This window comes from Haliotis cracherodii, unplaced genomic scaffold (assembly GCF_022045235.1).
Source record: "Haliotis cracherodii isolate W230 unplaced genomic scaffold, xgHalCrac1.p SCAF_10, whole genome shotgun sequence".
NCBI lineage: Eukaryota > Metazoa > Mollusca > Gastropoda > Lepetellida > Haliotidae > Haliotis > Haliotis cracherodii.
In genome coordinates, this window is record NW_027266265.1 from 45,021,262 (window position 1) to 45,278,415 (window position 257,154).

Sequence of the window (257,154 nt, forward strand, 5' to 3'; positions counted from 1 at the left end):
TATTATGTTAAGATGAGTTCAACAGTATTTGCCATCGACTCAATTTAAGATTTACTGCTGTCAAGTGTTATGTATGTGGTGTGAGATTCACATATCTGAGACATAAAGTGTCAAATTCGTGGTATTCTATGAATTTGCTACGAGTAGAGACAATAACGAAGGCCATCAAGAAAGAGCAAAGTGCAAATGAAATTGTGCAAATTACTGTTGACATTTAAACTCACCAGAAAGAACTATTTTCAAACCTTTCAGAGTGGAAGGCCTTGAGTTCGATCCCCAGCCCCATCATACCAAAAGACATTAAAAGATATTCAAGATTCCAATATCATTCCCCAGACCCTCATTATCGAATGGTTTGTGGCCAAATTGTCCCTCAAATTGGGACTACCGCCTCCGTGGTCTTGTGGTAGAGCGTCCGCCCGGAGAGCGGAAGGTCCAGGGTTCGATCCCGGGCCGCGTCATACCAAAAGACGTTAAAAGATGGTACTTGTTGTTACCCTGTCTGGTGCTTGGCATTAAGGGGCTAAAACAAGGACTGGTCGACTCAGAGTCCGTAAACTGTGTCTGAGTGGGGTATTCATGTTAAACTTCGGCATGGTATCTCAGTGGTCTAGCACTATAAATCGCCATCAGTCCGGACTAGTACAAGCAGCCACACACACACACACACGTGCATGCACGTCGCTATATAAGTGCAATATTCTTGGACACGACGTTAAAACTCAATTTCACCTCATCTCATCCCACCTGTTCCATGGTTGTGAGAGTCATGTGGTGTTCTGATGAATTGGATCAAAGTTCATACCACCTGGTGCTGCTCCAGAGAATGCTTACTATCAACTGCCACATATTGTGGGGGGAAAAACCGTGCTGTATTTACTGTATTAAAAGTCCTGCTCCAATACAGCGAAAACAAAAAGCAGAAACACAATCATTTTAAGAAACTTTATTCTATAAATCTGGTTAAAATTTGCATATCCAAAATATGGCAAAAATGTCAAAATTTACAGTCGGATGCTACAATAAATAATTACAGTCATCATTTCCTCAGACCAGGATGTCATGAAGGGAGGCGGCCATTTGCAAAATGATCCAAGATTCTTATTTAGGAAGAATATCACTTATAACAATCATTTAGCATGTATTGATGATGACATTGTCACAGAGTTTAGTAACCAATAATATCACACAGAGGGTAAATCATGACATTAAGATTTCCAGATTCTGGGAAACCATATTGCAAATGGCTGGCTATTTGAACAGTCTTTACCAATGTGATGACGAGTTATGGGAATAAATGACTACTACTTATAACATATATAATCAGCAACGTAACATTATAATAGTGGCATTACTTTTGAGTCCAAAATTAAACAAATATTTCATCATACAGATATGGAAATTTTTGTTAATTTTACTAAAAGGGATGTCTCCTTGAGCTATTGTAACATGAGCACATTCTATATTTTGATATTGTCATATATTGTGAACCTTGCTGTCTATCAACTTCTGTTATTATTGCTTGTTATCACAACTGGTTAGGTTATACAATCTCAACTGTAACATGGATGCACTCACAACAATAAATATAACAAAGCATACACCCTCCGGTAGGCTGGTAGTGATTGGTTGAGATCAATGCTTTCTTCCGCACCACATCACATATTCAGCAGCAGACCACTCCAGACACCAAACTGTGGCTTCAATTGCAGCAGACCACTCCAGACACCAAACTGTGGCTTCAATTGCAGCAGACCACTCCAGACACCAAACTGTGGCTACAATCGTAGCAGACCACTCCAGATACCAAACTGTGGCTTCAATCGCAGCAGACCACTCCAGACGCCAAACTGTGGCTACAATCGCAGCAGACCACTCCAGATACAAAACTGTGGCTTCAATTGCAGCAGACCACTCCAGACACCAAACTGTGGCTACAATTGCAGCAGACCACTCCAGACCCCATACTGTGGCTACACTTGCAGCAGACCACATCAGATACCAAACTGTGGATGCTCTTGCAGCAGATAAATCCAGCGCCAAATTGTGACCACAATTGCAGCAGACAACACCAGATACCAATCTGTGGCTACACATTCAGCAGTAGCCAGCTCTGCATGTTATCTCATAAACCGAGGTCCGTGTATACACTAGTCAATATGGCAACATCATCACTGGCCATTTAGCTTGAGCTTCTGTGACATTATTATTCAGGCACACTACTGCTACACTGTGCATAAGAACATCATCTATATGTTACAGCAAGGTGGTGAATACAAGCATGCTGAGGGTATGCAATATAAACCGTATTGCATTGGAGTATCCATCAGCACCAATATTTCAGGCCAAATTTACGGTTCCATATTTGAAGGCACTATATATTATCTAAAATATAGTTTCCAAAAACATACCAAATCAGGCAACTGTAATACTTTCACATGTTAGAAAACTATATGTACACAATCTCCCTTTGTGGAACCATTACACTGGAGCTCCACAAAAGATGACTAGCGAACCACATGCCGATTTTTAGTTTGATATAGTCAGAAAGTAATTATAAATGATGAAGCATCATTTATAGAATGTCAGTGATTCGGCATGACCTGACAATGTGTAATTGTCTAAAGTGAGACAACTCAAATCAAATATCTACCCCGGTACTTGTATTTGTGCTGATGCAGGCCTGATATCTTAAGAATATATATACTGTGCATATAAAGCTGTCTTAGGAGTACTGCCTAAATGTCAGCATATGTCCAACATTTTAGACTATGGTCATAGTGACTTACTAATATTTGACTGACTAGTGCATTAATAACTTTGGCCTCACACTTTACAAGTCTAAGCATCCTTTCAGACAAGATTGCTCATTAATCCTGATGCATCTTATTCAGATTCACAATATATTGACTGTAACGTAACACATATCCTTCTCAGAGCTGACAATAATGTTTAAATAAGATCTTCAACACAATGTCACATGACGGTCATGCAATAACCCAGGATATAACTCAGATATAACATGTCCCCATGCAGTATATTGCATTTAGGGGAATGTTTTCTCTCGACAATATTTTGATTCTTTTCCACAAATTTTACGCTTAAATGAACATAGATATCATTGTTTGTGCATCATTGCAATACACACATATACCATGTGTTGATTTTTGTCATTGCCAAATTATAGGGGCAATTTTTGCATTGGATGTCGGAAGTAAATTTCATCTGTTGCTTGATAATGGAGGCATGTGCTGTTGCATGCAGTTGATATAATTAACAATGTAACGGATTATTACTGAGAGCTCTGAGGGACACTTTGTCTTGATGTCAGTAATAAATAAATAAATTCACATTTATAAAGCAGGTAACTTAGAAAAATAACAAATATTTTAATGATGTAAATGCAAATGATTTCATCTGTACACCTGTACAATTGCATTCGTTAACATTCTATTTACAATGAAATAACATCAAAAAAGATCAAACTGCTAAGCTACTTGAAATCATGGTAACAAAACCTTTGACAACAACACTGAAGACAAATGTGTCATACATTGTCAGTATCTGAACACATCACTATTGACTATATCAAATAGCATATTGCACATACCACTGTTTAGGGCACTTTATTCCATTTGAAATATTGAAATTTGATCTTTTGTACTTTTTTAGCACCTATCCTACTTGGTCCATTATCAAGAGACCCCCCAAATAGTCTTACAAAATCGACACATATAAAAATAAAAGGGGTAGCAATATGATGTCGGCAAATTAAATCCAACATGATGTAATCAATTCAGCAAGCTAGAGTCTTATCACAGATTACTGGCGGATGTGTACGCTCACCATCCTGTTGTTGACTTAATACAGTTCGTCTTGTCCATGTCGACATTATCACTGCCGACATAAATTCGTAATACTAAGCTTCTATTTTGCACAAACAGCATTCATATTGAAATGTCTCGTCCACTCACATTTTTCAGTGCAGGGTCATTATTAACTAGTTATTATCTTAATACAATAAATGTTTGATTTCAATATTCTGAAATTATTTAATAAAATAATTCATGATGATGAATATCATTGACAGCTATTATTACGGAGCTTGCAATTCAAATATCTTCAGGTTATGTTAGTTCAACATCTCAACTTGCATACCAAATATATTGAATGCTGTTCACATTAACAATGCATGTGAAAATTTTAACTGAATATTCTAGCAGTTCTTGAGACAGATTCTAGCATATATATTTGTTTTAATTGTTGCATAGAAAATTCCTCTTTGTGTGTGCAGTACTTGTTCCACACTGCTTCTAGACCTTAAACCATGGCCAGCAGCCGGCATGGCGACATGTGGACGTTGAGTGAAGGTCGATAGCTATGCAAGGAGGGACAAAATGGGCGGTAGTTGACTATGAAAGACTAAGGTGACATTCGACGTGAGCGATGATCAAACTTGGTCAGATTCTCCAATCACGGCCTGCAACTCGTTAAGGTCAAGGCCACCTCTCAATGTCCGACGTACTGAAAAAATAAACAAAAGAATATAAAAACCATGAACACATACTTACATTTTTTTGTCCAGAATGCTTAGTAATTAACCTATTTCCTATTTCAATTTAAGAAAAACACAAATTAATGTTTTGTAATCAGAGCAACACACAACATGAGTACCCTTTGTAAATAAAGTTCTTGTGTCGATAAAGCAAAGTAGAATTACTGGTTTATTTGGAACTAATGAGGACATGAGGACACCTCAACAGATCAGCCAATGATATTATAACCATTTGTTAGCTGCAAAATTACTCTCACAGAATTATCATTACTTGTAACATTAGGAATCAACATAAAGTACCATGAAAATGAGATAAAACTGCAACTCTGTACGAGTTTGTAACTAAACTTGTGAGCAGCTTGCAGCAGTCACTGAACAAGAAGCAGCTGATACAGTCGAAGCTAACGCATGCAAACAAAACAACAGACTATCACATTCAGAAGACATATAAACAACTGAAAACCAGAGAAATACCTCAAAACAAATGTGACAGAAATCAATAATAGTCTATATAATCCAGGGCATGCAAGAATGGGTTTATCGTGTAGAGCTTGAGAATAATTTGCCTGCAAACTTTCCACCAGTTACATGCTGTAACAGACATTTCGCAGTCAACCTCTTTGAGTGAGTGAGTAAATATTGCTTTAAGCTACATCAGCAGTATTGCAGCTATTCACAGCTTAAACCGCTAACACCCACAACGGACTTTGCATGTCACTGTTGACAACCCGAACCAAGTGTATTATAGTTTGAACAGAAGAACAGTTAGTATATTAAATTCACCTCTTTCGTTATCCTTGACCAGAGTTGAAAAGAAATAATCATCATTTGAGCGCAGTCCTTTTTAAGATAGTTGCATTACAGTAGAGTGAGGTTGTTTTTTTTTAGCTTAACTTGTACCTCACATTTCAAATGCAAGAACCTTTAAAAACATTGCAGTCTTACAGAGCAGAATCTGATTTCAGAAGAAAATGAAATTGAATTTTATATTTCAAATAAACAATTTATTGAATTGAGTGTTTTGTACCTCGAGGATCTGAAATTCTGTTGCCACAGAAACAGATGCCGAGGATGTTCACTGAAGTTCAAACTCTGCCCAGTCACTGTGGTGTTATAAAATTGACCCCACCCTAAGTTTTGAAACTTACGCACACGACCACCACTAGGTGGTGCTGATAGGGGCACTAAGCTGTTTACCCGTCAACCAGTGTTGGTTGCTTTCCCAATAAACTGTCCAGCGGGATGAAGCTAGCACAGATAATACATACAGTGCACATGTCAACAATTGTTCCACTGAATTGATTGGCTAAACATTTCATTCATTCAGGAAAATTTGTCAAAATATATTTTGTCACTGTATGCAAACATGAAATATCTTGATAAATGTTGACTTTCTTCCAGAAGCACAAAGTCAACTTTTATCAAAATGCCATTTTGAATTTTTGTATGTTTACAATTAATATGCCAAAAATAGTTTTATATTTTGTTAGCATAAATTGTTCAAATATAACACTCATTTCTCCTACATTTGTATACAACCCAATCCATGCTGTTACCTTCCTGAAGAGATGCCTATAAATACAGTGGAACTATCATCCTGGCCGAGCTACAACTTAACAACATGGCCGATAGCAGAGCCCCATGGCATGTTGTGTGGCATACACCTTCACTTTTCTATGTGACTGACAGCATCATGTTAATATTACAACACTGACAATACCGCAATATTACTTGTATATATGTAGTAATGTTCAATGCCAAATAAAAAAATCATTGCAAACGTAAAAGAAGTCAAAATAACCCATGGAACTGTCAAATATGCAACACATGCTTACCACAAATGAGAACAGAGAAATAAGGAGAAACATAACATGATGATGCAGAGAAATGACACTGCTGCAAGCATGACATATACTAGAGTGTCAGTATAACATATACTTGTCTCAATATGCTGATATAGGATATATAGCACGGTCTGCCAAGGTGGTACCATTGCTACCAACTTGTATCTCTCTGTTCTGACTTTGCTTTGTACCATCCAGGGTGATATATAGCGTATACTACTCAGTATACGACAGGGACAATTCTTGAAAAAAGAGAAATGTCCCTGTCAAAAGTTGAGTAGTATATATTGATATTAATCTTAATAGTCAATGACAGGCCTGTTATCAATTTATAGATTTGTTCAAAATTACTCCAAACTCTGCAAACAGTTGGCCGGTTGGAATACACCCCAGATAACAACTACCTTTTGTCTGATTATTTGTTGTTTAACGCTGCACTCAGCAATATTCCAGCTATATGACGGTGGTCTGTAAATAATCGAGTCTGCACCAGACAATCCTGTGATGAGCATCAATCCAACTGTGTACTATGACATGCATCAACCAAGTCAACGAGCCTGACCACCCGATCCTGTTAGTCGCCTTTTACGACAAGCATGGGTTGCTGAAGACCTATTCTACCCGGATCTTCACGGATTAACAACTGAGGCTATAGACATTAATATCAGTTTGTGATAGATCTCCACTTGTACAAGTCTGATCAAAAGGGTTTCCCCAGTTTATAAATATCATATTGGATATTATTTGATAAAGAATGAAATAATGATAAATACACCAGGGGGTTCGAGATCATATATGTGTATGTAGTAAGTAAATGTTTTTTTATGCTCAAAACAGCAGTATTTCAGCTACATTGAAGCTTCCGTAAGTAAACAAGTATGAGCCAGGGAAAGCGGTCGTTGACAAGACAATAGATCCACATCTACATCAGGGTACAAAGTTGTACAAGTAACCACAACCGTCATTTCAGCTGGCTCCTACAACAAGCATGGAGTTCTCTAGGGGCAAGTGGTGGTCGGGTAGCCTGGTGGTTAAAGCGTTCCCACGCTCCATGCCGAAGACCCAGGTTTGATTCTCAACAAGGGTACAATGTGTGAAGCCCATTTCTTGTGTCCCCTGCTGTGATATTGCTAAATTATTGCTAAAAGCAGCGTAAAATCAAACTCATTCACTCACTCTCTAGGGGCAAAATCTACCTGGAGTTCCCAAGGGACTTATCTATCATTATATATATATATACTACTCAAAAGAAGTCAAAGAACACCTGATTCTTTCATATTACACTATTGTTAATCTGTCATGGCATGATAGTAATAGTAATATGAAAGAATTGGGTGTTCTTTAACTTCTTTTGAGTAGTATATTAATAAAACAAGTAAACCACGTATGTCACAACAGTTGAACATTTTGTCACTTGGGGACATGCATTCTTTGGATGACTTTGTTGATTTCGACTGTCAATGCTTCTACGATGTTATGTACGACAGTCTCAAGGCAAGATGAGTATATGAGTTAAGAACAACACACAGAGCACATGACTTGATTGACAGCTCCAGGTCACATGACCAAAACATTGTAACAGTGTTGCAAAAGAGCTGTAAGAGAAATACGGAGATAACGCCAACAGAACATTCATATACAGTTTATGATGCAGCTGCTTGCAGTCAAACTAGCAACGCATGACTAGGGCTCAATGTGTAATACACCGACAATGCACAACCTAAAGTTCAGGGTCTGTAATCTGTGAGAGTGCTTCCAAAAAGTAACTTTAAATGTCTTTGTCATATTTTTCTGATGAAGTCATCATTGATTAATAGTGATCCATCATATAATTTTCACTGCTATTTTGCCTTCTATGCCCATTGGGATCTGTTTCGTCGAGCATGGACATGTTATACTTTCAAACAATAATGTGGATATGAAGCTTTTTGTGGAAATATCACTTTTCCAAGAACTGTACATAGTTAATGGATATTCATAGCTCAAGGATAATGTTCCTTGCACACACAATTTTTTAACAAAAGAAATTTCAATGTGATAATTTGTCAAAATAATTGTCTTGTTTTAAAGGTCCTCAACCATGTGCCATGGGGCAAAAATAAAAACGAGAAAGATTAATGGTTTGTTTGAAAAAAAGTGAATAAAAGTTTTAAAAATAATACCAAAAAACAATATGTGTATTACTGTCAATAAAAGAGCTTTAATAACAAACGTTTGTTAAGATGAAAAGGGGCTCATCCATGACAGACGAAACTAAATTGATCTGGGCTGAATACCTAAAAACATAATCATGTTTTCATAATAATCACTCTGTTGTATAACAAGACACTTCACAACACCTTTTCAATTGTTAAAGTACAGTTTCATAGCGGCAAATTTTATTTTTCAAACCAGAGACCCTGAACTTTACGAATTAGTAAAGACTGTGAGATAGTCCTGCACTGATGCTGCAACACAGACAAGTATGAGGACTGATTGTCAACCGCATTCCAAGTGAGAATGGACGGACGGACGGATGGAAAGACATGTGTGGGCAGTTACCTAGTAATCACTATCCCAAAAGGCTGAAAGAGGAGAGAGACAAGACGCCATTAGTGCAGAGAATGGTATGAGACAGGTGGTCACAGATTCAACTGCCAAAATCCTCAAAGCATATTCAAAAATATTCACAACACAAAATTAACTGATGAAACCTTACTAAACTCTTAAATTCTTCAATGCATATCAAAAATAATTTGCGAAAGAATTACAGGAAAATTGTAATAATTAATTTAAAAAAAAATTTTGGTCCATTAGTTGTGTATTCAAAATAATGGTAAATTTAGATGAAATCTTTATTTGTAAACACCATTTTAAACAATTAGCATATGTTTAGAATGTTATTACCATACAAATATATATAGGTTATGCTGTTGAGGATGAGTGCAGTAACAAAGCTGGGCCCAGTGCTGTAGTGGGATATAGAGAGATTGCGAGACAGTGGATGGACGGAAGAACTGTCAGTCTGACATAGGACTTCATTCTCAGCTAAATAGTCCCACACTATCCAGACCCATTCTGGCATTCGCCTATTACCTCACAAAACTCTCCACAGGTCATCTTCATAAACTGAGAGAAAATTACTCAATTAACACTTCTCCATACTTAAATAGTCTGTCTATTTGTTTGTTGTTTAACGCCGCACTCAGCAATATTCCAGCTATATGACGGTGGTCTGTAAATATTCGAGTCTGGACCAGACAATCCAGTGATTGATATCATGAGCATCGATCTAGGCATTTGGGATACAATGACATGCATCAACCAAGTCAGCAAGCCTGACCACCCATTCCCATTAGTTGCCTCTTATCACAAGCATAGTCGCCTCTTACGACAAGTATTGGTTGCTGTAGACCTATTCTACCCCAGATCTTCATGGGTCACAAAAGAGTACCGGTACCTAGACTAGGTCAAGACATTGTTACGTGTGAAACTACAACTCTCGGTGTAACAAGGGTAATGATTTACTGCAAGACTGATACACAACATACATTAAATATCTGGAATAGGGCTGATTTTGAATGACTTGAATCAAAGCGGCAAGGACTCTCATTAGCTCAAACCTAATCCCCCCTTAACTCTTAGGGCAAGAGAAGAGATCCTGATAATTGTGTCAAAAGCAGCTCCTCTTAAATGTCCCCTAAATACTGAGGGAAAGGGTTAATGCATGTTGATGAACGAAACATTGGAAAAATATACTAAGTAAAATTGTTTGTTATCTAAAAATAACAAAAGATGGCATGAGTGAGAATGTGTAATGTTAAAACACAGGTTACAGCCTGTTACAGCTCACCCCAAAATAATAAACCATGGAAGAAAAATATAACACATTTTTACTTTCCAATGTGAGTATCTCAAACAATTAATTACTGCCTGATTAGATATATTATTCATCGCGAATTCCATCTAGTAGAAGCTCAAGAATTGTTATAACCAGAAGAATCCAAACATGTTGGTGTTAAAGGTAAATTTTCAACATTGGATCATTACTTCATTAAAAGTTGAAATGTCTACTCCGAAGGATGAGGATGGTATTATTGTGTAACTTGTCAGTGAGGAGCGTAGGGATAATGAGGGGAATTAATATTGACCTGCTTGCTCCTTATTTTGTTAAGGAGGATATGTAATTGAATAAGCGGCAAACAAAATCAGTGAACCTTTTCCTTAGGTTTTCTGTCAGCAGACGATGCTCGGAAGGTTCTGTTTATCAATGGGACATATTAGTTAATGCACAGGTGTCATGAAATATACACACTGTAGGACTATATACACATTAATTGTCATGTAGTATATACTACGTATAACTATATACACATAAGGGACGAGGGACTGGTCATCTATTATAGGTAGGTGGGCTGGTGAGATAAAGGATGGTGGGAGGGGGGTCATAAAGGGGTATGAAAAAATGACATGGCGAAAGAGGGGGTTCGCCTAAATGTATCACATCTACAATTATGTGGTGGGCCATGAAAAAATAAGTTGTATTTTCTCCCCAAAATATCCCAATATTTAGGGACTGGTCTTTTATATTGGGGTTGGGGTTAGGATGGGAATAATATTACATGTATTGGGGGGTGAATTAATTTTACATAAAGTGGGTGTGGCAGCAAATTATGAAACAGTCCTAAGACCAATCCCACCGACCCCTTATAATAAATTACCAGTCCCTTAATTGTCATGTAATATACATTACGTGTGACTTAATATGCACCATATGTAAACACAGTAACGTAACCTACACTAAGTATGACATAATGACTTGTATACCCCTTACATAAGCACATGTCATAATCTTAAAGTGTTAAACACTTAATGATACTTCTTACTAAATCCCATCTCGATTAACGTTTCAGTATTTGGGGATAATGAGTTATGGTAGACAAACACTCAGAAACTTAGGGTTGATAGTACTGAACAAAGATTTGGCAGAGATACCAGGAAAGATAATAAATCACACAAGTCACTCATAAAAGGAGATATCACACAAAAGTCTTTTCTTCACACTGTCATATGTACAAGTCCCTCTTATGATATTGGCCACCTCCACCCACCAGGTATGTGATACAGTTACGTGATACAATCATGTGATACAGTCATGTGATACAGATATGTGATCCAACTATATGATACAGCTAAATGATACTGCTATGTGATAAAGTCTCGTTCCACCTACATGATTTCCTTTGACTGCGTGACCTCCGCCTTTCTTTGGGCACACGTGTAGAGGGCGCTGTGGCTGTGCGGACACATGCCTCCAGAATCTCATCATCTCCCGTATCGTACATCTCGGAATCGGTTGTCAGACAGCCCCGAGATCCCATACTTCTTGCATCTGAATTGGTCACAACCAGCTCTTGTACACAACCACAATAATTCAAAATGTTTACATATCAGTGTAACACAAGTTCTTACTGTTTAATTTTCAAACAATGCATTCTCTCCTTTTGGATATGATTTTTGTTTAATCTCATCAAAATAAGAGTTTTGACTCTAATTCAATACCTCTAGAAAGATGTGACTTTCAGCACAACAGTAAGACTGAATACATTGAGACTTGACATGAAAAATCAATTCAGACATATTCTATTGTATAACAAGATCCCTAGGGCGGAGTGGGCGAGATGTCTACTGCATCAGGCTAAGAAGTGCCTGGATTCCACTAGTGACCAGTTTGTCCTTTAGCCTTTGAGCCAACAATGCTTACAGAGTTGTCACTACCCCCAGCGTACAGGACATTCATCCTGTCCACTCAAACCAACCCACTCATCCATTGGTAGATGACAAGATGGAGGAAACACAGATACGTACATATACCCGAAACCCAATTAAGTGTCAAAACGTGTTGTGTCACTCTGGATAAGTGACTTAAATCAAATTTGTCCCTGTTCACACAGCAGAGAATGGGAACCTGATATGTGAGGTGGATGTAAAAAAAAAGCCTGTAGGCAGCATGGGTTGTATACTTCCCAGGGAGTTGAGAATGATAACTGGAATGCATACAGGTCCTTTGATCGTGGAACAAACATACACAGAGATGTTTGGATAAGTGAGGTAAATAAACATATAGTATTTTCTTGTAAGAACTGGATGAGTGAGTGAGTGAGTGAGTATGGTTTTACACCGCTTTTAGCAATATTTCAGCAACATCACGGCGGGGGACACCAGAAATGGGCTTCACACATTGTACCCATGTCGGGAATCAAACCTGGGTCTTCTGCATGACAAGCGAACGCTTTAACCACTAGGCTACCCGACCGCCCCAAGAACTGGATGAATTGTGAACCAACCTATCCGCTTCCTGATTTTCTGTCCAGGCAGCCCACGTTCATCAGCACTTGCATAGCCATTCTTCAGGAGCTTCTGCAGCTCATCCTCTTGATGACCATCCTTAGACTTGGCGAATCTGTCCGTCTGAAATAAAACAAAGCAGGAGTGATCACTGGAGTTTAACACCGTGGTCAGCAGTCTATGAAATATTTTAAAACCCTGGTGAATTTGCATCACATACAAATAAATAAACCAACAGTAGGAGTATTTGTTTGTCTGTTTGCTGTTTAGTGCCATTCTCAGCAATATTCCAGCCATATGATAGCAGTCTGTAAATAACTGGACCAGACAATCCAGTGATAGATATCATGAGCATCGATCTATGCATTTGGGATATGATGGCATGCATCAACCAAGTTGCTGAAGACCAATTCTAACTTGGATCGTCATGGTTGCACCAGCCATAACAGATTAACTATAATTTTAACAACAAATAAGGTGCTCTTCAGTGACCGACCAGTAATAGTAGTCATAGTTGTTGTCATGTAAGTAGATGCAGTAGTAGTATAGTCTAAGGGTGGAACTGGGCAACAGGGAGTCACTGGCTGGATTTGAGTTGTCTCCCCTGCAGTAATATTGCCATCTCCATTATTTTTCAAATAAAATACTTCAAATTCGGTCTATTCAAAATACTGTTTGAAACTGTATATACACCAAGGCTGTAGTTAACTTTTTTTGACAGGGGGGGGCAAATATTTGTACAAGTATCACTTGTCCCCGACTTGTATTTTCATGATTCAAATAAAACTGTTTTCTATAAAAACAATCCTGGGGGGGCAACAGCATTGTACACTGATATAACAGTTGATTGCATGACAGAACATTATCATTGGTGATATGGCTGTGAAGCAAAACTCTGCTGTGGACAAAACTGATGGAGCAGCTTACCTCCACGATCATCTTGCCCCGTGTCTTCTTCCTCTCTCTCTGGTTGGCCTTCTTCTCACGCTGCTGGATGACCTTGTCACGAGTCGTGCGGTACTCCAGTGCAAACTCACTGATGATCTTACAGAAGTGGTTGATCCTCTGGTCCTTGGCCATGTGTACTGGTAGCCCCATGAACAACAGAAACTTGTGGTACCTGGGAACATGAGTGAGTGAGTGAGTGAGTGAGTGAGTGAGTTGAGTATGGTTTTACGCCGTTTTTAGCAATATTCCAGCAATATCACGGTGGGGGACACCAGAAATGGGCTTCACACATTGTACCCATGTCGGGAATTAAACCCGGGTCTTCGGCGTGACGAGCAAATGCTTTTTAACCACTAGGCTACCCGACCGCCCCACCTCGGAACATGAGACACAGCTACATGGCACGTACATCCACGAGGCAGCAAGTTGGATTAACGCTGCTTTGAAAAGTATTTCGGTTATATCATGGCATGCCAGCTTAATTTGGAAGAAAAGCCCCAAGTCTTGAATGTTTCCACTTAAGACGAGAAACCCCCAAACATGGGCGCTGACAAAATGAAACATGATCAAGGAGATTTGAACCTATTATCATGATTGTCATAGGTTCCTGGCATTGAACTGTTACTGTATGTTACTGAAACTGTTACTGTATGTTACTGAAACTGTTACTGTATGTAACTACTGTACAGTTCGAACATATCTGTTGAAAAAGCATAGCCTGTAGTCACAGACCCTGAAGCAAAACTATTCAAAATATCCCGAGTTAGTATATCTGATAGTTTGGCAAGACTAGATTTCTATCAATTTCTAAAAATGAAGATTCCTTGTTTTCTTTTTATTAAATGATTGAAGACAATTTAAGCAAAAAATTCTTAAATATTTTTGTTTCCAATGCTAAATATGAATCTACAATATGTGAAGAAAACAAGACATGGAATGTCCTCTGTCAGGAAATTGACTTGCATTTATCAGGGTTAGAAACAAACAGTTTCTGTCCACTAGTCCTTATAATGATAACATATGGCAAAACCCTTAAAAATGGCAAATTTCTACTCGTCCTTATGATACCTTTACCATTGTGCAGTTTGGCAAGGACTATAGGACTAGTGCCAATTTCTAACTCTGATTTATTAACATGGTCTGCACTGTGGCGGTGTGCACCTGATCTACATCAGCCCTGGAGAGCCCCTTTAACAACATGTACACAGGCAACTGACCTGTTGATGACCCTCTTGAAGATGACCTGCAGCAACATGATCCTCTCCGCAGCATCACTCAAGAACACCAGCATCCTGACAGGGAATAATGTCACAGTTAGTGCTGGCTCATATTTATTTGTTTTGTTTATATTCCAGCTATATAACTGCGGTCTGCAAATATCGAGTGGAACAGCCAATCCAGTGATTGACATCATGAGTATTGATCTATGCAATTGGGATGTCATGAAATGCATTAACCAAGTCAGCGAGCCTGACCACCTGATCCTGTTAGTCGCCTCTTACAACAAGCATAGACGCCTGTTACGGCAAACATGGGTTGATGAATATTCTCTACCCGGATCTTCACGGGCCTGCAGGGTAATTGTTGCATGCTATGGAGCACACTTCCCATGTCATGTGTCTGAAAGAAGTCAGGGTGCACACTCTCTGCAACTTCCCACACCCCCCCGGGTCCGGCAGTGAAGTGAGTTGCAATGAGGTGAAATGGGGAAATTAAGGGGGGGGGGAGTTCTGCTTGTACTAATCTGGACTAATACCAATGTTAGAGTGCTGGCCAATTGAGATACCATGCTGCACTTAAACATGAATACCCCAATCAGACAGTATAATGACTCCAAGCCGACCATTATCCCTTAATGCCAAGAACCAGACAGGGTAACAACAAGTACCATCTTTTTATGTCTTTTGGTATGACATGGCTGGGGATTGAACCACAACCTTCCACTTTCCAGGCAGATGCTCCATCCACTACACCACAGGTGGTGAGGTGAAATTGGGTTTAACGTCGCGTCCAAGATTGTTGCACTTATATAGCGACGTGCATGTACGTGTGTGTGTGGCTGCTTGTACGATTTATAGTGCTAGCTCACTGAGATACCATGCCGCAGTTTAACATGAATACCCCACACAGACACAGTATACTGACAACGAGCCGACCAGTGCTTGTTTTAGCCTCTTAATGCTGAGCGCCAGACAGGGTAACAACAAGTACCATCGAACCTCGGACCTTCCACTCTCCGGGCAGACGCTCTACCTCTAGACGGTCGCCACTACACCACAGAGGCTGTCAGATCAATTACAAAGCTAGACACAATCAACTCACTTTCCCTTCATGTCTGAGGAAGTGCCGTCGTGTTTGATGATTGCTCGGAGGTAATCCCAAGAGGACTTGCAGTCACATTCCAACTTGTTCAACTTGTTGGTGAGCTCATCCCAGTCAATCTGGCAACACAAACATGGGATCTTCAGTAACATAACAACCCTTTTCTCAAGTTGACGTATCAAGATTATTTGCATACTTGATTTCCTACAATTCAAGTCTTGACTAAAAGTTTAAGACAAGATAATGCATAGGTTTCTTGTCTTGAACATGATTTCTCCTGCCACAGATGTGTACAAAATATATGGAAACTACTTACGTTATTAGGACATTGTCCATGAATATTTTACATTTATTTTTGTCAGCAATGACATGCACACAAAACATTAAATGAATAAGTAAGTAAATGTCCACTCCCCCTTCTCAGGGTTCAAGTTAGTAACAGCCATACTTTTCTCGGTGCATCGTCAGCCAATAGTTTTGATTGTGAAACCGTAGTCCTAGGAGAAACGGCTGATATATCTGTAGTATGGGCATGTCAACTCACCCGAGAGCACCGTGTGAGAGGTCCTAGTTCGGAGTAGAGATCAGTGGTGTCGGGGAACTGGTCCAGGATGACGTTACACAGGTGATGAAGAAGAGAGTGTTTGTGCACTGTGTCCTTCACCTCAGGGATCCGAGACAAAAAATCTACCGAGAAAGCTCGGGCCTGCAGAAGCAAAACATGTAATCAGGTAACACCCGAAAAGACAACCCACAGTTATTTATACTGAACAGAAAAGTAGAGGATCAAATTTCATATAATTGGAAAAATCTCACACTAAGATCTAACATAAGGATAAGAAGATTTAACTTAATACAAGGGGATCTTTATTTCACTAGATTATCCCCTGGTGTTAATCCAATGAGTGTAGCTTGAAAATCGCCCTGGTCAAAGCTTGACATGGCAGCCTATGAACTGTGAGATCTGGCTTGGCATAAAGGAATCACTTATACATATCACAAACAACGACCTGTACCATCTGGGTACAAGAACACACTGAGCAGGCCTGTGCACAGTTTGTGCCCCACAGTGAGCTTCAACATCTTGAGTGACACTATCGGTATTGGGGACCTGCTTCGGAACATCAAGAAGATATTCCATAAGGACCAAACACTTCCCATTTCAACACCTTGTGTGACACTATCGGTATTTGGGACCTGCTCTGAACATCAAGAAGATATTCCATAAGGACCACCCACTTCCCATTTCAACACCTTGTGTGACACTATCGGTATTTGGGACCTGCTCTGAACATCAAGAAGATATTCCATAAGGACCAACCACTTCCCATTTCAACACCTTGTGTGACACTATCGGTATTTGGGACCTGCTCTGAACATCAAGAAGATATTCCATAAGGACCACCCACTTCCCATTTCAACACCTTGTGTGACACTATCGGTATTGGGGACCTGCTCTGAACATCAAGAGGATGTTCCATTAGGACTACACACTTCCCATTTATCACCTTGTGTGACACTATCGGTATTGGGGACATGCCCTGAACATCAAGAGGATGTTCCATTAGGACTACACACTTCCCATTTCAACACCTTGTGTGACACTATCGGTATTGGGGACATGCCCTGAACATCAAGAGGATGTTCTAGTATGATTATCTAATGAAATCCACTGACCTGAGCACCATTCAGGAAGTTACCGATCGCGAGGATCGTAGACAGGATACATCTAAACGTCTTGTTTTGTGTCAGTGTATCAATGCCTTTCTTCAGGTCCATGAGGGGCTCAGACACTTCCTGTCGGTGAGAACAATATTGTCATCAACATGTTTAATTACACACAAAGATCATTTTGATTTTGATTTTTCAATTTTTATCAGAAAATACATTTGACATTAATTAAAGAATCCATTATGCTAAACATGGCAAAATAGAGATAATATCTTGCTACAAAATAAAAAAGATATAAAATAAAAAACAACATTTCTGATTATCTTATCTGAATATGTTGGCATGTGAGCAGTATTAGTTAGGCTTAACAAATTGTAACCTATTGTCTGTCAGTTAACGTATTGTCTGCACATTCATTTAGTTATCATTGGGTGAAATATAATCAAATAGAATACACTTCAGGGTACATATACTACTCAAAACAAGTTAAAGAACACCCACAACTGGAAGGCTGTGAGTTGCAATACCCATCAGACATGTTTGTTTGTTGCTTAACGCTGCTCTAAGCAATATTCCAGCCATATGACAGTGGTCTGTAAATAATCAAGTCTGGACCAGACAATCTAGTGATCATGAGCATCAATCAACGCAGTAATGACAGATTACCCATAGTCTTATAAAAAACCAAGGTGCTCTTAAACTTCTTTTGTGTAGTTAATACCACCAGAAGGACAGTTTTATGGTGAAGGACTCCTTCACTTGAAGATCATGCCAAAGGGTAGGACGAATGTATTTACAATGAAATATTCTCAGCTGGTATTGTGTACCTCACTGTTGAACAGTGCCTCCTCCGAGAGGTCAAGGGGGCAATAAAGGCATTGCTTTACACTACCAGTTCACAGATTACAGTGAGTGAGTTGTTCTCAACAATGCTTTATTTTCAGTTTAAAGGTGTGGGCGGAACAATCTGGCAAACCAAAAAGATTTACTACTTTGGCGAAACACCTGAACATGGGATTGGTGCTGACAAACCAAGAATCATAATCAGGGTGAATCTGGGATTTCAACCCAGGTTATTGGTTTTTGGCATGCCTAAGGGATGCAGTTCAGCTAATTGCATCTTAGATACTGCCGCCCCCCCCCCCCCCCCCCCCCCCCCCCACACACACACACAACATCTATATACAAATATACATCTGTGTTGAGTGGCTGTTCATATTACATGCAGACAATAAGTTCTCATTATTTTTCCCAATGCAAAGACATTGCCTTGAGCATGGAACACCAGAAATAGCATGTCAACAAATCTGTACTGAAATAACCAGGTTAGTCCAGTTATTACATTATAAAAAGTGTTTATTGTGTTCTTGGACTTACGGTAGTTATCTAATTCATTCAAATTTAATTCCATCTTGTTTAATTTTGGTGAAATAGTATTTGAACTGAAGGCAGATAGCACCAGCTCACCATTATTTATAACAACCATGATCAGGTTTCTGCCATTGACACCTTAGTTGTCAGAGAATGGATACATATATCATAAATGCCAGACTTTGACTCATTAAAACACATTTGTTGTAGTTTGACTATGATATGTCAAATTGTTTTAACCATGGTAATAGCAAGACACTAGAAGCCTCAAACAGTGACTCATCAAACACATGTAAAACTAACAATATACCAAAGCACTTATGGTTATTTTTAAGATAGCACTATACACAGGAAGATACCGTACATCAGTCGACCCGATAAAGACAAGGTGTCATGCTGCCCATGTACTTGCCTGTTCCATGTTCTCAAAGTCCAGCTTGAAGAGCCAGAGCTTGAGTCTGGGGATGAGCTCGGAGATAGAGGAGAGGGTCAGGAGGAACTGCTCGGCTGTCCCAAGGGGGATGTCAGGGTTCGCCATCTGCGCCTCCAGGATCTTCCCCTTCTCCTCATCCGTCGGGATCATCGTCGACAGGATCTTCTGCAGAAACACAAAGAAAATAAGTTCATTTTAAGGCGATTTTTTTTATATCAAACATGTCAGCATAATTTTAAAGTGACAGTGCTTTGGTGAGACCTACTGCATGGTTTTGGTGCTGACAAACAAATAATGATTAGGGTAGACCTGGCATTCCAACCCAGCCATAAACTTGACACAGCTGTGGGAAGAATCTTTACATACTTGATTAGCAGTGCTGCAGGAAATTGTACCATATTCCTGCAATATCACAGCAGGGGACTCCGGAAGTGGATTTGACACATTGTACCCATGTCGGGAATCGAAGTGCCTTTGGCGTGACAAGCGAATACTTTAATTTAACCACTACACTACCCCATTGTCGCTTACTCTGAGGAAGGAAAAGAGATGTGGGTGTTCCTCAGAAAAACATACAAATAAATTAGGGAGCTGGGTTTAATTCTGTTTAGTACAGTATTTCACAGGCCAAAGAGATGCAGGTCATATGTGTCAAACACGGACATTTTGGATTGGAATCAGTGACCATCAGACCAATGAGTGAGACATGCATCTCCACAATGTAGGTCATGGTGCTACTTTGCTGAAACCCATATATTAGTATCAAGCATATTGTTGGCTCACCAAGGTTCATACTTAGGGCCACAGACTAAGATCTAGTCTCTAAAATGAGCATATCTTACAGAAAACAACACTTGTAAGCAGTGGTAAACAGTTGTAAAAATATAGTTGTAAAATATAATAAAAAGAAGCCAAGAGACTGTCTTCATCTTCATTACTGCAGTTATCTAGACTTGCCAGGGCTGTATTGGCTATATTTGTTTCAGAGTCTGTGGAACAGACTTTCAGGGCCAATACCCAAGTACATGTAAGTATAAATAATGTGATCAAACCTACTTAACAGCTAGGTTCCCAGGAATTGATAATTTTTCATCTACTTACTTCAATGCCCTCTTTATTCATGATTGACACATCCATTTTCAAGATGGCTGCCTTGATGGTTCTTGGAGGTGGAAGGACTGTCAGACCAATGTTGATGGCGTTGGATCGCTTTGGATCCAAGACAACAATCTCCTTCCTGGACCCAGTTTCTTGTTTCTGTTGAAACAGGCAACAACAATCAATACTTTTGAAGCGTGCAATATGGCAGCCAGTGACATGATGAGAGCTATGTAGATGAAGGATACTGGACAGGAAGGCTGAAAAGAACAGAACAAGGAGGGAGAGTCCATTGACTGGACAGGGAGCTGGGAAAATCCACTGCCACAACAAGTAGCTTGGAGAATCCACTCACAGGATAGGGAGTTGGGAGAGTCCACTCACAGGAAAGGGAGTTGGGAGAGTCCACTCACAGGAAAAGGAGTCGGGGGAGTCCATTCAAAGGAAAAGGAATCGGGGGAGTCCACTCACAGGAAAGGGAGTTGGGAGAGTCCACTCACAAGAAAAGGAGTCGGGGGAGTCCAATCAAAGGATAGGGAGTTGGGGGAGTACACTCACAGGATAGGGAGTTGGGAGAGTCCACTCACAGGGTGGGGAGCAAGGTTTAAAGCTGGACATAGAAACAGGGACATAAACGTTGAAATTCAGTTTTGACCATCCTTGGTTATCTCGGTAATTATATCTCCATGTTATTATTACATATACCCTGGACAAATTTGCCACCATAGCTTCATTTCAGACGTGACACATCACTGGCTCCGCTCTCTTATCACCTTCTCTCTGCATGAAATCAATAACCAATAAAAATGCTTCTTCTGAAAATAGTTCTAGATTGATATATTAAATCAACCAGAAAACTGTTACAAACGATTTTGAGCTGGAAAGATGTTTTCCTGAGGACCAAGACAGGGGAGGTAAGTCTTGCTACAATGTTGTTACGGTTGTATTTGAGACAACACGGAAAAGTCGAGATGAGTACTGGTGATTTCACTACATATTTCAAACACGAAAGAACGGCTTCATCAATTGACTGGATGTCTATTTTTAACTTTGCATCATTCAAACCAGACTTTAAATGTAGGAAAGGAGGCAAAAGGGTCCAGGATATTTATCACAATAAAATGAAGATGTAATACACTGATAATTGAGGACTAGTATTGAGAAACATGTCTCCAGTTGCTCTTCATAAACTCTTATTGTTTCAACTTTCATTAAAAACACAATTTATGGCATATCTATCCAGGGCAACAGGTCATATAAGTGTTTTCCATGTCCAGGAAAGTAAGTAGAAATTAAAGCTTAAAACTAGAGTGACAGCCAGACAGAAAGGAAGACAGCCACAGTAGAACAGTGAAGCCTAGCAAAGGCAGTCAAGAGGAACATCATTTTCCAAAGTATTCAATCACTTACAACAAAAGCAACAAAAGCAATGTTTTAATGACAGAGCTTGCATGAAATCATGAATAACTAGCAATACGAAGGATCTTGCAAATGTTAACATAAAAATCTATGAGGCAAATTTCCTATTTCTGCAGCACAAGTATCACAATATCCAACTGCTGTTAGAAGCTTGACCAATGAGATTACAGCACATGATGATGAAGGCAGGGAGAATGAAATACTTTCTATATTTACACACTGATATGTCTCCTTTATCACATCTCTCACTAAACAATACCTACTTTATTCCATGCTTTGACAACATTCAATTATCGGATAAGTAACGTCAGTGAGCAGAATTCTATCACTTACACTATAGAACAGATCTCACTAATTCAAATGATTGATTTTTTACTTTTACATTAATTAAAATTTCATTTACGAAACTGGTTTATGAAAATCATTCATACCAAACAATAATTTCAATACATACCAGAAGTGAATCTTTAAAGGTTGATCAATTTTAGGCATTCTTGGTATGAAATCCTTTCATAAATAGATTCAATAACAATTACAATATTCAACTGGTGAATATTAGCCATTACTATGCTAGTTCTTACCACTTCCTGTTAACACAACCACGTGACAACATGCATATTAGGCACCAGCAATGTCGGCAAGAGTGCATGAAAATAGAAGACATATTATATGCATAGTTGAGTTCAAACAATATTATCACAGTGCACGTGTCATCTGTTTGTAAATATCAAATTGTGGTGCTGAAAAAGAACTGCAGTTATGAATTCAAAACTTTTGATCAAGCTTAATCCATTACAACTTTATTCTACAGTGTTGGGAAACGTCAATTATTTTACGTACATTGCCAATTATGTGTATATCTAAGCGTTCTCAAGAGGTTTCATGGAAGAAACAGTTCAATACAACTAACTGTTCATACTGTTATAGAAATATTATAGATGTGATATATATACCTTTCATTCAACTGTATCAAGAAGGATAAGCTTGATCATGAAAAGTGTCATTAAATCAGTGTAAATATGTAAATCCAAAGTGCATATATAACAATGTGTTGAATCCCTTTCCTTATTGCTTTGAATCAACAAAACTTCCTAATCAGTATAACAAACTGTCACCTCAACCATCTTCAAGAATCACTCTTACATTATTACAAAAATAATTATAATCAACAATAACTTCAACCGCATATTTGTTTTGTCAAATGTATTTCCAATAGTAACTTAGTCATAAAAGTTGTCAAGTTTCACAAACAAAATAATTCTTGAAGATCATGCCAACATTTTGAAACAGAAGAACATCATTATAAACAGTCCTTTACCATGATCCGGACATGAAACTGTTGAAAATGACAAGTAGCCTTAGGTAGTGATGTCAATATTTAAAAGTACACGTTACACCAAGAAAGCTAGAAGAAACCCTTGTAAGAAGTTGACTCTTGTCTATAATGTGCCCCCACTTATCCCCCGATTCTGAAAAACCCATCTACAGTACACTGCTCTTGAATGAATGAGTGAGTGAGTGAGTATGGTTTTACGCTGCTTTTAGCAATATTCCAGCAATATCACGGCGGGGGAAACCAGAAATGGGCTTCACACATTGTACCCATGTCGGGAATCGAACCCGGGTTTTCGTCGTGTTTAGTGAACGCTTTAGCCACTAGGCTACCCGACCACCCTGGACTTGGATGAGGGATCACCATACAGTAAAATATGTATGACCATTTCTATCAGATATCATTAAACTGACTTGATGCAAACTATCTGTGTTTGTTGACAGTTACATTATCTTTGAAATAATCTGAAGATATTGGTGAGCATATGAATTGAACATATCAATCATGAAAGTTTTTAGGCCTTGCGTAACACCCCATCACAGCTTTTATGAATAAATAAAAATGCTCATAGTTGACAGAAAGAAGGTGCTATCCATCCCAGCCCAACAACAAATTGTTTGCTATGATGTTGAGACTTTAAGCCTCTGTATAATATCCCATGTCGACTTCACTTCATGTATTAGCTGTGTTGTGGTAGTGTCTGTACTCACTCAAAATACAAACATGTCAAGCCTGTTATCAGTATACGTAACATATTTCAGCTAATCCTAAAATCTGTTGTAAGTAGCTTTTAATTATTAATAATAGTACTGTACTGGTTGTACATTATTCATGTTCTTCAGTATAATTTTCATCAAAGAACTTTTCAGCCAAAGAGGTGGTTATTTTTAAATATAATATAATTAAAACTGTCAAATTAAAGATAGTAATGTCTATATGGGTAAATATCAATTCCGTATTTTTGTGCAATGATTGTACTAAATCAGTATTTATGAAACAAGAAATGTCATATGTGCAAGACATATTTAATCCTTTTTTAACAGTTCCTTATATTCAATAACCAAAGTATTTATCTTCAAGGCAAGGGCTCCATGAACAAAGCCTGACATGTTTGTATGAGTTAGAAGCACTCGTGTAAGCTGTGTCCACTCACCTTAGTTTTAACCTCACTGGACCTGGTTTCGAACAGGTGCTCCAACTTCTCAGGATCCAGTTTGACTGTGACAAGCTGCTTCCACACTGTCTCATCCTTCGCCTTTGGAGTAGCGGGCTGGGTCTGGAGGGGTCTCCAATGGAGACGGATAGTCTTCTTGTTCTTTGGCAAGTTGGCTCCAAGGGGAGGTGGCAAGTTAGAGTCCTCTGGGGGAGGACCACCCATACTGGGAGGGGGTGGGGGTGGAGGCATTCCTGGAGGCATGGGTGGGGGTGGGGGCATGCCTCCCATCATTGGTGGTGGGGGTGGGGGTGGGAAGCCCCCGAGGGGTGGTGGTGGGGGAGGGAAACCCATTGGAGGAGGGGGAGGCATATCACCATTCATGTCAAATGCCATCTTAGGAGGTGCAAACACATCATCGTCATCCTCATCCCTGAGATCTGTGAAGTCCATGTCTTTAATTTTCAGAGGTCGCTTCAGTCTCCTCTGAATCCTCTCCCACTGCATGTCACTCTCTGTCTTCTTCACTTCAGGCTCTGGCACCGGTTTAGGTGCAGCAGGTTTAGTATGCAAGCCATCCTTAGCACGCCCAATCAAACCACTAGAATCACCTTGAGGTCTGCCCATCTCAATGGGGAGCTTGGACTCATCCTGAGGACCAAACCTACTAACAGCACTCTGTACATTGCCATCAGGTAACCTGTCCAAAACATGCTTCTTTGGAGGCACATTGGCATTAGAACCTTCATGGAAAGTCTCCTTCCTTTGAGACACACTCCCTCCCTGAATATACGGACCTTGCATATCATCCTCTTCCAGACCATGTTTCTGTTTGTACATCTGCCATCGTTTGTTGCTTGACAGTGCCTCTGACTCACCTTCAGGAGCATTGCGCATCTGACCTTGATTGACTGCATTGTTCTTAGCATCCAAGTTATTTGGTTCAAAGTTGTCTCCCTGACTGTTGAAGCTCTGATAGCCAGACTCGTTCAATCTTGAGCCTTTGGAACCTCTTTGGTCATCTGCAAGGGAAGTCAACTCTCTATGGATTATTGTGTACACCTTGTCAATATTATCAGGAAAAGGAACAAGAAACAACAGATTTTGTGTTCGGTTTACATTTATCTTTAGGGGGAGTGGCATTTGATTGCAGTGATGTCTTGGGCGGGTCATCAAGAAACAGTTTCACAAATTGTACCCAACTTTCTTTCAAGAAACATATCATATCAAAGTGTCATATCAAAGTACAGTCCTACACTTATGGGGAATCAAACCTGGATTATCTGCATGACGGGTAAACATAACCACTTGGTTACCCGACTTCTCACTTAAGAACCAGAATATCAGTATCCAAAACATCATGGCAAGAATGTGAACACAATTATTGTTTCTTGTCCTAATTATACATGCAAAAGTTTCACAGTCCATGCGTGAAAACACTGAATGAGCCAAGTCATGCTTCAATGTGCATCAACCCTGACGTCATAGTGAGTTACACAGCATACAGATAGATGAGAACATCATCGGGATGAAGACCGCTCTATCTTGTCATCTCACTGATTTATACTACATCAACATATACAGCTTATTATTAGATTATTAGACGACATGAAATACTTTGGTTATTAGTCAAAACCTGACCCAAATGCAATACCTGTCCTCAATGGTTAATTTGGAGTATTACTGCACATTTTATTAGTAGTCAAATGGGCCCTTGTCATTCGTAGTATTAGGGGGTGCAGAATACATAGACATCTGTGAACTGCATTTCAGGGCTATTTCTTGCCCCTTCATTCACCTGATGAAGTGGTGTGTGTTTGTTTGTTGTTTAACATCTCACTCAGCAATATTCCAGCTATATTCCAGTGGTCTGTAAATAATCAAGTCTGGACCAGACACTCCAGTGATTGACATCATGAGCATCGATCCACGCAATTGGGATAGGATGACATGCATCAACCAAGTCTGCGAGCCTGACCGCCTGACCACCTGATCACCCGATCCCGTTAGTTGCCTCTTATGACAAGCATAGTTGCTCTTATGGCAAACACGGGTTGCTGAAGACCTATGCTCTACGAGGATCTTCATGGGTCCCTAATGATGTGGGGAAAATTAGCCTGAAACTCTGTTACCAACAATTAAAATGGATGTTCTCTGAAAGACCTCATGACTGCTGACCAATTGACGTTTCTGTGACACACCTTTCCTAATGAGTCAATATCACTGAACATGGACTTGTCTCTGAAATACCTCATTATTGCTGTCCAATTGACTTTACTGTTAGACACCTTACCTAATGAGTCAATATCACTGAAAGAACTAAAGGAGGCAGGATCCGGATCTGGCAAATGATCGTGGGCAGATTCTGGGGGGAAGGAGCTAGAGCTACTGGTGGTGCTGGTGGATGATATACTGGCCACTGATATGCGATCAGCCTCGGGGAGATCAATGTTTTTCAATTCCTGTTCCTTTCGTAATGTCAGCTGACGTTCCCGCCGTCTTTCTTTTCGTTCCTGTCGACTTTCTGAGGCTGTGGGTATGTATACATGCTGTTAGTGGCACCCACATGCACAAAAACAATGTCACACATAGTCAATCTTGATACACCGTCTTATCCTGAGCGCTATGAATGACCAATCTACTTATGTTTTGACTATTTGCATTGTGGTTCAAATCATATTTGATTTTTCAAATGAAAATATAAATTTGATACCATGATTAATTAAACTTTATTAAAACAGTTTTAGAATATCAAACAAAACAACATATTTTGAAAATACTTGATGAATGGAAACTTAAAAATATAAAAATTCAAAATTATTAAAAAAAATTCAAAACAGAAATTTAAGAAAGTATTATCTTTCAGCCTCAGGATAAGAAATAATCTAGTACATCACCAAACACATTAATTAATACATGCAGCAATGATCAGAGCCATAAAACTCCTATCATGTCAACACCAGGGTACTTTGTTCCTTAATTAGGTTTTAGGGTATGCTGTACAGCTATAAAGGGTCTACTAATTATGATAGGGTTGAAGTCAAAAGGGTTAAAGTGATGAATGTACCTTCAATATTTGTCGCTGGAATTACAGAAGACATAGACATTGTTCATATTTCTCAAAATGTTTCATCTCATGAAAAGTATGAAATTGGTTTATAATGATTAATTGGTTTTATTCTACAGTTTATACACGACATCCTAAAATATATAAATACATGCATTCCATGGTCAGGTGACAGCAAAGTATTGGTGTGTGCTATGATTCCATGGCCCTATATCACATTAACCTTGGAGTTTCCCAAAGTCTTGATTATTAAGGTCAAAACTGAGAGGACTATCAGCATTGTCAGACCTCAGTGGTGTTGGCATTTGGTAGTTTGGGGATATTCAGTGGAAGTAAAAGCTTTCACACAGGGGACAAGTTGTTGATGTAAAGTAGTGAGTGAGTGAGTGAAATTTAACGTCACCTCGGCAATATTTCAGCCATATCGTGACGAATGATGTAAAGCAAACCTGGAACCAACAATATTTTGGAGTCTTATCAATCGTATAATCAAAGAGTCAACCAAATTAACGATTCTTCAGTCATATATGACATCCATAAACATTTACAGTCAGCTCCAGGCATCACGAGCTTAAAACTTTATGATTTATGTTGTAAATCGTACATTTTGAATTTGTTCATCATATCATACTAAGATTACATATCACTGTTCAGTGATAACACATATTACACTGCATTGCCAACCTTATGTCTGGAGTTGACTGTATGGTTAGCACACACATGATTTGGAACTTTAAGAACTAAAACATGCAGAATACTCATGCATTTGACATATGTCACATGATGTATTGTGAGTGCTAATGGAAAACAATTGTTGATTTGTGGTTGTCACGAAAAAAGAAGCTATCATTCAAATGACTTTCAAAATGGAATGTTGTGAGGGTAATAGTATATTCAGAATAAGTGAGTCATTTTACTAATAACAAAGCAATTTCATACACAATTTAGATACAATCCCAAATGTGTGCCTCAAAAGGTCCACTATCAATAAATGATATCCAATTACAAATACATCTAAAGATAATTTTTTCTCAGTATGACTATTAAATTGTTTCTATTATCATTTTCATAAGTGCTCAAACTTCAAATTGATTGACAGAGCCACATAAGACAGGAACATCCTGCCCCATATCTCCTGGTGTATATAAACAATACTGTCCTGAATCTAAGGGTGTATATGGACAAGAATGCTCTCCAGTGAACAATGGCTGACAACAAATTCTACATACACTGGTTTCCATTATGCTGGTCTTGAGGGAAGGACTTGCGACTGCGCATGGGGAAGGGATCATTGTCTTCTGTCGGAGGACGGAACTGGCTGTAAACAAAGAGGAATTTATACATAATTCCTGTTAATACCAACAGGTCATTTTCATAAATGACATTTGCATGAAGTCTGCACATCACGGGAGACAACCCCAAAGGAAGAAAACTGTTGAAAGTATAGAGGGGACTACATTTTCAAAGCTACCTTTGAAGAATGTATCTCCCTATCAGTGAGTGAATGCTGTGTTATGCAATGTGAGTATTCCAGCTATACACTCTCCCCCAAACAAGAAACGCCTGTTGTTTTCAAGATAGTCATTCTGTAGCTTCTGCAAGGCTATGAAGCAATATGTAAGACCTGTGTGTGTTTGAAAAGCCAGAAAAATCTAGACTTTATTTTCTTGCATGAAAATGATTTTTGAAATTATTGCATTTAGATCTGGAGAGAATCTCATTATTCATGCATCAGTTCCGATGACAAGCCTTGATGTGGTATTGGGGACCGATTCAGAAATCCCCACTGAGAAGAGTGGAAAATGATCTGGAATTGAGCTGTAAGATCAGAATCATCAGATGATGATACAAGGATGACACACTGATGTCTGGGGTCAAGGTCGTCATTACTGACACGGACGTGTGCACCCATCAGCCTTCGAGTCCTACAGCAGTTCCCCTCGGAAAATACCTCCCTTATGTCAAAGGACATAACAAAGGACCTTACTTACCAATAAACAAGTTAAGTGGTAAGAAAGAGAGCAATCACTTGCTGCACGCCTCCATCTTGAGTTATTTCTTGCTCTCGCGAGATCTTGTGATATATTTATGAACTTTAACATTTAACATAGCTTATGTACTTACTCAAGCTGCTTCTTTTTCCTGTACATTTCTGCTGGAGTTAGTTTTTCTGCATCCTGGGATTTCTGAGGCAGTACTGACATGCTGACTGACTTTGTCATCTTGGCCATGCCAACACTGCGCCGACTCTTACGACCATCATCCTTACTCGTGGTTCGAGGTTGACGTCTGGAATATTATACAACCTTTGTTAACCTCATTTGTTACAAGCTCATTACCCAAACTACCAAAATAGTTTACATTACCAACTGACTCTTTTGAGTGTTTGACTGCATATACTGTTTTTAAAAATGACTATACTATTACCCACAAAGGAAAACTGAGGGAGAGAATTTATGGATGTCAACTTCTTAATTATGAGGAACACAATATTTCAGAGAATATAATTACTCCTTCATCAGGTGAAGGATGTGTGAGTGAGTGAGTTGGGTTTAACGCCGCTTTTAACAGTATTCCAGTTATATCATGGCGTGTCAGCTTAATGTGGGAGGAAAGCCTGAAGTGATGCAGGTCTCAGACGTTTACCACTTCGGTGAAACCCACGAGCACGGGTATGGTGCTGACAAACCTAGAAACATAATCAAGGCGAACCGGGATTCGAACCCACGATCATAGGTATCTGGCGTGCCCAAGGGACGCAACTCTGCACAGCGAATGGCGGCGCCTTAGACGACTGGGCCACCCGTGCCCCCAGGTGAAGGATGAAGGATAAAGGAGTAAGTATATACTCCGAAACGTTGTGTTCCTCATAATAAAGAGGATGACATCCATAAATTCTCTTCCGTATGTATATCACTTCTAAATGCCTTTCAAAGATTTGAACAAACCTGAGATTTTCCAGCTGAGGAATATCAGCTTTATCCTCCCCATCTTCACTCTTCAGGGCAGCCTGCACAGAACAAAAAATGAGTTTTACTTTCAGATAATTATGGAACACACATATTACCAAGCTTGGAGACAGTTCTCTGTAAAAATAACATTGAGTCATTTAAGAATAGGAAATGACCTGGAAAAAGTCTGTTTGGTTAAATTTGAAAAAAAAAGACATTTAAGGACAAGAAACTAAACAATAAACAGAATGACGAAGGCAAACTATAGGTCACTTAAGCAAACATTTGATGACAAACGGACCTCATATGTCTGGAACTGTGTGATGAGATCGAGGTCGGAGCCCTTGCGGTTCATGTGCCTCTGTGTGACCCGCTCCATGCCTTGTTCCTCCAGAGCGTCCGTCACATCATAGAACGAGTCCTGGTCCGGCAGTGCATTGATCACCTGTACGAATCATACAGATTCATCAGACTCTAGGCCTAACACAACCCACGGCAGTAGATGACTTTACAAAGCTTTAAGAAATAGTGAGTGAGTGAGTGAGTATGGTTTTACGCCGTTTTTAGCAATATTCCAGCAATATCACGGCGGGGGTCACCAGAAATGGGCTTCACACATTGTACCCATGTCGGGACTCGAACCCGGGTCTTCGGCGTGACGAGCGAACGCTTTAACCACTAGGCTACCCGACCGCCCCCTTTAAGAAATATATCACCAGAGTACAATGAGCGAGTTCGGTTTTACACCACTTTAAGCAATATTCAAGCAATATCAAAGAGGCGGACTTCAGAATGAGCTTCACACATTGTATCCAAGTGGGGAATTGAAACAGGGGTTTTAGTGTGAAGAGGTAATGTTTTAACTAGGCTCCATCCCAAGAGAACATTGAGGCCAATGTATGAACCAGTGAGTGAGTGAGTGAGTGAGTATGGTTTTACACCACTTTTAGAAATATTCCAGCAATATCATGGCAGGGGACACCAGAAATGGGCTTCAAAAATTGTACCCATGTGGGGAATCAAACCCAAGATCTTCGGCATGACAAGCGAACACTTTAACCACTAGGCTACCCCACAGTGCCCTCCCCCCCCCCCCCCCCCCCCCCCAACAATTTATGAATCAAACTCAGGACCTCTTTGAGACAAGTAAACACCTTTCCCACTGAGCTATATCCCCACACCATACTTCATTTGACTGCCAGTAAAAGTGAAGTGAAATGGGCTTTCACGTCGTGTTCAAGATTATTGCACTACTGGATTATCATCAAGTGACATGTGTAAACAGATGGAATAATACTGGATGACAAGAATGCAAGCTCCTGGCACTGACCTTGTTGATGAGTGTCATGGCGTAGATCAGGAGCTCTGTGTCAGTGCCGTCCTTTTCATCCAAAATGTTCATCAAGTTGGACCAAGGTCGGGATCCTAGAAATAAACATAAGTGAGTGAGTGAGTTAGTAAGGTTTAATGCTGCTTTAAATAGCATTTCAGTTATATCACTGCATGTCAACTTAATGTGTAAGAAAACCCACAAACACAGGTATGGTGCTGACAAACCTAGAAACATAATAGCGGCGAACCAGGATTTGAACCCACGATCCTAGGTTTCTGGTGTGCCCAAGGGACAAAACTCTGCACAAGGAATTGAGGTGCCTTAGACTTAGCCACACAAGCCCCCAGCATAAAAAACTCAAATAACCCTTTAAGTAGATTTTGTAAACATATTTATTGTTTGAGATGAAAATTCCCAATCAAATCAACCCTGGGCTTATTCTGTGTGTTCAAGAATTAAATACTTATTACACTATCAAAGACCAGTTTACATATAGATGAAAAAAAAAAGGTGTAATGTTGTTTTGAAATGCCTTATGAACAATAATCTCTTTCCTTTATTCCTGAACTTATTCATGTCAAATATGCATCTAGATCGTATCAAATCATAATTATTCTAAATGTGAACATATTATAAATACATTTTCTGTTTATTTCTCCACGTATATTTAACACAAAATAAGCAGTTTATTAAATCTTTATACAAACAATGAAAATGATGGCAACTTTTCCCGAAATGAAAATTCTTAGTCACAATACTAACTTCCAACCAAAACATCTCTGAGGGCCAAAACTAAATTCCAGACAACATGGAAACCAATTTTACCTTACTAGCAAGATACCTGTGCAGCCAACACTGTTTTCCTGAAAACACATCTGTAACAACTAACACTATATGCCTAAAAACATATATCTCAGTAATAATACTATTTATGTAACAACTCATCTCTGAGAGAAGATGCCGCCTTCCTGACAACTTACAATGAACAAAAAATGATAGGGATCATAAATATGTTTTTCTATATTTTAATCGAATTGTGTGGTCAGTATTCACTACAAAAAGATATCCCCAAAAATATTCATGATCCCTGACGTTTTTTGTTCTGTATATGTCTCAAAGCCAATGCTACTTTCCTGACATACCTCTGCGAGAGTCAACACTGTTGATAGCCTTGATGAGCTGTTGTGTATTACTCTCTGTGTACTCCACGAAAACCAGGATCAGTTTAAGTGCCGTCTTCACTACGAGGCGGCCCTGAAAGGAAGCGAGTGTATCAATGAGTCCACTGTCCAGTAAATGGGATGAGGCGACATATTGTCCTTCACTCATCCTCTATTCTGTGGTTAGGTCACTGACATATTTCAGAATAGAACTCGGAAATGTTGGTGGGAAAGTTATAGAATGAGGGGCAGCAGTTTGATTTCTCTGATGTTTTAGACATACAGGAAGTACTACATGTAACTGGTGGGTGAGGAGAGGTGAGGTGAAATGGGGTTCAACGTTGCATCCAAGATTATTGCACTGACATAGCCACGTGCATGCACGTGTGTGTGTGGCTGCTTGTACTAGTCCGGACTGATACCGATCTTATAGTGCTATCCAACTAAGATACCATGCCGCAGTTTAACATGAATACCCCACAGCATACTGACTCCAAGCTGACCAGTTCTTGTTTCAGCCCCTTAATGCCAAGCGCCAGGCAGGGTGACAACAAGTACCATCTTTTAACGTCTTTTGGTATGACGAGGCCGGGGATAAAACCCCGGGCCTTCCGCTCTCCAGGCGGGCACTCTACCACTAGACGATGGAGGCATTCCTGTAACTGACAGGATGCTATGTGAACTTGTATCTGTGTGCTGATTTGGCAATCCAGTTGTGTTGGGGCTGCAATATCATTCTGCAAGGCTGCATCAGGATTCGAAACATACTAGTACCACCAAAATCTGGAGTGAATATCAAGTCGAGACATCTGACATAAAACAAAAGTCATTGACAAAATTAGAATATAAGGTTAAAATAAAAAATATTTAGAAAGATATATTATTCTATCATAAGGGTCGAAAGGGGAAAGGATAGTTGTAACACTGTGTGTCGCGATGTGTCCTATCATTACCTTTGATGCAAGCAAGCCATACAGCCACTGCACTGTGGCATTGTGTCGGATCACCCCTTCCATACCATCCACGTACAGCATCACCTGTCCCAGGGCTGCAACAGTAACAGCATTGTACTCAGTGTCACACAACAACAACAACATCTATATATTCTTCTTAATGAGGTGTAATAGTCTCAGCATGACATCCGGTGTATATGAGATTATCATACTGTGAAAGTAAGGCCATACTTTTCTTTGTTTTCGATTTAGGGATTCGACTGACTACAGCCAAAGCTACATTCAGAAAATATATAAAATGCCTTAAATTCATTCGTTTTTGCTTGACTGCTTGATTTTTGAGAGATTTAAAAAATATAAAGAGTCACTGCTTGTTTAACAAATTATAATTGGCAAAATACGATGTATGTTGTCTCTGGCAATTGCAAAAACCTTAGAAAGAGAGAAAAACATGTCTCTAAAATAAAATACTTAACATCATGGATTTTAACAGAATTAGCATTTAACTTATCTCGTTAAACTGACAGAACCAAGCAAACACCACAAAAAGTAAAAAAACATTCAGCAAAGTTATTCATATTTATAGTTATATACCCAAACTAATGTTTTAACCTTAACTGTGTAATAATAAATCAAAAGCAAGTCTACCCAACTCACCCCTAAGTATATAATTCTGATAGTTCTGGTCTGCCTCCGAGCCCACTTTGATAAGGCAGTCGAGTCCATCGTTGTTGACAAACTCATGGACAAGATCCTTATCATCCTGAAACACATCAAAATGTAAATCACCTCAAATAGTCAAGTACATCTATATCAAGTTCACATCACAGACATTTCACCTGTATCATTCTCGTCAATGTAACTGAACATCTTATCATGACATATTTATTAGTTGTTTGGCTCGACCAATTCCTGTCCTTGTTTACAGATGGCAATAACTTCAACTTATGATTTTAAAATCTGGAAAAAAATCAAAGATTATTCTGACATAAGAACATTATTATTATTACGTTATATTACGTTACATTATGTTACGTTACGTTATATACTGCAGGTATCCAGGTTCTAGTATCTGCTCAAATTTGGTTTAATTTGTTCCACGACCAATGGATCTGTTCACATTCCACTTATTATTCTCAGCTCCCTGGGGAGTATACAACCCAAGCTGCCTGAGGGCGCTAGAAGGTTTTTACATCCACCTCACATATAGTTCAAATCACTTACGCTATCATGTGATTTCAATACAGGGATGTCCACCAACACGCTTGTTTAACAAGTGATTTGTTTTAATGCATTTCATCAAAATGTAATTAAATTCAGTTTCATAAATGACCACACACACATTGCAAGATGATCATCAAACATTCCAATAACCAGTATAACATATTTAACCTGATCCTTGTGACCCACTTCAGAGCATGAATGGCAACGCTCCAGTTTCAAGTGTACATTTCCCATACCACTTAAACAGTACATGAATAGCTTCATTCTGGTGTTGTGTAATTCATCAAGGCATAGTCTGCATTCACAGACAGATACCGAGCATCTTGTATATCCTTCCCCGGAGGGAGAAATAGTGTAAAGTACAAAGTACAATGTTAGATCTACAATGTTAATAATTACCATTGACACTATTGTTTTAAACATTATATTATATTGTATTGTATTGTATTGTATTAATTATATTATATTATCATATCTTATCATATGATAATTATATCATATCATATCATATCATATCATATCATATCATATCATATCATATCATTATATTATATTATATTATATTATATTATATTATATTATATTATATTATATTATATTATATTATATTATATTATATTATATTATATTATATTATATTATTCCATCCATCCATCCATTTGTCAATCTATTATACTGTATATCATACATGCTGTACCATCCATTCACTCAAGTTACATATCATATCTATACAAACATTCTTTATCTATCATATAGTATAATATGTCCATCTATTTAAGTTATACATCATATTTAAACGATCATTTTTTTCTATTATAGGATATATTATATTCATCCATTGATTTGTTATTTACTGTATCCATACAATCATTTAAGTTATATATTGTATGTACATTATCATTCTTTATCTATCATATGATATATTATATCCATCCATTCATTTAAGCTATATATCATATCCATGCATTCATTCTTTATCTAAATGATATATTATATCCATCCATATAGCCAAGTTACATATTGTATCCATCCAATCATTTATTTATCTATTAAATATTATGTGACATATCATAACCATCCATCCATCCATCATTCACTCATCCATCAGGGTGGTGGAGTAGCCTAGTGGTTAAAGCGTTCGCTCGTCACGCCGAGGACCCGGGTTCGATTCCCCACATGGGTACAATGTGTGAAGCCCATTTCTGGTGTCCCACCGCTGTGATATTGCTGGAATATTGCTAAAAGTGGCGTAAAACCGTACTCACTCGCTCATCCATCCACCGTTTCACCCCATTTCATTTCCATCTCTTCAATAATGAAACCAATCACTCAGTACTAGTATACTCAGTGTTGAAGTCCTTCATGCTGCTAATTACTTGCTTTTCAGCACCAGTCAACTCACCTGAAAGATTTGCTTCAGTGAAAATAAAGCTCTCCGTAATTCTCTCCCAGATGATGTCAGCAATTTTTCTGAGAAAAAAACGTAAAAAACATTCACACATTTCAATCAGATTTAATTAAAAAAATCAACAACATCAGCCATGGTCTGAAACTCCAAATATCAGAAGAGATCATATCAGACCCCAGCTTGTACACAAAACATATGAATCCTGCACACAAGACAACGTTTGGTGATAAGCAAAATTCGGTTTACTATAAAACACAGTATGAATAAAGCCAATTAGCCCTGTAAGTTTTCCCCAAAGTGTCAACAAGAGACCGAGCCAGATCCAGCTTGTCCAGCTTCTAAACAAAACCCACATCCTGCACACAAGACAATATTCAATGACAAAACAAAACTTGGTCGGATATAAGAACTAGTATAAATAAAAACAATTTGCCCTGTAAATGATCCCTCATGACGTGGGGCATCTCTGGTAGACCACCAGAGTGTACAAGCAATATGACTTGTCCCCCTGTACCCCGTGAACTGAAGAAGATTGGCCAAGTAGGAAAAGCAAACAAACAAACAAGAAGTTTTTGGAATATTTTCCATTTGTAACACAGAACCAGACAGAAGAAAATATGCAACGAATTTGTCAGCGATGTTTGTTGAGTGATGCCACCTTGTTTAACACCTTTTGATATTTGCATTATATTATACAAGAGGATTGGGAACACTTCAAATATGTCTTTAAAACAATATCTGCACTTTGACAAGGAGAGACGCTCTGTTTCCCAATGCTACGACTCATCCTGGCCCCCTTATTAACATCAGCATGATCAATGACAATATCTTATATTCAAATTAGGTCCAGACAAGGTTATTTCCTACCAGAATCCCCAAAATTAACTGTATTCAGGTGAACAAAAAATTATAGAATTTGAAGATAAAATAATTCTGCTTATCCCAATTTCTGATTTAGTATTTAATTACCAATGTAGTATACCATATCACCAGAATAAGTAATGACAATTCAGTTATAAAGCCAAAAATAAAATTTTGACTTGCCTGGAACAATTGTGTCAGGTCGACCCATTAGACTTGCGACTTTGCAGATTATTTTCATTCACTGAATGTTGTGTTAAAAGGCACTTAATGTTTTAAGTTGTTTATAAGACCTATTATCCAAGGAAATAATAATAGACATGATACTCCTCAAATTCAGTTGCTAAATAAATCCTTCTGAAATATCTCTCATTTCCTGGCAGTTAATGGCGGTATATGTTATGCATGGAGAACTGAAAACAAGTCAGAAAAGTACAGCCAAGTATTTATTCAACTTCTGTTGCATTGATCATCCTTGAGTTGGCTGTGTGCACGTAGAAAACATGTCTAATCCCACACAGGATCAGACAAGCTAAGACAGTCTGATTGATATGGGTGTATCATATGAGAGGTGATATGGACCATTTACGTGAAGGATGTCATATATGTGTAGATATAGACTATTCTTCCTGGGCAATATCAGATATGTAGACACTGATACAAGTATATCATGTACGTGATGTAGGTTTTTTTATATATGGTATATCATCAGAGGGACATTATCATACATGTATATAAGAATATACAGACTATTGAAAAAAGAGCATTTTAATACATGTGACGATACGGACTATTCGATATGACCATGATAGATATGTGAAGATATTTAATAGGGTAAAATACCATTATCAGATCAGTAAGGATAAGATCTAAATGATATGGTAATTATCAGTAGGTATTTTAAGATCAGGAATTGATGTTTTCTCTTTATATATTCAGTCAAGTATAAGGAAAACTGGATTGATGCCATACCAGATTCTGCATATCAGATATTTGATGGAAAAATAAATAAATTTCGCTATACAGAAAAACTGTCAATCTAGATGGCCCCATTCCGACTGAAACCATTTTCCATATGGCACGGTTGATTTTCAGCGATCCATTTACAGTACACTGCGCTTATAATGAACACATTTATAAGGAACAGACGGATATAACAAACTGTTTTTTTTGGTCCTTGCCATTTGCTGTATATATGCTGCATATATGCTTATAACAAACTATTATTATAATGAATTAAAATTAGAGGCCCCTTTGCGTTCGTTATAACTATAGTTTACTGTATATAATTTTCATGGCTATTTTGCCCTTTTACAGCGAGTGGAACCTGTTTGGCAGATAATCAAGCCTGGTTGTTCTCTGGGGCATGGACTTTTTATATTTTCTGGACAAACAAGGATCAGTCTATAGAGGTTTTCAAGTCTTCATCAATACTCTTCAGTGTACTTAATACAGTGGTGATCTCCTAACGTCAAAGGCCAGTGTGACAAACTGTGTGTAAATATCAATGTCCTGTGAAGTGTTAACACAGCTATGAAAGGTCCTATCCTCCAATGTAGACAAATTAATCTGTCAGCGGCTCCGATTACACAGCCAGTGAAACCCAAATAGCTCCGATTTGTTCTACACTATACATCATTGTCTCTAGTGTGCCCTCTGTCCAATCCAGAATGAGTCCTAGCCGGTGCCATGTTTATAAGCAAGCATTGTTCGGAGTTGTGTGATGGTTGAGTGGCTCCAGCCTTCACACCTTGGTTGTCTGTGGCCAGGGGCCTGTGATATGAGATTATATACACCAGGGGAGATCATCCTATCAGTGTCAGATTTAACCATTGGCTGCGATTGTCATAGAGCATATGTTCACTTTATCCTTATAAGAGGTAATGACTGGTTAAGATGTTTAATGAAATGAAACATATGTTCACAAGCATTAATGCCTGACTGTATTTGTTGTCCAAGGTGTTACCAGGGTACTGTAGACATTGACATAGGGCCAATAGTCTGATGTTTTTGAATAATTAATTTCTTATACCGGTACTTTGTTTTGCTAAAAGTTTTGTTTGTCCCTGTTTATCACGGACACTCCAGTAATAAGAGTGAGTGAGTGAGTGAGTGAGTGAGTGAGTGAGTGAGTGAGTGAGTGAGTGAGTGAGTTGGGTTTAACGTCATTTTTAACAGTATTCCAGTTATATCACGGCGTGTAAGCTTCATGTGGGAGGAAAGCCCAAAGTGATGCAGGTCTCACATGTTTACCGGAGAAACCCACGAGCACGGGGAAGGTGCTGACAAACCTAGAAACATAATAGGGGCGACCCGAAATCGAATCCACAATCATAGGTTTCTGGCGTGCCAAAGGGATGCAACTCTACACAGCAAATTGCGGCGCCTTAGACGACTGGGCCACCCGTGCCCCGCCAGTAATATTGAGATTGCCTATAAATAATCAGACCACACAAACCAGTGACTGATATTATGACCTTAAAAAGATGTGATGTTAGAGCTAAATATTGATGCAAAACATGGACCTGAAATGTGGACAATTACATTATTTCTAAATAGCTAAACACCAAGATTTTGTTTCACTAAGTTCCTCAAGTTGTGTTCAAAATGTTATTAACCACCATCATTTGTTGATGTAGTTCGTAAAATAAGGAGATATGGGGAGAAAAGAATGAGGTCCATTTGGTCCAGATTTGAACTTGCCTCAGGACTAACCACAGGAAATTATTGGTAGCTGTACAAGAAAAATATAAAACTACAGTAAACTATGTTTATAACGAACACGCTTATAACGAACTGACCGATGTAACAAACTTATTTTTTAGTCCCAGCCATTTAATGAATATATGCTGTAAATATGCATATAAGGAACTACGGTTATTACGAACTAAATTTAGTGGTCCCTTTGAGTTCGTTATAACCGTAGTTTACTGTATTGGCCTTTGGCCTCATAGGATACATCGATCAATATCTTTTTAATTTTTTCATACAGCTATGTATTCCTGAGAACTAACAAACCTATCTAATCACATCCCTTGCTCACCCTGACTGGATACAATACACCTGCTTTGAACTAAACGTAACTTTTGCCCCAAAACAACTTTCATTGTGACCAACTTGAGTAAGATATCTCCCTATCTGGAGGAGTCAGCACTACTGTGTCACTGTCTGGGAGTATTGGTTACACCAGGAGTATAATACACACAGTGACAAGGTATATAACAGTCACTCCCTGTCAGATAGTGTAACATTGTACACAATACATGTGTTATACTTGGCCTTATTGCACTGTCCTGCTCACAGTGAATATACCCACAAAAATAGTGCACTTTGTCAACACATGAAAGATATTTTCTATTAAACAAAATTTATTATCTAAAAAGTTTGTTTGAAAATCACAAACACTATATCAAACCATAAAGATTTCTTTTGACAGTAACAGTGAAACAAAAGAATTTTTATCACTGAGCGTGGTGAAAATCAAATTTTATGAGGCTAGTTTTGCAGATCATGTACATTTAAATAATTTATTCAAACTCTTTATGCACCAATGTAAAACATGTGATATCTTGATGTTTCTAAATATAAATCCTATTTTTCACGATCCTGTCACTCAAATGAGATCGTCCACATTATTCACCTATACTTGAGCAACAGGTAGATAACAAGTTTCCTCTCTCTTATGTTTACCTGTGACACTCAAATAGTTATTTACAATCTTTCCCACAGAGATAGACATTTCCCTATCTGATGTAAGATTGCCTCATTACCACTTCAGGGACAATCCAACCCCCATCAATAGGTCTATTTGATGTCAATACAGCAGCGTGGGTTTCTACCAGACTACACTGTACACACATGGCACAGACACTCTACTTATACCTCAGGGTACACTTTCCTCATAGCTTGGTGTGCACTTGCATCTATACTACTCAAAATAAGTTACAGGACAACTGATTCTTTCATATTACCAAAGTATATCTGCATGCCATGACAGACTAACAATAGTAATATGAAAGAAACTTCTTTTAAGTAGTAAGCCATGGCAGATTAACTATTGTTTTATGAAAAAAATGTAATATATGACTGAGATTTTTTAAACATGAAGATAAATGTTTTCGATCAATTCTCTTAACGTAAACATTCTGATTTGAATAAATATAAAATTTATAAAGAAATAATTTCAAACACTAATTATCAAAGTTGTGTTGACAATTATTAAGATAGAAATCTGGCATATGAATTTTATATTCTTTTCTTCCCTTATTTTGTCTCATGGAACAAACTATTTTTAATCAAGAAAAAGTAAAGGATGGCCCTCGTTCTTTCTTAGATGACTTTGATTGTGCATAGAGCAAGCTCTATATGAGTGTGTGAGTGTGTATGGTTTTACCCCGCTTTTAGCAATATTCCAGCAATATCACAGCGGGGGACACCAGAAATGGGCTTCACACATTGTACCCATGTTGGGAATCGAACCCGGGTCTTCGGCGTGATGAGCGAACGCTTTAACCACTAGGCTACCCGACCGCCCCAGCAAGTTCCATGTAAAACCTGTAGCTATCTGCCCAGCATGACGTACATAAATGCAATGACAGTGTTTGAAATTATGCTCTCTTTTTTTTCAGCACAACAGACAAGTGCGATAGAAACTTAACTGGTGTACTGTTTTGTCAGTACAATATCAGGTCCACAGTCATCATGAAGGAATATTTTACTCAAGTCAAATTTATTTGATTTTATTCATTCCATAACTTTTCTTAATTCCAATCATGTACAGCCTCCTTTCCATGGAATTTTCAAAGATGACCTACTGTGTTTTATTTTAAAACATAAATTTTAGTCATAGAATTTTAAAGGGACTGGTTGACTGCAAGTCCATCGGGTTATGTTTTTAAAAAATATACAAGAATCTAAAAATCTGTATTGGAAATCACAATTCCTGGACCTACAGATGAATGTAATTTCTAAACCTGCCTGGGATAAGTCTTTCCTGTGTGACATAGCAACTCTCTGTTGCCACACAAGCTTGACAAATGTCCCATACAACCAGCCTTCCATATGGGTGGCTTCGCCTGAAGGACAAACACTATATCAATAGGACAGATTCACTTCACCGTGAGATGTCCATTTAGACTATTTGACCACCCTGAGGCTGAATAATGATCACCTGATGGTTATTGGCAATATTGATAACTGTTGCTCTCCCTACTCATTCACGGCCCATCAATCAGAGTGCTGGAAGAAGTAGGACGGGAGGTGTATGGGCAGTATGACCTAGGCATGGAATGCTGTGTGTACATAATCTCTTGCTACAGTAGCTTCATCTTAGAGGAACTTCCGGTTTTATAGTACATCAAGATAGGACATGACTGAATCAGATATAAGCAATACATTTATGCAATTATTATCATGTATATATACTACTCAAAAGAAGTTAAGGATCACCTGATTCTTACATATTACTATAGTTAATCTCTCATGTCGTGACAGATTAACTTTACCATTATGAAAGAATCGGATGATCCTTAATTTCTTTTGAGTAGTATATAAATTAATTCTATGCAAACTCCATATTTTAAAAGACTCCACATAAAAGAATGACATATACATCTTTCATAATTAGAGCGCAACTACAAAGGCTTTATGATATATATTATATCTATACTTGTAATACTATTGATATTTTTTAAGCACATATAGAATACATAAGAATGAATGGCTGAGTGCCTATAGGTTGTTCTATACCACAATCAGTAAAGAAGACACAATTAATGGATAAGAACTTCTTTATTTTACGCTAATAGTGACGTTTCAGTATAGATCCTTATACTGTTGTCGAGCAAGACTGAAGACAAATTCCCTACCCATAAATTGTGTCTACTTTGTATTCTGTCTACTATCAGCAATATCACACCTAAAGAATGTAACAGGAAATTTCATTTAAATTTAAATTCAATTTAAATCTACCATTGCCAATTACTGTCACAATTTAACTGTCTACCAGATAATTAAAGAACATTTCATGAATCTTAATTACCTACTGCATGCATGATGTGAATAAATGCATTAATATAAAATACAAGGCTTCACTTAAAAATTAAAATATGTCTTAAAAACAAAGTCAACTTTAGAAATCGTGTTTACCGGTAACAGACGTGAGGAAATGATGTCATGTGGCCCAGTCATATTTAGCAAATTCCCACTTATAAATTGTTCCCACCACATAAAGCTGGGTACCTTTAGCCAATGAAATCACGGGGAAGTTTCACAGAGATTTAAATCTGACATGACGATGTTGTGTGAGAACGTTAACCTAAACATTATCCACACAATGAACATTGAAAGGTAAAGGGATTGTCTCAAAACTCCTAAATGGTGTTTCCACATACTGGGGGAAAGGTCAAATTTCAAAGTTCTCTTTTCAAACAGGATTTGTCCCACAATGCAATGTTCACCAGTTCTTTTCTATGACAAACACAGCTTATACAATCAAATGTCTGTACACTATCTGATGATGAATATCATGTGGTCCTTCAGTACTGGTGACGTTTCATCAAAGCTGTAAGATTAGACTGTCAGTGGAATGATACTTTTTTCTTTAGCCATATGAGACTTTTGCAACAAAAAAGAATGTTCAATTGAACTCCAAACATGAATATCAGCCCTTAATTCTCAAAATGACCAGGCCCTATCTATATGTGTGCTGTTATTAGATCCGCTGAGACAGCACATTGACAAGCAGAAACAGATTCATTTTGCTTTCAAGCAACTAGTGTGTTGGGAGTGCCAATCGTTTGATGACAGATTACATGTCATATTTTGGAATTTGTTTTTCCATATCATGTCAAGAAGAATTCGTAAGAACATCTAAAGATACTTGATGCTGGAGATAACAATTGGCTTAATTGTTATCGTGATCATGATTTTGTGTTGTGTCCTGTTTCTACAAATCCAAAGTTCATGTTTTATAAAATGAACAATAGGCAAATTTCAATGTCTAATCATATTTCCAACAATAACTGATGACACAATTTTCCTTCCTGTATAACATTACCACACACAAAAATAGATGTCTACCTACAAGTATTCATTTTCCTGAGGTTGAGTCACAATCCCTATGAACTGAAGTGGATAAAGTAACATTACAGTAAGGGCAGTGATATATTGTCTATAACAGGAACACCAAGGACAGTGACTTAATCTCTATAAAATACTACACAAAACCACTTAAAGAACGCCCACAGTTGGTTGCAATACCCAAAAGCCATGACAGATTAACTGTCATAAGAAAAAAGAGTTTTTTAACTTCTTTTGAGAAAAGTATAGATCAGTAAGACAGTGGACTACTCACCTATAATAGCATGTACCCTGACTGTCAGCTGAGTACGTAGAATCAGCGTGTTCTTCCGCCTGAAAAGATAGTGCCAAGTGTTAATCAAGATATCTCCATTTCCCCCTGCAGTGTTGTATGATCCAGGCTTGGGGAATACGAGTGTATATCACATATATACATATATACATAATGCATTAGCATCCAGTGGGCATGTTCTGGAATAATCAGAGCCCTTACACAATTAACAATGATATGAAGGAAAAAGGGATTATTGGTACTGTATATTACGAAAAAAGATGACACATGTAACGGTTTATTAGTTTGTAAATTATGAGTAGCAGAAAATGTAAATTCTTTTAATCAGCTGATGAATTGGAAAGTAATGTCTTCTTGCATGGATAGGCCTACCCCAAATTTAAAATGAATTAAAACTGCTATTTTTTACAGACATATTTTTTAAACAACCTTCTTTATTTTTGCTAAATATTTTGTACCATATTCACAGTTAAATGTGAAAAGACAAGAAACATATTTCAAACATCGATGAAATTAAAATGTTTTCGTTCATGGTTACTTGGCAATTATATACCCCTTCCACAGTGCTGTGTTTTCTGTAGAAAGTGTATACTATACACAAGAAAATATAGACGTCATGTACATTGTCAGTTCTAGTATGTGTAGGGAGCTCATAAAGATTACTTACAGATTGGTTTAGAAGTTGGTCAGGAAATGCGTATTTGAGTATGGGGATTTCTTTTTCATGGATACTTTCCAAATTGGTTTCGGTCACCAGATATGATTGTCATAACTATGCAATCCCAAATTATTAATACCCCCAGTTTAAAACTAGGTAAGTAGATAAAGAAAATCTTATTTGTTGTACACAAATTCATGACAGACAAAAGGATAATGACCTATAATAAAGTCAGTTGCTATTAATGATTAATGAAATCTATTCCCTGATCAGACACTTTTGTTCATTATCTTGTAAAATTCTATCTATTTCATCAGTTCAAAGAAATTTGGTGAGAAACTAGGTCACAAATATATTTGGGGCTTGTGTAGGTGGGTTGGTCCTGTATATACCACCAATCTCTTTCACCTTTAAATATGTTCACTACACCAGTGTTAATTGTGTTCTCGGTTTAAATACAAGTGTGTCTGACTTCATCAACCAGCATTATACACACAACAATACACACGATGATGTGACCTGGGGCTCTGACTCATGTCAGCTGTGTGAAAGAGAGCATGTCAGCCAAGTGAGCGAGACAATATCACCATACAGCGCTGTAACAAGTTTTCCCAGACAATAGCCTATTAATGTGCCATGTATTATCCCACATGGTGGAATTTACAAGCCAATTACAACAGGTGATGCAAAGCATTTCATTACCATCATGAATTCTGTATGCAATGAGCACAGAGTACAGCGAAATAAAGTGCGGTCTAGTTTTGTTTGTTTGTTTGTTTGTTTGTTGTTTAAAGCCTCACTTAATATTCCAGGCATATAACAGTGGTCTGTAAAAATCAAATCTGGATAACACAATCCAGTAATTGACAACATGAGCATCAATCCATCCATTGACATGCAATCAATCAAGTCACCAATCCTGACCACCCAATCCACTTACCCACCTCTTACAACAAGCATAGGTTGCAGGGGACCTATATTCACAAGTTTTAGCCTAGTATATGTAGTATGGAGCAAGCTCATTGAATAAGATATATATGCCATATGAAAATGATGCCAAGAGCTATGCTCGGGCTAGGTGTCTCAAAAGCTGTTTACACACACTCTATGAATTAGAATATGTTCATTCAAATCTACTGCAACTCAAATCAGTGGGCAAATGATTTGAAATATTGAAACAATGAAATCACCTCCTTATCCTTGGTTAGACTCAGTTAGATTTGGTCAAAGAGGTCACAATGCTGAGATCACAATGGCGTAATAACAGTCAAATCTGGGTCAGAAAAAACAAGAGCTTGAGAGCATAGACACCTGTAAACACATCAGGCCATGATGACCCTCAGTCATGTCACAAGTCATGTCTCAAGTCTGTAGCTGACCCATCCTCCTAAGTCAGCTCCTCTGACAGGCACAGGGTACTGGGGACCTACTCTGCTCCAGAATTGCCACTTGGCTCTAGAAAGAAAGGACTGTATGGCACTGCTATTATGTACAAAGTGTCATTTCGCCTCCTATTCTGCAGGTCAAGTGAAGGTGTTCACCAGTACATCAGGGTACTTGTGTCTAGTTTGTGCAACCACACATGGGTGTGTTGTGGCTATTTATACTTGCACAGCTTATGTAAATATCATAAACCATTTTATATTCAATGCTTTATCAGCATAAAGCCTGCATGGGTGACTGCAAGGCTGACTTTCCCAACTATAGATCTCACAGTGTCAACCATTATATTAAAAGATCTCCATACAACCATAAAGCTTTAGAAGTCTTCCCTTACTTCTGCGTCTATCAAGATTTTATGCTTGCAAATAAAAATCTTGATGCTTTACCCGATAAAGTTATTTTTCTAGTATTCAATACATCCCTTTATATAATTTATTTGTAATTTTTTACAAGTCTAAACCAACTTTTTTCTTGCTGCAGAGATGGATGAGTGAGTGAGTGAGTTGGGTTTAACGCGGCTTTTAACAGTATTCCAGTTATATCGCGGCGTGTCAGCTTAATGTGGGAGGAAAGCCCGAAGTGATGCAGGTCTTAGACATTTACCACTTCGGTGAAACCCACGAGCATGGGTATGGTGCTGACAAACCTAGAAACATAATCAGGGCGAACCGGGATTCGAACCCACAATCATAGGTTTCCGGCAGGCCCAAGGGACGCAACTCTGCACAGCGAATCACTGCGCCTTAGACGACTGGGCCACCCGTGCCCCCGCAGAGATGGATGAGGTTAGGTGATAAGTGGTTTAACATTGTGTTCAAGATAAAAGCGCTTCTATAGAAACGTAAATGTGTGCTTGTTGATGTGCTGGCCAGGGTTACAAGTGCCATCTTTGAATGTCTTTTGGTCAGGGATTGAACAACCAACCTTCCTCTCCAGGCAGATGCTCTATCTAATAGACCACGTAGAGAGAACGTCTGCATACATTTATAAAGAAAATAAAACGTCTAATGCATTCGATGCATGTTTCTGTAAGCACTTTTTCAGTCTTTCCTGTCTATCTATTATTAATTTCTGCTACAGCAACAAGTAACAGCTCCTGGTTCACAATCATCCAACATCAGTACCCCCGAGCTGGCTCACATGTACGTGGACAGATATATCACACGTTATGCCGGTCAGGGAGGGGCTGTCCTCAGTCGGAGCTGTTCCACCACAGGGATCATCTTATCTCAGACAGATAACTACATCAAATAACCAGTATCGACATCAAATAACCAGTTTCAAATATACTATCTCAATCAAAACCCTGCAGAACAATGTCACAATCTGTTCAAAACCACATCAATTACATTGACCATAGATAACTTTCATCAAGTTCATTGATTGATACACCAAATGTCGTCCATAAATTCTGAAACATACTGGTGTAAAAACAATCAGGAAACATACAGCGACAGGAAACACACAGCGACAGGAAACACACAGCGACACAGCAACAGAATGTTAACTGTACTTGTCTTAAAAAAGATGAAATTCTAAGGCTGCAGAGGGATGCTATTTCAAGTACTTATATCAATACATCTTTCCATCAGAACATTTAAAAGTTGAAAAAGCCTATAGCCCATCTATCTGTGTTTAAACCAGGACTTCTCCTATCTACCATCAGTGGGGAGTCCTGAGCATCATGCTACTTGAAGGAAGTCCCAAGCGTCTCCCTTCCGCCTGGTGTCTACATCAAAAGCCAGGGCACTTCCTCTTTGCTGCATAGGCTAAGACACTCATATTTACTCTAAGGTGTCAAGACTTAACAGGTTTCATAGCAACCCTTGATAATACATATCTCACTTTCTGCGCTAAATTCATTTTCCTTATGTTTTGCCCCTGAGCATACTGCAACTATCTAAGACCATGTTCAGATTTCTACGAACATTCAATGTTGTATATATGTCTCTTAGGTTTACTATATATTGTATTAATTGTACACACATGTAGAAAATGTAATATGTTGGCAAGAATGTTTTTTAACCCTATAAACATGAAAAATGGAAACAATTATATTCAAATCTGAAAAGCATCATATTTTTCTTTTCCCTCGAATGTTGATAGGGACAGGCTTAATCAGCACTGCACTCATGTTATAATGTTCAGATAACGCTTGAAAGAAACTCAAGAATGATCTGACATGACTTTTTTTCTTCTTCTTTTTCTCATCTGCCAACTTTGATTTTTCAAGTGTACATATGGCCTAAACGTCATGTTTACCATGTCAGATATCTTAAACATTCTGAAAAAGGTTTCATTTTTTATTACTTACTTTTCATATTTGCTTTCGTGATAAATAATTGTTTCGGTGTGGAGTGCATTCGCCACATAATGTACTGATTGAGTGAATATTATTTTGTTGCTCAGTCAGCAATATTCAAGGTACATCATGGGCTGTAAATGATCCAGTCTGGTTGATGACAAGTGGTTGACAGGATGAGCAACAATCCATGCGACAATGAAACACAATCGACCATCTCACATATTGTCACCATCACAGCAGCATGTAAAATGGCTCTGAAGAGAAACATTTGGTACTGAGGGCCCATTTGGCACAAACACCATATCCTCTTTATGCTTAGTCTAACACTTGCTAACCACCCGTGAAGATTCGGGTCAGAATTGGTCTTCAGCAACCCATGCTATTCTATTGGGGCAACTAACGGGATGCAAATGTGGTTGATGAATGTTATCGTATCCCAATTGCGTAGATTGGTGCTCATTACGTCAATCACTGGATTGACTGGGCCAAATTGATTATTTACAGACCACCATCATATAACTGCAATATTGCTGAGTGAAGCGTTAAACAAAAAAGAAACAAACCAAACTGCAAAACATATTGTATGAGAACTTATTGTTCCATAAAAGACTAAAAATGCCAAATAAAAAATAAATGCACAACAAAATCAATTCTGACCACACATACATGGAAACAATTTCATGTGAGCTTGCTTGACTCAGGACAAATGAAAGTTGCTGAATAAGCATATTCTGCTAAACATTACCAGACTACAGCAAGGGGAAAATCAAAGGTCAGGGTGGGAACATTTGACCTACAGCAGCAATAACCAGACTTAATTGCCTATAAACACGATAATGCTAATTTGTCTAATTTGTGGTACAGTGTACCGGGATTGACAGATGGCTATCTTGACAAGCTGACATCCTAAAGGTCATGACACATCAGCATTCTACACATGCTGGGCATCAATACTTAATGTATCTATCTTGTTGATCCACTAGTCAAGTTTACAGCATGCCTTTAGACAACCACAGGCTAACAGTCTGTATTGATTTGAATGCACTCAAAACGTTTTTCAAGAAGTCTCTAAATAAATAAGGCCTAATATAAATAAGGCTCTGGTTCCGATTACTCCCTAAAAATAGGATAGGTATTTTTGTTGTTGTTCTTTTAAAAGTGCAACCATATGGAAGATCTACTGAAAAGTAGGACGCTTTTGGTACATTAGGACTTACGTGTGCTCTTTGTTTTATCATTGACAGTGTACAATGGAAAATACTTTGGGTGAGCACCTCAAATTAGGTTCATCAGAAGTTTGTTTGTTGTTTAACGGCACATCAGCAATATTCCAGCGATATGACGGAGGTAGATAATGGAGTCTGGACCAGACAATCTAGTAATTGACATAATGAGCATCGATCCACGCAATTGGGATACATCAACCAAGCATGGGTTACCGAAGACCAATTCTAACCTAGATCTTCACATGTCTCATCAGACATATGTCACTTTTTACTTACGCCTAATTCTTAGTTAACAAAAACAGGTGGGGTTAATATGCATACCATGTTCACTTCAGATCAGGGAGTAAGACTGTGTTAAGCATACTGCGTTTACCTATACAGGTTGGCTCAACTCATTGATCATGGGGCCTAAGGGCAGGTGAATAGGGGCTTAAAACGATAGATAGCCATATGTCTCTGTAAAGTGTTGTAAGGATCAAGCCAGTGGTATATGCCAGCAATGCCACCAATATTATCATAGTTGAAGCTTACTGAAGTACGTTGATATTGTGACACACATGAAAGCCTGCAAGGTATGATAACACTTGTTTGTTTGTTTGTTTGTTGTTTAATGCTGACCACACGATCCTGTTAGTCACCTCTTACGACAAGCATGGGTTGCTGAAGAGCTATTCTATCCCGGGTCTTCACGGGTCTATGATAACACACACCCATACACATCTTACACACCTACAGAGATGTTCCTTGTGAAGATCCGGGTTAGAATTAGTAAGCAACCTATATTTGTTGCAAGAGGAGACTAACGGGATCGGGTCATCAGGCTTGCTGAGTTGGTTGAAGCATGTTGTGTCCCAATTGCGTAGATAGATGCTCATGATATCAATCACTGGATCGTCTGGTTTGTTTTGACTTATTTACTCATTTATTTATAGACAGGTTGAAGCACTTCGTATCCAAACTGCATAGATTGATGCCCATGAATAAATCACTTGATTGTGTGGTTTAGACTTGATGATTTTACTATCGTAAATCTATGGATATAACACGTATAAAGTATAGGCGACATAACAGAAATACCGCTTATTTTATTTGATGAAATGTGCATCTGATGTGCAACTCAAATGAGGATTGGATGGCCATTAGGGCAAATGGTGACAAACCAAGGATAATAATGGCAACTCTGGCTTACAGTGTTAGAAATTGGCACTCGTCCTGTAGTCCTTGCTGAACTGCCCATTAGTTAAGGTATCAATAGGACCAGCAGGCATTTGCCATTTTTAAGGGTTTTGCTATAAGAGTGAGTGAGTATGGTTTACTCCGCTTTTAGCAATATTCCTGCAACATCACAGCGTGTTTTGCTATAAGATCATTGTAAGGATTTGTGGACTAAAATTGTTAGTTTCTATTGCTGGCTTACAATCCAGACAACAGACCCCATGGCCACTTGCAACCCTGGCTGCTGGTGGATATTTCAATCAGACTACAGGTATTAAGGTATTTGGAGGTACATGCCTTCCATTGACAGCACAAACTGGATATGCTGAAGCTCAGCTGGACAATAACTGAGGATCATCGCTGGATCCACCATCAAACACATGGCCTGCATGTCGGTATTGACCTGACTAATATAGACCAACAGTCCTGATGACCGGCTGTGTTTGAAGGCTGGCCACAAACAGGTGCCAGAGTAGCGCCTGAGCCGCAGCAACTACAGGACATCCTTACACAAACACGTCATAACGTGTCTGCCATCTCACGATCGATTAGCCGAACATTTCATTTTTTGTGTTGTGTGATGATGTTTACACATCACTTGTTCCTGTGGTATTTATAGATTACATACCTCCGAACAGACAATGGACTAAAACGGGCGTGTGTTTGAATTGTGGAAGATTATTCCAGAGTTGAATACTCTGTGAGAAACTAACTGTCCGTGTCGGTATTGTATTGGTGAAGAGGAGAGCATAATAGAAAAGGGAAACCAGTTTCTGATAACTTCTTCACAAAAATGGAAAAGTAGTTCAAGAAAGATTGCTAATAATTCACTACTAATTTCCTTAAAACAACAATTATTGATTTGCTAATAATGAATTTGCCCAATTAAACATACTCAGCAATCACCATAGCTATTATTGTGGGCTATTTATAAAGAAAACCAATTCTACAGCATGAAGCGTCAATTCTCTGGTGTCATGCATGTCTAGCGTATTGATCAGCTAATCAGTGCATGTAGCAGTGACAACTTGTATGTTTGATACAGTCTGAATGTTCAGGATTAGGATTTCTCTGAAAACGGAAAACAGGCACTATCAGGATAAGTTTTATTGAGGTGCGTTGAAATGGTATTTACATGACATTCAAGGTAATTGCAGTGTGGTGTGGTGTGGTGTGGTGTGGTTTGTGGTGTGGTTTGTGGTGTGGTGTGAGTATGTGAGCATGTGTGTGGTGTGGTGTGGTGTGGTGTGGTGTGGTGTGGTGTCGTGTGGTGTGGTGTGTGATGTGTGTGAGCTGGCAGTGTGTGTGGTGTGGTGTGGTGTGGTGTGGTGTGGTGTGGTGTGGTGTGGTGTGTGATGTGTGTGAGCTGGCAGTGTGTGTGGTGTGGTGTGGTGTGGTGTGGTGTGTGATGTGTGTGAGCTGGCAGTGTGTGTGGTGTGGTGTGGTGTGGTGTGGTGTGGTGTGGTGTGTGTGAGGTGGCAGTCTGTGTGTGGTGTCTAATCATGGTGTCTACTGAGTGCTACTCCCCCAGATTTTCCTAATCATGAGTGAAACAGATCATGCTGATCACCATGACAATACTATAATTATACCCATGATGCAACAGTGTCGGTCAGTGACTCCGAGACAATACTCAATAATGCTTCAGGCAACAGAACCACTGTAGTCCAGCCATGTCCATTCCAGCCACTGAGATCTTTCCCATGTCTAATCAGGTGAAATATTGGATTGAGCTGTAACAAAGACCTACACACAATACCACTGAGTGACGGACCATAGTACACTTGAATACAGCTAATATTAGGTCATGGTTAATCGATCAGGTTCTAATGGAACAATTTCATGTGTGTAACATTGCCCAGAACTTTACATAAACCTTTTACAAAGGAATCAAACACATATGTGTGATCAAAGGATCAGTGTGTTGCAAACAGTGCGTGAGTGAGTGACTATAGTTTTAAGCCACATTAGTAGTGAGTAGGTGGGTATGGTTTTACACCGCTTTTTGCAATATTCCAGCAATATCCAGGCGGGGGACACCAGAAATGGGCTTCACACATTGTACCCTTGTGGGGAATAGAACCCGGGTCCTTGACGTGACGAGCGAACGCTTTAACCACTAGACTACCCCACCACATTAGTAATTTTCCCACAATATCATAGCAGGGGACACGAAGAATGGGCTTTAGATATTGTAAGATCAAACCCAGGCCTTCAGCATGATGAGCTAACGCTGTAACCACAAGACTACTCAACTGCCCTTTTTTCCATATACATATATATCACAATACACAAACCTTAAGTAGGAGGATACCAAAAACATAAATATCAATTTGTTCAGAAACCATGCCGTACTTGATCTTCATTGTAAGTGCACTCAGACATATGCTTACATGGTCACACAATGTTATATTATTCCAGATCATTTGTCCTAATCATTACAATCAATATTTCACATGACCTAAAGTATAATCCATACAATTTCCAGTTTATTAAATAGGAAATGATATTATAATGTACATAAAATGTACATGATACAGAAAGGACACACTGCAACTGGGGAACAGATATTTGACATGTTCAATCAGGGGTTTCAATGACAGTTGATCGTTGGGTCAGAGACCTTCACCGTCACTCATTTATTCTCGTTGCTAATTCTGATAAGACACAGTGAACCTAGGACCCAGTGAGTCGTAACAACACCCCTGAACAGAACCCAGCCTATCAACAGTGTTGGTAACAGCCGGCTGGGCAAGATCCCAGTACAGATGACATTTAGCGGAAACAGGTGCGCTGATTTACCTGTACACTTAACGAGGTGGTTACAGGTATATCTGAAAGGCAATAGGGAAATGGGGAGAGTTGCGACAACACAGAAGATAGCCTGATTCATATCATAAGATAAGCTGCCTACATGCTCAAAAGGCTGCACTGAGATGTATATGGGTTAGGATTGGGGTAGTCATCAAGCAGCCGCTGTGAGGTGAGGTGAAATCGGGTTTAATGTCATGTTCAAGATTATAAAGTGACGTCCATGCACATGTGTGTGGCTGCTTGTACTGGTCTGGACTGTCGGTTTGATAGTGCTAGCCCACCGAGACAACGTACCACATTATAACATGGATACCCCACTCAGGCACAGCAATCGGGTTTAGCATCGCGTCCAAAATTATTGCACTTATATAGCAATGTGCATACATGTTTGTGTGTGTGTGTGGCTGCTTGAACTAGTCGGGACTAATGTCGATGTTATAGTGCTAGCGCACTGAGATACCATGCCACAGTTTAACATGATCAGCCCACCTAAACACAGCATACTGACCCCGAGCATTTTTTCCCTTAATGCCGAGTGAGTGTGAGTGAGTATGGTTTTACGCCGCTTTTAGCAATATTCCTTCAATATCACGACGGGGGACACCAGAAATGGGCTTCACACATTGTACCCATGTCAAGTATCGAACCCTGGTCTTCGGCGTGATGAGCAAACGCTTTAACCACTAGGCTACCCGACCGCCATAATGCTGAGTGCCAGGCAGGGTAACAACAACTACCATCTTTAAAGATCTTTAGGCATGACACACCCAGAGGATCGACCACCTCCCCATCCACTCTCTGGACAGAGTCACTCTATCAATGACACCGTGGAGGCGGTGGTCTCCCAGCTGTGACCCAGTGAATCACTAATGCTGATGCAGTGTTTGTTTGTTTGTTGTTTAACGCTGCACTCAGCAATATTCCCGCTATATGGCGATGGTCTGTAAATAATCAAGTCTGGACCAGACAATCCAGTGATTGACATCATGAGAATCGATCCACTCAAATGAGATACAATTGCATGCATCAACCAAGTCAGTGAACCAGACCACCTGACCCCGTTACTCGCCTCTTACGACAAGCATGGGTTGCTGAAGACCTATTCTACCCTGGATCTTCACGGGATATCATAATCTACAATTGTACACATGTATATGTATGAATCTTGCCTTTAGTAGCAGTCAGCAATATTCCAGCTATACATGGCCACGGTGGCCTGTAAATACTCAAGTGGGAACCAGACAGTGGTTGATAGCATGAACAACAATTCACAATGCACAAGGACACACAATCATCCAGCTCACAAAGTAACCACTCAAATCCTCATGTATGGCCCTCTGGGACTGCTGATCTTGAGAAATGATATTTAATCCATGTAATTACCCATGACCGATGTAAAGTTTGAAAGGTTGAAATGAATTAATGTCACTATTGATGTATATCGACAATGAAAACAGCATTTGTCACAGTAATATTAATATCCTTAAATAGTCCATACAGCTGGTTTATAATAGATATAATCATAGAGGGACGTCACAATGGCAGTCTAAACTTGCATACCATTTGCAAGTCAATAAGGAGAGAGTACAGTTGTCGCTGAGCTTCAAGCCACTGAACATAAAGAGAGATATAGAAAAGAAACAAGTCAAGCCTGAAATATGCAATTCTCTTGGTTTAACGGTGGTATGTTTGACAGCTATCATTACTGCTGCTGTAGAAAGGATCAGGTGGCCTTTCATAGCTGGGGTTGTCCCATAAGTGAGCTGGTCCCAAAATATAACAGTCTTAACTGGAACCTAAATAAACCAACAACTACTACAATCAGCAATACCCCCTAAATGTTTGAAAATCTTCTAGTTACAGCCCTTTAACAGAACTGGTGTGGAAAAGAAAAAAACAGTAATTGAACAATTTTGCAATAAATTACAATCTAATATATGCATCCTCCGAACATTTTATTTTGGAAATTATCTTTTATTATTTTTATCTATCTATCTATCTATCTATCTATCTATCTATCTATCTATCTATCTGTCTATCGTCTTCTTTGTTTATCATCCTCATTGTTGTCTAAAGGAACTTTTTAATTGCAGTCAAAAATTCAAAATTTGAACAAGAAACTATTGGATTCACATGCTTAATACAACATAACTACAACATAACTATTTGTCAAGTGCAGTAAAGTTTCCTTAAAATTGAGAATTAAACAAAGTATCTCAATAAAGTATTTCAAGTAATGTCAAAAAGAATATGGTTAAGACAAATTCATCAGCACATATGAAACGGTTTCCAAACTAGCCTACCAGAATACAAAATATCAACATTGATACAAACATGATAAACATCACTGAAAACCATACTGATAACACAAAATATTTATTATTAAATTTTGGTTCATTCTTTTTAAAAATGAGTTAGGAGGCATTATCTATTCAAACTGTTTTTCTTCAATAGTTAGTCTGTCATACAGACCCTGAAACAAATATATCCAACACAGCCCTTGCAAGTCTATAAGTTTGGCAAGTCTAGATTACTGCAGTGTCAGGAAAATGAAGAGAGTCACTGGGCTCCTTTTCATTACATTTCATAACTGTAACTTAACAACTGTTTCTATCTGCATAATATGTTCAGTTCAGAGTCCAGATGTAAGTATATTCAATAGTATACAGAGCTGGATGTAAATTGAATGGCAGTTAAGGTTGAGAAAGTCAAGTGAAGCAAGGGTTTTGAAGTATGGTAGACAGAAATAAAATCTTACAATACACTTATGATGGCCTGATGAGAACAGTCCACCCTAAACTGAATAACCTGAGGATTCCAGCATGTTATGGTGAGGAAAAAGCAATGCTCTCTGACAAAACCAATCTGTCATTCATAGCTTCACTCCCCCTTGTGAACAGGGTACTCTGGTGTGAAGACTGACACAAAATTACATCCCTCTGTTGGCCAAGCATTTCTAACATCAACAACCTCCTATCGTTGCAACAAATAAAGTCCAGAGGCTTATGACACTGTCCCGCTTGGCAGAATGGGGGAAGCCATGCAGAAATATCAGCTGACGAGTGTGGCTGAATGTTGGCAAAACCAGTCTACATTCTAGGGGACTGACTCATTCGATCACTGTTACCAGACCCGTGTAGCCCTGGGTGCACACTCGGGTAGAACAGGACACAAACATAATCAGCCTATAGGTTTCACTCTCAGTAGCTGATACAGATTGTGCCACTTTAAGCCTGTATGAATACAGACTGACAGTACAGACAAAATAGACCCAGCACAAAACATTTGCTTGTCATCCCTATTGATTTTAGAAATTCAAAACAAATAATCTTGTTGTACCTCGCAACCGATGATATTAATCTTGTAATACCTCACAACTGATGATATTAATCTTCTACTACCTCACAACTGATGATATTAATCTTGTAGTACCTCACAACTGATGATATTAATCTTGTAGTACCTCACAACTGATGATATTATCTTCTAATACCTCACAACTGAGGATATTAATCTTGTAATACCACACAACTGATGATATTATTCTTCTAATATCTCACAACTGATGATATTAATCTTGTAGTACCTCACAACTGATGAGAGAATTAAAAGGAGGAATGCATTTTGTGATTTGGCATTCAGGTTGAGTAACAGTGTAATTTTGTTGAAAAAAATCACAAAATAAGTTTGACATAGTTTTGTTATATGTTTACTTTTAGTGTACCTGATCACAAGCATAAAAGATTAGTAGGCTTCTAAACAGTGGGGTGGACACCCTGCAGCCCCCTCTGGGTATGCCTCCGAGGCAATTCAAGAGCCCTCCTCCTTAAACATACAATGCAGGTTGCAGCTTAATACCACCCCCTTCCCATGACTCCACTGTAACATTCCTGGACCAGCCCTTGCATGGGTACATTTAAGTCGCTATAAACCTTCACCTTGCTGTCACAAAGTTTGGCCTGATATCGTTATTAATCAAATATTTCCGGAATAAAGAAGAAGGGACAGGTATGCAGGTAACCTATTCACGATCATATGCCAGGAATGTCATCGCAGGCTACGCTGACCCAAGCAACATTATGACAATGACGGTAGGAAGTGTCTAGGCTTCGATGTCAGACAGCGCAATGTTCCTACGTCATGTCACTCCCAGTGGGCATTCATACATTGCACTCCATTGAGGGGGAACACTCTGACTGTCATTCACATTGACAAACTGCGGAGTGTCATACGCATTTCAATCTATCATGTAATGTGTCATGTCATTTCCAGATTGAGAAAATATATCATGAAGTCATACCTTCATACCGTACTGAACAATCAATATTGATATGTTTGATCATTATAAGTATTCACTGTCAACTTAACTGGAGTGTGATATTATAATTAACGAGTTGGTGAATGCTTTAGGTTTGGCACAGCCTTTACAATATTACATTATAATTTTGATGTGGGGACGTCAAGATGAGTGAGTTGGATTTAACACAGCTTTCAACAATATTCCAGTTATACAATGGCGTGTCTGCTTTATGTCATAGAAAAGTCTGACATGATGAAGGAGTCTGACATTTTCCACTTTGGTGAAACCCACAAGCAGGGTGGTGCTGACAAACCTCGAAACATAATGGAGCGATCTGGGATTCAAACCCACAATCATAGATTTCCCACTCTGCACAGCAAAATGTGGCACCTAAGACGACTAGGAATCCCTGCTCCTGACATCAACATGACTAAGAACAAGTTCCACACAAAGTACCCATTTCAGGAATCAAACCAAGCTATTTGGCATGATATGCAAAAAACTACTTTGCCATCCAACCACCCCTTTATATGACATACTGAACAGAGAACTGTTGGTTATCATGATAATGTAATTTCAAGTCTTCCATACATAATACTCAGTTCTGTTTGTACTGTGGGATAACAGTCTGTTTCACACATACATGGTACGAAATCAAATCTAGACATAATGTATTTACCCCATGAAGTGTTGTACACACATGGTATGCCCAGCTCTTATTTACTGCCCTAGCACAGTGTAACACTAGATAATACTCTGTTGTCAGATGTTTAACTAGATCTAACTGGGGGGCATGCAATAAACATTTATATCACACATTACATCTTCTGAAGATCAGATTGTATAGTTTGAGAACAAAAGGTTTCATCATGATGACATTGCATAACATGTCTTGCCTGAAGAAAAAAACACTTCATTTACCAAATTTGAAGTCCATGCACTGGAGACAAAAGCATTAACCTTGAGAATTTCAAAGCCATGATAACTGCTGTTACATCTACATTCCAAAATAACAAGTAAGAAATAAACCCACAAAGAGCAAATAGTTTAAAAAAACACAGCCTTAACACATGAAACCTCAAGTCACATAACCATAACATGATTATGAAATATATTTGATTAAATTAAATATATTAGAAAAAATCTATCGATAATAATCATCCAATATGTGACAAAATTTGTCTACGTAAATCATTCCAAAGATACAGTAACCCGTGAAGGTCAGGCTCGCTGACTTGGTTGATGCATGTCATCGATCCCCATTGCGTGGATCGATGCTCATAATATTAATCACTGGATTGTCTGGTTCAGAGTCGATTAATTACAGACCGCCGTCATATAGCTGGATTATTGCTGAGAGCGGTGTTAAACAACCAACCAATCCAAATAGCCAGACTGGAAGATTGAAACAGCTCCCAGTTTCTCAAACTCAATACCAGGGCTGCCTGTTCCACAAAGTGCCACAAATGGATCTAAGCACTCAGTGGTAGGTCAAATTAACTCAATGATTTACAAATGTTATAGCACTAAGTGGAACAAGGCTGCACAGTGTGCCCATGAATATCAATAGTCATATATAATGGTATAGGAGTACTTACTGGTCTTGGAATCCATCTAGCTCCTCAGCCTGTTCATCAAGAGTGGATTCAGTATCCAGATAGGTTCCATACTCTCCCTGGGACCCGCTGTGGTAGCGGTAGATCTGCAGCGCACAGTCTTCAAGCTGCACCACAACAAACACAGGCATTAAACATGGTACTAGAACAGCACTACCCTGTGTCCTACACAATATCACAGGTACAAACACATGGCTGGGACAGTCAAGGTCATGGTATCATAGTTTGGGGTAAAAACGGCATTGAAACTAAAAGTGGACATCGAGTGTTAAGGTCTTGATCAAACTTTAAAGGAGTGAGTGTGTTTGTAGTTTAACAGGCATTAAACATGGTACTAGAACAGCACTACCCTGTGTCCTACACAATATCACAGACACAGGGTACAAATACATGGCTGGGAGAGTCAAGGTCATGGTATCATAGTTTGGGGTAAAAACGGCATTGAAACTAACAGTGGACATCGAGTGTTAAGGTCTTGATCAAACTTTAAAGGAGTGAGTGTGTTAGTAGTTTAACACAGGCATTAAACATGGTACTAGTACAGCACTACCCTGTGTCCTACACAATATCACAGACACAGGGTACAAAGACATGGCTGGGACAGTCAAGGTCATGGTATCATAGTTTGGGGTAAAAACGGCATTGAAACTAACAGTGGACATCAAGTGTTAAGGTCTTGATCAAACTTTAAAGGAGTGAATGTGTTTGTAGTTTAACACCATTCTCAGTAATATTTCAGCGGCATGTATATATGGTGTATGAGGTATGAGAGCAGCCTGGATAAATAACCAAGTCTGGACCAGACAATCCAGTGATTGATGTTGTGAGCAATGATCTATGTCGTTGAGGGTATGATGACACACTGTCAACAACTGAATTATTACCATCATTACAACTCACTGTCTCAAACCTTGGGACTCTTTGTTTAATCAGTAATGCCTTGAAATTTACCATGTTTATTTTGGATGTTTTTTGGAACTGTTTGCCAAGACGCAATGCTGCCAAATATTTTCAGGAGGTCATGTAAAACCTGAGGTGGCCAAAAAGAGTTATGAAAGTCCATCAAGCATTTTTAAATTATTAAAATTACAAAATTGAGTCCTATTTTTCCCCATATTAACATTTCTTTGAACATGTTGAATGCAGTGTACATCTTGAACAAAATCAAACATTATGTACATGCTCTTTATCTGCATCTGATCACACTGAAACCTGAGGAAAAGGATATCACTTTAATCCACAAAAAGTATCCATTACGTCAGGTTATCAGTTTTCTGAGCAAATTACCATGATATATTTGACACTTCGAACCAAAGATTTTAATCAGTATTCTCAGAGGTTATCTGTATAGTCAGGCATTCCACTCAGTTCCCCCAACCCCATATAAGTGATGCAAGCAAGTCTCCATGTTCACGGTGCAACCTGCACATGGACAACATGCTTTAATGGAGTGAGTCATCATTAATGTAGAACCCTGAACTTTAGCATGACGGGGATATTACACCTCCCCACCCACCCACACCCTTGCCTCCATCAGTTGCAAAATAGATGCTGCTGCTAGCCTCCTGATTTTTCGCATCATCATCACCAAGGGTTAAAATATTTATTTTATTTTCTCTAGTCTTCTACAATGACCTGCAACAGAGTTAGGATTTACCTATTGGTAAAAGTGAAGGAAATGTCACTGGTCCTTCATGAAATTACTGGTCTCAGACTAATGTTAATTTCGAAAACTGTCAGCACCTATCCGTTCCCTAGTTTTAGGCATGACCGTAAGCTATTCCTTTGCCCTCCACCCTGTATGGGCATCATGAAGTCACAGTGAATTCCTTTCCCTCTCCAAGTCCGAGTCCTGGTCAAGTTATCCATTTGATGCAACTTATTCTTTTGGGCTCCCCAAGTTCTGACGATAATAAAAATATTCCTTTGCCCTCCCCAAATTCTAGTAATTAACAAGGTATTCCTTGGCAGTACCCATCATCTATTTACAATGAAACAATACCTTTGCCCTCCCTTTGCTCTTGTCATAAGAATGGCAAACTATATCCCTTATTTTATATTGCATCGTATATCGTATTCTTCAACTCGCTTTGAATGGAACTCTGAGATATGTTACTGGTTGTTTTACTATCCATTGTCGACAGGTTTTTATTTAATACAAAGATATTAATCACTATATGCATGACAGGGCTGAAATACTGCCAGGATGACTATGAATACCAACCCACTCACTCACTCATCATGAAACTAATAACTTTACCATCCCACGGTTCTAGTTAATGAAACTATTCTTTTGCCCTCACAACTTCAAGGCATGATGTCGCTATTACTATGTCCACCCTCTACATCCAGGCATGATATCGCTATTACTATGTCCACCCTCTAGGTCTAGGCATGATATCGCTACTACTATGTCCACCCTCTAGGTCTAGGCATGATGTCGCTATTACTATGCCCACCCTCTACATCCAGGCATGATATCGCTATTACTAAGCCCACCCTCTACATCCAGGCATGATGTCGCTATTACTAAGCCCACCCTCTACATCCAGGCATGATGTCGCTATTACTAAGCCCACCCTCTACATCCAGGCATGATGTCGCTATTACTAAGCCCACCCTCTACATCCAGGCATGATGTCGCTATTACTATGCCCACCCTCTAGGTAGGGCAAGATGTCGCTATTACTATGCCCACCCTCTAGATATAGGCATGATGTTGCCATACAATGCCCACCCTCTAGATCTAGGCATGATGTCGCTATTACTACGTCCACCCTCTAGGTAGGGCATGATGTCGCCATTACTATGACCACCCTCAAGATCTAGGCACGATGGAGCTACTCCCTAAGTTAAAGGCAAAGAGCTATCACTGAACATCAAAGATCTGATTCAGTGACCATCTGTGTGTCCTACAACTTAACTAGTACAAGTAGTTCCACTGCCCACAAGTGTGTACCGGGTAAACCTTAAGGGAAACATGGATTTCACTTCACCTCCACTCACTGAGCTTTGGTCCATATAAACAAGCACCATTAACAGAAAATATTTAATAACTTTTACTAATGACCCTTGCAGGAACTTTCCAATGTGTCAAGTTTTTTAAGATATTCAAAATAGTCCAGATTATAATTCATAATTTCACAATAATTAAATTCTCTCAATATCTTAATCACTAACATGAAGGCAGTATGAGGCAGACTTAAATACATTATCATGACACAGTAGTAATCAGCTGTCATGTTAGGAACATAAATAGAACTTGTCATCAGGAAATCATGTGTAACCCATCGTGACATAATTGCACAGCATACCTGGACATAATCATGATAATTACATGGTATACCTGTGCATAATTACACAACTTACCTGTACTGGTCACCAGTAAACACCTTGGGGCACATGAATGTGTAATGTCTTTAAGACACAGAACCAAAAGGGTAGATCATGAATATCTTGGGGGATACTTTTATGAAATTGTGTGCCTGGTCTTCACTACCAAAAAAAATCCACCCAAAATATTCACGATCCTAACTTTTTGGTTCCGTGTATGTATCAGCACTATCATGTCAAATATCTATTCAACATTCTTCAAAGATACAGGATCATTATCATGATGAAAACATCACCTACACATTATAATAAAAAATATATTGATATAATCTTTTCATCTCTGTACTCTTTCATGTATTTTTAACGTGATGAAACACAATGGCCTCAACATTCCTGAAGCAAACCCTTTCTGTTCCACATTGCTCTAACGAGCTGTTGATTAAAAGTAAACAGAGAGAGAGAACAGGAGATAATAGGTAATAGGTCTCCGATAACAGGTGTCCTGTGTCTTGGGGTTAAGGACATTATTGTGATAGTTCTGTCACTTGATACACTTTTGTTTTAGCTGACTTATCTCTACAGCTGAGGGCAGGTGTCCCCTCATTATACCACTCAGCCTGGGGGACATTGACCTTCTGCAGTGCTCACATCTTCAGTTATATTTCATGAGTCTCAACAATTACACATAAATTTCCCCGAACAACAATATTGTATAAATCAGAAAATATCCAGGGAAATATTTAAAAAATGAGTGAGTGAGAGAGTGAGTGAGTGGGCGAGTTGGGTTTAATTCTGCTTAGTCAAACAATGAAACGTGGTACATGCCAACTTATCTCTGAAACTATGTGCATAAAATCAGATAAATGATCGATAGTGCTCCACTTTACAGAGCGCAATGTTTGTACATAGCTTAATGTTCATACACACTTCATAACAACTGAAAAACATTGGTAAACAGTTTGATAGACCAGTTATTAAATTTGTCTTCCATTGCCATTGATGCAGTTTACAGAGAACCACAACATAATCTTCTTTTGCAAAACTCGTGATGGTGACTATGGGACAGACTGACATTTAGTCCCAGAAATAATATTATCTTATTTCAAAACATATATCTACAATATAAAAAAACCCATAAAACCCAAATTGAACCAAGACAATCCTTAATTTCCTAGAGACTTGCCACATAATTCTAGACTTTAGTTGGACTCCTTTTAAAATTTATTCCCTAGGGTCTGGGAGACAGACTAGGTATGGGAAAATGTGAGCCAAGTAAGATACATGTATAACCGCCAATCCAAATACTGTACAAATAAATGTATTGCGACTGTAATCATGGTCACTGGTTCTCTACAGTAGACGATGGTGTAACGCATGAGTTTCCATAATTTTATCAGTTGTAGATACTGAATTGTATGTTCTACAGCTACAGACAAAAAAATACAGTTTTATAATGAGGTTGTGCTATGATGAGTCTGTCATGGTATAACAAGGACACTGTGGAATGATTAGGATGCAGTGTTTTAGCTGATTACTGTCAATATCAGTTATTTCCTGATGATGCTCTTCCTAAACCAACTGGACAATTAAAGGAAATCTTACATGACAGTTTGACCTGGTACATGTCATTGAGTTGAACCCAGTGCAGGCCAGCGTCAGCAATACACAACCACATCTACTGACCTAGTGTCTCTTAGTCTTAGACAAGTGTTGAGAATACTACTGATATTACCTCTTCCATATAATCAGTTAAATTTACCTAATTTTCTACAAATCACACAACCCTTTTAACATGTACATCTATTTACTTCACAAAACTTGAGGGAAAATAGTTAGTCAAAAAGCAAATACTTATTTCAAATCATCCAAACCACGATCCCTTATGCAAATTTCACAATAGTTAAAAGTAAAAGTTATTCATCATAAAAAATGAAACAGTTGAATGTAACAGGTGACTATTGAAAAGTTGTAAGGACTTGTTTTATTATGTAAATGTTTTTCAATGAAATGTGATAAAGTTACCTAGCAACTGGTACACGGATTGTGGACTATCTGCATTCAACACAGGGTTTCTATACCTACACATTACAATGAACACAAATACATGTCAATCTGTCATACAGGCAGATCGATATCACTACAAAACAGGAGTCGAACGTAGTTGTCTTTCTAACCAGGTGTAACCATGAATATTCTTAGTCTAATAATTAATTAATGATCATCAAATTACAGAATTAATCAAAATTTAATAAGAAAATTAAACAAATTCCAGTGACAATTAACATTATCAATATTATATTACCTGAGCAGTGAGATGGGGTTATTGAAAATGAACAGAAATTGCATTCAGAGATGTTACTGTAAAACTTTGTTTAATCATGCTACTACACCTGAAATTATCTTTATGAAAAAGCACCAACTGTTCCCTGAATGTAGAAGCAGAGACCATATCTATTTTATGGTCTCTGGTAGAAGTTATTTGGTGACGGATAAAGTCACAGTACACCTTTTCTACACTTGAATCATTTCTAGGTCAGACAGGTAAGTATATGCTAATTAGCGCTATCTCGTTAATAAAGGTGTGGGTGGGTATACAGAAGCTTGTTTACTCAATATGCTATCTACCGCGAATATATGTGACACCTGTCAAACAGTAACCACGACACATGGCGAATGTATTTATGTATACGGCCACACCTGATTGACATACAGGTGAACCATAGCGTTCGTCACTACGTATCGTGTCTGATTCCAAATTTTCAAGTTATAAATATTGAACTGTAAACAATTTCAAGTGAGACAACCACATAAATCCAAGCGTCCACATCACAACAATCTGTGGGGCAACACGCTTTGTTTACACCTGGTCGGCACCTTTGAAGTCTGGGTTAGAGTAATCAACGGTCGCTACTTACCTTGTGCGGCGCATTCAGAATTCTATGTATCGTAGCCAACTGGTTGATAATAGGAACTGTTTCATGGAATGCATGGGTAGGTGGTCTTGTTGGCTCGGGATAATTTGTATTTGAAAACGGGTCCCTGTCATCTAGATACTGTACGCGACAGGTAAAAGTCGCCATCATGGATTCGATTTCTCCCTCCGAACTTGGGTGACCTCTGACCTAATGTATTCCTGCGCTTCACTCGCCATTTCGTCAACACAGTGGCATAGCGGTTGTGGTGTGTTTTTTCAAACGACACATAACGTACGCGATCCGATTTTTTTGTATCCTCTCAGCTATAAATGCTATTTCTGTCCGTTATATCCAAAGCAGGTCGACTTCCGATATCGAGTTACCAGATACCAGGGTGGAAAAAATATTAGCGATAATTCCGTGATAGGATTTGCTCTACCGAAGGACTGTCCCGATATACCATTCACAGATTCACAGCGGGCTAGCCAATGATGAGTCAAAGCACTGCGGAAGTAACGTGTGGGCGTGGCACACGCGGGCGTCGAGTCAACTCATTTGAATACCTTGATATAATAGCACCTCGCGTATGACTGGAGGGTAAATACTAAATAGACCCACGGTATTTACACTTTCCATACCAGCGTCGACACGTCATGGAGTTTGTTTTGTAAATATATTTTTTAATTGGATACGAAAGTGTAATGACTAAACATTAACATTAACACGGACTCGTATTCGAGGGAGCGTTTCTTATCTTTTTGTGGGATCTGGGTTTAATATCTGGTTCAGCCAACATAATTACAAGTAAAACAGCGCTGTTATACATAACTGACATTATTTTTTAAATACATTTCAGATTCTCACGATCTTAACCTTCGCCAGCTATTCACGAAAGACAACGTTTCGAGATTACACGTAAAATAATCAGTTTGTAAGCTATTAATAAAAGATTTTATTTCACCCCCTTTAAAAACAGGAACCTCTATCGCATATATGCAACTTATATTCGATGACAAGGCAAATTTTATAAGCATCCTTGAGAAAGTGCATATTAGTCATGGGACAATTTGATCGTGTAAAATACGAAATCTGTTTCTAAATTGTATCAACTGAACTATTGTGGATGCGTTTAGAGGACGCAGCTTGAACCCTACCCATAAATCAAATGCGTAAATGCCATGATTCGGTAGCTTAACGACCCCAAAGTAATACATTCATGCTTTCAGAAGTCAGTGGTGTTAGGGTAACGACCATCATAAATCATACCGTGTCACAGAGCTATGAAAATAAGAACTGTTTCCGTCACCGATATTTATACAGCCAACAGAGCTAGTATCTGCAGCTATGCCATCGGAATGTAATGATTTACAAGGGGGTCGAGTTGTCGATACACTTTATCAATCTACCGACGTGCATTTGCGGAGCTCCGACCAGGATCAGGCTGTTTGTACTGTTCTTGTAAGATCTCAGATCACTGGCGAATTTGAATAGGGGTTGACAAGAGCAGGGATAAGATAACTGATCTCGGCAATACGAACCAAAGCCTCAATGATGTAGTTTAGGAATTCGGGGTTCCACATCTAAACATAGTTTCTTGTACGATTAACAGGTTTGGTAGCCCAGTGGTTAGTGCGTTCGCTCGTGGGTCGACGACCGGGTTGATTCACACTTAATATATTATGGAGAGCAAACTCTACATAAATCTCTACCCCGCGAAGTTCCAGGTTAGACTTAATCTTCAGCAACCAGGCAACCCATGCTTGTCGCAAGAACCGAGTAACGGGATCGGGTGGTCAGGCGCGCTGACTTGGTTGGCATTTTATCGTATCCCACTTGTGTGGATCGATGCTTATGATGTCAATCAGTGGATTGTCTGATCCAGCCTCGATTATTTACAGACCGCCGTCATATAACTCGGATATTGCTGGGTGCGGCGTGAAACAACAACAAATAAACTACATACATCACTCGCAATGGTGGGGTGGCCTAGCGGCTAAAGACCGGGTTCGATCCCACATGGGTTCGAACTCGTTCTTGGTGTCCCCTGTCGTGACTTTGCTGGAATATTGCTATAAGCGACGAAAACCCAACTCACTAACAGAAACAGTTACTTTCTCATTTACAAGAACATGTACAATTCAAATATAGATGGTAACTAACAAATGATTCAACGGGCGTCTCTTTGAGATACACCCGTGTTACAATTTGCACAACGGCCGTGTGTGTCGCTGTAGTTAGTGCTTTGCGATCGCAGACCCTGCACTGTTTGTTTGCCCGTAATCAAATCAAAATGAATTTACTTTTCTTTTTTATCAAGTAACAAGGTGGGGCCCGAACGTGACTTAGTCTCAGCCTGAGAGTGAAAGCTCCAGCACGCGCATTAATCTCTATCACAACATTAGACTGTTGCTAGAATTCTAAATCGGAACTATTTTTGGAACTTGATTTACGGTATTGACTTTACGCAGCATACTACAAAGTTTGTTCGTTTCTAGATATAAATAGTTTTCGCCATGTGATATTAAGATTGTATGTGTTTCGATACACCCTGCAGATTATCTTGAAGTTTAAATAATCTCAAAAATTTATAATTAGATAGTAGGACATTACAAACTACATTTAAATTGACAACCTGATTTTCATTTTAAAGACTTTTTTTTTAAGAACCAAACGATGGGTTATCTTCGATCAATTATATTCATAGATTTGCCCAGATCAATTTTACTCCTTAAGGCCATATCAAATTCTTTTTTGAGATAAAGGAATATCATTGAACAGATGTCAAATACAATGGAAAAGAGTAATGTCAAATTGACAATTATAATAATAATATTAATAATAATAATAATAATAATAAATCAGAAAATATTTTGCAAATGTCTGTTTAATGATGAGGCGACTTAACTTCATTTCCTTAAGAAAGACGTGATGAAAGTCACGATCACGTGACAGACAGGAGCTTTAAATACTTTTCATTTTATAAATATTTCATGGCCGATAAATTCATTTTTCAATCATTAAGGTATTTCGGACGAATGAACCAGAATCAAAAAAGATTTCTATCAAGTAAGGATAAGATTTATGCAACTTCTTTATTACAGTTAAGAGCGAAGTTTCGGTGTAGATTCTAACAACGTTATCAAGCAAGTCCGTTATCAATCAAGCACTTGCTTGATAACGGTGTTAGAACCTACACCGAAACGTCGCTCTTAACTGTTGTTTATCCATAAATCATATCATTACTTAATACTCCAACTTCTCAATGCCTATCAAAGAAACTATTTCTATGATAAATTAAAAATACGAAAACATATGTACACCTTATATGATTTTAAATCGTGTTAGGATCCTAAAGGAACGAAACATTCTTAACGTATAACGATGTCAATCACTATGTCCTCTATTATACAGTATAGCCGTGTGTGACGGGTTGGGGGGACCAACAGGTGTTATTGTTTGGACACCAGAGGAAGAATTCTCTCACGTCAGCTGTATTGGCAGGTGGTTGGGTCAACTGCAAGGAGGCACATGACCAAGTAAATAGTAAACACAACCGCTGGCATTTCCAGTTTCACCAGGCCTCACCGGGACAGGAAACGTAATTACAATAGTATGTTTATGCATGCCAAAGGAATCTTGTCAATATGGCACATGAAAGACCTTGCAATTAGCCAGCGACAGATAGCAACAATACACGTTATTACTGTTATAATGACCCTTATTGTCCTAGCTTTGGTAGGTGTCTCGTTTAATTAGTGTAAATATTATGAAAATGGAGCGCAACTGATTGCCACTGTTATGGTTTAGGAATGGCAAGGGTGATACGAGTTACTTCCCTTGGACCAGTATTGTCCCAAGTTCCTGAGACAAAAACCGGTGTTCCATAAAGCCTTACGGGAATCCTTGTAAAAAAATATTTGAACGTTATTTTTAAAAGAAACGTATTAACTTTTTAAAACCACTGAAGGGCATTTAAAAATTTTACATAATCAACTATAACAGACCGTCTACATTCTTCAATGCGATACTGGCTTTACTGGCATTTTATAATTTACAGGCGCTTCAACCAATTATGAAATTGCGTTCTTAACACGTTCACTCAACATATCCTTGTTGCAACAGAGTTAGAGACACGAGTAAATATCATGGTTTATTTAAAAAAAAACTCGTCTTTACTATTGGTTATTGTGTACTGGCAACCATGACTAGAACCACACTTAAACCAAATGTTGTTGAAGATTAACGTTAGATTGCTTCATACATACACCCTGGCCTTGAATAGACTCACGATAAAATATGCCCTATGAACCTTTTTAATTTGTTCATAATGACTACCTGATTTTATATTTAACTATCACCCTGACACTATTATTTCTAAGAATGTGTAAAATGGTAATATCCATCATGCAAAAACCCAAACTAAATTAGCACGTCTATGAAACAAATTCAGGAGAACGCCAATATGCACCCCAAACATTATTAAATATTTCCTAAAGATGGATATCGATATTGACGTAACGGTGCTGACACATGCAGAGATTTAAAGAAAAACGACTATAAATGCGTCCACAAACACAGTGTCTTACCATGAGTACGCTCTCCGCCCAGTAGCTTCCCATGGCGTGTAGACTGTCATCACTGGGGACATGCGACGCGCTATACTGATGGTTCTATAGTCTCACATTACCCTGGCTATTATCCCCTATGTCAGATAGACGCGCATTCTGTCAAATGTCAAGCCCATTTTCAAATATCAAAGATTAAAGGGTCGACCAACTTTGACCAGAAATATGACGAGTTTTGATTGCTTTATGCCCCGGCTTGTCGACCACAGTCGGCGTCCAAATTTCACGGACCGCAAAGCGTGAGTACATTTGAAGTAATTTGTCTGGGTATTTGATGATTTAGGGCATATATTTATGAGACTGCTGAAGAGCCAGCGCATTTCACACCGATTGTATTAAAGCATGTGTTTTAGCCATATGCATTCAGAGGAACAAGTTGTATTTTCTGAACTTTGATGAAATCGTTGCACAACTAACGCAACTTAATTCCTCCATCAACACGCATTCTACAATAAATTACTATAGGATTTTCCGGTAAATGTCTTTACTTTGGACTCTTTTCATCGTTCCAACAACTATTCCATCTTAAAGTTTTTGAATACAATACATTCAACGATATACCTTTTTCTACTCATGAACCAAAAATTGGCTCCGCACCCGGACCTACAGTGCAACCAGTGGATGCAGCATCCTGTCGCAGGTGAAGAGACAATGTCTTTGAATGTCCAAATGTTGGTCAGTAGAGATTAAATGACTACATACCCTTTAAAAGTTCGTACCCATTTAAAGTTTTCCAAAGGGCGAGATATAATGGAGGCCTACTAAAGTTAACCAATTTCAAAGTTTGGGAAAATTAGTTATACTGAAGTGTTATACTGTGAATAAAAGTAAAGTTTTTACTTCGAACAACTTGCCAGAAACAACCAATTGTTTTAACCTTCTGGGAAATAAATTGTCAGCAGATCAGTGACCCAAGATGAAATGTCACCAAATGTCTGTATCAGAGAGGCCGGCGGGGTAGTCAGTTAGTCAGTTAGTCACAGACGCTGGTGGGGCATTCACTCACTCACTCACTCACTCACTCATACCTACATCTCCCAAGAAAGTATCACGGGTCAACGACTTACTCGTGTTAAAATTGACAAAGGGTTTCGTTAACTTTGATATTGGCTTTAGATTGTAATAACTATGCCCAAGTTGACGTCCAAAACATGGAATCTGGCATGTCAGATCCCCTTGTTAGAGCTCGTTCTTTTCGGCCCGTAATAATCTCACACATTGCTGGTCCGTTGTGCTGCGGAGTACAGAGTCACTCACCTTTGTTGTAATCATTGTGGGTTTCCATGAACTTCTTCATAAGAATGCAAATGTTTAGTTGCATATCTAAGTACAGTGAACTCGGCTAATCTCAAAGTCGTTGGGACTGATGACAGACGTTTGAAAAGGAGTGATTATTTGAGTAAATACGTACTGTTCGGGCGTTCATTGAGGAACTCTTTTAAAAAAAACCGACTTAGAGATAACACGAGCCTACTGTTGTGAGTTTTGAGAGATTATAAAAGCATGAATTGCGCGATGGAAGATTTATGGAACAGGAAACAACGATGTGCCTACCTTCTTAACGTCAACTCCGAGGTGTTCCAACATGTCTGAGGCGGAGTTGTATCCTTTGAAGTTTCTGTCATCTTCGTCAGATGCTCCCGGAATCTTGATGATGCGGGGTGCCGGTGGCTTCTCACAGAGACTCAGGAAGTCTGCTATGGCAACCAGGCCCTTCTTCTGAGTCAAGATCTGCGCCATTTGCTTAGCTGTTGCTGAAGGAGGACCACGGGTTTTAGGGGGTGCTGCCTGTTGGGGAGACCGTTCAGCCTGAATGCGTTCATCTTCGATGTCGATGAGCTTGTCATCATGAGACTTTGACGCCCGCATCTTGGATCCAGAGGATCGACCATCTTGCTGAGCTTCAAAGGAGTAGCTGTTTGGCCTACGCTTCGTGAACGGATCATCCTCGTATCCTGTTGGCGAGAGTGGAGAAGGTTGCAGAGGGTGGTGTGATGTTCTTGGTACTGGAGAATCCATGATGTCCGCCTGTCGTCGCCTCTCGTCGTCGTCCAGGAGACTATCAATGTCTTGTACCGCGCTGATGTAGCCAGATCGGGCCCCCTTGTAAGGTTTCTTCTGACCATCCGGAGAAGACTTCGATTTGCCCATTTCCGACTCAGGGCTGTGTGGAACAATGTCAGGGAGAGTTCCCTGACTCGTCATAGAGGCGATCGAATGTTGAGACACAGAATTTGACATTCGCTGCAAATTGGGGTCATCAAAGCCCGAACCACTGCTCATCTTGGACAGGCTTTCATTAGACACGGCAAGATGGTTTGGTCTCATTCTGTCATAAGGAGACAAGTACTGCTCCACCGATTGTTGTCGAGCAAGTTGAGCGTGTCTACCTCTGTCCTCCAACATATCCTCGCGTGAGCTCTGTCTGCTTGATCTGTTAGACTTGGAGGACCGGCCGAAGATTCCTCTGTTCGGAGATTCCTCTCTGTTGAATCCAAACTGAGATCCCGCACTATCACTTGCGTGGCCGTGTGCATGACTGCCGTCAGTCTCCCACTTCTCCCTTCTAGACTTTCGTCTGTCGTCAAGGATGCTCTCCCTTGAACTGTCTCTCTTCAGTCTGTTTTCAGTAGTTTCTGAAGAACTACCAGATCTCCTCTGCAATCCGTAGTTGTCATTGCGGATATGGCCTCGTCTGTCTTCTCCTTCAAATACTTCATTGTCGCGATACTTATCAGGCTTCTGCAGATTCGACTTGTTTAGATTCGACTTTCTGAAGTCCTTGTTAGGCATGTGTCCTTGGTATTCATCATCGTCAAGGATACTGTCGTTAGATCCTCCCCTGGAGAGGTTCTTCCTTTGTCTTCGTTTCTGACGAGATGGAGAACCATCTCTCGAGTAGGGAACCTCAGAATCGTCAATCATGGCTCTCATCGAGTCCTGGTGGCCATATTGTCTGTCGTTCCTGTTGAAATTACTCTCAGCGCCCACCCCAGGGTGTCTTCGCATATCATTAGGAGCACCATCAGGTTCTGTGTAGTATGCACTCGATGGCGAAGGCAGATTCTGCTTCCACTGATGAACCTTCTCAATACTTTCCCTTAGGGACAGATTCTCTGGAGTTAGAGGAGGTTGATCGCAGTCAAGAAGTTCCTTGCTTGAATGCCTCTTCCTCCTTGGTTTGTCATCCAGTATGTCCTCTCTCGAGGACGACCTACTAGGAGGCTTGTGTCGGGAATGACGATCATCAGCAGCACTGTTATAATCTGTATTTGGAGTGCTTGTTCGTGGTTCACGTCTCCTGCCCTTTCTGCTGCTTCTGTCATCTTCATCTTCCACCCCGATAGATTCAGCATCAGGTTCTTCCCTCCTGGATGTTCGTGGAACCTCTCCATAAACAGCTTGACGCCAAGATTTCTCAGATGGTGGATCTTGAACCTCATCCCTATAATAGGACTTCTTTGGAGTCGGATCATACGTTGATTTTTTGGGGGCGTAACTTGTCCCTGGAAGAAACTTATCGCGATATTTATAGAAGGTTTCTCCTGGACCCAATCCTGATCCCCCACCTCCCCCGCCGCTGCCAACGCTACTTCTGTATCCTCCTCCTCCACCTCCTCCTCCACCTAATCCGCGGGACCTCTTGGTGTTCTGCTGGTCCATATTTGTCTGTGTTGCACAGTCGACTGTGTTGGGGTGGTCCGTCTTGCTCTGTCTGCCTCTTCGAGTCTCCCTCACGGGACATTTGATCCTCTTGGTTCGAGAAGGAGCATCCTTTTTGGGCTCCTTGGCTTCCTTTTTATGTGTTTCCCCTTCTGGCATCGGCGAAGTACCTCTGCATATCATGTATCTGCAACAATTACAATACAGGTCCCCATATCATTTGAATGATTTAAATGTTCTCGAAAAAACGGTTCCTATATAAGAATCACATCTTAATGAACAAATATTTATTCACATTTTCAAATTGGTTCACATTAATGTGAAATTGTCTTATTTAATCAACGACACTGATTTTTTTGTTTAACGCCGCACTCAGCAATATTCCAGCTATATGACGGCGGTCTGTTAATAATTGAGTCTGGACCAGACATTCCAGTGATTGATATGAGCATCGATCCACGTAATTGGGATCCCGTTAGCCGCCTCTTACGACAAGCATAGTCGCCTTTTACGGCAAGCATGGGTTGCTGAAGACCTATTCTACCCCTGATCCTCACGGGTCCATGGATTTTGTAAAGTTGACAGATGCGCGAGGCTACAGATGATTAAAAATAGTAGCCCCAACCTCATACAACACACATATTCTTACCACCAACCATTTACATTTGTAAAAGCTTCATCAAAGCCCTGCATTTCAATGAGTTGATTTACCTGACTGACTGGTTGGCCTTCTCAGCCTCGGGAGCACTGTCATCCGAATCTGACACTGAGGACTCTCTGGGCCGCCTCTTGGGCACATACGCCGACTGTTTGAAGGGTTTGCTGGCCTGCTTGCTTGTCGGTTTGGTGTCTGCGGAAGGACGACTTGGAGTGTCGTTGCCTCGAGAAGACTGTCGCTCATACCGCCGTGTCACAGGCGACGCGTCCGACCCACTCTTGTACGAATACGTAGAGTAGGGAGAAGCACTGCTGCTATAGTCATACCTGGACGACTTTGTACTGACGGGAGACGTCTCCCGGCTACCGGCGCCGTAACTCTTACTAGAGCGTGTTGAGGCTCTGTCCCAGGACCCGTAGGAACGAGGGTTGCTGCCGCCATAGTCCGACAAATAGCCACTTCTAGTGGAGTGACGATCAAGTGAGGGGTACCGATCCCTGCTGCTCGTGCTGCGATCTACGGACGGGTAACGGTCACCACCATATGAATATTTGGGTTCCATGTTCGAAAACTTGTTTACTTTGTCCGTCACAGATACTGGCGAGCTGTATTTGGGAGGTTCATAGCTGTAGCTTCTGTTTGGGGGTTGGTAGGCATTTCCTCCTCTGTAACCGGAAGTTCCTCCGTACCCAGTGTTGCCGTATGATTGAGGCGTGTAGCTCCGACCGCTACCTTTACTTGTGCCCATATCATACAGCTGCAACAGAAACAAGAACACTGAGGATAGGCGAAGAAATAGGACTTCAAATTTATGTTTCCTTTACTTATACTACTCAACCTTTGATAGGGTTAATCAGATATGTCATTCTATGTACATATATACACTTGACATATGAAAATAGTTTTTGTGTATCATGGGAAAATAAAACTATCCCTGTCCAATGTGGAGTAGTACAATCTATGGCTACAAATAAAAGATATCTAACAAATTACGAAAAGAAATATACTTTAAGCAGTACCAAAAAGCCGTCCATGAAAGAGAACATACATTGAAAGCAATTGTGCGTGAGTTACGTTTAACGCTGCCTTGAACAGTATATCAGTTATACCAGGGCGTGTCAGCCTAATGTGGGAGGAAAGCCGCTTTAATTTGTTTACCACTTCGGTAAAACTCACGAGCACGTGTATGGTGCTGGCAAACCTAGAAACATGATCGGGTCGAATCGGGATTCGAACCAACTTGTTCAAAGAAAAATAAAGATGTATTGAAATAGATGCGACAGTGTGTAAAATCGGATCGGAATGTTGTGAACTAATTTAAAGGCACCATTGCTGGGATCAACTTCTGTTTTAGCGCATGGACCAGTGGTTTCCGGAGTCTGATTGACTCTGTCTGTATTGCCTACATTTGCTCATCAAGATATCTCAATAAAATGTAGGTTAGCATGTCAAGTACTTGCAAGGACAAAGAGGATGGCTCCGAAATAAACTTTGTTATTTCTGCCAACAGGTTCACCTCAAGCATGTGTGCCAGTAAATTCAAGTGTCTTTGCCAATCAAAACAGCCTCCGCTCATGTACTGGTGGCAGCGACATGCACACCATCAGCTGCATCTGATTGTACACAGTAGACACCTCAAGGACCATCCGATGCAAATGTCCAAGGAAGATCCAGATCAGGTTTAGCCTTCTCAATGTGATGAATTGCTGGGTACATTGGGCTTAATGAACACTACTTATAATATATGGGTCGGTGACATGGCCTTGTGGTTAAGGCACTCATTCGTCCCACAGAAGACCCGCGTTCGATTCCCAACATGGTTATAAAGCCCCGTGTAACAGACGTGAGTGAGTGAGTGAGTGAGTTGGGTTTAACGCCGCTTTTAACAGTATTCCAGTTATATCGCGGCGTGTCAGCTTAATGTGGGAGGAAAGCCCGAAGTGATGCAGGTATCAGACGTTTATCTCTGGTGAAACCCACGAGCACGGGTATGGTGCTGACAAACCTAGAAACATAATCGGGGCGAACCGGGATTCGAACCCACAATCATAGGTTTCTGGCGTGCCCAAGGGACGCAACTCTGCACAGCGAATCGCGGCGCCTTAGACGACTGGGCCACCCGTGCCCCCTGTAACAGACGTGATGTTGCTGGAATATTGCTAAAAGCGGTGTAATACCACACCAATCTCACTTAGACAATAATGTTGTTAATATGTTAAATCCTAGTGAAGATATAATCAGGCAGACAGGTGCACATTTTCTATATTTTTTAAGGTAAATATTTATTGAACTAATTGAAAAAATGGCTATTTATACAGTCATATATTCCCTATCCACTGGAATGGATTAGTTGTGTTTTACGCCGCTTTGAACAGTACTTCACGCACAGTATGGTGCTGACAAACAAAGGATCATGACCATCGCATCCTGGTACGATTGAGGGAAATAACTCTGATCAACGAGGTGGCCCTACATTTTTCAGTATTAATGATAGATTAAACTGATGTGGCAGTGCTGTAGTTGAAATACGCAAATCTAAGGTTCACCTAACGATGTCACAAATAAAAATTAATTATTCTTTCTGTCTTACTCCATCATCGGCCTAAACGTCTATTTGTAACCTGTGTCATTTAAAACGTAGCCCAAACCATGATACGACGAATCTCACATCATGTATTTACCACAAAACGTCTTGAAACGTCTTGAAATAACCATCCATAAATAAACTCTAATAGATACAAGGTTTCCAGCTAATGTCTTTTAGGGGGGCACGGGTGGCCCAGTCGTCTAAGGTGCCGCAATTCGCTGTGCAAAGATGCGTCCTTTAGGCATGCCAGAAACCTATGATTGTGGGTTCGAATCCCGGTTCGCCCCGATTATGTTTCTAGGTTTGTCAGCACCATACCCGTGCTCGTGGGTTTCACCGAAGTGGTAAACGTCTAAGACCTGCATCACTTCGGGCTTTCCTCCCACATTAAGCTGACACGCCGTGGAATATTGTTAAAAGCGGCGTTAAACACAACTGACTCACTCACTTATGTCTTTGAGACACTACTTTTAAACTGAAAGTAATTCACCCCATGACCCTATTGAGAACGCTCGTGTAGAGAAGTCCATTCAAAAGAACCTCAGCCGTAAACCTTTTACTGGATCTCACATAAACGTGTAAGCGTGGAAATTCGTTTAATCTCCAATTTCCAAGAGAATAGATTATCTAGACAGGCAGTATCGCCTACATAGCAGATTTGCCTGATATTGCGGCAGTGGAAGATATACATCATTTTTAGAAGAAGTGTCAAAATGATTTAAGATTATTTTCACCTTTTCAAGTTTGGGTCTTGAAGCAACTTTACGTGTCTCCGAAAAAACGTTTCATATTGGTGTACCAGATTGTTTTAATTCGGTATATCTCTACCCCGATGAATCTGATAGTGAATTATCACTCTGATATGCCTGGCACTAAACCAGCCCTTCACATCAACCTGTTTATTTCGGGGATACATTCGTTATCATGAAAAACTTCGTGGAAGCCCAATCGCCCCCTCCCTTGTATACCAACAGCTACATACCTACACACGTTAATTCCTACACCAACTTTGCGTATAATTGATCAAGAAACATATTTTGTTAGCTTCATTTATTGTTTATGAGAAGAAAGATGATGTATGTTTTTAATCAACTTTCAAGAGAGGACTGTTTACAACGCCCTTGGTACTGTGAGATGAAATGGCCGTGTTTATTTCAATAATAGGATGTTTTTATGGGCAAGTTTATATCGGAACCGTCGCTACGACAGTTTCTGTCAAAGAGAAAGACAGACCGTCTTACTTTATGGCACTGTTGTTCAAACAACCACCCACGCCAGATGGTGTTTGGTTAGAGGATACCTGAGAGTACAGTCAAAAGTAGTCGTGTGGTAAACAGTCTTACAGTGTCGGTCATATTTATCACGGTATGCCAGTTTGATGAAGTAGCACCCCCTCTGTCAGTCAACAAGGTACTCTTTGCCAAAGACTGATCTGGAGTGCACGCCTGTGCTCTGTCTTTAACGACGGGCGTCTGTCGGAATGGTTGAAAATGCCGTGATGATAACAAATTATGACAGATGCACTTCTTGAGTAAGATTTGCTAAACATAAAGTACTTACTTGGTAATCGTTTTATGTTAATGAATTTAAATAAAAACACTTAATAAAATGATTTTAGTCCATACACAGAGAGTGATAGAAAGAAAAAGCACGCAATAGAATGAATGAATGAAAGAACGCGAGAGAGAGAGAGAGAGAGAGAGAGAGAGAGAGAGAGAGAGAGAGAGAGGGAGAGAGAGAGAGATGGAGGGGAGGAAAAGGAACAGCGGATGTTGTCTTCGAGAGGATTCCTAGTAGGTTCCAGAGAAAGCGAGCGCATTATATTTAATTGTGGTGCCAAACATACACAAACCTTGTTCAAAAACAGTTTATTTCTGCAAATGTTTTCTTTCTCCACAGTAGTGAATATTTGTCCTTGAAACTATGCAGAGGGTGAAAAAGTATTGTTTTAGTTTCCACCGGAAATTCAAATTGAGTGTTTATAGTTTCCCCCTGTGCGAAGTTCACTGAAATAGGTTTAATGAGTTACTTATTATGTGAGGAATTATTTATATTCTAGCTGAGCCAAAGGCAATTTTATGATTTCGCGAAACATTAAAAGCAAAATAAGAAATACAGATACAGGCGTAAACAATAAATGGCGAATTTTGAAGGTGGTCCAAAATCGCGGCGGTGTTGTGACCGTAGGGTGCCGCTGGCACGTCATTATTGCGATGATAACGCCGTGGAAATGTCAAAGTTCTATGATTAACGCACTACTTCGTATTGCGCATGGAAGTCATTTCCTTGATCTTTCAGAGTGTGTGCAAAGGCTGGATTCTGCACTCCAGATTTATGACATTCCGCCACTGAAAATAGGCCGCAGCATTGGACGAGAGCCAAGCATCAGTCTCGGCAGCACAGATGGTGAGAGGAGAAAACCCCTTAAAAACTTGATCTTACTTTCTACAAAACGTTCAGGAGATTATATCATAAAGGAATTATATCAAGGTACAAAGTAAATTGCCCGTGTGATTTTTAGAGGCTAGTGTTCCACTAAATTGCATTAAATTCCACGAAGGTAATAAATAGGATCTAATCATTCCGAACGGAATCCGGAAGTTAGCTGGATGAAAATAGACGTGACATGATAAAGGCTAGGTGAAGATAGTGAACAAGGTGTACTTACATAAGCGACATGAATAACATGGTGCAATGCCATTCACTCTACCCGTAAAGAACACCCCAAACCCCTAAAATAATTGTTTTTGTCCTTTTCCTGATTTTCAATTGCGTTCCACAGGGACATTCAGAAGATGTCTTAAACCAGGACAGCCTAAAGCACATTTTGTATGCACAAAAGCCTGATATTTGTATTTTTACGTAGACTATTTGATGTATGAACGCATATATTCTGGAAACCCTTACCCACAACTGAACGTGCAATCGAGAAGTATTGCGTAAAACGCCTTGGTACATGTCACGACTATTTTACAGTTCAGTTGCCATAGTAACATAATAATGGCGTGGTCATACCAACCGATGCCAACTCAAAATAATGCAAGAACCGTCTGGATTTGTTTATAGCATGTCTGTAGAGTCAAATAAATTACATATTCAGCGTCAAGAAACATAGTAAATATACAACAAATTGGCACAAAAACAACAAACACCATGTGGGGTAATGTGTCGGTCATGTATGTAATTCGTGTAAAGATTGTACGATAATGAAATCGGTAGGGCATTGGCAGTGATAAAAAAGACGACACAAAGTCAGGTTCGGCTGCTATCATGATAAGCCATGGTCATAAAAGCGACTATAAAACTCTTTCCATAATCATAAGTAATCCCCAGTGTACGATTCCGACAACATCGTGAGCAGGTGTTTATGAATCACCATCAAACAGTGATAGTATCAAGTGTTCGCAAAACGGACTGCGCATCCTGCCCAACAGTGGCACCGCTCACAAACACATGCAAAGGCAAGTCAAGTGCCCCCTAGCAGTCACAGCCAGTACTGTGTTTCGTGACTGCATGGCACCGGTAATTTTAATGGAAGTTAGTACATCATAAACGTGTAAAGAGCGACAGCTTATACCGTCTTGTAATATTGTGTATTTCTGTCATTAACAGAACAGCGACATCGTCCTTTGTCACACATGCCCTAAAGAATGTCACCATGTGAAGTGGATTGTGCAAACGTGTCATCAGCAGAACATTGATATCATCAAGCAAGTGGCATTGGGGGCATGCATGCCGTAGAGATTGTCACCAAGTATCGAGGCATTGTATACACTTGGCATCAACAGAATAGTGATGTCAGCACCATGGTGAGCTATCATCAGCACCTTGTCATCGCACGTCAAACACGTTCAATCATGGAATCTGATATATTCTGTCGTAAACCCGACCACGACTACATTTCACCGGAAGTATGACCAACTTACACACACATATATTCTTGTGAAACATAGCAACTGCGCACCAGCTGTATCTTTGGAATTAACGACCTACGCACGACGGGCAGATTTCCCCTATCAGTGACGGCTTCATTCAGTATCAAACCCAAAACCAAGACGAAGTGCATCCTCGACTTCTTGATAAGCATGTCTTAAACAACCATACTTGTCATCTTATTTGGTGAATGCGAACTGATGCTTCGAAGATCATCCCATTTGAGATCACATTTAAACTTTAAGAATTCATCCCGCTACAGTAAACTACGTTCATAACGAACACGCTTATAACGAACTGATGGATGTAACGAACATGGTGTTTTGTCCTGGACAGTTGCTGTATACTTTAGTCGAAATGCTTATAACGAACTACGGTTATAACAAACTAAAATTAATGGTACCGTTGAGTTCGCTATGACCGTCATTTACTATATTTCAGAACAAGCAAATAAGAATACCGAATGTCTTTGAATCACGATTGCCTTGCAATTCTCTAAACGTAATCAGATAATACAAATAGACAAAAGCTGTAAATCATTCTGTCACCATTCAGGGTATATCAAGAGAATTACCCTCACAGTGCAAAACTAGAAGCATTTGTCCGCCCCCTGTTGAGAGGGGTATCAGACAAGCAGGTGCCCCTAGCCTCCCCCTCTTGACAACACAATGAAGGTAGACAGATGGCACACGCTTCCACTGATAAACTAATGCTCATTACTTGTGTATAGAACCAGGCAGATTTGACTCGTCAGGGAAGCTAATTTCCTCTGCCAAAGAAAGTGTTTTTCGAGCCTTCTTAAGACGCTTCAAGACGAAAGAAGAGTAGCTAAAAAGATTGTGGAGATTTTCAAACGTTGACTGGACTAATTTGAGATCACAGATGGAGGGGTATTTTATTTCTTATTTAGAGAAACGGAAGAGGAAATAAACAGGAGAAAAGATAGGTGGGTTTTTGTTCGTGACATTTGGAACTCTCGTCAGAAGGGTATTAATTAAGAATAGGAGCTGTTAAGTCACTTCCCCCGTGACTGACTCGTAACGAACGCACCGCATTTTATAGCAGATGCATAGAGTTTGTTTCATTCGTATTGTCAACCTTTTCCCACACAATCTGGCAACTTAAACTCGAGTTTTATGATCCTTTAAGTTATATCGTTTACAGATCTTGTCGGTATGTTTAGTATTTACTGATGAAATACTATATACTGTAAATATAAAATCGATATTTCACTCAATGTGAAATGACAATTTATGCCGAAACTACGATAGGTTGCCTCGATAACACGATACTTTTAGAGTAAGATGACGAAGAGCAGTGAGAAATTACATAAACAAATATAACATTTGTCATTTCTTGTCAGATAAAATGTACATCTCATTTGTGACCTGAAAGGTGATATTTGTACTCGTGGCAGCGCCACTCAAATAGCAACTTAAAGTCGTTTATTTATCCTATACCGTGGTCTATAATGTGACGATCGAATTACGAATTCAGGGTTAGAATTGGTCGTCATGTCTGTGAGAGGCGACTAGTGGAATCGGGTTGTCAGGCTCGCGGACGCGGTTGATGCATGTCATCGTATCCTAATTGCGTAGATTAGATTGCGATGCTCATGATGTCAATCACTGGATTGTCTGGTCCATACTCTATTATTTACAGACCGCTGTCATATAGCTGGGATATTGCAGAGTGCGGCGTAAAACAACAAACTAACAAACGTAGTGAGCGGGTAGGTGTTTCATCACTCGAGATCGTCACGATATGGCTGAAATATTGCCGATGTGACGTTAAACTTAAACTCACTCACTCATTACTCAAGAACTCGTCTGAACGTAGTCAAGAATATGAAAGCCACACATCGTCTATCTCAAGTCTGTTCTGCAACTAGGCACAGATATCCTAAAGGTATCTTCAAAACACTTTAAACTAAAAAAGTTATTATTTTTTTGCGATCGTGTTAATATTTCCTTCCCCTGTTATGACATTAGATTGCGCCACTAAAAGTACAAGGCTGGACGTCTCTAGTAACCTTCCACCTGTTAAATCGTGTAGCTTTGGTAATCGTATGGTACAATAACACGTAAGTCACAAGCAGTCACCTTTCTGTGAATATATACATGTTAGTTCCCATATAAAATTACTTGTATGACAAGCATGAGTGAGTGAGTTCGGGTTAACGCCGCTTTTAACAGTATATATCACCGCGTGTCAGCTTAATGTGGGAGAAAAGCCCGAAGTGATGCAGGTCTCAGACGTTTACCATTCGGATAAACCCACGAGCACGGGCATGGTGCTGACAAACCTAAACATAATCGGGGGAACAGGGATTCGAACCCCAATCATAGGTTTCTGGCGTGCCCAAGGGACGCAACTCTGCACAGCGAATTGCGGCGCCTTGGACGACTGGGCCACCCGTGCACCCTGACAAGCATGAAGTATCGACATATGAGGACAAGGTTACGCTTACATTTTCGTGTACGAGTTTCAAAGAACGACTCTTTCACTGGAGGCTGTAAGTGAGCAATGCTCATGTGTATACGATTCTCTATTTCTCTTCTTCATTTAATGTATTAATTGTAGTGAGTGAGTGAGTGAGTTGGGTTTAATGCCGCTCTTAACAGTATTCAAGTTATATCACGGCGTGTCAGCTTAATATGGGAGGAAAGTCCGAAGTGATGCAGGTTTCAGACGTTTACCACTTCGGTGAAACCCACGAGCACGGGTATGGTGCTGACAAACCTAGAAACATAATCTGGGCTAACCGGTATTCGAACCCACAATCATAGGTTTCTGACGTGGTGTTAATTGTAAATGATCATACATGTAAATATATGGGAGAGGGCGTTCTAAGTTGTGATAAGTTGTTCAATCCTTTTCATGAGAATATAATTTTCGAACTAAAAGAAGGAGCATATGGCGAGTTACTATAGAGCCTGTCCCATACAGTGGAGTCTCGGTAACTCGAAACCCCTGTCCTCGGCATATTGTTAACGACGGTGTACAGTTTGTGGTTCAGGGTCCCGCTATACAAAGCGACCGTAGCGCTGCGACCATCGTAACTCCCACTGTATGACGTAAACTTACGACAATCGGAGCTATAAGATCGTTTCGTGAACCAGTACCCAGCTGGTCCTCATTTCACAAAGATATGGTAAAGGCACGACAGTCACAGCACAGATAATCTAACACAGTCAAACACGACACCCTACGTGCTTCGATCGCCTTGTGATACGGTCCTTTTTTCTCGAAATACTGATTATTCGATATATTTTAATTAGTCCCAAATGACGTAGAATTAATGTTTATTGTAACCATTGAGAGAAATTAGAATATTTTACTAAAACAATAATTATCGTAAACCTACACAGATATACAGTACTTCTCAAACCCAGTTTTGAACTGAGGTATACGCTTATTTAGATCACATGCCATTTGGACTCTAATAGAGACACGGAACTAGTTATGAGACGAAATTAGGGGGAAGAATAAACGAGCTAATACTTCAGAGGAGCTGATGGCACCCAGTGGTTCCATATTCGGTGAAAGAACTTTACTCCAAACTCACGTGTCAGATCATAGAAATATAACTTTTATTTGCCAACATCTGGTGTCGTAATTGATTTCCAGTGATCCATTCAAAATATTTTTGTCACTATATTGTCTTTTACGTGCAATGGAATCTGTTTCAGTAGATAACCGAACCTGGTTATTATCTGGCGTTGACGTCTTATATGAATTATATCACATCGGGAATGAATAATCATGTAGGTACACACACTACAACGTACAACCTCTCTCAGTAAACCTTCCGTGTGCCGCCGTATCTTCCCCGACCTCATTGCCCGAGGTCAGAAACAAGGGAAGAGTTTCTTCAACCTTGTACCGACTATCTTACAAAACAAACCTACGCTCGTGTCTACAAATCGTTAACTTCGACCCGAGGCCGTAAGTCTGAGTAAAATATACCGTACTGGTAAAAATCCAAAGAAAAACCGTTCTTCCACTCGCCATGCCCGATGCTCTACCTACAACGATTTTTTGTCTGGTGTATACTGTCTATAAACAACGAGTACTTGGTGTGTATCAAACCTCGGAGATATCGGGTTACAACAGAATGCATGCCGTTCTCCCATCTAAGTCATATAACTATATATCGGCCCTGTAGAAATGACAGCCATATCCTAAACATGCAGCATCCCAGAAACAAAAAGGAATCGTTACATGAACGCCTCAAAGCAGGAAAACCTTACCTGTGTGTACACATACTTCCACACACGGCACCGGTAGAACGAAATCTAGTTGTAATCAAGATGTGCGAGCTGAAGATGCGGAGGAGATACCAACCTCGCTTTCGATTAGGGGATTCCGAAAAAGCCTCGGTGACTCAGTCTGGTCGAATCAGTGATAAACAGCACGATAGAACGCAACGGACAAAGGTTTCCCCTTCGCAGTATTACCCTTTGCATCTTAGCTTTGAAGAACGTCTTTCCAGTACTTGTCTGCACCTCGAAGTCTAGCACGGAACCGGTAATAAATGGCTCCCTAGAAACAACATCTTTCCCCCACCAGCAAAGAAACAACTCAGCATCTGCCAAGCCAAACAAACTTAAACATGAAGAAAGGAATGACGAAGGACAGATTGCGTTCATTAACTCGCGAATGCATGATGGGGTTAAGGGCAAGAGATATGTCCATTACATTAATCAAAAACATTACAAAAACATCCTTACTGTCCACATAAATAGAAATATCAGATTATTTACAAGCACTCGTTACACTATGGCCACTAACTAGCTACATAAGCAAAAGTGGATGTGCAAACATTGGAACCAAAATATATCGTTAAGGGGAGCTTAACCATATGTTTGACAATCAAGGTCTATAAATCAAGCCCATTTTAACTTGCGTGATACCAAGGGGGTGGGTCTCATATTTCATATGAAAAAGATTTTCAAAAATCTGTATTTCATCCTAACGACACAACTCCATATATAGGTCAGTATACAGATGCTGCATGATTGCCATGAACTAACAACTTTGACTACCGTGATAAAGGACGATGGCTGGGATGTATCCGATAGAGAAGGACAAAAACCATCTGTTTGACAACCACGCACAGCAAAACCAGCCGGTATTACCTCAACACAGCATTTAAGGGATGTTTTCTAATATTTGATATGAAAAAGATTCGTTTACTATCTGTCTTCATAAAACCGGCACCGATAATGCACTATTTTTTGTATGTAGACTTTGTCAGAGTTGCCAGTAGCCATGGTTTACGCAAATGAAGGTGTTGGGAGGATATTTCAAATAGAGAGGACAGGAAACACCTGCTTGACAATGACGTCCAACAAATCAGGCGTAGTTTACCTCGTCTGATAGGAATAGGACGCTTTCTTATAAAATAGATAACAGAATCAGCGTAGACGTGTTCGGTGCACGTTTAACTGCAGGAAACGTGATTATGGCTCCGGCAACCCTTACCACGTGCACATAAAGAACACTGTAAGAGTTTGTTGCATAAACAGTCCGATTAGATCAACCAGTTTTACAATGATTGTTTAGAGATGCATTGCCGTGTGAATTGTGCGATTAATGAATGACGTTACCATTTAGAAAAGAAAAATGATATAAATGTCTTCAAAAATTTAAACTTCATCACACCACAGAAAAAGCAGTGTGATAAAGTAGAACGCCATCTCAAGATAGTCAACAAGGGTCATTATACTACGAAGGCTACAAGACTACAAGCTGAGATGAGTAACGACCGACTCGTTTGGATTTGGAGACATACCAAAACGAGGTTGAAGTTGCCAAGAAACTGGTGGAAGCTGTTAGCACCGTGTACCTGCCTCGTTACTACAGCAACACAACTCATGAACTCCAATTGAGTTTGATCACTCATATTCTCACTAAACGTCGTCGTGAATGAGTTGGAGTTGCTCCTCCTTTAAGAAAGACTTTGATCGCGGCCTGTACCTGTTTCCAGTCTCTGGACATCTGATTCCTGTCATGTGTTAAACTGAGACGGTGTAAAAAAATAACCAACAACTGCTAGAATGATGGGCACCAGTGAAACTAGAGAAGGTAGACACATAATTCATTTTGAATTATTTGAATCACACTAGCATGCAATTTCAAAGGTCGCGAGCTTGGTTTCTCTGTGGAAGAAGCTAAGCCTCACGCTTTCTTATACGTCCTGAAAATATTCGATACATCTAAATAAGACATTGATCTCATTTTAATAAATGTCTGAGGTGACATTTTAGAACAAGAAATTTGAATGTTCTTCTGCATCATGTGAAGCAAAGAAACAGAATAAGTTATTGAAAGGAAAGTCTGACTATGCTTGTCGTAAGAGGCGACTTAAGTGGTTGATGCATGTCATCGTATCCCAATTGCATGGATCCACGCTCATGATGTCAATCACTGGATTGTCTGGTCCAGACTCGATATTTGCAGGCCGCCGTCATATAGCTGGAATATTGCTGAGTGCGGCGTGAAAGAAGAAGAAAGGGTGTCGAGTAACTATTGCCATGGAACAGTTACATGGCATGTCGTTAGAGAACCGATTTATGAACAGAGACATATCTGTTTCATTCGAAAACTGATATGACAAGTGACCCGTGAAGATTCCGGGGTAGAATAGGTCTTCAGCAACCCATGCTTGCCGTACAAGGCGACTATGCTTGACGTAAGAGGCGACTAACAGGATCGGGTGGTCAGGCCAATTGCGTGGATCGATGCTCATGATATTAATCACTGGATTGTCTGGTCCAGACTCAATTATTTACAGGCCGCCGTCATATAGCTGGAATATTGCTGAGTGCAGCGTTAAACAACAAACCAACCAACCAAATGATACATTAAGTGATACGTTGACTATTTTATATGGAAATAATAGTAAGGATTACTTTCTTTCGGGTGTATATATTTCCACATCTGCAGCCCATATTCTAGATAATGACAAGTTCCTCTCGCTGATATTGTGGAAGCGGTATAAAACCAAGAGCCAAATTGGGGATATTTAAAAAAGGATAAATTGTTATAGAAAATATTGGAAAAAAACAAATATGGTTTTAAAGAATTATTTTGTAATGAACATGCTAGATATCCTGAAAAGAACTGTTCAGCCCCTTCAAAGAAATTTGTATGTCTTGCAACAGTGCCGGGAAAGCAGTAGTCTCTTGCAAACGCCCCAGCCCAGATATCCCAATCTACTGATCAAAAGTGCGATAATTACGTTGGAACTAATATGCTTACCGAGCATAGCTCACAGAACTTAATTCCTTTCAACATATACAACCATGATAAAATATCAAATGTCATTTATTTATTTATTCTTACCATGTGCGTGGATGTATAGTGCCCGAGAGACAAGATGCTTTACCGACGAAGTAATCCTTCACGGATGTTATGTGTTCCATATAGAAGTGAAGTTATGTGATGAAATACAAAATGTTTGTCAGAAACATTCTTTGCTTAAAACTTCTAAAGTATTACACAATGTGAGCTTAAGTTGCAGTACGTACTTTTTCTTGGTAAACTACAGTCATATGGTATTTTGTTAACTGTGAGGCTGATATTCCTAAACAAACCAAAGGTTTTGTTTGTTTGTTGTTTAACGCCGCACATAGCAATATTCCGGCTATATGACGGCGATCTGTAATTAATCGAGTCTGGTACAGACAATCTAGTGATTGACATCATGAGTATCGATCAACGAAATTGTGATATGATTACATACATCAATCAACTCAGTGAGCCTGACCACCCGCTCCCGTTAGTCTCCTCTTGCGACAAGCATGTGAAACATGCTGAAGACCAATTCTAACCCGGATCTTCACGGGGTGTAACCCAAAAGTGAAAACTTAGACACAAATGTTCTACTACCAATTCTAGATGAAAATATTCAAGAACAAAATTCGCACTGTGTAAAACAAGGCTAAGGATACATTATATGTAGGTATGAATAAGAAATAATATTATGTGGGGCGGTTAGGTAGCAGAGTGGTTAATGTGTTCGCCCGTAATGCCGAAGTCCCAGATTCTATTCCCCACGTGGGTAAACTGTGTGATGGTCCATTTCTTGTCTTCCCATCGGAAGGTGCTGGAATATTGCTTGAAATTGCGTAGCTCCATACTCACTCACTCAGTATATTACGCTCTAGAAACTTGAACACATTTGAAAAGTTAACAGGTTGATAAATTAAAGTAAGGTGCAGATTATGTTGTCTTTACTATGCATGATCAGGCCTATGGAAGTAGTTCACTGTCGACATGAGTCAGTCGATCACGATGGACGAGTTCTGTGATAATGGATATTCAGTCCACATGGTCCACATGGTCTTACGTACCATGACATTTGCCGCGTTATTTCTAGAAAAGGAATCAGCAAGTGGGTGGTGGTGGTGGTGCCTCTCGACGTGGCCAACAGAAGGAAACACTGCGCTCATCCGAGGCAGATGCTCGGTAGATATGTGATATCCAACTGTATCAAGGTAGACATCGAGTCGAACTTGCGGCGTGGCAACGGGTTGTGCATATACATCTGGACAACCATGTTGTAGCCATTGACGATTAACAATCTGAAATTCTTATCTTATTTTGAGCCCAAATTCAGTTCGGTTTGTCCAAACGCCCCAATAAACAAGACTATGAAGCTTGTACACGGAAATTATAGTTAAGAGATGTTTATGGATAGCCATTTCTCTGTTTAATGAGACCACGAAGGCGACTATATCGCCAGATGTTAACCAGACAACTAGAAACTCCTTGCTGTTTAGTTTTGATGATTTTGTAAGGATTTTTAGAGGACTAGGAAGAAGGGGGTAGTGTTAAACACAGCTTTCAACAGTATTTCAGTTACATCAGGTCGTGTCACCTCCATGTGGTAGGAAAGCACGAACTCGCAAACTAAGACACTTTATCAGGGCTAATTATGGATTCGAACCAACGATCATAGGTTTCTGGCACCCCAAAGGGACACAACTCTGCAAAGACAATTCCGGCCCTGAATATTGTCAAACCATAATAGTGGATTACATGATTACAAGATTAACAAACCCTGTTAAACTGTAAGTCCAGTAATAACATACTTGTAAGTGCTACCTGTATTTCTATTGACCCGTGAAGATCCGGGGGGTAGAATAGGTCTTCAGCACCCCATGCTTGCCGTACAAGGCGACTAAACTGTAAGACCAGTAATTACATTCTTTCCTGTATTTCTGTTGACCCGTGAAGATCCGGGGTAGACTAGGTCTTCAGCAACCCATGCTTGGCGTAAGAGGCGACTAACGGGATCGGGTGGTCAGGCTTGCTGACTTGGTTGATGAATGTCACCGTATCCCAGCTGCGTGGATCGATGTTCATAATGTCAATCACTGGATTGTCTGGTCCAGGCTCGATTTATTTACAGACCGCCGTCATATAGCTGGAATATTGCTATGTGCGGCGTTAAACAAGAAACAAAAAAATAGTGTCATGGCACCAAACCGAATGCAGCTTGGATTGTGACCAGGTGTTTCACGTGCAACATACTATAAATACACTGACATGTCATATTATCTTCACCAGCTGCAACATTGGTGTGTTTGGTTAGATCGACATAAGATGACGCTTTTCGGTTAACCAGTGCACTTATCACGAGGGTTGTATATATTTTCAACCATAAGTCAAAAGGATGATCCATGAAGTAGTACAAATACAATTATTTGTGTTCACCATGTTATTAAGTAGTTGCATGGGGTAATAAGTACACAATAGTTCAACAGACTTGAGAATGGCTAATTGGTCACGTCAGCTAAGAACTTCGTATGATGGAACACTTTGACCGTGACCTTAGAATTCTCTTCAAGTTGAAATTAATTATATCTGTCAAGTTACACATTAATAAAATACCAAATGATTTAAGATTGCTTTTAAAAAGATATAACCAACGAAAAGGCGTTCCCCGGGAATATATACACCTAAAACATCTTCCTATCTACGAAGCCATTAATGTTCCACGAAAACCACAAACATGATCAATTTAAGAGCCGAAGTAGAGCTTTCTGTCTGTACACAGAGAACCGTGATTGATGTCGCTGGTGCGTAACCTTCGCTAATGAGTACTCCAGAGATGAAGAGGGTAGATCCGCTTGTCCTACCTGCACTTTTCAACCCTTGGTGCCTGTGTAGAATAGCATTATATCTCGGGCTGCATGACCGAGAGCCACGTTCTTCCCTAAATATCATATGACCATGAAGAATAGCATTCTCTTTATAAATCCCGTAATTTGTCAAAACTATAGTGATATAGTACAGTATTTCAGTTATGTCACGGCATGTCAGCTTGATCAAACGTCAAATATGGCGGTACCTGATAGCATTTACACTGGTCGAAAGGCATAAAATAATATCTCGTGTTGTCTTACACGAAATAGCTCCACTTGAAATATCTGATCGTATAGCATTATTTATCATAAACAGTCTGGCAAAAGAAAGTATTCACTTGCCAACTGGATGAGAAAAACAATTTACAAACGTTACTAGACTGAAAGCAGTCGCCGAAACATTGGAACGTTAACGATACACAACTATAATACTTGTATCAAATACATTACCATCGAAAAAACATTTCTTGTTTGTTTCATTTTCAGGTACCATATAACATGGGTGTATACTTTCTTTTGCCCGGCGGTTAATATTATTTCTGAAGGTTGGCCTATGTGGACGTTCAAGCAATCATGGATAATTTATTTTCCTGTACTTTGTCCTTCGAAAAATTTATTTCGTCAGACTCCGTTACTTGGTACCCCCACGACAAGGGACAAAGTTGATACTGTGAACCACTAGTTTGTCTAGCCCCGACTCTATTGTTTCCAGGCGCTGTCATATAGCTCGACCACTCACTCTCTCATAATGAAACATACAGTGACCGCTGTTGACTGCGGCGTTAAGCAACACTCACTTACTCATAATGTGACATACAGGGAAATTAGCTTGACCATTTTTGACTGCGGCTTTAAAGAACACTCCCTCACTCATAATGAAACATACAGTGAATAAGCTTGACCACTGTTGACTGCATCGTTGCATAACACTCACTCACTCATAATATGACATACAGTAAATACCGAAAGTGTGTTAAGAAAGTGACCACTACAATCACCGGTATTTCCGATAATCTCTACTAACTTGAATATCACCAAACAGCGTTATTTGCCATCGTTGGTTTAAGCTGGCTGCCTTAATGACGAGTTGACTTTTTTCGTTTCCCGTTTCGTAATTTCGTTTACACACTAAAGTGTTCAAACTTTTTGTTTGAAATAAATCTAAAGCTCGAGTTACATGTTTTCCTAAGACAATAATTTATACATTTCACATTTAGATGAGGAAACGGTCTTCGTCGGTTTCCCGCCATTGAACACAACGAGCTCAGAACATGTGTCGATGTAGTTTGTTCCAGGTATTTCTCCCCACAGTCTATCATTACTATACTGTAAACTCATCCCACATCCCCGAGACTGGATACTGAATCATAACAGTGTCTGAATGAGGGTGGCAACACTCCACATCCACAGCACAGTGAGTGAGTGAGCTGGGAATAACACCGCTTTCACAGTATACCAGTTATATCACGGGGTGTGTCACCTTAATGTGGGAGGAAAGCCCGAAATTATGCAGGTCTCACATGTTTACCACTTTGAAGAAACCCACGAGCACGAGTATGGTGCTGACAAACCTAGAAACAGAATCGGGGTGAACTGGGATTCGAACCCATAATGATAGGTTTTAGGTTTCTGGCGTGTCCAAGGGACGCAACTCTGCACAGCCAATCGCGGCACCTTTGATGACTTGGTCACTTGTGTCCCTGCAGGACAGTGAACGCTTCAAAACACATTGCAACGTGAATTAAGGATAAGCAACAGAATATGTGCTTCATAAAAAAGCGAACGCTTCCGAACGCATTCTCATCAAATACACTCTTCATTCCGTTGTTAAACCCGTGAAGATCCGGATTAGATTGTCAGCAACCCATCCTCGCCGTAGGAGGCGACTGACAGAATCGGGTGGTTATTCTCGCTGACTTGGTTGATGCATGGCATCGTATCCCAATTGTGTTGATCAATGAACATGATGTCAATCATTGGATTGTCTGGCCCAGACGCGAATATTTACAGACCGCCTTCATATAGCTGGAAAATAGCTGCTAGTGGCGTTTAACATCAACCCAAAAATTCCTGTGTTAAGCAATACGTGATTCTTTCATACACCATTCAACAGTATGTTAGCTACTGCGTTTGTAGTGTTGAATAAACTGATTTCATCACTGCTGAAGTGGCCAATGTAATGTGTACGTCATTGTTCAGATAGATATGTGGTAATTAGTCATATACATTGTATATGGGAAAAGGTAAATAGAATATCGCGAAGTTTATATTTATCGTGAATGACGTCTTTTCAAAAAGTTGAATCTTTGCCAAAGTTAAAACTTGAGGCGATATACAAGAAATTAAGGTCAGTTTCTTTAGGGAGTAACTTCCGACAACTCTCATCTACTACACGAGGTAGAACTATTTTATCTTATCTATCAAAGATCTCATTACCCATAATTTTCAATTTTCCTTTACTCCTCCGCCCCCACAAGTATCTGCTGCTTTAGGAAAGGACTGGGAGGAACTGGTTTGGTTTGGGGGAGCGAGATGGGGAGGGGGGTGCCGAAGGGCAACAGCTGTATATAACGCTCTTGTCGCGTGCCAGTAACACGCTTGGCTGTTTGGAAACTGTAACCCCACATAAACACGGGCAGAAGAAGGCGGGAGTACCGTTTACCATCTCAAGACTTTCTCTTACTATCGAAATTCGAGCCTTTTCTTTCACCGTTTTATCTGTTGCCATGGCGATGTGTATGCGTACCTGGATGTTTTCAAAACAAGGAACTGTCAAGAACCTACTGTCTAACTGTACTCTTCTTTTATCACCCACTGATATATCTTTCGCCGCACAATCATATCTCCAATAATAACTGAACAAAATAGATTTGTTACACATACAAAAATAAAAACTGCAACTAAATACCTATATATTTCCATGGAAACAGGCTTTTTGGTGGTATAATCTACATCTGGGGAAGCATCTGTCTGTCGTGAAGTACATAGCCGTACTAACAGCAATAGACATTGGTATGTACATGTAGCATTGCATTACAGTTGAAGAAGACTTTCTAAAAATATAACCCAAATGAGATCCCGAGACAAAAAACATGCATTCGCCAGAAGTTTGTGAGGACGGACTTACGCTTTACTGAGAATTATTCAAGTGGCCAGCGAAACACTTGGGAATATCGTCCCTATGCTCACACTATCAACCACTGGTTTAAAATTACCACGCTAATTTTCATCTAGCACTTTGTCTCTTATAAGTATGTTATTGTTGTTATATAAAGAAAATTCAAGTAATTCAAAGTTTTCATGACGCAATCCAACGAGGTCGGAGGATTCAAAGCACGAGAGTCTGAAGCATGTATGCATCTATACGGTCACCTCTTCACGAGAGCATGAAACACTTATGCATCTATGAGGTCACCTCTTCACGGGAGGCCGAAACATATATGCGGTCACCTCTTCACATGAGCATGAAGCACATATGCAAATATGAGGTCACCTCTTCACGGGAGGCCGAAAGATATGTGCGGTCACCTCTTCACATGAGCATGAAGCACATATGCATCTATACGGTCACCTCTTCGCGAGAGCATGAAGCACATATGCATCTATGAGGTCACCTCTTCACGGGAGGCCGAAACATATATGCGGTCACCTCTTCACATGAGCATGAAGCACATATGCATATATGCGGTCACCTCTTCACATGAGCATGAAGCACATATGCATATATGCGGTCACCTCTTCACATGAGCATGAAGCACATATGCATCTATACGGTCACCTCTTCACATGAGCATGAAGCACATATGCATATATGCGGTCACCTCTTCACGGGAGGCCGAAAGATATGTGCGGTCACCTCTTCACATTAGCATGAAGCACATATGCAAAAATGAGGTCACCTCTTCGCGGGATGCCGAAAGATATATGCGGTTACTTCTTCACAGCAGCATGAAGCACATATTCATCTATACGGTCACCTCTTCACGACAGGCAGAAGAGTATATGCGGTCACCTCTTCACGAGGGTCAGAAGAGTATATGCGGTCACCCCATTTCGAGGGGCGGAAACATATATGGATCTATGCGGTCACTTCTTCACGAGAGGCTAAAGCGTATATGAATCCATGGGGTCACCTCTTCACGAGAGGCTGAAACAAATATGCATCTATGCAGTCACTTCTTCACGAGAGGCTGAAGCAAATATGCATCTATGAGGTCACTTTTTCACGAAAGGCTGGAGCAAATATGCATCTATGCGGTCACTTCTTCACGAGGGGCTGAAGCAAATATGCATCTATGCGGTCACTTCTTCACGAGGGGCTGAAGCAAATATGCATCTATGCGGTCACTTCTTCACGAGGGGCTGAAGCAAATATGCATCTATACGGTCACTTCTTCACGAGAGGCTGAAGTATGTATGCATCCATGCGGTCACCTCTTTACAATTACGTGTGCAATGCGTGTACCCTTCCATCTTAATTAAATCCAAACAAACACACATTGCAATTGTATAATACTTATTTCTACTCATTACTCCGTTAGATATCTACTTCTTCCCCCTTCCCCAATTCCTCAACTCGTTTCACCCAATAACGCTGTTTATCAAGTCGGGGTTCTCCCTGTTTTCTATTACCGCTCGCCTATCCCCCTCGCCCTACACGTGCAGTCACGTGGTAATATGTGGGCAGATAGGTTATGCGTGTAAGCAGGAAGCGCGGGTTTGTTTGGCTTCCATCAGTGCACTACGGGCGTATTATTTCAGCCCCAGGAACATGCATGCTCTTCCCCTATCTCAAGAAACACCAACATACGCCCATTATAAGATATACCCACTAACTCATGGCGACAAATATGCAAATATAAAACAGAATAATCAGTCTCGATTATCCGCTGAAACAGAGGAAAAACGTGATGATAATTGTATCAGTCATGACATCAGGTGTTCGCGAATGGGATAAACTTTTCCTGCTCTGCAGCTTTATAATATACAACGTCAACGCTATAGTATACCTAGTCTTGATTTTCCAACGAAACAGATTCTACTGTGCGCAAAAAGCAAATTGTGGTGAAAATTATATGAATGGATAACTGATAATCAGTGATGAAACAAGGTGTTCGCGAAAAGGGTAAGCATGTCCTGCGCTGCTGCTTTATGATATAAAACGCCAATGCCAGAGAATAACCAGTCTCGATTTTTCGAAACAGATTCAGTTTGGTTCAACATGCATAATAGCGGTGACAAGTATGTGAATGGATCACTTAAAGTCAATGATGAAACCATTAATTCGCGTAAAGAACGTTCACGTAACAATGCTATACTGAATATATTCAGGGCCCGATCATTTGATCTTAAAAACAATGTGGTTTCGGGGTTTCCCCCAAACTGAAAGTGTTCATATGACAAGCGGTTTCTTGTTGATCCCCTTTCAGACAAGACGTGTATGTCTTGATGGAATGACTGAACACTGTTGTCTCTTACAATACCTCCAACAATACAGTATCGGGTATGTCGATTTGTATAGTAGGTATATCAGGCGTCACGTTTCACATATCGGTTATATAAATATATATATAACACATCGTGCATATGAATTACATACCAGCATATTAACATATTTAATGTAACATTTTATATGTCGGGTATATTAAACTACATATCGGGAATATAAAACTACATATCGAACATATCAATTTACATATCAAGTATATCATTAATATACCGGGTATATAAAACAAAATATCACATTACATGTAGGATATATCAAATTGCTTATCGGTTATATCAAATTACATACGGGCATATCCCATTTAATAGCGGGTATGTCAATTTATATATAACATCTCACAAATTTGAATTACATAATGTTATAACTTGTACATGTCGACATTTGACACATTAAGTGTAACAATCTATATTTGCGGTATATCAAACTATATATAGGGAATATAAAACTACATAGCGAATATATCAATTACCATATATATCCATTAACATAACGGATATATGAAACAGAATATCGGGATTGTCAAATTCGATATCGGTAATATCAAACCACAGACTAGGTATATCAACTTACATAAGGGCAAATCACATAAGATAGTGAGTATATCACACAACAGATCGGATATGTCAAATTACATACCGGCTATATCAAACCACATACGGGTATATCGCCGACATGTAGGGTATGTTAAATCACATATCGGTTATATCAAATTACATCCGGGAATATCCCATTACATATCGGGTATATCAAACTACATGTCGGCTGTGTCATTTTCCAAATACATATCTGTGTATGAATGCGTGTCGCCCTACCTTGGCTGCCTGCATGGTGGCAGGACTTGCACAGAAGCTCCTTCACGTCTTCCCTCCACTGACTTACAAGTGTTTAATGGCTACCATCTGAAGCGGGCATTAAGATGAGCAACAGGATGACACAACTACAGTTCCAGATCTTCGTGTACAGATTGACGAACCCATCGGTGATGCTGCTGCTGCTAGCACATGTATTTCTCTGCCTATGACTCACACGCATAGGTGCAAAAAATATGTTAATTACAACTCAGGCAGGTAACCTGACACCGCTTCCTTCCCATTGCAGGTCCATCTACCTGGATTTGATTACTTCCTCCCCACTGATGGGTTTAACGGACGTATTATATTCAATTTCAAAACATTCGCTAAAAGGTTTCACCCCTAAATTTCCAAACAATATCAGAATACCTTACAATGGGATTCTACAATACATGAAGTTTAAATGAAGCTATGCCTTACGTGAATATGAAAAAAGAGTTATTTCCGTGATGCAAATACTGTCAATAGTATTCTTACAAACTAATGATTGGTTCCATTGGCCTACACGTAAATATTTAATAATTAAACGAGACGTGGTCGTTGTTTATATACAACAACAAAAAAACACTGCCGGACGAATAAACGGTGGTTCATTCTACCAGTAGTGTTTTGTTGTACGATAAACAACGACCACGAATCGTTTATTTCTTATATGAGATTTCAACATTATGTACAGCTTCTTTAAGGATGTTGATAACGATTACAAGATTTACACCCGTATTTTATTCATGATGACTCCCCTGAATACAATCTAATTTCGGCTTCGTCTCAAAACAATCGTAAGTATAAATATTTTATCCTTAAACGTATACACTAACCTCGCACAAATAGCGTCGTCCAATTAAAGACGTCACCAAGATGAGAGCACATGTTCGAATATGCAGGCCTCGTTCTAAATTGTTCTTCGCAATTTGTCGCGTAGCTATCTTATATTGGATAATATAATATCCTTATTACTACTACAAGTTCGGGACTCTTACACACCAAATTTTGATCATTATTCTCATTAGTAACGGGCGAAGTACCTCAACACGCAGAAAAAAACAGCCTGACGAACACAATGTAGATTAATTATACCGGTGATAAATGTGTATCAGGCCCCGCTGTACATCAGCCCTGTTATTCTGCTGCGCACACGGGGTTACTGCCATCAGAAGAATAGGTCTTCTTCAGCGCAGTGTCTTTTTAGGCATTTCATTTCTTTCACTTGGTACTGATAATACGTACTAAATTGCCGGGCAAACGAAAGTATACACCCATGTTTGATAGTGGCTAAAATGAAAAGAATACGTATACTACTATGAAACAAACAAGAATTGGTTATTCGTTGTTGATGTACTTTATGCGGGTATCATAGTTGTGTTTGGACCTTCAGTTTTTGTTTTCAGCCACGTAACTTTTTGATAACGTTTGTAATCTTCAGGGCAAATCCGATTTTAAAGTGCGTGAGTGAGTTGTATTTTACTCCGCTTTTAGCAACCTACGGCAGGGGACAACAGAGATACCAATAGGAACGAACACGGGTCTTCGGTTACCCCACCACCCCCATTTTGTAAGTGTCTATTTCTTTTGCCCGACAGTATATACACCATTCTGTCTCCATCCATGGGGGAAACGTTATACACCAGCAGAATATAAAGGATGGCATAAGAAACATTTGCCTGTACAGTGCTGTCTTCAATTACGGTGTTCAAGTATCTGCACGGACTGCTATAGACTAACACTTAGTCAATGAAAACATGTCTTTAAAATATTTATTTTTATTTCTTTGAAAGAGCCTATCCTTTTCTGCTCTGGAATCAAGCAAACTAGACTTGGTTTGTTTGATCTACACTTGCCTAGGCTTTTAGTTTTAAAAAATACCTAAAACATATAAATTCCATAGTCATGGTGAAGGACTAGGGCTGCCACTGACACAGAATCTAGTTGAAGATTCCGACTCTAGTATTCAAGGCACAGCAGGCATTCTGCTGCACAACACGTCAGAGTTTTTCCTTCCTGATCGCCATTGAGCAATTAGCACTAACTGGCGACAGGCGCTATACAATTGACGTCTACTGAAGCCTGTTGCCTATTTCACTCCAGACATTGTCATGTTTGTTTGTTTGTTGTTTAACGCCGCACTCAGCAATATTCCAGCAAAATGACGGCGGTCTGTAAATAATCGAGTCTGGACCAGACGATCCGCGAGACTAATATCCAAAAAGAAACATATATCTGTGTATAGCGAGGGTAATAATTAATTCACACCTTGGTTCGTCAAAATAAGGGGGCACGGGATGCCCAGCCGTCTAAAGCGCCGCAATTCGCTGCGTTCGAATCCCGGTTCGCCTGATTATGTTTCTAGGTTTGTCAGCACCATACCCGTGCTCGTGGGTTTCACTGAAGTGGTAAACGTCTGAGACCTGCATCACTTCGGGCTTTCCTCCCACATTAAGGTGACACACTCCGCGATATAACTGAAATACTGTTAAAAGCGGCGTTAAACCGAACTCACTCACTCACTCATTCACTTATTAACATAATGCAGTTTCAGTTGGCAATTACTCAGAGTAGATTTTGATTTCAATCGGTTAGGACTGCCAGCTGAGTATTGTCCCCTTTACAATTGGTACCAACATAATACGTTTCCAGTGCATTCACATAAGCGTCCATTAAGTGTTACTCACACATGAACATCGACAATAGATATACCGGTAATAACAGATTAGTTGCGGTACCAAAAACATCATACAGCAGAATATTGATTCAGATTAGTGTAAACTGATAATGCTTCTACCAGGTACCAAACAGAGGTAAACTACATCTAAAAAACCATACTGTCTCCAGTCTATGACTTTAGCCACTGGTTCGTAGTCAGAGTCTAGTACAAATTCTTTCGGTCACGTAAGCTTTGCTAATTGAAGTCCATATATTAAAGAATAAGATCTACTGAAAATGACGTCAAGTGACAGGTTCGGTTTAGTAGACTCAAAACGTTTGGGCATATACCAATGCATTCACATATATATGACATTGTCCATTAAACGCTACTTAATCTTTATGTTCATTGACAAGACGACTACCATCAATGGAAGGTATACCAATAACACATTTATAGCGTCGCTGTATCTGTGTAAAATACTAACGGTGCTGTTCTTTTCATAATGTCAAGTACCTCCCCATGTTCTACCAAGTACGCATCAGAGAATGAACACAGCTTCCAAATAGATTAGGCAATGTGCCAAACTGATCAATATGTGTGAGGCGAACAACGTCCTGATACTTATATCTATCTGAGACGGAAATGTATTGTTGTGATTCAAAAAAAGACTTTGACTCACGAAAACAAAGCACTATTCGTTAACCTACAGGAAGTGACAGCGGTTCTCCACCTCTCCGCACTGGCGGAGCTATTTGTAGCAGGCACTTATGACTACACCCAAGTGCATGTAGGTCTGTTTCTGTTTTCAAACCTGCTGTTTGCATCCCAACGTGTGTCAAATCCATCTTTAAAGTTAATGAACTAGCAGTTTCTGATACAGTAACTTTGATGATCATGTTCAACTTGAAAGACTGTCCTATAGTGGCATCGTCGCTTTTTCCATCTTACCGTCTCTTTAAACCCCCTTTTATGTGTAAATGCATTTCCAGATCAGAAAATTCAAAGGAAAATATTCTTCATGCATAGGACGTATGGCGACACTTCACATATAATTGATCATTATACTACATAGACATCTCGTAACATGCAATAGTTTTTCTAATGGGGCGTGGTGTTGAGAAACAGCCAATAAATATTGCACTACATGTACGATAAAACATTGACCCTGTTTAAACTGATCGAAATATATTTACTAAGGTTAATTGTATACATAATTTTATATATAATGCTTAGCTGGTAATCTTGCACAATGCAATAACATTATAATTCATATAAGAGTGATTGAGTGAGTTGGGCTTAGCGCCGCTTTTAACATTATTCCAGTTATATCACGGCGTGTCAGCTTAATGTGGGTGGAAAACCCGAAGTGACGCAAGTCTCAGACGTTATCCACTTCGGTGAAACCTACGAGCGCGGGTATGGTGCTGACAAACCTAGTAACATAATCGGGGCGAACCGGGATTCGAACCCACAATCATAGATTTCTGGCGTGCCCAAGGGACGCAACTCTGCACAGCGAATCGCGGCGCCTTGGACGACTGGGCCACCCGTGCCCCCTTATTTTCATAAAACCAGATGTATGTTTCAGTCACTTGTTTTTCTCGATACTACTTGACGACTTTCATCTGGTCAGTTATCAGTAATAATACGGTCGAAGAAATTCGTGCCAAGTATTACGTAAAGTCAGTAATAACGACGTACGCTATAAAGAATAGTTTTGTTTGTTTGTTGTTTAACGCTGCAATCAGCAATATTACAGCCACATGACGGTGGTCTGTAAATAATCCTGTCTGGACGAGACAAACCCGCGATTGATATCAAGAGCATCGATCAACGCAATTGGGATACGATGACATGCATCAACCAAGTCAGCGAGGCTGACCACTCGATCCCGTTAGTCGCCTCTTACGACAACCATGGGTTGCTGAAGACGTATTCAAACCTGGGTGATCACGGGTATTATATATAAGGGATATAAGAGACCACTGTGACGAAGAGTGAGTGAGTCTCACTCAGACGCGTATCAACTGACGTTACCGTTTTTAACTGGAAATAAAAAAACCAATGACACGACTCATCATGATTTGTTTCATTTTCACATTAACATATTACATACAGAGTGGCAAAAAATATCCACAGAAGATTGACTTCAAATTCCCAATAGTCAACGTTTACATTTTTTCTTCGAGCGATAATGCAGCATCTCCAGCCTTTGATGTCTACATTTCAAAACTTTTGAGGTATAATAGAGCATGCTCTTTCTACGAAAATTCCAAAGAATTTGTTGACCAGTGTTACAGTATTCTATGCCTTAAAAAAAAGCTTTCAAAGCTAGTTTTCTGCTAGATAATAGAAGGTATGGTAGGATATATTACCAAATTTGATGCTTCCGTGTCCAAAATGATGGCTGATGCAAATCCTATTCCAACCATAAGTTCCTATATTGAAAACCTACCTTGCCTTTGCATTTGTTTGTGATGGGTGCCACCGATGTAACTTAAAATAGGAAAGTAGTAAATTTGGAGAAGTTGAATGCCTTAAATGTCTGGACCGTTGTGTGATAGGTTAAGATTGATGTTGTTTCACATGAGATTGCCAAACATGAGTGTTCTGCATGGTTTATTTACGTTCAACAGAGGAGGTAAGTTACAGGAAATTGATGTCAGTGTGTTTATTAATCGATGCCCTTGACAAAGCATTTGCATTTGCAGTTATCAAACGGTACAATAATCCACCTGTGTATGTTCTAATACCTATGAAAAGACGAAAAGCTATTACAACACCGCAATGGATAGCATTAATTCAATTACTTTCTGACATGCTATATCGAAATGTACAGGGTGAATAAAAAATTACAAGAAATCTGGAAATGATTTCGCCTGATGAGGATGAATCATGTTTGTAGATCGTAAAAAATGAACTTAATCCCATCCTGTCTTATATCCTATCCATACTTATACAAGTACTTTTGAAATTAAAGACACGTTGTCTGTAACTAATAACAAAAGGCGAAGCAAAGCGTTAGTGTTCAATCCCTCCAACTGAGGAACAGCCTCGGCACCGTTGGTGTATGCGTACGATGCCATTTCGTTGGTTATTCTCGGTTATATCTAATCCCGACCAATTACTGGCAACGACTCGCCTCTACCCGTGCCGCCTCTCATAAGTGTCAAAAGCTGGTTACTAGCAATATCACAGGTGAGAGGCAAAAACTAATTTAATTTTGCAGCTAGTTGGCCAGCCTTTCCCCGTTCTAGATTCCTCGTCTGATGAGGCCGTGCTGGCTGGGTAAACACGCGCTACCTTGAGGAGACTATAGCGCCATGGACACGTGTTAACATATCATGTCTGTGTTCCTGCCAGATCAGTAGCTTACGCCTCTTCCCCGTTATAACGAAAATTGTCTGTATTAAATACAAACAGCTTCACTATCTTCTCTGTGTCCAATTATATCAATAACCCTCCCTGTAGATGTATGTTTTTCTTTTTTTGTAGAAAGGTACCAATTCGTTTATATCATACCTTGCCTTTGATCCTCATAAATTATCACCTTTACCCCTTTATAACGGAGAGGTAACAATTGATAACGAAGACGTTTCCATGTTTCGTACAGTGTTTGTTTGTTTGTTTGTTGTTTAACGCCGCACTCAGCAATATTCCAGCTATATGACGGCGGTCTGTAAAATAATCTAGTCTAAACCAGACAATCCAGTGATTGACATCATGAGCATCGATCCACGCAATTCGTACAGGATTGTGACTATCATATATACAGTGTTGTGTCGAATTTGAAGAGACCTACGTACATACTTCGAGTTATCCGAGGTTCGACACAACCGAAAATGATGAATGACGAAGAAATACACAGGGGGTAAACTTTTGCTTCCAGACAACCGCAAGTTCGACAAATCGAAATTCGACACAACGGGTGTTTGACTGTACATAAAAAATATGTCAGCGTTAATATAACATAAACTGTTGTATCATAAAGGTTTCTCCCTGAACCAGTTGATTGCGTTTCTAAACAATAGATGTAGGATATTTACTGTTGGGTATAAAGTACATACTCTGCTATGCACAAAGGGTTTCGATAATCTCATAACGTGTAGTCCTGAGGAATGACTGTGGAATATATTTATATTCTTAAAACTATTGTTGACCGATAGCCGAGGCAAGCCGAGATCAAACTAAACCAACTCTCTAGTTTCTTTGATTCCACACCAGAGGAGGAAACGGTTCTTTTGACAAAAAGGTGTTGTCTTTAGTGTTTCAGTCATACTCACTTCAGCTCCCATAGTGTACCCTAGCTTATATTCCACACCCTTTAAACCGCAAAATGTTTCTGCTGTATCGTCTTTTTTATAAATTGAGTCTTTTACTTTATGAAATGGTCATTCCTTTTTTCCCATTACATTAGAAACTGTCTCAGCATGTTGTAAAACGCACAACTTAAAAGTATCTTTTGTCACTATCCTGATCAGCAGTTCATCTACTTAACAGAGCTTGTTTCACATCGATGATATACATACAAACTCATTAAAGAAATCTATTCATTTCATGCATATACGGCGGAACCTATTTTTTTGCAGGAAAAAGTATTCTTTGATTAATTTTCACTTAAAGGCTTCTTTTAATCTTACGTTTTGATATATTGTTAATTTTGCGCTTAATATTTATGATCTTTCCGTGTCAATCCTGTAAGAAATTCAAAATTTGGAAACCACTGTACAATGACATTTCAGATTGACGAAACCAGCTGCCGGTTGATCTTCTGTACGTCATCGCCCCGTTTAAACTAAGATGTCTTCAGAAGTTCCCGATCGCGTTTTTTATTTTTGTTTTCCTGTTTCTATATCGGTAATTCCACAGGTGGCAGCTTGTTGTTCTCGTCAGATGTAGAGATTTCATTATCGTAATTACTGTAAGATTACAATATGTACGGCTCCACCCGTGTTGTACCTACCTCTGAAGTTAAACTGATTTTTGTGGAATCGTAAAGACATGAGACATCAACAGGTGGGGTTACCATGGTAATGTAGGGAGAAGGTCATTCCTAACGTCAGTATGTATGCATCGTGCCAACATTTCTTGTTGGATAACAAACAAGGTGGTTGTTGAGTTAGTCAGTGTGAGGAGTCATCACCATACCGCACAGCGTTTGGGTACGTGCTAGTAGGTGACGCAATGACGTCATTGCCTTTATCGTCAATCATCAATGGCACTGAAGACTATAAGACAATGGAAGCTGCGATACTTACCTTGTCCCAGCTACTAAATTGTTGGCTCTAGAACACTAGTACTGGAGCACTAATTGAATCTGTGAATTTCGTTTTACACCACTTTGGGTGAGCGATCTTGAGTGAGTAGGCTTTTACGCAGTTTTTCAGTTGTATGAGCTCAATTTGGAAAGAAGGTCTAACGTGACGCAGTTGGGAAACGTTTACCTCTTGGTGAAAACGGCGAGTACGGGTGTGTTGCTGACAACGCAATACTCGGCATCAATTAGAATCAGTTCAAACCCAAGATCAGCGGATCCTTGTACGACTCAAATTCGAAACTCGGTGCCTTAGGCCACTGGTCTACTCCTGCAAAGAACGCGCACTGAACACAAATCCATTAAATCATGGCGTGTCAGGTTATTGAGGGACGAAAGCTCAAATTGACGAAGGTCGACGACGTTTGTGAAACTTGTGAGCATATGAATGACACCAATAAGTATAGAGTCCTACACACCCACCATAGCAATGAACACAGAGTAAAGTGGTGATTGTTTGGGGCATAATAACATGGTTCTATTGGTCATGATTCTTTATGGTATACTTTAGGGTACGTTTCTTCGCAAATAAATCATATTTTCTTGGCTTCATACGCAACTCCTCTTTTTTCTTTGAAGCATCATAAACATTCATTTGGAAATGTTATAGGTGACCTGGTATACTAGGTGTAAACGTGGTACAACGCATTTGGTGGTATGCAGAGAAACCGACTCATCTGTTTCATATTTAGATCTGTGCAAAAGATTCAGAGAGACAACACACTCAAAGGGATGACTTCAACTTTCCAACAGTCAACTTTCCCTCGAGCAGTCGAGGTGTCTACAGTTCACAGCGTATGAGGCACAATCGAGGATGCTCTTTGTACGAAGTCTTCAAGGAGCGCCACACGACTCTTGCTCAAACGTTGTGTGACCAATGATACAACATGCAATGCCTCAGCAAAGCTTTCAAAAGGTTCTACGGTAGACATGTGGGGGAGATTCCAAATTTTGCATTGGTGACAAACATGATGTCCGATGCAATTCCCTATTTTTTTCTTGTACCAGTTCACGTGTTGTTTTCAGATGAACATTTGACTTGCCTTTGCATGTGTTTGTGACGGGTGCCACCGGTGGGGCAAGACACGTTCACCTTTTCACGAACATTTGGCATAATCAGTTTATAGTGATTTATATGGACATTTTAATGATAAAGTCAGAATCGTACAACGGACTCATATTTCTAATAATTATGGAAATGTTTTTGTCGCTTTTATTTATTCAACGTGACTACCACAGTAGCACGACCACCAAGTATGTTAATGTGAGAAAACCCCGTCATTTCCCAAACAGCTGTGTCGCGTTCGGTGTATCAGTTGTCCCGAATTAGGAAAAAACCTGCTTGGAATGACAACATTTTATGTAGGATTATTACAGCCGACGCAATAGCATATCAGATGAGGATGGCATGTTGCATTTTGACTCATGCATTCTTGTACAGTGCATTACACACGTGCGTATTAGCCAGCATGTGTGCCTGCAAGCGTGCCTGCAAGCGTGCACATAACACCGGATCTATCACCTATTGTAAAACATTTTGGCTCATCTTCTTGGTATGCCTGTTCTATTTGGCAAACAAAGCTGTCTAAATACACAAGCTTGTGAGTTCCCCACTAGTTCAAAGAGTCCTGCTATTAAAAACATTGCACATCTTCAACGCCAGCGAAATTGTTTATTAAGAACACTGATATTTAACGTATCATACTAGTACAGTGGAACCGCACTTGTTCGGATCCCACATATCCGGAAACCTAGTTCTGGGCAACTTTTTTTTATGAAAAACGAAAAACTATTACATAAAATTCTCCGTTTATTAAGATTATTGATGATAGTGATAAGGTGTCATCAAAGTTATCAATTCATCATTTGAATTAAAGCCTGCTGAGGGTTGTGATATTCTGAGCCGCGACATATCAAAATGGCTTGAATAAATGCGTGCGCTATTAATAATTACAATAACTTCATGGCACGGGGCACACATATCTATGCAGAGAAAATGTCATCTTTCAATCGTCTTTTTTTTTTAAAAAACGCCTTCTGATTGTGACCCGAGCCACACGCTCCCCAGAGATGTTGATTATATATTTAGAATAACCTAATACCTGAATTGATATGAATTATGGCATTTAATTATGCTGCTCTTAATGGTTGTTATATTGCAATGAACTGGGTTGAAAAGGCACATAATGCCTTTGGAACTGAATACCTTGACAATAGTATTGCTCTTGTACGTTAAGGCATATATACACCGTCTAAACTACGTCATACTATTGTTTAGACCGTTACTGAAAGCTTGAAAGCTACCAATTGTGCACCATTTCAGTTTGAAAATATTGTGCGGCGTCAGGCAACAAACACCAAGTATTACTCTCACTTGTTTAAATTTAATGCAAGTGATATGAGAGGTGGAAGCTGACTGGTCAACAGGAGGGACACAGACAGAAGGGACATAACTCGTAATAGCCACTGGTTGGGCTACGATGGATCTGAGAAATTCCAGCCAGTCCCTTACCCCGGGAAGATGGAATAAACATTCTGGATAAACTGTATCAGCCCCTGATAATAAACGGAAAACTGCAATCCTTGATGTTGCATGTTCTAGTGTTTATTTTTGACCATATATTTAGAATTACATTTGACAGACAAAACGATTAAAAAGAAAACAATATCGTTTCAATCAAAATATAACACTTGTTATTTCTGAACATTGATGTAATTTTATGAAGGGACATATTAATCATTTGGCACTGATGAACTTAACGTCCAAGGAGAGGGTATTTGTGGTTTGTACCCCATCCTGTACCTTGACTAAAATGCGTGTAAATCATGGCCCTTGTATGCAGTAAATCAGCAGGTTCGCCGAAATGGATGGCTTTATCTGCGTCACGATTTGTATTATCTGTTGACCTCAATCGCATTGCGTGACGCTGTTTACTGTAACCTTCGCAGAAGTATGTGATGGATGTGTGCCCGCGACTCAGCATGGAACATGTTAGAAACAGTGTAAGGAAACCCAGAAATAACCACCCAAGTATGTTTCTGCGCTACGATCGGTAGAGATTTGGTTCCGGGTCAAACTGTGTTTTCAAAGAAACCTCATCTCCCAGAAACGACAATACACTAGCGGTATCCGTATAACATATGAAGTGTGTGAAATTCTCCCAGACACAAACACTCACTCAAGATATATACTTGGTGTACATGTTTCTAATGCGGACAAATGGGTTTACTGAATAACAGGGTCCGAACTAATGTGTTTCTGGAATAAGAAGGTCCGGAAGGCGGACTAATGCTTTTCCGGAATAACAGGGACCCGGACTTATGGGTTTCTGGTATAACAAGGTCCGGAATAATGGGCTTACGGAATAACAATGTCCGGACTAATTGGTTTACGGAATAACAAGGTCCGGACTAATGGGTTTACGGAATAACAATGTCCGGACTAATGGGTTTACGGAATAACAAGGTCCGGACTAATTGGTTTACGGAATACCGGGGTCGGGACTAATGGTTTTCTGGAATAACAGGGTCCGGACTAATGTCTTTTTCTTGAATAACATGGTCTGGAGTAATGGAGTTTTACTGGGTACTGGATATGGTATAATGCATTATATACATGTATGTACTACTACTTATGACAGTATGTTTCCTAACGTGCGACCAACCCGTAGATAGTGCTCAGTCACTGTTACCGTGATGTTATTACAAGTTGATTGCTATTACATGCAGCGTATTACCAGTGTTAAATCAATCAAGAAAATCGCGCTGTTTAGTCTGGCGAATACGTGCAAATTCTGAATTCGTTCATGGAAACGTTTAAGCATCTTAAACTAAATGTATACAAAGCAGACGGTTCCACATTACAACGATATAAAAAGTCTTAGTGGATAAATCAGACTGTGTTCTTGTGCATAGCAAGCGTACAGGCTCGTAAAGTTATTTTCAAGGCTTGGCATTAAGTACGGACTAACTGAATATATTAGGTCGACGGCAGAGAATGATCTGCTGAAACTGACACCGTTGGGCGTAAAAGGCAACATACTGATGATTTGTTTGTTTGTTCTTTAACGCCGCACTCAGTGATATCCCATCTATATGACGGCAGTCTGTCAATAATCGAGTCTGGACCAGACAATCCAGTGATCAATATCATGAGCAGTGATCCACGAAATTGGGATCGATGATATGCATCAACCAAGCCAGCAAGCCTGATCACCCGTTCCTGTTAGTCGCCTCTTACGTCAAGCATAGTTGCCTTTTACGGCAAGCATGGGTTGCCGAAGACCTATTCTACACCGGATCTTCACGGGTCTTGTCGAAGTGAAGATCAGGTATGCTGATGATGGTTACCTCTTTGGTGAAACCAACAAGCGCGGTATGGTGCTGATAGACCACTGATCGGGATCAAGTCATGTATCAAGATCGACCTTGCGACATTTACAGGGCAGGAAATAAGAAGTTGTGTACTTACCGCGCCATAAGTCTTGGGGCTGGTGGTCAGACCGCTGCCGTACCCTCTGTCATAGGACGGCTGGAAGGAGAGGACAAACACTTGACACGATGCGTAGCGGGAAATACGTGTGCGTTACCTCCAGGTGTACTACGTGTGTATATCTCGTACACCCGGTTCCAGAAGGGATAGAGACGGCAATAAAACAATGGGAACTGTTTAGTGACGACCATAAGCCTTAAGAACATGCTACTATGACACTGTAAGCTTCTGAACGTTATTAGTAATGATAATAGTGTAAAAATTGCTTAGATAGCTACGCGATAAATCACAAAGAACAATGAAGAACGAAGCGTGGTTTATTTCACGATAAAACATTGTCCTTGTCAATCTTACAATATAACGCTGCAGGGAGAATAAACCATGAGGGGCTCATTTTATTTCTTAAATAAACACTAATTTCTTGCTTTATGTAACATGCTGCACGACATAATTACATGTATGTAGCATCTTACATCCAGGTACATTAGGATACATCTTTGTGGATTCAGCGGAAAACATATTTCTATTTTAGAGTCTTTATCGATACCTTTGACATCGTTGAACGTAATATGGCCATACATATGCATGGAACTTTCTCGCATTTTATTCATGCGCAATAACACTGAACTCTACCTTTCTGTCAGCAACTACCATTCTGTGCACTGTTCGTTCATTCGAAATGAAAGGTCTATAAAACTTGTTATTTAAAAAAAAACCCACACATTTCTGGGGCAAATTTCGGAAATGTTGAACGCAGTTACTCAAGGTAAATATACAGAACATGCGTGGCTATATATGTGTTTGTTTGTTGTTCAACGCCGCACTCAGCAATATTTCAGCTATATGACGGCGGTCTGTAAATAATCAAGTCTGGACCAGACAATCCTGTGATTGACATCATTAGCATTGATCCATGAAAGTGGGATACAATGACATGCCTCAACCAAGTCAGCGACCCTGACCGTTACTCGCCTTTTACGACAAGCATTGCTTAGTGAAGGCCTATTCTACCCCGGATCTTCACCTGTCAGCTATATATATGACAATGGAATGACTATTTGAACTGTCAAACAACTGAATGAAATACATGTGGTGTCCTGCGCTCTGCTTTTCTCTTCAGGTTAAAGTATCGATGTTTGTTGTGTGTTCCAACAGTTCACAATACCGTATTGTTTGACTGCGTGTTTCATTATCGTCAAACTAATCTGGATGTCGTGGGCAGAAAGGGAACGTCATATGAAGATTCGAACCAGGCTGTGTGCGTTGCAAGCAAACGCCACAACCACTGTGTCAGTCCCCGTGGTGCATCAAAGACGTATATACATCTATTTACGTCTTTGGCTGCATATACGGTCATAGTAAATTATGCAGCTAATCTACATGACCAGGGACAATTACAGACAATAAGACAGAGATTCAGATGAACAAATAACGAAATTGCTGTAGCCTTATGAAAAACAAGGATCGATCCGGTCGCCTTGGTGACAAGTCAGGACCTTAGCAACTGAGTCACTGTGGAAAACAAACAATCTCATGCTGTAGTGAACAGAATGTGATATGAACACATCGCACGAACACACCATTCTGTCTGAAAGAAAGGTGATAACGATCATACATGCACAATGTTAATATGCATAAGCAGCTTAATACGTGTATTCCGGAAACGTTTAAAACTCATTAATTTCCACAAACTTACCAGTCGAAAACCTCCATGATCCAATCATCACAAAAGACCTGGTTAGTTTTGTAATACAACTTGATTCAATCTCTTCTCAATAGGTCGAAAACTGAAACCCCTATGAGCGCTTTCACTCTTCTGATGCTGGCGAGTCTTGCAGTCGCAATTAACAGCGCAGGGCTGAACAAGGGGATGTACGGACTAGGTGTAATTTGTCTCTTCCCAAAATATATATTGAGAACCCCTTTTTTACTTGAGTGATGGTAATTTCAGGATGTTAGGTGAGCGGCGAGAAGCTTCTTGGGACGTTTCCAGATATACCCAAAAAGTGGCATTACTTTGGCGCGTCGGACCAGAGACGTTAAAGATAATATCAGATGGCTGTTCAAACGTGTTATTGTTTACAACATAATTCATAGAGTTGATTAGAAACCAAATATAACGCTCCTGTTGCCATTGAACTCATTTCGTAGTACGTTAAGTAATTTAAAGTAAAAGGACTTGAATCTTCTGTGAGCACAAAGACTGGTAGATACTTCGAAGAATTTTACCTTAGTAACCATAAAATGTTTTTAAGTGTGTTTCTTTTCGTCAAGAGACTTTTTTCATCAGAGATTTTCCTGGGAATATGGTTTCTTTTGGTAATAAACGGCATGCGAACATATCGTACAATTGCGAAATCATAGGAAAATTAAATATAATTCTAATCATATATAATTTTTTTTATATGATTTTCTGCGTGTTGAAACTTTGATTGGCTAAAGTTGTCTTAGGTTGTGAATCCTACAGTATATGTCATAGGCTATTGAATTTAAGTTTACATTTCCAATATGAAACCTAAGTACATACTGTCAATATTCAATTATGTATTCATTTTGTTAGTATTTTTTAAAGCTACAAGGGTTTGTGGACAAGTAAATGGCACGAAATTATACCTTTCCCACGAGAGAAAATCGACAGTGTATACCTACATGACAATGACCACAAAAGGTAACAGTGTACCACGGGTTTAACCTACATAGGTATTTAAGTATACGTATGTTTCTTGTAAGATTCATTGTCTTAATAAAGATAAATGTTCAGCTGTCGTGACTATAAGCGTTAGCTCGTCACGCCGTAGGCCCGCGTTCAATTCCCCACATAGGTACAATGAGTGAAGCCAATTTCCTGTGTCCCCAGTCGTGATATTGCTGTAGTATTGCTAAAACCAGACTCACTCACCACTCACTCACTCTTAAGACTTGAACTATGCGAGCGTGTGTGTCGAGCGAATACTTTAACCACTGGGCGACCCAACCGTCCCTTTAAACTGTTAGGAGACAGAAGGTGGCCTCCTGCTGAAGATGATTAAAGTTCCAGTTCCTGATATTTATGTATATGTTATCATGTTTTGAATCACTGTACCATCAGAACTGTTATCTATTTGGAACTACTAGCCAATAACGTTTTATCAACGTGTTACTACACGAAAGAGGAACAAGAATAGGGCTCCGGTACTTTAACATGCTAATAGACGAAAGTCATTGCGCTAAAACCGCTTTGTTGATCTGGTCCCTGACACCACACTGTCCATATAAAGACGAACAGGATCTGCCCTATCTCTGTCGTTATCCACATGTTGTCCAACCAGCCCTGACAAACAGTTTGCTATTTATACAGAATATAATTCCTAAGCACTCTAAGATCCTCTGTGTAACAACAGTGAAATGGTTGTATGCGTGGATAGGAGCTGTTTAGTAAAATACAAAACTTTTGTAAATACAAAACAGTATTTATTTAAACTCTACGACACGTTGTTCCAGAAATACCAATTTAATAAAAAGTTTATTTAGATAGGCGTCAGTACAGTTAGATGTCTCATTACGACGCTCTGTAGGAATTCACAACACATTCTAACACGTTATACATCAAAGATGCACTGGTTATCCTAACTGCATGCGGTAAAGCATCTGTGGATCTGTATCATCGCAGCGTGGCCCAACGTCAGGTGTTCTTACCATCTCCGGTCAGTGGTGATTCATTGAGAGACAGCGCCCAGTCTCGAGCAATGTTTTAACCACCGCATTCCCTGTATGGCGCGCTGCAGTAATATCTCATAGCACTGTTTACATCGCATCTGCAAAGTGCATGTCTCAACAACAAGTCCGTTGTCTTTATTTAACCTTCAGATTTTAAGTTTTTGTCTAGAACGTGTATATTTCGTTGGTTTTCTTCTGCTTTGATTTGGCCTACAGATTCATGCCAGCACATGACTTTACGCACCCAAATACGTGGCCATGGCGTGTCTCAGGTCTGTTTATTCGCTGTTATATGCCATTATTATTGGAACCACCAGACTATGGATTACGTACATAAATATGCAATAAAGAATTCAAATGAGGAATATGTGTAGGAAATGCCAGATTTAAATCCCCGATATCATGTCGTGTACCGATGGAAACAAGTCAGGGAAGGACTGTACGAAGGTATACAATTGTAACTTAAAAATAATTATATACTGAACCAAATTAAAAACTTCACAATCCTAATTTTTTTACATTTTGACCAGTTATCATTGTGGGCCCTTATTGTGTATTTAAACAGTAATGGCCACGTATTGTCTTCAGATAACACTCTATTTTGTGCAGGTGAATCGATCAAAATCATGTGCACAGCACTATAGTGGCAAAAGTGTTTTTTTACGTGCAACTGGTCACGTGGCCATAATACCGCACGTGTTTTCAGCCATACTTGTTAGCAGTCATTAACAAAAAAAGAAAAACACAAGAAAACAAGAAAACAGCAATTTGTCATGCCACGCCTTTCAAATGTGCAACGTGAACGTGCCATCGGCATGTTGCAGACGGGAACGTCCGTAGCTGAGGTCGCTGAAACGATGGGTTGTAGTCGACGGACTGTTTATGATTTACAGACGCGTCTACAGCAAACGGGTACCACCGCTGATCGCCCTCGGCCAGGTCGACCACGTGTGATGTCACATGCAGAGGATCGTCAGATTGTCTTACGTCACCTCCGTAACCGATTTTTGACGGCTACATCAACCAGAAATGAACTGTTTAGAGGTAGACTGAGTGCGCAAACTGTTCGAAACCGTCTGAGAACTGCTCACCTTCAAGCACGACGGCCATACTGCGGGCCGATTCTGACTCAATTACACAGACGTCAACGTCAATTGTGGGCACAGCGACACTTACGATGGACTCAAAGGAATTGGAATCAAGTCGTCTTCAGTCATGAATCCCGATTTAATCTTCGATTTGCTGACGGTAGGGCGAGGGTGTGGAGGCGCCGTCATGAACGTTACGCCCAGTGTTGTGTACAGGAAGTTGACAGATTTCGAGGCGGAAGTGTCATGGTGTGGGGTGCTTTCTGTGGCAATGCACGTTCCAGGCTTCTTGTCATCCTTGGCAACCTCAACGCTGCTGCTTACAGCGACAAGGTACTGGCACCAGAACTTCTGCCTTTTATGGCAGCACATGGACCCGGTTTGATCTTCCAACACGACAATGCCAGACCCCACACAGCAATTTTGACAAGGAATTTCCTTCAGAATGCGGGAGTCAACTTCATGGACTGAAGTCTGCGGACTCTCCAGAACCAACTTGGCACCATTTTGCAGCAACAATGGCGTCGACTTCCCAATCATGTGTTCACAAGCATCACAAGGTCCATGCGGAGGCGTTGTGGGGCAGTTGTCAACGCACATGGTGGCCATACACGCTACTGAACTTGTGTGCCATCAGATTCTCGTGCTTGGGACTTATGACTTATGACTTAAACTGTTGATGTTATTACCGAATACCGTAGGTGCTTGGAACAAATTATGGTTACAACCGTTAATTAAAATCCTTCTTTGGACATTAATGATTAAAAATTACCTTCTCTGATACATTTGTCCGCTGTATATCATATATGGGATTACTTTTAAAAATGTGAAGTTTTTAATTTGACTCAGTATATTTCACGCGACATTTGGCACACGTGGATCCGCAATTTCTGCTCAACATAAGTCAATGTATATATAACTATGTTTGCAAATAGAGAACGTGCAGTACAATGAGAATCTTGATATTCATTATACTCTTCTATCAACCTTCATCACGGCCAATATACGTAAAACTGTAATCGTCACAATTTTTTTTATCATAAATATTGTTAGGGAGGTATAATTAGATTGTTAACGTTCTGAATTAATATTAAAGGATCAAGTACAGAACATTTCGTACGTGATTTACTATTGAAGAATATTGTAGTTTTATCGCAGCAGGGATGCTGAGAAAAGACCTGCACACAGTGCACCCGTGCAGAGAACAGAACCCGAACCTTCGGCTGGACGTGAAAGACCACGACCTGTGTGGCTACCCACCGCCCCAAAATATTAACTTTACGTTTTAATCAAAACGCTGCATGCTAAAATTCAGTGTTATAAATAACTACAGTGAACTAATAACAATGCAAACACAGCAATATAAAAACATGTAATAAAACGATATATGACGTAACAAACAAAACCGAACAAAGTCGGATTGTGCTGCTGCAACAAATCTGAAACTCTTTCGAAATGAATCAAAACACCAGAAAATAAGAACATTGCACTTCCAATCATGATCTGTGAGCCATAGGTGTTGAGAGGATCACTATGTGGTCCATTGAGACTAGGTCACAAAAGATTTCCGGGAATTTCGTTATGTGGTATGATCTACTAGGAAATCTAAATATGAGTGTAGATGTGTGAAATATACTGCCGGGTAAGAGAAATTATACACTTGAAAATTGGATTTGACCAAACAAAATACAAACGTTATCAAAACGTTACTAGGCTGAAAACTGTCTCCGAAACGCTGCAAACAAACTATGACACCCGTATTAAATACATCACCATCGAAAACAATTCTTGATTTTTGGATTTTTAGTGTATATGGTTGTATATTTTCTTTTTCACGGCAGTGTATTTTTAAAATTTCATACCACTTCATTTATTGCGCTACAGATCATGTTTGGGAAGTTTCGTAACACATTGCGCACGTGTGTAAAATGTCAGAACAAGAACGAAGATATTAAACAAGGCAAAGCTACGTAACCGAATGTACAACAGTACAACATCAACACGTGTTTACCATTGTCGCCTTCAAAACGTTTCACGTTCGCTGCGCTCTTAGGCTGTAGTCTGGAAAAGTACCAAAATCATGAAAGATTAAAAATGTTTGAACTTTAAACAAAATGGGTGGATTGCATCCAGAAGATATTTATACATACCATCAAAGACGATTAAATGTGAAAACAAGATCGTGTTATGTGTTTAGAGCCCCGTGTTCCGCATCTTTGTAAATATTCAAAATACGTGGGTGGACTGGCTTAGAAATAGCAGAGGAACATGTGAAAATAAGTGCTAATGTTCCCTTTCGTCCTTTCTGTGAATATCTGTTGTTGCTGTATCACATACCATTGTATATGAAATAGTATCTATATCATATTACGTACGGCCACATGCAAACAGACATGTTTGAAGTACTGAATCAGGAAGCAGGGACTATTACAACCGACCTTCATTGTCTCGATCCAGATACTAGAAATGATAGGCAAGTTGGGAAAACCGACATATGAGATTTTATCGAGAAGTCATATAAATGTGCAATAACAGAAAAAACAATTCCAGATTCAGGTTTGAGAGGCATTGCTTGTTTTTCATCAATAGGTTGGAACAAATCTACCTCAAAACATTGAATACTCCAAACATTCATCGAACAAAAACCTTCACGACAGAGAAACTATATGAAGATGTACTTGATTTCAGACCCGTGTCAGTACTATCGTCAAGGCGGTAACACAAGATTAACACCAGGGTTTATCTGAAAGATGCCTTAATAGTATTACATAACTCATGACTAACTCATGATAAAGAACAAACTGCATGTTTACGTTTTAAATAGACCTCATTCACCAGTTTGCATTAAATAAAACCTGGTGCCCTGTATATTATGTGATGTCATTAGTTATATCCCTCCTTTTTTATGTAACCTTATACCATGTGATACCATCACTTATACCCCTTCTGTCTCCACGTGACCTTACAGTATCAATCAAAATTACTTTTTTCAACATTCTTATCTGAACACTTCAAAGAATAAATTGATTACAGTTGATTTATACATTGAGTTTGTCTTATCAAAATTAGAAATAGACTGTAAGAGTAATGTTTCGTGGCATTTATCTCCAGACCGCAGATCGACGGGAGAATTAACGACGAGTGTGTGGAGAGTTCTCAACGACTATACAAGATAAAGTGGTGCGGCGCTTGGTTCACTCTTCAGAAAGATTCAGGGCATACCCTATGACGCGTTATCAGATATTCCAACCAATGAAACTGATGTAAGAGAAACGCCAAGTTTGCGGTAGATAAAAAGCATATGGAATCTATCAATGTTTTTGATAATTTGTGTAGGATTTGAATGTTAAAAGACAAATAAAACACTACTACAATAATTTTTGATACCCCCTTACTGTTAATGATGTTTAGATTAGACCTATATTCGATAGGACTGTTATGTTATGTATTTCATACACCAGGCACACTGGCACAATAAGAGCATGCTTTTGAAGCGTTCTTATCTATCCAATGTTCTTCGTGGAGCCTAATGCAGATTGTACTCCGCTTCAAACAATAACTATAATTAAAAGCGTCGGAGTTATCTCCCATTAATACCTCTCCACTGGCATCACATTTTGAAAAAAAACCTTTTCAAAGTTTCGCTGTATGTGCACGTATGTTTTTTAAAATGATATGATCATTATCTGCCTGCAAATAGCGTACGGATATATATACCATGTATGAAACATACAGTCCTGGACAAATTACTTTTCCTTAATAAATAACATCAAGATGTGTCCGACCGCTCGTCATAACTTTGCCATGCAAGAATGACACAGATACCAATACCTACATGTAGATCTACAAAACAAACCATAATTACCAATCCCTTTACATTCCAGGCACTTTCAATACCAAGTCCTGACTTAACTGGTCACAATCGATTTGCAGGCCTCCCTTCACCCGACACCATCTGTACCAGCACCTAACGTAACCGGTCACAGTACATTTGCATGCCTAAGTTTTCCAGACACCATCGATGCCAAGATCTAACTCCACATAAAATCATCATAACTATTGCCTTGACAAACAATACACTTACCATCAACGATACAAGTGCTTCATACTTAAAATTTATTATGACAGTTGTGTGTGCCATTGACCAAATACATTAAATGTTTGAAAAGGATGTGCTCGAAGTCAGGTGAGGCTAATGGCTGACGTAAGCTTCCCATTATGAGCTCAACTACCGGGACAGGTGTGTGGGAGGCTAGGCAGGGTGAGGGGTACTGGCTGTTATAAAACACATGGCCAGGAATTGTCAACATACGTATCTGATCTCAAAGATGCGTGGTGTGGTTACGTCATTTCACTTGTGTGCAGCACAACATGACGTCACCATGCATCAAGGTGCGCTGAGATAAAGATCGTTTTGCTGCTGTCAGGAAAACCGTTTAGTTTCAAAACATTCTTGAACGTGGGTGGTAGACGTGTTGATGTACAGATCATATATATGATTTATGAACATTTTACATTCAGTCAAGTCACTTGATGTTGATTTCTCTAATTCAGGAAGTTAACGGATCTTTCATAGCGAGTGCGATATCCAATATTTCATCCAATATACTGCTTATTAGATATATCCTGGCAACACACCAATATTCTCGATACCAACATCTGTCACTTGAAAAAAAATACACTTCAAGAAGCTATTGATATCCACAGAAAAGGCCAGTCATTATAGAGACCAAGGCATCTATCAACTTCACTGTGCTTTTAATCCACCCCAAAGGGACAACTTGATTGCCGTATGGACAGTGTTACCGTTGTCACTTCCTTGTCCTTATACCCAGCCCAATCACTTCACTGTACTTAATTGGCTTCTCTCCTGATTATCTATCTGGCTTCGTGATTATATTGTTATGTACACTAATCCTACCTTGTGTAAACATATGATAATTTACGTATATTTTAACTCTGTTAGCTTACTCAGTATTCACCTGTTGAAGAAGCAAGAGGTAGCTCTGAAGCGTCGGTACAAAGATTATAAGTAGTAGTAAAAAAGTGTCATGTATTCATACATAATTTGATTTACCCCAAGACCCTACGAGTTGCACACATTACTTGACTATATTTTGAAGGCGTGTGAAACGTTAGTTTTACGTCTCCTCGAACAGCATTCCAGCCAAGACAGAGTAGGGGACACCAAGAATGGGCTTCACAGATGCACAAGGGGAGTCGAACCTTGGTTTTTGCCGTGACGAGCCCTGTATTTTGCTACAGAATGATCTATATTGTTTTAACATAATGCGATACTTCAATTGATGTGCACTGACATACCTGAATGTCTAACACAATAATTTAAATTAAGTTCAATAGTACATGTGTTATTCCACATACTGTACACCGCAGGATGATATATGCATGTAAAGCCAGATGGCGCTGCTTAGACCACACAGACAATATAAGCACTCATCTGGTTCCTGTATTTGTATTTACACACGTGGCTGGTCAGTAGTGGCCGTAAGGAGGGCTCAGCTGACCACGAGCAGCGGGTCATCATTGGGTCATGGGCGGCCATGTTGATATACCTTCGGGAATGTCCGGTCATGTTTTGTCTCATATACATCAGCACGTGGCACGTGCGCTTCTCCCACTGACCAATAAATGCTTTTGTCGGCAAAGATCAAAGAAACTGATATTTGCACTTCATTACTCGAGGTCAAGGTCTGCCTGGTCACTTCGGCAGTTTACTCTAGGATTCTTGTAAATATTGTGATTCCTTCGGAAAATGCCTGACCACCAGAAGCGGGAATATGAGTATGATGAGGCGTATTAGTCCCTGCATTAAGATAACATGAATCAGTAGTCTGCATTACTATAGAATACCATGAATCAGTAGTCACTAGTAGCCATTCCATTTTCCTTATAACACCCCATTGAGGGGATAGCTAGAATTCCCAAACTATGAACATGCCTCCTTGGCGAATTGGAGACATGTCAGAGCGTAGCATCATGTCTGATTGCATGGTGCTTAAATGTATTCGTCACAGTCACAAACATGCAAACACCGCAAACAACCTTTTGCAGACAATTGATGCAATATTATGATAACCGTTAATGCTAACAATATGCTATGTATTAGCGTGAGCTGGTGTAACGCTGCTTTAAACAGTATTGCAGCATATCACTGCCTGTCAACTTGTTGGGAGTGATTTGATTTGATTTGTTTGTTGTTTAACGCCGCAAACAGCACTATTCCAGCCATGTGACGGCGGTCTGTAAATAATCGTCTCTGGACCAGACAATCCAGCGATTGATATCATGAGCATCGATCCGCGCAATTGAGATACGATGACATGCATCAACCAAGTCAGCGACCCTGATCACCCGTTAGTCGCCTCTTACGACAAGCGTAGTCGCCTCTTACGGCAAGCATTGCTGAAGACCCATTCTACCCCGGTTCTTCGAGGGTCTTGTCGAAGTGAAGATCATGTATGCTGATGATAGTTACCTCTTTGGTGAAACCAACAAGCGCGGTATGGTGCTGATAGACCACTGATCGGGATCAAGTCATGTATAAAGATCGACCTAGCGACAGTTTACAGGGCACGAAATGAGAAGTATCAAAAAGAGCACAAATGTCTCTTTCCACTTTGTTGCCCCGGAAACAAATAGATCAGCTGGGGTGATGGGAGACAAAACACAGGCATCATGACTGAAGAAAACAGCAGCCACATCACTTAGAGATATAGGAGCGGTGGGATAGCTTAGTGATTAAAGCGTTCACGCCGAAGATCCTGGTTCAATTCCCCGCATGGGTAAAATGTGTGAAGCCCATTCCTGGTGTTCCCCGCCGTGATATTGTTGGAATATTGCTAAAAGAGGCGTAAAACCAAAATAACTTTCACTTAGAGATATAGTTAAAATGATTGGGTGAGGATATTGAGCGTGGTCACGTGACCGGTTTATAGCAAAATAATATGCTGGCAAAGATAAAGCTGTCTTGAATATTAGAGGGTAGAAGAATGTCGCTCTTTGGAAACTATGGAAATCTCAAACCCTGAATGTGTGAAAAGTGTAGCAGATATAAACACTGACATGGGCTGTACATAGCCCTACACTGATGAATATCTGCATTCCATTTGATATCAAGCTTCAAACACCAGTCTACATGACAAAAAGTAGGCCTAGCTTGCAAAATTCCACTACCTGCATTAAAGTGTAAAATATTTTTAAACATAATGTCCAATGTGTACTAAAGAATGTCTTTGACAAAATGTTAGTCTCGGAACTGTTGGGATCTTTGAAACCCTGGCGGTACCTATACAGGTGAACCTTTTGATTAAACTGTGGCACTTGCAGATACACAGCAAACAAGAAGCCGTTGCTACAACGTTGTCACAACGTTTCTTTCTTGCTGTGTTCATTTTATTTTTGTTTGTTAACTTGCACGGTGTTCTTAACGATGCTGCAACGTATGTAACGGTACCAAGAAACAATTCCTGCAACATCCCTACAACATATTGCATTATAATAAACTTATATTCATGATTGACCTAACTGTCATATACCACCATCACTTCATGGCAGGGAAGGGCGGTCGGGTAGCCTAGTGGTTAAAGCGTTCGCTCGTCACGCCGAAGACCCGGGTTCGATTCCCGACATGGGTACAATGTGTGAAGCCCATTTCTGGTGTTCCCCGCCGTGATATTGCTGGAATATTGCTAAAAGCAGGGTAGAACCATACACACTCAAACACTCATATAGAGCTTGCTCTATGCACAATCAAAGTCATCTAAGAAAGAACGAGGGCCATCCTTTACTTTTTCTTGATTAAAAATATGTTTGTTCCATCAGACAAAATAAGGGAAGAAAAGAATATAAAATTCATATGGGAGATTTCTATCTTAATAATTGTCAACATACTCACTCACTCACTCTTGGCAGGGATGATATTTATATGAAGTTTTTGCTTATTTACATTGAAATACTGTTGGTTTAGAGATATGGTTCTCGGGGTTATGTCGCTGTACTTTGAAAATGGCGGTCATGTGAGTAAGTGAGTTAACATTTAACGTCGCATCGGCATTATTTCATCTATGTAGCGACGAGACGAAGGTGATATCGGGGGCATAGATGTTATTGACCTCTGTTTCGAATATAGTTTTTCCATCTAAAGATATGTTGTAGGTTTGAAAAGGAATAATTTCATATCAGGGACTAGATTTCAATTGTAAGTTATTATCCTACAATAGTTTCTTGTTTACGATAATAAACATAGGCACATATGATACTGGTGGTACAATGGTGTCAAGACGTTACTGAACTTTATGTCACAAGTTAACAATCCCACAATTATCCACAACTTTGTGATAACGTTGTATAATCGTGCCTGGATACTTAACACTACACAAGCTAATGTATCTACGCAAAATACCTTTCTGTTTCAAAACAATATATTCTAACTTAAATGTTTGTTGTTGTATGTTGTTCTATCATGTTCCCGTAACGGAATCTGGCGTACACTGCAGAGCCAGCGACACCGCCTACTACAGTGAAGAGGTTGCATGTCGCGTGGCTCCCTGTACACAGTGAGGTGGAAGATGAGTGCCAGATGTACGGCTCTATCTATAGCAACCGTGTATCCATGTGTAACGCCATCCTCCCTCCCTCCCTAACGGGGCGGCATCTGCACTGCGCCATATTGCCATGATGAAAACCCATGTGTATATGTTATCATCTCACTAATTCCGTTAAAACAGACCAACTTTAACTTATATTTATATTAGCGTAAGCGCAGTATATGTTAATAAAATCAAGAATGTATTATGGGCCTTTGGCCTTTATACTGTAATAAAGAATCTAATCTAATCTTAACTCGATATTTCTGGTTTCAAGATTTTTAAAGAAATGAATCGAGAAGAATTGATGGTATTATTTGCAAAATGTGTGACTGTATATATACAGCCTATATCCGATCTATGACGCTGTACGTGATAACCGACACGAGGACCTTACATGTCTCTACCTGTGAAGATCCGGGGTAGAATAGGTCTTCAACAACCCATGCCGTAAGAGGCGACTATGTTTGTCGTTAAAGGCGACTAACGGGATCGGGTGGTCAGACTCGCTGACTTAGTTGATGCATGTTATCGTATCCCAATTGCGTGGATCGATGCTCATGATATATCAATCACTGGATTGTCTGGCCCAGACTCGATTATTTACAGACCACCGACACATAGCTCGATTATTGCTGAGTGAGGCGTTTAATAACAAACAAACAAACGAACATTACATCTATGTGTATATACAGCGTATATTTGATGTGTACAGCTGTGTGATAACCAATATGAAGACCTTACATACCCCCAACCTATGTGTATATACAGCGTATATTTGATGTGAACAGTTGTGTGATAACCAATATGAAGACCTTACATACCCCCAATCTATGTGTATACATGTATACAGCGTATATCTGATGTTAGTGGCTACTTGACTGCCGCAGACTAAACACCGCCCCCTTACAAAGACAGTGAGAACCTACACCTCTAACCTTATCTATGGTGTGTACACACACAGCAGAGAGGCCGATCTATAGACTATAGCAGCTTGTCCAACTCTGATTCTCTGATAACGCCGAACCCCATACACCTCTCTACATAACTGGTGTAGTTTTCATCTGGTAGAATGTATGTTGTTCTATGTGATATGTGTGTTATACTTCAACGCTTATGTCAAACAACGTGGTTGTGTGATACAACGTGGATAATCGGGTTGCAGTACATGGTACACCCGGAGCTTTATGGGATGGTAGTAATGGTTCATATTGACTAGTCACGTGTTTTAGAGCCAAGATTTAGTGTGTTCAAGTGTTGTATTATCTAGATTAGATCTTCAGCATGTGGTTGAAGTTAACTTTACTTACATGTTGCACGTGCTCATTTTGTGCAAGCTATCACATGTTTTTTTAGGTAATATCGCAACTGTTCTTAAATGTAAAGCAATACATATAATCTCATCTTAGATAGAAACAAAACAAAAACGCACGTGCATTAAAAATGAAAACGATTTCAGGCAGATAATGTCTGGAGTTAGGTTGGGATCTGCATTGTATATAAGGATTGGCTCTGAATTTGTTTCAAGAATCTCTAGAGCAGTTATCACCCCATGCCACTGTGACACTGCTAGGAGCGTCGGCATAATGTAGCACGTGTGTGCGTTGGGATATGGGAAGATGCTCAAAACAGATAAAGGCTGACATTTTCCACAGATTGACCTGGCAAGGAGTACAGTAAACCTTCTCTATACCGACTGCTTAGTAACCTGGCAACATGTAATTGAGGCATTATAATTGACCAAGCCGAAAATTAGTCAAATGTATCATCAAACCTATCCTGATTAACACAGCTTATATAGAATTTTTTTTATCTATATTTACAACCGATGTCCTCATTGACATACATATTGCAAGGTAATTCTAGTTTCTGACGGCCAGGATATCATTGAGCCCAGCTGTGTTGGTTTAGTCGCGTGAGAGGCACGTGTAGAGAAGAGGAAATAAACAAAGAGATAAATGCCCGGGGTTTGGTCGATCCAGGGACAATGCGGCCTTTGGTACAGTAGTTGATGGTACAGAGGGGGAGAGAGGGAATATGTATGTGTATACACAATGCGATCTATGGTTGGGAAAGTCAGCCTTGCAGTTATCCATGCAGGCTATATACTGATGTAAGCATTGAATATAGAGTGATTTTTTTAATATTTACATAAGCTGTGCAAGTATAAATAGCCACAACGCACCCATGTGTGGTTGCACAAACTAGACACAAGGACCCTGATGTACTGGTGAACAACTCCACTTGACCTGCAGAATAGGAGGCGAAATGACACTTTGTATATAATAGCAGTGCCATACAGTCACATAAACATGTGTCTCCATCAATGTTCATAGGGGAATAGTCATTGCAAGGCTCTGTCTTTGAACAAACCGTTACAACTTTTGAATACTGCATTGCATTTATATTCACTACGCTCTTTTATTGAGAAAACATTCCACTGACAATATGTTAACCTGTCAGATGGGCGTGATGCCTTTCCGTTCTTAAATTCACTAAACCAACTTGAATTACCATCATTTATACGTTAATGTTCCCATACCCAACCAACAAGTTAACATTCCCATCAGTATTTGCTTCTTATCAGAAGCCTGTTCCCGTAAACTATTCCAATATCAAGAGTACATTCAATAACTGTCAGGAAGGAGGCAGCCGTATATCAAAGGAAGAGTCGATTTGGATGACTAAAGTAGATTCTAAAAGTGTGTATGATGTTTAAATAGTAGTTTGTCGACGGCGATGTGACATACCCATGTTCAACAACATAACGCCGACCCACATATCCGTCTTCTAAGAATCCTTATCGGCCTCGCTTCTAAACCTAGTCATTACTGCCGATGTTCAGAAGATGCCCTACCCTGACCAGTCCGCGTGTTACATCTATCGACAGGTGAGGTGTGTAATTACTCGGCGGAACAGCTGTATATCAACCGACTATGCCAGGCCCAACATGACTAGGTGTGGGAGACGTACAACACAAGCAAGGGGAGATAACAGGCCAACAGAGAAAAGACATCTGCACCGGAAGCATTAGACTTAGCATTAAATAATCTTCATAAAAATATAATACAAAGGAGCCCAGAGACTCTCTTCATTGTCAGATAATGCAGTAATCTAGACTTGCCAAACATTATAGACTTGCATGGGCTGTATTTGATATATTTATATCAGGGTCTGTAAGACAGACTACGGAAGTATCAGCGTTTTAAGTTAAGTCAATGTTGTTTCCTTTATTGGAATGACGTATGCTGTCTTTAAACTAAGCAATCAAAGACACATAAGTTCGAATTGATCGCCAAACCCTCGACAACGTAATAATGGCAATTCGTAATTCGTTCTGTACCCTTAACGTTACAAGAAGGGTCTCTGTCGTGATCCAGAGTGATCCAGACAAGTGAGAAACCTGTTACAAATAAAAACTTACGAATATGAGAGACACAATTCAATTAACCATTATCATAAAAATCCGCAACATATCATAACAAGCCCTTGGATACCTGGAACTTTCCATAGGAAGAAGTCTGCACTAATAACCCCCACCCCCGTTAGTCATAATGTGTGATAGGGCTGATTGTGTCTCTGCCGACGCCATGGATCGTTGCTCATGCTGTCAGTCACTGATTTGCCACTAACTGCGATCATTCACCCGATTTTCCAGAATATGATATGGGGGCGAATGGGCCCAGGGTATATATCATAATAGAACGGATGTATAATCCACTGTCTAATCGAGGATGTCGATGAAGCGACTTAAGCCCTGTAAAACGCACATGTTATGTAGCCCTCAGTTGTTAGCACACACGTGTATCCGAGGAAGGTATGCCAGTAGTTTATGCCCGAGCAATAACGTCAGATATTCTCTAGTAGCTAAACATAGCTTGAATATCAGTATAAGCGGCATTAAACCACACTTACATCGATGTAAGAGCGAAAGATGTGATATACATTACATAGTAATTACATGTTACATTTTCGATATAAGTAGCTCCAAATATTCTCCTAGCAAACAGTGCACTACTCTGTCACCGTCCTGCCTGGCAGCTGATGGCTGCAACTGATCCTGTCTTACACTGTACATGTGCTATATCAAGTCGGAGTATAACGATCTATAACGCCCGCCAGCCTGACGCGAGTATTGCAGCAAGAGAGTTGCATGTCAATAGGCCAGTCTAAAATCGTCCATGAAACTCAAAAACGAACAAGACATGCATTCATTGGGGAGATATTAGTGGAAACTGGTGCCCAGACATGCGCAATTAGAAACACATGATATCAATATACGTGTTGTCAGAAACAGTGACTAATAATCCCGTTCCTGATGACCTCTCATTGTGAGTGAGTGTGTGGGTGAGTGAGTTGGGTTTAACGCCACTTTTAAAAGTAGTCTAGTGATATCACGGCGTGTCAGCTTGATGTGGGAGGAAAGCCCGAAGTGATCACTTTGGTGAAACCCATGAGCACGGGCATGGTGCTGACAAACCTAGAAACATAATCAGGGCGAACCGGGATTCGAACCCACAACCATAGGTTTCAGGCGTGCTCAAGAGACGCAACTCGCACGGCGCCCTAGCTACCACTGCCTCCATACAGCCCCACCCCCCACCCCCAATCCCCCTCCCTCGCAGCCACCCTCATTGTGGCATATCTACATGTCCAATGGATCTGTCAGTAACACACAAGGTATTTCAACACAAAATAAAAAAGACAACACCTCATGACCCCATTAACCCTCTACACATTACTTCTAATCGTCAGAATGTAAAAAAGAGCACTAGACACAATAACGACATTGCCTCACGAATAAAATCTTTCAATGGGTATTTAGTAAAACAAACTTTCATCAACTGAAAAGTACCATTACACATCGATACGGTAACTGTTTTAACACAGAGCGGACTGCTTGAACCTTATTTGAATTGTGTTTGTTTGAAAACACACCTTCCAATTGCTTGTGATTGTTAATATTATGATACAGCCATACATATTTATAAATATTATAAACAGAACGTATTTTGTTTATTTTATATATGACTATTGTAAAGTTTGGTCAGGTGCCAAGAGGTTTTTAAGTCATGTATATATAACAATTTGGCAGTTAAATGGTACATGTTTACGTAATCAGTTCCAAATAAAATATCTTAAAGTGTTTGGGACAATGTAAACAGTTAGCTGAGCCCTCTGGGAAGTCTGATTTGAGATCTTTGATTTTCGTTTAAGTACTTGTTTCTATTCATATTCACAGTCGGGTCAAACTTTAAACAATGTCAGTACACATCCTCGATTATCCAGTGTATTATATCCCATATCTATTATAATGAATCCAATCGTAAAAGGGGATGTAGCCTAGTGGGTAAAGTGTTCGCTCGTCACACTGAATGCCACTGTTCGATTCCCCACATTTCTGGTGTCCCCCGACGTGATATTGATACAATGTTGTTTTAAGCGGCGTACAACCCAACACCTTACTCAGTCACTCACTCCCATACGTTACATAGGTTAGCTTTGAATTCCGCTAATGAAGTAAACGATAACTGTTATCTCACTCACTATTTTTGTTTACGAGCTGAATAACGATAATATAAAATAAATCAATAAATAAAAACAAAGCTACTTGTATGGTAGCGATTTGTTTGGGCCCAATGTATTTGTCGTAATATACTGGAGAATCGAGGATAGTCTTTACCTTGTCATTGATTGGATAGTATATGACCACGTGCCCAGAATATTACAATCCTTTTCGTTCTTGGGAATCTAAACCTCCGTAGTTTAACCATTATTGCACTTGATTAAGTTTGATTTTAACCCATGAGGTTTCAAATTAGTGCTGTGTGGTTTCTCATAAACTTATGATTGCGTTCGGGTTAATTAAAAAGAATGTGGACAGCGAAACGAAAGCTGTATTTAATATCGAGAATGTTGAACGTTAAGCGAAACAAAGTTCAATGTAGCTTTTTCATTTACTCTATGGCATTGTTCATCATAATGACAAATGTCAAACTTCTATACATATTTCATCTGCAGTTGATGTAATTGATAAAGTAGTGCTTCTGTGACGTTTGAGACAACGTTAAATTATAAACATCCGATAAACATCCTTCAAAGTCTACAGCTATGTCAAATAGTCACAATGTCGATCTACACTCCTTGGCAAAAACACCTGTCTTTACTTATAAATACTGCACTTCACCTGCTCACACGTGTGTAATGTACAGTCTCATACGACCTGTCTGACAAAGTGACAAATGACGGATGTATTTATCTGTAGAATACACAACTACATGTAAACAAACGCTTCAAGCCTGGACTGAAAGATAAGTCCATGGATGTGTAGTCATTCCATCCTCCCGATAGGTAAGTCTAGATGTGAGGATAGTCCAGTCTCTTATAGGAACAACTTGTTCTTATTATTTACATAATCTAGAAATTATGATTTAAGCTAAGAAATATTGCCTCAGAAACGTGTGCAAGTCTTCGCACAGTATTGCATTGTTCTGCAAATCATGTGTTGCCCTGTTGCCAATGACAACGTTCTGAATTCAGTAACATTGGCTTTATATATTGTATACAAAGGTCATAATTTAAGGGTCGTGATTATCATTTAATGTGAGGGTTTACTCGTAATTGTTGCCAGGGATACAGTGTCTGAGTGTCTAATCCTGAATCCTGTAGAAAACACATGCGTTGTACCTGTCTGAATGAATGCAAGGCACATAGTGGCAGCATACATTCTGATAAAGTCTGACATTTCATGCGGGTCGACCTAACGGTATTTCTGACTACCCAGTGATAAATCCGTCTTAGGAGCCCAGCATGACACCGCCAGTGACGTCATGGCTAGATTGGAAAGATATGCTTGACTTGTCGTGGTATAACTGGGCTCCTACCAAGTCTAATAACACAAATCTACCTGCCTTCTAATTTACTGTTTAACTAACAAATATTGCCTAGCTTACGTAACTATATAACAGAGGTTACAGTGTTACGTTTAAATTCGGCCTTACTGTATGATGACATATACACTTCACCAATCTATTCACTGTTTTATAATAAAAACGTTAATGTTTCAATCACGAGTCCATTTGAGTTATACTACTCAACTTTTAATAGGGAAAATCAGATGTCATAATTTAAATATACACTTGTGTATGCAGAGATAAACCATATCCCTAACCAAAGTGGAGTAGTATATATTTGACTGACAGGAACATTACCCAGAGAGCCATCTGACCCTAAACAAGAGGGCTAATACCAGATGAAGAGGCACCAGACAGGACTGTAGCATATCAATATTCGATAATGGTTAATCCTTGTCCACAAGAATCTTGGTCTATTTTGGAAAGCAATACGATTCATAACCTGAGCCAGCCATTTTCAATAATGCCAGTAATAGACTTGTGCGGGAGAATTACATCCTATACATTAACCCGAATATAGCTGGCGCAGAAAGGGAACACCACAGAGTGCAGAGACGGCATGTACTCAATAAAGATGATACATCAAGACAGATGATACACGTTCTGATAGGGCAAAGGGCGGAGGGGTAGCCGAGTGGTTAAAGCGTTCGCTCGTCACGCCGAAGACCCGGGTTTGATTCCCCACATGTTTACATTGTGTGAAGCCCATTTCTGGTGTCCTCAGCTGTGATATTGCTGGAATATTGCTAAAACCATTCTCACTCAGTCTCTAACTCACTCACTCTCTCTTTTAGCGCAACGGGTAACTGAAATGCCATTACACGTCGACTGTATGGAATGATGTTATACAGGATTTTTCTACGGGTACCCGTATTATAAATGTACACACATTACTACATGTATCTGTGTTATAAAAGACAATGTTATGCAACAGGTGCCCCTGTTATAAGGAATGGATTACTACTTTTCCGCATGTAATAGATTACCAGGAAGTGTACCGGTAAGCGTTTTAACGTGTATCGTTTCAAACAGAAGGCAATACCTAAAATGTACGTTACGAATTAGCTAAATGGTAGAGTTTCCTTGACATACTTGCCTCTACCTTTTCAGACATACCGGTAGTCATACATACCCTGAAACAAATAGATCCAATACAGCCCTTGCAAGGGCATAGTATTTATAATAATATTTGGCAAGTCTAGATTACTGCAGTATCAATGAAAATGAGGAACGTCGTTTGCCTCCTTTTTAATATATTTCATAACTATAATTTTAACAACTGTTTTTTTCTGTGAAGTATGTTCATTTCAGAGACTAGATGTTAGTCTTACATATTGGTGCCATGGTAGGAATCATATGGTTTATGTTGGTTTTACAAAATGTTTTTCAAAAGCCTGTATAGTTTCATATGGGGTGCTGGGATTTTGTATGGAGACAAGACATCTTTCAGCTACAGTTATGAAAGAATGTATTTTTGTGTCAGAAAATCTATTGTTTTCACTAGAATGAAGCATAATTATTTTTGTCAAGCATTTTCTGGAACAATTTATATCAGTAACAATATGAGACTTATGTTGATAGTACCGGTGGCATTTCCTTGAAACCATCAATGACGCTGAGCATTTGGTATCCTAACCCGAGTTCTCTGTATGCATCTGTATAGAGGGTACACTGACCCAGCGGTGCCATGTTATGGGAGTGGACTAGTTGTAAGGTAAATGTATTGAACACCTGTTATTGGTTATAGCGCTCTCCCCACCTGATGTTAACTGTATCGCCATGAACGCTAGACTCGACAAAATGCCAATTATTCGCATGTTAGGCAAAAACCTGGAGCCAAATGTCAGAATCTGCTTTATAGCTCTAGTGATTATTGCAACGGGAATCGTTACTCGATACCTGGGCAGTTGCCAGCAGCTCGGACGTTCATGTCATTGCCAGTAGCGCTAGCAGAAGAAGAACATGGAGTAAAAAGGGTTTTGTGTTTTTATATCACAGTTAACTGCTCGTCACACAAGCGCTGCTGTGTCTGCGAGTGTGCTGCTGGTGTTTATGAACTTCGTTTATTTACATGTTATAAAAAAATAACAAAAAGGATATATGGAGAAGTGTAACTGTTGCCAGTAGATACGACGTCCTCAACACGTTTTCAAGTGTGTGTGTGTGTGTGTGAGAGAGAGAGAGAGAGAGTGTGTGTGTGTGTGTGTGTGTGAGAGAGAGTGTGTGTGTGTGAGAGAGAAGTGTGTGTGTATGTGTGTGAGAGAGAGAGAGTGTGTGTGTGTGTGTGTGTGTGTGTGTGTGTGTGTGTGTGTGTGTGCGCGACCTTCATACCGTTCAAACTGGTCTGCCACAAAAGTTGCAATGTTCCAAGCTCACATTAAGACAAAATATATTTAGGCTTATAGTTCTAGTTAAAGACATATCTGGTTTTGCAGGTGTAGCGAGAAGAAATGCCAGCTCCCACCCCAGAATATCAAATGGTCCCTTAGATTGACAATAGCCTTTCTAAAAAAATACCATTACGCAGACAAGATCGAATCCTCAAACAAGACAACTGTCGCAGAAAATGATTCAGTGTCTGACTTACTGGAATCCAAATGGATTCACACAGATAGGTATTAGGCAATATGTACCCACAAACCTGTATCGCTGTGTTTACATTGGCATATGAATAAAAGATACATTCCAGGAGCATATGGAACGGTATTCAACTGCGCATTACAGTATCGCGACTCAAAGAGGGGGAGGGTTGGGGAGGGGGAGCTGGGCGGGGGTGGGGTCAGCACATGTGGTAGACTGCTGCAATGGTATATCCATCGCTATGCGTACTGGGGGCTGAGGTCGTCAGTGCTTCACGGGGGGTCTGGCACCCACTGGCATCGTCACAACGACATCATCACAGGGGTCTTGGTGTCATAATTACACCCGTTAAATGTGCAGAACTGTTTAATTCTTGGAAAAACCTTTACACCAACATTGTCTTCGAAGGTGATCGTTTTTTCTCGTGTTACGCACGCGGGATTATACTTACTTTCATGTTTTGTCTCTGATAAAATGGTTTGATTCATCATACTGTTTCTTTTTGCCCGACTGACGCAATATAACCCGGTAATATGTATCCCGTCTTAGAAAACTTCCCTGAATACTCTTAGATCTATCAAACTGCAAAAGATACATTTTACATACATTTCAAAATTTGGTATCCTAGAAATGATTCCCTTCCGCTCTTTGAGTCCCGATATTGTAATGCCCATCTGGATATCGATACCAGAGACCATATCGGTATCTGTCGATACATATGCTCCTCATTTATACATCTGCCAATGTAAACACATTGCCACAGATAGTTGAGTACGTATTCAGGGGTAGACACCATTCGTCATACCCAACTAGTCCGAAGCTCATTTAAGACTAGTGACTAGAGCAAAGTAACTAGATTTTGGGAGAAAACAACTAGTCTCTCTAATTTTTCAGTAGTCTCGGACTAACGGACCAGGGGACATGTCTGATATTTTTGTCGTTTCCTTTTCAAGATTTTTAGGCATATAATACAATAGGTGTTCATTGATGCCTTAGGGGTTCATTGATGCCTATGTCCTTTCTGTTTCCACAAGAGGAACTCTATTGATGTTGATTCAAAGGTTAAATGCTTCATACTTTCCACTGCATGTGCTGATGTGCAGTGTGGCGCAACTGACAGATAGGCATGTGTAGGGGGCACGTGGGGATGTAGTGATGTAACATGACAAGCCAGGCACAAACCACCGCCCACCCCCTCCCCCTCCCCCTCCCGCACGCGCACAGTTCAGATAGATGCAGCATCCATGTACAATAATCTTTGGAACACAAAAAAATCAGCTGACGAAAAGGTAACAGGAAAGTGTGGTGGTATAATTCATTTCTCACTCCTATATCAGTTAACAGTCTAGCACATCAACCTTGTGGAAATGCTAAGGTTATATATCCATGTAGCTGGTTGCTCTAGCTCGGAAAACAGAAACTAGGGGAAGTCGGGCAGACCTATATTATTCATTCCTCAGCTAAACATATCATAGATTCCAGTGTAAATAGTGTTTGGTCACTGGTCCCTGCTATATATGTTCAAAGGTCCCGTGTGATTTCGTACGCCGGAAGTTTCGTTACTTTCTGGTGGCTTCGGTAGCCGGATTGATTATGTAGCGGCTGGCTAGATAGTTGGAGATTATATTTTGTTTTGGCCAATTTTCACAAGAAGTTAAAGTGGCTCATAAGCGTCATATATAATCAAATACATTTGTACCGCCGTCATATAGCTGGAATATTGCTGAGTGCGGCGTTAAGCAACAAACCAATCAATCAAATACATTTGTGCTTAACAATGTCGCTGATATAGTTACATAAAGACGTTACACAACTTTATTAAGATTAGAGGCAAGTTCGGTGTTAAGACAGGTTCCTAAAAGCATACACTTACACTTGGGCAAGATAGGTACCGTTCTTACGTTTGCTTAGTGGTTACGAAAACACAGAAGGGATACAAAACTACCGGATCATGAAACTATAGGGATACGAAAGGACCTAGCTATTACCTACACAAACTAGCGTGAGATCTGAGTCTGATTACTGGTGTAGTGGAGTAAGGTTCAATGTATCAACTTGCTATACATCGAAAAAATTCCAAGACTTTAATTAAAACTTTTCTTTAACTTGATCTTGCTTAATAGCCTTAATTGGACTAAAATATTACTTACTAACTATATTCAAATTTATAAACTAACGGCGTCGTGCATGGCCCAAACCGACAATGTGAGTAAACATATTTTATCCATTACTTTGGCCTGCGTAGAATAAACTATTCTTCCTTCAATTGAATAGAGACATTTCCAATTCCACAGGCTTGAAGATGAAAGAAATAGTAGTCCTGTGTTAATTACTGCTCCAGGAAGGAGCGCAGATGCGGAGTAGCACCTCTTCCGGGCATAACCACTAATCGAATGTGTCTACAACCTCTGACAGCGAGGCAAGGTGTTCTCTAAACCTACAGATGTACAGCGGATAAACACAAAACAAAATCAACACTTACGTTATAATACCCCAGGTCCCTAGAAAGAGAGTTACGTCGCTGATACATGGTGAGAAAACTGAGTGATCCTTCTGTCTTTACATCGTGGTCAGTTCCTCGCCATCACTGGCGGCAGCAACCATTCATGCAGTATCCCAAGTGGCCAATTGTCGTCTGCTCCCCTCGCTAGTCTCGTCTGATCTCGTGAGATGAGTAAACTCTCGTCTGCATCATCGAGTCATCCGGATATATCTCCAACGTCTCTCGCTCAAAATGGAACCTTGAAATATCGTATTTCTTCGATAACTTCTGCTCTTAAAGATGATATAACTACCAGTTTGCCCAAATCACACACGTCCTTATCACGGAATAAAAACTGTAACGACGTTTTAAAACTCGCAGCGAGGTCTTCGCCTCGTTTTTCATCTGATGGGTAGTTCACAAGCTGTGGTCGGTTCTCCTTGGCAACGGGCTGAAAGTCGGTATCTAAGGAGGTATGAAATCTCATCCGTGTTCGAGAGATAGAGAGAGGGTCTTCCCTCTGTGCCTCCAGAGGGGGTCGTTATATCATTAGTTGCGTGTGCGGATAGCCGGCAGAATTACCCTCGTATGAAAAACACATGCATGGCGAAAATGCCAGTTGCCTCTCTGGTTTATTAATAGACCGGTTCACATGGCTCGTCTTGTTGTCTGATTGTTTACACTGTACATCATTGTTTGACGTACCCTGTCTTCAGCTTAAGAACATATACACCCTGTAGATATTTCATCGTCGGAAATATGTTTACAACGCATAACGGTAACAAGGTGACCAATTCCGGTTTACCTCGATGTACCTTAGGATTTCTAACTATTCTTAGAAAAATACTCATGAATTCACACAAGTTGTAATTCACACTAATCTGTGTGGTTAGTCAAGGTTATATGAACCGGGGTTTCTTGAGTTCGAATTCAGGGGATCAAGGGGGACAACTCCTGCCCATGACCTTTTCATAAAAGGCGACGAAAGCCTTTCAATATTCATAAAAATCTCTGCCAAAAGCAGAGTCGATTGTACGATTCTGACTATATCGTGAGCATGTGTTTATTAATCACTATCACAAAGCATATTAATCGCGTTGACGTTGTACTGAATCACAAAATTTTTCCCGAATTATTTCCTTTTTTATAGTGTTATTTTGTTTGTTTTATTACGCCTCACTCAGCAATATTACGGCGATATGACAGCAAGTTGTAGATAATCGAACTGGACCGGACAATCCAGTGATTGATATCATGAGCATCGATCCACGCAATTGGAATACGATGACATGCATCAACCAAGACAGCGAGCTTGACCACCCGACCCCGTTTGTTGCCTCTTACGACAAGCAAAGTCGCCTTTTATGCCAAGCATGGGTTGCTGAAGACCTATTCTACCCCGGATCTTCACGGGTTCATAGTTTAAGTGCACGAAGCCCTAAAAAACGCCCCCCCCCCCCCCCAAAAAAAAAAAAGAAAAAAAAAAAAAGAAAGAAAAGAAAACAACAACAACACACAAACAAAACAACAAAAAACAAAAACAACAACCAACAAACAAAACAAACAAAGAGCAAAAAAAACACACACAAACAAACATAAAAAAAGGGAAAATGGGAAGAAAAAAAGAAGAAGATTTATCGTTGTATCCTCGCATGTTCATGTACATCAAGAAGATAGCTCGTAACATAGACGTGAATCATGCCGGTAAAAGCTGTTAATATTGTGTTACATCTGCATGGTGTTATCAAGTACTGCGTACACAGACTGCCAGTGTCTGCCGTCAGCTGCGGCATCACAAGCCCCTGTTCACACAGTATAGTAGTGTTTGTGCCAATGTCGTGGCCCCGACTGTTTACACAATGATTCTTATCCCTTTATCTCAAAGTCGTGTATATCGAAATTCGGTTTATCTCGCCAACTCACCATACACAGTCTCATTGATCCCGTTTCATAAAAGCATCTCCAACTTAACTTTACATAATTCTAGATTATCTTTCGACATTCTGTTTTAACTGTTTATCTCGCCAAAACGCTTTATACACTCATGTTAATCACCTATCTAGAGCCCGTTTTATTAGAGTTTGTAAACTGCCAGGCAAAAGAAAAAGTACACTTGGAAATTGGATTTGATGAAAACATTACAAACGTTATCAAAACGTTACTAGGCTGAAACACTGATAACTATAGGTCCAAAACCAATCTCATTAAAATCAGATCTAAGTTTTCGCTCCCACTAAACAAAAAACTGAGGACATCCCATTACGGGTCAGGTCAGAACGACCTTTCGACAAGAAGTCGACATCAGCCAATTAGAAAGTAGATTAATCGAGCTTTACGGCACTCGTTTCAACCTGCCGACTTTCATTTCAGACTAAGCTTAAAAATATGTTGACACAGTTCTCGATTAAAATTTTGAAAACTGAACAAACGAACATTCCGGAATGTCTAATATATGGTTGCGATTGTATGGCATGCTTTCCACGTACTGTGCAACGCCTCCTCTGTTCAAATGTTTATCCCACGGAAGCGAGAGATAGACGATAATTTTGACGGAATCAGTCGTACGGTCCGTAACTGTCGTTCGGAATACCCCGTGTTAACGTTTTCGAGGCTGCATGATTAGAAAAACACATTCCGACTGTCACTTTCACGATCTGGTGAGCGACGCTTTGATTGGTCGGTTGAAAGGTCGTTCTGGCGTTACCCGTAATGGGCTGTCCTTAGATCTTTGTTTAGCGATAGCGAGAACGAAGTTCTGATTTAAATGAGATTGGTCCAAAACACATCTACGATACCCGTATCAAATACATCACCATCGAATAACCATTTGTTTCATTTTCGATCACCATCAAAAATGGGTGTGAACTTTCTTTGGCCCGCCTCCGTGGTCGCGTCATACCAAAAGACGTTAAAAAATGGTACTTGTTGTTACCCTGTCTGGCGCTCGGCATTAAGGGGCTAAAACAAGGACTGGTCGGCTCGGAGTCAGTATAGTGTGTCTGAGAGGGATATTCATGTTAAACTGCGGCATGGTATCTCACTGAGCTAGCACTATAAATCGGCATCAGTCCGGACTAGTACAAGCAACCACACATACACACACAAACGTGCATGCACGTTGCAATATAAGTGCAACAATCTTATCGTTTAAATGATAGTCAAAAACTTTAACCATCTGAACTAGAGGTAAAAGAGACCAGTGAAACTATGAGGTCTGTTTTATATTTAGATCTGTGCATGAAGATTCAATCTCATTAAAATCAGTTCTAAGTTCTCGCTATACCGCTGAACAAAGATCTGAGCACACCCCATCTGAACCTTGGTCAGACATTCCACTGATTGACATCATGAGCATCGATCCACCTAATTGGGATATGATGACATGCAACAAATAAGTCAGCCAACCCGATCCCGTTAGTCGCCTCTTACGAAAAGCATGGGCTGCCGAAGACCATTCTAACACAGATCTTCACTATATCCTAGTCTCAGAAAATAAATGTTTTAGATAAAAAAAAAGCAACATTTAAATTGAAAAGGAGACCCAGCGAGATTCAGACCTGAACATATGGACGGAAGGGAAATTAAAATGGTTCAAGTACTGCGAGACAGTCTCGGGGAGACCATGTAATGGCAATTACTGCGTAGTACTAGAAGTATTGCTATCATCATTCGTATCGCCAAATAACTAACTTGTTTTATTAAATTTTATGTATGAATCCGTAAAATGACTAAGTTTCGGGGTTGGCATATCGAAAACTCATTGTTTGTGTAAATTTAGGTTTATTTCATGAAAGTGAGTTTTAAATGACTACTGAAGACAGTAAATACAGTAAATAATCCCTTAAGCCTTGTGTTTGAAGTTTAACAGCTCACAATGAGAACCAGTGACATTTTCAAATTGGTTTATTGCAGCTGCACATGTAGACGTTGTAGATGTTTCTGATATTTGGCTCTGGGGGATGGAAGATTGAGCTGTCTAAGAAAAAAAACTAAATTACGATATTTTTTAACTCATTTTGACGAAACACAAATAGAATTATGTGTGTGTATATGGCAAACGGTAGTAGCCTGGTTCCTATATAGCCCGGTAAGACCCGAGACTTGACGTCCAGCTGCGTTCATGGAGTGAGTGAGTGAGAGAGTGTATCTAAATTAAAGATGTATATGCATGTGGATGTGGATGGGTGGGTGGGTGTAGTGTGAGACATGTGGATGTGTTTGTGTGTATGTGTGGGGGGAAGTGTGTAGTGTGAGCTATGTGGATGGGTGTGTGGGTGTAGTGTGAGCTATGTGTTTGTGTGTATGTGTGGGGGGAAGTGTGTAGTGTGAGCTATGTGGATGTGGGTGTAGTGTGAGACATGTGGATGTGTTTGTGTGTATGTGTGGGGGGAAGTGTGTAGTGTGAGCTATGTGGATGAGGGTGTAGTGTGAGCTATGTGGATGTGTTTGTGTGTATGTGTGGGGGAAGTGTGTAGTGTGAGCTATGTGGATGAGGGTGTAGTGTGAGCTATGTGGATGTGCTTGTGTGTATGTGTGGGGGGAAGTGTGTAGTGTGAGCTATGTGGGTGTGGGGGTGTAGTGTGAGCTATGTGGATGTGTTTGTGTGTATTTGTGGGGGGAAGTGTGTAGTGTGAGCTATGTGGATGAGGGTGTAGTGTGAGCTATGTGGATGTGTTTGTGTGTATGTGTGTGGGGAAGTGTGTAGTGTGAGCTATGTGAATGAGGGTGTAGTGTGAGCTATGTGGATGTGTTTGTGTGTATGTGTGGGGGGAAGTGTGTAGTGTGAGCTATGTGGATGAGGGTGTAGTGTGAGCTATGTGGATGAGGGTGTAGTGTGAGCTATGTGGATGTGTTTGTGTGTATGTGTGGGGGGAAGTGTGTAGTGTGAGCTATGTGGGTGTGGGTGTAGTGTGAGCTATGTGGATGTGTTTGTGTGTATTTGTGGGGGGAAGTGTGTAGTGTGAGCTATGTGGATGAGGGTGTAGTGTGAGCTATGTGGATGTGTTTGTGTGTATGTGTGGGGGGAAGTGTGTAGTGTGAGCTATGTGGATGAGGGTGTAGTGTGAGCTATGTGGATGTGTTTGTGTGTATGTGTGGGGGGAAGTGTGTAGTGTGAGCTATGTGGATGAGGGTGTAGTGTGAGCTATGTGGATGTGTTTGTGTGTATGTGTGGGGGGAAGTGTGTAGTGTGAGCTATGTGGATGAGGGTGTAGTGTGAGCTATGTGCATGAGGGTGTAGTGTGAGCTATGTGGATGTGTTTGTGTGTATGTGTGGGGGGAAGTGTGTAGTGTGACCTATGTGGATGTGTTTGTGTGTATGTGTGGGGGGAAGTGTGTAGTGTGAGCTATGTGGATGAGGGTGTAGTGTGAGCTATGTGGATGAGGGTGTAGTGTGAGCTATGTGGATGTGTTTGTGTGTATGTGTGGGGGGAAGTGTGTAGTGTGACCTATGTGGATGTGTTTGTGTGTATGTGTGGGGGGAAGTGTGTAGTGTGACCTATGTGGATGAGGGTGTAGTGTGAGCTATGTGGATGTGTTTGTGTGTATGTGTGGGGGGAAGTGTGTAGTGTGAGCTATGAGGGTGAGGGTGTGTCGATGATGTGTGAGCTATGTGGTTGAGGGTGTAGTGTGAGCTATGCCGGTGTGGGTGTGTGGGTGGGTGGGTGTATTATGGGCTATGTAGATGGGTGTGTGGGTGTGTGGGTGTAGTGTGAGCTATGTGGATGTTGATTCATCACCTAACAGAACTGTATACATTGTTACGACACAGGAAATGATATAGATGTATATCTACATGTAAACTGCAGAGCGGACGCGATACACCCCTCTCGGGAACGCCAGGGCATGAATCTTATAGGCAGGTGCTATCATGGAGATGATATATATGACGCTCCATATACCACAAGGGGATTACCTATGGTATTACCAACACAGGCCACGTGCCATTAATGTCGCCTCACTTCCCAACAGCTTGTAACAGCATCCCTCGCCATCTTGGAACCGTTCCAACATGATTTAAAAGAACCCAGAAGTGTCATCGGTTCTGTTATCAACTCCAAGTATGAATTACATTGCATTTCCGTTATCGAAAACGGCGCATTCATTTTATTATCTCCCCTGATAGTATTACCTACCAGGGGGCGCACCTGAGTTTCATTGATGCCGCCATGTTTAACATACCAATATTTTTTGCATTTAAATTCTGTATGTCGTCAATGAGATAAACCGGTGTTGATACAGAAGTACCATATTGTGACCGCCTCCGTGGTCTGGTGGATAGCGCATCTGCCCAGAGAGCGGAAGGTCGGTGGTTCTGTTTTCTGGTCGCGTCATACCAGAAGACGTTGAAAGAATGTTCTTGTTACCCTGCCTCACGTTCGGCATTTAGGACTTAAAACATGGACTGATCGTGTCGGAGTCGGTATACTGTGTCTGCGTGACTATCCATGTCATACTGCAGCATATAACAGGCATACATCCGGACTGCTACAAGCATCTTCCCGGGGCGGGCGGTCGGGTAGCCTAGTGGTTAAAGCATTCGCTCGTCACGCCGAAGACCCGGGTTCGATTCCCGACATGGGTACAATGTGTGAAGCCCATTTCTGGTGTCCCCCGCCGTGATATTGCTGGAATATTGCTAAAAGCGGCGTAAAACCATACTCACTCACTCACTCACTCACTCACTCACTTCCCGGGGCAAGGGAATTAACCGACAGTGGACTTTCACAGTCAGTTAACGCCATCGCTTCAGGAAGAGGGTTACAAGCAGCTACACATTAACGTGAATAAGTACACTAATCATGCACGCGACGTTAAACCCCATTTCACGTCACCTCACCTCTCATATCAATAAAAAGATTGAGTGGATGTATCTGTTTGTTCTGTCATCTGTCATGAGTTGCATAATTGGAGGGAAGTAACTCTTCCAGTAAGAAGCTGGTTTCAGTTATACGGAAATTCGTTTAAACGGACGAATCGTGAAATGACGCAAGTGTCCGTATAAACGAGGCACGACTGTAACGTGTACTGACACTACTATCAAGTCAACAAAACAAGAACATTCTCTTCTTCATTAGTTGTCCGCGTGATATTTCACAACTTATCAGTCCATATTTATGTAGCTATCAAAGTTGAAGGAGGATCAACTTGTCTGAATCAGTTTTGCACAACTCGCACCCATCAGTAACATGCACCCACTCCGACCAAAACTTAATACAGTCCTTCCTACAAGGTTTTACTTTAGCCTGATTGAGACAGTTTGACACGCATAGCTCCCTTCATTTCATTCATTGTGCAAATATGGACGCTTGGACAACCTACGTCTACTTTAAATGGATTTCATTGTTAATGTGGTCAAGAGGTTTCATTTATCCGCCTGAAGTCCAATTTACCAGAGATGCGTCTATATAGTCACGTCTCGTTCGGTGGTTACCGTGCCAGGAATCTTCCAGTCTGTAGAAGAAACTGGTATTGACCGCACACTGACTGGGAGCACAGTGACATGGCTTGGGTGTTGTTAGTTGTTGGGGTGATGGGGGAATATTGGAACAGGTCCTGAAACTGGTTTGTTCAGTTGAGTAGTGCTGCACCAGGTAAAAACATATTACTGATTTCAAGTTACAGCATATTAGTATTAAGATCAATTAACAAGATAATACTGATATCAGGGTCCTGCATATTACTGATAAAAGATTACAACTTAGTCCTTATATCAGATTAACAACATGTCATCTCATCGTCAGAGATGAGATGACGTCGTCATGGAAATAAGAGCATAGAAAACCGATTGATAAGATGACGTCATCAAGGACATATGTCATTGACAGATATGTTGGTCCGGTATTGGCAATAGGATCACATATACACTGACAAATGAGTAGACGTCGTTATGGAAACAAGGTCATATGACACTGGCAGATGAGTGGACATCTTCATGGAAAAAAGGTCAGATGAAACTGGCAGATGTGTGGACGTCGTCATGGAAACTTTGTCATATGACGCTGGCAAATGAATGGACGTCGCCAAGGAAACAAGGTCAAATGACACTGACAGATGAATGGACGTCGTCATGGAAACAAGGTCAGATGACACTGGCAGATGAGTGGATGTCGTCAAGGAAACAGGGTCATATGACACTGACAAATGATTAGACGTCGTTATGGAAACAAGGTCATATTACACTGACAGATGAATGGACGTCGTCATGGAAACGAGGTCAGATGACACTGACAGATGAATGGACATCGTCATGTAAACAAGATCAGGTGACTCTGACAGATGAATGGGCGGCGCTATGGAAACAAGGTCATATGACACTGGTAAATGAGTGGACGTCGTCAAGGAAACAAGGTCATATGACACTGACAGTTGAGTTGACGTCGTCAAGAAAACAAGGTCATATGACACTGACAGATGAGTGGACGTCGTCATGGAAACAAGGTCAGATGACACTGACACATAAAATGACGTCATCATAGACATCGTATGTTATTGAGAGATGTGTTTACAAGGAAATAAGAACATATATCACTTCGTCCATGACATTTATACGACGTATTGCAAAGTGAGTTTTGGTAGATTCACCGCTGGTTCCTGTTAGCGTCTACATAGAACAACTTGAAACATACTATAAGCATGTTAAGCTTCGTTTCCGGAACCTTTATGAAAAATAAACGTTTGGCATACATCGTACACAGACGAACTTCTCTCCTTGGGGTGGGTTATCTCGACCTTGAACTACTTGTCTGGCACACATCATGTGTTGTGTTACTATGTTCAGTGTAGAGTGGTCGTGTTCGTTTCACGTCATGCAGCAAACGCCAGTTCATTATGCCTGACACATTAAAGACAGTGTACTTACTGATCACTCTGTTGCTGACAAATTCGATAACGGGTCTGCATTTTACACTTATTTACCATTTTTGCAAAGTTTAAACCCTAGGGGAGTCCGGGTTAGAATAGGTCAACAGCAACCTATGCTGGGCCCACTTGAACAAAACGATCTCAGCGCTGAGACTATTGTAAGTCTGTGTTAATGTATGGGAGTTAAGATCATCTTAGCGCTAAGATCGCTTTGTGCAAGTGGACCTTGGTCTAAAGTGGGGACGTAACGGATGGGTGATCAAGCTCGGTGACTTGTCAGGTTAAGTTCATAATATCAATTACAGGTTTGTCTGGTCCAGAATTGTTTTACAGGCCGCCTTCATATAGCTGAATGCAGCGTTAAACAATAAAACTGACGAAAACATTGCAAACTTGTACATTTTGGTGTGAACCGACGTGCCAACCAGTAGTTGGTCACATACTGGTCACATAAACCTTCTTTCTACTTCTTTGTTTGATTGTTTCAATTTAGAACGCTTTTGAATTTAGGTTGGACTGTCGAATTTAAGACAAAATGATAAATTATTTATTTTTATTTATTTAAAAAAACATGTGGCCTAAACATTCGCTGAAAGTATCTGAAAATGAAACAATAGCGTATTTAAATTTTTGAAATGATCGCCACTACAGCCATACTGAACGTGTAATTTCGGCGCGTAGAGCCACTGGTACAACTACTCATGTACAAGGATGATCTAACCATTTTGTAAACAGTACTTCCGGGCGTCTATGCCGACTCCGCCTCGTTTTAGGTGTATAGTAAAACTTCACCTTTATGCGTGTAAACGTGTAACTGAGGTTCGATCCTCCATCCCAAATGGTATTGTACTCGGGGAATATGGAAGATATCCATTGTATATATTTTCGCTCGGGCGCTGTATATAAATTATTGGTTAAAACTAACGACTCTTCCATCCAAGATTCTATTCAGGGTGTCATCATTATTTAAACACGGGTAAATATCTTTAAAGCGTGTACTTTTTAATAACATCCTTAAAGAGGCTGTACGTTATGCTGATATCTCATAAAAGAAATAAACGACTCGTGGTCTTTTTATGATACACACAACACACTCCCACTCGTCGTTTATTTAAGTAAGTAATGTATATCATGTTTGTTTGTTGTTTTATGCCACACTCAGCAATATTCCAGCTATATGACGGCGGTCTGTAAATAATCGAGTCTGGACCAGACAATCCAGTGATTGACATCATGAGCATCGATCCATGCAATTGGGACCGATGACATGCATCAACCAAGTCAGCGAGCCTGACCACCCGATCCCGTTAGTCGTCTTTTACGACAAGTATAGTCGCCTTTTACGACTATGCTTGTCGTAAAAGGCGACTTTCGGGATCGGGTGTATATCATGTGTTTGTTTGTTATGACATTCAATGTCACATGAACAGTGAACGACATGATGTGTTAGATGTTTTTTGAACAAAGATGAATATAATGAACAGCGATTGTTATATAAGCAATGTTAAAAAACTGCCGACACAAGAAAGTATACAGTATACAAAACGTACATGTTTGATGGTGGCTAAACAAGACACAAACAAGAAATTGTTATACAATATATAATAGTGATGTGTTTGATCCGGGTATCATAGTTATGTTTTGGACCTAAGGTTTGCAATGTTTCGGCAACTGTTTATAACATAGTAGCGTATTGATAACGTTTGTAAATGTTTTGCGAAACCCAATTTTCAAGTGAATATTTCGTTTGCCCGTCAATTTATGCCATATGTTTGTATGCTGAAGACGTTCACAATGTTACATGAACAGTGTCATCTTCTGTGTCTCCAGGACTAGCATTAGTGTAGGTATACAGTGATCGATATTATGAACAGAGATTTATTATATAGAGTGAGTGAGTGAGTGAGTGAGTTGGGTTTAACGCCGCTTTTACCATTATTCCAGTTATATCACGGCATGTCAGCTTAATGTGGGAGGAACGCCCGAAGTGATGCAGGTCTCAGATATTTACCACTTCGGTGAAATCCACGAGCACGGGTATGGTGCTGACAAACCTAGAAACATAATTGGGGCGAACCGGGATTCGAACCCACAATCATAGGTTTCTGGCAAGCCCAAGGGACGCAACTCTGCACAGCGAATCGCGGCGCCTTAGACGACTGGGCCATTATTATATAGATAATATTAATATCATGAAGTGTGATTGATAGTATACACGTGTGTGGCATCTTGTGTAATGGCATGTATACACGTCAGTGATCTACCACACACTCTGATGTTGCAGAGATGAAGGCAGGGGAACATTGGGCGAGCTGGCAGGCCTACAGCACAACAGAGTACCCGCTATCTTACCTCTGGGCGTAAACAGCCAGTAATCACCAGGAAATTGCTCGTAAAAAGTTTAAAATGACTCGAATACGATAACATGTATTTTTCAGTTAAAAGTTCAGTGAAATGTTGCAAAAAGGGATAGCGCTTTATCGGTCAGCGAGGATAAGGAAAAGGTTACCAAACAGATTACAACACACCCTACACATATATCATTTCCTGTGTATAATCGAAAGAATATATACAGTAATTTAACCCCACTGCCGGACAAAAGAAAGTATACATCCATGTTTAAAGGGGTATATATACACATAGACCAAACACATGTATGGGGTCTTACTGGGAGCATTTCACTGTCACAGGCGACTAACGGGATCGGGTGGTCAGACTCATTTGTCCAGCCAACTATAATTCCAGCCTAGTTCGCAAAGGGTCAGTTAACGCCCTTGCCTCGGGAAGATGATTATTGGTGGGATGAGTGAGTGAGTATGGTTTTGCGCAGCTTGTAACAATATTCCAGCATACATCAAGGCGGGGGACATCAGAGATGGGCTTCATACATTGTACCCATGTCATGAATCGAGCCTCAGTTTTCGTGGTGACGAGCGAACGCTTTAACCACTAGGCTACCCCACCGCCCCTGATAAATGAACATTAAAAGATTTATTAGAGTATCTTTTTCAGTTGTTGACATGATCGATATAATTTTTTGTTGAGTGGGATGTAAATAAAAAGGCAGATCAATATATTTACTTCTTAGGTGGTCGTACTTTGGACAAACCAACAGAAAATGAAACTCATCTTCAATAATTACATTTAAACCACATTGCTCACATATTCTCAATTCTCTGGCTCTGTTTCTATGTCTGCCTACTTCGATCCTAAGTCTATGAGAGCTGCATCTTAATTGTACTAAACTTATTCTAAACCTCTTAAAATTGATATCAATAGTATAAAAGTATTCTGGGGAAATAGCTTGTAATAACTGCATTTTGTCTGAACTTAAAACATGCGATGAGACCGCCTCCGTGGTCTTGTGGTAGAGCGTCCGCCCGGAGAGCGGAAGGTCCAGGGTTCGATCCCGGGCCGCGTCATACGAAAAGACGTTAAAAGATTGTACTTGTTGTTACCCTGTCTGGCGCTCGGCATTAAGGGGCTAAAACAAGGACTGGTCGGCTCGGAGTCAGTATACTGTGTCTGAGTGGGGTATTCGTGTTAAACTGCGGCATGGTATCTCAGTGAGCTAGCACTATAAATCGGCATCAGTCCGGACTAGTACAAGCAGCCACACACACACATACACGTGCATGCACGTCGCTATATAAGTGCAATAATCTTGGACGCGACGTTAAACCCAATTTCACCTCACCTAAAACATGCGATGACCATTCTTGTAGGTAAATATCCTGAAGTCTTTGGCGTATAGATACTAAAGAAAAAACGAATCTCGATTGTTATGCCAAACATACCCATAGCCGCATTCATTTAATAACGACTTTACATCATATACCCAATTGCGAAAGCCATGTTTTTCATACAATAACATCTTATCATAACATTTTCTAGGTAATCTATCAATAGGCATTTCAAGAATCGTGAACCAATTCTCGAGAATTCTAACATGTTGAAATATTCACCATATACCATAACACTCGATGTACAGTTTTTTACGCCAATGAATCTTTTACAAGCAGATAGATGGACCAGTTCAATAGTTCTGTATTCAACATGTCCCCAGATCTCTGCTCCATATAAAAGAATTGGAGTCATTTTCGTATCAGTTATTTTTTAAGGTTTTGTATGAATTATCAGTGAAAGTTTTTAAACTATGTAAGATTCCCATTAGTATTTTTTTGTCTACATTGCTGCATTACTGGTGTGGCAATTCCACGATAAACTGCCTGTGAAAGTAACCCCCAGATATTTATAGTGAGTGAGTGAGTGAGTGTAGTTTTAGCAATATTCAAGCAATATCGATATCACGGCGGGTGACACCAGAAATGGGCTTAACTTATTCGGACCCGGGTCTTAGGCGTGACGAGCGAACGCTTTAACCACTAGGCTACCCGACCGCCCTTATAAGAAGTGACAATTTGTAACGGTTGTGACTTGAAGAACCATTTTCCCCTACTTGATTTCCCCTAGTTTATTTCCCTTTTTAAAAACTAACACTTTCGTTTTCTCAGTGTTCACTTGGAGTTTACGATTAGAACAGTAAAGCTCCAGTTGATCTATCAAATTTCGTAAACCTTTTATCGTACTAGAGAAAGAACTATATCATCAGCAAAAAGCAACAGAAATATCTTAACAATATCTTAAATATATCCTTAATTTGTGCAGCCAGTTCATTGATGAAAAAACAGAACAGGAAGGGGCTAAGAATACAGCCTTGGCGTACACCAATGTTACATGTGAAGACAATTATATTCCCCGGTTTTTAACACGACTTTACATTTTGATAAATATTGCATAATAATTTACCCATTTTGTTACTCACACTATTGAAAGAAACAGTGACCAAATTATATTTCTGTTTACAGAATCAAACGCCTTTTTGAAGTCTACAATAATTGCATAACATTTTCCACCTTTACTCTGCATGTATTTATGAATAATCGCATTAGGTATGAAATTATTATCCGTGATTGAGTACCCTTGTCTAAAACCTGTTTGTTCTTCCGAAATATTATCTAATGAATCTGACCAAAAGGTAAACCTTGTATTGATAATAGAAACAAGTATTTTGTTAAAAACACTCAGAAGAGTAATTCCCCGATAATTGTTTGTATCAGTACATGATCCTGTATTTATGTAGTGGACTAATCACAAATATAGTCATAAAAATCATAAAATCATATTAAACAGAAATTCAAGGTAAATAGGGGATATAATACACTGGATAATCGAGGATGCACGAACAAGGCTATGGTGCTTAACAGTCCGCGGATACCGGACTTGCCTATCAGCTGTTGCACAAGGAGGAGTGCGTGAGTGAGTTGGGCTTAACGCCGGACTGATTGGGTGTTGTTTTTTTCTGTAAATAATCGAGTCCGGACCAGACAATGTGGGATCGATGACATGCATCGACCAAGTCAGCGAGTCTGACCACCCGATCCCGTTAGTCGCCTTTTACGACAAGCATAGTCGCGTTTTACGGCAAGCATGGGTTGCTGAAGATCTATTCTACCCCGGGTCTTCACGGGTATCACGCCGGTCTGAAGTGATGCAGGTCTTTGATGTTGCACAAGGCAAATACACACAGTGCTCAGCATCTTCCTGTATCATACTTCCCGTTTAGACATGGGGATGCAGTTTACTGATAGATGTTATGAAACAAAGGTGAGGAAACTATCCCCATCACCTGCACCCGGATACCTTGGTGTCATCGCTAACATCGTTAATTACCACCGACAATAATTATCTCCCTTTAACCTCTTTGTTAGTTAGTGTAATTGCATCACTGGTGCCAGAACTCCTGGTTTCCTCATCAGCAATAGGGAAGCAACGCATAAGAAGCTTCGGTTACCAAGGTAACACGCGTGCTGAGAGGCGTTATGTTGTTGTTGGGCGTTCAAAGGGTTAACGAAGGTTACAGTTAAAAAGACCATCTGATGCTGTTGGTGATTTGTGCCGACCAAGCAAAGGTAACTTGATCTCTGAGTGAGCGTTCATTTGTAATTACCTCCCTTGATGAGGGTGGGATTAGTCAGGCTAGAGGGTTGTTGGCATCTTTTGTAAATAGATCAAATATAAACATCTGCTTTAGTTTTGCTCTTAATAGTCGGGTGTCTATTTTTGCAAGAAAGATGCATTGATGTCGCCCCTGAACGTGTTATGAAGCAAAACACCAGAGTTATTCAGGTTAAAAGACACTTGTCATCTTTTTCACTGACACCTTTCGTATCAGGTATCTCCTTGCAGATACATGTTTCCAAGTCACAGACCTCGTTAACATGGTTAACTGGAATGGAAGGTCGGTTTGTTACCTACAGTATGATAGTTAATATTTCGACAGAACTATCCAGGACAATCCAGGACTATCCACTATTCAAAACTTAGCTACCTTTACGTAGAAAGCAATATGGCTGCACTACATGTTATGTGGATTTTAATTCTCTCACATTGCATACGTCGTAATGTAGAATGGGCTTTGGTTTACATTACTTGATGAATAAACGAGTATTATGCACTTAATGCCTTATCTCCATTTATCGTTTTAGACCTTGTAACTTCATGAGTGAGTGAGTTGGGTTTAACGCCGCTTTTAACACTATTCCAGTTACATCACTGCGTGTCAGCTTAATGTGGGGGGAAAGCCTGAAGTGATGCAGGTCTCAGAAGTTTACCCTTTCGGTGAAACACACGAGCACGGGTATGGTGCTGACAAACCTAGAAACATAATCGGGGCGTACCGGGATTCGAAAGCACAATCTGCACAGCGAATCGAGACGCCTTAGACGACTGGGCCACCCGTGCCCCCTGTAACTTCATGGTTACTCCTTTTCGTTAATATGTCTAATGTCAGTTCTCCGCTTGTCTCGAACACCGGATTACTCCACATGATCGCTGGTCCCGAAGATTCTGGTTTAAGGAGGTAACGCTGTGTGCGTTTGTTCCGTCACGGAATATAACATTCAATAAACATAATTGTACTAATCTAACAACAGTATAGCGAGCGGACACATATAAACTATTGTCATCTTAATTGTATGTTTGTTTTTGCATAAGTAGGCCGAATCCGTAAACGAAAAATAGCGTCGCTATAGCAACTGGCGTTTGGAAACTTGTGCCAAAGACCCAGAAACTCCACACACCCTTTCAATCAATCACCATACAACAAAACACGTGTTACAAACTATCAAGTCGCACCAACAATGTAGAACCAGTTTTGATAAAAACTAGTTAAGCAACAAAACAAACGCCGTGATAAAAAAATATATATCTATGATATCCATATCCAAGAAAACACAGTCTCCATCACAGGAAGAAATGTTTAACACTCAATCTCATGCCGAATGTAAGGTACGTCGTAACCCTGTGGGGAGCCTCAAGATAGGAGAAGAATCACAAATGATGGTCCTAGGCACAATATTGTTTGTTTGTTGTTTAATGTCGCACTCAGCAATAACCCAGCTATATGACGGCGGTCTGTAAATAATCAAGTCTGGACCAGACAATCCAGTGATTGCCATCACTAATCGATCAACGCAATTGGGATACGATGACATGCATCAACCAAGTCAGCGAGTCGGACCACCCGACCCCGTTTGTTGCCTCTTACAACAAGCATAGTCGCCTTTTACAGCAAGCATGGGTTGCAGAAGACCTATTCTACCCGGATCTTCACGGGTCGCCTTTTACGGCAAGCATGGGTTGCTGAAGACCTATTCTACCCGGATCTTCACGGGTCACCTTTTACCGCAAGCATGGGTTGCTAAAGACCTATTCTACCCGGATCTTCACGGGTCCCCAGGCAGAATAATGGAGGTCTCAAAGTGATTGCGGTACCAATAACAAGTATAAGAATATTCGTGTTGGGAACGTATTGGTAAAACACACTCAGACATGAAATGTCACATTTAACATTCATGCTACTTCGCATAGCCATAGTTACACTGAGGAGCAGTGAAAATTATTGCGTCCATTCTCAGTCAGTGCGCGTGTAGGATACAGTTGGTGTTCCAAGACCCAGTATTGTGATAGAACCCGGACACGACGAGCGAACGCTTTAACTTCTGGTCTATCTCACAGCAGGGACCTTTTGCATGAGGATCAACAGTTAATAATAATAAAAATAACAATAATCATCATTATTATCATCATCATAAGGGGCTGTCGGGTAGTGGTTAAAACGTTCGCTCGTCACGCCGAAGACCCGGGTTCGATTCCCGACATGGGTACAATGTGTGAAGCCCATTTCTGGTGTCCCCCGCCGTGATATTGCTGGAATATTGCTATCAGCGGCGTAAAACATACTCACTCACTCATAATAATAATAATAATAGACCATTTATATTGCGCATATTTCTACGCCACTCTGGGTCTTGCTGAAAGCGCTGTTATAACACCCCGGTCATTGGATCAGTGTGCACTCAAGAATCATTCTCAGCTCCCCGGGGAGTATCCAACCAAAGCTGCCTCTTAGGCGCTATAGTAGGTTACCAACCATCCTACCGGGTATCCATTCACCGCTGGGTGAACAGAAGCGCATTTCGAACACAGTCACTTGCCCAAGGAGACGCCACATGTGGCACATGTGCTTCAGCGTGGGACCGAAGCCATCGAAACCGTCAGGTGCCAAGCTGTCGAAACGCGGTCATCCAAGGACTCTCCGCGTTCGACGGTGCTAGACTTCATCTGATTTGTGACTGCGTTGTTCAGAGAAGAAAGTGCCACAACAGCGGTGTTGAATTTAACCAGTAGTGGTCCACGGGTTCTCCAACATGTAGGTAACAGTGGTAAATGCATAGGGCCTGTAACACGGGACTCGCCACTGCCAAGTGTAGGCGTGATAACAATCAGTAGTCAGACAGGCAACGCATCCTGCAGGGACACAGGCCAAGTATCAGTAGCACGGTGTTGCTACAAAAAAATGTTACTTGTTTAAAAATAGATTTTTGGGAAGTTTGTCAATAAACACGACAGCGGTGATGGAAGGGGGCAAAACAAGGGGAAATGAATGGATCTAAACACCCATCTCTCGTCGATCTATTGGCCACCTGACACATACCTTCACCGCAGCTGAATGGACTGGCTGGTACACTGATCGGGGATTTTATGTGCGCATCAGTAGGTTCACGTTCAAGGCGTAAGGCGTTTTGGTTCAGATGCTGAACCTTCCATGAATTGCTTGTTACGGGTACTTATATCTGTTCCGAGCAAACGTTAAATGTACTCCCACTTGTTATGGAATACTACAAGCGACATTATCGCGTTGTCGCAGTGTCGACCTTCCAAAAAAGCAATAAGTGTCAAAATTAACCAAAGCGTGACATTGCGACAATGCGACAACGCGACATTTTGGCCATTTGTCGCATTGTCGCATTGTCGTATTGTCCCGCTTTTTTATTTTACCAAAGCGCGACAACACGACATTTTACAAGGTCAAATTATGTCGCGGTGTTGCATTGTCGCCCCATCAAAAATGTGTAAAAAAAGCGACAACGGGACAATACGAAAACGCATCCCCGGTTTCTTATAATGCATTCTTATGATATTGTTCCTCGAACATTACGTTGCTGAATACAAATGTTTCTTTAATTTCATTATAAACTGCCGGACAAAAGAAAGTATACACTTGAAAATTGGATTGTAAACGTTATCCAAAATGTCACTGGATGAAAACGTTATCCAAAACTCGCGGTCCAATAATCACCATCGAATAACATTTCTTGTTTATTTTATTTGTAACCACAATCATGATGTTTAACGCCGCATATTACAGCTATATGACGGCGGTCTGTAAATAATCGAGTCTGGACCAGACAATCCAGTGATTGACATCATAAGCTTCGATCTACGCAATTGGGATACGATGACATGCATCAAGTAAGCGAATGTGACCACTCGATCCCACTAATTGCCACTTACGACAAGAATAGTCGCCTCTTAAGGCAAGCTTGAGTGTCTGAAGACCTTTTTAAACCCGGATCTTCATGGGTCGTAGTCGCTATCAAACACGGGTGCGTACTTCCTTTTGTCCGGCAATTTATGTCTAACATAGACAATTCTATAACACGGGTGTACACAGATTTCGAATTCATTGTATCAAAGAATACTTGAAGGAAAGTCTGAAACAATCAAACACATTATTATGAAAACACTTGGAGATTCTGGGACAGAATAACCTTCACGCGTCCACTGCACCTACAGGGCGAATACAATGAGGATTAGATGGCCATGGAGGTGGGGTTTCGTATGCAACACTACGATGGTGTTCACCTGAAATGAAATAACCTGACTGTCACGCAATTTACAATGCAGAGTTGTGACCCTTGTTCGTGCAAGGATCCGCTGGTTGTGGGTTTAAACCCCAGATTCGAGGGAAATATGACTTGGTCTATCAGTATTAACTGGTTTACATTAAAAAATATTGTACAAGGAAACCAACGGTAATGGGGTGACTGTGTATTAAATATATGCTGAGGGATCTGTAAATAAAGCGACAAAACCTTTTCCATATCCAATAAAAATCTCTGCATAAAGCAGAGTCGATTGTACAATTCCGACTATATCATGAGCATGTGTTCATGAATCACTATCAAATAGTAATGATGCCAGGTGTTCACGAAAATGTGAGCGTATCCTGCCCCACCGAAGGCACCCGTCACAAACACATGCAAAGGCAAGTCAATTGTTCAGCTGAGAAAATCGTACTCACTCTCCTTCATCACTCTACTATCACTGCGTGAACGAATAAAAGACTTAAGGCAAACCCAAAAGCTATGTAAACGTTTGAAGGTTTTTCTTCACTTTTATGAATCAAACGGATTAGGGCAAACTTAGGAAGCGAACCAACGATCATCGGATCCCGCTCAGCCAAAGGACGCAAATCTGCTCAGCAAATTACGACACATAGACGGGTGGCTACCGTTCCCCAATTCATGTAACATGTTCCTCCGCCGTTGATTGATGACGACAGGTAACAAATAACACAGTGCCTACCTCCTGCTTCTTCTTCTTGTATTCCCGGAAGCGTTCCATCACCCCGCACCTCCTCAGCACAAGACAGTCGTCATTACAGGATACGGTGCATCTGTAGTGTATACCAAGCTACAAAGGGACACACGATTCCAACAATCGATCACTGTCTCAGTGCAGGCACGGTTCACGGAAACAGCCGAAGATCCCCCAGAATAGACCTACTGCCACTGAGCAATGTGACATGGGTGGCACACACTCCAGGGTGTCTGGTTCCACTAAGACCAGGGGTGATGGGGTATAACGGCAGTATCACATAGTACCCTGTTCATGAATTATACTGAGCCACTGCTTCAACCTGTGTCTGCGCCACCTTCAACGCAGCTAGTGTGTAGTCATGGTACAGGCAGTGTGAGAACCACCAGACCCAGGGCTTCGATTAATGAAATGCTTCACGTGTAACACGTGTCAGTCATCAGCGTGAAGATAGTGCACCGTTACGAATACCGTTGTGGACGCTGGGATCTTGGTATGTTGTAACAGTTGTACGCCTTGGCCTGTGGAAGCTTGATGAGGACGCCAGGCCGATGGTAGATTGACGACGCCAGGTCCGATGGCAGATTGTTAAGGACGCCAGGTCCGATGGTAGATTGTTAAGGACGCCAGAACCGATGGTAGATTGTTAAGGACGTCAGGACGGATGGTAGATTGTTAAGGACGCCAAGACGGATGGTAGATTGTTAAGGACCCCAAGACGGATGGTAGATTGTTAAGGACGCCAAGACGGATGGTAGATTGTTAAGGACGTCAGGACGGATGGTAGATTGTTAAGGACGCCAAGACGGATGGTAGATTGTTAAGGACGCCAGAACCGATGGTAGATTAGGGACGCCAGGGCCGATGGTAGATTGTTAAGGACGCCAAGACGGATGGTAGATTGTTAAGGACGCCAAGACGGATGGTAGATTGTTAAGGACGTCAGGACGGATGGTAGATTGTTAAGGACGCCAGGACGGATGGTTGATTGTTAAGGACGCCAGAACCGATGGTAGATTGTTAAGGACGCCAGAACCGATGGCAGATTAAGGACGCCAGAACCGATGGCAGATTAAGGACGCCAGAACCGATGGCAGATTAAGGACACCAGTACCGATGGTAGATAGTTGAGGACGCCAAGACCGATGGCAGATTAAGGACGCCAGAACCGATGGTAGATAGTTGAGGACGCCAAGACCGATGGCAGATTAAGGACGCCAGAACCGATGGCAGATTAAGGACGCCACAACCGATAGTAGATAGTTGAGGACGCCAAGACCAATGGTATATAGACGCTCTGAGTCTTCAAGATCGATGGTTAACTGTTGGGAACGGCAGAGATTATGGCAGCGCCGCACGCCTCCAGCAAGAATCAGCGGCTTTCTGTCTGTAGTCAAGCACTAATGACACATCTTCGGTCTCCAGCGTTCCGCCATAACTCAAACATCGTGTTGCCTGCTTGTGAATGTTGTCTTTCTATTATCCCGTGAGTCAACAGTAATTATGACTGGCGACGTGGAATGGTTTGAGAGGTTTAAAGCTCACAGGTGTGTTCCTGCATGTATAAGAGGCAAAGGCTAACTAAAACCACATACAGTCTCTGCTACTTGTAACACAAAGCACTGTGTACCTGTTACTCTGAAACCAACAGTTTCACGTTATGTTTCAAGATTACCGTGAATTAATATAGTCCATTGTTTTAGATAAAGACTCCAGTATACATATATACAGATGTCTGTCAAGTGTCCTAGAACAATCATGTCATTAAGTATCGACATGGAATAGGTTTTTGTTGATAACTTATAGTATCAACTCGTGGACACTATTGTTATGGGCCGCTTCGCGGAAAATGAGTGAGTGAGTGAGTTGGGTTTAACGCCGCTTTTAACAGTATTCCAGTTATATCGCGGCGTGTCAGCTTAATGTGGGAGGAAAGCCCGAAGTGATGCAGGTCTTAGACGTTTACCACTTCGGTGAAACCCAGGAGCACGGGTATGGTGCTGACAAACCAAGAAACATAATCGCAGCAAACCCAAAATTATAGGTTTCTGGCGTGCCCAAGGGACGCAACTCTGCACAGCGAATCGCGGCGCCTTAGACGACTGGGCCACCCGTGCCCCCAGCGAAAAGTGAAAACGATGGGACAATACGTAGGAACTCAGTAAAATACATACTGCTCAGTGAGAATTATTATTAATTTTAATTGATTAAATATAAATTAATTAACCTCTCGATTATTAAAATGTAAGTTAGTCGAGTCAACCAATGTCACCACATTTATGGCAATCAAGATTGACTAAATTCAACCCGAGTTAACCAGTGTTAATAAAATATACCTAAGGGCAGTACCCGAAATGACACGTATAAAAAACAACCTTAGATGTAATTCAAAATGGCGGCCAGGAGAAGGAGGAACACAGCAGCCATGTGTAGTGCTGTGCCACACTACTGGGAGAGGTGAATACGTGTTTCATTGCTTGACAAAGCTGCCACCATACCTTTCCTATTCAACATGTATAACGACAAGGTAGACTTCTACGTTCTAAACAACGCGTGGAGCAGAGATGCAAAATCATCATCAAAGTTGGATAATTGATTCTTAAGTATTTACATCAACCATCTAAAGTTAGATCTCCCTGATACATATCAGAATACATATATACCATCAATACGTAGTTCATAATTAAAATTAAAATGCTTTTCTTCATGATTGAATCAATAAATGAAACTAATTAACGTTAACGATGACGTCACTTGGAGGCTTTTAATCGTTGTTCCACGGGGGTTCGGTAGGTATGGGCAGTTGGTCAACCTAAGTATGCCATGTTAACATGTGCTAACAAGGGCTGGGACAGGTAACTCGGGTACTCGGGTCGGGTGGGTACTGAACAGGACCCGGGTGCCCACAGGACCACCAGGACCCTTGGTTAGTCACGCGACATATTGTTTAATGACAAAAATGATCTAGAACTCCATGGTTACGCTACCAATGTTCTCATTTCTTTCTGACCATGTACAAAATCCGTCTGACCTTTATATGTTTGAATAAAGATACAGCTTCATTCAACTTCAGTGTATGCATGACCAGATGGTTTAATTTCTACGTGTACATCTAAATACATCTTTCCAGGGCTACGGTCAAACTATTCCCAATCGGGCATTTTGTACCTATCTCTTGAGACCTACAGCGGGTATCTGGTTAGGGTCGGGGAACAGGGGTCGGGTAATCGGGTGGTAAATTTGGACTCGTCCCAGCCCTAGTGCTAACATTGACAGACAATCAAGGTTAACAATAGTTATACCAATATCCGTGGGGAGTATACCATGCTACATCTCGCTATACCTGATGCCTAGAGGGACATTTGTTTGTTGCAGGCGCTGATTGAAATACAAAACAAAACACATAATTTACTTTGGCTGTGATAATTGAAGAAGGTGTGTATTTTCTTTAACTAAACAAACAAGCTAGTTGAAAGAAATATATACTGTAAGCGACGAAGAAATATCGAAAAACTACAGAAAACGTCAGATACATTTCTGACATAATGTACATCAGTCGACCCGTGTAAACAGAGGCTGGTGTTATCAGGATGTGTTGACATGCGCACCTGATGCAGGGGGAGATAACTGCAGCTTCACACTTTCTTTCGTTGTGTATGTGCTAAAAAATACACCAGACTCAACTGGATCTCTCTAACACCTGACTTAACACCAATCACATCACTCACATAGATCTCTCTAACACATCACCTATCACCTATACATCACGTGTATAACTATACTTCTCTAGTGTCGGGGCCCGTGAAGATCCGGGAAAGAGTAGGTCTTCAGCAACCCATGCTTGCCGTAAAAGACGACTATGCTTGTCGTAAGAGGTGACTAACGGGATGGACTGGGTGGTCAGGCTCGCTGACTTGGTTGATGCATGTCATTGTACACCAATTGCATGGATCGATGTTCATGATGTCAGTCACTGGATTGTCTGGTCCAGAGTTGATTATTTACAGATTACCGTCATATAGCTGGAATATTGCTGAGTGCGGCGTTAAACTACAAACAAACAAACTCTAATGTCGGTCGCCTTTATTTCTGCCCATTTTACATCCAGAATCCAGAAACATTATTAGCGTGTCGCTGCAATACTACTATGTATGGTACACCCTTAAACCTTGCATGTATTAAGAATAATACTTCCCTTGCTCACATGCTGCCATTTGAACGATCGATTTACACAACCAGGCAGCATGTTTCTGCAGGCATTAAAGTGACTAGGTATTCTCTGTTAGCTGCCATCAAGTATCTCCTACTGAACGGGCAAATCTCCGTACAGCCATCCATGCGGACATGGTGTCTACTTTAAGCTACTTTAGGGGATGATGTTCCTTCCTTTGCCAGTGTTAAGAGGTGGGGAGCGGAGTTCAAGGGGGGAGATTATCAGGAAGACCTCCAACTGCCATCACAAAGGAAACTATTGCTAAAATCATGGACGCTTAATACGATAAAAGGTCCATGTTTAAAAAATGGTATGAATATAAATGATCGACGAATCACCACGCGTTACACAGCAACTGGAGTAGACATCTCTCATGAGACTGCGTTTGTTTGTTTGTTTGTTGCTAATGGTTGTTGATGTATTGAGTGGCTGGATGAGGATTGAATATTTTGTTTGTTTGTTTGTTTGTTTAACGCCGCACTCAGCAATATTCCAGCTATATGACGGCGGTCTGTAAATAATCGAGTCTGGAACAGACAATCCAGTGATTGACATCATGAACGCAAATGGGAGACGATGACATGCATCAACCAAGCGAGTCTGACCCCCCGACCCGTTAGTCGCCCCTCACGACAAGCATAGTCGCCTTGTAAAGGAAGCATGGGTTGCTGAAGACCTATACCCCGGATCGTCATGACTTCTCTCACGAGAGGGATCGAAAACATTCCGAGGAATATGGCTCGGCATGACAAAGGTTTCAGCATGCTGGGTTCCAAGGGTACTGACTCCTGATCAGAAACCCTCGAAATTCCTCATCCCTCGTGAGAAGGTACAGTAAACTACGGTTATAACGAACAAGCTTATAACGAACTGACGGATATAACGAACTTACTTTTTTGGTCCCGACTATTTGCGGTAGTTATGCTGTATATAACGAACTACGGTTATAACGAACTAAAGTTAGTAGTCCCCTTGAGTTCGTTATAACCGTAGTTTACTGTACATTGTTTCGAGGGAGATCCAGCTGATTTTGTTGGTGCCAGCCGTAACCTTGGACAGTCCTATTACAACTATCAGCCAGACACTTAACGAACATCCAACGTCTCCTCTTCCAAAGAAGGCAAAGTCTGTTCCATCACACTAAAGGTGTGTTGTTCCACTAGGACAATGCACCTATGCACAAGTTTGTTGTTGCCATGGCTCCAATGCCTGACTATGGCTTTGAACTCATTGAACATCCGCCGTATTCACCAGATTCACCCTTCCCAAACTTGATGAACAAACTGTCTGGCAGGTATTATGCACATGTAGAGGAGAAGGAATTTCTACACCCCCAGAATGTTTTTAGATTTCTTATGAATATGGAAATGGTTTCATTGCTTTTATTCACATATATTCTCTCAGACACACGATTTAACACCAGTATGCCCAGATGCATATGCAAAGATGACAATAGTGAACGAATGAGTATTGTTTTCCCCAGATTTTAGCAATATTCCAACAAAATAACGGCTGGTCACACCAGAAATTAGCTTCACACATTGTACCTATGTCGGGAATCGAACCTTGGTCTTAGCCTGAAGAGCGAACGCTTTAACCACTAGGCTACCCCACCGTCTCAGGTGACAATCGCCTCTGCTACATCATGCACACATCTAACGAAAAACAAACAAACCTGTCAAACACTGAATCATTGTTTCGTGTGCATTTGTCCAAGCAGGATAACAGTCACAAATTCTATAAAATCGCAAAGCGGAGCGAGATTTATATCGCCAAGGTGGACGGGGCCTTGACGCAGCAGCTGCAGGGGCTCGTCATGCGACGTTTTTACAACTGAAGAGGCCCAGTTAATGTCACTCACTGGCGTGTTACTACACACCTGGACAGTGTGTACATCCCTAGTGTACTGAACCATGTCCAGGTGATAGACACTAGGGGTGTTGCTGTACATCTCCCTGGGTATAATCGCTGACCGACTGGGAAGACGTCTGTGCTGTATGTCTGCCGTAGACCCATCTTCCCGAGGCAAGTGAGTTAACTGACTTTAAAAGTCCAGTTTCCACCCATGCCGAACTAGGCTGATATTATGGAGTTATATTTTGGCTTGACTAACAGGTCTATGTAGAGTCCATTCAAAATCGCGCAACAAAATCGAAATCCGGTTTGTAAACTGTCGCAAGATTTCGGTCAATTGCAAGATTTGCAAATGATGTGCAACGCCCACTCGGCGTCAGCAGATATCTTCCAACTGTTTTCATAATTTTAATCAAGGTGCTCACGTGATTTGATGCACTTTGCGATGTAAGACCCGTTTTGACACAATATAGATCTTGATTATTCATCAGATCGTCTTCACTGGGCGCCGCCATTTTGTTTGAAGCAAATGCACGTGATACGAGAGGTTGGATCTGATTGGCCAATACGAGAGGTAAAGAAGGACACAACTCGTAATAACCACTGGTGGCGCTACGATTGAGCCCAGAAATTCCAGTCTAGTTCAACAAGGGTGGAAACTGGACTTTCATAGTTAGTTAACTCCCTTGCCTCGGGAAGATGCCGTAGACCCGGCTTCACAAAGGTTATTACATTTAAGACTTTCGTAAGTCTATGGTAAAACATAGAAGAAACGATAATCATAGTTAAACCAATATGGAGACGTCGCGCTATTTTTGTGGCTGTTGATTCTGAGCCAGGAATTCACTGGCCATTATGGACGTGCATTTGTGCAAGTAAAACTGATGCAACTATAAGTTATTATGCAACCTTTATTATCTATATAGGCAAAATGTAAAATATATATAAACCATAACATGATTTAAGTCGGAGAAATAACTTGAATCTGTTAATTCTGGAAGTAGAATAAACAGATTCGCGTGATTTCTCCATTACTTCTAAGATGGCTCTGTGAAACGGGCTCTGGACAATTTCTAAAAGCTAAGGATTCCCAACATACAAATGACTTAACATACAGGCACTCTTCTCCTTTCCTAAATCTACATCCCGTATACAGATTCTCTTATTTCAATAGACACCCTGTATACAGAAACACTCTCTGAAAACAGGCACTTCCTGTAAGTAGACTCGCTGAGTACAGACGCCCTGCTTCAACAGGCTCTCTGTTAAATAGCCATCCTTGTAAACGGATTCTCTCTGTAAACCAATTTTCTCCTTAAACATGCTATCTGTAAACGGGCACTCTTTGTAAATAGATGCCCTGTATTCAGACGCGCTCTTTAAACAAGGGCGCAATGTACACAGGCTTTCGATCTGGGCCAACCGTGCCCGTATGAAATACAAGAGAAACATATGTGTTAACTGAATCCACTTCACATCTACCTGAAGAGCATGAGGCTCTGTCGGGCGGTCGAAACACGAGAAAAGGACACGATGTTTGTGAGAGCGTAATCCTTAGATGGGCTGAGTTTTCTCATCTTACATAATGCAATCAACATTACATAACTGTGATTAAAATTCTTAAAATTCCATGGCGAACGAATACATTGGCATTTGGGGTTTGATCTAAAACTTAAGTACTACCATTGTGCCTGAATACCATTTGAACAAATGCAGGCTTTATAAGAGAGCGAGGCTCAAATTAGCACTGCAATTCAAGTGCAAAGAGGGGGTAGGGTTGGGGTGGGTGTGGGGGTGGGGGTGGGGATGGGTAAGGGGGTCAGCATCTATGCTCGGGAGTGCCGATGCTAGCGTGTGTCTTCATTTTTCTCCATCCCGCCACATATGGTTCAAGGTACACACGTATGACGCAGTTCCAAACAGGAGCAATAATTAGAAGCCTTGTTACAGGCCCCGAGTACAGATGTAAATAGCTATGGAATCACAGTCAGAACACAATTCCGTAAACACAAGATGAAGACAAGACTGGTTACCACACAACCGTCCCAGGCTATATCTACCCGTGTTCATACAGAACCCGCCACTGACGCGCTGGGTAGTCCGACATATTAACATAGAGGACCTCAGAAGTTCCGGGTTACAATTGGTCTTCAGCAACCCATACTTGCCATAAAAGGCGACTATGCTTGTTGTAAGAGGCGACAAACGGGATCGGGTGGTCAGGCTCGCTGACTTGGTTGATGCATGTCATCGATCCCAATTGCACGGATCGATGCTCATGATATCAATCACTGGATTGTCTGGTCCAGACTTGATTATTGACAGACCGCCGTCATATAGCTGGAATATTGCTGAGTGCGTCGTTAAACAAACAAACAAACAAACAAACAAAACATTGAATCCTCATCCAGCCAATCAATACATCAACAACCATTAGCAAATAAACAATAAAAGTATTGGACACTCAGGTGAACACTGTTATTGTACTCGTTATGTTTAGAATCCAGTGGAGTCAGTAGGTCGGGATATAAAGATGACATAAAGTCCTTGGATTTCATCTGATCAACGGCCCCAGACACTTAACACTCTTTGAAGGCCAGGTAAAAAATATCACACGTTGAAATTTTTGCAATCCTTATTACTTCATCTAATAAACAGATAGCCTGCTGATACGTACGGGATAAGGATATCACTTTAACTTGAAATCCGTATTAATTCATCCAGTATGAGATAACACGCTGATACGAAGAGGAAAACTATAACTTTTTCGTGAAACCCTGAAACGCAGTATTAGTTCACCCAAAATAAGGACACACATTGTAACACGCTGATACGTCCAGGAAAATCATATCACGTTTACTTGAAATCCGTATCCATTCATTCATGAAGGAGAAAACACGCAGATTCGTATATGAAACTCCTATCGCTTTGACTTGACATTGTTACAAGCATTATTTATTCATCCGATGAGGAAATAACACGCTTATACGTACAGGAAAATCACATTGCTTTTACTTGAAACTCTTAAATATGAAAGCATTATAAGTTCAATCAATAAACAGTTAACATCGCGATCGCCAGATAAACAACGTTATCCCTTTTTGAAAATTCAAAATCCTTACCATTTCATCCGGTAAACAGATAATATATGTGACGCTCTGGTAGGCTATATCCTATCCTCTTTAAATTCTTAAATCTAAATCATATGAAATCAGAAGCACATGTGTACTACATGAAAATTGAGTGCATCTTCACTAATTGAACTTAACACCACATTGTTACAGATTTTTTTTAAAACAGGGAGTCTTAATAAGATTAATATAGACTCCTTGTTAAAAGTAAGAAAACAGTACATCCTGTTGTCCTCACAACGAAACTATGACGACCTAGAATAACAAAGCTGTCCGCAGTTGACCATATTGGTCAAGCGTCCACTGTCTTCAAAGAACATATATTCACACAAAGTAATGTTTCCTCTCTTTTGCCATTCTTGTCATATTACAGAGTTGAAATATGTAAAACTGAAACGACAGCAAGTTTTCGAGTTAATTTCGAAAAATCTAGATTACTTATTTGACCCCTTCATACTCGTCCATGAACGGTCATGCAAAACGACGATAGATAACTATAGATGTACTTACCATAACGCTTCCTTGAATAAGGAGTCCAAAGATTACTTCCTCACTGACTGAAAGCTTATCTTCAAAAACAGTTTTCCGCTAGTCTCCGGGGTAAACACTCAAGAAATAACAGAAAAAAACAGAAACACGCTTTTCTCTTCATCCTACAGATCAATTCCGAGGTTGAAGATATGTGGCCGAAGCTGCCTGGTTGTCAATCATTCGGCACAGGTCGGCAGTAATCGGCTCCAATTGTTTGGTATTGGATGCTCGGGAGGCCCTGTTATCAGTTGGGTGTTCGTGGGGGTGGCTTCGGTTACGGTTAATTAGCGTTGCTATAGCGAGGCAATTAAGGACGACGGTATAGTGAGGGGGTAAAGACCAATACCTGCAGCCTTGGTTGGGGTATATCCAATTACGACTGCTACTTGTCTTTGGACCGGAAGATAAATCTTCTTGCACACAGAATAGTTCTGTTCAATTTGAGATATTTAATTGCATATGACTTTAACCCTACACAACTCGTCTACAACAAGACAAAACACACACAAACATGACACTTAAACTGAACAGCATGCTTCTCGAATGTAAAAAGACGGAACTAATTGTTCCTGTGCTTGTTTTCGGAAACGTAGAACAAGGCCGTATATTCGTTAAGACGTGCCAGTGTTGTTTTATGGGAGGGTTCTCTACAAACATCAGAGTATGCAGACTCCTTACGTGAATGGCGCGTCACACGTACATAAAATACAAGTAACAAAACGCTTTCCAAAGTCATAGGAAATCATTGCCAAAAAGCAAAGCCAAAAAACTGTACGGTTCCGGCTATATCATGAGCAGGTGTTTATTAATCATTATCAAATAGTGAGGTGAGGTGAGGTGAAATGGGGTTTAATGTCGCGTCCAAGTTTATTGTACTTATATAGCGATGTGCATGCACGTGTATGTGTGTGTGTGTGGCTGCTTGTACTAGTCCGGACTGATGCCGATTTATAGTGCTAGCAGACTGAGATACCATGCCTCAGTTTAACATGAATACCCCCCTCAGACACAGTATACTGACTCCGAGCTGAACAGTCCTTGTTTTAGCCCCTTAATGCCGAGCGCAGGGTAATAACAAGTACCATCTTTTAACGTCTTTTGGTATGACGCGGCTGGGGATCGGACCCCGGGCCTTCCGCTCTCCGGGCGGAGGCTCTACCACTAGACCACGGAAGCGGTCTTATCAAATAGTGAGGATGCTAGGTGTTCGCGAAAAGGTGAGCGTATCCTGCCCCACCGGTTTCACCTGCCACAAACACATGCAATGGCAAGCCAAGTGCTCACCTGAAAAAAACACGATAGAAGTCAGAACATGGAACTACATCGGACATCATTTTTGTCACTGATTTTTTTGGTCAAATTTGGAAATGTCCTCTAGCATGAAAAGGCTCTCGGGTTTATGGTACGACTTGGACCTATGCTGGATTGTGATATATATTACACAAAATAAGTTAAGGAACAACTTTATGGACGGCTGTTCGTTGCAATACCGACCAGCTAGGACATATTACCATAGTAATATAAAAATATTAGCTTAATGTGGGAGGAACGCCCGTGATGCACGATTCAGAAGCTGGTGAAACCCACGAACATGGGCGTGGTGCTGCCAAACCAGTGATCATGATCAAGGTGATGTTACAACCCTAGGATCCTGACAAACCTAAGGAATGTAACTCTGCAAAGCAAATTGTTGCAAATCAGGTTCATGAGAATTACATTTCTCAGTGACATAACCGTGTCCATATACGTAATATCTATTTTTATCATCCATATTGTTCAAAACGACGGAGTTTATACACGAGTAATGATGTCACGCGTTCTTCAGCAGTGTTGACGTAATGATGATTGTTTACGTTAAGCATCATTATTTAATGACGTCACAGCGCATTGTTTTTTACGTCATTTTGACACTTTGGCCATCTCGGCACGGTTTTCAATATGAAAGTGGGTGTTGGGATAGTTTTTAGCTATATTCCAGCAATATCATGGCGGGGGACACCACACCAGAAATGAGCTTCACACATTGTACCCATCTGGAGAATCGAACCCGGGTTCCCAGTGTGACGAGCGAAAGCTTTAACCACTAGGTTACCCCACCGCCCCTCAATATAGAAGACAGTAGAGCGGTAAATTATTAAGTGCAGATGGTAAAGGAATGATTACTAATTCAGACTACTCATTTTGCGATTCTCGTGTCAGAATTCATGTACCCTCCCCCCTATTGCTTTGGAAATACCAAACTTCTGACACCCGTTTCGTAAACTCATTACAAAACCCTCTCTGTAATCATCTTTTATTCTACCACACCTGGACGGATTTAGGTGGTTAACTTTCTTGCCCCTTTACAGAACGTCTAACTATTACCCAACAACATCCGGACTATCGTACCGTCATGGTGCTTGTCCCGGGGGGCGTCTCATGACACTAACAGGTGTTTTAGTTCCAGATCGGTAACAGCCGTTGCCCTGATTGAGATATGGCTGCCAACGATAAGACTACCTACTGCACAGCCAGGATAGCCATGTGACCTACATATGTTTACTTTCTTTAAAGTAAATGAACCAACTATACACGGATTTTGATGGACTAAATACAAACCAGGTATATGGCCTCTGATAGACTGCAGATGAAACATGGTTTTCCAAGAGTATCACACCTAGGATCCGTTCCGCAGAGCGATCTTTATGCAAGGATGATCGTAACTCCCATTCTTTAACACAGACTGTCGTGGCGCTGAATTCGCTTTGGGGAACGGGCCTCAGCACTCATTAAGTAAGGTACGGATGGCATCTTAAAGATTTCAAAGGGTCATGATTCAGAGTATTTAACGTTTTTTTAGATTGACATTTTTAAAACCAATCTTAACCATCCCAAAATTGAAAGTTAAATCGCGCACCTATCAACTCCTTCGGCAAATTGACACTTTAGATGGAGGCATACAGGTGAATCACACCCAGGTTAACATGACATTTAATTGATAGCATTTTACTTTATAAATAGTTTAATAATTATGGATAAAATGTCCAACTATTAGAAAACATCACTTCTATGTGAGGTGATCTTTTAGCAAATGTTTAGCGACGTGGACTTTTACGAATTTTCTTCAATTTCTAAGGCTCCATGATGGTACTATTCTGTGCTGTGACGTCACGCAATGCATTTCGCGAAATTCACTCAAACTAAGTGAGTGAGTGAGTGAATGAGTGAGTGTGTATTTGTTTACGCCGCTTTCAGCAATATTCCAGCAATATCACAGCCGGGGACACCAGAAATGGGCTTCACACAATGTACCCATGTGGAGAATCGAACCCTGGTCTTCGACGTGACCAGTGAACGCTTTAACCACCAGGCTACCCCACCGACCCTGAATTCTTAGAATGATTCATTTTAAATCTAAACCTTAGAAAACACCCCCGAGTCATCAAGTTAACAACATCATTCCCGAGGATCGCACAACGCTTGTCATGGCGTCTGAAAAAGAGGTCGCACACTCAGTGCCATCCCCACCCCAAACTAATAATACTTGTAATGTTTGGTGTTTGTTATTTTGTAATGTTTGGTGATGTCAGACTTCTTTGGGGGTCCCCCCTCATCCCCATCCCCAAACCACCCTCACCCTTATCGCCTCCATGTAAGTAAACTGCCGTTCAAATGAAAGTATACATCCATGTTTGACGGTGTTTAAATATGAGACAAACAAGATATGATAATTGGTTGTGTATTTGATACGGTATCGCAAGCGGTATCACATGCGTGACGTCTGAAGAAACACGTGGGTCGCAAGTTCACAGTAGACAATAATGAGCTGAGTGAAGTTTGAACTTTCAAGAGTATACATGTACTTTCTTTACTTCATCAGTTTAAATTGAACGTGTTGGAGAACTTGCAGCAGCATCTTGCCAGCCCGATTCTCTCCACTCCAACGTGTACAACAGTCTCTCGAGCAACTACCCCGACCATGTTTCACATTCCATGCTATGATTACATTCATCATGTTGTTGTCCGAGCGAGTAAGTGCTAGCAGAGAGAGAGAGAGAAGGCCGAGGTCATTGCCCACCGGGACTGAGAGGTAGACATATCAATATTTAGGTCAATTCATTTAACAGGACAAGAGCAATCCATTCGACCAAGGTAAATACTTCCAGCATTGGGAAAACTTGATAACTCGAAGTCCTGGGGATTAACAATCATATGTCGTGTTATCCGAAGTTATAACAAAGGAGTATTAAACGATGATGTCGACGAGTGAGTGAGTTGGGTTTAACGCCGCTTTTAACAGTATTCCAGTTATATCACGGCGTGTCAACTTAATGTGTGAGGAAAGCCCGAAGTGATGCAAGTCTCATACGTTTACCACTTCGGTGAAACCCACGAGCGCGGGAATAGTGCTGACAACCCTGGAAACATAATCGGGGCGTACCGGGATTCGAACCCACAATCATAGGTTTCTGGCCCAAGGGACGCAACTCTGCACAGCGAATCGCGGCGCCTTAGACCACTGGGCCACCCGTGCCCCCCGAGACAAAGGAGTTGGAGTTAACGAGGTTTCAATATACACAACTCTCGTTACTTGGAGTATACTTCTTTGTATTGTTTCCATGGAATGTTTGGATCCAAACTTCTTTGGGAACAGTTTAAGATTGTGGTGCTTTGATGTGCAACTCAGTGTTTATTTTGAGGTTGTTTACGATAGAAAAGAGACCTCGAAGTTCTCGCAGAGGAAATCTTTAAAAAAAGACTTGAAATATGACACACAACAGCGATGAATGGCAGCCTAATTCCAGGCTAGAGAAGCGCAAAAAGTTCAAATCTCCTTCAACACATCAATTCGCATTTCAACCGTTAATGTATTTTCGGAATGGGAATCTATATATAGACTGCTATTAAGGCTTGGAAAATGATTCAAGATTAATCTCCAGATGGCTTTCAGAGATATTGCACTGCATCGAGGCGGTGGGTTTGAGGAGGGCACGGCTTCTCCCAACGTGCCACGCCCACTCTCTAATATAGTTCTCGAGGTACATATCTACAAGGTAAGAAGCCCTTGCAATGTCAACAGCAATAAGGAGGCAATATATTAATATGTTGTTTGTTTTGGCGTATGCTAATTATACAACCCAAGAAAGGTGTCTTGGATTTAATGCCGGTACTCTCTTCACCTTGCCGCCCTGATGACTTGACCAGATCTCTGATGACCTCCACAGCTGGCAGGACCATCCAGCCATGAACTCTCAGACATACCCCCACTCCTCACCGACATTTCTCATCACTGAAACACTTTAATATGATATTTGGAAAGCCTTGATGGGCAGTTAACAGATAGTTGTAAGGTAGTGGCTTTTGACCGACATTGGTGGTTGTTCTCTGTAGGCTGACTAGTTAGGCTTGGTGGACACGTCAGCGTCATGGAGAAAGGTTGCCATGTCTGTAGTGGTGCCAGTATAGGGTATCAGCTTGGTTAAGGATGGCATGACAATGGACAGCGTTGTCAAGGGCACACGGAGTAACTTACCTGACAATTAAAATCAATCTGACCACGTCTTTACATATTAAACTATATTGGATAGTTTGAGAGAAAGATCTAGGCAGACATATTTATTTAGTACAAAACCCCAAGCCCAAAATAACGATCAGGCACAACAATTTTCTAAACAGACAGACACAGACAGACACAGACAAAGAAACGAATTTACACGCACGCACGCACGCACGCACGCACGCATGCACGCACGCACATACATACAAAACAGACACAAGACATTGGTACAAAAGCGAAAAACTCGGAATAGCAGATAGACAAACATAACAGACAACTCTAACATAAATGCATTATATCGGAATAAAGAAACTGAAGGCATTCCGTTTTTTGTTCAAAAGTATCATATTCTTCCATATATATTTTCAGGCTCCAGCAGTAGCTGTTCTTAACCGTCGCTCTTTGTACAGATGCGGATACGTGCTATTCAATATAAAGGTAAAGAAGTTTACCTCTTAACATTCTTGTTTTGTTTACATGAAAATATAAGTACTTTCGCCATCTCAGATTTTGCACATAAACCAAACATGAAATTTATTTTCAACATTTTGCTTGTTCCTGGATTTGAAAGATTGGCACAACATGTCAGAAAATCCATTTAGCCTAAACCTGCTGCTACTAAATCTTGCCAAAGCCCAGCTCACAAGAGACATTCATGTGTGTCTGGATTTCGCAGGAGGAGGCCCATAGTTTTGCACTGATTGAATGCACATTTGACGTAAATGTGTATGTCGACGTTTACGACAAAATGGTCGGTGAACAGGCGGAGCTGACAGAACAGACAGAACAGACAGAACAGGCTGAGCTGACAGAACAGACAGAACAGGCTGAGCAGACAGAACAGGCGGAGCAGACAGAACAGACAGAATAGGCTGAGCTGACAGAACAGACAGAACCGGCGGTGCAGACAGAACAGGCGGAGCAGACAGAACAGATAGAACAGGGGGAGCAGACAGAACAGATAGAACAGGGGGAGCAGACAGAACAGGGGGAGCAGACAGAACAGGCGGAGCAGACAGAACAGACAGAACAGGCAGAACAGACAGAACAGGCGGAGCAGACAGAACAGGCGCAGCAGACAGAACAGGCGCAGCAGCCAGAACAGGCGGAACAGGTGATACAGACAGATTAGGCAGAACAGGCACAACTGCCGGAGCAGACAGAACAGGTAGAACTGATTAAATGTACATTTGACGTAAATGTGTATAGCAGACGTTCACTACAAAATGGGGGCGGTCGGGTAGCTTGGTGGTTAAAGCGCACGCTCGTCACGACGAAGAACCGAGTAATAAACGATAATATTAATATCAAGGGCAAACTTCGGGCAGAGTAAAAATGTATACTAAAGAAAATCTGGAGTTCAGATCTGAACGCTCACAATAAAGTCAAAGCCACAAATACTTATGCTGTGCCCGCCCTTTGGTATTCTTTTGGTGTTGTTGATTGGACGAAACAAGAAATCCAGGGTATTGACATCCTCACACGAAGAATCATGTCCGACAATAGATCCCACCACCCTCGCTCTTCCCTCAATCGCTTATATTTACCAATTATGATGGGAGGGCGTGGTTTGATTAATGTGGAGGCTCTTCAATGATAGAATTGTTTTGTGCACTTTTGCACACATTTATTTGTTTGATGATCCTCTTGTGAAGCATGTTAAGACTCATGATGAAAACGAGGCATTCCACAGTTTTCTAAAACGGGCCAAGGATGTCGGACATAATCTCAATGTCGGTGTTGATTTTGTTGATGGTTCTGTACTGGTGGACGGTACAGAAATGAGTGTCAACCAGGCGAAGTGCCATATAAAGTCGGCCCAGGCTCAGTTTTTCAAGGAGAGGCTACATGGACGACCACTGCATCGAGTTTATGTCACTGCATCGAGTCATTTGGGTGGATAAAGTCGTCTGGCCTGAAAAGTGAAACAGAAGGCTTTCTGTTTGCTGCTCAGGACCAGTCACTTCAAACTCGAAATCGTCAGTGTGTGATTTCGCATCAAAATGTAAATATGAAATGTAGATAATGAATTTAATGAGACTGTCCAACACATTGTCAATGGATGCCCAGCTTTGGCACAAACACTGTATCTTAAACGACATGATGGTGTAGCTCGATCATTTTATTACCGTCTTCACCGTGCTTGTGGTTTGGACACAGAGGTCCATCCATGGTACGACCCGTCATATGTCGAGGGCGTCATGGAAAATGATAAATACAAAATTCTTTGGAATAGGCCCATTTACAGCTTCAGACGTATCCAGGCCAACAAACCTGATCTTGTCCTTTTTGATGAATCCAATGAAATCATTTATATCATTGAATTTTCTGTCCCCTTTGACAGTAATGTGATTGACAAGATTGAGGAAAAACATGGCAAATATGCGGACCTCACTTTCGAAATGTCACGCTTGCATCCCAAGTACCAAGTTGTCCGACTCCCCATTGTTCTCGGTGCCTTAGGTTTGGTACCTCCCAATCTTTTAACTGACATTGGGAGTGTACCCGGGTTTGCTACCAGGAATACAGCCCTTCTGACAAACTGGGTAATGCAGAAGGCTTCAGTGTTGGGGAGTCTTCACATTCTCCGAAAGGTTCTGGGTGGGTTTGACAACGCAGCGCTTCCTGGGAGAAATCCCATTCGGTGTCTCGGCCGCGTGTAGAGGGGACAAGGGCCCTGAGCTGATGATGAACCTAACCAGCCTGACTATTTTAATCTGTAAATAATAATAATGACGACGACGACGACGACGACGACAACAACGATAATGACAATAATAAACGTGGATGAAAACATGTGTGTATTTAGTTCTTTGTGTTAAACTTGGAAAAATAGAAAGATTGTTCCAAAGCACAGATGATGCGCACTGGAAAGAGGCATATATTTTGTTCTTGTTTTAAATCTGATGAGTAAGATAATAAACTTTGTCTGATATCGACATTGCTTGTCTCGACCTACAGTAAACACGATGTGTATTTCATGGTAACCAGGAATGAAAGAATTACGATAAATAAAGTATGCAGAAATAATTTTAAAAAGGCAATATATATAAAGACAGGGATGTGTTCTGCTCCGTAACTATGGAGGTAGGAAGTTCAGTGGTTAAAGGGTTCGCTCTTTTCTGCATATCCGAGTTCGATTACCACACAGTACACTGTGGGACGCCCATGATTTGTGTCCACTACAGCGATATTGCTAGTTCACTCTCTACCCAATAACTGATGAATAAAACAAACCAGTAGTGTGTCAAAGGTGTAGAGTGAGTGAGTGAATGAGTGAGTGAGTGGGTAAACGAGGCTATTTCAGTATTTTTTACACGGAAGGAAAGACAGAAGTGATGCAGGTCTCAGACATTTTTAACTTTGGTCAAACCAAAGGGTATGGTTCTGACAACATAGAAACATAATTTCGGCGAATTGGCGATTCGAACCCATGATCATGTTTCAGGCACACCTATAGTACGCAGCTGTGCACATAGAATTAGAATGACGGGCTACCTGTGTCCCTCAACACGGGAGAAATGAACGAAAACACATATATTACACCTGGCCTGTGTTCCTGCACACTATGGTGGCGCATGTGGCACTCTCTGTGTAAACACAGTCTTGCAGACAAACTTGCACCAGCCAACCATTTGGCACACAACGCGACGAACATTTCAATAATGTCGATGTAAATAAACGGGAGGGGTTAAAGGATTAACAAGGTAAGTGGTTTGTTATCTGGAGACATTACTTGCAACAGAGAATCCTACATCATGTGGTTAACCTCGAGATAGGCGAACACGTCTGGCAAACAGGAAGTCGTGCCAAGATGACGTGTCTGGCCACCAGGTGGCGTCAGGTGAACGACTCCCTACAGGATTAGATGTACACTTGTGTCAAACAAGCTCAAGGCGCCAATATGTTCCAATTAGGATGGTGTACTTGATTGTATTGGCCTAAATGTAAGCAGAACAGACAGCACCGGCAGAAAAGGCGGAGCTGACAGAACAGGTAGAACAGGCGGAGAAGACAGACCAGGTAGAACAGACGGAGAAGACAGAACAGGTAGAACAGGCGGAGCTGACAGAACAGGCAGAACAGGCGGAGCTGACAGAACAGGTAGAACAGGCGGAGAAGACAGAACAGGCATAAAAGGCGGAGCTGACAGAACAGATAGAACAGGCGGAGCTGACAGAACAGGTAGAACAGGCGGAGAAGACAGAACAGGCGGAGAAGACAGAACAGGCATAAAAGGCGGAGCTGACAGAACAGGTAAAACAGGCGGAGCTGACAGAACAGGCAGAACAGGCGGAGCTGACAGAACAGGCGGAGCTGACAAAACAGGTAGAGCTAACAGAACAGGTGGAGCAGGCGGAGCTGACGGAACAGGCAGAACAGGCGGAGCTGACAGAACAGGTAGAACAGGTGGAGCTGTTTCGGGCACACCTATAGTATGCAACTGTGCACATAGAATTAGAATGACGAGCTACCCGTGTCCCTCAACACGGGACAGAACAGGCGGAGCTGACAGAACAGGCAGAACAGGCAGAGCTGACAGAACAGGCGGAGCTGACAGAACAGGTGGAGCAGGCGGAACTGACGGAACAGGCAGAACAGGCGGAGCTGTCAGAACAGGCAGAACAGACAGAACAGGCAGAACAGACAGAACAGGCGGAGCAGACAGAACAGACGGGGCTGACATAACAGGCAGAACAGGCGGAGCAGACAGAACAGGCAGAACAGGCAGAACAGACAGAACAGGCAGAACAGGCGGAGCTGACAGAACAGGCAGAACAGGCGGAGCAGACAGAACAGGCAGAACAGGCAGAACAGGCGGGGCTGACATAACAGGCAGAACAGGCGGAGCAGACAGAACAGGCAGAACAGACAGAACAGGTGGAGCTGACAGAACAGAGAGAGTATAACAAGGGGAACCTACAGGACAGATGTAGTGTTGCTTGATGTCCATAATATTGTTATAATGTAGCGCATACACACGCTACTATTTCACAAGGAAGACAAACAATAAACGTCCCATAATTCGCTTCGTCTACATGTCGCAGAAAGTACCCTTTTCTCATGCATTCCATTCTTCCGCCGTTCCCTGCCCATGTGAGTGAGTGAGTGCGTGAGTGCGTGAGTGCATGAGTGGTTTTGCGCCGCTTTAAGCAACATTCCAGAAATATCACGGCGGGGGACACCGGAAATGGGCTTCACACATTGTACCCATGTCGGGAATCGAACCCGGGTCTTCGGCGTGACGAGCCAACGCTTTAACTTCTAGGCTACCCGACCGCTCCTCCTTGCCCATGTAAACTACAGGGCAAAAGAAAGCTTACACCAATGTTTGGTGGTGGCTAAAAAACAAACAATCAAGAAATGGTTATTCCACACTGATGTATATGTCATACTTATGTTATGGACCTTATGTTTCAGTAACTGTTTTCAACCGAGTAACATTTTGATAACGTTTGTAATATTTTCCTCAAATCCAATGTTCAAGAGTATACTTTCTTTTTCTCGGCAGTATAGCTCTACTTTATCCACGTAATTCGCCAGCAGACAACGTGCATCCGCCCTGTTCCCCCGTCATTATCATAAAATTGTATCGTATGTTCATTTCCGGCATTTTATTATCAGCAAGTGTAGTTTACCTGCCTCCTAATATAAATACAAGCTTCCATTGAGAGCAATGTCCACATATATTACCTCGTCTTAATAAAAATAAAATAAACATGATCTTTCTACTTATGACTCAGCGTGCTACACTACAAGTTAACCCAGTTAAGCAGATTTTTTTTTGAAAAATTCGATTTTCGTGTAAAGATTGCATTTTTATAAATATATCTTGATATCGCGTTCACACGACACCGTGTTAGCTGGGCAGGCTGGTAGTGACACGAGAGATATCATCTTGAGGTGTAAAAATCTGAATTGGACATGAAACATATTTCCTCGTGAAAATATAAACAAAGTTATCAGAAGACGTTCCCATCCTCCCTTGACATGTCCCCGATATCAAGCAGCGTTATCTGGCGCGTGCACGGCGTCGTTGGGGGTCTTATGTTCTGTTAGGGTGAAAACGGGTTGTTATGATAACAAGAGGTAGACATCTGCAGTATTCTGTCGCCAAGAAAAATTCCCCTCGTCGTTTGATTTATTTAGTCGAGTGACCTGCATACGTAGACACCTATGTACATGTCTATATGTCTAACAGACTGATGGGAGGTGGTAACGCCTTGCGGAATATTAATTATCTTGTCTTGTCAGTTTCCCTCATAAATCAAATCTGTAGTTCTAAACATATCGTTCTTCGTATTACGGCGAGGCTGCGTTTGGGAAATAGGCCTGAAGATTTAAATATAAGCTGGTGTCGTTATTCCAAGATCGAGTTATTTTTCTATATATTTGATACCTACTATTCCTCATTAAACGTTAAAGTTTTACGAAACAATTTAGACTGATATTACACTTACGAAGGTGCTTGAGGGAAATCTTACGCTAGCCAGTACAACCCCCAACTCTCCCCCACTCTCTCTCACTCACTCACTTTCTCTCTCTCTCACTCACTCACTTTCTCTCGCTCTCACTCACTTTCTCTCGCTCTCTCTCTGTCGCACTCACTTTCTCTCCCTCTCACTCACTTTCTCTCGCTCTCTCTGTGTCTCACTCACTTTCTCTCTGTCGCACTCACTTTCTCTCCCTCTCACTCACTTTCTCTCGCTCTCTCTGTGTCTCACTCACTTTCTCTCCCTCTCACTCACTTTCTCTCGCTCTCTCTGTGTCTCACTGACTTTCTCTCCCTCTCACTCACTTTCTCTCGCTCTCTCTGTGTCTCACTCACTTTCTCTCTGTCGCACTCACTTTCTCTCGCTCTCTCTCTCTGTCGCACTCACTTTCTCTCTCACTCACTCACTTTCTCTCTCTCTCACTCACTCACTTTCTCTCGCTCTCACTCACTTTCTCTCGCTCTCTCTCTGTCGCACTCACTTTCTCTCCCTCTCACTCACTTTCTCTCGCTCTCTCTGTGTCTCACTCACTTTCTCTCCCTCTCTCTCTCACTTTCTCTCGCTCTCTCTGTGTCTCACTCACTTTCTCTCTGTCGCACTCACTTTCTCTCGCTCTCTCTGTGTCTCACTCACTTTCTCTCGCTCTCTCTCTCACTCTCACTCACTTTCTCTCGCTCTCTCTGTCGCACTCACTTTCTCTCCCTCTCACTCACTTTCTCTCGCTCTCTCTGTGTCTCACTCACTTTCTCTCCCTCGCACTCACTTTCTCTCGCTCTCTCTGTGTCGCACTCACTTTCTCTCCCTCGCACTCACTTTCTCTCGCTCTCTCTGTGTCTCACTCACTTTCTCTCGCTCTCTCTGTGTCTCACTCACTTTCTCTCGCTCTCTCTCTCTCACTTTCTCTCGCTCTCACTCACTTTCTCTCGCTCTCACTCTCTCTCTCTCACTCACTTTCTCTCTCTCTCTCTCTCTCACACACACACGCACACGCACACACCACCTATATGGCTTCCAATTCACCCGTTCAACTTCTTTGGCAAGGTTCATTACGTAACATGTAGGTATGCGAAACATGAATTTTTATAAAGAAACTCCTACTGCCACTTTTATCTACACTACCCCGTATATACTATGCCGTAATGATTGGTCTTGAAGCACGGCGAGACTCGTCCCACGTTGTGAACATCTCGTCGTGAACCCTATCAGTCGCAGTATCAGATGTATCACATTTGTTTAAACTAATTGAAAAGATATACCTCCCGTGTTTACAGTGTCCTTTCAACGCGTCTGACGAAAGGTTCTACAACTGTAGCGGTGGGGTTATATCGCTGAAAACATTCAAGGAAAATATTTATGTTTACTTGCAGTAAATCTACCAGCAGCGTGTCTTGTCTCCAGTTGAAGAGCTCTGCGCGGGTCCGGGTCAGAATAGGTCCCCGGTACCACGGGGTTGTCTGGAGAACTGTCTAAACTATGGATTATTGGTTGAAGTGTTTCACCTGGCTGATTGGGTGTCGACGTGGATCATACTCTGCCTGCCCCAGATTCGATAAGACCGTCAAGATCCACCTGAAATATTGCTATCCCTGACACTCAAGAATGATATATATTTCGGAGTTTCGTAAAATATTCTTGTAGTTTGACTTATTCAGCGCTTATTCTTATTTCAGTGACACAGTAATGTCTTTTTTACAAACTGCCGGGCAAAAGAAATGCTTTTTTTTATTGGTGGTGGTGGTGGTGGTGGGGGGGGGGGGGGGGGGGGTTGGGTGTGGATAAAAATGAAACAGGAAATGGTTATTCGATAGTGAATATCTGAATCATCATTGTATTTTGGACTTTAAGTTTGTCAGTGTTTCGGCGACTGTTTTCAGTCTAGTACCATTTGATAACTTTTGTTTGTTTTGGGTAGTTTTTGTGAATTTTAAGAGTATTCTTTATCTGCCCGGCAGTTAAGTTCAACGCCAAGAATTTCAATTGCCGATGCCCCCCCGACCTACTCTGTGTCGGCGACGTCATGCACGACTACAACCCTCGCCATCTCCCACCACGCCGTGACGACGCTTTGCTGATACTTAACATGTGTTTTCAGGCAGGTAATCTGCAGCGGTTACCATGACAACGGGCAATAGGTGCACAGCGTTGTCTCAGCTGATCAGCATATGTTGTTTACGTTTGGTTTATTTTGCCTGGCTACTTTGAAGTTTTCAACTAAATTACAAACTTTCAACATAAACGTTAACTTGGCTAGATCGCCCCTGTACTCCGGCAGATATGACGTTGTTTATAATAAGACGCATGAAACGCTTAATGATAACATGTAACGAAAGTGGGAGAGGGCAATTAAGAAAAGCTCTTAAGTAAAGATTTGTGTAACTAGTTCGTATCTTCAATCTTAAGAATATATGTGCATCTTGTTAGGTCTGGGAACCGCTTAACAAAAATGGTAAAATGATAAACTGATATTTTTGTAACAGCTTTCTTATACGCCGTTAATTTGGTGCAGTTTACTGTTCAAGGTAAAATCGTCGGGGTAAACACACGTGTACATTTTTTTTTTGTAGGTAACTATGATGTGTATAATGTACTATGATGTGTGTAATGTACTGTCAGGAATGTTCTCAAAGGTATTCATCCGGAATACAGGGTGGCTGGAGTGAAGGGGTCGGGATTATGCAGAAAGAAAAATATTATTATAACATCACTTACAGGCAATGCTGGCTGACCCTCTCACTATATACCTCAACCCCGGGCCATGCTGGCTGACTCTCTCACTACATCCCTCAATCCCGGACCATGCTGGCTGACTCTCTCACTACATTCCTCAATCCCGGGCCATGCTGGCTGACTCTCTCACTACATCCCTCAACCGCGGGCCATGCTAGCTGCCTCTCTCACTATATCCCTCAACCCCGGGCCATGCTGGCTGACTCTCTCACTACATCCCTCAATCCCGGGCCATGCTGGCTGACTCTCTCACTAGACATCCCTCAACCCCGGGCCATGCTGGCTGACTCTCTCACTATATCCCTCAACCGTGGACCATGCTGGCTGACCCTCTCACTACATGCCTCAACCCCGGACCATGCTGGCTGACTCTCTCACTACATGCCTCAACCCCGGGCCATGCTGGCTGACTCTCTCACTACATCCCTCAACCCCGGGCCATGCTGGCTGACCCTCTCACTGCATCCATCAATCCCGGGCCATGCTCTTTACATTATACTCGTATACTTTATTTGAACGAATGTGAAGCTTGAAGAAGAATCCCAAGTCGATAGCTTTGGGAAAACAAGATGGCCAACCACTGGAAAAAAATCCTGTTTTTGCTTTCCATCTGGATTTTTTTATCTAAAGTTCACTTTCGATGAAATTAAGTTTGCGTAATTAGAGGAAGAGTTTGGTATTAAGATTATTAACTATTTTTTTTAGCCAATTGGAGATGTAGAAGCTCGCTGCAGCAGCTACCCTTGGTGGGTCATGCTGACTGGTCCATTCGATGACTAAGACCTCACCCTCGAGTTGTGATAGATTACACGGAAAATATGTTCCCCACCTCAATCCGTGGTTACAAGTGAAACCTCGCCTAAATAATATTTCAAGCTTTTTCAGAAAACAATCTTATGACAAATCACCCTCCCGACAAAAACGTGCACCAGGACATCCTACCCTCCTGACAAACGCCTCATCCCCCAGACTGCAATGCCCTACCCTCCTGACAAACGCCTCACCCCCGGGCTGTGATGGATGATGATGAGGACGTGCTGCACGGCATGACATGGACATACGTGCACATCATCCAACTGTTTCTGTTTACAAACACATGCTGCTACACAAAAACACGAACAATCGCCATTTGCTCTTTACACTGCGCTTCCTGCTGCGCTTCCTGCTGCACCCTGCTTCACCAGCTTCCGCCTTCTGGAACATCCTTAAAACATCAAAAGGCTGCCAACTTCTGGAATTGACGTTCAATCTTAAATATTGCTGGAAGTTTTCAAACTCATCTTTTCACATTTTTACTGCAGAAAGCATGATATGAATTCAGTGACTGATCTACTTTACATTATACAAAGGACGACAGAGTCTCTCCACGGACCTATTGGTGTACCTATTATTTCGGTTCATTTGTCTTAAGTTACATGGGTGTTTCTTATGAGAATGTTCTAGTTTTACGCAACTTTGAACATTGTTCTATTTATACAGAGTGTCGGCTTAATGTGAGAGGTAGGTTCTAAATAATGCAGGTCATGTTTACAATGAAAACTGATTCAGCTCATGCAGAGCACAGTTATGGGTCTGACAAGTATAGGATGGCAATAGGGACGATTCTGGGATTCAAACACACGACCAGTGGACCCTGCAGAACCAACTGCGGATACTGTGAGCACCCATGATGGTTGCTGATTAGTCTGTCTTACAGACCCTGATACAAATATATTTCAAATACAGCCCATGCAAGTCTGTAATGTTTGGCAAGTCTAGGTCACTGCAGTATCTGAAATTGAAGAGAGTCACTGGGCTCCTTTTTATTATATTTTTATTAAGATAACTGAACAACTGTTTTTTTCTGTACGATATGTTCATTTCAGAGACTAGATGATAGTCTAGTTGCTGATGAAGACTAAAAGATTGTCACCGGGTCGTAAAACTGGTGTTGTCACGGTCTTAAGACCGCACCGCCCTCTAACTTTAATTGTCCGGTTTCCGACACCTTTCGGCAAAGTCCGGTGATAGTCGTTGTGTAATAGTGTAAATCGTTTCAATACTTTTATTTAACATTTCATTTATCTAAATTCCATAACTGGTTCAATATGTTTCCAAGTGCACCGAATTCTATGCCCTTTGTCTGTTTTATATATTCAGTAACAATTCGGCGTATCCCCTCTTATCATAAGCCCCTCCGGGCAGGACCCTTAATCTCCAGGGCTATCTATAAATTTCAATTAACACCTCCTAACGTCGCCGGATCTTACGTCTATACATACACGTGGGACAATGACCTTGCCACACGTTATGTAATACCTCGCTCTACAAAACCCGACTGACATGGTCAGTCAGGGAGACAGCCTAGAGAACAGCCAGAAGGTAAGTGACAGAACGGTTCTCCCACCCGGGAAGATTGGCCACTCGGTCCCGGTGTGCGTTCTGTCACGTTATTATCAACATGTACCTTTCGACTCATTCCAACCATCAACAATAAATATGGCTGCTGTCGTCTGAAACTTCACCCCTGAGTTTTGTCTTCCGTCATCACCCTGAGCCACCATCCGAGGGACGAAACAAACGCCCTTGGACAGATGATGGAGAATAATCCGGGTAGCGTGAGTTTGCTGTGACTCACGCACGATCCCCCTACCCTAACTCGCAGCAAAGTAAATGGTAGTTCAGAGGTGATGGGAGACAAAAGCAGCGTCAAGCCAGTCGCCATCGTGACGGGAAAACGGAGAAACGACAGACAGTAGCCCAGCCAACCCGATCGTCAGCAACAGACAGCAGCCCAGCCAACCCGATCGATAGTCAGCAACAGACAGCAGCCCAGCCAACCCGATCGATAGTCAGCAACAGACAGCAGCCCAGCCAACCCGATCGTCAGCAACAGACAGCAGCCCAGCCTACCCGAACGTCAGCAACAACGACATCAAGACAATATTCATGTAGCCACGCTACCGACACCCAAGATCAAGTCGACCATCATCAAGATTCTTCAGCACGTGCCTACCGATATATGTGTGTGTGTGTGTGACAATATATTTGAACCTTCGTTCCAACTCTAAATGAGTACTGTGCTAAAACGTATTCTCACGGACATTCTTGTTCATGTAAGGTATGTTATGTAATCAAGTCATTATTGTTTCGTTGTCTTAAAATTTTTGTCATGTTTTTCGATAATGAGTATGTATTGCAATCTATGTATTGTTATCAGAGGTACATCCTTATCAGATTAAGTTTTTGAAATCGGCTAGGCTCTTACTTTATTCATGTCCTACACCCTACGCTTATACGCATTTAGTGCAGATCAACGATATCTGCGGGTTCCGAGTCGTCCCATACAAATCAGACTCCTGGTTTCAAAGATTTTTCTTTTAATTTGTGGCCCTATAACCATTACTATAGACAATAGCTTTCAAAAAGTTATCCAATACACTACAATTTCCTGCTTATATCTTCATTTATTCCTTTTTGAGTATGTAAGCACTGAAATTATTTGTACTCTTTGTGAAAACTGATAAAATCGATGTAGTAGCAGCGATTGTAGAAGTATAATAAGTTAGGCAGCCTCGTTGCTTACCAAGCTTATTCAGTGGAGACTGTGTATACAGTCTATATCCTACTTCTTCGTTTTGCCAAAGTGATTTTGTGCTTAATTATGATACCGGCGAAAATTATGTATATTCGTGCGATCAACCGTTAATGGTCTCTGGCACACAAAATACGATTCGTTCAAATATCTTCGAGACAATTTCACATGATTGAATTTTTCATTACATTCCAGTTTAGACTTTTGAAGTTGGTTAGGTTTTGCATACACATTCTACTTTTTAGCGCAGATCACACTTCACATCTGCTAGCCTTGTCGAGTCTAGGCTCACAATATAAGACTCCCAATTTCAAGGATCTTACTGTTATCATGAAAATATTACTTTCATATGCAATCGACAACGCTTTACCAACATTATGTTTTTGTCCCTACGTCATCCGTCTTCTTTACTTCAACAGTGTGTATTGTCTGTTTCAATGTGATACCTGTGATCTAGCAGTCTGGTATTCCGACTGCAAGGGCGACCGCGAGCAGGATGTGCTGCTCGGTGGAAAGTCGTCCAAGGTTCTTTGTGTATGAGCCGGAATCTCCGCTCATCTGTATTTTGTTCGTACGAGCCGGTACCTCCGCTCAACTTGTTAACGTTATGTATAATTGTTTCACCGATATTAACAATGATGTTATTCATTTATTTACTTTTACACGCCTGTATATCTTATCGAATGTCATTTCATGCATCTCAGTCAAATGCAGTTCATGAAGCAACTACTTGTCAACCTGTCGATCTCACTTGCATTGTACTGTACTTGTACTCCATATTGTCACTATTTTTAAAACGCTTTTGAGGACAAAAGCTCCACGACGTTCAGGGGTATTGTAATAGTGTAAATCGTTTCAATACTTTTATTTAACATTTCATTTATCTAAATTCCATAACTGGTTCAATATGTTTCCAAGTGCACCGAATTCTATGCCCTTTGTCTGTTTTATATATTCAGTAACAATTCGGCGTATCCCCTCTTATCATAAGCCCCTCCGGGCAGGACCCTTAATCTCCAGGGCTATCTATAAATTTCAATTAACACCTCCTAACGTCGCCGGATCTTACGTCTATACATACACGTGGGACAATGACCTTGCCACACGTTATGTAATACCTCGCTCTACAAAACCCGACTGACATGGTCAGTCAGGGAGACAGCCTAGAGAACAGCCAGAAGGTAAGTGACAGAACGGTTCTCCCACCCGGGAAGATTGGCCACTCGGTCCCGGTGTGCGTTCTGTCACGTTATTATCAACATGTACCTTTCGACTCATTCCAACCATCAACAATAAATATGGCTGCTGTCGTCTGAAACTTCACCCCTGAGTTTTGTCTTCCGTCATCACCCTGAGCTACCATCCGAGGGCCGAAACGAACGCCCTTGGACAGTTGTACAAATTAGTGACCCGACTTTTTCATGCTCTTGCGATTTAATGGCACAATCTTTCCATGTATTGACTTCATGTGTTATCTCATATATGTTTGCTGCCTTATTCATGGGTTGGAAATGTTTTTGTGACTTTAAGTTTAAGCTGTAGAGCGAAATTTCCATGTAGTGCCAGATATTTTCATGGTATTTATGATCAGTGTTTGTCTCTTCAATAATTGTACAGAGCTTATTGTAAATCGTTAATGATACCGTTGGACAGCTTATATTTAGCGCTATATTTTAATACTTACATCGTCCGTATTGATATAGTAGTTAGCTTGCTATTCGTGTTTTTCCCATGTTAAGAAACACACTTTGGCTAAACGCTCCAGACTATTGTTTCCCGGCTGTCCAGGGGAGATTGTTCTCTCCGAGGTCCGCTCGCTAGTATGCATAAACCTTTTCACTACAAAGAATAATCAAAGATCACTTGTAAAATCAAAGATTCCTTGTCTCCTCCAAGGGGTCAATCTTCCCAGCATGTGACGTGAAGTTTAATGGTTGACGAAATATACGAGGGAAGTCAAACAGCCATCTTGAAAAGACGAAAACAGTCGAGCACGTAGGGACAGTGTGTATTTGCGCACATGGTGTGTGACTTAAAAAAACATATAAAATGTTCAATAAATGGCGATTTAATTCTCAATAACAATGTGACGATCTAGATTTCAGAAATGCACGAGGCCATCGAGCAACCGACGCCATCCTTCAATTGTACTGACGATGATCAACGGACCAGCAGGACAAAGTCGTTTGTGCAATCTCTTCTTCGCCCCACTCTGGTTGCCAAGTCAACTTTCTATGAATGCCCCATTTCCCGCCAAGAAATACCTTCAGAGAGTTCACTGCCGCTCAACTTAAGCACAAAGTTTTTGACTCCAAAAACTTGTAGTGGAATAATGTCACAGTCGTTTTAGCCTTTTCATTGACTGTAGAATGTTGGTTGGGGAATTCATATGAAAAGGAACGAGTTTGACCTGACCTCTTTCTTGTTTCATCTTAATGTGACGCACGTCGTAGAGGCTATCTTGCATTTAGAGGTGTCAATGACCACGGGTATGGTACTGACTGGTGAACTAAGCTCAAACAACGCACATACACAATTTCCGACTTCACTGAAGTAAGTAAGTGAGTATGGTTTTACGCCGCTTTTAGCAATATTCCAGCAATATCATGGCGGGGGACACCAGAAATGGGCTTCACACATTGTACCCATGTCGGGAATCGAACCCGGGTCTACGGCGTGACGTGCGAAAGCTTTAACCACTAGGCTACCCGACCGCCCGACTTCATTAAAGAGGATTTCTATTCAGTACTTCTGATATGGGCATGGTTCCTCAGTCGCTGGCTATTATTGACAAGATGAGCCACAGATTAAGACATACAAGTATTCTGCTATAAAACCATGGAGAGATCTGATGGAAATATACCTTGAACACAGCATCAGTCGTTATTCAGCAGCCATAAAACATGACAAAAGAAGGAATTGAAAACCACAGTTTTATTATCTCCCACGCATACATTGTTCCCTGACGTGTTATGATTGGTTGATGATGATCATATGATGATTTGGTGATAATGGTCACGTGATTATTGGTTGATACTGAACATATAAAATGTTCAATAAATGGCGATTTAATTCTCAATAACAATGTGACGATCTAGATTTCAGAAATGCACGAGGCCATCGAGCAACCGACGCCATCCTTCAATTGTACTGACGATGATCAACGGACCAGCAGGACAAAGTCGTTTGAACACGCCAAGCATTGTTTCGCGAGATGTAACAGACAAAAGTCGGCAGGTGCAAGGACCTCGGTGGAACAGTGCCCATGAGATATGGGTTACTTTCTATTACTTCTGCCAGTGCAATCTCTTCTTCGCCCCACTCTGGTTGCCAAGTCAACTTTCTATGAATGCCCCATTTCCCGCCAAGAAATACCTTCAGAGAGTTCACTGCCGCTCAACTTAAGCACAAAGTTTTTGACTCCAAAAACTTGTAGTGGAATAATGTCACAGTCGTTTTAGCCTTTTCATTGACTGTAGAATGTTGGTTGGGGAATTCATATGAAAAGGAACGAGTTTGACCTGACCTCTTTCTTGTTTCATCTTAATGTGACGCACGTCGTAGAGGCTATCTTGCATTTAGAGGTGTCAATGACCACGGGTATGGTACTGACTGGTGAACTAAGCTCAAACAACGCACATACACAATTTCCGACTTCACTGAAGTAAGTAAGTGAGTATGGTTTTACGCCGCTTTTAGCAATATTCCAGCAATATCATGGCGGGGGACACCAGAAATGGGCTTCACACATTGTACCCATGTCGGGAATCGAACCCGGGTCTACGGCGTGACGTGCGAAAGCTTTAACCACTAGGCTACCCGACCGCCCGACTTCATTAAAGAGGATTTCTATTCAGTACTTCTGATATGGGCATGGTTCCTCAGTCGCTGGCTATTATTGACAAGATGAGCCACAGATTAAGACATACAAGTATTCTGCTATAAAACCATGGAGAGATCTGATGGAAATATACCTTGAACACAGCATCAGTCGTTATTCAGCAGCCATAAAACATGACAAAAGAAGGAATTGAAAACCACAGTTTTATTATCTCCCACGCATACATTGTTCCCTGACGTGTTATGATTGGTTGATGATGATCATATGATGATTTGGTGATAATGGTCACGTGATTATTGGTTGATACTGAACATATTATGATTGTCGAAAAATGGTTAATATGAGGCTGAATCACGATACATAAAGCTATGTTTGATCATTCATGAAGAAGGTGTCCCACAATGGCATCACCGTGAATGATGAGTAAGTTAAGTGTCTTCCACAGTTGTCAGATTACAACTCAAAAGAAGTGAAAGAACACCAATTCTTTCATAATACCATAGTTAGTGTCATTCAGTGTCATAAACTGTAATGATATAAAAAAAAGCAGGTGTTCTTTTACTTCTTTTGTGTAGCAGACATCACTGTGTTTCAGCTCCTTGTAAAGAAATCCCAAATTCAAATACTTGTAGAAGGTCACCACGTTTTCTAAAAAACACCTAGAAGGAGAATTGTGCTAACAAACTTAAGATTTCAAACCCATGACCAAGTGATCCTAAGAGACGCTTCTCAGTGACTGCAGCACCACAGACACTTTGGACACAGGACCCTTGGCCACTGCAGAAATATGTTGGTGGGTGTATTTGCTATCAAAGATCTATACCATACAAACTGTGCTTGACAAGAACATGGTCTAAATGTTATCATACAAATGATCGCAGTAATCTGTGACTAACATTTCTATGGTTAACTTATATTTTAAACTTAAACTACACAAAACAGTTGCAATACAAGATTCACCTGAAGCTAGGTATACACTTGGGAAAAGGTTATTACTATTTATATTAGGTTGCACATAAAATAGCCATATTTCAAAGGTGTATGCTGTAATAGCTTTCTGACAAACCAAACCACCTTTGCTTTTAAAAAAAAATGACACATATTCAAATACAGAAACTGAAATTGAGTTTGTAATAAAACAACTGCTTTCTCTCCTGTTTTGCATCATATGATAAAACTAAGTACTTGTGAGTACTGTGTTCTTGTACACCAGGTATCAGTGGTACCTTAAACATTTACCAAAATAGAATCAAGTTGCTATGGAGATATTTCTAAAAGATAACTGGAAGTAAGGGATATATGCAAACAAAGGGTGGTGCTTAACATCTTTTCAGGTGTATATTTGTTATCTTTGTAATTAGACTATTGACATCTTATGATTTTGGTTGCAGTGTTATTAGTTGTCCCCCTGCATCTGTATCTAAACATCCAGAAACTATACTAAATCATTGCAAAATAAACAAAATCCATTTGCTTCTTATACGATGACTCCTCTTGCAGGTTTGTTGTGGAATGGGAAACTCATACATACCTCACCCATTTATCAACTCACACACACATATAACAACATCAGAGGTGATGATCCAGACATATAAACATCCTCCTAACATCCTCCTAACATCCCTGGAACTGCCAGTGATGCCATACATCAAACAATTCAGCGAGTCTGACCACTCAATCCCGTTAGTCATGCATACGACAAGAATAATCCCCTCTCAGGACAAACATGGGTTGCTGAAGACCAATTATAACCCGGATCTTCACAGGGGTATTAACAGTGAGATCAAACACTACTGTAACAGATCATAACAAAACACAAGGTGTCCATGCTGCAAATATGCTCATGATAAAGTAACTGATGTTAGTATACAAAGGTAAATACTGAGAAATGAGTGGGGCTTAACACTGCTTTAAACAGTATGTTAGTTAAATCGTGGTGTACAAGTTAATGTCAGGTTTACCACATTGGTAAAATCTATGAGCATAGGCATGGTGCTGACAAACCAAGAATCACAATCAATTTTGAATCTGGGATTCAAACTCTCCCAATGGCGAACTTAAGCTGACCAAAGTATAACGCTGTGAGTATACTTAGAAATGATCATTGGAGATAGATGAAAAAATGGTGAACATTCTCGTCATACTGCAATGGCATGCTGACATATGTAGTGTTTCTTTCCAATATTTCAGTGTCCAGGACGGGAGGGAAAATTACCATGTTGCCTGCTGAGACTGGGCCAACCATGACATGGTGTCGACATAACCCAGTTGACTTCTCCTTAACACCATATGTACCACTCAAAATAAGAACACCCACAATTGGAAGGGTGTGTGTGGCAATACCCACCAGCCTTGACAGATAAACTAACTATAGTCAAATGATTTGTTTGTTTGTTGTTTAACACCTCACTCGGCAATATTCCAGCTATATGACGGCGCTCTGTAAATAACCAAGTCTGGACCAGACAATCCAGTGACTGACATCATAGCATCGATCCACGCAATTGGGATACGATGACATGCATCAACCAAGTCAGCGAGCCTGACCACCCGATCCCGATTGCCTCTTACAACAAGCATGGTCGCCTCTTACGGCAAGCATGGGTTGCTGAAGACCTATTCTCTACCTGGATCTTCACGGGTCTATCGTCATATGAAAAACTTGGGGGTTCTTTAACTTCTTTTGAGTAGTATAGGATAAGAAACAGGTTACAACAACATCCTCCCTGATGATGACTGTTCTCTAAACTGACTTCCATCATGTGAGGGAATATTGCTAAAATGTCCGCAACTCAACAGGAATTCCTAATGATGTCGGCCATCTTGTATGTCACTGGTATTGTAGTGTGAGTGACTTGGGTTTAACGCCGCTTTTAACAGTATTCCAGTTATATCACGGCCTGTCAGCTTAATGTGGGAGGAAAGCCCAAAGTGATGAAGGTCTCGGACATTTACCACTTTGGTGAAACCCACGAGCACGGGTATGGTCCTGACAAACCTAGAAACATAATTGGGGCGAACCGGGATTCGAACCCACTATCATAGGTTTCTGGCGTGCCCAAGGGACGCAACTCTGCTTAGCGAATTGCGGCGCCTTAGTCGACTGGGCCACCGGTGCCCCCACTCAGTATTATAAGTAGTGAAAGGAAAGTATAAAAATATAGCATATAATTAACTAGGTGTAGTTATTAGCAATATTATCCTGGAATCAGTGCCCTCTTTGATTCTCCCAAGATGTTTGTAAACCAACTAAAAAGAATTAAAAGGCTTCACATGAAATCTAACACAGAATTTGATAAAGAAAAAACACATAAAACAACAAGCAGTATATATAGAAAGCTAAGTATTTTGATAAACATGTAATGGACACAAATATAATTTAACAACAATATGTTTTCCAGCGCTGTATCAATACAAAACATAAGTATAATACTTTGAAATACAAGTATTTGGAATTTGGACAACAATGACACTAAATATCTGTGAAAGTGGGAGACTACATTTGGTTTAACATTGCTTTGTATTTCATTTCAATTTGCAATGTCTATGCGGGGCTCAGAGCAGAGCTAATTCCAGCACCTTACATCACTGTGCCCCCTGTGCTTCACATAGGCAAAAAATAGGAGTGAGTGAGTGAGTGAGTTGGGTTTAACACCGTTTTTAAAAGTATTCCAGTTATATCACCGCGTGTCAGCTTAATGTGTGAGGAAAGCCTGATGTGATACAGGTTTAAGACGTTTACCACTTCGGTGAAACCCACGAGAGCGGGTATGGTGCTGACAAACCTAGAAACATAATCGGGTTGAACTGGGATTCGAACCCACAATCATAAGATTTACAATCAAGGACAGCCCATGAGGAAGCATTGTCACATCTCTGTTCACACTTGACATACACATGACACAACATTTATAATGCATAGCACATTCAGTTGATCACAGATTAATATGGAACAAGTATCTACATTGTTTATGTGGAGATATCTACCCTTTGTACATGGAGTTATCAACAGCTTACATGGAGATATCTACAGTTTACATCGAAATATCTACCAGTACACTATTTACATGGAGATATTTACACTGTTCACATGAAGATACACTGTTCACATGATGATATCTACACTGTTCACATGGAGATATCGACAATGTTCACATGGAGATATCTACACTGTTCACATGGAGATATCTACAATGTTCACATGAAGAGTTCTACACTGTTCACATTTTAATGGGCAGACATCCAAAGTGATGACATTTCTCACTGTAAAACAATTCAGCTTTGTAAACAAACATCAGGTTTGCATCATAATCCTATAATTCACACATACAGCCTGATTTATGAGTAACAAACACCAATGGAGTTACTTGAAATAGATGACACTGAACAATAACTATGTACAAATATACAGAACCAATATACATAAGTTACACCCTGTGAGCAATAGCATGGACTACATACGTTTGCTATATACACCTCCACTGACAAGTCCCTGTGCCCATCACAACCACAGCAGGTTCCAGAACATGTGTGCCTCGGAGAGTTATCTCCCTTCCCTCCATTCACCCCCCCCCCCCCCCAAATGTGTATGCACATTCACACTGGCTAGCAAACATACAAAAAACATTAACTGGACACATTGCAGAGCAACATGTTGGCTTTACAGTGCTAAGGACTTCATGTCACCATTACAGATAGGGGCCATAATTTCTGTAATGTAACCCTCCCTCAATATTTGTCAATAATGTTCATGACCCTCTCCCAACCACGTTCTGCTTCATAGCTGATTACTATCTCATGAAAGTAACAAAGGTTTTGATATTTCAAAAGTACAAAACTGCCCCTTTATTTCATGACTCTCTCCCAAATTGTGCATCATACTTCATAAAAATCATATATTTATTGCTTCTCCTTGTTCTCTATTCTTAGAGTTTGTATTCCTTTAGAATGATTTCAGAATCTTTCCCACTCATCAACAAATACTCAACATTTTTTTCCACAGTAAACAAAAACAAATATTTATATATATAAATATTTCAAATTATCCAATAATGAAATAACACCCCATTTTATACCAAGAAGGCAAATATACTTAATGTGACATTTTCACATAAATAATTTAATTTCATTTGTTGGAACAAAGACGTACATAGATAATACATATGTCTTTGGTTGGAAGGAAGAATTTGCAAAAGCAGTAGACAGAGCATCCTCAATTCTCCACAGCATCATACCTCCATTTTAACTGGATCCATTTGCCTCCATAGCTTCCTTCTGAATCAGGTCCGAGCAACATGACGCGAAAACACGTCTCATTGAAGTTCACTGTTCATTCGTGATAGAAACGATTTGAAATATCCCCAGTACCCAACTCGACTTTTGCCATCTCAGATAAATCTGGAATGTACTGTAACCTCCTCCTTATCTCAGTATTTGGGATAGAATCTTTTCCAGTTAATTTCTAAGTCTTCTGATTCAACTAAACACACGGAGGGCTGTCTCGCACCAGGCTGCAATGTTGAATGTAGCTCCATGTAGTCACGTTCAGAAGGGTGTTTTCACTGCTTGCTGATTTCAAGCTCATAGGGGAGACATTCTAAACTAAATTAGTGATAAAAGAAATGGACCTGACGACGTTACTTCTCATATTAAGGTATAGTAGTGGCATGATTGGTGAGTGAGTCTGACATAATGGCGCTTGGAACAGTATTCCAATTATATCATGGTATGTTAGCTAGATGCTGGGAGGAAAGCCCAAAGTGATGCAGATCTTTGACGTTGACCACTTTAGTGAAACCTGATAGCACGGGTATGGTGCTGACAAACCGTGAAAAGTAATCAGGGCAAACCTAAGAGATGCAACCCTTGCACATCGAATATGGGCGCCTTATATGACAGGACCACATGTGCCCCCTGGTGGCCAATGGTTCCTGGGTATTAATCATAACATGATGGAGATATGATGCACTGGAGAATCAAATTTGTAGACAGAGCAGAAAGCGAAAAGTGTTGGACACAGAGCTTTGAGGATCTATCGACAGACACGCTTGGTCAGGCAACCTCTATGTATCACAGACTGCTCTTGAGGGATGCGAGCAAGAGCTTGGACATAAGCTCATCAATAAGAAACTGTCACCTCCCACTATGGATTACCTCCCCTTGTAGGTGTCACTTGACTTCCATTCCAATCTCATTAAAATCCAAACTAAGTGCTACCTACCGCTTCAAAAAGATTTGAGAACATCCCATCACAGATCACGTTAGAGAGGCCTTTCATACACTTTGACCGACCAATGAAATGATCAACACGAAGCCGACAAACTCAAAATGTGTATCTAATGGAAATAATTGTTTGTTTTAATTATCCGGTAAATAATATGACGAGAATGTCAGGGAGAAGATGGACGTTTGATTATTTGTGAAAATGGATAATGAGCTACTTGCTCTTTCCCAGATGAATTTACGTTTGTTCCTAAAAATATATTGGTCTGTGGAAATGTTATTATGGTAAATTGTTAAAAAGACGAAAGGACATACTCTCCATTTATCAGATCAATTTATAGTTATTCCTTCAAAAATAATGACTTGAGATTGCAAACAAATAGACAATCAACCAACTTCTTACATTTTCATCACAATATTCACCTGAACGTTAAAAGGAGGTATAGCTTCTATTCAACACAAAACAGGGCTGTGCGGTGGTTAAACCCTCATGGTTTAAGCGTTTATTCACCTCGCCAAAACCCGGGTTTGATTCCCCAGATGGGTACAATGTGTGAAACCCATTTCTGGTGTACGCCATGATATTGCTGGAAAATTGCTAAAAATGGCGTAAAACCATACTCACTCATTGATACACAAAACAATGAAGTAGAGTAAAAGAACACAGCCTCACAACAGTGTTAACATGATGATCAACTCCATACAGGGTTGTAGACCATCTAACATGGTGATAGGCAGTAATATAGAAAGCTACAGGAATGAGATGTCACTGTGAGGAGCATGGGAGCACATGCATATTATTGACAGTACACCATCAAACTCCCTCCATATATTACAATCTCTCCCCCCAATCACATGTTGTTTATAAGGTCATCACTCTTGGTAGATAGACTACCATGTTTTTTCAGATCAAAGATAATGCTGCCATTACAATCGTGTGTAGTCTTGAGAGTTACCTCCCTTGTCTTGTGGTCTCATGACCTGTCCATGAGACAGCCATGTTGGTTATGGAATGATGAGATAAAGTGAAAGACGTGTTTGGGTTTGAGTAAACAGTCCTGTCATAACTTCAGCCTCTTGATATCTTCTATTCTAAAGTCCACCCTGGTGAAAAAATAACAACACAGTTAATATACATGTTCATAAAACAAAATATTACCATAATTCTAAGTTAATAATACCTATGAACATTTAAGTTGCAAAAATCGAGACAGCTTTCAGCTATAGGTGGTACTCCATCACACCTGTAATCAACTCACCTGAGACTGAGCACCTGCCTGACTTCAGTAGGGGTCAACCTCCAGGTCAAAGGTCCAGAATTCTGACCCCAGTAGTCGAGTATTTCTGACACCTGGGAAGAGCAAGAAAAACGTTAGATGCTGAATCGGGGGAATATGTTAGACTAAAGAAGGTTGTTTTGTAATTAACTCTTCAAGGATCTGCAGATAGATTAAACAAACTGAAAAGTACCTTGCTAAATTTTGTTACTGAAGAATCTTCAAAAGGATTAAGGTATTGCCATTGAGTTATGTTAATATGATGTTTGGAGAAATGAGTGAGTGGGTATGATTTTACGCCGCTTTTAGCAATATTCCAGCAATATCACAGCCGGGGACACCAGAAATGGGCTTCACACATTGTACCCATGTCGGGAATTGAACCTGGGTCTTCGGCATGACGAGCAAACTTTCTAACCACTAGGCTACCCCAATGATTTGGAGAAACACAATTGAACAGCTTCATATATTTACGAACATTTATCTTGAACAGCTGAACAAAATAACTATTATTACTATAAATTTTGAACAAGATCACATAAAACAGCCTCATACCGCACCAAGATGCAATAACACCAAAACTGAAGCTGGATTGGTCTACTACTGGTAATAACAGCACAGGACCTCAGCGAGGGATCACCTACACAGTCTCATATTTGACCTAGTAGTGATTCTGTTGCAATATTCCCCATAACTGAAGCTCCAGCTTTCATCAAGGTGCTCACATGATTTTATGCACCTCGCAAAGTAAGACTTGTTTTATTACAATATATATCTTGATTTTCGATCAGATCGTTTTGACTGGGTGCCAACCATTTTGTTTGAAGCAAATATAAGTGATATGAAAGGTGAAATCTGAATGGTCAATAGGAGGGACATAGAAGGGTGGGTGGGTGAGTTGGGTTTAACGCCGCTTTTAACAGTATTCCAGTTATATCGCGGCGTGTCAGTTTAATGTGGGAGGAAAGATACATAGAAGGGACATAACTCGTAATAGCTATGATTGAGCTCAGAAATTCCAGTCTAGTTCCGCAAGGGTGGAAAGTGGACTATTACAATCAGTTAACTCCCATGTCCTGTGTCTGTGACCTACCCGCTCCAGGTTGAGGATGGTGGCCATCTGTGTGATGCGGGCGAACTTGTCTCTGATGGTCCAGGTGGTGACGGAGGAGAGATAGCCCACCAATGACCGCAGCTCCTTGTCAAACTGGAGGCCTCCCAGCTGGAACAGGTGAGGTGAGGTGAGGTGAACTGAGGTTTAACGTCACATTTGTTTGTTTGTTGTTTAAAGCCGTACTCAGCAATATTCCAGCTGACGGCAGTCTGTAAAATAATCGAGTCTGGACCAGACAATCCAGTGATTGACATCATGAGCATCGATCCACGCAATTGGCATCGATGACATGTATCAACAAGTCAGTGAGCCTGACCACCCGATCCCGTTAGTCGCCTTTTACGGCAAGTATGGGTTGCTCAAAAACCTATTCTACCCCGGAATCTTCACGGGTCTAACTTCACATTCAAGATTGTTGCACTTATATAGCGACGTGCATGCACGTGTGTGTGTGGCTGCTTGTACCAGTCTGGACTAATGCAAATTTTATAGTGCTTCTTCACTGAGATACCATGCTGCAGTTTGACATGAATACCCCGCTCAGACACAGTATACTGACTCCGAGCCGACCAGTCCTTGTTCTAGCCCCTTAATGCTGAGTGCAAGGCAGCGTAACAAGAGGTACCAGGACTTCCCCGGGTGCTTTCTCATTTAAAATATTTTATCTGAAATGAAGCCCATGGCTCAATTTCGGAAGCTTAAGCTTTCTTACCTAAATAAAACGGACAACCTTTGCAGAAAAAGAGTTGTTTTAACTGAGAAAATATAATTCATGGATATACATTTGAAGAGGAAGTAACCTCATAGAATGCCAAACTTGACCTTGCATTATTGTTGAATGTACATAAAGATTTGCCATTTGTAGTGCATCGCCAAGTATTGACTTTTGAAAGGGGGAAAGGGGTTGATTTAAGCAAAATCACTCCAAAATTAGTATCAGAATTTAAGACATTTTTTATGTTTCTAATTCTGCGTGGGTCCACACATGTGAAATCCCGGTACCATCTTTCACTATGACGCAGCCAGGGTTTGAACCTCCGACCGGCTACAGTAATTATTCAAGTCATTACAGATGACAAATTCTTGTCAAGCCTCAGTGTACTGAGATGAAGCCATGATTCACCGACCCTGTTGAATGTTGACTTGGTGATGGCCTTCTCCTGCTGCACGGTGATCTCACCCACGATGAGGTTCACAAGGCGGTCGTAGTTTCCCGATGTGAGAGTGGCCTACAAACAACACACACGCAACACATCAGTACTGTCTCGCTCAAACAAAGTTCGTAACTGTGAACTGTATATATCTAATCATGGTTAGGAAACATTTCATGAACGAGTGTACAAAAAATGATAATACATTCTGAAAAGGCAAATGTAAAATACATGTAATTTGGGGGGAACTCCAAAGAGGGTGTCTCATTTTTTATCTTCACCAAGGGGGCGCAATTGTTTCTTTTGTACTTCACTGGGAATGATTAAAGTAATTAAATTTCCCTTTTTCAATGATTTTTCCAAAATATTCCTTGATGACCTTTTCCCTGAGCCTTGGATAAATGACCTGACATATGTTAAGTTTTCTTGTGATACAGGTTTGTACAGTTACTTCAGTTATTTAACACTATGTCAGCTCAATGTTGGAGGAAAGCCCGAAAAGACGCCGGTCACAGATGGTTACTTCTGTGGTGAAACAGAAGACACTTGCATTACAAGACCACTGAGCCTGCCCCACCCCGGCTGTATCATAGCGGCTGATAGATAATCGAGTCAAGGCAAGCCAGTGACTAGAAGAACATCCAAAGCCATTGGGGTAAACTGACACGCATATGGCATATTTCAAACTTCCAAAATTGTTCTCCAAATTAAGTAAGCAACCCTCAAAAGCCCCACCTAGGTTGCCTCACCTTTTCGGACATACCCTTTTCGACCAAACACCAAATGGCCTGGCGGGCCTGTGCACGAAATACGCAAATGTCGGAAAGCGCACATTAAATTCCTTATTTAAGTAAGTAAGTAAGTAATGACACGCAATCAGTCTGACCTCTCAATCCATTTAGGCCCCTGTTACGTCCAGCAATTTAGCGCTGGAGACCCACTCTAACCCACGGCCTTGTTCAGCAAAGCAATCACAGCGCCACAATGACTATAAGCCTATGTTAAAGTGAGGGAGTTATGACATTTTGGGGGTGCTAAGATGGCTTTGCATAACATGGCTCGTTTCACCCATGATCATAATGTAACGACTGTCGTAAGTCTATGCTAACAATAGTCGTAGCACTATTTTCATTTTGTGAAACAGGTCTTTGAGTTGAAACATAATTTGACAAATATAATCACATAAAATATACACCACCTACCTTGAAAGTGCTGAACAGGGCATCCAGGTTCATAATGAAGTTTTGGACCCACGGATCGTTTGCCTCATAGTTGGAGAAGTCCTCCTGGCAATGGAAAGTACATGGATTGTCACCACAGGATTACAACAGCCTGCCAGGGCAAACCTATCCTTTTTCATATCCAACCAGAAAACCTTTAATATTTGAGAGACGCTGAAATAAACCCATGAAAACTATTTTGGCTTCACCAAAACAACAAGTATATCAGGGTTACTGCGCCCTTTGAAAAGTCGAGGGTGCCACACAGTAGATACTGTTTTACAATCGTTCCTTTATAAATGCACATGACATTTTACCATCAAGTTTAGACTTTCAAAAATTCTGTCTCTATTTGTTTTCACAAAAATCTATAACACTGTTTCCAACATCCAACATCCACAAAAATATCAGAGTTTTTTGTGTTTTGAAGTTCAATAAGATCTGGGTCTCACCTCAGTCAAATTGTGGTCTGTAGAGAGGAAGGACTCCACTAGCGGTTTGACGCGAGGTTTCACAACACTCGATGTCAGCTGGGAGAAGCCAAACTCGATCACGTCCTTGAACTTGGCGGATACCGTTCCAAGGTCTGACAAACAGCTCTGCAAAAAAAATAAAAATTTCTTCAATGGAAATAAGAAAGGCCTTTGTGCTAAACTTGAGGAATATATGTTGTAGCAGTTATAAGATTTGAACTTCAGGGATTGTGCTTCATGGTCTTGTGTCCATATCAAGTCTGGATCTAGATGTGTGAGATCACGACATATTCTCAGGAATTCATTGACTGTTACAAACATTATAAAACCTAATTGGCAGGCAACGAAAATCTTGTTCAATCATCATGAATCAAACAGTACCAAACTGTCTGAGCAGTGTCTCCTTTCAAATATTCACTGAAGTCAAAGCTAATACCCAAGTTATCATTATTGGACCTATCCTCACAGTCTCACTGGTCAGACTAACACATCTGACACCCCACCCCTATCCTCACAGTCTCACTGGTCAGACCAACACATCTGACCCCCACCCCTATCCTCACAGTCTCACTGGTCAGACCAACACATCTGACCCCCCACCCCTATCCTCACAGTCTCACTGGTCAGACCAACACATCTGACACCCATCCCTATCCTCACAGTCTCACTGGTCAGACCAACACATCTGACCCCCACCCCTATCCTCACAGTCTCACTGGTCAGACCAACACATCTGACCCCAACCCTATCCTCACAGTCTCACTGGTCAGACCAACACATCTGACCCCCACCCCTATCCTCACACTCTCACTGGTCAGACCAACACATCTGACCCCCACCCCTATCCTCACAGTCTCACTGGTCAGACCAACACATCTGACCCCCACCCCTATCCTCACACCCTCACTGGTCAGACTAACACATCTGACACCCACCCCCACCCCTATCCTCACAGTCTCACTGGTCAGACCAACACATCTGACACCCCACCCCTCTCCTCACAGTCTCACTGGTCAGACCAACACATCTGACCCCCACCCCCACCCCTATCCTCACAGTCTCACTGGTCAGACTAACACATCTGACACCCACCCCCACCCCTATCCTCACAGTCTCACTGGTCAGACCAACACATCTGACACCCCACCCCTATCCTCACAGTCTCACTGGTCAGACTAACACATCTGACCCCCACCCCTATCCTCACAGTCTCACTGGTCAGACTAACACATCTGACCCCCACCCCTATCCTCACAGTCTCACTGGTCAGACTAACACATCTGACCCCCCATCCCTATCCTCACAGTCTCACTGGTCAGACTAACACATCTGACACCCACCCCCACCCCTATCCTCACAGTCTCACTGGTCAGACTAACACATCTGACCCCCACCCCTATCCTCACAGTCTCACTGGTCAGACCAACACATCTGACCCCCCACCCCTATCCTCACACTCTCACTGGTCAGACTAACACATCTGACCCCCACCCCTATCCTCACACTCTCACTGGTCAGACCAAGACATCTGACCCCCACCCCTATCCTCACTGGTCACACTTATCAGACCAACACATCTGACCCACCCACCCCCATCCCCACCCCCATATTCTACCAGTCTCACTAATCAGACGAAAACCTCACAAACCTCTAGCTTGGCTCTGGCTTGCTCCGTACACTGGCTGTAGAGTTTTGATACCTCATCCTGATATAAAACACAAGGTACCTAGCATTAGGATAACATCAAAATAACCTTATGTCACATAACTATATTATGATGAGAAATATTCAAAATGACCAGTATGTGTCAGAGGGGTTTCTTCAATATAATTCTATTATCGAATAAACACAATTACTTTAAATGACTGTCAAATAATATCTTTTATTTATGTTATATGATCTTACCTCGAGGTTTGTTTTCAAAGCTTTCGAGTATTCTGAACTGACTTCAGCATTGTTTAAGGCAGTCTGGAACAAAAGAGCTACATGTATATTTTATCTTATGGTCATGTATTTTGAAATATAAATACATTTGTGTACGTCTATAATTTTCTATCTTATTTTGGGATAATGATCTGTTTCAGATGCCGGATGTTTTCTTTTCTTAAAGTGACATATGATGGTATATGTGAGCAAGTAAGCTAGGCTTAATGCCGCTTTGAACAGTATTTCAGTTAACTCTTGGCATGTCAGGGCAATGTTTACCACTTTGGTTCAACCCAAGAGTACAGATTTGGTGCTGACAAACCATGAATATGGCGAATCAGGGATTCAAACCCATTATCGGAGACTCTGTCACAACATTCACTGCAAACAGGGCCCGTGAAGATCCTGGGTAGAATTGGTCTTCAGTAAAAGGTGACTATCGGGATTGGGTGGTCAGGCTCGCTGACTTGGTTGATGCATGTCATTGTATCCCAATTGCGTAGATCGATGCGCATGATGTCAATCACTTGACTGTCTGGTCCAGACTCGATTATTACAGACTGCCATCATATAGTTGGGATATTGCCGAGTCTGGCATTAAACAACAAACCAACCAACCAACACTGCAAATAGCCATTATAACCCCCGACGACACAGAAATATGGTCACTGAAGGACGCACCAGGAATTCTTTAACTAAGCTACTGTGGTTGTTCTGTTAATTTATGCCGCACTCAACAATATTCCAGCTACATGACAGTGGTCTGGAGTCTGGACCAGACAATCCAATGATTGACGTTCATTAGCATCGATCCTCAAAATTGGGATACAATGTACGAACAAAGTCAGCGAGTCTGACCACCCGATCCCCTTCGTGGCCTCTTACGACAAACATGGGTTGAATTCTAACCCAGATCGTCAAGGGTGGAATTCTTTAACTAAGCAACTGACCAGGAAGAGAGTCTTGGCCTTCTCCTTCTCAGAGTCGGAGCTCTGCAGCTTGCCCTGCTGGAAGCTGGACTGTACCAGGTTGTAGGCCTGCTGTAGGTCGAAGCCCGACGGGAAGCCAGAGCGGAGCCGTGCGTACAACACCTCTCGGAAGTCCTGCTCCAGGAGCGTACACGCATGGTTCAACATCGCACACACGCCATCCACACTGGAGCTGGAGATGGTACGTCTGTGGTGTAGAAAATGTACTGATAAAATAATTTGATATATTTGAACACAGATGTATTCTGAAGTGAATTGAAGCATCAATTTTCTCTTTAACAGGGACTAGGAAAAGAGGGCTTACCATCTTTGGGTAATATTTCTGCAGTAATATCTGCTCCCTTAATCACAAATGACCTACAAATCAGCTCATGATTTGTGGGATACACACCTTACACTTTTCTTGACAATGAAGAAAGCATCATCCACCATACTGGAGGTCTGTGCTCCATCCTCCAAGGTATCCATGTTGACAGCCTACAACACAGCAGTCCTCACTTTACACTTTCTCCACAGAACATTGGAACTTCCTGTCTCTCGAACAGTCTCTCCCACTTCCGGTAACACAACAGCACTACCTTTAGTCTACTTTCAGGAAGTCTAAGCAGAGTTACATCCCCATCTGCCGACATTTAACTGACAGACTGCCTGACTGAGTATGGTTTTTACGCCGCTTTTAGCAATATTCCAGCAATATCACGGCGGGGGACACCAGAAATGGGCTTCACAAATTGTACCCATGTTGGGATTCGAAACCCGGGTCTTCGGCGTAACGAGCGAACACTTTAACCACTTGGCTACCCGACCGCCCCCGACATTTAACACCACACTCAGTGTGAAGTGACAGCAGAGTTATTTCCCTTTCACACATTCACCACCAGCATTTATCTCCCCATTAACACCCATCCCTTCAGAGAGTGGTGGCGGATTAGGTTTATAGGTGGCAAGGACCATTTATAGTGTCATCAGAGTTATCTCCCCTACCTTGAGCACCATCTCTCTCATGAAGTATTCCTCCATCATGATGTAGCTGCCGATCAGCTCCTGCATCAGACGACTCAGGTCACAGCCACTGAGATACTTGTCCAGGTCAACACACTCTCCTGAACAAATCAAGAAAATGTAAACACAGTGTCAAGTCTTTGTAGATAATCCTACGTTGGGGTTTTGGGAAAGATTTGTTTGTTTGTTTGCTTGTTGTTTAATACCGCACTCAGCAATATTCAAGCTATATGACGGTGGTCTGTAAATAAATGAGTCTGGATCAGACAATCCAGTGATTGACATCATGAGCATCGATCCACACAATTGGGATATGATGACATGCATCAACCAACTCAGGTAGCCTGACCACCCGATCCCGTAAGTTGCCTCTTATGACAAGCGTCGGTTGGTGAAGACTAATTCCAAAACAGATTTTCACGTGGGAATTGTTTTAGCTACCAAGCAAAATTAAGCTGAAGTATCTTAGTGAAGTATCTTCAAGTGCAACTTACTTGTTCTGTCATCTTCATCTGGAAATGCCACTTCTAAATCAGTCTGTAAACAAGTCACACGCAAGTGAGGGGTCAAGTCATTACAAAAACAGGAAAGTCAGTAAACTCATGACCTGTGGATACTGGCAGGCATAAGGGACACATTTCTGCAAACAAACTGCACCATAGACTATTAGGCCATATGCAGCACAACAGAGAAATCCATGTACTCTCAGATATTACCTAAACAAAGACTGAGTCAAAACAACTCTGAATATTAATGCTTCACAAAGGAAAAGTGTTACCAGGGCTCTCCTCTTGATGAAGCGGAGATACATCTCAGCTCGTGTACTGATGAGCACAACCTCAGACAGCAACACATCCAGGTCCTTCGGTTCCAGTCTGTAACATAAACACAGGACGTGAACACAGGATGTGAACATAGGACAGTCAACAGAGGAAGGTGAACAGGATGGTGAACACAGGATGTGAACATAGGACCGTCAACAGAGGAAGGTGAACAGAGGACAGGGAACAGAGGACAGTCAACAGAGGAAGGTGAACAGAGGACCATGAAGACAGGATGGTGAACAGAGGATGGTGAACAGAGGATGGTGAACATAGGATGGTGAACACAGTGGCTCAGTCAGCAACAACAATACTAAACAACTCTGTCTAGACATAACCAACTTATCCATCTCTAATGTGCAGATATGAGCTCTTTATCCAGTTCTTCTGTGTAGCTATACTACTTGAAAGAAGTAAAAGAACACACACAATTGGAAGGCTATGTGTTGCAATAACCACCAGCCTTGACAGAATATATCCAGCTATGATGTGTAGACATACAAGTAGTCAGCTGTACTCACTTCTCTGTGGAGGTTTGTTTCTGGATCATCAAACTCTGCTGAACCTGTCGGACCTGAAGTGAATATCAAGCAACACTTCACTCTTCCACAAAACTGCTTCATGTTCTTTTGAACATAAATATTGAGATGTTAAACTTAACATCTATCACCAGGAAGCCAAGTTCATAACATATCATGGCGGTTCAACATGTTCAAGGGTAACAAACATTCCCACACAGGGGAACATACATATTTCAGGGTAAATGCCCTGTCGTCACCATGGGACCGATTGTTTTATCGCCATCCCCATATGTAACAATGTTTCTATATCCAACAAAACATGTCCATGGTCTGTAAGCATAGGCCCCAAAATAAAAAGTCAGCATGTCTGACTTTCCACCTGAAATCATTTAATGGTCTGGACGAGACACCTACCTACCCATCTTTCATAGAATCCCTTGTTGGTAAAGGTATGAGAACATCTTCATCACTTTGGGCTTTCCTCCCACATTAAGCTCTCACGCTGTGATATAACTGGAAAACTGATCCCAGAAGTGTTAAACCCAACTCACTCACTCACTCACTCACTCGTATAATAGTGTTGCATTGCCCGATATAGATATGATGGTCTTACCTTGTGTTCATAGTCTCTTTTTGACTTAAACTGTTCTACGATTTTCCTTGACTGCCGATCACACTCCTTCTGCAGCATCTTCAGCAGGATCAGGAGCTTCCCCGGGCCTGAAAGCCATGCCAAGATAACTCACACATGTCTAAGCAGTGCTTGATAAACTGAGGAAGACTGGTATGTTATGAGCATTATCAACTGATGTATAAGGGAACACTGTTGCATTGTGATGGAGTGTAGAATGTCTTGTAGTGATGTCTATGGATGTCCAGGGGCCACAGGCGCCGCGATTCGCTGTGCAGAGTTACGTCCACTGGGCACGCTAGAAACCTATGATTGTGGGTTCGAATCCCGATTTGCCCTGATTATGTTACTAGGTTTGTCAGCACCATACCCGTGCTCGTGGGTTTCACCGAAGTGGTAAACGTCTGAGACCTTCTTCGGGCTTTCCTCCCACATTAAGCTGACACGCCACGATATAACTGTTATACTATTAAAAGCGGCGATAAACCCAACTCACTCACTCTATGGATGTCCAGTGGTGATGTCTAATGTCATGTGATGTGGTATGTACTACCAGTAGATGATGTTTGTAACACCGGGTGTCAGTCTACAACGGCATGTGCTAAAGGCTATACAGCCAGGTGGTGTAGTCAATAACGTCAGGTGTCAGTCTATAATATCATGTGCTATAGCATTTACTGCCTGGTGGTGATGCCAATAACACCAGGTGTCATGGTCTATAATATCATGTAATATAGCCAATTCTGCCAGGTGAAGTAACAGGGGGTAATAGCAAAGTTTATAATTCCATGTGTTATAATAGTCTATACTGCAGGTGGTGAAGTCAATAACACCAGGTGTCCATGTATATAATAACATGATGCCAATAACACCAGGTGTCCTAGTCTATAATACCATATGATATAGCCAATACTGCCAGGTGATGATGTCTATTGTGCCAGGCAATAAATGTTAAATGACAGAGTGTAACAAATCTCTAAAATACCAAACATGTGTTTCCTTCACCACCCCTGTATGTGTATCATACCTACCATAATATGTTTCTACTAATGGCTGATGTATCTCCACAACTCTAGCGATACTCTCAAACAGGAGAGTGATGGTGTCTGCAAACAGCACCTTGGCCCGCTTGTCATCACTGTCCATGTGCAGAGCAAGCTTCATCTGATTGTCAGCATTCTCAGACAGCTGGAAAATACATGATGATGTCATTTCACACTCGCGTTCTATATGCAAGTGGCTATAAACCTATATTTCCTACTTCAGGTCTTCGGAAATATCAGTAATTAGCATGAGTGTCACGATTATGAGATAATTGTCATTCACATTCTGACAGAGAGGCTTAAACACAAGACAAAGAAAGTCAGTGAATAATATTTCAGACCATTTAGTAGCTGTGCCAATAAACAGCAAAAGAGTCCTGCTAATAATGACTGCATATATTAAAAATTGCTTCATGTTTTAGGAACCCTGACATGAGCATCTTCACATGCATAAATTGTTGAACAATCTCCTTTAATTTACATCTGACAGAGATGTATCTCATGGGATTAAAAGATCTGATGTTAGTGAGATTGAATGAGCACTTAATCAGTTCTTTGTACCTTTTTAGCCAAATATTTTCCAAATTTAGTGAGTCCTTCTTCATGTTGCCCCAGCAACGGGAATATCTTGAAGAATCTCTCTACAGATGCCACATCCTCGGAGTGGACAGCAGCATCAAACTTGGAGGTGACGATGGCCTTGAGTTTGTCCTCCGCCTCATGCAGCAGTTTGAAGGAGATGTCCAGTGTCCCACCTGTCACAGATGTCACCTAGTTATTGTCAATGATCACTGCCTTTTGAGTGAGTGATTTAGTGAGAGAGTGAGTATGGTTTGTTTGTTGTTTAACGCCGCACTCAGCAATATTCCAGCTATATGACAGCTGTCTGTAAATAATCAAGATTGGACAAGACAATCCTGTGATTGACATTATAAGCATCAATCCACGCAATTGGGGTAATGATGACATGCATCAACCAAGTCAGCGAGCCAGACCACCTGATCTTGTTTGTTGCCACTTACGACATTCACGTTAGTCATGCATACAACAAGAATAATCGCCTATTAGGACAAACATGTGTTGCTGAAGACCTATTCTCCCCGGGTGATGTGGTTGAGTGAGTGAGTGAGTTGGGTTTTATGACGCTTTTAACAATATTCCAGGTATATCACGGCGTGTCAGCTTGATGTGGGGGGAAAGCCCCAGGTGATGCAGGTATCAGGGGTTGATCAGTTCAGTGAAACCCACGAGCATGGATATGGTACTGGCTAACCTTGTAAGATAATCAGGCATGACCAGGGATTTGAACCCACAATCAAAGGTTTCTGGTGTACCTAAGGGATGCAGTGACTTACAGCATCTTAGACAAACATGGATTTTGGCTATTTGTAACCTACTTTTAGTTCATTACAATTGGATAGCTTCAGTTCAGAGAAAAAAATAATAATGCTGTTCAGTTATCAAATAATTATCAATATCCCAAATCATAAAAAGGCTCCAGATCACCACTAGACTAATCTGTATAGCAAGTTTCATAAAGAAATATTTAATGGTTTAAGAATTCTGTTCCGGAAACAGAAAATGGATGGAGGACAGACATGCTAATTATATCCTATTTTTCAGGGGGATAAAAAGAACATATCAATCATTATTCATTACTGTTTTCTGTTGGCCAAAAAGAGTAATTATTATACCTTGTCTTTTATCATTGCAAGTGCTTACAAGCAATAAAAAAGTATGTTTGAGTAAAACGGTAAGGTGACGAGAGTGAATGAGTGAGTGAGTTGGGTTTTAAGCCAGTTTTTGCAATATTCCAGCAATATCACAGCAAGGGACACCAGAAGTGGGCTTCACACATTGTACCCATGTGGAGATTCAAACCTGGGCCTTCGGCATGACGAGCGAACGCTTTAACCACTAGGCTACCCCACCACCACTAAGGTGTTGAATAAATGAGGCCAGTTGAGGCTGGATCTCCTGAGCAAAAATACATGGTTTTACAGAAGGTATGTGATCAACAGTGATGACCCACCTTCATCATTATCAGCACTCATTCTAAGAACTGACTCGTCCAGATTTCGGTAGCGATGGATATGGCCTGCAGCCTAAAACACAAAAAGAGGAATATACTGATACTGTGAGTGGGCGGGTGAGTGGGCGGGTGAGTGGGCGGGTGAGTGAGCGAGCGAGCGAGCGAGTGAGTGAGTGAGTGAGTGAGTGAGTGAGTGAGTGAGTGAGTGAGTGAAATAGCATGGCAAGGAACAGTGGAATCGGGCTTCACACATTGTACCCCAAATGAAAATTGAACTTGGGCAATCTGCATGATAAGTTCTGCGTTAACCACTAGGCCATCCCCCCATCAGTTTATACATAGGGAGAGTATTGGAATAACAAGGCTTTGAAAACTATAACATTGAAAAAAGAAGTTAAGGATCAACAATGACAGATTAACTATAGTATTATAAAAGAATTGAGTGGTCCCTAATTTTTTTTTGATAATATTCCGGAAATATCATGATGTGTCAGCTTTATGTGGGAGGAAACTCGAAATGATGGAGTGTACATTTTGAATCATTTATAACATTGGTGAAACCCCTACAGGTGCAAACAGACCAAGGGAGACAACTTAGGAAAAGTTTATTCAAGTCCACAATCAGCAGATCTTGGCAGTGCACAGCCCCCTCACACATAGAAACCAAAACAAATATAACTAAACACTGAACTGCAATTTTATAATGATAGATAAAAAAATAGGGTAAAACAAGAAGGTTAAGTTTAAAAAGACAAAATCATTCATGAATTGCTACATAAAAATACTACCTATTTTCTCTTTATTTGTTCATCTGGAGCACAAGCTACAGATTGTTCCTGTGATCTCAAATGAGGAGAGTAACAAAATTCAATCTGCCAAAATACTAAGATGATCGAAAGGTAACCATGGTAACTCGTGTGAACAAAAAACACTGGATTTTTACCTTTTCATAATCTTCATTCTGCAGTGCAGTTTGTACCCCATCAGTACAGAATTTGAGATCGAGAATATCCTCCACTCGCTCTATACAGTCAGAAACACGGCTCTGGAAAATCAAAACATTAAATTAACTAAAAACATTTGTCATATCAGTCTAATTTCAGTCAACTCCAACAGCTTCATACCTTGCTACTGGGAAACTGAAACATTATCTGATATTTGCTTTTGTACTTTGGAAAATTCAGTGTAGGCGTAACATAATCTGGTTAATTCTGGAATGCATAATATGATTTCAACACTGCATTCCTCAGGAGTAGTCACAGCACCCAAATACACCCATCCAATCCTCATTTTACAACATGGCGACCAAGAATCCCTACAGTGAATTCGGCAACACAACATGAATATTGCATTCATTACACACTCCAAAAAATCATCCATGGGTCCAAGACATCTGGCACTCCAAAGTTAGCCATCTTTACAAGTCTGCCTACATACAAATGGAAATCAACCATGTTAATTACTCAGTATAAGATAGCTATAAACTATAAACAGTATAAAGAACCAAGAAGAATGAAGCATGGTTTATGTAACGATCATTGCATCATTTTTTTAGAAACAAATTTACGCTCGCACTTGAAAGATGCCATAAACTTAACACTGCTATTTTGAGAGGGTGGTGAAGTTTTTTCCCTTAAGGGTAGTTGGGCAACACAGATAAACAAGTGTGTGACTCATGTTTTTTTCTCCCTGCAGTTTTTTATTGTACGATCATCAACTCCCCTCGTCACTTATTTTCGTAAATAACACAACCTAAAAAACACACGATAATAATAACTTCCTTTCTTCCATTAACTCCTAATGACACTGACAACCACACAACATGATAGAAACGACAGTTTCTTCATCGAAATTGTTGAAGTCTTGCTTGTAAAATTGATGTCAGTGGCCCAGTTGTTACCTTGGCGAGGTCGAGTTTCCTGACTTTACTGCTGACGTTGTCGGCCAGCGTGGAGGTGAAGGAGATCATGCTGCTCAGCTGCCGGGAGTCTGTCTGCAGGATCTGCAGGTTCGGGCTGCAGCAGGAAGCACACAGATACAGGGTAATACAGGACCCGTAATTACAGGGCATTGGATGCAACAATTTCCTGGAACACTTGCAAAAGTTTTGAATACGAGTAACTGTTGAATAAATTTACTAAAGAAATCTAACCATGCTAACTTCAGGCTGAGTATTTACATTATCTTCTTTTCAAATACTGACCGCTGCTCCACTAGTTGTTTAAAATAAAGCAAACCTACAAACTTTCTGAATTAAATGAGACTGAACTCTATCAGCAGTGATCAGTGTAAAGAAAAACATGACTCCAAAATTTAGGAATTCACACACACACACACACAAACACACACACACAAACACACACACACAACACACACACACACACAACACACACACACACACACACACACACACACACACACACACACACACACACACACACACACACACACACACACACACACACACACACACACACACACCACTATGGTGAGTGAGTATGGTTTTACGCCGCTTTAAGCAATATTCAAGCAATATCACAGCGGGGACACCAGACATGGGCTTCACACATTGTACCCATGTGGGGAATCAAACCTGGGTCTTCGGCGTGATGTGATAAACCACAAACAAATGATAACACTCAACAATATTCAACGATGCACTGGGATAGCACTGATCATTACTTTCAATTTAACTGATTTGATTTGAAATACTCTGCTTGTTGTTGATCTATTCTGTTGTTACCATGGTTACTCACAGGGCTTTGTGAAGACCAACCATCTTGCTCTCTAGCCGAGATTGATGATCCAGCAGCCCCTTCAACTCATCCTCAACTGTCATCTAAAACGACAATTACTTTGTTATTGTGAAAGAGCATAATATTATCATGATTATCAAGATATATGCAAGTGATTCTAGCAAGGTTGTTTGGGGAAACAATTATGAGTAGAGACATATTGAAGACTCTGGTCAAAGTTCAAGGCCACTTGACTTGGCTCAAGGTCACAATCGCCAAAGGAGCATGGCTGTGAGACATTCCTTGAATTTGGTCATAAAGACACTTGGCACTTCATAATTGTCAGTTGTCTGACCTGTTTGTGTGTCCCTAAACGTTGTCTGTTTAGTATCTGTAGTTCATTCTCCATTGATGGAGGTGTTAAACATGGCAACTTTATTCATTATAATACAAGTATTCGCATGAACAAAACATTGTAAGTTGTCAGATTGTCTGGTACAGTACATACCATTCCAGCACACAAGAAAGGATTTTAGTATGAACACTTCCAAAGAGTGTTATATATTTGGGACAGAACCAAAAGTAATGAAGACACGGATTCAACGATATAAAAAGCATGGATGGCATGTGTGACAAATTATTTATATTTCTGGGTCTGCCTGAATCCAAGGAATATCCTGAAATAAGAAGGGTAGTTAAATAGCGGCATAGGAGCGGCATTCCATTACCACACCTCATTCACTGCCAAAAACCCTTGAAATTTGCTTGGCGACCTTACAACCTTCTCCCGTGCTCAAAGATTTAAAATAACCGTTATGATTGATACAGATGTGATATGCCTACAAGCAGAACTTTGATATGGGATAAGACTGAGATTTGTTTGAGATATGTTCATGTAAACTGAGATTAGGGCTGGGACAGGTAACTCGGGTACTTGGGTACTCAGGTCGGGTGGGTACTGAGTAGGACCCGGGTCCCCACAGGACAACCTGGAGCTGTGGTTAGTGATGTGATATACATTTTTTATGACATTAACAATAAAATTTCATGATTACACTTTATAAGTACAAATCGCTAATATTTGCATTTCTTTCTTACTGTGCAGACATTCCTTCTGATTTTTATATGTTTGAGTAAAGACAAAGCTTCAGTCAACTTCAGTGTTTGCATGATCAGATCGTTTTATACTATGTCCAAATACTTTTTGCCAGGTCTCCAGTAAAAAACTTCCCAATTGAATATTTTGTACCAATCTTGAGACGTACAGTGGATACCCAGGTAGGGTCAGGTCATAGGGGGTTGGGTATCTGGGTAGTAAGTATAGACACGTCCCGGCCTTAACTGAGATGTTTTTCAGCATGTTCAGATACTTCTGGCATGTCCAAGGTGGTTTTTTTCTGTTTGCAGTCTTACGTACTGTGGTTTCAAGCCCCAAAGAAGTATTACTGATAACATGTGTAATAACAATCCCAATACAGTAAAATTACTTCTTCCTTTTGAGAACACTTATTTCTGTTAACACTTGGATGGTCCACTCTAACATGTCTAGAGACAAGTCCATCAGGCACCATCTTGGTACGGTCACATGATTCTGAGCCCCTCCATAATTTTCAAGTTAAAAATAGATGCACAATATGAGGATACTATAGTACTTCTAAAATGTGGCATTTAGGTTTTGTCACCTCACACTTTATAAATTTATGATTGAAAAAGTTTAAACCATGATATCATATACCATTTAATTTCGGCAGAAATTTACAAAATATGGATATTCCTGTAATAGGAAGAATTAATAAGTGTCCTTCGAACTTTTGACAGTTTCCAACATAACAATCACAAGTCCAGATCAATACATATTTGCGAAGGTGGACGTACAAAAGTAATTCTGGGGGGTGTATCTCTTTCGTTGTTTAGATAAACATGATATTATGTTCGTCTGTTGGCAATGTATAAAAAAACACGAAATGTCTGGACTCGTCTCTTGCTACTGCCAACAGTAACATCAGGCCTACATAATCAAAACAAAATGATATTTGTCGAAGTGTTGGTGTTGTTAAAAAATGAAGGACCCACGGACAACTTTGATAGCATTGCTGCAATATATGATATCTGCCACTGTAATAGTTTTGTCATTACTAGGTTGACACTGGCTGTTTTTAATCTAAAATTGTCAAAAGACATGGGCCTCTGATTATGAAAACTGCTGAAGTTGTCGACCGGGTGAAGCGACAGTCGCATCTATGTGACTTGAAAACGTGTAAGCAAAACTAATGAGTGCAACAATATCTTGGGTATATACATTACCTCTTCATTGCATAATTCATCGAATGCCTTTTGAATAGCTTCTAAATCTGTCAAATTTTCAACTGTATCCAACGACGTCGAGGACGTGGCATCGCCCATGGACGTCGCCATTTTGGTTGAATGAATACTATTTCCTTTACAACTAAATCTAATTACGACAAGACGTCAATCGCCCTCTTGCTTTTTGCCGCCACGAAAACTGTTTTACTCCTAGTAAGTCGCGTTATTGAACGTCCTTTATATACAATGATTTAATCGAGTACTTCACATTAACTTCATATTCACAAAGTTCATTAGAGCACAAGATATATAATAATTAAGTCTGAATATGACTTTGAATATTTATCATTATAAACTGGCACTTACAAGGTAAAACTTCTCTCTGATATTCGAAGACGGTAAGGTTAGTGATGTGCATTATAACGTTAATTATGAACAAAGAGGACATCTACTTATTCCTATTCTCATTACTTTACGAAGTAGAGAGTTAGTATTGTTGATGAGAGTAGTTTCATTGTAAGTGCGGTTGAATTGTGGGTAACGGAAGTAATGCGACTATTTGAATACATACAGCGTGAAATGTAGAAACTCGGATAACAATCCATTGTCATCGATGCACAAATGCACTTATAAACTGTGCAAATATCGTTTTTTGAAATTATGACTTCAGCTGCGGTTAAACTGTAACGGTATTGCCGAAAGTTTACCGTCCGCCTGTGAAGAAAAACCGGCACAAACACCAACAAAGAATTAGGTTAGAAATTATTTCTCTTCCCGAGTTCAGTGCGTTTATATTCATTTTCGATTTGTGCAGAATGTGACAGCATTTGAAACGAGGTGTATATATAACGTTTTCGTAACACCAAGATAACACTCTCAATGTTTATATATAGCCATATTCGAAACAGAAATACACGCAGACCAGCACATTAACCATTCAGTGCAAAGCAAAGAATAAGATAGCATACCTTTCTTCTCACTTATGTCCAAATTGAATAATTGATACGTGTTATTATTGCACAAAATTCACAAAAAAATGACATTTTGCGATTCATTGCTATAGCAGAAAAATAACCATTTGTAGATCTATTTGGGGAGACTTTATGCCAGATCTATTCCTTATAAGCAACCAGATATTGGCCATGTTCCCTAATTTGTAGAACGAGTGTACCAAACGGGGAGTATTAATGATTTGACGCTGAAGGAACTCAAAGGATGGCATTCTACCCTATGACTCTAACCATCTACATTCATAGAGTCCTCTTTCAATTTCGGCGTTTCTACAATAGCCGTTGAACATTGAGACCATTGCTGACATTGGCTATTAATCTTTGAGTATAAACCCTTTATAAGTTAGTTATCATGCATATTGGAATTAGGCCTAAGTAATCTGATTTACCTAACAAACCTTTCTAACAAATTATCACTTTGTTAATGATCCCGCTTGTTGCATTTGTTCATTAGTTTCCTGTTTTACACTGCACTTTGCAATATGCCAGCCTCAAGGATATTTCTTAGATTCCAAACTAAGTGCAATGAATGCAATAATGTAAAATTTAAGCACAAGCCTCTTCCTCTATCATGATTATTGATCTTTTTTTATCGGTAAAATAAAAGGCACTTCGGCCAAGCCATTACATGAATTTCAATACTGTAAGTTCCTTTTTGTCAATTTTGCAGACATCCAAAATATTGTTTTCCCCAGAGGGGGGTGCGCATTATGCTTGGGTGCACACTATACTTAAGAAAATACGGTACTGCAAAATGGAGCTGAGCAGGTACTCCCTGTCAATACATGACTTACCAATATAATACTCATTTGGCACCTGATGTGTCACAATGCACCAAACATATAGAGAACCATTACGTCTCTACTGGCTTCTGCGATATAGTTGAAATAATTCTGACTGCGACATTTAACACGGCTGTTTTTCTTTAGTGAAAATAACTCATGAACATTGCTCTTTCAGTTTCAAATTGGTGACTTGTATCAACAAGCTGGCTTTTCAAAGAAAATTACGTCAGAGAGCAGAAAGTTATAGCATGTATATGTATAATGCTTGTATTGAAAGTACGACAATTTAACTCTTTTTTTTTCTATGTTTTCAGATCCACAAAATGTTTCTGTACAATCTGACCCTACAGAGATCCTCTGGGATCAGTTTTGCTATCCACGGCAACTTCTCCGGTTCAAGACTGCAGGAAGTGATAGCAGCTCGTGGGAAGACGCTTGAACTTCTCCGCCATGACCCCAACACGGGGAAGATCTACCCAGTGTTGTCCGTGGAGGTGTTCGGTGTCATCAGAGCTATCATGCCATTCAGGCTTACAGGAGGTTCTAAAGGTAGGTCATAACTAGTACCCCTGGGCACAGACCCTTGTGTTGTTTCTTAAACGAGTGTCAGAAATGCAGTATCCTATTATATATTTACACAAGTCCAGACACCACGTACCGCACCGCTCACCTTGTATCTCCATTTCTTAAGTAAAAACGCAAATCATGCACAAAAACGTCATATCTACCTTGTCATGCTGAAGTCCCGGGTTCGAATCTCCATATGGATACACTGTGTGAAGCTGTCATGATATTGCTGAAATATTGCTAAGAGCGGCGTAAAACCCACTTAACCCATGAAGATCCAGGTTAGAATATATCTTCAGCAAACCCATGCTTGCCATATTAGGCGACTTTGCTTGTGGTCAGGTTTGATGCTCATGATGTCAATCACTGGATTGTCTGGTTCAGACTCCCTTATTTACAGACCACTGTCACATAGCTCGAATATTGCAGAGTGCCGCGTTCAACACTCGCTCACTCCGGCGTGAAACTCTCTTTCGCTCATTCCCTCATCCTCTCCTTCTCCCACTCTCACTTGCACTCCCTCGCTCAGGTTGGTAGCTGAAGGTTTAAGTGAATTCATTCAAGTAACAGCCTGTTTTTCTGTATTTTGAAATAACTAATTGATAATGCTACATTCATTTCAGATTACATAGTTGTTGGCTCAGATTCAGGCAGAATTGTAATTTTGGAATATATTCCATCAAAGAATATATTTGAACGGGTAAGTTCATTTGTTTTTTAATCATGTACATTTTTTTCAAGATCTGATATGTTAATGTGAAAAGTATCAAAGTCTTGTTACATTTTTCATTGGGTAACCAATATTCATCATTCATCTATTCATTACTCTATTGTTTTCTTTCCAAAAAGAGTGAACATTTTAAGATTTAAAAAAAATGAAATAATGTATTAGATGTATATAACTGTTCTAAATATATATAGGCGTCAGTATAATCAGCCAAATGACTACTTGTACGCACATGTTTATGAAGTATATTCACAGGGGTAGAAACTAACATTTGTAGTCCACTAGTCCTTACAATGATAACATATTGTAAGACCCTAACGCTGTATTCAGAAAAAGTATTGGAAATGTTGAGTAACTCCCTCAAAATGTGTCGATTATTTCATTATATGTTCTCTATCCCTGTGTAGATTCACCAGGAGACATTTGGGAAAAGTGGATGTCGTCGGATTGTGCCTGGGCAATACCTGGCTGTAGACCCAAAAGGAAGGGCTGTCATGATAGGTGAGTAGTAGCAAGTAGTGAATGAACCAAGTCACTACACTTTGCCACATTGCCTCATGAAGTTCCCAGATTGTCATCCAAAACGAATGCCAAGCTGGAGTTGTTTTGTTGTTTGTTTTATTTTACACAAACTATTCAAGCATCTGTGCACATTGATTGTCAACAGATGTGATTTATATGATGCATATACCAAATGTTTTTGCCATATTATGCGCCTGACTTAAAAAAAGCATCCCCTTGCCACAACTATTAGACCAATGAATGACCATATCATCTTGTGGGCTGTGAGGCGTGGTGTGGGCTGTGAGGCGGGCTTTGGGGTGGGGTGCCGGCTGTGAGGCGTGGTGTCGGCTGTGAGACGGGGTGTGGGCTGTGAGGCGTGGTGCGTGCTGTGAGGCGTGGTGCGGGCTGTGAGGCGTGGTGCGGGCTGTGAGGCGTGGTGTTGGCTGTGAGGCGGGGTGTTGGCTGTGAGGCGTGGTGTTGGCTGTGAGGCGTGGTGCGGGCTGGGAGGCGTGAGGCGGGGTGCAGGCTGTGAGGCGGGATGCAGGCTGTGAGGTGGGGTGCGGGCTGGGAGGCGGATTGTGGGCTGGGAGGCGTGAGGCGGGGTGCAGGCTGTGAGGCGGAGTGAGGGCTGTGTGGCGGAGTGAGGGCGGTGAGGCGGGGTGTGACTGTTGGTGGCAGGGATGCATGAAACCTAGTGATCAGTTAATTATTGCCTTACATCTATTTTGATGGTTATTAAAATATTGGCTTATTTATAACTCTTATGCAAGTATTTAATATTCCACACGCATGATATAGAAATAAGGCTACTGTATTTTCTTGTTTGCTTCCCAGGTGCTATAGAGAAGCAGAAGCTTGTGTACATTCTGAACAGAGATGCCCAGGCTAGATTGACAATCTCATCTCCACTAGAGGCTCACAAGTCCAACACACTCGTCTACCACATGGTCGGTGTGGATGTCGGCTTTGAAAATCCTACATTTGCCTGTCTGGAAATAGATTATGAGGTACATTATGTCCTGATGTCCTTGCGACTTTTTTTTTAGTTTTGATAACCCAACGGAGGAATACAGGGTTGGCATAGGTCTTGAATTTAGATTCCACTTGAAAATGATAATGTGCCCGAAAATGTCCTTGAATTTTTCTAACCAACCCTGTGCTCAAATTATTGTTTAAAAATAAATGCCTTTTCGTAGTTTGATGGAAACCGCTGTTGAAACTGCTTCAATGAAGCATTTTTTATCCAATCAGTTAAATTCAGTAACAACAGAAGTACCTGCCTTTCAATGATCTCTGTGTCAGCTATGCCGCATATGTAATTAAAAGAAAGTACCAGAAGTATATCATTTATTCAGTTTGAATTTTGGGGAACCCAGAAAATGTCTTGATGAGGCCTTGAATTATGTGTCTGAAATTCTGTACATACCTGACAAAAGCTGACCCATCTTGTGCATGTATTTCCTCCCCATTGCCTCTGTGGTCATGTTGCTGACGATGTAGTGATGGTTGTAGGAGGCGGACAGTGACCACACTGGGGAGGCGGCCCAGAGGACCCAGCAACTACTCACCTACTACGAACTGGACCTTGGCCTCAACCACGTGGTCCGGAAATACTCGGAGCAGCTGGAAGAGCATGCTAACTTCCTTATCTCAGGTACATTTACTCAATATGACCATCACTTGCAGGAAAACATTGTCACATGGACTGTTGAGACTGCTTGTCCAATCTTGTTGCTTCAGTAGACTTAACTCTTTAACAAAAGATCTAAATGAAAGACTAACAGAAATTGATTTCAATTGTCGGTTTTACCTCAAAATCATTTATATAGTATTTAGTGTGGATTGATTTCCGAAATGTTTGCCCACATTTGCTTTTTCTACCGACAGAATAGGTCTTCAGCAACCCATGCTTGCTGTAAAAGGCGACTATGCTTGTCGTAAAAGGGATTGGGTGGTCAGGCTCGCAGACTTGGTTGATGCATGTCATCGGATCCCAGTTGCGTGGATCGATACTCATGTCAATCACTGGATTATCTGGTCCAGACTCGATTACTTACAGACCACCATCATATAGCTGGAATATTGCTGAGTGTTGCATTAAGCAACAAACAAACAAATCTTTGTCTAGCATGCTCAGTTTTACATTTAGAATGGTAATTTAAAAACAAACAAGAATGTGCAAAGCTGTCCATCAAGAGCCTGGGTTGAACTAGTTGTGGTTGATGTTTCAGTACCTGGCGGGAACGATGGGCCAAGTGGTGTCCTGATTTGCTCTGAGAACTATGTGACGTACAAGAACCTGGGAGACCAGCCCGACATCAGGTGTCCCATTCCCAGGCGGAGGGTGAGGTTTCCTGTGCATTAAACTCAGGGGGATTCCCGGTAGAACTGGCCACAAGTAGCCGGGCTTGTCGTAAGAGGCGACATATATGGATCATGTGTTCACACACTGTGACATGGTAGTTCGATTCTCCATATAGGTACAATGTGTGAAGCCAGTTTCCGCTGCCCCTCACTGTGATATTGCTGGAATATTGTCGCTCACAGTCTAACTTGGTTGATGGCGTTTTACCCTGATGTCAAGGGGATTGCTCATTATATCAGTCACTCGTTCAGACTTGATTATTTACAGGTTGGTGTTATGTAGCCGGAGTATGCTGCCAGCAGCATTAAACAACATACAATCGAGTGTTTAGACCCGTGAAGATCCGGGGTAGAATAGATTTTCAGCAACCCATGCTTGCTGTAAAAGGCGACTATGCTTGTTGTAAGAGGCGACTAACGGGATCAGGCGGTCAGGCACGCTGACTTGGTTGATGCATGTCATTGATCCCAATTGCGTGGATTGATGCTCATGATATTAATCACTGGACTGTCTGGTCCAGACTCGATTATTTACAGACAGCCGTCATATAGCTGGAATATTGCTGAGTGCGGCATTAAACAACCAACCAACCAACCAACCAATCGAGTGTTTAATGTCTGGGACCTGCTTTACTTTAGCTTTCCTCCCAAATGAATCAGTCACATCATGATAAAACTGAAGTGCCGTTCAAATCTGTAATCTTCCCAATTCAGTCACCCGTTGACTGCTGTGAAGATCCAGGTTAGAATTGGTCTTCAGCAACAGTTGGCTTGTCGTGAGAGGCGACTAATTTGGATTGGGTGGTCAGGCTTGTTGACTTTGTTAATGCATGTCATCATATCCCAGATGTGTACATCGATGCTCAGGATGTCAATCACTGAAATGTCTGGTCCAGACTCAAATATTTACAGACTGCCCTCTTATAGCTTGAATACTGCCGAGTGCGGCGTTCAAAAACAGACAAAACACAAACAGTCCTTTTGACAATAGCACTGCTTGTTTGTGGATCTGCAAAGGGTGTTTTGTTGCTTGGCATGTCCGTTAAGTGTTAATTGCAAATAACTGCACATGTAATTCAAATTGATAATTGGTGTTTCCTTTCAGTATGATCTTGATGACCCAGAGAGAGGCATGATATTTGTGTGTAGTGCCACCCACAAGACCAAGTCTATGTTCTTCTTCCTGGCTCAGACAGAACAGGGTGACATCTTCAAGATCACGCTAGAGACAGACGAGGATATGGTATGTGTCATGAATACGCAAGAGAGCTAAGCAGTTGTATGCTGACTAATATATGTAATAGAGGACTTGTGACACTAATTGATCAAGGCATTGATGTTCAGTTGTGAGAACAAAAGTTAGGCAGAGCTGAGCACAACTGTTCTTTTTATCCTCTGACATAGGAGACCGCCTCCGTGGTCTAGTGGTAGCGCGTCCGCCCGGAGAGCAGAAGGTGCGGGGTTTGATCCCCGGCCGTGTCATACCAAAAGACGTTAAAAGATGGTACTTGTGAACCCAGTCTGGTGCTGGGCATTAAGGGGCTAAAATGAGGACTGGTTGGCTCAGTCAGTGTACTGTGTCTGAGTGGGGCATTCATGTTAAACTGCAGCATGGTATCCCAGTGAGCTAGCACTATAAATCGGCATCAGTGCGGACGAGTAAAAGCAGCCACACACACATGTACATGCACATCGCTATATAAGTGCAATAATATTGGACGCGATGTTAAGCCCAATTTCACCTCACATCTCCTCTGTCATGGTCGAGTTGTGTCATGAGTTTTGTCTGAGCACAGCCAAATGTAGTGCTGTCAGGAGTTCTCTGTCATATGTTCAAAGCGTCATAATACCAAACTCACTCGCTAACTGAATTCACTATTTGTCCAGCAACATGATTACTTTATAAGCTAGGTTAAATTTTCTAATGTCCTTATGCCTGTACTAGATGTCAAGGTATGTTTTATATTTATAAATGTTGCCCCAAATGTTGGATAAATACGTGATTTACTCAGCAGTCTGGTGTTGATGTAAGGTTATTGCAGCTTGTTTTAACAATGTGACTGTCTTGATAGTGTTTATTAAGTTGTGTTGTTTGTGTGCTTCAGGTTACAGAGATCCGACTGAAGTATTTTGACACTGTCCCGGTGGCTGTCAGCATGTGTGTCCTGAAGTCTGGCTTTCTCTTTCTTGCATCGGAATTCGGCAATCAGTGAGTTGACAGCCTCTGGATATTGGAGAAGTTTGGAATAATCCACTCCTAAGATACCTGATTATATGGACGTGGAATGTTTATCCATGAGACATGTTATTTGTAACTCTTGCATAGAACAAATAGTAATGTTTGCTATATTATATATAGAAGGTCATACAGATTCAGTTTGATGATGCCTCTGTGTATTAGATGTTTTGTGCTGATCATTTAAGACATATGACAGTAAACTTCTAAAACGTAAAACAACCAGTAAATTTAAAGTCGAGGTGATCAGACTTTCAATGAGAAAATATTTAATGTATTGTTCTTGTTTATGAAAATACACAAGACAAAATATCTGAAAAACACAACTCTGTTTTGTGTATAAATATTTCTCTAGAAAACATTCTTTTGTGTCAGAGACTTATTATGTATCACTGATCCTATGGCTAAATGAAAGAAACAGTTTTCGAACCCTTTATGTGAATTTAAGTGAGAGTAGCAAGCCCAGACAAGATGATCTATTTTCAAGTTAGATATGGGGGCACGGGTGGCCCTGTCGTCTTAAGGTGCTGCAATTCGCTGTGCAAAGTTGCGTCCCTTGGTCATGCCAGAAACCTATGATCGTGGGTTCGAATCCAGGTTTGCCCCGATTATGTTTCTAGGTTTGTAAGCACCATGCCCGTGCTCGTGGGTTTTCACCGAAGTGGTAAACGTCTGAGGCCTGCATCACTTCAGGCTTTCCTCCCACATTAACCTGACATGCCGTGATATAACAGGAATACTGTTAAAAGCGGCGTTAAACCCAACTCACTCACTAACTGACATGATCGTCTAATACCGTGATACCCCGTAGTTATAACTTCGGATAACACGACATATGATTGTTGATCCCCAGGACTTCGAGTTACCAAGTTTTCCCGATGCTGGAAGTATTTACCAAACCCAACTCAATCTCTCACTCAAGTTAGATATTATTGACATATAAACTATCCTTACCATGAGGCGGATATTTGTTTGTATTGGTATTAGGCCAGAGGTTAGTTGTGAGCTGTTTGTTTCAGTCACCTGTACCAGATTGCCCACCTGGGAGATGACGATGGGGAGCCCTACTTCAGCAGTGCTATGCCCCTGGAGGAAGGGGAGACGTTCCTCTTCCCTCCCCGAACCTTGAAGAATCTGGTGTTGGTGGACGAGATCGACAGTCTGTCCCCTATCATGACCTGTCAGGTATGGGAACCGTTGGTGTCGTAGTTCGTAGTCATTCTAGCGCTCCTGGACAAACTGTTACTTTAACATTGACTTGAAAAAGTGAAGTAAGTTCAAAGCATGGACAGAAATATTGTTATCATTATTCAGTCCTTCTGTGTTGGAATTGGCCTTCAGAAGCTTCTGCTTGTTGTAAAAAGCAACTTGGATCGGGTGGTCAAAGTTGCTGACTTCGTTGATGCATGTCATAACATCCCATTGCGTAGATTTATGCTCATCTAGAAACTGAAAAAGTTGCAAGAATGATGTTGGATGATAAATAAAATCTCATCCTCGAGTTGATAAAAGTGGCAAAAATCCAAGGCTTGCCAACTTTTATCAACGAGTGTTGATATATTTGATTTCAAAAGACACTTGGGTGAGATTCTCTTTGTCAATCACTGGATTGTCTGATCCATACTTGATTATTTGCTGTCACACAGCTGGAATATTGCTGAGTGCAGCGTAAAAACAACAAACAGACATTACTCATGAAATCTAGCTCTCTGAATTTGCAATTTTTCTTTGTTGTTCAACAGATTGCTGATCTTGCTAATGAAGACACCCCGCAACTGTACACACTGTGTGGAAGGGGGCCCAGGTCTACCCTCCGAATCCTTCGTCACGGACTTGAGGTACAAGGAATTCAAATGTTTATTCTTTGTTTAAAGTTAGGCATGAAAGTCTAGGGGCCCTTGTCAATGTTATAACTCTGATATGATCACCAAGACCTTTCACTCTGCATCATGATGGAAGCATTGGTCAGCGTAAAAATGTTTAGTTGGGGGTGACTATCAAGTAATGTAAAGCATGAAATTAATGCACCACCACATTAATACGACTGTCAAACCTTTGCCTAAAATGTCATGAAGTTAATGTGAGTAGGCCAAGCTTTATAATTTTAAAACTAATCAGCGAACAATGACAGCATGACTTCCATGATGACAATTGGGACAGTAGAAGGTATTGTCTGCTTACAACAGAAGCCGAACTTCCCACTTGACATGTGACTTAGGACTGTCAAATTCCCCACCCACACCCCATAATTTTCACATTCCTAACCTATTTATATTTGCATAGATAGAACTGTCATTAATCTCAATTATCTATCTTCCCTCCCCCATTTAGACTTAAATGAGTAGTGGCATGTCTTTACCCCAGCTACCGGACAGGTGGACAGTGGTTTGCATGTAATTTTAAGGGCATGGTATAATCTACAAAGTACACTTACCTCCAAAAGAAACACAAAACATAGAGAGAAGTATGTACGTTAAGAAGAGATGTTTCCAATGTGTACCACTTTATGACAAAACTAATAATCAGTCAAGTGTTACCACTGTCTTTATTTTCATCACGATATGCTGCATGTGATTTTCCAAACTTTACACGCTAATCATGGGTCTATGACATCACAGGTCATGTGTTCATGAGCATCACTTCACACAACATACCAGTATGTTCGTTTGTGCATCAAACCAATCTAATCTCTTGAATATGAGTAATTCTTCATATATTAACCAACATAGAGGGTATTCACCTTTTTTTGTCGGGGGGCACGGGTGACCCAGTCGCCTAAGGCGCGGCGATTCACTGAGCAGAGTTGCGTCCCTTGGGCACGCCACAAACCTATGATTCTGGGTTCGAATCCGGTTCGCCACGATTATGTTTCTAGGTATGTCAGCACCATACCCGTGCTCTTGGGTTTCACTGAAGTGGTAAACGTCTGAGACCTGCATCACTTCGGACTTTCCTCCCACATTCAGCTGATACGCCGTGATATAACTGGAATACTGTTAAAAGCGGCGTTAAACCCAACTCACTCACTAACTCTTTCGTCGGGTGAGTATAATTTCGACCTCACTATTGACAGTTATGGAAATAAAACTTCAGTTACTTGACTTTGTGTTATATTATGGTAGGTGTCGGAGATGGCTGTGTCTGAGCTGCCCGGTAATCCCAATGCTGTATGGACTGTGAAGAAACGAATTGATGGTAAACTTTAGTCCTCAAGAACTGCATTTTGAGGGTTTTATTGGACAGTACTTCAATGAAATCCATAGACTAACCATGGTTTACTTGCCCCTTTTGTTTCAACAAACTGTCAAAACCTTTGTTCCTGAAGCTGATGGAGCTACTGCAGTATTGACCAAATCCTCAAAATGCAGAATTTCACAAATATTATGATTATTCTTTGTTCTGTAGTTCAGTTTGCAAACAGAATACATGCCTCACATCATGAGTTAGCAGGGCAGAGGCAAGACTACATTAAAATTGAAACCTGTTTGGGTAATGAAAAGGTGTTTTTTCCTGGATACTGTTCAAGGATTGTTAAAAACATGGTTTTCATAACTGCCATAGAGCTCTTTTTGTTGACTGGTTCAGTCCAGACAACAAGAATAAATTTGATGTCTTTAGTTCTCGCTACTGCTAAACAAAGATCTGAGGACATCTTATTGCGGATCATGTCAGAACGACCTTTCGCGAACTTTGACTGGCCAATGGAATGACTGACAAGAAGTCGACTTTAGCCAATCAGAAGGCAGCTTTCTCATGCTTTAGGGCACTAGTTTCCAACTGGCGACTACGCTTAGAAACATATTTTGACAAATTTTCAATTTTATCTTTAATAACGACATCCTGGAATGGCTTATAGATGGCCTATGGATTCAGTCATAAAGCCTGTAACTGTCATTCCGAATACCCTGTGTTAGATTTTTAGATTAGAAATAGCATGATTAGAAAACACATTTCGACTGTCACTTTAATGAACTGGTAAACGACGTTCTGATTGTCGGGATGTCCTCAGATCTTGGTTTTGCAGTCGCGAGAACAAAGATCTGATTTTGATGAGATTGGAATAAGTTTCAGCTTTGTGTAATCTTGTCCTCAGTGCAACATTTGACTTGAACGCAGTGGATTTCAGCGTAATTTCTCCTTTTTGTCACTCTGGGCTCATTCCCACGAAAGTCAAGAATGTTTTTCTCAGCATATACAGATTCTCGTTTATTGAAACATTTCAGCTTGAACTGATTTATAAAACTTAAACTGCTCAATCTGTTGACTGGGTTTTATTTTTATCAATAAATAATCAATTCACAAGGTTAGACATAAAATTGTCTCTCTTAAGTAGTCTTTAGTTCTGGACATTGGTTATAATCAGAGATGCCAACCTTTCAGATTGGCAGAATCATTACCATATTTTAGACCCAAGTCCACCAATCAGCAAGGTGAAATGTATTGCCGATTTTGTTAAGAACATATCCAGTAATGTTTACTAGCTACTGACTTCGCTAAATGCAGCAGTTTTGTTATGAACTAGGCAAAACTCTTCAATTATCTGTCAAAATATTGCCTCTTTCGCCTTAGAAAGATAGTTTAATGCCATGTAGCTTGCCACACCTTGGAGATGGAAAAATCGAGCTTTGAGAAACCAGTTGATAATACTTTCCCATGATATTTGCCAAAAAGGTGGTATCCCCAAATATGAAGAAGCAGTGAGAGTGTTTTCTCTGTAAGGTAATTTTTTATCTGATTGATAACAGCTGGTTTTAGATTGTGATGGGAAGGATTACAGATTTTGAAGAGTTTGGTGATAAAAGCAATGCCAAAGATATTCATGCTTGTAGCAAAATTTGGATCCCAGTTAAACAAGATATTCCCTGGCCTCAGTTTGGGGTTGGCATCTCTGACGTACATGCAGGTGTCCCAACTATCCCCGACAGTTACTGACAAGAGCAGGCTGGTGGTATGGTTACTATCCAACCCCAGGCCTCTGCTTTTTATTTCAGGGACAGACAACTCTGAGGGAACTTCCTGTCTGAGGTTGGTAATTCCCCACATCACCAGCTGACAACATGGCTACAGTTATTATCAGGCCTTAGAAATTTGAATCTCAGACTTATACTGAAATAGATGACTATGTATGAGGAAGTCTGAAATGATGAGTGGGTTGTATATTAATTGTGTAAACTGTTCTGTTCTGTTCTGTTCTGTTCTGTTCTATCATGGGATGTAAGTCGGGGCAGTTAATGTCTTTAAGGCTAAAAGTATGCCTGAGAAAGGTTGTATGGATAACGAATTACAATGTACTATATACTGTTTGTAACTTGCGACTCCCAAGCATTATCTTGGTTTTCAGTGACCGTTATCGTAGACAAATAATGTCAATTCTGACCCCCATGTACCCAAATTGTTTCACACAAGACAAAATACAGCACCAATAGTCTTCCTGTGTTTGTCTCTTTGGTGTTTTTTATTTCAGTTTCATGTTTTTTTCAAATATGTATTGCAGATAAGATTCTTTAATTTGAAGGTTAGACATCAACAATAGTATTACTATTTAGTTATTGTATGTAATGTTTTATACTACTATTGCTTGATCGTGTTATGTAGATTATTCCAATGGAAGTAGCATCATGATCATCTGGTCTTGAATGACCAAGTAGAGGTTTGAGTTTTAGCCAGACCTCGGTTGTGTACTTGCAGATGAGTTTGATGCCTACATCATCGTGTCTTTCGTGAACGCCACCCTTGTACTGTCCATCGGCGAGACCGTAGAGGAAGTGACAGATTCTGGCTTTCTGGGAACCACACCAACAATATCATGTTCTCAGCTTGGAGATGATGCTCTCGTACAGGTATTACTGGCTAGAAATACTATTGTTGCACACAGTTTAGGAATGTTTGAGCACACATCTGTATGTTGTGTTATTTTTATCACTGAATAGGAAGTAATGATTTTTAGGAATCGTATTTAACGTAGGGAGGAGGTGATGAAAGGCTGTTTTTGGGTGATAATTGATCTGTGTAGATGTTTTACGGTTGTAGTTTTCAGCTGAGTTCTCAGCAGACACCTTTCCTCTGTTTTGGTCTTCTATATATTGGACTTAAAACAGATCTATACATGTATTGGAGTGTGGCTGAAACTTCAAAAACGTTTTTCCACTTCTTGCATTGTTCAACCCGTGAAGATCCAGTGTAGAATAGGTCTTCAGCAACACATGCTTGTCGTAAGAGGCAACTAACGGGATCGCATGGTCAGGCTCGCTGACTTGGCTGATACATGTCATCGTATCCCAGTTGCGTGGACCGATGCTCATGATGTCAACCACTGGATTGTGTGGTCTAGACTCAGTTATTTACAGACCACCGTCATATAGCTGGAATCTTGCTGAGAGCGGCGCTAGACAATAAACAAACAAACAAAATCTTGCATTGTTCTGGGCAATAATTACCATACAGTCTTGCTTCATGCAGGAAATGTTTTATGTTCTTTGTAACCCGCCAGTATGGAATATGTTGTCATGTTTTTCAGATCTACCCTGATGGTATCCGTCACATTCGTGCAGACAAGCGTGTCAACGAATGGAAAACTCCAGGGAAGAAGAACATTGTGAAGTGTGCAGTCAACCAGAGACAGGTTGTCATCGCTCTGACAGGAGGCGAACTAGTGTACTTCGAGATGGACCCGGTATGTTGTCAACTTCCATCATCACAATGTCTTATAATAATTGACAAGTTCAGTGTTGCTGCTGATGTGATGGCAATGTTATTTCTCATGGTGTATTGGATTTGTCATCATAAACACCTCTTTCTTTGCAGCCCTGTGCAGGTGCCAGGGTTAGAAATGGTCTCCAGCGACCCAATGTACCCCAATAGCAAGAGGCATTCACAATATCAATCACTGGATTAGCGATTATTTACAGGCCGCTCTCATATAGCTGGAATATTGCTGAGTGTCGAGTTAAACAGTGAACACATGGATCCTTTCTTTATATGTTATTTGTCGTTCAAGAACATTTATTGCCACAGAAATGATGTTTTCCGTGTTTCACCTGAATTAATGATTATGATAATGAATTGCTGATCTGTGGATGTAGGGCTATTGTAAGTGAAAGCGGCCAAAATGTATATGATGACAGTCTCGTTATTGATGTCCAACAGACAGGTCAGCTGAATGAATACACTGAGCGGAAGGAGATGTCATCGGACGTGGTGTGTATGGCGCTTGGTCGGGTGCCCGAGGGAGAACAGCGATGCCGCTTCCTTGCAGTTGGCTTGGCAGACAACACAGTCAGGATTATCTCCCTTGACCCTTCGGTATGTTGTGATTCATTTGAATCGTTAGAATGGAGCGAATTTGTTAATATCCATGTGTTTTACTTTTGGAAATGAAGGCATGTTATCATACCTGGATATGAACAAGGTGATTAAATACATAAATGTAAAGAAATCCTCTATAGTTCTTCTCTGGGATGAATGATTGCAATTTATAGTTCTATCCGCCTCTCTGGTCTAGAAGGTAGAGCACCTGCCTGGAGAGCAGAAGGTCTGTGGTTCAATCGCTGGCCTCATCCCAAGAGAGGTTAACAATTTTGTGGCATTAGTGGGAGATACTGTTTGGTTTGGAATATGTATACGTTGTCTGAGTGGGGTATCCAGGTTAAACTGTGGCATGGTGTCCCACTGGGCTAGCTCTAAAAATGTGGACTAGTACAAGCAGCCATGCACGCACATGCACGCACATGCACGCACATGCATGCAAGTGGCTCTGTAAGTGGCTCTGTAAGTGCAATAACCTTGGATAGTGATGTTAACCCCATGGCACCTCTCCTTCGTAATAGTTCTCCACTAATTATCCCCCGCCGCGCGAAAGCGCGAAGCGGGGGATATAGTATTCACGACCGTCCGTACGTCCGTCCGTCCGTACGTCCCACCTGTTTGTTGCCGCGATATCTCAAGAACTAAACACTGGATTGTCTTCATATTTGGAACTATGGTGTATATACAGACTCCGCAGACACCAGTCGGTTTTGGTGACCTTGACCCCATTTTCAAGGTCACAGCAGGCATATCTGCTTTTGGAGTTTGAAAACGGTGTTGCCGCAATATCTCAAGAACTAATCTCTGGATTGTCTTCATATTTGGAACTATGGTGTATATACAGACTCCGCAGACACCAGTTGGTTTTAGTGACCTTGACCCCATTTTCAAGGTCACAGCAGGCAAATCTGTTTTTTGAGTTGGAAAACGGTGTTGCCACAATATCTCAAGAACTAATCGCTGGATTGTCTTCATATTTGGTACTATGGTGTACAGGCGGGGGATATTTCGTCACTCTGTGACAAATACTTGTTTGACTTCCCTTAATAGCACACATTGTAGTTAATCTGTATATTGCATGACATGTTGTGAATTCCAGGACTGCCTGTCTCCTCTGAGTATGCAGGCACTGCCTGCCCCGCCGGAGTCTCTCTGCATCATCGAGATGGGGGGTAGCGAGGCCAAGGAGGAGACTGGAGAAGCTGGCACAGTCGGAGGACTGTACCTCAACATCGGACTACAGGTACAGTCATGCATAGATAAAAACTGTTTAACAGGCTCCTATAGTCAATTCTTTAACAGAATATGCTACTCAAAAAAGTGACGAACACTCAATTTTTTTATGTGATTATAGTTTATCTGTCACATCATATGATCACATGATGTGTCTGTAATCATAAAAAAATAATCCAGTATTCTTTGACTTCGTTTGAGTGGTATATTTTTTACCATCTTACCAAATACATTACAAGTTTTAACATTTTTCTGTCTAATAGAATTTTTAGAAAAAGAAAATGAGTTTCCAATGTTTGTTTTTCCACATGGAACTGAAGTTTTTAGTGTATGACAAAACTGATGTCAAGCTTGATCTTGTTTGTTGTCCCAGAAAGGAAATGTTCTAGCACCATATGGATGTGTGGTAAAACAGTGTTGAATGTGTTTCAGAATGGTGTCCTGCTTCGAACTGTGCTTGACACAGTAACTGGAGACCTGTCTGATACCAGGACCAGATATCTCGGGTCCCGGCCTGTAAAACTCTTCCGAATTGCCATGCAGGGTGCGGAGGCTGTAAGTGGACATTGTTGTCAATGTTTACAAGTTAATGAAGCAAGTTGGTTGACTTGCAGAGGCAACTAACAGGATCAGGTGGTCAGGCTCGTTGACTTGGTTGATGCAAGTGGATCGATGCTTATGATATTAATCACTGGACTGTCTGGTCCAGACTTGATTATTTACAGACCGCTGTCATATAGCTGGAATATTGTTGAGTGCGGTGTTAAACAACAAACAAACAAACCAACCAAAGCGAGTTGGACATGTCACCATGATTGGATGGATGCCTCTCATACTTAAGGGGCAGTCGGGTAGCCTAGTGGTTTAAGTGTTCGCTCTTCACGCCTGAGACCTGAGTTCGATTCCCGACATGGTTACATTGTGTGAAGCCCATGTCTGGTGTCCCCGGCCGTGATATTGCTGGAATATTGCTAAAAGCGGCGTAAAACAAAACTCTCTCACTCACTCACTCAATCCCTCACTCACTCACTCACTCACTCACTCACTCACTCACTCACGGAGAGCGGAAGGTCCGGGGTTCGATCCCCAGCCGCGTCATACCAAAAGACTTCAAAAGATGGTACTTGTTGTTACCCTGTCTGGCGCTCGGCATTAAGGGGCTAAAACAAGGACTGGTCGGCTCTGAGTCAGTATACTGTGTCTGAGTGTCATGTTAAACTGCGGCATGGTATCTCAGTGTGCGAGCACTATAAATCGGCATCAGTCCGGACTAGTACAAGCAGCCACACACACACATACATGTGCATGCACGTTGCTATATAAGTGCAATAATCTTGGACGCGATGTTAAACCCCATTTCACCTCACCTCACCTCACTCACTCACTCACTCACTCACTCACTCACTCACTCACTCACTCACTCACTCACTCATAGTTAAGTATCAGTTGTACAGTTGAACCTGGGGTGTATTTGAGAGATGAATTCTTTCTTGGTAATAAAACTTGCCACAGTGCTTCAGATTGAGTATAACCCTGCATTTCATGCCAACGTGGGTCCTTTGGTTGTATATATAACTTAAACTAAGACCATTGTTTTCACAGGTAAGTAGTTACTATAAGTGTTGGAAGCATTCTTTACCTGTAAAAGCTCATGTTTCTCAGTTTGGAGTTTGTGAATGTGCATTTCTAAACTTGACGTTGCAGGTTTTGGCAATGTCCAGTAGAACATGGCTGAGCTACACATATCAGAGCAGATTCCATCTGACACCGTTGTCTTACGAAACCCTGGAATACGCCTCTGGATTTGCCTCAGAACAGTGCCCTGAGGGTATAGTGGCAATTTCAACAAACACTTTGAGGTCAGTCTTTTTACACTAATTTTGTGAACTCATTTACTCAATGGTGATTAAGATGTCCTAATGACAAATTTCATACATTATTGGATTAAACATGACATTCTTCCCCGCTCACAAATATTTCTCAGTTTGAAATGTGGGGCAGTGGGGTAGCCTTGTGGTTGAAGAGTTCTCTCCTTGTGCCGAAGGTTGTTGCTGGAATATTGTTGATTGAGACATTAGGCAACATACACTTATTCAGCGGACTCCCTGTTCTTTCAAATATCTTGGATTTTGTTCTTAGTTTTACTCCATCCAGACATACTTTGCGTGATTGGCCAGTTGGGAATTGGATGCTTAAAATATTGTGGAGATGATGTTTTCCGTGTTTCACCTGAATCAATGATTACAACCTGTGATGCTGATCCACACTTCTGTAAATACTCTAGTAGTGTTTAGTTCAGACGGGTAATTGGTTGGAAGTATGTCTGACCTCAGTGCATACAGTACTTAAGGAACCTGGGTCCGAATGGGCCCAACGTATCCAAATGCTTGTCAAAGAGTTACAGAGCTCCAGATAAGCTTTTGGTGTTGTGGGTATTTTACCCATGCATTTTAAAATCATTGGGTATCAGTAATTCTATCTGGGTATTCAAATTCCTGTTACCCACTAGTTTTTACACATATGGGTATTTAAGTTAAATATTTAAAAACACTATTCATCTAGTCCCTGCAAACTGGTGTCGAGTGGGTTCGAGAGCTTTATAGGACTCAAAATACCATGTTACTGCCACAAGAAAGTGTGATGGCTAATGATCATGATGTAACTGTCAAGGTTGGCGGAATGCCCGTTTACAACTTCAAAATAAGTTGCTGATTTGCTAATCGAATACACAGGGATACTTCACAATATTTGGATGATCCGCACAAGTTTATTTTTTTAGCGTATCTGTAATATTCGTTGCGTATTTAATACGCTTGGATTTTATTTTACTGCCTATTTCTGCATTTCTGATGCAAATTTTTACGCAGATACGCAGCTTATCTGGAGCTCTGAGTTATCAAAATCAAATAGGAAGTGGACATAATGCTTGACCTTGCTGGTCTAGCTCTGATCTTGTTAACCTTTACCTTACTCATGCTGGTTCGCCCTGATAATGTTTCTAGGTTTGTCAGTACTATAACCTTGCTTGTGGGATCGACCAAAGTTGTGTGTCTAGGGCCTGCAGCAGGCTTTTCTCCCACAGCAAGACATGTGTTATAACTGGAGTACTGTTCAAAGCAGCATTAAACAACACTTTTAAGATGTGGATGCTGTGTTCAGGATTCTAGCGCTGGAGAAGCTTGGTGCTGTGTTCAACCAGGTGTCATGGCCACTGCAGTACACACCACGCAAGTTTGTCATCCATCCCGAGTCTAACAACATCATCCTCATTGAGACAGACCACAATGCCTACACAGAGGACACCAAGAAACATCGGAAGCAGCAGATGGCCGAGGTGAGAGGCTCTTGTGGACTGTGTTCAGGGCTCAAGGGGGAAAACGGTCAAACTTAAATACAGATCGGTTAGATGAATGACCTTTGCATTTGTTATGTCTGTTCATTTTCTGTCATGTCATGACAGATTAACTACAGTAATATGAATGAATCAGGGGGTTTTGACTTCTTTTGAGTAGTATTATGAAGTGACAAAAAGAACTGACTGGTCAGACTTGCTGACTTGGTTGATGCATGTCATTGTCCCCATTACATAGTTTGATGCTTGTGATTTTCAATCACTGGGGACAGACTTGATATTTACAGATCGCTGTCGTATGGCTTGAATATTGATGCGTGCAACAAACATGCAGTCAAGCACTAGTTTACTTGACTAAGCATCAGTTCTTGTAGCTGAACAGTTGCTCATTGTTTGTTTGTTGTTTAACGCTGCCCTCAGCATTATTCCAGCTATATGAAGGCGGTCTGTAAATAATTGAGTCTGGACCAGACAATCCAGTGATTGACATCATGAGCATCGATCTATGTGATTGGGATATGACGACATGCATCAATTAAGTCAGCGATCCTGACCGCCTGATCTCAGCATGGTTTGCTGAAGATCTGTTCTAGCCCGGCTCCTCATGGGACGGATGCAGTGTAAGACACTAATGTGGACCTTGTGTTTTCAACGTGATGGAGCCTATTGAAAGTAATGTCAATCTTTACATTATGCTTGTCAGAATTAGTTTGGTACATTCAGTAATAGGTTTCTTTCCATGCAATAAAGTATCCTTTGTCACTGTAGGAAATGATAGAAGCAGCTCGTGAAGAGGAACAGGAAATAGCAGCTGAAATGGCAGCAGCTTTTCTCAATGAGGAGAAGCCCGAGACCGTATTTGGAGCCCCCAAGTCAGGGATGGGGATGTGGGCTTCGGTCATCCGTGTCATGAACCCCATCAAGGGGGAGACATTCGACAAGGTTTCACTGGAGCAGAACGAGGCAGCACACAGGTGAGCCTTGGACAATGATACAAGCTGTCAAGTAGCAGGTTTAGATTTTGCACTTGCACATTTGATGTGACGATTGAGTTGTTTTATAGTTGTACATATACGTGATCAGTTTGTGTCAGGGAATTATTCTCATATCCCTTTTCAAGTTTTGAGTCAGTAATGAGTGAAGTGATGTATTCTTGCCTCACCTGATCTAGGGGGCACGGGTGGCCCAGTCGTCTAAGGCGTCACGATTCCCTGTGCAGAGTTGCTTCCCGTGGGCACGCCAGAAACCTATGATTGTGGGTTCGAATCCTGGTTCGCCCCGATTATGTTTCTAGGTTTGTCAGCACCATACCCGTGCTCGTGGTTTCACCGAAGTGGTAAACGTCTGAAACCTGCATCACTTCGGGCTTTCCTCCCACATTAAGCTCACACGCTGCGATATGACTGGAATAATGTTAAAAGTGGCGTTAAACCCAACTCACTCACTCACTCACTCACTCACTCACTCACTCACTCACTCACCTGATCTAAGTGATTGTGTCCTTTGCTTTGCTGATCCGCACTATCGCATCCATTGACACACACAATTCTGAGAATTATTTGCTTCTTTTTTTTCTCCACTTCGTTCTGATAATACAGTGGGCCCAGGCATCTGAGGCACAACATTAATTCCCTCTACAGAGTTGTGTCCCATGGGCATACCAGAAACCTATGATCGTTCGATTGGGTTTGCCCCAATTATGTTTCTTAGTTTGTCAGCACCATACCCATGCTCATAGGTTACACCAAAGTCGTAAATCTTTGTAAAGTGCTTCACTTTGGGCTTTCCTCCCACATCTAGCTGACATTTAACTCCAATCACTCACTCTAATAGTACTCTGTATAGAATTGTGTGACATCCAAGTCTGCTCTATTTTATCTTGTCAGTATTGCCCTGGTGAAGTTTGCCAACAAAGGAGACGACCAGTTTGTGTTAGTGGGTGTGTCCAGAGACCTTGTGTTAAACCCACGCTCCCTCAGTGGAGGGTTTGTGTACACCTACCTTCTGGTGAACCAGGGCACGAAGCTGGAACTGCTTCACAAGACGGCCATGGACGAAGTGCCTACTGCCATTGCAAGCTTCCAGGGGAGGGTATTGATAGGCCTTGGAAAGAATCTCCGAGTCTATGATCTGGGAAAGAAGAAACTGCTGAGGAAATGTGAAAACAAGGTGAGGAACGCATCAAGATGGTCCAACGCGAAGCACAGCTGGTCTGATCGTATTTGAATCTTGTATAACTGTAAGCTGTTTGACATAATCATGGCTCTCAGTACCAAGAAACTTAGTTGCGAAAATAAGTTAACTCTGTTAATAGAAAAATTTCTTGCAAAAGCCTACCTCTGTTGCATCATCGCCATAAATCTTGCATTTTGGCTGTCATCTAACTATGACATTTTCAGCTATCCATGATAGTTGTGCAAGTAGTAGTATCTTGTCACCCCGACTTCTCGCTCATAGGCAAGAGGAAAAACCTCACTTCCTTCCTGTGGGCCGTGAATATTCCGGGGTAGATTTGGTCTTCAGCAACCCATGCTTGCTGTAAAAGGTGACTATGCTTGTCGTAAGAGGCGACTAGCGGGATCGGGTGGTCAGGCTTGCTGACTTGGTTGATGCATGTCATCGATCCCAATTGCGTGGATCGATGCTCATGATATTAATCACTGGATTGTCTGGTCCATACTCGATTATTTACAGACTGCCGTCATATAGCTGGAATATTGCTGAGTGCAGCGTAAAACAACAAACCAACCAACCAACCAACCTTCCTGTGGGCTAGCAACAACGTCATGGAGCTGAGCAAATAAATTTGTTCCCAACGTTATTTGCTACACTAGGTTGTCAAATACACGTGAAGGAATAACTTTACTCTTATTTGTTAGTAGTAACATTTGTTGCGAGACTAGATTAGGAATGTCTTTGGTTATCTGTTTAACACTTTCATAGTTTTATAATGAGACCTAAATTTGGCTCCATAAGACATTGACAGGATATCACAACAGAAGATTAATTCATCAAGTACATGTTTGATACCTGGACCTGGTGATATGATCCAGGAGTTTTAAGGCTAGCCACAGGTAGTACATGAAACATACTGTCTGTCCTCAGCATATCCCCAATACAGTAGTGAGCATACACACAATGGGGAACCGCGTGATGGTTGCCGACGTACAGGAGAGCTTCCATTTCCTCCGCTACAAGCGCCAGGAGAACCAGCTCATCGTCTTTGCTGATGACACCAACCCAAGATGGATAACATGTTCATACCAATTGGACTACGACACTGTCACTGGTGCTGACAAGTTCGGCAATATCACTATTGTAAGTATTGTGGTTTGCATTCCATGTTGACAAAAAAACCTGTTCGAGAAAGGAGAGATTGTGGAGATGATGTTTTCCGTGTTTCACCTGAATCAATGATTACAACCTGTGATGCTGATCCACACTTCTGTAAATACTCTAGTAGTGTTTAGTTCAGACAGGTATTTGGTTGGAAGTATTTCTGACCTCAGTGCATACATAAAATTATGAACACTGACAAGAATAGGTCCCAAACACCCAAATGCTTGTTGAGGATTTGTCTTTCCTTGAATATCCAGTGGTCGCAATGTGTGTCCTTGTTGATCATATGACCTTAGTCCATAATATACCTTTCATTACTGATTTCCATGGGGTGAAGACCCTGGGGCAGAAAGTATGTGCACCAAGCAGGGACATGTGGCCTCAGTTGATGCATAATATGGCTATAATTGAGACAGAATGTGGCTGGTACTTGGATTGGGATCTACATCGGAAAGACACGTTTTCTGATTTGACATACCCCAATAGGGATGGATATTGGAGCAGAAAGGATTCTTACTGCCCAAAGCTGACTAACCTGGGAATCGTTTACAATGTGTACGGTCTGATTGTCTGTTCCCTTAGTGGGGATTCCGGGTAAATATAGGCCCCCAACCTGTGCTTGTCTCTCTGTGGAGATTGTTGTTAAGAATATAGTCCCTCCCCAAACCGATGCTGGTCTCCCTGTGGGGATTCCGGGTAAGAGTACAGGTCCCAAGCATCCTATGGGTGTTTCCCCATGGGGATTCTGTGTAAAAATTCAGGTCCCCAACCTAAACTTGTAGACTGGTGCAAACATGTTTGGCAATACTATGATTGTTATTATTGGAGTTTTGCTTTCCATGTTGACAATAATACCTGTTCGAGAAAGGAGAGATTGTGGAGATGATGTTTTCCGTGTTTCACCTGAATCAATGATTACAACCTGTGATGCTGATCCACACTTCTGTAAATACTCTAGTATTGTTTAGTTCAGACAGGTAACTGGTTGGAAGTATGTCTGACCTCAGTGCATACAAAAATTATGAACACTGATCAGAATAGGTCCCAAACACCCAAATGCTTGTTGAGGATTTGTCTTTCCTTGAATATCCAGTGGTCGCAATGTGTGTCCTTGTTGATCATATGACCTTAGTCCGTAATATACCTTTCATTACTGATTTCCATGGGGTGAAGACCTTGGGGCAGAAAGTATGTGCACCAAGCAGGGACATGTGGCCTCAGTTGATGCATAATATGGCTGTAATTGAGGCAGAATGTGGCTGGTACTTGGATTGGGCTCTACATCGGAAAGACACGTTTTCTGATTTGACATACTCCAATAGGGATGGATGTTGGAGCAGAAAGGATTCTTACTGCCCAAAGCTGACTAACCTGGGAATCGTTTACAATGTGTACGGTCTGATTGTCTGTTCCCTTAGTGGGGATTCTGGGTATAAATATAGACCCCCAACCTGTGCTTGTCTCCCTGTGGGGATTCCGGGTAAGAGTATAGGTCCCAAGCATCCTATGCGTGTTTCCCCATGGGGATTCTGTGTAAAAATTCAGGTCCCCAACTTGTAGACTGGTGCTAACATGTTTGGCAATATCACTATTGTAAGTATTGGAGTTTTGCTTTCCATGTTGACAATAAAACTGCTGGAGAAAGGATTGATTGTGGAGATGATGTTTTCCGTGTTTCACCTGAATGAATGATTACAACCTGTGATGCTGATCCACACTTCTGTAAATACTCTAGTAGTGTTTAGTTCAGACAGGTAATTGGTTGAAAGTATGTCTGACCTCAGTACGTACGATACTTTGTGAACATGTTTCTAACCTGGGTCAGAATAGGTCCAATGCACCCAAATGATTGTTGCAAATTTGTCCAACTTGGATGTCAAGTGGTCGTCATGTGTGATATTTCTGATCATAATAACCTCGGTCACATTTCTTGAAACTGAGGATGCTGGGGCAGAAAATGTATATAATCATGATAATGGGCACCTGGTATGAGTATGTGACCACAGTTCATGCAAAATATGGTTGATATCCTATGTAGAACAGGCTAACATTGAGGCAAAATATGGCAATACTTTAGCTCCACATTAGAAAGACACGCTTTCAGAAAGGATGCCCAGTCCCCAAAACAAACTAATCTGAGAATCGTTTACAATGTGTACTCTGTCTGATTTTTCTTATCCACAGTGGGCAAGAAGGATATTGGTCACTAACCTAACCTTGTCTCTGGTTAAGAATATGGGTCCCCAGCTGCCTGTCTTGTCCTTTCTCCCTTCCCCCCCATTTCTTTGTGTTGCGGTGAAACTTACCGTGGATGCTATTCCCAGATTTACTCTTGGTGATATTTCTTGGTTTTGTTGGTAACATATTCTCATATTTTTCATCATTGTCGTAAAAATGGTGGAACTTCATCTCTTTTATTTTTCGTCCCACCTGCAGTCCACTGGATGTAACTGAATTACTGTTCAAAGGAGCATTGAATCGAACTGATTGACTTTGCAGGTGCGGCTTCCCGCGGATGTGTCTGACGAGGTGGACGAGGACCCGACAGGGAACAAGGCTCTCTGGGACAGAGGACTGCTGAATGGTGCCTCACAGAAGGTGAGACGTTGCCACATGGTGGACATAACTTGAGATTAAAGATTTCACTGTGGAGATGATGTTTTCCGTGTTTCACCTGAATCAATGATTACAACCTGTGATGCTGATCCCCAGTGTTCTTCTATGCACAACCAACGTACTACAGATGTATTGTGTTTGACAGATTTATTTTGGACCCGTGAAGATCCGGGGTAGAATAGATCTTCAGCAACCCATGCTTGCCGTAAAAAGCGACTATGCTTGATTTGAGAGGTGATTAACAGGATTTGGGTGGTCAGGCTCGCTGACTTGGTTGATTCATGTCATCGATCTCAATTGTGTGGATTGAGGTTCATGATGTCAATCACTGGATTGTCTGGTCCAGACTCGATTATTTACAGATAGCTGGAATATTGCGGCGTTTAACAACAAACAAAGATTTATTTTGTCTAATGTTAGCCAGCTAAAAACAGTTATTACATTGGACAGCCTCCGTGGTCTAGTGGTAGAGCCTCTGCCAGGAGAGTGGAAGGTCCGGGGTTTGATCCCCGGCCGCGTCATACCAAAAGATGTTAAAAGATGGTACATATTGTTACACTGTCTGTAGCTTGGCTAAAACAAGGACTGGTCGGCTCGAAGTCAGTATACTGTGTCTGAGTGGGGTATTCATGTTAAACTTTGGCATGGTATCTCAGTGGGCTAGTACAAGCAGCCACACACACACGTGCACACACGTTGCTATATAAGTGCATTAATCTTGGACACTATGTTAAAACCCATTTCACCTCACCTCACCTCTTATTACATTGACAGTTATCAAATTCTGATAGTAAATTTGTCCTCTTGTGTGTTCCAGGCTGACGTAGTTGCCAACTTCCATGTTGGTGAGGTTGTGACGTCCCTCCAGAAGGCCACATTGATCCCGGGGGGGTCGGAGTCTCTGGTCTACACTACCCTGTCTGGTGCTATTGGCATGTTGGTGCCCTTCACATCGCACGAGGTAGCTAAACTTGGGCTTCTCAGGCTGTGCCCAGATCATGAAATCAATCTTTCTTCTTTAAAATGATAACAGGAGTTCACAAACTGGTAGAAAGCTTTTGTGGGTTTGGGTTTTCCAACTTTGACCTCTTGAGTCATCTGTATATGATTTGTTATTCCTTACATTAGAATAAGACATTGTTTGAATAATGACCTGTCTGTATCCCTTCCATTCTGGTAGGGTGGCACGGGTGGATCATTTGTCTAAGGCGCCACAAATGGCTGTGCAGAGTTGCATCCCTTGGACACGCCAGAAACTTATGATTGTGGGTTTGAATCCCGGTTCGCCCCATTTGTTTTTAGGTTTGTCAGCACCATACCTGTGCTCGTCAGTTTCACTGAAGTGGTAAACAGGCCGTGATATAACTGGAATACTGTTAAAAGCGGCATTAAACCCAACTCACTCACTCACTCACTCCTTTCTGGAGGACAGGGATATCCCAGCTATTAAGTCTAAAGGTCGCTTTGCCGAGTTGTCTCTTAGCTGTGCCAGAGTACTTTTGGTGTGTTAGAATCTGAAATTTGTAAGAATTATGATTATTTATCTCCATTAAGCTCACAGGTCTTCATACTATTGTAATACTGTTCAAAACAAACTGGCAGTAGTCCTCACATTCACTCCTTCTCTCTTACCTTGATATTAAATGATGTAACTGAATGCTAACTTGCCATATTGCAGGACCATGACTTTTTCCAACATCTTGAGATGTACATGCGTTCAGAGTACCCCCCTCTGTGTGGTCGGGACCACCTGGCCTACAGGTCCTACTACTACCCAGTCAAGGTAAGGTATCCGTGGGGGAAGTGTGGACTTTCAGGCACACGCTACAATCTGCGTCTTGGCAGTTAGGTTGTGGTGAGGTGCATCTTCCTGAGGCAAGGGAGTTAACTGACCACAAAAGTTCAGTTTCCACCCTTGCCGAAATAGGCTGGAATTTGTGGGTTTGATCATAGTGGCTATTACATGTTATGTCCCTTCTATGTCCCTCTTATTGACCTATCAAATTCCACCTCTGATATCACTTGCATTTGCTTCAAACGAAATGGCAGCGCCCAGTGAAGACAACAGGATCAATAATCAAGATCTATATTGTCTATATACCGGTCTAACTTCGTAATAGTGCATCAAATCATGTGAGCACCTTGATTAAAAACATGAGACGATTTGTAAAGTATCTGTTGATGCTAAGTTGACGGTACACATGCCTTACAAATCCTGAAATCTGCAGGGCAGTTCACGAACAGGATGTTGATTTCGTTGCTCAAATTTAATTGGACTATGCATAGACTCTTTAGTCCAGCCAAAATATAACTCCATAATTCCAGCCGAGCAAGGGTGGAAACTGAACTTTTGTGGTCAGTTAACTCCCTTGCCTCAGGAAGATAATGAGGTTCAAGATTACTGGAAATAACTGGATGTGCATGTGCATGTGGATGTGTGTGTGGGTGCCTGTACTAGTCCGGATTGGGATACCTTCATTATATCAAACACTGGTTTGTATGGTCCAGATTTTTCGAAACATTCGCTTACAAAGGATCCCTTGGGCACACCAGAAATCTATGGTTGTGGGTTCGCCCCGATTATGTTTCTAGGTTTGTCTAGCACCATACCCGTTTCGCCAAAGTGGTCAACGTCTGAGACCTGCATCACTTCGTGCTTTCCTCCCACATTAAGCTGACACGCCATGATATAACTGGAATACTGTTAAAACTAAAAGTGGCGTTAAACCCAACTCACTCACTCACTTGCAAAGGCAAACTTGAACCATCACGTGTGTGAATCACTATTTACTCCACCAAAAGTCAGGAAACAGTATTTGACAATTCATTAAAATATTACAGATGAAAGTACGTACGCAATTTTTTGTGGTACGTATCGCAGTACATGAATCATTATTGCAATAAGTCACTCACGAAGGTGAGGCCAGTACTAAAGCTGAGGTGGAATGTAGCTGACAGAGGCATATATAACCAATCTGGGCCTCATCATTGTTGTCTTGTTTCAGAATGTGATCGATGGCGACCTGTGTGAGATGTTCAATTCCATGGACGCCAGCAAACAGAAGAGTGTGGCGGAGGAGCTGGAGAGAACCCCCAGTGAGGTGAGTGAAATCAAGTCTTTTGGTGGCTGATTTGCATGATATGTTTACATTTTCTTGTCATGTGACAATCTGCAATTAGTGCTTAAAACTATATTGCCTGTCACCCTTTGACAAGTTAGTAATTAGTGATTTAACTATATTGCCTTGACAAGTTGGTAATTAGTGCTACTTTGATTATGCGGCCATTAGAATCCTAAACTATATGAACACCAACTAGTAATGTCCATACTGGTCTTGTTTAAAGCCTGAGTGTTTGACTCTTAGAGATTTGAGGGTAGCCAATCACCAGACTCAGTAACATGCCAACAGGAGGGATTTCCTTATCGGTTTCATGGGTATTGGATTCCAGGACAGTCATGTACCATGTTTAAATGAAGTGGGATGTTTAGTCAAGTTCCCTGGAACATCTAAAGTGTGTTATCTGTAGTCCTAGAAGATAGGGACGACTCTGCTGGGACCACCATGTCTTCGACAGCTTGTTGAGTTTTAGGATCAAATATTTCACTGTAGGTTGTCAGATTACATTTTTTGACACATGTTTAATGATGTTGAATACTTATCATATTTTCAGGTGTCCAAGAAACTTGAAGATATCCGAACACGATATGCTTTCTAGGAGAGATATTCTGTACCATGTGACATGGCGTGTGCCTACAGACAGCCTACAATGAGGAAAGTGAATCAGTGTATTCATTGGACTCAGAACACTGAAGGGATCATATGGGGAATGGATGATCACATGTCTTCTGTGTGAATAATACTGGAATGAGTAACCACCAGAAAGACCTACACTCAGAAATGTACCGGCTGATTCTGTCAATGTATCCAAACGTGGATGATATAAGACACTATGAACCTCTGACTTGTCTGATAAACTTGACCCGAATGGACATGTTGATACCGCTGTATATTGCCAACTACAGCATGGAATACGGACTCCTTGCAAATTACTGCCTGAGAGTCGACCAAGAAATTGAATCCTGAATTATTTGTTGTACATAGTTGTTTATTTTGTACCTGAAATTACCACTGCCTTTGATACAGGACTTATATCATGACTTTCACATCACATCAGCATCATTAACTTTCATGTTGACAAGATCATTTGGATAAGATATTTTCTGGGACCTTATTCGTACAAAGAAATTTTAGCACTATGGCTCCCTATGATTGTTAGATCATGGGAGCTGCGATAGTACTATTATGGCTTTGTCGAAAAGGGCACTTATCTTTGTGGTCGAAGTTGTTGCTTCAAAATATTGTATGACCTTCAGTTGTATCTACTTGGGTTGACATCTCTGAATAAGGTCATGTGTAAATAATCATGCAGTTATCATCTGTGTAAATTTAACATTGTTACATTGGAAATGTTGCATATGTAAATTGATCAATAAATGTAAGTAAACCGAATCATGGCTTCATTGTTTTTACTGCAACACTCCTTGTTTAGTTCATGCAGGACCTGTACATTAAGGTACAATGCCTGTGAACATCAATTCATGGAACAGCACCACGGTTAATACAACTAACCTCCTTGAGAATTCATAAGCTATTAATACTAATGTTTACAAACGCCTATTTTGCCACAGTTCGTCAACACCAACATTGCCACAGTTAAAAAACACTACCACAATTCAGTTTACAAACACATTAACAAAGAGGCATCTTATGAAACTGTAAAAACACTGATGGTGACTTAAAGTTGATAGAATTCTGTAAATATATATATATTTTCATTTGAGCGAGTTAATTCCTTGTGTGGGCCACAATTCGATGATGGTTCAAAGCCCAGATTCGCCCTGATTACGATCTTTCACATTAAATCGGTGACAACTGAAATCCTGTTCAAAGCAGCTTACTAATTAGAGAAAATGTCTTGTGGACAGTGGGTATCCTATGTCGAGCTAGGCTGGAAATGATCCAGGATTAAGGGTCAGACCAATAAGACGTCCATTACCCTCAGTTAAGCCTGGTGTCAGGCTCGAGAACTAGATCTTGAGGTCATGGATGACTATTCATTTGTCTGACGAGAGTCGGTTTTTATTGCACCACACTGATGGTAGGACTCGTGTCTGGCGGCAAAGAGGAGCATCTTATCATCAGTGCAACACGCAGGACACAGTGGCATATGGTGACGGCTCAGTGATGGTGTGGGGATGTTAACTCCGTTGATTGTAAACTTGATTTGGTCACAGTTCAAGGGACATTAATTAAATGGACAAAGGTCTCAAGGTACCATATTGGACGGTTTTGCTGTGTCTCATTTTGAAAACCATGCACTTGCCCTACGTCCTGACCTTGCCTTCTCGAAGGCCAGACCTGAATCCAATTGAGCATCTATGGGCTCATTTCGGGTAGAGAGTCAGAGCCAGGGACCGTCCAGTACAGAATCTCCAAGAATTGACCCAGGCATTGCATCAGGTCTGGCAACACATCCCTCAGTGAGGATCTAGTGTCTGATTCTGAACACGAGGAGCCATTTGGATCTGATCCGTGTACGGGGCTGCTACACCAGGACTGTTGATCATTTAACAGTGACATGGGTACAGCCTTATTACGACACGTACCTGTTGATTGTCCATCTCATTCCTGACAGTTATACTGCCTCTATTCATCCCAAAGTACAGTCAATATAGTCGCTGGCGAATAAAGTTGCTTTTTTTTTGGCAAATGCTCATTTTACCTATTATTCATAAAATTAACATCTTATTTGACTTAACACTTTATATTCGCTTTCCTGTTTCTCCTTGCCCATCTCTTTTTTGATTGTAAAAAAATCATGGTGGTGCGATACTTTGACGATGTGTACAGGTTACACCCAGCTCACTCTCTCTATTTTCAAACATTGGATTATGTCCCCTTGGAGTCTAATAAAGGGTCCAGTTATTTGAGACATGACGGAAATGGAGGGCTGTCTACAGTGGGACCGTGCTGATGGTGTCTCACCATATTCCGACGCCATGAATCGTTGCTCAACCAGGTACTAGTGCCGAAAGGGACGTTGTACAGTGTTACACATTAAACTGGGAGCAGTCTCCATTTCAAATTTGATTTTCAAAAACATCTAAATAAAGCGGCAAAACCCTTTCCATATCCGATAGAAATCTCTGCATAAAGCAGAGTCGATTGTACGATTCCGGCTATATCTTGAGCATGTGTTTATGAATCCCTATCAAATAATGATACCAGGTGTTCGCGAAAAGGTGGGCGTAGCCTGTCCCACCGGTGAGACCTGTCACAAACACATGCAAAGTCAAGTCAATTGTTCACCTGACAAAAACACGGGAACATAAATCCCAGGTATATTTGATTTCTATTCCATGCTATGTTCCGAATGCATAAACTCCTCCAGAAGATTTTAGCTCTTTATTGCAACAACAGTCTCCATTTGAAATATGATTTCTAATAACACATTCAAAAGTTTCTGAGGTATACTTTATTTCTACTTCCTGCTGTGTTCCCAATGCACAATATCCTTTGGACGTTTTTCTCACTTTATAGGAGCAATGTTTCAAATGTTACGTGTTTGTTTGAGGTTATTTAATTTGATTTGACTTCAGCAACCCTTGCTTCTTGTACGAGGCGACTAACGGGATCGGGTGGTCAGGATCGCTGACTTGGTTGATGCATGTCATCGTATCCCAATGGCTTAGATCGATGCTCATGATGTCAATCACTGGATTGTCTGGTCCAGACACTATTATTTACAGACCGCCTTCGTATACCTGGATTATTGCTGAGTGCGGCGTTTGACAATAAACAAACAAGCGACATATATGTATGTACACGGTGACATTTCTTTGTCTCACAGTCCCAGGATGATATTATTTTCCTTTTCGCCAAGCCATTACTCCAATTCTAAAAATAGATAAGGCAAGTTTAGATTTCCCCCAGGTTAATCTTATTGGGGCTCCTTTTACACCTGCATGTATTTGCTTGTTTGTATCAAACATATATAGTTTCATAGACTAAGCGTTAGTCTAGGACATGTCTTTGTACTGAAGTGCACCACAAACACAATCGGAATACACAAATGTATCCAAGCTTGTCAATATTTTCTGTGGCACGAGTAGGCGTGCCTTTCTACAATGAGCAAAGCCAGCAAGGTAGTCTCGCCCAAGTGCAAAAGTAATTGCTGCAATATTGATAAAAGCCATGTTAAACTCAATCAAACAGACCTCATTATTTACAGGCCTCCGCGATGCACTGCATTCTGTAAAACAACGTGAGATTTAAAGTGAGTGAGTGAGTATGGTTTTACGCCGCTTGTAGCAATATTCCAGCAATATCACGGCGGGGGACACCAGAAATGGGCTTCACACATTGTACGCATGTCGGGAATCGAACCTGGGTCTTCGGCGTGACGAGCTAACGCTTTAACCACTAGGATACCCGACCGCCCCAGATTTAAAGTGATTAAGGTCAATAGCTGTATTTCTAGAAGACAATAAGTAACTTGTGTACTTATCCGTGGTGTCGTACTGCATTGCATTCCTCTTGGCGGACGTTTTTTGTGAAGGTTGGCCACAGACGCAGTGAGCACGAACGTTGCATATAACATGCCGGAGTAAACAGGCGTTATCGCAAGGCCAACATTGTTCCTCATCCCTTTGAGTAAAACTTACTGCAAATTAACGAAGGAAAAACCAATGGATTGATTGTGTTTGAAGAAGAACGATGCTGAGGAGCGTTGAATACGGTCTTTGTTCCAAAAGCCGTCATCGTCAGCTCGGTCCTTGTGACATTAATGAGGTTTAAGTGTAAGATTTTCCTCACCGCCCCATCCTTAGTGTCACTGGAAGGTGCTTTTGCCAACGCGTCAGCGATCCGTCTTTATTTCGGCAGAACGTGTTTGCCTTTTAGAACTGGGGCTTACACGTGTTTGTGAACCAGCCTAGCGCTCGAACATCTTTACGTAACGTGTGTGGCACGCGCATGTACGTTAGGCACTAGATTGGTTGGTTGGTTTGTTGTTTAACACCGCACTCAGCAATATTCCAGCTATATGACGGTGGTCTGTAAATAATCGAGTCTGGACCACACTATCCAGTGATTAATATCATGAGCATCGATCCATGCAATTGGGATGGATGACATGAATCAACCAAGTCAGCGAGCGAGACCACCCGATCCCGTTAGTCGCCTTTTACGACAAGCATAGTCGCCTTTTACGGCATGCATGGGTTACTGAAGACCTATTCTACCCCGGAATCTTCTCGTTAGGCACTAGAAAGGCGGATTGTTTGCAGACGTATTAAATTTCGCGAATAGTAACAAAATAGGTGTAGCTTTTGACTGAATGTTTTCATTGGACAGAAAACAAAGTTCGACTCGCACAACCTTTGTATGTAACTGGTGGTTAGCCTAGTGGTTAGTGTCTTCACTAGCCAGACCACCTGGGTTTGGTTCCACACTTAGAATTCAGTCGTTACGGTTACTCTTAGTCGACCGCCGTGATATGTTTGAAACATTGTTGACCATTCCCAACTGCTTATATTTATTAGAATAGGTCTTCAGCAACCCATTAACACCTTATTTAGACCGTATAGCGGAGTTTTACCTCAAGACCAGTGTGGAAGTTATTAACATTTTAAGTGCAGGTGCTTTCTGCCTTTCAACAATAGCATCGGACTAAATATGCCGTCGGCATTAACTCTTAGGTTTGTGATAGGAGAATGTTACTTCCTGGAAACCATTGTCTATGGGTTCAGTGAGTACAGATACCCCGGCGAAAGACACTCACAAACATAAAGCTGGAAGTTTGTTGTGTGCGGCGTTAACAAATAATCCAAAACAAACAAGGAGGGACATAGATGTGAATATATGGTGAGGTAGTACTGAATTATCTGAGGTATGTATCAGTCGACGGAATGGTGAGACGGTGGTGAGCTGTCTTTTAGGTCTTTACAATCCATGGAATGGTGAGATGGTTGTGAGCTGTCTTAGGTCTGTTACAATCCAAAGAATGGTAAGACGGTGGTCAGCTATCTTAGGTCTGTTTCAATCCAAAGAATGGTGAGACGGCAGAGAGCTATCTTGGTTATGCTACAATCCAAAGCATGGTGAGTGTAATGAGAAAGTTGTTGACCTATCTGAGATCTGTTAGGAGCTCATGTGGCGCCGCAATACCCACCCAGCCACCAATTCACTCACTCGCTCGACCGAGCCCACTCACTCACTCACTCACTTACTAACTCACTCGACCGAGCCCACTCACTCACTCACTCACTCGACCGAGCCCACTCACTCACTCACTCACTCGCTCACACGCTCGACCGAGCCCACTCACTCACTCACTCACTCACGTACGTCAGAAGTAATCCCCAGCAACATATGCTATCGTAATAGGAGAATTAATGGTCTGAGATTGTGACTTGATAGGCTGTTACCGTATACCCAGTCGCAGCTTATCAACGTTGATTTATATTGTGTACAACACAGAATGGTAATTATTATTATTAACTGCACGACAGCCACGCCAATGACGTCCACATTATATTCGTTATCGCACGTATTACAGTTTTATGGACTCATTAGGAAAATGCGGATAATATTTATCACAGACCGCATTGTTATATGCGTAACGGAGAAAAACCTTCAGTTCCTGTGACAACACAGATGACCACCACGAATGAGCCGTCGTCTACATGACCACGAGTCAGACACATCGTCTACATCATCACGAGTCAGACACATCGTCTACATCGTCACGAGTGAGATGTCGTCTACATCATCACTAGCGAGGCGTCTACACCACAACGAGTTAGACACATCGTCTACATAACAACGAGCGAGATGGGTGGGAAAACGCATTTTGCTCTACTGTGATCAGTCAGAAACAACACCTTGGATAGTTATGAACACGATATTTGGATAGTCAAAAAAACGACTTTCGTCAGGAGCATCACCACGAATAGGCAAATATGGCCTTTAAAGTTACAAACACGATTCTGAATCTTCAATAGCAAAGCTAAACCATTATTAGCAACTGACTTCCCGGCTAAGGATTATACGAAGAACCAGTGACCCGAGGGTTCCTCTGAGAAAGTAGATCCAATGGATGCATGCAACATCAGTACCTTCACGGCATTATCAAGCCCTATCCCTTATGTGGTGGACACAGTCGGGGCCACTGGAAGCATTTTTCTGATCGTACTTATAGTGCAGACCCCGAGCTTAAAGGGGTACTCAGGGGCACTACTCGGCACAGAACAGGTCGCTTGTCTGGTGGAACAGTTGTCCAGCATAGCAACGACCTTGGCCTTGCAGTATCCAGAAAACACGCCAAAAGCCGTCTTTTTCTCCTTGACCCAAACCGCCAAGAATGTTTCACTAGTTCTCCTGATGACAATAAACTGCAACCTCTGCCTGGCTATCACCTATAACATGTTGTACAATTCTGTGGTGAATTGGAAGCGGGTCATGGCAGCTGTAGGAGCAAATTTATGCTGGAACATTCCTCTTGGTATATACGCTATGGTATATACAGACTATTTTGTATTCGACTGTGACAGAGGCGGTATACCCTACCCTGCACCGTCGTTAACGACCATGTGGCACCCTCTCGTGTACCTTATCCAGGCCGTAACAGCTCTGTGCATCAACTGTGTCTCTCTGGTAAAGATTTGTCGAAGACCTGTTCGTGTCGATGTTTCACTGTCAACACAAAATGGAACCAAGAAGATAATCACTTTGGCCAAGTTTATATTGCTATTGTCAATAATGTACACTTTTACATACGTCGCGTTGTATTCCTTGTTCTATGCGAAACTGCATCTAACTGTCGTTGGAGTTGACATTGATGCTGTAATTTTGGTGTTTGTGAACCTGAACAAGATCTACGTCAACCTAAAGCCATGTTTCTATCTACCTTTGTACAGGCCACTGTTTCAGACATTGAGAAGATTAGCATGTAGGAAGAAACAGGGGGTGGTGAACGTCCTCGGTGTTCCAGGGACGACCAGTTAAAGGCGCAGGAGGCCGGGGTCAGTTATTATTGGCAACACTGTGGTGTGAATGATATCGGTGTTTGACAGCCTGTGGTTCTAAGCTATAAACGTATGACGTCAGAGATGCATGAACACTGTACTCGCATACGTTTTGAATATATAACGGCAACGCAAGAAAATAACCAGTCACCATTATTCGTCGGAAAAAAAACAGCTCAAAATTTTGTGTAAATACAAAACTCCGCCTCCCCATCTGCTTGAACTAATCTCAGCCTCAATAAAAAGCTTCGACCTCAATATGGCCATCCTCATCGCTACAGAATATTTCGTGAGTAAAGCCACAATCTTTGACATAGTGACATTGCGCATTAGCGTCGCAGTGTTCGAGCTTGTCGATGCCTGTGTCCCGTGTGAGCGTTACGTCTCGTAAGCTCTGATATTAATCCGATGGCACTCCACCGGATACTGTCCAGTGTCTACAGGATGATTGTCGCAGTTGATGACGAAAAGATACAATGACTCTACCAAACATAATCGTGGCGAACCGGGGTTGGAACACACAATCATAGTTTTCAGTTGTGCCCAATTGACTCCACTCCTCACAGCGAATTTCGGTGCCTTAGACAACATTCGTCACCATTCGCCCCTTCCCGTAACCTGCATTCGGCTTGTCCCGAAATAACACGAGTTGGTCACGAGTGCGTTAGATGACTGACCAACCTATGCCCACCAATGACTGTTAGAAAACCGCAATGACGTCAGTGACTATTTGCAGACAGGAATATTGTTCATGGTTATTTGCAGAGAGGAATATTGTTCGTAACTATTTGTAGACAGGAATATTGTTCATTTATTATTTGTAGACTGGAATATTGTTCATGATAATTTGCAGACAGCACTATTATTCATAATTATTTCTAGACTGGAATATTGTTCATGATTATTTGCAGACAGCACTATTGTTCATGATTATTTGTTTGCAGGGATATTGTTCATTATTATTTGTAGACAGGAATATTGTTTATGATTATTTATAGACAACAAAATTGTTCATGATTATTTATAGACAAGAAAATTTATTATGATTATTTATGGACAACAATGTTGTTCATGATTATTTGTAGACAGGAATATTGTTCATGGTTATTTATAGACAACAATATTGTTCATGATTATTTGTAGACAGGAAAATTGATTATGATTATTTATAGACAACAGTTTTGTTCATGATTATTTGTAGACAGGAATATTGTTCATGATTATTTGTAGACAACAATATTGTTCATGATTATTTATAAACAACAATATTCTTCATGATTATTGGAGACAGGAATATTTTTCATGGTTATTTATAGACAACAATATTGTTCGTGATTATTTGTAGACAGGAAAATTGATTATGATTATTTATAGACAACAATTTTGTTCATGATTATTTGTAGACAACAATATTGTTCATGATTATTTGTAGACAACAATATTGTTCATGATTATTTATAAACAACAATATTCTTCATGATTATTGGAGACAGGAATATTTTTCATGATTATTTGTAGACAGGAAAATTGATCATGATTATTTCTTGACAACAATATTGTTCATGGTTAATTGCAGACAACAATATTGTTCATGGTTATTTGTTGGCAGGAATATTGTTCATAATTATTTGTAGACAGGAAAATTGATCATGATTATTTCTTTACAACAATATTGTTCATGGTTATTTGTAGACAACAATATTGTTCATGGTTATTTGTAGACATCAAGTATCAGTGGAGCAGTGCTTTTCAGTATAAGATTGAAGAGATCAATCAACGACTATTAGTAAACATCAATCGTGTCAGTGATTATTTGTACACTGCAATATTGTATGTGACCATTAATAGACTCAATCGTGTCAATGATTATTTGTAGACTGCAATATTGTCTGTGACCATTAATAGACTCAATCGTGTCAATGATTATTTGTAGACTGCAATATTGCCTGTGACTATTAATAGACTCAATTGTGTCAGTGATTATTTCTACAGTGCAATATTGTCTGTGACTATTAATAGACTCAATCGCGTCAGTGATTATTTGTAGACTGCAATATTGTCTGTGACTATTAAAGGGCTCAATCGTGTCAATGATTATTTGTAGACTGCAGTATTGTCTATGACTATTAATAGACTCAATCGTGTCAATGATTATTTGTAGACTGCAATATTTTCTGTGACTATTAATAGATTATTTGTAGACTGCAATATTGTGTGACTATTAATAGACTCAATCGTGTCAATGATTATTTGTAGACTGCAATATTGTATGTGACTATTAATAGACTCAATTGTGTCAATGATTATTTGTAGACTGCAATATTGTCTGTGACCATTAATAGACTCAATTGTGTCAGTGATTATTTGTAGACTGCAATATTGTCTGTGACCAATAATAGACTCAATCGTGTTAATGATTATTTGTAGACTGCAATATTGTCTGTGACCATTAATAGACTCAATTGTGTCAGTGATTATTTGTAGACTGCAATATTGTCTGTGACCATTAATAGACTCAATTGTGTCAGTGATTATTTGTAGACTGCAATATTGTCTGTGACCATTAATAGACTCAATTGTGTCAGTGATTATTTGTAGACTGCAATATTGTCTGTGACCAATAATAGACTCAATCGTGTTAATGATTATTTGTAGACTGCAATATTGTCTGTGACTTATCAATAGACTCAGCCGTGTCAGTGATTATTTGTAGACTGCAATATTGTCTATGACTATTAATAGACTCAATCGTGTCAATGATTATTTGTAGACTGCAATATTGTCTGTGACTATTAATAGATTATTTGTAGACTGCAATATTGTGTGACTATTAATAGACTCAATCGTGTCAATGATTATTTGTAGACTGCAATATTGTATGTGACTATTAATAGACTCAATCGTGTTAATGATTATTTGTAGACTGCAATATTGTCTGTGACCATTAATAGACTCAATTGTGTCAGTGATTATTTGTAGACTGCAATATTGTCTGTGACCATTAATAGACTCAATTGTGTCAGTGATTATTTGTAGACTGCAATATTGTCTGTGACCATTAATAGACTCAATTGTGTCAGTGATTATTTGTAGACTGCAATATTGTCTGTGACCAATAATAGACTCAATCGTGTTAATGATTATTTGTAGACTGCAATATTGTCTGTGACTTATCAATAGACTCAGCCGTGTCAGTGATTATTTGTAGACTGCAATATTGTCTGTGACTATTAAAAGGCTCAATCGTGTCAATGATTATTTGTAGACTGCAATATTGTCCGCGACTATAAGAACGCTGCAAACACTTGAACGAATATAAGTAAACACCATTCTTGTCGGTGACAGGGGGCACGGGTTGCCCACTCGTCTAAGGCGCCGCGATTTGCTGTGCAGAGTTGCGTCCCGTGGGCACGCCAGAAACCAGTGATTGTGGGTTCGAATCCCGGTTCGCCCCAATTATGTTTCTAGGTTTGTCAGCACCATACCCGTGCTCGTGGGTTTCACCGAAGTGGTAAACGTCTGAGGCCTGCATCACTTCGGGCGTTCCTCCCACATCAAGCTGACACGCCGTGATATAACTGGAATAATGTTAAAAGTGGCGTTAAAACCCAACTCACTCACTCACTGTAATTCTATTCAGTACTAACTATTAGTAGATTCTATTTTGTTAGTGACTGTTGTAGACAGAATTAAGTGCTATTCAGTAACTATTATTAGAATCAATATTGTCATCGACTGTTTGTAGATAGTTTTGTCACAGTAACTATTAATATACTCTATTTTATCATCCACTATTTTTAGACAGTAGAGTTTTTCAGTAACTATTAGTAGCCAGTCTACATTATTAATGTGATATTGAATTCGGCGATCTTATCCATAACTATTTGAACAAGAAGTTAATTATTTCAATGATAAGGCCTGCATCACTTCGGGCGTTCCTCCCACATCAAGCTGACACGCCGTGATATAACTGGAATAATGTTAAAAGTGGCGTTAAAACCCAACTCACTCACTCACTGTAATTCTATTCAGTACTAACTATTAGTAGATTCTATTTTGTTAGTGACTGTTGTAGACAGAATTAAGTGCTATTCAGTAACTATTATTAGAATCAATATTGTCATCGACTGTTTGTAGATAGTTTTGTCACAGTAACTATTAATATACTCTATTTTATCATCCACTATTTTTAGACAGTAGAGTTTTTCAGTAACTATTAGTAGCCAGTCTACATTATTAATGTGATATTGAATTCGGCGATCTTATCCATAACTATTTGAACAAGAAGTTAATTATTTCAATGATAAGGCCACAGACCCTGTACATTATCATAATAAATTTAAGTGACAAATGATATAATCGTTATTATACCAACACTGTTTCCTTCTAGAATAAACAGCACACAAAGATAAGGCATTCTTATCGTTACACATCAGTAATTGATACCATTAAGCAATTTGGGAAATTAGTGTTACAAAATGTAAATGGTGTTTTTCAAAGAGAATTATATACGGACGTATTCATAGGTCTGAGATTTCATGCATGCCCTTACTGAACATTCTTTAAATATAGTGTGCTCAAATAGGTTTCATAAATTGTTTTTATATATAACTTTGTATAAATAACTAAATTGTGAATATATTAACATCCTCTCGTCGTTATATGGCTGAAATAATGCCGACGCGACGTTTAATTTTAACTCACTCACGACTGAACGCTCGATGCTGTTTCTTCTACCGGCATTTACCATTAAGGGTAAGTTTCCTCATCTTAGTAAACACATTACCCGTCGGGACCTGATACTGAAGTAAAAGGATAACATTCAGTGTATAAAAGTGATTTATTTTCCTCACACAATGATACTTTGGGAGAGTTACGCACCTTACTACACCATCCCTGCTTAATATAACCCTTTTGCCTTTGGACGGATTTCATGAAATAAAAAACCCAGTGTCTCTAACAGTGAAATCCAAAAATGACCAAATCCACATGAGAGATGCTACATAAATGGTCGAAGTTATGCTTATCTGAAGCTTTAACTAAAAGATAACATTGCTTGGGTATCTATCATGAGACATTAACAACAGCTTGACCCAATATTTAACTCTCACCTCAAATAATGAAAAATATAATATCTCCCACATTCACCGAATATTCCCACATTTGTAACATCATCATCAATTCCAATTACAAACTTAAAAAAACCTTAATATGAAAGTGTCCCCCACAGTATGAGCCAGTATGACCTCGCCGAGAAATATTATAAAATAGGCTTTATTTGAATATAATTCCACTTTAACAAAACAAGTACTGAGATATTTTTTAATTTTAGTTGTAATTTCTTTACTGAAAATAATACCTTGTCCTTATTTTCTAGAGTGTTAATTTCTTTTTACCAGTACAGCATGTTTGCAAGCAGCATTCGAAGATTATATCATAGTTATTATAAAGTAGATACTTTTCTTGAGAGAGAGAGAGAGAGAGAGATAGAGAGAGAGAGAGAGAGAGAATTTGAAGGGGAGAGATGCATTGTTGAACAGTTATTTTAGTTGTACATATATAATGTTGTACTGCCTTAAATATAGCTTCATTTTTTGTAACAACGTGATCTGCATTGCCGTATAACAGTAGGTTTTCATCAACCGGTATGTTATGAACAATATTGTTACGGCTGTTAAACATACATATGTTGATGACTAAACAATGTACATTCCATGTGATAATGATATGCATTTTCACATGTATTTGAACATGTACAGTTCGGGTGATCTTTGACACCAATACCATATAAATCATAATTCAATTGACTTCACAGTATCTCAGTTTTGTGTGTAAGATTTTATATTTTCTTTTTCCATATGGTGACGTGGGGTGGTGCTTTTGTAAAGATTTTTTAAAACAAAAAATCGTTGAATTTCGATCTGATAACGGAATGGAGTTCCACAATCATAAGACCACACTTTGAATACGCAAGGGAGGAATGGGATGGTTGCACCGAAGGACAAAGTGAGAGATTAGAATACTTACAATTAGAAGCTGCACGCATTGTAACTGGTCAACCTAAATATGCCCCCAGGCATTCATTATATTACGAAACCGGTTGGGAACCCTCAGTTGAGCGTAGAGCGTACTATAATATGGCCCCTACCTATCTAACAGATATTCTACCCAAAACTGTTGCTGCAAAAAACTCATCGTCTCAGGAACTCTGAAAACATCAGTGTTCCTCTCACAAGACTAATTCATTCATGTGAATCCTTTTACCCATCGTCAATCAGTGACTATTTGTAGACAGTTATCGCATATACTTGACAGACAAAGTTGTTTCAGAACAAGGCGTCCGGCCTAAAATAGAGCGTATGGCATGGACAGCTT

General features: G+C 40.7%; 4 protein-coding genes across 12 annotated transcripts; 2 read left to right on the forward strand and 2 right to left on the reverse strand.

Annotated features, from left to right (window-relative positions):
- Positions 1–934: 934 nt before the first annotated feature.
- LOC139454421 (FH1/FH2 domain-containing protein 3-like) lies at positions 935–136,677 on the reverse strand. 9 transcript variants are annotated; one of them, XR_011652456.1, is made up of 29 exons: positions 136,425–136,676; positions 111,038–111,097; positions 75,628–76,331; positions 72,808–75,103; positions 60,363–60,487; positions 44,786–44,844; positions 36,565–36,632; positions 34,596–34,701; positions 33,939–34,033; positions 32,968–33,079; positions 31,823–31,917; positions 30,794–30,937; positions 30,490–30,551; positions 29,666–29,830; positions 28,771–28,859; positions 26,768–27,004; positions 24,475–25,496; positions 20,573–20,728; positions 19,451–19,636; positions 17,674–17,793; positions 16,541–16,702; positions 15,997–16,115; positions 14,892–14,966; positions 13,654–13,846; positions 12,726–12,849; positions 11,612–11,770; positions 10,596–10,638; positions 8,941–8,963; positions 4,460–4,524 (listed from the first exon to the last, which is right to left on the reverse strand). XR_011652456.1 is itself a non-coding variant. In XM_071236115.1 (28 exons), exons 1-27 carry the CDS (start codon positions 136,470–136,472, stop codon positions 8,941–8,943), a joined length of 6,804 nt encoding a protein of 2,267 aa, XP_071092216.1. In that variant the 5' UTR covers positions 136,473–136,676; the 3' UTR covers positions 4,436–4,524. The 9 variants fall into 9 exon arrangements, 8 of the variants coding, with proteins under 8 accessions (XP_071092215.1, XP_071092221.1, XP_071092219.1 ...); XM_071236115.1 differs by lacking the exon at positions 10,596–10,638 and having other exon boundaries at positions 4,436–4,524; XM_071236116.1 differs by lacking the exon at positions 8,941–8,963 and having other exon boundaries at positions 4,436–4,524.
- A 34,261-nt stretch (positions 136,678–170,938) lies between these two features.
- LOC139453847 (110 kDa antigen-like) lies at positions 170,939–176,244 on the forward strand. The gene is made up of 6 exons (XM_071235299.1): positions 170,939–171,052; positions 172,445–172,669; positions 173,211–173,328; positions 175,511–175,659; positions 175,813–175,956; positions 176,059–176,244. The coding sequence occupies exons 1-6, from the start codon at positions 170,939–170,941 to the stop codon at positions 176,242–176,244; spliced, it is 936 nt and encodes a 311-aa protein (XP_071091400.1).
- A 19,014-nt stretch (positions 176,245–195,258) lies between these two features.
- LOC139454422 (conserved oligomeric Golgi complex subunit 4-like) lies at positions 195,259–213,763 on the reverse strand. The gene is made up of 22 exons (XM_071236122.1): positions 213,653–213,763; positions 211,370–211,452; positions 210,514–210,628; positions 209,557–209,658; positions 208,614–208,686; positions 207,143–207,336; positions 206,570–206,726; positions 205,521–205,627; positions 204,908–204,960; positions 204,344–204,440; positions 204,060–204,102; positions 203,548–203,666; positions 202,955–203,040; positions 202,525–202,750; positions 201,554–201,616; positions 201,297–201,353; positions 199,628–199,774; positions 199,158–199,241; positions 197,932–198,033; positions 196,784–196,912; positions 195,673–195,764; positions 195,259–195,517 (listed from the first exon to the last, which is right to left on the reverse strand). The coding sequence occupies exons 1-22, from the start codon at positions 213,761–213,763 to the stop codon at positions 195,475–195,477; spliced, it is 2,283 nt and encodes a 760-aa protein (XP_071092223.1). The 3' UTR covers positions 195,259–195,474.
- Positions 213,764–214,187: 424 nt separating this feature from the next.
- On the forward strand, positions 214,188–244,201 carry LOC139454424 (splicing factor 3B subunit 3). Its single transcript, XM_071236123.1, has 27 exons — positions 214,188–214,406; positions 215,762–215,996; positions 216,638–216,714; positions 217,149–217,242; positions 218,080–218,252; positions 218,758–218,899; positions 219,477–219,589; positions 220,715–220,852; positions 221,715–221,818; positions 222,865–223,030; positions 223,588–223,683; positions 224,968–225,040; positions 227,534–227,685; positions 228,363–228,518; positions 228,992–229,147; positions 230,250–230,393; positions 230,816–230,938; positions 232,088–232,242; positions 233,543–233,717; positions 234,504–234,709; positions 235,622–235,904; positions 236,841–237,053; positions 239,574–239,672; positions 240,508–240,651; positions 241,369–241,473; positions 242,696–242,791; positions 243,363–244,201. Exons 2-27 carry the CDS (start codon positions 215,771–215,773, stop codon positions 243,405–243,407), a joined length of 3,654 nt encoding a protein of 1,217 aa, XP_071092224.1. The 5' UTR covers positions 214,188–214,406; positions 215,762–215,770; the 3' UTR covers positions 243,408–244,201.
- The last annotated feature ends 12,953 nt before the right edge of the window (positions 244,202–257,154 follow it).

Coding starts and splice junctions, on each gene's coding strand:
- LOC139453847 (XM_071235299.1), top strand. CDS start 170,939: ATGGCTTTCAGAGATATTGCACTGCATCGAGGCGGTGGGTTTGAGGAG. Junction 172,670..173,210: donor AGCCAGAACAGGCGGAACAG/GTGATACAGACA, acceptor CCTCTTGTGAAG/CATGTTAAGACTCATGATGA. Junction 175,660..175,812: donor AGGCGGAGCTGACAGAACAG/GTAGAACAGGCG, acceptor CTGACAGAACAG/GTAAAACAGGCGGAGCTGAC.
- LOC139454422 (XM_071236122.1), bottom strand. CDS start 213,763: ATGGCGACGTCCATGGGCGATGCCACGTCCTCGACGTCGTTGGATACA. Junction 206,727..207,142: donor GAAAATATTTGGCTAAAAAG/GTACAAAGAACT, acceptor TGTATTTTCCAG/CTGTCTGAGAATGCTGACAA. Junction 201,354..201,553: donor CTTTGAAAACAAACCTCGAG/GTAAGATCATAT, acceptor GTTTTATATCAG/GATGAGGTATCAAAACTCTA.
- LOC139454424 (XM_071236123.1), top strand. CDS start 215,771: ATGTTTCTGTACAATCTGACCCTACAGAGATCCTCTGGGATCAGTTTT. Junction 230,394..230,815: donor ACCTCAACATCGGACTACAG/GTACAGTCATGC, acceptor AATGTGTTTCAG/AATGGTGTCCTGCTTCGAAC. Junction 240,652..241,368: donor TGCCCTTCACATCGCACGAG/GTAGCTAAACTT, acceptor GCCATATTGCAG/GACCATGACTTTTTCCAACA.
- LOC139454421 (XM_071236114.1), bottom strand. CDS start 136,472: ATGTATCAGCGACGTAACTCTCTTTCTAGGGACCTGGGGTATTATAAC. Junction 19,637..20,572: donor TGAATAAAGAGGGCATTGAA/GTAAGTAGATGA, acceptor GTGTTTCTGCAG/AAGATCCTGTCGACGATGAT. Junction 11,771..12,725: donor GAAAATCAGGAAGCGGATAG/GTTGGTTCACAA, acceptor TGACCAATTCAG/ATGCAAGAAGTATGGGATCT.